At 47.7% G+C, this 276,347-nt stretch overlaps 32 protein-coding genes and 2 non-coding genes across 44 annotated transcripts; 12 read left to right on the top strand and 22 right to left on the bottom strand.

Annotated features, from left to right (window-relative positions):
- Positions 1–20,335: 20,335 nt before the first annotated feature.
- Positions 20,336–48,936, bottom strand: LOC122621146 (protein O-mannosyl-transferase TMTC2). Its single transcript, XM_043798906.1, has 10 exons — positions 48,552–48,936; positions 27,982–28,068; positions 26,445–27,000; positions 25,231–26,326; positions 25,046–25,160; positions 22,064–22,149; positions 21,596–21,984; positions 21,434–21,518; positions 21,189–21,346; positions 20,336–21,118 (listed from the first exon to the last, which is right to left on the bottom strand). The coding sequence occupies exons 1-10, from the start codon at positions 48,629–48,631 to the stop codon at positions 20,945–20,947; spliced, it is 2,826 nt and encodes a 941-aa protein (XP_043654841.1). The 5' UTR covers positions 48,632–48,936; the 3' UTR covers positions 20,336–20,944.
- Positions 48,937–61,626: 12,690 nt separating this feature from the next.
- Positions 61,627–65,252, bottom strand: LOC122620997 (glutamate receptor ionotropic, kainate 3). The gene is made up of 11 exons (XM_043798712.1): positions 65,078–65,252; positions 64,858–65,013; positions 64,727–64,789; positions 64,347–64,550; positions 64,088–64,299; positions 63,907–64,029; positions 63,608–63,850; positions 63,127–63,543; positions 62,696–63,067; positions 61,961–62,641; positions 61,627–61,896 (listed from the first exon to the last, which is right to left on the bottom strand). The coding sequence occupies exons 1-11, from the start codon at positions 65,232–65,234 to the stop codon at positions 61,627–61,629; spliced, it is 2,898 nt and encodes a 965-aa protein (XP_043654647.1). The 5' UTR covers positions 65,235–65,252.
- A 13,647-nt stretch (positions 65,253–78,899) lies between these two features.
- On the top strand, positions 78,900–79,064 carry LOC122611995. The gene has a single exon (XR_006325570.1). It is a non-coding gene; the product is annotated as a U1 spliceosomal RNA (small nuclear RNA).
- Positions 79,065–79,811: 747 nt separating this feature from the next.
- LOC122612006 lies at positions 79,812–79,976 on the bottom strand. The gene has a single exon (XR_006325579.1). It is a non-coding gene; the product is annotated as a U1 spliceosomal RNA (small nuclear RNA).
- A 337-nt stretch (positions 79,977–80,313) lies between these two features.
- LOC122619282 (larval serum protein 1 beta chain) lies at positions 80,314–82,748 on the bottom strand. The gene is made up of 2 exons (XM_043796112.1): positions 82,539–82,748; positions 80,314–82,479 (listed from the first exon to the last, which is right to left on the bottom strand). The coding sequence occupies exons 1-2, from the start codon at positions 82,746–82,748 to the stop codon at positions 80,314–80,316; spliced, it is 2,376 nt and encodes a 791-aa protein (XP_043652047.1).
- Positions 82,749–97,591: 14,843 nt separating this feature from the next.
- LOC122615916 lies at positions 97,592–104,444 on the top strand. Its single transcript, XM_043791512.1, has 15 exons — positions 97,592–97,792; positions 97,861–97,985; positions 98,038–98,248; positions 98,302–98,434; positions 98,496–98,632; positions 98,686–99,312; positions 99,367–99,568; positions 99,622–100,001; positions 100,053–100,609; positions 100,691–100,990; positions 101,053–101,664; positions 101,730–102,779; positions 102,840–103,798; positions 103,856–104,237; positions 104,295–104,444. Exons 1-15 carry the CDS (start codon positions 97,648–97,650, stop codon positions 104,346–104,348), a joined length of 5,874 nt encoding a protein of 1,957 aa, XP_043647447.1. The 5' UTR covers positions 97,592–97,647; the 3' UTR covers positions 104,349–104,444.
- Positions 104,445–104,450: 6 nt separating this feature from the next.
- LOC122618142 (peptidyl-prolyl cis-trans isomerase, rhodopsin-specific isozyme) lies at positions 104,451–105,551 on the bottom strand. The gene is made up of 2 exons (XM_043794732.1): positions 104,750–105,551; positions 104,451–104,654 (listed from the first exon to the last, which is right to left on the bottom strand). The coding sequence occupies exons 1-2, from the start codon at positions 105,254–105,256 to the stop codon at positions 104,451–104,453; spliced, it is 711 nt and encodes a 236-aa protein (XP_043650667.1). The 5' UTR covers positions 105,257–105,551.
- Positions 105,552–105,607: 56 nt separating this feature from the next.
- LOC122616750 (serine/threonine-protein phosphatase 1 regulatory subunit 10) lies at positions 105,608–112,269 on the bottom strand. 2 transcript variants are annotated; one of them, XM_043792692.1, is made up of 6 exons: positions 112,180–112,269; positions 111,151–111,388; positions 110,980–111,077; positions 110,636–110,910; positions 109,155–110,483; positions 105,608–107,612 (listed from the first exon to the last, which is right to left on the bottom strand). In XM_043792692.1, exons 2-6 carry the CDS (start codon positions 111,151–111,153, stop codon positions 105,916–105,918), a joined length of 3,402 nt encoding a protein of 1,133 aa, XP_043648627.1. In that variant the 5' UTR covers positions 111,154–111,388; positions 112,180–112,269; the 3' UTR covers positions 105,608–105,915. The 2 variants fall into 2 exon arrangements, with proteins under 2 accessions (XP_043648627.1, XP_043649439.1); XM_043793504.1 differs by lacking the exon at positions 112,180–112,269 and adding an exon at positions 111,456–112,127.
- Positions 112,270–112,897: 628 nt separating this feature from the next.
- LOC122625946 (KRR1 small subunit processome component homolog) lies at positions 112,898–114,094 on the top strand. The gene has a single exon (XM_043806008.1). The coding sequence runs from the start codon at positions 112,989–112,991 to the stop codon at positions 114,021–114,023; it is 1,035 nt and encodes a 344-aa protein (XP_043661943.1). The 5' UTR covers positions 112,898–112,988; the 3' UTR covers positions 114,024–114,094.
- Positions 114,095–114,462: 368 nt separating this feature from the next.
- On the top strand, positions 114,463–121,050 carry LOC122614249 (epidermal growth factor receptor kinase substrate 8-like protein 2). 2 transcript variants are annotated; one of them, XM_043788794.1, is made up of 6 exons: positions 114,463–114,755; positions 118,084–118,480; positions 118,541–118,684; positions 118,758–120,338; positions 120,408–120,587; positions 120,649–121,050. In XM_043788794.1, exons 2-6 carry the CDS (start codon positions 118,133–118,135, stop codon positions 120,739–120,741), a joined length of 2,346 nt encoding a protein of 781 aa, XP_043644729.1. In that variant the 5' UTR covers positions 114,463–114,755; positions 118,084–118,132; the 3' UTR covers positions 120,742–121,050. The 2 variants fall into 2 exon arrangements, with proteins under 2 accessions (XP_043644729.1, XP_043644721.1); XM_043788786.1 differs by lacking the exon at positions 114,463–114,755 and adding an exon at positions 117,908–117,972.
- Positions 121,051–121,193: 143 nt separating this feature from the next.
- Positions 121,194–126,065, bottom strand: LOC122614818. The gene is made up of 4 exons (XM_043789481.1): positions 123,925–126,065; positions 122,725–123,754; positions 121,691–122,284; positions 121,194–121,610 (listed from the first exon to the last, which is right to left on the bottom strand). Exons 2-4 carry the CDS (start codon positions 122,811–122,813, stop codon positions 121,343–121,345), a joined length of 951 nt encoding a protein of 316 aa, XP_043645416.1. The 5' UTR covers positions 122,814–123,754; positions 123,925–126,065; the 3' UTR covers positions 121,194–121,342.
- A 961-nt stretch (positions 126,066–127,026) lies between these two features.
- LOC122614824 lies at positions 127,027–127,913 on the bottom strand. Its single transcript, XM_043789494.1, has 3 exons — positions 127,632–127,913; positions 127,446–127,569; positions 127,027–127,394 (listed from the first exon to the last, which is right to left on the bottom strand). The coding sequence occupies exons 1-3, from the start codon at positions 127,703–127,705 to the stop codon at positions 127,158–127,160; spliced, it is 435 nt and encodes a 144-aa protein (XP_043645429.1). The 5' UTR covers positions 127,706–127,913; the 3' UTR covers positions 127,027–127,157.
- Positions 127,914–128,728: 815 nt separating this feature from the next.
- On the bottom strand, positions 128,729–130,538 carry LOC122614715 (probable serine hydrolase). Its single transcript, XM_043789354.1, has 3 exons — positions 130,318–130,538; positions 130,047–130,133; positions 128,729–129,746 (listed from the first exon to the last, which is right to left on the bottom strand). Exons 1-3 carry the CDS (start codon positions 130,385–130,387, stop codon positions 128,908–128,910), a joined length of 996 nt encoding a protein of 331 aa, XP_043645289.1. The 5' UTR covers positions 130,388–130,538; the 3' UTR covers positions 128,729–128,907.
- Positions 130,539–130,560: 22 nt separating this feature from the next.
- LOC122614706 (WW domain-binding protein 4) lies at positions 130,561–132,024 on the top strand. The gene is made up of 4 exons (XM_043789341.1): positions 130,561–130,717; positions 130,775–130,847; positions 130,904–131,634; positions 131,715–132,024. Coding segments are annotated over exons 1-4 (1,023 nt in total). The 5' UTR covers positions 130,561–130,715; the 3' UTR covers positions 131,932–132,024.
- An 864-nt stretch (positions 132,025–132,888) lies between these two features.
- LOC122625966 (arf-GAP domain and FG repeat-containing protein 1) lies at positions 132,889–150,135 on the top strand. 2 transcript variants are annotated; one of them, XM_043806042.1, is made up of 6 exons: positions 132,889–133,469; positions 146,240–147,060; positions 147,471–147,944; positions 148,101–148,295; positions 148,355–148,692; positions 149,110–150,135. In XM_043806042.1, exons 1-6 carry the CDS (start codon positions 133,300–133,302, stop codon positions 149,146–149,148), a joined length of 2,037 nt encoding a protein of 678 aa, XP_043661977.1. In that variant the 5' UTR covers positions 132,889–133,299; the 3' UTR covers positions 149,149–150,135. The 2 variants fall into 2 exon arrangements, with proteins under 2 accessions (XP_043661977.1, XP_043661978.1); XM_043806043.1 differs by lacking the exon at positions 147,471–147,944 and having other exon boundaries at positions 133,150–133,469.
- A 327-nt stretch (positions 150,136–150,462) lies between these two features.
- Positions 150,463–158,028, bottom strand: LOC122613133 (cytoplasmic protein NCK1). 2 transcript variants are annotated; one of them, XM_043787200.1, is made up of 6 exons: positions 157,498–158,028; positions 153,748–154,408; positions 153,376–153,580; positions 152,650–152,995; positions 152,124–152,573; positions 150,463–151,997 (listed from the first exon to the last, which is right to left on the bottom strand). In XM_043787200.1, exons 2-6 carry the CDS (start codon positions 154,178–154,180, stop codon positions 151,788–151,790), a joined length of 1,644 nt encoding a protein of 547 aa, XP_043643135.1. In that variant the 5' UTR covers positions 154,181–154,408; positions 157,498–158,028; the 3' UTR covers positions 150,463–151,787. The 2 variants fall into 2 exon arrangements, with proteins under 2 accessions (XP_043643135.1, XP_043643216.1); XM_043787281.1 differs by having other exon boundaries at positions 153,748–154,259.
- Positions 158,029–158,143: 115 nt separating this feature from the next.
- LOC122611910 (RCC1-like G exchanging factor-like protein) lies at positions 158,144–159,577 on the top strand. The gene has a single exon (XM_043785325.1). It carries the CDS (start codon positions 158,171–158,173, stop codon positions 159,569–159,571), a length of 1,401 nt encoding a protein of 466 aa, XP_043641260.1. The 5' UTR covers positions 158,144–158,170; the 3' UTR covers positions 159,572–159,577.
- Positions 159,578–159,662: 85 nt separating this feature from the next.
- On the bottom strand, positions 159,663–162,625 carry LOC122626008 (integral membrane protein 2B). Of its 3 annotated transcripts, none has more exons than XR_006326683.1 (4): positions 162,399–162,625; positions 160,476–161,187; positions 159,877–160,413; positions 159,663–159,825 (listed from the first exon to the last, which is right to left on the bottom strand). XR_006326683.1 is itself a non-coding variant. In XM_043806104.1 (3 exons), the coding sequence occupies exons 1-3, from the start codon at positions 162,504–162,506 to the stop codon at positions 160,274–160,276; spliced, it is 960 nt and encodes a 319-aa protein (XP_043662039.1). In that variant the 5' UTR covers positions 162,507–162,625; the 3' UTR covers positions 159,663–160,273. The 3 variants fall into 3 exon arrangements, 1 of the variants encoding a protein (XP_043662039.1); XR_006326684.1 differs by having other exon boundaries at positions 159,663–159,797; XM_043806104.1 differs by having other exon boundaries at positions 159,663–160,413.
- Positions 162,626–162,972: 347 nt separating this feature from the next.
- LOC122625890 (cleavage and polyadenylation specificity factor subunit 4) lies at positions 162,973–164,109 on the bottom strand. The gene has a single exon (XM_043805938.1). The coding sequence runs from the start codon at positions 164,086–164,088 to the stop codon at positions 163,198–163,200; it is 891 nt and encodes a 296-aa protein (XP_043661873.1). The 5' UTR covers positions 164,089–164,109; the 3' UTR covers positions 162,973–163,197.
- Positions 164,110–164,676: 567 nt separating this feature from the next.
- Positions 164,677–166,062, top strand: LOC122617498 (post-GPI attachment to proteins factor 2). The gene is made up of 2 exons (XM_043793383.1): positions 164,677–165,449; positions 165,507–166,062. Exons 1-2 carry the CDS (start codon positions 164,819–164,821, stop codon positions 165,641–165,643), a joined length of 768 nt encoding a protein of 255 aa, XP_043649318.1. The 5' UTR covers positions 164,677–164,818; the 3' UTR covers positions 165,644–166,062.
- A 74-nt stretch (positions 166,063–166,136) lies between these two features.
- Positions 166,137–167,163, top strand: LOC122617483 (post-GPI attachment to proteins factor 2). 2 transcript variants are annotated; one of them, XM_043793372.1, is made up of 2 exons: positions 166,137–166,877; positions 166,960–167,163. In XM_043793372.1, the coding sequence occupies exons 1-2, from the start codon at positions 166,223–166,225 to the stop codon at positions 167,073–167,075; spliced, it is 771 nt and encodes a 256-aa protein (XP_043649307.1). In that variant the 5' UTR covers positions 166,137–166,222; the 3' UTR covers positions 167,076–167,163. The 2 variants fall into 2 exon arrangements, with proteins under 2 accessions (XP_043649307.1, XP_043649298.1); XM_043793363.1 differs by having other exon boundaries at positions 166,141–166,877; positions 166,939–167,154.
- Positions 167,087–168,127, bottom strand: LOC122617475 (peroxisome assembly protein 12). The gene has a single exon (XM_043793351.1). It carries the CDS (start codon positions 168,046–168,048, stop codon positions 167,155–167,157), a length of 894 nt encoding a protein of 297 aa, XP_043649286.1. The 5' UTR covers positions 168,049–168,127; the 3' UTR covers positions 167,087–167,154.
- Positions 168,128–168,213: 86 nt separating this feature from the next.
- Positions 168,214–170,804, top strand: LOC122617458. Its single transcript, XM_043793325.1, has 5 exons — positions 168,214–168,655; positions 168,709–168,855; positions 168,909–169,887; positions 169,946–170,179; positions 170,237–170,804. The coding sequence occupies exons 1-5, from the start codon at positions 168,299–168,301 to the stop codon at positions 170,671–170,673; spliced, it is 2,154 nt and encodes a 717-aa protein (XP_043649260.1). The 5' UTR covers positions 168,214–168,298; the 3' UTR covers positions 170,674–170,804.
- On the bottom strand, positions 170,798–172,590 carry LOC122617469 (probable ATP-dependent RNA helicase DDX28). The gene is made up of 2 exons (XM_043793337.1): positions 171,683–172,590; positions 170,798–171,614 (listed from the first exon to the last, which is right to left on the bottom strand). Exons 1-2 carry the CDS (start codon positions 172,559–172,561, stop codon positions 170,865–170,867), a joined length of 1,629 nt encoding a protein of 542 aa, XP_043649272.1. The 5' UTR covers positions 172,562–172,590; the 3' UTR covers positions 170,798–170,864.
- A 145-nt stretch (positions 172,591–172,735) lies between these two features.
- On the bottom strand, positions 172,736–173,598 carry LOC122617507. The gene is made up of 4 exons (XM_043793395.1): positions 173,420–173,598; positions 173,157–173,369; positions 172,969–173,083; positions 172,736–172,912 (listed from the first exon to the last, which is right to left on the bottom strand). Exons 1-4 carry the CDS (start codon positions 173,530–173,532, stop codon positions 172,751–172,753), a joined length of 603 nt encoding a protein of 200 aa, XP_043649330.1. The 5' UTR covers positions 173,533–173,598; the 3' UTR covers positions 172,736–172,750.
- Positions 173,599–194,387: 20,789 nt separating this feature from the next.
- Positions 194,388–199,217, top strand: LOC122615268 (cGMP-dependent protein kinase, isozyme 1). The gene is made up of 5 exons (XM_043790246.1): positions 194,388–194,828; positions 196,755–197,125; positions 197,190–198,635; positions 198,702–198,887; positions 198,952–199,217. Exons 1-5 carry the CDS (start codon positions 194,481–194,483, stop codon positions 199,112–199,114), a joined length of 2,514 nt encoding a protein of 837 aa, XP_043646181.1. The 5' UTR covers positions 194,388–194,480; the 3' UTR covers positions 199,115–199,217.
- LOC122615273 (xylulose kinase) lies at positions 199,160–201,056 on the bottom strand. Its single transcript, XM_043790262.1, has one exon. The coding sequence runs from the start codon at positions 200,953–200,955 to the stop codon at positions 199,237–199,239; it is 1,719 nt and encodes a 572-aa protein (XP_043646197.1). The 5' UTR covers positions 200,956–201,056; the 3' UTR covers positions 199,160–199,236.
- A 657-nt stretch (positions 201,057–201,713) lies between these two features.
- LOC122611782 (gustatory and odorant receptor 21a) lies at positions 201,714–203,335 on the bottom strand. Its single transcript, XM_043785093.1, has 4 exons — positions 202,474–203,335; positions 202,359–202,416; positions 202,098–202,301; positions 201,714–202,043 (listed from the first exon to the last, which is right to left on the bottom strand). Exons 1-4 carry the CDS (start codon positions 203,223–203,225, stop codon positions 201,714–201,716), a joined length of 1,344 nt encoding a protein of 447 aa, XP_043641028.1. The 5' UTR covers positions 203,226–203,335.
- A 1,589-nt stretch (positions 203,336–204,924) lies between these two features.
- Positions 204,925–205,470, bottom strand: LOC122626352 (tenecin-3). The gene is given in 2 exon segments (XM_043806582.1): positions 204,925–205,238; positions 205,240–205,470. Coding segments are annotated over 2 exon segments (402 nt in total). The 5' UTR covers positions 205,423–205,470; the 3' UTR covers positions 204,925–205,019.
- Positions 205,471–207,880: 2,410 nt separating this feature from the next.
- LOC122626410 (tenecin-3-like) lies at positions 207,881–208,589 on the bottom strand. The gene has a single exon (XM_043806661.1). The coding sequence runs from the start codon at positions 208,291–208,293 to the stop codon at positions 207,946–207,948; it is 348 nt and encodes a 115-aa protein (XP_043662596.1). The 5' UTR covers positions 208,294–208,589; the 3' UTR covers positions 207,881–207,945.
- A 2,445-nt stretch (positions 208,590–211,034) lies between these two features.
- Positions 211,035–211,531, bottom strand: LOC122626581 (tenecin-3-like). Its single transcript, XM_043806896.1, has one exon. The coding sequence runs from the start codon at positions 211,492–211,494 to the stop codon at positions 211,135–211,137; it is 360 nt and encodes a 119-aa protein (XP_043662831.1). The 5' UTR covers positions 211,495–211,531; the 3' UTR covers positions 211,035–211,134.
- Positions 211,532–222,477: 10,946 nt separating this feature from the next.
- Positions 222,478–230,761, bottom strand: LOC122623345 (gamma-aminobutyric acid type B receptor subunit 2). Its single transcript, XM_043802443.1, has 10 exons — positions 230,069–230,761; positions 229,185–229,328; positions 228,513–228,788; positions 227,768–228,019; positions 226,831–227,193; positions 226,460–226,761; positions 225,947–226,085; positions 224,728–225,003; positions 224,276–224,594; positions 222,478–224,126 (listed from the first exon to the last, which is right to left on the bottom strand). Exons 1-10 carry the CDS (start codon positions 230,711–230,713, stop codon positions 222,892–222,894), a joined length of 3,951 nt encoding a protein of 1,316 aa, XP_043658378.1. The 5' UTR covers positions 230,714–230,761; the 3' UTR covers positions 222,478–222,891.
- An 8,816-nt stretch (positions 230,762–239,577) lies between these two features.
- Positions 239,578–246,580, top strand: LOC122614448 (excitatory amino acid transporter). 4 transcript variants are annotated; one of them, XM_043789030.1, is made up of 8 exons: positions 239,578–239,761; positions 240,300–240,564; positions 242,934–243,098; positions 243,168–243,501; positions 243,819–244,388; positions 244,953–245,282; positions 245,343–245,457; positions 245,510–246,580. In XM_043789030.1, the coding sequence occupies exons 3-8, from the start codon at positions 242,951–242,953 to the stop codon at positions 245,690–245,692; spliced, it is 1,680 nt and encodes a 559-aa protein (XP_043644965.1). In that variant the 5' UTR covers positions 239,578–239,761; positions 240,300–240,564; positions 242,934–242,950; the 3' UTR covers positions 245,693–246,580. The 4 variants fall into 4 exon arrangements, with proteins under 4 accessions (XP_043644965.1, XP_043644972.1, XP_043644957.1 ...); XM_043789037.1 differs by having other exon boundaries at positions 239,578–239,848; XM_043789022.1 differs by having other exon boundaries at positions 239,578–239,853.
- A 6,894-nt stretch (positions 246,581–253,474) lies between these two features.
- Positions 253,475–255,676, bottom strand: LOC122626199 (60 kDa heat shock protein homolog 1, mitochondrial). Its single transcript, XM_043806368.1, has one exon. It carries the CDS (start codon positions 255,555–255,557, stop codon positions 253,596–253,598), a length of 1,962 nt encoding a protein of 653 aa, XP_043662303.1. The 5' UTR covers positions 255,558–255,676; the 3' UTR covers positions 253,475–253,595.
- Positions 255,677–276,347: the final 20,671 nt, after the last annotated feature.

The following is a 276,347-nucleotide window of genomic DNA, read 5'->3' as shown; positions in this document are numbered from 1 at the left end:
TGAAATTTTTTTCCATTTTTGCAAATTTTGATGATGGTACCCCTTACCAAAAATGTAAAAATTTGAAAAGAATTGATTTTCAAAAATCAGTAAAATAAATAATGTAGATAGTAAGCTTTGTTTATTAGCAATGCAAAACAGTCTTTCTTTAAGTTCTGAGATTTTTTTTGGCCAAGTTATGAAGGAAAATCCATTCGAAAATAGCATAAATTTGACATTTTTTATTTTGTGGTTTTTTGGTAAAAAATTATCAGTATTTTGTTGATATCAATAAAAATAATTGTCCAAATGTGGAATGTCATAGCTCGTTGAATTCGTAACAAAATTCCCTATTTCCACTAATTTTCTTTGCTCAAACCTGAAATGTTGAAAAATTTACAATTTTTGCAAATTTTAATGATGGTACCCCTTATCAAAAATGCGAAAAATCGAAAAAAATTGATTTTCGAAAATCAGCTTAAACATAACATGGGTCGTAAGCTCTGTTAATCAGACGTTAAAAAACAGTCTTCCTTTTAGCTGTGCGACCACTTTTGGCCAAGTTATGATGATTCACCCGTTTAAAGAGATCGTTATTTTGTTAAAAGTAGTTTTTTTGATTTTTATCTCTCTTCCTTCGATCTGGTTCTCCCAATCTGCATATCTCCTTGTTGACTTAAACCATTATTAATACCTATTATTATTAAATATTATAATGAAAGTACGGAAAGCTTTTGCGAGAAACAATGCCATTTAAGGCGCTGGCCCGCGGCCAATTTCAACGACAATTTATTAAAGTCGCCCTGCTTCCGATTCGGCTGCCCCGCCCACTGGGTCACCTCCCACCTAACACCACCCACCACCGAGCACCCACCGCCCCTTTTACTTTCGCAAAGCGCGGTGGAGAAATCTCGACGGCCACCAAGATATTGTGTTAATTTGCCGCAGTCATGAGCCTCTCAGGTTGCGAGTTGCAGCAGCAAATTTGTTGCCGTTTTAATTTTTCTGTCAGCTTGCGCTTGAGCGCCTCCCCTGACCTCTCACCCCCGTCCCTGTGGCCTACCAGCTTTGCATGCCACATGCGAGGACTTTTAATTGTTGCAGCTGCAGCGAGAAGGCAGCCACAACTTAACAAGAACGCGTCCAGTCGAGGAGTCAGTGCATAAATTAGAAATTGGCGACCTGCACGGGCGCGCCTGAAGAGTTTTCCCCCGGAAAACCCTGCTCCCTCCCTCAGTTTTCCGCTTTTCCCTCTTGGAGTGGCGCTTCGCATGTGTTGTTGCGTTTTGCCACTCGACGGGTTTTGTGTACACACAAATTACGGAGCACCGCCTCCCCCGCATTTTCCGCTTTTCCGCCCGTTTGCATGTCCCGCGTAAGGGTTAACCGAGGAGTAGGCATTGTTAACAGGACCAGGCTTAAGCGGCACATGGAAAAAAGTTATTAAGCACATTAAAGGCTACTTAACAGGGGTAGCATGTAGATAAGACGAGAGAATACCCTGCAACGACTCTAAAAGTATGCTCACATATTCATCAGCTTGGAGTTCTTTAAGTTTTATCAAGGATTATGTCTCATGGCTTTTCTTTCAGTGCAGCGCTCCACTTTATCTGCCATCTCGCGCATTCCTTCTCTTTCTCTCTCTTCTCTCCCTGGCGAACGGTTTACCTACATACACAGTTCGTTTAATTAATAAACACACTTTGATTAGCGTGTCAGCACCCGCCCCCTTCCGCCAAACTGCCCCCGCTACTTCCCTCTCCCCTTGCTGCCCGTTCCAATCAGACATGACTCGACCTGCCGCCTACGCTGCGACCTTCGACCTGACTTACTAACCCGATTCGCTATCCCCTATTATTTTGTTCCGTTTTGTTTGCCATCATCATTAGTCACTCTCTGTTTCTGTTTCTGTTCTTCTCTCCGTTCGCTGCTCTCCTCACTCCGCTCATCTGCTCTTCTGCTCCTCTGCTTTCCCAATAAGAACCCCCGTTATTTGTTTTGCTGTCAGATTAGACTCACTTGTTGATGTGCTTTCTTATTTATACATGGATATGTACATTCCAATGGGAATCACTGCTCGTCTCTCTCTCTCTCTCTCTCTCTTTTGGTTTTTTGTGCAGTTGCTTTGCTCCCACCTTCTCCTTTTGTGGTCTATCCTCATCCTTGGCCATTTTGCTTATTGCACTATTATACGTTTAACTCATGGAAATCAAAGAAAAGCCACATAAGCTGGAAAAGTTAACTGGGAAAAGTGGAAATAAATCCGTTAGTTGGGAACTATAATTTCAGTAAAAATAACGTATTGGCTGCCTTAATTGCGCACGAAGGAATTTCTAATTAGTGGCGCTTGTTTCGCTCCATAAATAAGCCTCATTTTGCACTCCTGATTTTGCACAATCCTTTACACATCCTTTCCCATCCTGGGGCCACATGTGCCAGCGAACTATTGTAATTGAAATTCCTGCTACATTTTTGGCTAGTAATTTGATTTTAATGTGGGTCAAATGCTTGCCACAGCCCTATTTTATACAAAGCAAAGGCAACAAAAAATGTAAAGGGCACACAGATGCACCGCAAACAATTTGTTCACTTGTTGCTACAAATATTTAATAAGTTCAAAAAATATACTGAGCAGAATGTTGTTGCTTTTAAAGCAGTTTTCCTGCATCTTTTCAATTCCAATAACATACAAGTTAATAAACAAATAGTAAGTAAATTTCTAGTTTTTTTCAGTGTTCCCCTGTGAACAGCCGTAACATGTGCCGAACTGGCTAATGGTCCTAAAAGCCGCTTCCGTTGATTGCAGGGTCGTTGGAGCAGAGGGGGAAGGGGAGGGGGTAACACTTTGTGCAATTTAGCTTTTGGCCAAAGTCATTAAGTTTGATGTTAAAGTCACTGCTTCACCGAATCCCTGGCTGCAGCTCCTCCTCCTCCTGTTCCTGCTCCTGTTCTCGCTGCTGCTGCTCCTGGTTCGGTTTCTTTTGCTGATGCTCGGGTCCTGGTCCTTCCTTTCGAGTCCGTGAGTCCGTGGGTCCGCCTCTCCGGTTGGCATGTCAACTGGCGCTGCTCTGCTGCAGGCAGATTTACAGTCAGTTGCTTTTTCACTCCGTCCGTCCGTTTGTCCGTCCGTCAGTTGTTCCGTGGCGCAGAGTCCGTCCGCCGTCCGCTGTCCGCCATCCACGGGCCATCCGTCCGCCTGCCGAAAGCGGATGCATTACAAAGGACATCAAGTCGGGATATTGAGTTTTGTGTGCAACAAAGAAAAGCGCATACAAAGCCGGGCGCAAAATAAATGCTTCTTTGTTGGATTGTTTCGCAGCGAACGGAGGGGGGTGGTGGGTAGTGACAGGCGGCATGAGGCAAGAGGCAGTGAGAAAAAATTGAATTACATGCGAGCCAGCAGCTTCTATGCCCCTTCATCCATTCCCATTCCCGCTGCCTTTGGCCGACTTTGAATCCGTATCCGTCCCAGCTTACCGCAGGCACAAAACTACTGTGATTGCGTGGCGCGCACTGCGAGAAAAGCCATACTACTTTGTGCAGGACAATCTGTACATCTTTAAGATGGTTAATATGTCTTAAAAGCGGCAAGGAAATGTGTTTTCAAAATCTGCTGATTATAGATTCTCAGTAGAAAGCATTAATTTCTCGCTGTGCAGGGGGCGTGGCCGCGAGCGGAGGCGGATATGATGAAGCAGCGGCAGAAAAATAAGTACAAAAGCAACGCAACGCCGGGCAAGCAAAAGGAAAATGCTTTCTCCTCGACTGCCGGTGATGCCACGCCCACCTTCCTCCTGCTTCTTCTTCCTTTTTTTGTAGCTTCATAAAAAATTTCCCAAGCGGAAATGCAATTTAATTAAAAATGTCCTGCTGCTGGCGGAGTCTCCAGCAGACTCCAGCAGTCCCTGTCCCTACTCCTTTTGGGCCCAGACCCTTGGAGCTGAAAATTCAGCCGGAGCGCCGCGTGCTCTCCGCATTTTGCGTTTGTCTGCGGAGCAACTACTTGGACACTGAGTTGTAGGCAAACATGATGAATCTCTTCCACAGATTTCCCACTGGACCCCCCTCTTTCCCCTTCCCCCTTCGCCTCTGGCCCACTTTTCACCCCGCTTTTCCGCTCTTCCACTTTTCCGCTCTCCCGCCAACAAAATCGTTTAAGATTAACAGCTAGCGATAAGCAGGCGGCCACTGAAAGTGCAGCAACATTAAACGGCAGGACTCGACCCTCGATCCTGGGATCCTGGCATCCTGGACTACCGCCCCCTCACCCCCCTCTGGCTTTGGCTAAGTGAATTACCATACTCAATTAACGTTATGCTTATTACGCCCTAGCTTCTAATCCAATTCGGCTCTGAATGCAATGGAAATACATAGCTGGGGAAAGCCAGGCGGGGAACCCTGTGAAGGCTGAAAGACGGCATTCAGCGAATGGGAAAGCTCAGCCGGGGGCATTTTCCGAATGCCAAACAAAATTAGCCCACCATTTATGGCGACGGCACAATGCACGAATGAATGGCCAGTCGCCGGCGACTCGAACCTCAGCTAATCTCTGAAAATTCCACATTGAATGGGCCCAAATCACGCCTGGCTGCCACTAGAAATGGATGCCTTTCTTCTTTAGCTGCTCTAGAAATAGATCAAAACTTTCTCTATATTATTTATTTGTATGCTTAATTTGTAAAGTAAGCTACAGTGGCTTTCAGCTGAAACTAAATGTATTTATATATATATTTATACTAGCAGTATTCTTTCTCAATCAACCGAAAACCACTTGATGGCTGTTTGTTGTGATTAGCTGATATAAAGAATTATAAAGAATCTTGCCGTGGAACTGACTTATTTCTAGTTTGGTAAATTCGATTAATACAAAAACTAGTCCCTACTGTTGCAATTTTCCAACTATCCACCTGTGGCATCCATGTAAATGTGCATGTTTACAATGCAGTTTAACACGCTGCTGATTGGCAACTCAGCTTGGATACATTTTTTAGTTGCACCAGCTGCTGCTGCCGAGGAATCCACAACAACGAGGGTGGAACCACAAAGTGACATTGGCCGTGCCACGCCCACTGCGGCTGCCAGCGACTGCGCCCCAAATCGAGGCATCTCCGCAGAATGAGAACTTATGTTTTTCGAGGCAGGACGGCTCGGCGGCTGTTTGTCGTCAATTAAATTATGCCATTACTTTGGGGTCAAGTGTGGTCACTTGCCGTCTGCCACGCCCACTTGAAGTTTATTTGTTTGCACATTTTCGTTGATTGTTAATCGAATTAGGACGTCCGGACCGGTGGACGAACGGCAGGACCTGCAGAAGGACACTTCGTTCGATCTCAGCAGCGAGTCCTGCGGGCTTTAATTAAATTTAGTCTTTCACTAGGCAGCTGTTTGCTCTGCACAAGGAAAAATAATACAAAGTACCTCAAAAACCACCCCAAATACAAGTGAGTTGCTTAAGTTAAAGGGAGCTTAAATTGACCAATAGCTTCATACACTTGTTATTATTATTTACACAATTTCTCGGTGTGGTGCGAGCATTTTCTCGCTGTGCAGCATTTCGCACATCTGTGCGGCCGCGACGGCATATGGAGCTCATTATGCAGCTGGATCGTGTAAATGAGCCAGCCATGAGCCCCACTGGCCACGCCCACGTACGGCATCCGCCGCCCTCTGCCCCCGCTGCAGCTGCAACTGCCGCAAGCGCACTTTCGTTAATTACGCAACAACAACAGCAAAAGCGGAGAAGAAGAGCAGCGGCAAGAGGCAACTTACAAATCCTCCGCGCCGTGCTACATCAACGGATGCGTTGCACCACTTTATTGAACTTAATTGCATGCAATAAACCCGGCGCAGAGGATTCGAAGTATCCGGCGGGATCTAGAGATGGCAACGTGAGGCAGAAACGCGGAGATGGAAGAGCAAGGAGCGGCTGAAGAATTCGCGTCCATTGAAGGTGAGCACCCAGGCAGGGTTGACCACAACTGGAATGCCAGGGCCCAAGTGGAAATACAAATGTATCTGCAAATGTATCTGCACTTTTGAGTTGCATTCTTGAGGTGAAACTCACGTTCGCTTCCCTGCGCGGCGCTGTACATTCAATTACCTGGATATTTTGGGCTGGATTTCGCTTGCATTCATAGGTTTTTCATCCGCGCTGCTGCAAATTGAATTGCCACCCCGCCTCGTCCATTAATAGATACGTATAAATTTATACGTACATATGGAGTTGCAATTGTGAATTAAGTGGGCGGCATGGCGAGGGGGGAGGTGGGAGGCTATCATTCATCCGCCATTCATGGATGATCTCCGTTTCGGGCAGTGCAAAAGTATCGGGATGGAGGCACTCATTTGTTGCGCTGCTTTGTGCTCGACTTTTGTGCGTTGGCAGTGCGACGATTCCGTATCCGTGCCCGTTTCCGTTTCCGGCCTTTGTCCGGACCTCATTGTTGTCCGTCCGGAAGAGCGAGCGGACAGCACGTGGCCGTCTGAAGCGGCTTTTTGTCGTCACGGGCCATATTTTATTATGGCATTTATGAAATATATTTGAATTATCGCATTAAATGCACTTTGATTCGCAGTCGTGCTGCATTATTGAAACTTTTGTGTAAAATTTAATCAACTTGGGACTTGCGCTCGCTGCCATTCGCGCCTGCAGCTAGTAACTAAATTATGGACTATTTTTGTTGCATTATTAAATGCAATTTTCGACTGCAAATGCAATTTGCAATATTCTCGCTCATTTTTTGCTTTCCTCTCTTTTCGATCTCTCCCCAGCCTTTGTTTTTGTTTTAATTGCATTAAAAATGCGCCATCGCCGCGGCACAAAATAAACAGCAACAATCACGATAACGATAACGCCAGCGAAATCAAATCAACTCGCACTGTTGAGGGCGGTAAATCATTTAACAGGAACGGCGGAGCATTTTCCAGAACTCTTGTATTCACGATTAAAGAATTCAAATACGTGATTTGAATTAAGCAACTTTCGAATCGCTTATTTAAATGAAATAAACATTTAAATGGTCTGCAAAACCTCAAATGAGTTGCGATCTTTGCTGCAATGTAGAGTATTTTACAAAAGTCCTTGTACCCGAACGGTGGAAAGTATCCTGGCATTATTATTGTCTCTGGCCGTGACAGAATTAATTGCCATTCGATGCGCCGGACAATCGATGGGAAGACAAATGCAGCCAAGGGAGCAGAGCCCATCAATTTATATGAAAATTGCGTCAGCACACATGGCTCAGAAATCAGGAGTTGCACGAGGATGAGGATGAGGACGAGAATGAGGATGAGGACGCAGCTGAGGAGCAGGGCCAAATATCAAAGGGAAACAAGGCCAACAACACGAGGTGGGGCCCTTTATGGATATACGGCGAGCTGCAATGTAATTTCCGTAATACGGAGGATGAGATTGAATGAGATGCAAGCGGCAGCGCATGAATTTAATTACCAGGCGCAAGGAGCCAGCGAACTGCCGTCGTACCGCTCTCCCCCCTTCAACTATCCCCCCCCTCCATGTGGCTGGGCGTCGTGTTCGTGTTGTTGTCACTCCGGGCTGCAATGTTAATCAACTTCATTACCACAAATTGCTATTAGCATATGTTAGTGCAGTAAAAGAATACTGTGCGATTGTCACGCTGGACGTTAAAAACGCATTTAACACGGCAAAATGGCCTTTAATCCTCGATGCTATGTACACGATGGGTATCCCGGAGTACCTCAGGATCGCCGTAGGCAGCTATTTCAGGAATCGTATCCTCTGGTATGATACGGAAATTGGACCGAAAAGTTACCGAGTCTCGGCTGGTGTTCCACAAGGATCTGTACTTGGACCGATCCTGTGGAACATCATGTACGATGGTATACTGGCAATCAGGAAGCCGCCAGGAGCTGAGCTGCACTGTTTCGCAGATGACGTGGCTATAACTGCAGTCGCCAAAACGATCACGGAAACTCAGGAGAAGTGCAACGCAACAATCAGAGCGGCTATCGACTGGTTTGAGAAAGCTGGACTAGCAATAGCGGCACATAAAACTGAAGCTGTCTTACTAAGCAGCAGGAAAAAGGTGGAGAGCATGCAAGTCTCAGTCAGCGGTACCCAGGTGTCTTCAGCTGAGTCCTTGAAGTACCTCGGAGTCCTCATAGACCACAGGCTATCTTTTAAGGATCATGCTAAATACGCTAGCAGGAAGGCAGCCATCACATCGGCAGCCTTATCCCGACTTATGCCCAACGTGGGAGGCCCCCGAGACCCAGCCAGGAGGCTATTGGTAACCGTAGCAAAGGCAACGCTTCTATACGCTGCGCCAATTTGGAGTGACGCCACAAAGAAAGGCTCATACCTAAATGGAGCGCGGATGGTGTTAAGGTCGATGGCCCTTAGGCTAATAAGAGGCTTTAGAACGATATCCCAGGATGCGGCATTAGTTCTGGCAGGCATGCCACCAGCCGATCTGGAGATCAAGGCTCTTGTTCTCATCAGCAATGGTGCTACACGGGACGAGGCTTACGAACGGGTGGTTGGAGAGTGGCAGACGAGATGGCAAATGTCGCAACGGGGAAGGTGGACCTACCAACTCATCCCGGAGATAGACGCATGGACGCAGTGCAGCCACAAAACCCTGGACTACCACATGTCCCAATTCCTCACGGACCATGGCTGCTTCCGGGCCTACCTACATCGTTTCCGCCATGTAGACTCAGCCCAATGCCTATACTGCAATGATGCGGTGGAAACCGCGGAACATGTGCTAATGCACTGTTCTAGGTTTTCGGCGGAGAGGGAACAGTTGAAAGCGTTGACTGGAGACCCGCTGAGTCCAAATGGATTGATCTCGGCGATGACGGCGAATGCAAATAATTGGGAGCTGGGACACCGCACCATTATAAATATGATGAAACGAGTCCGTGCCGACGAGACGGCCAACAGAGCTGGCAATTAAAACACAGAAGGTGTGTTCCTGTGAGGTGGCGGGATAAGAATACTACCTCAGCGTCACCGGCTTGTCGTAAAAGGCGACTAAAGGGTGAAAAGGAGGAGCGCTACATGGCCAATACATCAGGAAGGGAGAGCGACCTGGCCTCACATCCTGCTCATCGAAGTCTTACCTTGACTGGCAGTTCCGGTGAGCGCTTATAGGACTGAGGAGCATACGGAGGTTTTTGTTTTAGTACGTAGGCATAATCCCACCAGGGGTTATGAATCGTGCATGCCACCTACTGATGGTAGGTGGTATCTTTAGAAGATTTTAATTTTCCTACCGTAAAGCGATACAAAAAAAAAAAAAAAAATATGTTAGTGCGCCTTCGCAGGAGCGAGCAGGATGCGCAGTGCAAACACTGCCACATTCGACGGCCATGTGTTCAAAAGTCGAGTGGCAGCACGGAAGTCGGGCTGCTCCACTTTGGCAGATGGAGTGGTGTTAAGCCATTGATGCTGTGATTGGCTCAGACTGAGGTTCAAGTTGGAGTTTGCAATCAGCAGCGCGTTTCTCTCAGTGGAGGAAGTGGGAACCATGCACTTGTCTCGGCTGTCAAGGCGGCCGCCCAGCAAACAACATCAAATGATGCAATTATTGCGACGGGAAAGGACATTAAGCAGGATGACGTGGTAGTGGTGGTGGTGGCTCTCCACCCAATTGGCCCCAATTTTCGCCATCCTCGGACGCACAAAATCGAAGTCGAGCGCCGCTAATATAATTAAAAAGCCATTAAGCGCCAAACAGACAACCTTGAGATCCTGAGACGACGGACAGCAGCAGTTGACGTTGACTTAATACCCCGAGCCGAAGGAATCAATCTTGGCGACTTGCAGCTTGAAATAATCGAATAAGAATTAAAGTCCCCCCCTTCTCATGTCACTGGTAAAATGTGTGGGGTGCATCCCTTTAAATTAAGCTCTTTCGTGGTGTTGCAAATGCTTTTCACTTCCTTTTTTTCCCGCCCGAAATGACGGCAATAAGGATGCGACTTTGGTGGGGGGCAAGCTTCAGACATCGCCTGCCATCGCCATAAATTATAAGTCATTGGCTGGACTCGTCTGGAAGTGGGGATAAGGATAAGGATAAGCATAAGGATATGGAGAAGGAGAAGGATAAATGCGGGCGTTGCGGATGTGGACGAGCATTAATATCCCCAACATGACTATGACTTTGAGTGAATGCCTCAAATTAAAAAGAAATTTAGCATTTACCGCAGTCGGGACTCGGATTAAAGGCAGCGCAGCCCTGGCGTATACGTAATGTATCAAAAGTTGAGCGCGTGTGTTGAAGGTCCCTTTCGTCCTTTGGTCCTTGGTGGGGCAGCAACAAAATGATTACAGCCAACTAATGACGCTGTCTAAAATGATTTATCTCGTTATGGCCAGCAGAGGGCTAGTGCGAGAGTGCGAGTGGGTGTGGTTTTGGCCCTGTTTCGGGGTTCTGCTTCAGTGGGCGGCCTCTCGCCGAAAGTCACATAAAAAAGCGACCATAACTCAAACGTGTTTATGATGTACACAGCCGACTTGGTGCGTACGTAAGCTGCGCAGGAGCTGCGACACAAATCCCGACAAGAACACGGAGCAGCCTGGCCAATCCGAGCTGGAGGCCAACTATAAATGGAGTACCAACTTCTCAACTGCCTTACTGTTTAATGCGAAGTGCGGCGAACTGCTGGCCAGGCAGAGCGTATTAACATGCTGGCCAAACAGCAGCAATGCTTGCCATATACAAATCCGAGTTCCCTAACTCCCAGGGGTATGTCCTGATTGGTAACCGCTTGGTTACGCACTTGCAGAAATAAAACAAAGGAGTATGGTTTTTATTGGAAAATGCAAAGAACTTGCTCTAGAACTTAAGAGCCATTGAAAGGGGCTACCAAATGATTTCCTTTCATTAATAGATTCTGCATCTAGGGCATCTCTTTGTGGCCGAAATTCCAGGCAGTTCTTTAAGTTCCCCCTGCGAGCGGCTATTTGTACACATAAGCGAAGGCATCCTGCATAGAAGCCATTTGAATGTGTGGATCTACAGACGGAGACTGGCTCTGAGACTGGAGACTGGAGCTCTGGCAGTGGCAGTAGCATCTGCTACTAATGGATAGTAGCATAGTAGCAGAAAACAAATGGACAACGCACAGATTCGCACACAACCAGATACACACCCACACACACACACACACACCCACACTCTGCGATGGACGTCAACAGCTCGAGCAAACATCTTTGTAGATTTTATTTCTAAATCTCATTACCAAATGGTGTCCCTTTGGGGGGATGGGTGACGGGTGACGGAGGAGGGGTTCTACGTGCGTGGGTGCCAGTGTGTGTGTGAGTGTGTGTGTGAAGGACTTACTTACCCACACACGGACGCAGGACCATGGATGCAATAAACTGTAAGTGTGTTACGGCTTTCCGCCCTGCGAATTGTTCTTGGACTTGGGACAACTTTCTGAACTAAATCTCGTTTTCGTTGCTTTCTGTGTGTGAGCACCCGGCACAGCCATCAATTCGAGCAGATATCAGCTGTTGCAAATGTTTTTATAATCGCAACAAAAGCGAGACGATATAAATTGTTTCAAAGTGCCCCACGAGTGCCTCGCCAAATGAATGGAAATGAAGGAATTCCGAGTTTCCCACTCGATCGATCTAACAGTTTTGGCTTTTCTCAAGCCAATGCTGGGATAAAGCATTTCCAAAGTTTAGAGCACTGTTTTCCTCATTATGTTCTAAAGTTTAGAGCACGGTTTCCCTCAATATGTTCTAAAGTTTAGAGCACTGTTTTCCCCAATATGTGCTCACTTTCCTAGCTCTACAGTACTCTTGCGTTGCTTTTCAATTAAAAAATTAGCACTTTAATTAACATTAATTCCAAACTCCCTCTCCGGAAAACAAGAAAGAAGGAAACACAACGTCTAGAAGTACTACAAGTATAGTAGCAAGCACAAGAACAGAAACCGAAAAATTGTTTCAAAAACACACGACAAAAACTTAATCGCTCGTGTAATGACTACATTCGACTTTTGTAATTAGCAGCCCGTCGCTGGGCAGGCGCTTTTCTCCATTTTCCTGCATCCCCCATTTTCCATGTTGCCCCGTTTGCCAGAGAATAAATATTAATTTGCCAGGGCCCCCAATTTCGCCCATCTGCCCCTTCTGCCCAGCCAATGCAGCACGAAATTTATGTGCAACGTACAACAAATTTCCACTTACTGCCGCACTGAGCGAAAATATAACCCTAACTACATATATTTGTTAATTTCGAAGGAAAGTAACTTTGCTTTATGTACTGATAAAATGTAATTTCGATCTAATCCTGTTCAAAGATATAGTTTCAATCAGGATAATTACCTTCTGCAGTACCATTTTTCTCAGTGCAGATCCCGAGGGACGAGGCGGAACGGAACGGAATGGAACGAAATGGAATGGAATGTGTCGTGGCACCGGAAGCGGGTCTAACTGTACTTCGCAGTGGGTTGTTTGTCCGGCGCTGCTGCTCCGTGACAAGAGTCCGCGCGAATGCAATAAATTGTGTATTTAATTTTCAATTCGTTTTGCCTTCATTTGGATTGCTGGAGTGTTGGGGAGCTGGAGGGTTGGGGTGTTGGAGTCCTCCAGCCGTTCTGGCCGGACGCCAGTTCTCGCGGAGCGTGGCTGTAACTTCCGGACGGAGGAGTCCGCAGCCCCGGAGTCCGGGTGCCATCGTTTTTAATGGTGCACGTCCAATTTGATTACGACTGTCATCGGTTTGGGGCGAGTGGAGCCATGGCCAGAAATTGGGCAAAAAGGGAAAAACAGCAAGGAAACCACCGGCTAATGAAGTAATTTCAATTAGAGGCCGGCGATTTGGGGTGTCAATCCCCGCAAAAACACAAACCACTTAAAGAGTGACCGGGAACCACTGCGAAATCAATTAACTATATTGTTTGAAGTGGTTGCACTAACTAATATTAAATGTGCCTGCAAGTTCGAGTCTTCTTTCTATTTGGTAGCCCAGTTCGCCAGGTTGTCCCATTATCCTTGTGCGTCTGGAGGGGATTCCCCCTTCTTGGCAGCTTTCCCACCGCCTCTGACCACGCCCACTGCAGGTTCCTAATTGCGTTAATACGTCCGCAGAACTGGAGCTTCGTTTGGTTTATGAGAAGGTGTCGCCAGCTCATTTCTCCACACCCCATCGATTCCAGATAGCAGATAGCAGATCCAGATGCAGGCAGGTCTCCTCTCTCGTTAGCAGCAGTTGAATGCATTTATCAGCACCTATCTTACTGACTTCCAGAGAAAGCCAAAAAAGCCAAAAAAGCCACCGGAAGCCAAAAGTGAAAATGTGCTTTTATCACGCAAACAGCAGCCATTCCGCAGCAGCAACAGTTTGCGAGTTTGTGTTTGTGTGGCAAAAGTATATTTGCCAGCTTGGAAATTGGACGACGAGTAACTCGGAGGAGGCAAATCTGTCCACGGGGGCAGAGGCGGCAAACGCAGTCAACTTCATTAAAGACGGATGAGCAACACAAGTCCAAGGATCGACTGCAGAAATGAGCAAAGAGTCCTGAAAACCGAGCACTGAGCACTGAGACACTGAGCAGAGAAACGGAGAAACGGAGAACAAGGAAAAGCCAGCGGTGGGCGAAAAGTTTACATGAAGGACTTAAGGAGCTTAGCGAGTCAAAGACGAGCACCGAAGTCTGCGCACCAAGAAAACTCGGAAAAATCACTCAGCAATTGGCAATGCTTTCAATTAAAATCGTTGTAGTTTGCTTACACTAAACCAATATCAAAGTAACATTGTTTAGATTTGTTTAATACTTCACATAACAAGTTAATGTAAGGTGAAGTTATACTTTTCAATAAATTGCACACTCTATAAACTTTACAATTTTCCCGCAGTGTCGCGTGCCAAAGCTCTAGTTCTCCCATTCTCCAGCTACTTTTCTCCGGCTTTCTCCGACAGCAATCGAGGTAAAAGTTTTGTCGCTGGCTTAAAAACGTTTTCTCCAAAAGTACTTGGGAACATATTTGCTATCAGTTGGCGTCCAGTTGCTGCCCCAGTATTCCCCCCCAGTTTTTTTTCCGCGGCTCCTCTGTTTGTCTCCCCCTCTTTTCGGTTGTCTGTGTGTCTGTCTGTTTGTTTGTTTGTTTGTTGCCACTTTCGGCAAGTTTTTCCAGCAATTTTTCAGCCACGTCGTGTCTGGCTATAATTTTGTGCTGCCTGCGTCTACGCACAGTGGGCAAAAAGCTGGCTTTTCGAGTGGAAAGTATCTTCTATTTCCAGTTCTTTAAGTTTCCAGTTTGTTGTTCTGCCTCCTTTGTGAGAATGATAGATAGACTTAGATAGAGAATCTTAAAGATCATCCCAGCAGAGGAACGGCAGCCACTGTGCGGCGGCTTCAACATCGTCGTGCGGTTGGCAGCGCTGCCAAGTGTTGCATCCGTTTCCTGTTGATAGTCAGTGGCGTGTAAATAGAATGTTCTCGTACTTGAATTTATTTGCCCCACATCTGCACCCTCCCCCTGTCCCTCCCCCTGCGCGCCGTGGCACCCACCACTCGATCTCTCTGTTTAACAAAGTCAAACAATTTCATGCAATTAAAACCGTTTTTCATTAAAAATGCAAATTTCAAATGCAAAACGAACTCGAGTCACGTCAAGCATCAACATTCGCCCCCCTCCCCCTAAAACCATCCCTTCCCCAAGTGCTTCCACTCATGCAAGCTGGCGGGGGGTGGGGGTTGGATCCTGGGCGCAGGTACTTAACTTGATGTCACCAAACAAAAGCACTTTGTTTCAACATGTGCCCGACACTCCGGCAACTCGGGGGTTAGAGGTTGCAATGCAGCGTGCTTAAAAGCCGCTTGTCTTGTAAACAATCATAAAAAATAATAATAAAATGCCATAAAGTCGGAAAAGTCGAGAGGGCCGAGAAAGTCGGGAAAGTCGGGAAAGTGGGCGTGCGTGTGTCTCTGGACGTGTGACGATTTAATTTAAACACTTCGCGACTCATAAGCATGGAAATGTAAGCGAGTGTGAGCCGTATGCATCATAAAGTGAAATACAGCTTACATCTTTCTTATTCATTAAATGCTCTTGGTCGAAAGTAATTCTCCGAGTGTAGTTGCTGAATCCTTGGATCATTGTCTCCCTGCTCTTTGGCTAAATTTCGAGCAAAAGGGAAGTTGCATTGTTTTCGCCGAGTGCTTTGAATTTCTATACACCCCACTCACATGTCTGCTGCAGACGACGCTGTCATGCTTTTGGATTCTGATTCGGATTCTTGCATTGTTGTTCGCTAATGTCCTGCCCCAACCCCACCCCCGCATGAGGCACCACCCCCCCGGGCCTCGTCACGTAGGTCATTGTTACATTTGACAATTTTAAGCGGATTTCGGGAGAGAAAGGGCTTCGATGGGAGGGAGATGTCTGGCCAACGGACAAAGGCAGCTGCAGGTCCTTATCCACACAAAAGAAGGACGAGAATTCGGTTTTTTATATGGCGAGTATGAATGAGTGCTTGCTTATAAGGCAATTATTTGTTAAGTCTACAGTTTCGCATTTATTCGTATTTGTTTCCCAACACCCTTATCTCCGAGGGGATGGAAATCTCCGGCATATCCATTGACTTCTTCCCTTTCATTGCACCAGCAACACCTCGCTCAGCCAGTAAGTCCATTTTCCCTGTAGTTTTTCTCCTATTCGAGTATTTCGTCCTTAAGCATCTTAGCTCGTTTGTAAAGTGGCTTGTGAACTGTGCACTGGACGCAATCTGCCCCTTCCCAGTGCTTAAGCTTCACTTGCCATTAAGCCAAAGTTTCTGGCCAGGTAAGCTCGGAGTTTTGGCCATTGTAGGCGCCTGTTATGAGCGAGGGGGAAAGTTCAGCTGGTAGCCCACGCTTCATTGGAAAGCGTTTAGAAAGTTTCGCAAAGTTCAATGCGGCAACTTTAATAAACGCCTGGCCGAGGAGGATGCGTTGTGAATTTAATTTTCAACTTGTCTGACATTCCGTAATTGAAAGCACAGACATTGACACTTGACACAAACACCCGGAGCAGTCGGTCGGCAGTCGATGGGTTGAAAGGACTGGGTTTTTGGTCTGCAGCGACGACGATGGCGCTGCCGCTGCGTATGGCGCATTACTAATACGCAGTGTGTGACAACCACAAGAGACAATTTGGCAGCTGCCAAAGGGTTGGCGGCAGAAACACAGGCTGCCACACACAGACACACGAGCTGGGGGGTGTGGCAGGGGCAGCCGAACGTAGGCGGCAACCGGAAAGGGTGCTGCCGTTGCAGTTAAACATTCTGCACCGTCAGACACACACGCACCATGGGTTCAAAGGTCAATTTGCGAGCCACGAATGTGTACTAGCTCGTGAAAATATCCTTTTTCCATCCGCCAGCATGGAATTATTTGCAACTATGCTTTTATTTTGAAAAACATGGCATTTGCTCGTACCAAAATGGATTATCGATGCTTTTAAGCAATTTTTGCCATTTGACTCCACAGTGCGAAAGTTGCGCACACCAGCAAACGAGATGAGGGCGTGACAGGATCGGGTTTCCATATCTGCTCTCCGGGGATATAACCTACTCGCACCAGCACTGATGCTGCTGGTCAGCACTGAGCCAAGGAACTTCCACCAAAAAGGTGGCTTTCATGTATAATGGCCATGTGGATTCTCTAGAATATAAACCTATAAATACCAAGTTAATATTCCTCATTAAAATTATGAGGTCCTTTAAGTCACGTGTGTGATTCACCACAAATTAGTTGCACTTTAATGTGGAAAGCCAAGCGGCAATGCCAAGTGAGATCCCACTCACGAGGCCATCTCCAGAGCCAGATCCACAGGCATCCACAGGCATTGTGGCTGTCTCGAAAAACCAGAAATCGTGAGCGCAGTCGGGAGGATTTGGCTGTGGGTGTGGTGTGGGTGGCCATTGGGCGCAGTGGGTGGTTGGGTGGGGAAAATGGGGGGGTGGCCTTGCTTTCCTGGGCCGTCCACTCGTTCGCCCGATGCTCGAGTGGCCGCAGGGCAATTGGATATAATTTCTAATTACACGCTTGGACGGACTTTTTACTGTCAGCTTAGTTTACTGATGTCTCTATACTTTGCTCCTTGTGCCTTCCACACACACACACACAAGGACGTGTCTCTGTGTGTGGGTATGTGTGCTGTGTAATTTGGTGAATGTACAAGTGTAATTTGGCATTTTGATTTTTAATTGTTTGCCCATACAGCTGGCAGGCATGGAAAAATAATTCCACAGCAAGTTTTGGGTTCTTTAATTAAGACAGGACATTTGTAGCCGAGCTGGCTGCAGTGGCTGCGCATGGTAATTGTGCAGCAATTACAAAACCCACACATGAAATTTGCATATTATAATTCCGCCTGTAGTTGCAGTCCTAGTTGTAGTTGCAGTTGTAGTTCCAGTCGTAGTTGTAGTTGCAGCTCCAGTCGGAATGCGGATGTGCACATAGTGACAGACGACCCTCATCTTGTCCCGCTTCTTGGCCATAAATTGCTGCTGCAATTGCAATTGCAATTGTCGTAGCTTCTCTGCCTGCTGCCTTCTGCTATTCAGCTCTTCTGCTTTTCTGCTGGCGATGTCAACACTTGAACACGCGCGCGTAAAAGCCGCACAGCGAAAAAAGGACGACGAAGGACGAAAGGAGCCCGGAATTATGCAACAGATTCCGAAATTTTTGGCTCAGGAGCAGGGGAGTTTATTTTTGCGCAATTACAAAAAGCGCCGGCAGAGTAAAAAACTGACATCACCAGCTTCAGCTGTCAACTGTCGCAGACATTTTTCAGTCCTGCGAGTGGCGTCCTTTTTGTCCTGCAGTCGTCCTGTAGCTGCAGCTGTATCTGTAGCTGTAGCTGTAAATGTATCTGTGTATCTCAGATGTTGCTGTTTCACGCCATTATATTGCAATATGATTATTATGCGAGCGCCAGAGTGTTGACGCCGTCACGTTTTTGCAGCATGTCAAGTGCAACTTTTGGTGGCACGAGATTGGGGGCATGGAAAAGTGTTGCGTACTTCGCTAATTAGCCCATTTCCCTTTGCAACGGACTGCAATTGTTTCGCACCTCAGAAATAGCAGTGATAATGGGAATTGTTTGAGGCTCTTTGGGGATTGCCGCAGGTGCTGTGTAGATCATGTTGCACAGTTGCCAAATGTAAAGCGCATGAAACAAAGCTTTCCCGCACTGCTATACCATTAAATAACCATTGTGTAGTTTCCAAAACATTATTAAAAGCGAAGTACTGATGCTCATACTCCTACATACTGATCACTGCATGTGGGGAACTACTGAATCTCTGGCCTTGGGCGCCACCAGCACTGTGCGCTCCCCGAAATAGTTCAACTTTTGAAGTTGACCGAAGTGGTCAGGCGGGGGCATTTGCTCGTAACTCCCCCCGAACTTCATCCCTGACCCACTCCAGTGACCATGGACCCTCATCAAAAACGATTTAGCAGGCAAGAGGAGAAGCAAGAGCGGCTAGCAAAGTTTTTCCTACTTTTCCTACTTTTGGCAAATGTGCAAATAACAAATGATTTCGGAGCTGCCATCACCCACTTGTAAATAAAAGTGCTGCTGCTCCCCCCGCCCGCATATTTGTCTGCTGTGTTTGCCTTTGTTTTTTGCGCCTGTCATGGCCGTTTGTGTGCGAGCATTTGCCCTCTGGCCAAATCAAACGTAAGCCACAATTAAAACATAAAAATGCCAAAAGCGAGAGGGGAGAGGGGAGCGGGGAGTGAGTTGTGCTTTACACACATCAAACAGTGTGTAAGCTTTTTTGCCGCCTGTCGTCTTCAGTTCACTCAGCTCTGGGCCATAATTAGCTCGAATTAGCCGCGTCTCCTGCTGCACTTGGCAGGTGGGGTCCTTCGTCCTTCGTCCTTCGCCCTCGTCCTTTGCCATGCTTATACTCATTCTCATTGTCCGACAGAGCATTAGTTGCCCTGCTGTAGCAGAACTATAGAAAAGGCATTCAGGAACGGTCACCGAATCCATCTTCCAGCTCAAGCTCAACCATTCCTCTCGATGCCCACTACCCACTCAGACGTAACCCAAGCGAGGATGCTGGGATCTGGTTCGGTCGCTGCCCTGAGTGGCCAGTGGAGCCATCGACGCTGACGATGTCTTGTCATAAATCCGAGCACTCGCCACCGAGGCTGTCAGTAATTAGCGCACTGAACGCCATTCTCGCCACCCCCTCCCCCTCCGCAGTGGCTGGCCCACAAAGCTAACGAGTCACTTTGTAAGGAGCCCAGATGATAGGTGCTGACTGGAAGGCAGCTGGACAGGAGGAGGAGGAGGAGGAGGGAGCAACTGGAGCAGTCGGAGGCGTCTGCAATTAGTGAGCAGCTCTCAGGAACGAGCGCATTTAGTGGCGTCTCCCCCTGCAACAAAGTGGCTCCGGCAACATGACACTCTTTCGGAGGAGGATGCCTCCTCCTTCGTCCTTCGTTCTCCCCACAGGAGTGACGGGTTGACGGTTTGACGGTGGGTGACGGACAAAGTGACTCTCGACTGTCTGATACATTCATTTACTCGCTCTTGGGCACGTTCTGCGCCTGCCAGCGGGCAACAAGCCGCCACTCGACTTGCCAACCCAAAACCAATTGCTGGGGCCCACCACTGAAGAGCCACCACTCGCTCTTCCTCTCCCGGATGTCAAAAGTCATCACCTTTATCGGTCGCCAACATCCCGACGAGGCCAACATCCCAGGAATCCGGCAATCCGGACGGCTTGCCAAGCCGGCTATTTAGACGTGGCATTAGCTGTGGCAATATTATGACTGCAGCAAGGACCAACAGCAGGAGGAGGAGGAGCAGCAGGAGCACTCGGGTATATTGTAATTCATAATCCTGCGATTTGCTTGCCAGAAGACACAGCGCCTTACTTCCCGTTGTGGTTGCCCACGGCTTAAGTGGCGCCTCTGCCGTCTCCATCTCCATCTTCAGCTCCATCTCCGTCTCCGTCTCCAGCTCCGTCTGCGTCTTCGACTTGGGTCGAAAATTCTGACATTGATTGTGTTTGTGCTGGGGCTCATTTGAGGCGAGGAGTGCCAGAGTAGAGGAGGTGGGGATCTAAGCCGTTGAGCACTGAAAATATTTCCCCGGGCGGCTTAGATGTCCTGGCAAGTGGAGCTTGGGTTGGCTGCAGTGGCCAAAGCGGTTGTAAGTGCGCAAGGAATGTGCCACTGAGCAGGCTTTGGGGTTATGAGATGGGCAGCAGTCCAGTGGAATTAATGGGTTTCCTCATCCAATTCCCAGTCAAATGCTTACTGCAATCATTTCACTTCAATTTGTTGTTTTTATTATATGCTCCTTGCCATATCTTTATACAATCCATACATTTCTTGATCGGTATCTTTATTCGCTTAACTAAAATGTACATGTACACAACGGACAAAACAATCTGGAGAAGCCAAGTCATATCGTATGTATATATATAGTCAATAATATGACCCACACCTCACCTCACTGGGTGTGGGTGTGGGTGTCTCATATGTACAGTATTTTACACGGATATTTAAGCACGTTACATTACGAGTAGTTACCCAATCATCGTTCCCACGGATCCACCTTGCTCCTATAGCTGTACAGTAACTCGTTCCCTTAACAGTTAGATATTTTAATTATTGTTCTCTCTGTCGCTCTGATTCTCCGCTGATTCCATCTGTATCTGTATCTGTAGCTCAATCTTTCCGCTCCGTTTCGGTATCTCTGCATCTTGGTATCTCTATCTATTTTGTGACAGTTTTGGTCGCTGCTTGGATATTTACACGGCTGCCAGCTGCTAATGATATACATATGTATCGAAGTCCTTTGTATAAATTCTGTAGAGTTATCTAACGCTTCTCCCTTCCCTATCTCTCTCCTCACCACACCCATTCCTATATAAAAATATCTCTGCTCTTTGGCCTATAAACTTATTCGTTAGCTGGAGCTGGCTGGCTACGGTGACCACCGCAGTGGCTAGACATTCGTGACACCCAGCTTGGCCAGGTTGCCCAGCGTGATGGCATCGCCGGGCTGAAGTCGCAGGGCCGCCTTGTAGCTAGCTGCCGCGTGGTTCGTGCGTCCCAGCAGATGCAGTATGGCGCCCAGATTGGTGTGGGCATGGGCATCGTCCGGTCGCAGGGCCACCGCCTGAAAGGAAGACGCACTTCGCTTAGGAAACAGTTCACTTGGAGGAGGCTATCTCGCTCGGTGGACTCACCTTTCTGTACCACATCTCCGCCTCCGCTTTCCTGTCCAGCAGCCGCATCGCCGTGGCAGCGGCCACCACCAGCGCATAATCGTTGGGCGCCAACTCCGCGGCTCGGCGATGGTAGATGGCGGACTCATGATGTCGCGCCTGCAGCGAGAGGAATTCGGCTGAGGAAGAAATAGCCAATATTAACGATGTTGTATGCAACTTGCGAGTGGCAAGTATTCAAGAGGATATGTAGATGGGCTACTCACCATAATGGTGATACACACTGGCCTGTTCGGGCGCCAGTTTCAGAGCTCGCTTGAACCACATCTCCGCCTCCGAGGCGCGGCTGCTCTGCAAGGAAAAGATAAAAAGGAAATAAACAAATTAGAAATACTCTCCACTGCGCCACTGTTAAGTGAATCACCTACATTTCTGGCCAGCGTGATGCCATAGGAGAGATGGGCGGCCACCTGGTTGGGCTGCAGCTCCAGGGCGGCGCGGTGGTGTCGCTCCGCCTCGTCCCACTGCTGCAGGCGGCCGAGGACATCGCCCATTCGCTGGTAGAGCACCTCCCGCTGCTGCGGCAGTCCCGGCAGCGAGGACAGTGCCTCCCGGTAGATGGCCAGCGCACGTTGCAGCTTGCCCTGCTCCACGTAGAGCGCGCCCAGCTGCAGGTAGGCCGAGCTGCGCGCCTGGTCATGAGCGGTGCGATCTCGCACAGAAGCGCCATCCAGGTTGGAGCCCGCCTGCAGAACTTCGATGGCCTGCTGCCGCTTGCCCAGCGCTATGAATGATATGCCCAGGTTGAGGTACGCCACTGCAATGGGGGAGGGGGAGCAGTATGTGAGTATGTGAGTATGTGGCGCCACTGGACAAGGACTAGCTGGTTGACTCACCCGCCAGATTTGGTCGAAACTTGATGGCGCGCTGAAAGCACTCGACGGCTGCGGTATACACCTGCTGATTCTGGTGCAGGATGCCCCTGAAGCGAGAGTGAAAGTGAAAGTGTTGACATTAATAGAGTGAACTTCTCCAGCTCTCGTGATCTAATTAGAGCGCCCAAATTGGAGGGAGCGGCCTCTCTAGGATTCCCCAGAGCCTGACGAGTCGAGTGCCTGGGCGCTGAAGAGACGCCACTCAGATGAGCAGCCGCTGCTACACTGGGAACATTTTCTGGCCACTAATAAACTTTAAAATATGTGTATTACTTGAGCAAAAAGTGTCACAGCGGAGAAATAACGAGTGTTTTTTGCAGCTAATGATATTTACTTACTATCCATATCACTTTTGTGCCGATATTTGAAAAAAAAAAAATTCAATTTTTTGCATTTTTTATAAGGGGTTACGTTACATCACGTTTTTTTGCGAAAAATGGCCAAATTTTAACATTTCAAAGTGTGAATGCCATTCGAATGGAAATTTTATCACGAATACAACGATATATAACATTCTGAATTCGGATCAAGTTTACTCATGTAGTCGACAAAATTCGTATTATTTTACAACGGAAAATCAACATTTTCATTTATGACAAAAGTACGACATTACTCACGCTTCTTTCATCAAAGCAGTGCAAAAAAGTTTCCCACAAAAACGAAAATGACTGGATTTTAAAGCTGATAATCAGCACTAACTATACGTATAAATTTTTGACTGAATTGTAAAGGAAAACCATTCCAATTTTTGAATTATTCTGAAGAGAGTTGCATCATATATTTTTTGGGAAAACCGAATATTGTAGTGCAAGTGTAGAGGCAAGCAGCTTTTCCTTAGGTGTACTTGGAATTATGTAATTAGTTGGCCGCTGCCAAGCTGTTGGCCCTTAAAGCGACGACTGCCTTGCAGTTTTCCGCAACCAATTTCAGAGCGGAGAGGCAAAGAAAGAGGTCCTTTTCAGGTTTCCAGTTTTCAGTTTGCAGTCTTCAGTTTCCCCATTCGAATGCGAGCCACAAGAAAAACAAGTGCAGCAGCAGCGAGTGCAGCAGCAACAATAAAATCACGAATGTTTGACGTTGGGCAAAGTAAAAATCAAATTACACAGCTCAGTGATTTGCTGGTATCGGTGTGCTGGTTTGGCTGCATGTCCTGAAGGACTAAAGGACTGAACCACTGAAGGACTGACGGAGTGAAGGACATGTGGGCGTGCGGAGGCACTCGGGACTTTGGGGAGATGGCAATCAGTCAAGCAAGCGACGGCGCCGCGAGCATTGCCATTGATGATTTGATCGCAGTAAATAATGTATGTGTGTATGTGCAGGGGTACAGGAATGTGTATCCGCAGGATTGCTTGAATAATGATGGAGCAGGGGAGTGGTGGAGTGGGGCAGTGGGGGCAGGGCTGCTGCGGTTGAGCCGGCAACAGCCAACATTGATTTTCGATTAGCGCTTCGTGCGCTTTGTAGGCAGCCTGTTGAAGGGTTTCCAAAGGACACAGGACACGGGACACAGGACACGGGGTACACATAACGGCAGCCTTAGCAGTTGTGACCTGGTTCTCTGAACCATTGAACCATTGACTTGAGCACCGTGGCATTAGCCCGGCAATGAAGCAATGGAGCTGAGAATCGGGGTTAGTACAAGCAAAATACAAGCAATAATCTGGCTTGCGACAAGCCGCCTGACGTTGACAGACAGGCGGTAAAAAGGAAAACCCGAAATGACGCACTGAATATTCAAAGCGCAACTCCGCGCTCACTTTTCTTTCGTTCGTTCGCTTTTTTCTTCTTGTGCCTGCTTTGTATTTTGTATTTCCGCTTTTCCCCATTTCCACTACTACTGCCGCCTTCGCCGCTGCTGGTTTTTCCTACCGTTTTATGTCGCATCGCGTCGCTGCTGTGAAATATGCGCAATGAGCAAAAATGCAATGCGAACAGACAACAGACAGCAGACAGCAGACAAAACACAGCCCCAGCGGAGTACTATGCCAAACAGAAGGATCTGAACAGAGCCAGCACGCTTACAGACTTTGTCAGACGTTGACAGAGGGACGGAAAGTCGGCAAGGACCAAAGGAAGCAAGGACGAGGGGACGAGTGGACGGAGAGAGTGTGAAAGCTAAGGACTTTTGTCGAGCATCCTGCTTGGAACACGGGCAAAAAAATCATCAGAAGAGCCTAATCCTTCGGGGAAACCTCTTGAAGTATCTCGAAGTACGTCCATGTTACGAAGTACTCATTTACGCACTTTCATAACTCGTAAAATCGAGCATCTTCGGCTATTACTTCACCTTTGTTTGATCTTTACTTAAACAAATACTCGGCGGTTTCTCGCAGTGCATGCATCACGAAATGCGCATAGCTTCTGCAGCGGCACGCAAATGCCCTGAGCAGGATACAAATGGGAAAACGGGACGAAGGATGCAGTCGCATGGCGACTTGGAGGAGTGGAGGACTGAAGGATTGGAGAACTGGAGGATTGCTGCGTGTCTCCTCGGGTAGCGCGAAAGGGAAAAAAGGAAATGGGCTTCATTTGACAGCTTGTTCGGCATTGTATTGCCATCTCGGGGACGGAGTCTCATAACTGGAATGCTGCGCTGCATAAAATGGCCGCGCTAAATGCGCACCCAAGCGAAGGACATTCAGGGGGCGTGGGTAGTGGTACATGGGGTGCCCGGTGTGGGTGGAAAACGCACGGAGAGATAATGAAAATGGCTGCCATTTATCGCATCGCTTTTGCCTGTCACATGTGGGTAGGCAACATAATGAGGCCAGTTCCGGTTTACACGTTTGCAAAAAAACTAGATTGCCAGTGTTACGTGACTTTAATGCAATGTTTCATTGCAACTATTTAAAGGCAGCTTTAAAACAAACTAGCATCACCTCCACCTCTGAAAAACTAACTAGAAAAAGTGCTGAAAGTTTTCGACAATCGGTTACTCACAGATTGAAGTGCACATCCGCCATGTTGGGCCTGAGGCGAATGGCCTCCTGCAGGACCTGCTTGGCCTCCTCGTATCGCCCCTGTGAGCTGAGCACGCTGCCCAGATTGCCCAGCGCTGGAAAGGGAAATCAAATTAGCTGGTCGCTCTGCTGCTGGCAAGGATCGCCTTGCCGAGGAGCACTTACCCTTTGGCGGATTGATGGCAATGGCGCTGCGGTAGAGGCTCTCCTCGTCCCGCCAATCGGCGTTCCTCCGCAGAGTGCGCAGGCTCATGGCAGCCAGCAGGACGCTGAAGCTCAGGAGCAGGGTGTTGCGAGTCCTCGGGCTGCAGGCCATCAGCTTGGCGACCCCGTAGCCCACCAGCAGGCAGAAGCCGACGCTGGGCAGGTACAGGAGTCGCTCGGCCACCACGAATCCCACGTAGAACAAGAGGTTGCTGGCGGGCAGGAAGGGCAGTGCCAGGAAGCCAAGGGACATGAGGAGCACGCAAGCGTTCCGATTGGCGGACGACATCCCCTCCAGCGCGTAGTCCTTGGAGGAGCACTGGAAGCCGCCACTCAAGCTGGAGCTGCTGCTGCTGCTGCTGCTGGAACTCGAGCTGGAGGAGCTGGAGGCGCTGGAGCTGGAGCTGTTGGTGCTGTTGCTGCAGCTGCTGCTGCTGCGGGAGCCGCGGAAGGCGGAAGACACGAGGTGAGGGTTTTGGGCTGGGGCTGGTGGCACGGGGGTGCTGCCCTCGTAGACGTAGCCACTGCTGTTGTTGTTGTTGCAATCGCGACATGGAAGCGCTTCCTGCTGTTGCTGGTGATGATAGGCTGCCTCAAAGGCTTGGTACTTGGTGTTGCTGGCCATCCGCTTGCGCTTGGAGCGCGACTTGCGACTGGCCACCTTCTGGATGTGGTACTGCGGGAACGTGGCGCCCACTCCACTGGGGGTCAGCTCCTTCGATCCGCTCAGCAGTTGTCTGCAGCTGCGCCACGCCACGCCCACCAGCACGGAGTAGAAGCAGGCGGACTGCGCATTGCGGCGATCCCACAAGGAGGTGACTCTGGGCAGGGCATCCATGCCCCAGTCGAAGCTCAGCACGCTCGGCTGCAGCAACAGGCGCAGATTGAAGACGGGCAGGTAGAGGAAGGTCAGCAGTCTCGTCCAGGCGGAGGGCGTCCTCGCAATGGGGTTGTCCGCGCTGGAGAAGGCCGTCTGCGGTCCAGGGACAATCACCAGGCGGCAGTAGGCCATGCAGAACAGCGCTCCCAGAACTATGCACACGGAGCGTAGGCGTTGCTATGGGAAAGTAATCACAAAATAGGGAAATGTGTTATGTAGTTTTCGATAGAAAGCAGTTACACCAGCTGGAAAGAGAATTTATCATGTAGTAAGCATAGTAGCATAGTGAGTTTACCTTGTCCACCTGCCCGCCGAGACCGCGCATCACGTCGAAGAGGGCGCAGACCAGCAGCGCCGTAATGGCCGTCTCCTTGCAGAGGAGGCCGGCTGCGGCCAGGACCAAGGTGGCTCCCAGGGCCAGCCACTGGCGGGGGTCCCCCCCTTCGCGCCCCCCCATGTGCCGCCGGGAGCTGAGGGACGTGAGCAGGTAGCACACGCAGGCGGCCACGTCCGCCCGACCCACCACGCCGGCCACCGCCTCCGTGTGAATGGGGTGGGCGGCGAAGAGGGCGCCGGCGGCCAGGACCGCCCACACGGAGGCGAGCAGGGTGCGCGCCACCCGCACCACCAGAGCCGTGGCCACACAGTGCAGCAGATTGTTGACCAGGTGGAAGCCCCACGGCGCAAAGCCGCCGCCCATGAGGTAGTTCAGCCGGAAGCTGAGCACGCACAGCGGTCGCCAGGAGCCGTGGGATCCGCTGTCCGTCAGCGGAGTGCCCCAGAAGTCGTTCGAGAAGCTCCGCTGCCACGGAGTTCCGCCCGAGACATCCGCATTGGCCAAAATGGCGCGTCTGCAAGGAGAGAAGAGGGATTGGAATTAGTGGAGATATCAGCAACACTGCACAGGTATTGATTTTCTAGGCCTTGAGGTTTGAGCTGTAAGTCTGTAGGTCACAACTTGCGTAACTATAGTACACTTTGACAACTTATCAAGTTATAAAGGCCACCACACATCAATGGTGCAGTAATCATGCCTTAAATATAAATAGGATTGGAAAAATGTAATGTTTACCCTTGAAAGTAGCTTTCAAGACCTGCTGGTGGTATGAGCTGCTGAAGAATTCGCGTTTCTTTAAAGGAAAATCTAAGCTGTTTGCTTTATACTCTGTTTCCTGTGCCTGGGAATGCAGGCAGCCAGCGTTCTGAGAACGACTTCCACTACATGGGCCACATCATCGACTGCCATCCTATTGGCTTTTCCCACACACAAGCACACTGGCAGGACTTGCATTTTGGTCTTTGGCGGTTGTCCTGCTCCGCACGAGCCCCTGCTCCTCGAGCTCCAGTTTCACCTCCGGCATTGCTACTCCGCCACCTGTGCCACCTGTGCACTCTCTGCACGCACGGCAGGCGGACTTTTGTAGGATTTTGGCCGGGTGTTCGTGACAACGAGGACGGCGGTGCCAGCAGCTCGTATATCATGGCAGAGGCCGATGGGGTGGCTTCCCTGTCCACCTGCCCACACCTGTGCCACCGCCAGTGGTTCACATAAACAAATGCCACTCTAATGCCGCACAAAGTCGGCGGCGCTGCCGGAGTGGGCTGAAATTCGATTTTAAGCACCACTGGAATTCCATTGCAGCATCAAGGCATGCCGCAAGCGACTCTCTTCCCCGACTCCTTGCCCCCCATGACTCACTCTTCCTTTCTCCTCGTCCATTTTTTGTAATGTAACGCAATTCAGGCTACGCTATCGCAACTTTAATAAATTTGCCTGGAAGCCTGAGCGTTTCTCGTTTCTCCCCCGATTTCTCAGACATAATGACTCTTACCTGTCGTCGTAGACGAAGCCAGCGCCCAGGGTGTTCAGATACAGGACGAAGGCCAGGCTGCAGCACAGGAGGCACGTGAAGTCCATGCTGCAAGAGAGGAAGAAAGATGAATCGATTAGTTTTGCGCTTGTCCACAAGCTATTACGGAAACTATCTTGAAATAAAGTGTGCCAGCCAAGGCGGGGTCTTATCGGTTAGATTACAAATTAAATTGATGCCAAGACAAGTCCATAACACAACACACTAAGTTAGTTTTGGAACATGGATAGAAAGCTCAATAGTTGGAGTTTTAGATCAGTAAACATAGAATAATTCGCTTTATATGAAAGATAGTAAGGTATCTTTTCCAGTGTACTTCTTGTATAATAAGCTCGGCGACGTGCAAAAGTTGTGACATTCATCCGAGATCCTCTCGCTGTCCTGTTTTGCAACTCTGGACGGATCATATTTCCCATTACGGGGATTCGTGGAAGGCCTTTGTTGTTGCTGCCAGCGGCAGTAAGTAACTGCTGGCAGTAGCTTTTCCTCCGCTTTTCCTCTGCTTTTCCCCTGCTTTTCCTTCGCTTTCCGCTGGCTTTTCATTCCTTTCGGAATCGGGTGGCTACGTACAGGTAAATTGCATTCATGACTTCCTCCTTTTTGGCGCATTGTTGTCATTTCGGACTCCCTGACAGCAGTTGTTGTGCCGCCTTTGTTGTTGTCCACTGCCCGTTGCCGTTGATGATGTTGCCACAGCCATTACACATAATGAGAGCCAGCAGTCTGTTGCTGTTGCATTTGCCTATCCACCCCCTCCCCCCACTTGCAGTCTGCCCCAGCTGCCGACTCTATGCACATTTGTTGCTGCGGTTGCCAACGTCAACACGCCGGCCGGACTCCCTTCTTCCCTTCCTTGCCCCCCTTCCCAAAGCAAAACCCCCGAGATACATCACCCCTTTCCCTCCCCCGAGCATCGTTGACACTAAGAGTCGCAGCAGTTGCAGACAATAAGGGCTATCAACAAGCCTCGGCGGCGATGTTTGTCCGTTTGTCCGTTTGTGCGTTTGTCCGTAAGCCAGCATGTGCGTGTGCAGCAGGAGTCCTTGGCTTCTACCCGGCATAATGGACCCATGAGATCCTGCAAACCGCAGCCACATTCACATTACGCCATTCCCAATTCCTTTCATGTCCCGCTGCTGAATGTGGTGGGTGTAGATGCTTTGGAGCACCTCGGAGTTAAGTATCTAGCATCTATTCATGGAAATAGCTCCAAATCGATAATGCGCGAATGAATGTTCAAGGCAAAGCAGTTTTGGAAACGCTTTCTACAGGCACGCAACAATATACTTCGATTTGAGTAAGTAACCGCCTAATTGTAGATTGATCTCAAAGCTGAAAAGATACATAAAACCCATTCCAGTTACAGACTGAACTAGTTCACCCTCTCAGGCCAAATTGCGCCACATCAGCCGCTTTGCCTTTTTTCTCGACCCACTGAGCTTGTACATGCGAGCAATAAGCAGTTGGCTTAGGCCGCGCTAAGTCTTATGAAGGGATGGCTAAGTGGGCGGCATAGTTTTGTCGACGTTGACACACTGGGAGATTTGCGCTTATGCACGAGGTCCTGGTCTTGAGCGGCTTAGGGCCAAATTAGCAGCATTCAATATGCGAGTAAGCCGCAAACAGAAAATGGCAGCAGCAGCAGCGGATGAGGGGCCGCACATTTACTGTGGTCGCACCCGCTAAAATTGCTTTGCTAATGAGCCATAATGATGAGCTTGGCCCCGAGTTCTTTTCCGTTGCTGTTCCTTGGTGGCCTTTCGTGTGTTTGCCTGATTGATTTGCCTGTAGTTTGCTTCCGAGCCATTGACTGGGGGCCATCATCTCAGCTCGGGACTATCACTCTCGCAACTTGTCAACTCACTTGGCGAGCGACTTGCATACCAATTATCCACAATCCACAAATAATAGCCCACAAGTCGAGGAAGAAGGTCCTTTGTTCCACTTCCCCGCCTTCCTTCCGCTCAATCTTGCTGTTCTCAGCGTTCCTTGCCGCGCTGGCACACATCACGGCTCATTTGGGCCATAAATCATGTTTTATTTTCGTAATTAGCCCGACCGCCGCATAAATAACGGGCTTTTCATTGTCTCAATTTTCATGGGCCCACTCGCTTGCTTGTGTTTGCCTATTTAACAGTTTCAGGTTTATTGTTGATTAAATTTCCACTTTGTCTTATTACTCGCCACCGTCGTCGCACTTTAAACTGTTTGCACACAAGTTCGAGTCCTGGCACTTGCCATTTTCCTTGCCTTTCCACTTGGCTCATGCCAGTTGGCACTTTTGTTTTTATTGCCCTGCCACCTGCCATCCTTTGCTGCTGACCTAGTAAATTGTGTCGTCTAATGGTTTTTCTTTCTTTTTTGGTTTTTGCGCTCGCCTGCTGCCACTCCCCCACACAACAGTCGGCGTTGGTGTTTTTTCATCGCTGCGTTTGTTTGTTGTGCCTTTGACAGTTTCCGCTTCCGTTCGGGCAGGTGTTTCCCTGCCACCGCCAAAGTTCCCACCTAATGTTCACCCACAGAAGCCCGCTTAACCCTTGGTTTTCCCCCGGATGCAGCTGGAATTCGAACCGCCCCCTCGAATTTCGCATCGATCTTTATGAAGTGGCATGAGCACTGTAAAAATAGGGAGTGCTATCCACATAGCCCACAACCCAAATACGGTGAGCTTTTGCCGGCCAACCAGCTTGCTCGAGGGGAGTACACAACTCCCACCGCTGGACTTCAATTGAATGAATGTAATTGCTCATAACTAATGCATGTACATATTAAATTCTTATCGATTTTTTATCTGTGTAGCTTGGCAGAAGGCATCACCAGGCCAGGGTCACTCTGCAGGCCACAATTAGCCAGCAGCAGCGACTTTGGGTATTAAAATTCTAAATTAATTGCCCGGCGAGTGGCGTTTGGATGGCCCAAATGCCAAAAGCAGCAGTGGCAGTATGGAAATTAGAAACAGGCGTAGGACCATGGACCCTGGAGACTAATAGACGTGAAATTTAAGCGCATTGAATTAATTCCCTCCACACACACACACACCCCACACGAATGAAGTTATTTGGAGCTGGCAGCAAAAACTATAATTAATAGGCGTTTTTATTTCACTTTGCTTGATTATGCATAAAATTAATTATATGCCGACACCTGCGGCCGGCACTGCCCCTCAACCACCACCCCCCTTAAAGGGGTTAAAACCACCCCCAAAAGCCGCAGCAACTTGGGCATACTTTTTCGCTTTTAGTGCCCCTAAAGGTAATCGTTTGCCGCTTAAATTGCCGTCGAATAGGGCTGAAAAAGGCACACGACGGCTGAGTAGAGCTGCCAAAAGTGAAAGTTTATTATTATGCGGTATGCAGCGTTGCCCAGTTGCCCCACACACTGCACTTTGAATGGGCAGCTGTAGTTTTTGGGGCTTCCCCCGTGCCAATCTACCCCACTTTGGTTCGTCCTGCCCAACCGGACATCAAAATAATAAACGGAAAGGCAGCCATTTTGGGAAAGTACCGTAAAAATGCCGAAAACGTTTTAAAAATGAAACGATTACACCATTGCGGCTTGCAAACGACCAAGTTATGATAATGTTTGGCCAACTAAACTCGTTTAGCTTGCCAAATACGACTGCCCCAGCCCCAAAAAACTCCCCCTATTTTCACAAAAAAAGAAATCCCACCTATGTGTGAGTGCGGATGTGCAAGGTAAGCCTCACAGCAAGTGCGCAACACATGCAAACAACTCGAAATCCGAGTGCAGAGGATCGGAGTCACTATTCGGAGTCCCTAGTCCCTAGTCCGTAGTGAGGAGTCCGTAGTGCGGTGTCCCAAGTCCATTGGGCACATTGTGGATGCAGTCCGGCCCGACTTTCCGGTCAGTTTTCGTTGCGGAGCGGACTGCCCTTGCTGCTGCCAATATTTTTTGAGGTATTTAGAAGCCGAGCTGAGCTCTGTGGGTGTCTCTTGGAGCAGAGAGGCAGTATAAATGTTTATTGGCTGCAAATGCACTCGAAGAATGGCTGCATCATGCATTCAAGATAACTAAAGTTATGTAGTAATACAAGGTCAAGTACTCACTAAGGTACTAGTTAAGTATGGGCCAATCGGATTCAAAATTTAGTTTGCATTTTTCAAGGAAAACAAACACATTCCTTTTTCTTTTAGTGTTGGAGTCAGATTCCAACCAGAGCCAGGGACAGACTCAGGCTTTTTGGCAGTTTTATGCTAATCGCAAAAAGGCAGTTCTCCCACTTCTACACACACACACATTCATAACACATGCCCACATACACACACTCGCCTTTGGGGGCGTGGCTGTTTGAGGGAACTTTTCATATTTCGGCCCTGCAGTAAAGTTTCGCTCGCTTTTGGGGGTTTTCCTCGAGTTTCGGTTTCGGTTTTATAACTCGTTGAACATTTGCCCAACGGTTCGTACAATTGCAGCTGCTCCCCGCATTTTCCCGTGAAAAGCTGTCTGAGCGGCTTTTGGCGAATTATGTAAGTGGCGCAGTTCCGCCTCGAGGCTTTGAACTGCGACGAGATTTGAATACGATCGCAAACTATTTCGGCAATTCGACAATAGGTGATATAGGCACTAGTCTTATGTATCCAGAAATGTTGCCTTTATTGAGCATATTTACTTTTCCCCATCGTGAGATAATGTATTTTAATGAATGCCGACAGTCAGCTCCTTCAGCCGCGCATAAATAATAATTAGGTAATAATTGGCATCTGTCAATTAACAGAGCTCGATACGCTCTCGAGTTTCGCCGGCCACTTTCCCCACTTTCCCCGCTCAACACTTCACAGCCATAATTTAATTTAAATGCCCAAAACTGTGAATCGTTTAATTATGTATTCGCTGCCACACACACACGCACACACACACTCGCACGCACACACACACACAACACTTAACAGGGCTTTTGGGGAGGAAGGATGCTGCGGATTTAGTATGCCAAAATGTTTTGGCGCCCGAAAAACAACGCCAAAGCCCAAAAAGCGGAATCCAAAGAGTCTCGATAATCGCAGTGTTGGGCACATGGAAAATTGGGCGGCGGGAAAATGCGGCGGAAAATGAGAAGCTGCGGCCTATTTACGAATAGCATGATAGTGTGCGTAAGTGAGCGTGTGTGTATTTGAGCTGCGTTAATTGAATGCGCAACTGTCGTGCCACTCCCCCCACCGCCTTACCCCCTTTCCCCTTTCCCGACCCATTCCCCAGCTGCCCCATCATCTGCGTAAGCCTGTTGAACAATTATAACTGGGATGTCCAAATGCCAAGTGCCTTGAAATTGAGTCCGACGACCAACGTGGCGTATGCGTGTTGCTCTATATGCTAATTAAAATGACATGTGCCTATGTGTGTGTGTGCCTGTCTCTCCGTCTGTCTGTCTGTCTGTTTGTGTATCCTTATGAGTGCGAGTGTGTATGTGCGACTGTGCGCTTTGTGCTGTTTGCATTACATAATTATAATTACGCATACGCCATGTTGGCGCACATTTGATTTGACCGTTTTGCTCCACTTGAGAAAATTTCGGCAAGGCAGCATTTCAAAACCATGTACTAGGACTTATTTCACAATAAATAAAGTTCATATGCTATGTTTTTCTCAATTTTGAATCAAATTTATTGCCAATTTATATATATTTGGTACTATTTAACATACATAATCATTTTTCTGCGTGTACGAGTGCCGCATTTGTCCATTTGCTCCTACTGTGTGTGGTAAATATTTGCGATACTGTTGCACTTGCACCGCCAGCTTCCGACGAGGCGCCCCGTTTTTTGTGGCATTTTAATAGTGGGCATCGAATATTTAACGTTTTGACGCGTTTCTCAAACAACCCGGAGGAAACGCGCCGAACTGGTTGCCAAACTGTGCAAATCGAAATATTAACTGGCAGTGCGAGGGTACAAAAAAATTAAACACGCACTTTGCCCTTATAAAATAATGTAACCAGCCATGGTGGCGCCCATCAGGTGTCCCTATGATTTCCGAGCGGGAAAGAAATCCAATTGCTAACCGCAAACATAATTAAAAACTTTGCACGACCACAGTCAATGGCAAACCCGATTGGGTACCGATTTTCGGACATTACACAAGTCACGTGGATCTGTGGGTGGAGTTGCAAGCGTTGCAAGGGTGGCAGGAGTTGCAGTTGCAATAAAATTGAGCGGAAATGCTGCCGAACTGCAATTTTCCCTCCGCTGCCTCGCAGCGCAGCGCATCGCATCGCAGCGTACGTGGGCATAAATCCAATTAAATCACAAGTTACGCAATGTGATAAGTCACGTTGTTTATTGTTTCAGCGCACACGGCGCAGTTGTGGCAAGAGGGGGAGGAGGGGAGTCCTCGCACACCGCAATTTATGCACAACCGACAGGCAAACACTGCGCAACAAACAAACAACCCACGCTCCGACAACAAATAAAATAAAATACAAGGAACCTGGCGAAAAATCCAAAAAAACCAAGCAAAAAAACACCAACAGCATCCACACGCTAAAATGAAGCCCCATAAAATAGTGCGCACTAAACGCAGTCTGCGGATTTGGCCATCGTATATCAGCCGCGAACACGCAGAAACCGCAGTGGATGCAATACCCGTAGTTCTCATAAATGGATAATCCCCGGGAATAAATGATCCCGGGCTCAACTAATGCAGTCCGCTTAACTTTACAGCTTAAAGGCGCCACTTGGCCTCAATTAAGGTAACCAAGTAACTGTATCGCTCTCTATAATTTAATAATTAAACTCGGAAATCTTCCAGGAATTTAGTTCGATTTGGTTGACTTTAAGCAGAAATCTGTCTTTCCACTGCTGGCAAGCGGACAAACGGACAAGCGGACAAACGGACAAGCGGACAAACGGAGAAGCGGACAACCCGGTTTTCAGGTTGACCAACTTTCATTCCCAATCCCCGAACCCGCCTGCGGTTCTGTCGCCCACTCATTATTTACTTTTGGCCAACTCTCCTTTAAGTTCGAGGAGCGGGCAGAAAAAAGGCTCAAGCCCGCTTGAAATATGAGCTGAAAAGTGGGAGCTGCCAAACAATTTTTGAAGTGCGTTTGCCGCACATTCAAGTTTGTGTGGCTTTCAGCGCTGCTGTGCAAACTTGATTATTTCTGGAGTTCCCAAAAGGTAAGCTGGTCCCAAGTTTATTGAAGCATCAATTTTTTGCCGGCCAAATTATTTATTAAGTTCCCCAAAAGGGCCAGACACCGACTCGCAAGACTCGCCGCAGATTCGACAGTCGCATGAAAAGGGTTTTTCGCCAGCAAACTTTTAATGTCCTGCAAGGAAGTGGAAATGGGAATGGAAAAGAAAAAGGAGCAGGGAAAGCGCGGAAAATCAGCTTTAAGGCAGCCCCACATCAAAGTCGCGATTCCTTTTATGGTTTTTTAATGCCGCAGCATTATTAGGTGCCTTCTATGTACCGCCATTCGCCATCGCCATCGCCAGCGGCATAAAACCCCAACGAGCGGCGCGTCGGAGCGTTAAAATTTGTCACGCGCTCCTCGGCATATGGGCACATGGGGCGTATGTGTAATTTTTTCGCACTGCGCCCGAGGCGAAGTTGCGCATCGATCGATGTGTGTGTGGCAGTGTGCGGCAGCTGGCAAATGTATATCGCAAACATTTCTATCAATCATTCAAAGCGATTGATTCGCAATGCAAACGGAGCGCTCCTCTGACCTCAGTGCACTTGCAAAAATGCTGTTTTGCGCCAGTAAATAGTAGTTTTTGTAGCGTTTGTTTTGAAGAATCCAACTTGGAAGTCAGTTATAAATTCATATATAAATTTAGTAAGTATTTCAATGCATTTATTTAACTTGGTGTACAAATCAGAATGCAACCAGTGTAGGGAATGAAGATGTATAGCACCTGCAGCTGCCGGATTCCATTGCCAAAATAATGCACATTGCCATATCGCTACAACTCACACTCGTGCACATTGACAAGCGACAGATTTTGTGCCATTGTGCAAAAATGCTCGTCATGTGCGGGCTAAACCAGGACCAGAGATGCAGGTGCAGATTCAGATACAGATACGGATGCAGATACAGATACAAATAGAGATTCAGATACAGATTCAGATGCGGACACATACAAATATGGAACACAGTCCGAGCAAACAGTCAAATAAACAGGATTTTGGGGGGGAGTCCACTAAATGCTGGTGGCCAGCAGTCTGCTGTTGCGAATTTGTATCTGCTATGAAATGTAAGAATGTAATTGATGTGCCATTTGCGGCGACGTGCGGATCGAGCAGGCAGCTCTCTCTGGCCAAAACCCTCGAAAGCGTTGCAGGTGGTGACCCCGACATTTGCAAGATGTGAGCGCCCGTGCACATGGAAAAACTGTGAGCTTTTCCGCAGTTCATTCTGTTTGCCGGGCAAACTATTTACGGCTGTGTTTGCTCACCAGATTGGAAAATGAAATGTGTTTGCACTGAATTTGTAAATGAAACTGCTAATTAGACTTGGCGGCGCACAGCTATTTGCAAATATAGACACCACAAAGTGCTAAACTTGCATGCGTTCTGGTTTGAAATGAATAAACAAAATAAACAGACTTGTGGGTGGAGCTATAGGATTTACTTTAATAGCATTACCCAATTTCTCTATCTGTGATTTCTTTCGCTCGCTGCATGCCAAGCACAGCATTTTAAGTGAATGAAATGAAAACAAATATGGCAAATTTACACAATATAGAGCGCATTGTTGTGCGTGTGTGTGCGAGTGTGTGTGTGGGGAAGGATTGGCATATCTGCGGTGGTCCTGCGGTTGTGGCCAACTGTCCATTATGCGGCTGCCTCGTTCGCGGATCCCGGGCTCTTATTTCAGCCTGGCCTGCAGCTCGCCATCCTAACGTTATTTAATCGATGATGTAACCAGTGGAAAGCGACCAGTGAAATACCAAGCACAGCATTTCAGGACAAAGTCCAAAAAAATCCTTATTAAAATGCTGCAAGCTCTGGAAAAAACATCTAAAACCCGAAACACAGACTAATTGTCGATTTAACAGCCATTCCGATCCATCTCTCAATATTCACCGAACGTACATATTTCTGCACTCCGATTCTCCTGACCATGTTTGAGATGGGCAAATACAACTTACTGATTTTATTGCAAATTGATTTTATGTGCACCTGCCACGCCCACACACCTATAGCCGCCCCCTTAGCAGACTGACTGCCAGCAGTTTAATTCAAACAAATTTTTCATGTTTACATTGCAGGGCGATAGTGGAAACTTTTTAATCAAAGTTAATTGGAAAGTTTTGCTTTGTCATTCCACACACACACACACACACTCATAGCTACACGCAGACAGAGACAGATGGCTCTATAGTCTGGCCAACACACACACACAAGCACAGAGAGACATACACGTGCATAAAAAGGCAAACTAAAAACTGAAAAGTAAAATGTAGGTTATCCTTCAGCGCACACAAAATGGTTCTCGATTCTCTGTGGGTTACTCCATCCCTTCCCCATCCGCCCTCCACCTACATATCTGTCTGTCTCTATCCCCGACCCATCCCCGTCTCTTTCCCCCGCCCTGCAACTATCCCTACTTCTATCTCTATCTCCATCCCTATCTGCACCTCCATCGCTGGCTGCTGTTGGCCGCCCACCTTTGATGATAAAATGTCATTTTGCTCGTTTACGTGTTCGTCGTGTGTTCGTTCGGCCTTCTCTGCTCCTTTCTCCTTTTCGCTCCTTTCTACTGCTTTCTCCTCTTTTCTGCTGCCATTGCCAGGGCTGACATTCAACGCTCTTGATTAAATTTTATGCAGTTTAACTATTTCTTTTTGGCCCGGCGACAGAGGGAGATGGATAGAGTGGTCTCTGCGCCGCTCTTTTTATTGCGTTTGAAGGCTGACGGACGCATTCAACACTTGGGGGTACACAGGCAGAAACATCTGCATACTAGCATGCACCAAATAAGTAACCAGTTCTATATGACTACCAATGCTGTGAGTATTTTTCCACTGTGTACTCCTTTCATATCCTTTCGTACCCCTGTGTGTCTTGTCTGTAAGCTTCAGTTTATGCTGCAACCGGAAAATTAATCCTAATGAGTGCTGACACACACACACACACACACGCACGGCGGGCTGGAAAAAGAGGAAAAGCCAGTGGAAGTGGGAGGGCGGAGGAAGGGGAAGGGGAAGCGGTGCAGGCAGTTTGTTTGCGCATGTGAAGCGATTTATGCTTTTCATGCCCTTTCTTTCCTGAGAGGTACATTCATCACGGATCCCGAGTCCTGAATAGCTGAAGGGCTTTTGGAGTATCTACTAGATCCTTACTGAATCTTGAAGTTTTTCCACATATGATAGGTGCTTCATAGCGTTCGATTACTTTGTACATTTGTTATCTATTATTATTTATTACTAAGTTCAGAACAATATATGGTATTTTTGAATATACTCCAAAGGCTGTTGTTTTTTGACTGTATGCTCTTAGTCCCCAAAATACTTCAAACGCCATTTTTGTTGCTAGAGCTTCATGAAATGTGAATAATTAAAAGGAAGGGTATTTTTGGCATCGTTTTTCCGCTTATCTCTCGCTTTTCTCTCGGTCCCGGATTTCTCTACCTCTGTTGCTTCGGGCCGAGTTTGTTTTTGTTGGCTCTGTTGTTGCACACGTGCGTCACATGTAAAATGCAATTCCCACACACACACACACACTGGCATTCAGCTGCATTGCCTGTGTGTGAGTGAACCATGTGTGTGTGTGTGTGTGCTTGAAGGGGATTCTCATATAAAACAACATTTTGTAAGCATTTTATAGGGCCATAGTGTGGCTGACTCGCAGTGAATGGCTGCTTGCCTGGTCAGGTGGTAGAGGTGGAGGTGGAAGTGGAGGTTTGAGGGGTTCGGAAAAAATATATGAGCATTGGGGGGAAGCTTCCTTTCAAAAGTGTTAAATGCCGCGTTTTGCATTAACTTGCATTGCTCGTGCTTTCCGCTTTTCCCCCTACAGAGCCCTTGGGGTGGAGGTGTCTTTTGTGGGGCTGCCATTGAAACGCGACCGTTTGCCACTGGCTGCAATGAAATCAGTGTCAATGTGCAGGCAGGAAATTCGCTTTGCGCTGCGTCAGCTTTAAACCGTTGGCTGGGAAATTAGCTTAAGGCCGGTAAAGGATTTATCCGCTCTGAACTGCAACGGTAACGATACGCTTCGATTCCTAGGCACTCGACTCCATAACATGCGCCATTCAATGGGTTTTTGCAGCCATAAATGCCGTGCGCTGATGTCGCCGAGTCACGTAAAAGTGTATTTAGCCAGGCCATGTGTGGGTGCCGTGCCTGGCACCTCGACTAAGTCCACCTGACCTGGCTCCACCTGCTCCGCCTGGCCCATCTGCCCCACCAGCAGCGACAACAATGGGCGCAAAGTAAACAAATTAAAATGTGTGCACAGGCAGTGGCATATGCGCTGGGGTGTCGTCAATTAGGCAAAGAAAACAAAAAAGCGCCCACGAAAAAAGATGATTGCATAGCTCTGGGGGAAAAGCGGGTGGAAAGCGGGGGAAAAGCGGGGAAAAGCGGGGAAAAGCGGGTAACGTGGACAAATCATTTTGCCAGCGATTTCAGCGATTTTCGAGTGCGCAAATTGTTCCCCCTGTGTGTGTCCTCGATTTCGGCCCACTTGCTCACTTGCTCACTTTGCCAGCCAACCGGGCCATCAACAATTGTGGCAGCACCCCCCGCCTCACTTCTTTTTCCCCCTTCCTCCCTCCCTTTTGGCCAACAGCTCGCATCACATATTTGGTTCATGGCAGATTACGTATACGCCCAGTTTGAAAATCGTTTGCATTGCTCGGAAAGGGGAAAAGGGTTTGGGCCCGGCCCTACTAGTATGCAGCCTCTCGGCGTTCCAGTTTCAGTTATTTGGGCGGCTTTTGTGTCGACGATGTTCTGGTAACAAAAGAGCAGCACGTTTTAACTTTTTGTGCCCATTACCTGCACACCCAAGGCCGCTGAAAGAGTGCACAATAATTGCAAGCCCAGAACACGATCCTTTCACTGGCTTACATGGAAAACCGAAAGTATGTAGCATATTTTAGCCAATCAGCTTGCTACAGACCGAAAATAACTCTTTGCAACTCTTAACAATTTAAAAAAACTGCATTTTTAAACTACATTACGGATTTGAAACAAAGCGCCCCACGTTGGGCGCCAGTTCTTTTGCACATCTATTCACTTAATGCTTTGGAACAACTCTGCAGCGAAATGCTCTAAATTCGAGCATACCCCAGGCACTGCAGCACATACTTGATTGTTTTTTCGGGTTTTGTTTCTGCTCCTTTTTGCGCATGTTTGACATCAATATAACTTTATTCCATATAGCAAACCACCCCACCACCCCGCTCAATTCACTTGTTCCAAATGTGCGAGAGTTGCAAGAGTTGCATTTTTCGTAGGTCTCGTTTTGTGCTGTTTGCTTTCGTTTGCCTATAGTGCTTTGTTCAAATTGTCATTTGTTACTGCTGTTGCAGCTCTCTTGTTGTTGTTTTAGTTGTTGTTGTTGCAACAGGCACATATGGTAATGCGTTCTGCTTGCTTCGTTGCTTGTGGCTGGCAAAACATTTTCATGGTTTATTCGACGCTGCTGCCACTGCCACTGATGCTGCTGCTGCCACTGCTGCTGCTGCTTTTGACTGCTGGCAAAGATTTGCACTTTGGAGGAGGAGGCGCCACTCTTTTGAGCCCATTGAGCTGGGCTCTTGTCGCAGCACTTGCCACTCAAGTTCGCCTGTAGCTGCGTTTAATTATTTATCGTGTTTGAAGTGCGCAAAAAACAATAATCAGCGAATTTACTTTTATCTGTCACGCCCACCACGCCCCCTTGCCCAGCGCCCGCCTCGTGACATTTGCAAATAAATAGGCAACTGTAACAGTGGCAACAATAACAAGCCAAATATAAATAAACCCGTAAAAATGGGGCAACAACTTTTCACATGCGCGCAATTTATGGTCGAAAATGAAATTGCATTGTTCACGAGTGTATATGTGTTTGTATGTGTGTGTGCGTGTGTGTTTGCGTTTGCAGTTTAATTTAAATATTTTACACTCGCACATCGCATCTCCACTTTTTGCCAGCGCTGAATTTGTGTGTTCGCTGCCCGTTCTTTGTTTTTGGGTCTTTAAAGTTTGCCAGTGGCTTTCCCCCTCTCCCCTTTGCTTCCCCCTTGCTCCCCCTTCCCCACGCCCATGCTCCAATATTTAAAATATGAAGACCATTAGCTAAATATTGGCTTTGGCACGCTCACGCACACGCACACGCCTGGAAAAGGGGGGCGGGGAAAGAAAGGAAGGCGGCTAAGAACATCCCAGGAAAGCAGTCAATAATATTAACTCGAAATTGGGAGGGGGAGGGGAGCGGAAGGGGAGCGAGAAAGCAGTAAGGCAGTGGAATCGGAGTCTGCCCCGTGCTGTGCATACTTATTTGGAGCTCAAGGCGCCCAGGGGTGCTGGGTATCCGCCATTCGGTGGAAGCAGTAGCTTCTCTTCGGGGTGTGAGTGCATAAAATAAAAATAAATGTTAACAATGGCAGCAAGGAGCTCGGACTGGATGTTGGAGTTGCCTCCACTCTCTGCCACTGGCTTCCACTGCCCTCCACTGGCGGTGTCAGGCGGTTTCATGCGGCGCAGCACGGAAAGCCGGCAACAACAGCCGAGTACACAAAAAGACAGCGGCGTGGAAACTCTTCCAGAAGGGGGGTATCCTATAAGTCCATATCACCCTATTGGTGTTACCAAATACGCGAATTCTTCAGTGCTCAGTTTGTGCAAGATAGAAGGCATATTTCCTTCTCCAAAGCTCCCCCTTCGCAGTAAACTGTTGTGCCCCCTACAAATGTGCTGGCCTACGCCCCTGGCAGATGGAGCGCTTTCGGGGGCGGCAATTTGTTGTTGCCTCCGCCTGTACTTATGCTAAGTAAAGCGATGATGTAAAAGACAATAACTGGGGAATTAGGGAAGAGCGGCGGCGGCAGAGACCACAAATTCAGCCTCCGTTCGCCGTTCGCCTTTCGTCTTTCGGGTTTGGCTCAGTTTGGTTTGGTTTGGCATTTCATAAAGTGCGTAACAATTTGTTTACATATACTTCAGTGTGTATATCCGTGTATTTGCGCAGCAAGCAATTGCGGTGAAGTTAATAGGATCGGTCAATGAAATTTGTTTTTATACGTATAACAGCGAGAGTATGCTTAAGGAGCATGCTTTAGAAGTATGCTTTGGTATCGTTTTCAATTTAAAGGCTCCCATTTCTAAATTTTTAACTTACTTGAATGATTTAGTACTGCATTTAAGTAGTTGGGAAGTTCTTACCAAGGCTGTAAAATTCGAATACCTGAACAAACCTTTAACTCTGACCTTCGTTGTGCTGCGTATCCGTGTGTATCCTTATATCCTTATGTATGCAGATTTGTGTGTGTATTTGGCGCACACTTTTGCGGTTCATCCGCCTTGATATTGCTGGCATTTATGTTTTAATACTTTGTTGTCTGGCGAGCTGGCGAGCTGGGGCCAGAACACCCCGAGCATCCCGTATACCCGAATATTGGGGCTGTCCTTCAGTTGCCGACACTTGCTGAAAGCTGCTTTCCCCGCCACGCCCACTCCCTCGCACGCCCCCGCTCGACTGTGGCTCCTGGCAGCAATCCTGACCACAGACGCAGTGCCTCCACAATGTCATTAGGCAGCTGTGCGAAAGTTTTTGCCCACCTGTGCGACCACATCGAGCTGCGAGATAGGAGGGGCGGAAGTGGGGGGAAGAGCGAGTTAGCAGAGGAAGCTGGAGCAGAAGTGGAAGCAGGTTTGGTCGCTCAGCCGTCGGGCTTTAAAATTAAATAAACTAGCACACAGCTGCACTGTGTGCAGTGCACAGTGCACTGGAAGAAATAACAGTCACTCGGAAAGTGAGCACTGTATGCAGCTAAGTTGCTTACTTCACACACTTCGGTTTTAGTTTGCACGCGGACTTTTCTTCCAGTGCACGCATATAATGCGAAAGGGCGGAAGAGAGCACAGACACAAGGACACCCACGGAAATGTAACTAACACACACACACACCTACACATACAGGCAGGCAGCAGACACAGACACAGACTCGCAGAAGGAATCTCTCGCACACACACACACACACATATATTTTAATGCAAATTGAGCAGAATTAATTTAGTGCTGTCTGTGTTTATCTCTGGTGCGCTTAATATCAAGCCGTCGTCGGTCCCCGTTCGCTATCTCTTTCTCCACTCCACTCCTCTCTCTCTCTCTCTCTCTCTTCCCTTCCCTTTGCCATCTCTCTCTGCCGCTGTGCTGCTCTCTCCCTCCCTCTTCTGCCACCGAATGGGGCATATGTTAAACGCTTGCCAGGCCCTGGCTTTATTTTATTAAAAAGTGGGCTTCTGCCTGCTCCGCTTTCTTGCAAGCAGCTTGAGGCTGTCTGTCATTGCTCTGTTCCTGTCTCCCTCTCCCTCCCTCTCTCTCTCTCCTATAGCCCTCTCCCTCTTTGGGGCGAAATATGTTGCCTACATTCGGGCATCGCTCATACATTCAGTGCGAGAGGACGCACAACAGACAATTTGACAATTTTGTGGCTCACCGAGCGAAATGCTCGGCTAGTTCACGAATCCTCCACATAGTTGATTCTGTTGGCAGGACGCAGGATTCTCTGTAGAGAAAGCTCTAGGAATCGCTTTATAAGAAGCAGAGTTTCAATCTAAATGCTTTTTTTCTCTGTGCACATTCATATGTAAAAATTCTTTGCTTGCTGAGTCGCTGCCAGGACCTCCAGCTCCTGCGGTTTGTCGCTCGCCTTTGTTCGGGACTTCCGTTGGCCTCCGTGCGCATTAGACACGCATCATTTGCGCGTTTGTAATCAGGCGAAAGTGTTTCGACTTTCCCCACCGCCACGCCCCTTTCCCGCCACCGCCTTTTGTCTCAATTGTTCGCACCGAAACACAAACACACAGGAAGCACAGCAGTGCGTGCGTTTCTAGTTTAAAGAAAGTTTTTCAATTCCAAGTTTTATGGGCGACAAGTTCGCAGCGTCCGTTCATCTGGAGCCCTCGGTGTTCGCACCATCCTGAAATATTTGCAGGAAACTGTGAAAATGGCAACTGGCCCTATTTCGTTTTATTTCCCCCGCCGCACGTGATCACAATTTCTGATGCAGCACAACTGAAGGACTGAAGGACCAAAGGACCAAAGGCACACCTCTGCTGGCAAAGCCGCCGAGAAAGCCACGTGCAGGGTGAGGTGAGCTGGGCTGAGGTGAGCAACAAGTTGGGCTGGCCAACAGTTGCGGGTTCCGCTCGGCTGGCCGGGATTCGGACCCTGATTTCAGCTGGCATCGTTTAATTTTACGCTCCAGGTGCTGGCCAAATCGCAGCAGGCAATTAAATTCCATTTGCGAGCTTTGCTGCAACAAATTCGCGCCCCATTCGCTGGCCATTTTCTTCGTGTTGCTGCCACTTCTGCCACTGCTGGCTGCACTTATTGCTGAATTTTAGTTTCCTCCTGCTTTCATGTCCTTGTTGGCACAGTGTCCTGCTTGCCGGCAATCCTATGCAAATTTGAAGCATTTAAACTGCATTTATACCCCTTGTTTTAACTTCCCAGCTAGGTTTCATTAAACATATATCTCCTCATCTGAGAACTCACTTATCTGTGGTTCAGTTCCACACTTTCTGGCCATATGAGGTGGAAAAACACGGCAAGATACCACAGCAAGTTCCGATTCCATGTGAAGATGAGTATTCCAGGAAGATAGAAGCCAACTATGCAGCACTGCCATGCATTGTTCATAAGTTTGCTGCTCTGTTTTTCGAACTTTGGCTGCTTTCTGCTTGCTGCTTTGGCAGGAGGAGAAATGCCGAAGCGAAGGATTTTATGAAAATAGCTGAAATAATTTTCCATTAAATTCTTGCGCATGAAATTATCGCATTAAAACGAAACAAAAGCCGCTTTTTTCGCACTCGACTGGAACCCCTTGCCACGCCCCCTTTTGCCAAGCGCCTCCTTACACTGCGTCCATTGTTTGCTTAAATTTTGTTCCCCCCTCTAGTCCTTCTCGCTCTTCGGAGAGGAGAAACTCTTCTGCTATTTGCCTGGTGTTTTACTGTTTGCATTCATCTTCATTATTTGTTTGCTCTGGCCCAAGTGGGCGTGGCAGTGCTCGGCAGACGAGAGGCGCAGGGAGAAAGGCGGCGAGAAGAAAGTTGCCTTCGCCGTTGAGCACTTGGCAGCGAAAGTTTTTGACACAGTTGATTTGCATTTGAAATCCTTGCCGGGAAAGCACCTCCACATCTCTCCTCCTCTTTCGAATCCCAATCCCAATTCCAACTCCGCCGAGGATCCACCGCCCCCAACAATGATTTATGGATTTTCATCATATTCTGTTGATTCGGGGAATATTTATGATTTGCCAGTACTCCATTTTCTGCTCTTCGCCTCGTCGTCCTTGGGAAATCTGCTCACTTCTCTCCCTACAGCCTGGTATTCATATTTTCGGGCAGCGCTTTTGTTGTAAATTTTTTGAAAAAAAAAAAAAACAAAAAATGTGTACTTGCTGCGGCAATAGAACAACAAATAAGAAGCAAACCAAACAAAAACAAAACAGAGAAAAAGGAGAAAGGCGGTGAGAAACAAAAGGCCAACGGAAAAATGCTGAATATGCGCAAATTGAATTTGATTTTTAAGCACTGATTGCTTTTATTGTTCTGGTCGCCGGATCCGCTTGGACCACGGTGGAATTTAAATAAAATATTCTAAAAATGATAGAAACCAACTGGAGCAACTTCCTCGTGGATTGGAGACCCAAACTATGCCAGTAAGTCAGTGCTCCAGTTTCAGCAAATACTTTATCAGCGAGCGCCATAAATCATCCAATAATTTTAAGTTAGATACAGCTTATAACATTTTGCACAAACCATCAAGCCGCATAGAAGGTTTTTCCAGGATATCACACATACAAAGGGGAAAAGGGAAAAGTCAGGACAATAAAAGGACTCGTGACAGCGCGCATCTATATTAATTTATTGATATTAAGCTTTTGTGTTGTGCGAATTTGCATTTTTTGCAGCGGAAGTTTGCACCGCGAATAGTTGCGATATGAAAGTGAAATAATCGAGTTGCAGCAACAATTAGCCGACCATTCGGGGCCCCCAAATTGATTTTGGCCCAGACTCCAGAATGGAATCGCCATTTCATCGTGGGGGCCCGCAAAAAAAACATTAGCACCGGAATGTGCGCAAATAAATACTTAATAACCCGCGATGGAGCCCGTGCACTAAATGCAAGTCAGGGCACATTAGCATGCGAATAAAACGAAATTACAGTCTTTAAAATAAATGTATGCGGAATGCCAGCCAGCCAGCCAGCCAGCCAGCATTCAGCTAAATGCGAAATAAATTCGCCGGAAGACAAAGCCACTGGGTGGCTGACTGGGTGGGTTCATCTGCGTTTTCCGAGTATTCTGGATTTTCCGAGTATTCAGCGTTTTCTGGGCGGCAATGTCAATTCCCAGGGCGTTTGGAATGTGAAGCCACTGCCGCCGCCGCCAGGAGACGCAGAAAATCAATTTCGGCTACAAGTTTTCAATAAAGTGAAAATAATGTCGCCAGCCAAGGCGCTCCGCTTCGCCATTATCCTGCGGGGAAAATAGATAGGCCAGGGGGGAGGGGGGTGGTGGATAGATGGAGGAGCGATATCGAAGATATGGCGGAGCACAGTGCCGGCGAAAATCAACGCCGAGTGTCAAACAATGAGGGTCGTTAGAGGCGGCAAATCGAAGCCAGCGAAGGAGACTCCGAAGTCAAGTGCACAAAGCGTCAAATGAAAAGGAAACTGGGGGGGTGGGTATCCACCCTCCCCCCTCCCCCCTCACCAGTTTCCCATTTGGGGACCAGGATAAGTCTAGTGATGCGTAAAGCAACGCACTGTCAAAAAATCCAGCCGGAGTGGTGGGTATTCGATACGGCGGAGAGTATCAGAAAATCCGACTCCGTCCCGAAGGCTGCTGGTGTTTATTTATGTGCCTGCTGCCTGCTGCCTTGTGCCTCGTGATAAATCACTGACATTGATGCCCACAGACGGAGGAGGAGGAGCAGGACTACCCATGCTTAACCCATTTGGACGCACACCTAGTTCTCCAGTGCTTACTGATTCGCAGCGAGGTGTGTATGTGTACAGAAGGTCTTTAAAGTGATTTCATAGTTAAGGCAGCTGATGGAGATGCCTTGAGATATATGTGGCTATATGACAGAGTTTAAAGAGTTTGAAGTTTTGACTTAGGTTTTGCAGCACACCCAAGTGAAATACAATCTAAGCCTCACCTTCCACCGGGAAATCCCATCAGCCGCAGCACTCGCGCTTTAACAGGAAGCACCCAAAGATCCCACTCCAGCAAACCGCCTTTAAAGGGTGCATAATAAGTTTATCAAAAGTCAAGCAGGCGCTGCAGGAAGAGGGAGGGGTAGGGGGAGGGGGAGGGGAGTGGGAGTGTCCTTGTGGTCCTTGGTGGCGCCGCCCCGCAGGAAATAAAGCGGCGCTCAATCACGGCGCACGCCGGAAATCGGAAGTTAGCAGGCTCACGATATCGAAGGACAACAGCGCCGAGGCATCGCAAAAAGCAGCAAAAGCAGCCAAAGGACCAAAAGGAGCAAGAGTGTAGTGAGACACGAAAGTCGGCCGCAAAAGTTGGAAACTGCTTGGCAGCGGCAGATAAAATGTTGTTGATTGCGACGCAGTTGAGCGTTAATAATTATTATTTTTGGGCCATAGAACTGACTCCCTTTTGCGCCTGCAACTGGAATGGGAATGGGAATGGGCATGGGGACGTGATTTCTGATGGCCAGCAATTTGTGGCAGATTTATTTGTGCATTAACCTCGAATTTGCACCGCGTCCATTTCGATTGCTCCTCAAATCCTCAGTCACAGACGACTTCTGTGTGGGTGTCAATAAATCCGGGACTGCGATTCCGAGAACAGGACCAGCTGTTCGTGCTGGCCAACTTATTGATGCTGGTCATGTACTTGGCAGTGGAAAATTCTGGGCAACAGCTGTGGCGCAGCATTGATTTTCCGACCGGGCCGCACTTTTACGGCTTTCGTTTGGGAAATTTCTGACAGGCAGTCGCATGTGCCCCGGAAAATTCCTAATTATTAGCATTAGAGGGGGACATTCGCTCCATTAAAATCTTAAATCGATGACTATTTTCGAAATCCCAAAACGAAAACTTTTGCGTATGGAAGAGTGCGTGGCACTTCTGAAATGGAAACCCTCGTCAGCCTGAAGTGGGGATTTCCTCTGCTGGAAATGTTTAAATAGCTGCGCAGAAAAATAACTTTCCAGCCGAAGACTTTCGTTATAAGCGAGTTTGTCGTGTTGTGTGCGCAAATTTATTGAAAAACTTGAGTCGATTTCAAGGGGAGCGCACGGAGGACTTTATAGCAGGTTGGAAATTAATTTGATTTTCTCGTTGTGTGGCAACAACGAGATAGGGGCGGTGCAACTCACTTTGATTTATGCAGCCGGAGCCGCAGCATCCCCAGCCAGGAACAGGAGTCGCCCCCCAGCCAGGGTTCCACAGGCGGCATCTCTCTCCAGGATCCGGTGCGGAGGACCAGTACGAGGACCAGGACCAGGAGCAGCGCAGGACTCTACGGGCAGAGCGGAGGACTCCTTGCGAAGTGCCGGACTCGAGAGCTCACTTAGTTTGAATATTGTATGTGCGCCGGGCTGTTGTTTAATGCATGCTGCAGATTTCGTCGCATTTTCTCTGATTTTATTTGGGACACACAGCACATGTGTGTCTTTTGTTTGCTCCAATCTGTTTCTATTTCTATTCCTATTTGGATTTCTATTTATATTTCTATTTCTATTTCTGTTTTATTCCTCCTCGCCGCCTGCCAAGTGCCGCCTGCAAGAGCAAGAAATCAATAAGCAAGTTAGTTAGTTGAGGCACAGCTCGAATTGTGGTGCAAAAACATGTGTGTATAAGCTTATAATAAATGCCATTTAGTGATATTTTAGAGCGATGACAGCCGGCGATTTTAGGCCAATTACAAACGAGGATGCGGAGGTCCTGGTGTCATGGTCAATATTCGAATTTCCGAATTCCCATTTGGTTTTTCCTAATTAATTTCTGTTGTTGCTGTTGTCGCGCGACTAAAGCGTGATTATTTGATCTACATTCGGCGATAATTACGGATTATTGAAAGTTTTGTTTGAATTAATATTGAAATAATTTCCAGAGCCGCGCCGCGTTGGCATAAATAATTACCGAAAAAACGGCAGATACAAAATAATCAACATGAAACCAAATGGCCTCGTTGGTTTCCACCTGTCCCATTATCTCTCCCCATATGTGGGGATTGGATACCATCTACCATTTGAATGGGAACTGAAATGTGGAGGCTAGGAATTAGGTTAATTAGTGGTCAGTTGTTGTGTAACTGCCGTGTCCTTTGATTGCCGTCGTTTTGTTATTATTTTCCCTGTTTTCTCTGTTTTCCCTGTGGTTTGAGCCACATAGATACGCTGGCTGGTTTTGGGTCCCGTGTGTTATATACATGCTGATAGTATCAGAACGTGTCTGCATCGGGATTCCCCACTGCCCCATTGCCCCATCTTGCGCCACTCCTTCCCCTGCTGCCACTTGCAAGTGGAAGTGCCACAATTGCGGCATATCTCTGGCCCATTCCAGGTCCTTTGAATGGCCCGTTGTTTGTGCGTCTGGCAGTAATGAACTTTTATGCATTGTCATTAACTTTTATTGTATATATCTGCCATTCATCCTGCCACACACACACATGTGCAGCCAAGGCCTACACACAGCTACCCGGGCTTTGTGTGTTCTGCTGTGTTTTTGCTGGCATTATAATAAATTTAAATCATTTGTTGCATTTATTTTAATTATGCGCAATTCAAAATGCATTATGCCTGCCACTTTAAAGGGCTTTAAAGTGGCACGGCGCTTAGGGCCAAACGTAATTTAATTCCGCTGACAGAAATTCAATTATTTGCCTTTTCCCGAGTCGCCCCGCCGACTAAAACACACGGAAAATGGTTTGTCAAAATGCCGCACGCATGCAAAAGCCGCTCGGTGGCATGCTGCGTATACGTGCTTTCATTAAATTTTTATTTATATTGCCCCGCTCATATTTCCCCCAAATATATACATATATACAAATATACATATAAAGTATGTACATACATATGTCTGGCCGACGACGTCGACAAATTCTTCTGGTGTAATTTCATTACTTCAATGTTTTACTTTGCTGAATTATAAATGAGCCCTTCAGTTTGGTGTGCCCCCCGTTTTATAGCTAGTCATGTGCACCCACAGCCCAGATGTTCGGCTGTAAAATTCGAGGCGACCGGGTCACCCATCGGGGTCACCCATCGGGGTCACCCATCTGCCCATCCGCCCATCTGCCATCTGCCTGCTCCATGACTTTCAAAGGGGCGTTGGTGTCAAAGTTCGCCCTCCGTTCCCGGGGACAAACGGTTCCAATGAGCCGTTGACCCACCTCCCCGTCGCTCCATTAATATTTGATAATGTGTGGCTGTCAGTTAGCCGTCCAATTGAGTGATTTCCATGGCGCTGGCTCCACTCCTCGTTCACTTGCCCACCTGGTCGACTCCTCTACTCTTCTACTACCACTGCCGCTTTCGGTTCGCTTTGCTCCTGTAATTTTTCACGTTTCACAAGCAGCAGCTGCAGTGTTTCCCACTATGCAACTGGCCCCCCAACTGAAGTGCCAGCCTTTGGCCCACGACCCTTGGAGTCCTTTTCTTTTTTGGATCGTCTGGCCCCGTGACAGTTTGACATCTGTTATTGTTTGGTTGCTGGTTGACATTTCGACAAAACGCCAAACAGGCGTTCCATGGCAGCCCCATGGAAATTGAATATTATTAGCTCATTTCACTATAATTGGTCTGCGAGTCGCTGCGAGTGAGTACGGCTCCAAATTACACATATCGCACATATCACACATACGCCACGTGCCCCAATCCAAAGCTCTATCTGTTTACCAGGGCGTTGCCCCCTTGCCCCCTGCAACCAGCTACCTGCCACGCAGCGAAGTCATTAGATCCATTTAAAGGTTGCCACGCATGTGGCAAAAGACATCCGAACATGGCAAGTAGTATTAAGTATGCAGACAATTAAAACGAATGTATAGGAACTGCTGCACTCATTGGTGATATAATTTCCAGGCTGAGAAATACTTTGGTGCAATCCCAACCTGCAGTCTGTTTCCCATTTGAAGTTGGGAAAGTGGCCATCTCTGCCATTCTTGTGCCACTTCAATGCAACGTCTCGGAATTCAGCAAATTCAGAGCAAGGGCCAACGACGCGTATGCGCAATGTGGGGAAAGCTGCCAGCAGCTGCACACTGATTAGACAAAGTTGGCCGGCAAATTAAGGGGCAGCCTCGCACCGAAGCTCTCAGACAATCACAGAGTGCAAACCGAGGCCTGCAGCTGCTGGCTGGAGGAGCCTGGCCTGGAGGAGAAGATGGCCACAATGGCCAGGAGTCGGCGGCCAAGTTGCCAGAGGCAAACAAAGCAGGAAAGGGCTGCTCGGCTCGGCAGCAAGGACTTGGGTTCTGCGGCGGCTGGGCAAACTTTGCGACAAACAGCAACAAATGCTGGCAACCGCTGGCGCCCAACACGTTCAGCTCTTCCTTTCTGCCCCCAAGCCCCCATTTCCAGTTTTAATATATTTTTAATAACTCATGACGGGGCAGGCGGGCCATTTAATTAGAAAGTTGAGCTTGCGCCGCGTCAATGCGCCAGATGGATTCCCAATTTGAATTCTCCATCTCAAAGTTTCGAGAAGTCCTTGCAATGCATCTAGCCAATCAGCAGAACTCAAAGATGGGCTGTATCACAGTAAATAGAGAGTAAATAACAAAGTTTAAGTAAAAGTACTTGGCATTCTCAGTACTTCAAGGATTTTTAATAGAAACAAATATTGATTGCATCGCTGGTTATTTATTTATCTATCAATTTCTGCTGATGGCCAGCCCCACTTTCCACTTTCCACTGCAAACTAGTGCACTTTCTGTGATTCCAGGAAACTGAAACTGAAGTTGATTTGCCTTAGTACCGAGAAATGTTGCTATTTCCCCCCCTTGTCCTTTATGACCTTAAAAGAGTGATATTTGTGCCGCAAAAGAGTATTTCGGTTCTCGCAGAGCTGCTGCATGTTGGCTTTCTCGTTCGATTGCATTTCTGTGTTGTGGGTTTGGAATGCGAGCAGTTTTGTTTGTTCGCTCCCAACACAAAAATAGTTTGGCCAAATAACATTTGTCAATGTCGTCTACGCTACCATTTCCCCTGCCATTTCCCGTGCCATTTCCATTTGCCGGATTTGTCTCTGGCTTCGCATTGAAGTGCATCTCGCATAGGTGGTGTGTGCATGCGAGTTGCAAATCTGTTTGCCCCATGCATGCGAAAAGTGTCTGTGGGGAAAATTGCGGAAACGGAAACTCTCGCTCGCTCTCTATTTTCCGAAGTCTGTAGTATTTTATCAATAATTCAAAGTTGCTGCGAAAAACTTTGGGTCTGAGATTTTCGGGGCAAATCCTTGGAATTAGCTGCACTCGAACCGAAACTGGAGCAGCGATTTTCCTGAGCTCTCCAATTTTCCGGCTTGATTAGCGCTCGGCTTGCAAACTTTCGTCGGCATTTACACGGCTTGTTGTCTGTGTTGTCTGGGAGTTTTCCTCCGTGTCGCGGCAATTTGTTCGCTGTCACTTTGCACGCGGCTGCGACATAAATTTCCCTTTTGCCGACCCAATTTTCGGTGGCGGCATCGGCTGCTGCACCAGCGACTGAGCAGCGTTGTCAAAACTTTGCACTTGGCTTTTATTTACATGCTGGGATTGGACTGGGCACGGGCTGGGCTGGGCTTGGCTGGGGTAACTAACCAAAAAATAAAAAACGAAAACAAAAATAGACCATAAATAAAAACCACAAGCAGCAGCAGCACCACCAGAAGCTGTAGCAGCAACGTCGGCGGTGGCAACACACAGAAAATAATGGTAAAAGTTAGTTTTGCATAACGCGCAGATCCCGAGCACACTTGAAAGTCGGGCGATGCGGGTGCCTGGTGGTCAGGGAAGGGTTCCACTGGGCGGATGGGCAGATGGGTGGATGGGCGGATGTGTGAGCTGCAAGTTGGGCAAGAACAACAGCTGCTGTGGCCTCTAACCCCGCAAGCTCACTGCGCGGAAAAAAGCTGTTAAACTATCAAAAACACGCTACCAATTACAAAGAAGAAATATTTGTTATGCAAAGAACCCAAAAGTAGGAAACACTCTCTGCTGCTGGACACTGCATAGAATCAGCAGCTTGTTACTCGTTTTTCTCAGTGTGCCAGTAGCAGGAGCAGCGAAGGACGAGGACGACCACACACAGTTGTATTTTGGAAACTGCCAAGGTTAGGGGGAAACTGCAGGGAAGCAGGAAAGCAGGGAAGTGGAGCTCCCAGAGCAGGAGTTTCCATATTTACTGCAGCTGCAGACAAAGTTGCACTTTTACTACCAGCCAAGCAGCTCCGAATGAGCTGACGATGCGAGGCACCGCTAAACTGCTCCAAAATCGAAAGTTCCATTGAACTTGCCACGCACACACGCCTCCGTGTGTTGCCAATCGCAGTCGTACTTTCCAGGGGCAAATTGAAACCGGAGTCGGAATCGGAATCGAAATCGGAATAAGTATCGTAAGCCCCTGCAAATGCAGTGCTTAAATTCGAAATTATTCTACTAATTGAGGCACATGAGCTGCTCGAGCAGCTTATGCGGAAGCCGCACTAAAGCTGGGCATATTTTTGGAGCAAAAGCGAGTGGCTTACAACTGGATTAGGGCGCGGGAATAATCAAAATTACTTTACTTCTTGGGATACTTGTGTAATTTTGCTTGCTATTTATAAAACATTGGCTTGAAAAGAAATGAAATGGCTAAAAAACTGTATGCTGCGAAAGACAGTTGGTTTACTAAAGTCTTTGTTCACACCACAAAAATCTCTAAACTTCCCATTTTCCAATTGCTGACCCTAATTGGCGGACTAATGGGCCAAAGTGCCACAAACAGGGATTTTCCTTCACGCAAATGTATTTAAATCTTTTCGAAATCTCTCACTTGGCAGGCGGCATTGCAACTTGTTTAATTATTTCCAAAGCGAATTACACAAAATATAATTTATTTATGCGACTGGCCCGAACGAAAAGTTTTCTCTCCATTTTCTAAGCAAAAACTTGGCACTTTACGTAGATTGCGGGGGCGTTCAGCTAATTGAATTCCACACTCCACACAATAATTCCGCTGCTCATTCACTTCATTCATTCACTTTTTCATTCACTTTATTCATTACCAGCTACAAACTAATTTGCATGTCGCCAGTGTCCGCACTTGAAAAATCTCTCAAATCGTCAGATGTATTTGGAAGTTTGGGGGTTTTATGGAATTACAGTTGAGTGCCAAGAATATAGCGTTTCCGGGAATGCAAAAGCAGGTATTATCCTTCTACAGAAATAAACCAGCGAAATTCTCTAGAAATGAAGCCACAAAATCATGCATATCTCTCACTGCCATTTTGTGTTTATACATTTTAATTTGAGAATTAAAAATTAAACAAATACCACTGACTGGGGCCAAGTGCAAAGGCTTCGGGAGAAGGCCATGTCTACGTTTCGTCTTTTTTGTCTATCCGCTCGACTTTGTGAGCAGGAAGCGCGGCTACACGAATTGCCACTTAAAAATTCAAAAGTTCTGCGGCTGCCGCATATGGCAGCCAGTTGACTGCCAGTTGGCCGACTTTGGATCCGACTTTGGATCAGCTGGCATAAGCGGGCGAAACGGAAGCGGATGGCAGGGGATTCCGCCCAGAACGCTGGCGAAACAATAACAAAATTCAGCCCAATCCGCGGCTCTTTGTTAACCTTAACCCCATTCTGGGTTTGGTTCAGAGCTGGGGATCCACCAGCCGGCAGGCAGCAAATCTAATTTCAATTGCCGAGGCATTTGCATGGGAAATTCCAAATTCCGTAAACTGGCACGCACTTGAAGCGTGATGGAAATATTCGCGGCGGAACGAATTTCAGGTGATGTGCGAGCATAAAACCTGAATAGGTTCAAAATAAAGCAGTTCTCGGAAATACTTCACAAATACTGTGTAAATTTGATAATGCCCCCAATTTGGCAATCGTGATAGCAAAAAGTTAAATAAGTTGATTTCGAGAGACTGCAATTTCAGCTTATATCAACTATAACTATTGAAATGGAGTAATATCTTGATTTCCTAGTACCTCAAGCTATATTATATTATATTTAAAAGATGCAGTTTTGCAGGACCAAAAACATAAACCTAAGAAGACACAAGTTGCATATACGCCAGAGATGGAAAACTCGCAGTGATAGTCCCAAAAGCATAAAATACACCAGGGAAGGCGAGGAAAAACATGAAAAGTCAGGGAAAGTTGCAAACAAGTGGAAGCCGCAAATTGACTTGGATCTGGGAGACAGTGCACGAAATGCACTCAATGCCGCAGAAAGTCAAAAGCTGCGACCGCAGAAATTTTCTGCCCGCCCGCGTTTTCCCGTCTCATCCGCATCTTGGCATTTTCTTGGCATTTTCTTGGTTTTCCTGTGGGCTTTACTGGGGTTTGCTGTGTTTTCTACGGGTATTCCACTTGCCTGCTGTGTGTCACTTGAGTTGCTGTTTCTGCAGCAGGCTACGGCTACGGAAATGTATCCCGATTTTCGCCCGGAGAGCGGCGACAATGCCACGCACACAGCGGCACACTCACCCACACACACTGCCACACACACACTGGTAGACACACACACACGCGCGGCGACACGAAAACAAAAACGGAAACGAGCGCACGAAAACTCCGTAGCTTTAAGAGCCCTACTTTTGAAAACTGACTCTCCGGCCGGATTGCAATGATGACCAATGACCCTGCGCTGCCCTAACTATTAGCTATGCAGCTATATAGATTCTGGATTCTAATCGAGGCGCAGTCTGAATCGGCATCGAAATGATTGCAGCCACATCGCGGCTGGTACCGAGGCAGCACTTGCCACTTTGGCTGGCCAGGATTTGTTGCCGTTGCCGTTGCCGTTTCCGGTTTTAGCTGCTGACCGCACGACTCGGAGGCAAAACGAAGACTGAAATCAGCCAGTTGGCGCACTCGTTGTTATATACGCGAAGTGCTCCGACTCAGTCCTCCGAGCGCCGAGTGGTGAGTTCCTCGCAGGACATCTCATCAGGACTTCGGCCTGCCTGCCCGCCTGCCTGCGTTTGAGTGCGATTGAGTTGTTGCCAGTCACAGTTAATGGTTACTTTTCGTGTGCGGAGGCCGCACGAATGCAACAGTTTTCTGTTAGCCAGCCGGAGCGGAGTTTGATTACTCGGCGAAAATGAGGGAAAATCATTGTCATAAATGGGCCCAAATGCAGTTCCTGTTAGGAAAGTATATTCGAGAAGGTCCGTTTCTAAATACAAATACATACGTTACAGGGGAGGAATTTTATAGTCCTGAGAAACTGGTATTATTTTCGATATTGTAGGAATATTTTTTTGAATTGGAGTCCACCTTCTTGGATTTGGTTCTGAAATTATTTTTACACCAGTTTCTGTTTATTTGTTGAGAATAAAACTATCATTTAACGCTGGCCAATAGTTTTTATATAAATATAAAATTTATCCACTTTTCTATTATTTCACCCCTGTTAACTGAAATAAGGGGTGCTTTGCTGTACACCGGTGTACAGTGCTATAAATATTATCCGTTCTGTAGCTTAGCATTATACCGTTTGTCTACAGTGCTCTGTTATCCGACAGTTTACTATTACAGAAGTTCCAGCAAATGTTTGCAGCACGATTTTTTATGGACAGTTTTTTATGTATATTCAGTCTAATAGGTTGGTTTCAGTACAGTTAGATAAAAGTCTGTGTATTAGTAGGATTTCCACTCAGCAGTCGTTAAATAAAAACTACACTGCAAAGTCAACAGTTTTAGCTTCATGTTACTTGCTTCTGTTTCGTTTACAGTAAACGGTTAAAATAGTAGAACACAAAGTGTACAGCGAGGGGATAAATATAACAGTTTAAATCATAACACCGTCTGTTATTTACACTACAGAACTGGTTTAACATCGATGTTAAAAAACAAATGTTTAAATTATAGCCCAGCAATTAAATTCATTACAAATAATTATATTTTATTTTCTTTAGTTTATGTATTTCTTACAAGATATTTAATTATAATTCTTTTTATAAAAATAATGTCATATTTATTTGATTGCCAAAGACTTTACATTCCGTACTGCAAGTGCTAAGTAGTAAGATAGAAGTTAGTAGATAAGAAACCTATATTTAAATCTAAGTCTAAGCACCTGGAAGTTCTGGTCCTGGGGAGCCGGAAATGACCCATTAAAACTCAGTCCTTTTCCATCCGACTGCAAAAGGCGATTTAAAAACACAATCAAGTATCGCAGAGCATTTCGAAAACTATTTTAAACCGCATAAATATTGTATCGAAGACATAGTACGAGAGCGAATGAAAAACAACTGCAGGCGGTGGGAAAATGCAGGGGAAAAGGGGGAAGAGGGGGAAAGGGCATAAATAACCATGGTGGTCATGGGTGGAGGGGTAAAAGAGGCGAAAGGGGTGAAAGGGGCTGGGCACGTATAAAATACACGGGTCACCAGCGACGACGAGAAATAAATTGTATTTAGTTGTACAATTTATGGTCCCTGTGCAGGGGGTGGAAGGGGTTGGCGGGGGGGTGGTGGTCACATACTTGCACACATGCATAATTCAATAGAAGATGCGAAGCAGCGAAGGGCGAAGGGGGCGTGGGAAAAGGGGGCGGGGTCCCTGTCTATCGAAGGCTGCAACGCCTGGGGCGACGTTGATTTCGCTGTAGCGCACTTCGGCGGCATGTCCTTTGTTTCACTTTGTTATTTTGTTATTTTCAAATTATTTATTGGCCAACGAGCGGCGGAGATGCAGCTGCAGCAGCAGGAGCTTCAGCGCCAGCTAGAAGTATGCACTGTGAGAAATAAGTGTTACTTTTAGTAATGTACTTGCTGTACTTCTGCACTGATATACCAATTATTTCAAAGCTTATTTCAGATTTACTTCTGAATAGTGAGTGAGAAGGCACCCCCTGATATCTCGCAGTGCCCTTCCAGCTGCCACTGCCGACTGAGTCGGGGCTAATGTGTAATTCAATAGAGTAAGTAATGTGCATCAATTTTCAGCTCAATAACGCATGGAATACAAATGCGAAACATGTGCAAATATGCGCGCTTCCACACAGACAGCGACACAGCAAACATCCGCAGAAATAAATATCTAATAGCGACTAAGGGAGTGGCAGCCAGCAGAGGGAGGGGTGTGGGTGGCGGGAGGTCCTGCCAGGACGAGTGCGAATTCGACGCTGGGTGACGCGTTTCCGTTTCCGTCTTGCGGTTCGCTGCTGTTTGCTCTCTGCTCTTTGCGCTCCACTCCACTTCACTCCAGTTTCGCCTGCGATTATTTGCCCTTGGCTGTTGTCTTTGCCCCTTCGACGAGGAATTGCAATGGTTTTTCGGCAATTGTTTTTCTTTTTTAAATGTGTGCAGCCAGCGATCGTGCGCGAACTTCCTCGCCCTGAGTAATGTGAGACCTTCAATTGTGCGGAAAATTGAACTCCGCGCCAAATGCCCGAATTTATGAGCAGTGCGTTTGGGGCAGAGGTCCTGCTGTTGTCCAAAGGGAAGGGAGTCCATCATCATTTGCATAACTGGGCACTATTTGTCCACCAAACACGACCCAGAGACACACAACTGCTGGCCACTTTGCGCAAAGACAAACAGGCCCAACAACAGGACGCTCCGGATGCCAAGATGCCAGCTGGCAGTCAAGTGCATTGTGGCGCGCAAGTAAACAAACTAGGCCACGCAAACTGCAGACAGGTCCTGCTCACAGGACACGCAAGTACTCGTCCGATGGGCTGAGGTGGGTGGCACTAGCTACGCTTTTCTAAACTGACCGGACAAGCTTTAATACATCATAGGAAAGATAACAAACAGATGTCTCTGTTGGATTGAATATTCAATATACTCTAGAGTAATAATCCTTTACTTTAAGATGCCTACACAATCCGTGCTCGAAGTTCATTAAATTATCCCCTTAAAATGTATTCGATACAGGTAAAGGACATAGGGATGCTTATTCTGACAATGTGGCGTTGCAATAAACTACATTTTAAGAAGATTTAAGCCACACATGCTGCTTACGAGTATAAAAGCGGCCAAGTCCTCTGCCAATTCGCGTAAATTTGCGGCAATATATCTGGCGGAACTGATGGCCCCGTTCGCTGCCCTGCCAGCTGATAATTAAAAATGTTGCCGGCAATTTCCCATACAAGTTAGACACCGAGTGCATACGGCGATTGCCCAGATAGTCCTGCAAGATTTATACCGGCTAATAGCGGTCGTAGCTCCCCTGGATTGCTCCTACCTCCGTACCCTCGTACCTCCGGCGAAACGGAAACGACCACGAGAATTGAGAATTTCAATTTGCTCAAGAAATTGCGGCCGCAAAGTGAGTGCCCGAGTGCAGTGAAGCCCATGAAGTCCACACGTGTGTCTGTCCGCTTGTCCGTCCGTTTGTCCGTTCGTTTGTCCGTTTGTCCGTCTGGATTGCCTGTCAGGAGGCAAAGGGTCGAAGTCGAACGATTGCACTATGGACTTGGCAGCTTATGCGAATCCGACTTCGGTCTGGCCACAATTTACACCACGGCTGCAGCTCATAAATTCTCCCAAGTGGAAAATTGCTCAATTTATAACTGTGGCGAGGTGTTGATTGCACTTCGCTGGGCGCCACCTTGCTGTCTACCGCAGCATCACGCTGCAAGGTGCCACCTGATTGGATAGAATCATCCGCCGGAATGGCAGATGTCACCCACTTATTAATTTGTTTATGCGACTCTAATCACTCATACCCAATGCCGAAAAACCGCAGATCAACTCAGCTCGCAACTTAAGATTCAGTTCATGAACATCTGCCCCTTTCCCTCAGTCAACAACAAATGTTCGAAAAATTTGTTAACATCAAAAAGTACATTAAAGGCTCAAGGAATGCGCTTTCGTGCGGAAATTGCTTACGTGCGTGGCATTAACAAATGACATCCCGCGCCCTCCGTATAAGACTCGTCCTTCATCCCAAGTCCGTGGCTCCTCGTCCTTGGGCTGCATCCCACATCCCACCCCTTTCGCAGGCTGTGGAACCTGTCGCTTTGTGGCTGCGAACTCAGCCATTGGCCATCGGTGGTGGATTTGGGCCCTCAGCTCGCCACTGCGCATGCCACAAACGCAGTGCGGGCTCAACAAGTGTGTTGGGTTTTGCCCAACGTCCGCCGAATTCAGCGGATCTGTGGAGACTCTAGACTCTGGTTTCTGGTGGCCACATCCTCAGCCTCCGCCTCCGCCTCCGCCCGCCGTTCCCAGTTGACAACTCGAATGGCTCACGTAGCTCGGCAGTCGAAGCTGAAGCCACTTCACTGCAAAATAATTAAAAATTGAACACACAGAACTGCGGAGCAGACAAACAAACGGCTAGCAAATGACACTCGCCACGGAGTGGAATGGAATGCAATGTGATCTGGCGGCAGGCGACGCTCTACACTGTGGAAAATTACTAAGAAAAGCATGGAGACAACTGGGACGTAGCTTTGAGATCTTCCTTCAATAAGCAGCCTTAAAATTGCTCATCTGTTTCGTATTCACTGTAATACATATGCTGCACATATGAAATACTACAATTATTTAAAATCAAATTCCAATTGCTAAGTTCCCCTTAGTTTTTCCGAGTGCACGGCACTCTATATTGTCAGCGGGCAACATCTTGTTGTTGTTTTTTGGTGCTGGAACTGGCGCTGCCGTTGTCATTGCTGCTCATTTTACACAAACCAACAAGGGCCACAGGCTACCCAACACGACACGGCAATCTCCGCAGCAGGAGCTTCTTGCTCCTTCGTCCTCCATCCTGCATCCCCCTGCTCCCCGCTGCTCTGCTCCCGTTTGGCGCTCATCTCGCCTGCAGCTGCTTAAATAATTTTCGCGATGGGGAGCGAGTCCGTGTTCGAGTTCGTGTTCGTCAGTTGCCGGATATAAAATGTCAATAAGGTCCAATAACGCAATTGACAAGCTGAAACAGCATCGCCCCATTCGCCTCCTTCTCCTCGTTCTCCTTGCCAGCAGCTCAACTGCGGCAACAATAAACTGAGAACGACGCCCGAGGACGAGGAGCAAGGGTTAATGCAGTTGGCCACCGAACCGAGCACTAACTTCCAGCATCGACATCTCGAGTTGCCCGCGGTGTCGCAGGGGAATCCCCCGCCAAGTAATTTCAAGCTTAAAGGAGCTCCAAATTGATTACGGCTCAGTGGATGGGCGCTGCTTTCATCGCAGGCAGTTCCTTCCGCACTGAGCGAAAACTGACTAGCTCAATCCAATCATAAATGAAATGTACATATATCTTCTTTTATAATAAACATTAAAATAATCCTTGTTTAATCCTGTTTAAACCCGCGCCTCCTTCTGTTCCCCGCCTGCGTTGTTGCTGCCCGAGGAGGAAGCAGATCCCTGGGCCATTTCGCGCATCTCCTCCGAGGAGCGACCGATCACAACGCGGCGACTGGACTTGGGAGTGCGATCCAGAGACTTGTCCAAGGACCTGCGCGGCGTCGTCCTCACACTGGATATGGGAGTGCCGGCCACGATGGGCTTCCTGTTGTTCCACACGCAGAGCACAAAGCGGATCTCCTTCTTGAAGGCCTCCTTGAAACTGAGCTGTGGGCAGAATGTGGCAAGTTTCAAGATGTTTAGTTTCAGATATCTGGGAGATAGGCCTCACCCTTTCCTCCAAGGCCACCTGCTGCACGTAGAGCAGGAACTCCGTAATGCCGATGAGGAAGGCGATGAAGATGCCGGCGTAGAGCGTGTAGAATATGCCGCGCAGCTCGCCGAAGGTCATGTCGGCAGTGGCGTCAGGATCGGGCTCCTCGAAGCAGCTGGCATTGGGGTTCTTCCACCACTTCTGCTTGAGGTCGTACAGCTCGCCCCGCTCGCTCAGCTTGAGGATGGCCACACTCAGGTTGGATCTGTACTCCGCATCGAAGGGCACGGCGATGGCGTAGTGCTTCTCCCCGAACTTCTCGCCCACGGAGCGCAGGTCGCAGTTCTGCTCGCGATGGTACTCCAGGGTGGTGGTCTCCATCAGGAACATGTAGTCGCCGCGGTTCTTCCGCACGCGATCCACTCCCTCCAGGTTGTCCTTGGTGTAGGCGGATGGGTCGTCGTTGTTCATGAGATTGAAGGCCAGGCGGTAGACGGTCTCGTTGGACTCGGCCAGCAGATTGTACGTGCTGCCGCCGTAGATGGTGCCGAACTTGACCTTCTTCTGGCCACTCAGATCCTTCAGGTTGGTGATGCTGCCCTTCATGTTGGAGCTGGTCAGAAACGCAGCCAAGTTGGCCGTATAGGAGTTGGCTATGATGATGGCGAAAATCCACCACGTGGCCTCAAACATTCGCACCTAAACACAAGCTCAGTTATAGTGTCTTGGCCAGGTTTCACTTGGGAGTCTCACCTGTGGACTTCGCGGCAGGATGTCGCATCCCGCCGTCATGATGGAGGCCACCGTCAACCAGCCAGTGTTGTGGATGTGCCACTGGTTCTCCAGCACCTCGGGATCCCGGTTGCACGGATGCGGGTTCTCCCAGTCCATTTTGGAGATGCGCGCCACAATGGTCTTGAGGATGGTCATCGCGAACACCGATATGAGAATCCAGATCCACACTTCCCCCCCGAAAGGATCCAGATACGCACCGAGAGTCTTCTCCACGTGCGGACTCTTGTAGGCGAGGATGCTGACGCCCAGCTGCATGAAGGGCACCGTGAAGTCCACGGCGGTTTTGCGCGCCTGGGTGATGGTCAGGTCGCAGATTCCCATGTGTGCGTCCTAGCCAAGCAGTTGATGTTACATACTGAGCCCTAAGTACCTAGGTAACTTGCACTTACATTGTTGATTATCTCGCCAATGATGCCGTTCCACTGCTTGGTCTCCTTGTCCAGTTTGCCGTACTGCTGATCGGCCACGGGAACGAACTCGTACTCGAATCCCACGTGCCTGGCAATGGCGTCGATGAGGTCCACGGCATATCCTTGATACTGGGCGTTGCCCGTGAGATTCAGCTCCCTCGCCGTCTCGTTGTAGGAGAAGTAGGGCGGGCCGATTCTGGTGGCCACCCGGTAAACCATCTTCTTCTGCACCTTCACGTCCACGTTGAGCTGCGTTATCTGGCCCCGTGGATCCCAGATGGCCATGCCAATGCCATCCAGGGGGTCGTACACCTCGATGTTGAACGTTATCCGCTGGCCATCGTCGTCGAACTGCAGGACACTGGTCCGGAAGTTCGTGTTGTTCACGCCGGAAGTCTGCAACACACACCTCGCCGATTAACGGCACGATTTCCCGGATTACGCCGCAAGTACTTCTTACCCCTTTCATGAGCCGTGCCAGGTAGCGCCCCATGGCCCAGGTGCGACCTCCGGATGCGGCAAAGTCGCAGGTGATGCGCGGCACCGCCATCCTGTCCGGGTAGAAGAAGCTGGCATTGCGCCAGGACTGCGCAAAAAGCTGCAGTGCATCGTGTATCAGGTCGTGAAGCAGCGTGCGAGGCGGATCACTGCTCTCGTAAACGATGCTGTCCCTTTGGGTGACGTATCCGTAGGGTAGGGAGTACTGCAAAGTCAAAAGGATTAGTGTCCATATGAGACATAGTTAGTAACTTCACTTACCGGCGGAGGATCGGGATTGACCAAGAGGCGAGCAGCAGTTATGTTCACGCCAAAAGTCACGTTGTCCGCCGCCAGTTCCTCCAGGTGATCGGTGTAGGTTTCCAGGTTGGTCAGGAATATGTGCTGTGTTAGTCTCGATGAAACCAGTTTGCATGAGTGGCGTCTTATCCGTATAACTCACATTGTACTGCCCCGTCAGACCGAACTCGGTGGAGGAGTTGAGCAGATCCACCAGCATGCTGGGCTCACAGTCCAGCACCACGCGCCGCTCGCCCCGGATGCTCTTCCACATGACGCGGAAGTCGTCGTCCTTCTGGAACTTGCGCACCCGCACCACGTCATTGTGCACCTCTCGCAGCTGCAGAAGGTCCTGCAGTCGAGCGGCCGCCTTGGCTGTGGAGCAATCGATGAAGCTAGTGGACTAATGGAATCCTACTTACCATCATCCGCATCGTAGACAATGGTGAACTTGCGCCACCCGAAGTTCTGCACAATATCCGCGTAGGCCTTGGACAAGATTGCCTGTGCCGGGTAGAGGTTGAGGGTCAGCTGGTGGTTGGGCTTCTCGGCCTGAATGCCCTCGTCCGAGATGTCGAACTCTATGTGCGGAATGCCGGTGCTGTTGCACACCAAGGCCACAATGTCTGCGAAAAGAGGGAAATCTAATGAGCAGATGATATACATGGGTTGGATTAACGCTCTGTGGGCAAACAAATGTGGCAGAGGCTGTCAAAGTCTTCCGCGACTTTCGTGTGCCCCATTTTCCTTGCGTTCTATTTTGCTCTCGTGTTCTACACAAGATTTTCCCGCACTCCCTTACCGCTCGCCGCCTTTGAACTTGGTCCGAAAATAGCCGCGACACCATTATCTACGAGATCGCAGGCTGAAAGTGAAAATGCCGAAGATTCGTTCGATTTTATTTGGAATAGAGAGTAGAATAGATGGACTCACCCTGTTCCTGCAGTGCAACACTGCCATCCTCGGGCTTCAGGCGCTTGATGAGCGGATAGAAACGCACCGTCTGCTCGGATTCGGGTCCATTGATGGCGTTGACCACCGCCATGAACTCCTTCTCCAGCTCCAGCTCGTCGTCGTAGAAGAAGGCGCCTGCGAGTTGCGCAAAAAAGAAGAAGTTAGCTGCTTTTCCGGCCAACGGGTAACCACATCTCACCAATGTTGATTTGTTGCCCCTGGCTGCGGCACACGAGCAATGCGCTCCACATGCAGAGGAGCACAAGAATGCGCTGCCACATGCCAGCTGCTCTGGAATTCCCAACGCACATCTGTGGCCAGTGGACTGAGCTATTTCCGACACAGTTCGCCTTCATGCGGGCACACCGACTGGCGATTCCATGGCAACTGGGAAAGCTCTTCTGGCCATTGGAGATCGACGAGGGCGACAAGTGGATCGTGGAGATCGGGCATCAGCTGGCTGGGAAAGCTCTTTCAGTTGACTTGCTCAGTGACATCTAGCATATGAGCTATCTTTTTATATTCTCTTCTTTCAATTCAAAAATGGCTAGTACTAATATGTTGCTATATTTACTATGTGTGTTTAGAAAGTATGGTTTAAAATGCCATGAATGCTAGTTTATCTTGCTAAGTCGCCGAAGGATCAGCGATTAGGACCCCTGGGATCCTGGAGAGACCATTAAAGCCGGACACGGTTCAGTTCAATCAGCCGCAGTCTTTCACCCACGAGCGGAGCTCCTGGCTGCAGCTGCTCCATTGAAAGGCGATGAGGTGTCAATTTTTCATGGCAACCAGACGACAGCGAAGGCCTTCCAGCCATCTCCTCTTTGGGGGGATTTGCATAAAGGCAGCATTCAACATTCGGCAGTCAGTCGAGCGTAGTTTTAATGGCTGGGGACGACGACGACGAGGACATACAACAATATAGCCGCTGGTGTCATTTTAGCCTTTGCCCCGTGTGTTTGCTCAAAGGATTTTGCGGATGCGGAACACGTTTCGTGTTTTAGCCCGGCCACCTTTTGTCGAAATTTGAATAATTCCCACCCGAGTGCGAAGGTAGGTGGTTGGATTGGATGAGTTGGTTGAGTCCCCCCGGCAAACCGTTAATATTCATTTGCGGAGTAGGCAAAAAGCCAAATATTCAATATGCCGCCAGTCGGGCTGCTGATGATGATAAATGCCCACCTGGGCAGGCGACTATTCCAAGTTGAATACGTAGCGCCATTAGCGTGGAATTCCATGGTCTTTCCTCTCCTTTTCGATTAAACTTTGCCCGGGGATTCCGCTGGCCGTAATCAAGCCAAAGCCAAGAAGTAAGCAGCAGCAAAAAAAGTGGCCAGCAAATGGCAGAGCACTTGCACAACATTTTCTATTACACGAAATATTTATGGTTATCATGCGGAGGCAGCGCCAAAACAGGGCCACCTATGAGCAGCGTGGCAGAGTGGCAGAATGGAAAGGAATGTCCTCCAGCTGGCCAAAGGAGCCAGCCAAACCGAAACCCACACCAAATGCGCACTCTGGTCCACAGCACAGCTCACCGAACAGAAAACAGAGCACAGAGCACAGGGAACAGGGAACAGCACAACAAATCCAAATCCTGGCCACAACAGCAGAAGAATCTGCAAAACTTTTGCTAGGTAGTAGATAGTCGGTAGGTGGTGGGGGACATGGGGGACATGGGGCACATGGGCGGGGCATGACGTGGCTGCCTGGCTGGTGCAAAAAAGTTTTAATACTTGCCATAATGTTGCCGAAAGGATTATCCAAAAGAATGACTTTTAATGGAGACAGGAAGTAAGCGCATAACAGACAGAAGTATTAACTGTTTCCTTCCGCTTGCTGGGGAGTTGGGACTCCTCCTCCTGCTCCTCCTCCAGCTCCCCCTCCTGCTCCTGGAGGATTTCCCGGGCAGGACGGCGAACCTGCGCACACATATTTACAAAACTGTCAGCTCCTAAGCGCTCCGCTCCTTGGAATCCTCTGGTGCGTGTCCGCATGTGTGCTTGTTTGGCTGAGCTTGTGGCACGTAAGCTCTGTGGAAATATTGCAACATCCTCATAACGGCAGACTCCAGAAGTCTGAGTCGCAGCCCGAGGCTAAATGGCTCACCACGATTGCCTCCGCATTCCGGAGGGTATTACTATTGCCTCCACAAGTTGGCCATCATCCAAAAGCTTGCTCTACATACTTTCCACAAAAAACAGCTCTTAGTTTTAGGTATTTCTATTTAAATACTTGTTTAATGTATAAGATAGTCTTTTTCCTAAATATTGCCTTACAGAGTAACCTATGTTCCCTGCAACTGTCGGCTTGCCAGGAGTACTTTCCTTAGCCGGGATTTGCAATGTGGGATTTCCGAGCGTCGGTTGCCTTGGTCAATGATTGCCACTCGGTACTCAAGGTGGAGGCTTCCAGCTTTCCGCCGCGAGTTTTCCAATATACTTTACTTCGGTCTCATTTTGCATTTTAATGAGTTCGCCTGAAATATGAGAAGCCACGCTGAAAAACTGGGGCCAGCAAAAACAAAAAAAACAAAAAAGAGGAGCGGCGATGACAACAGCGGGCGCCATAATTTAGCATCCTTCGCCTCGCCTGTTTTTACCCGCAGTCCGCACTTCGCACTCCTTTGCTTTCCCTGGAACTCGCCGTGTTTTCCTTGGGATGTGTAGCCTAAGTCGGCTTCATCGTCGTGTCCTGGCTGCAGGATATTGCTTTAATTGAAATTTATGCTAAATAGATTGACACTAATGAGCAATGGCTCCTGCTCCAGCTGCTCCTCCAGCTCCAGCTGCTGGCCAGGTAATTCCCGGCAAGACTATCTGCATAATTAAATTGCTTCGCAGCGCCTTCGCCGGCTAATGGATAATGTCAACCGAATAATTATTATTATTTCAGCATTTCTATATGAGCCGTACTCGATTCCGATCCCAATCCCGATCCTGATCCCCATTTGCATAGCAACTGCCAACTGCTGACAAATGGCTCAAGTTGTGGCTCTTCCGCTGCCGCTGAGTGCTCCACTTCCGGAACGGTATCCGGATGCGACTTCTGCGACATGTGTAGCTGGGAGCCAAGGCTCCCCACGTAGATTCATTGCACAATCGACGTCCCACAGAAGGAGAAATCCGCAGAGAAGGTCAACAGATCCTACTAAATAAATTCCATCTAAATCCATCTAAAAGGCGAGTTAAACCGTATTTAAAATTAATGCATTTCTTTTCGCAATTTCTGATATACCAGTTTTTTAACTGGAGAGATATCACTTAAGAAACAACAATTTCTTTCAGTGCAACTCGCCATGGATTTCCCCTCACATTTATCGCTTTGCTTTGGTGACGGAAATGAGTTTTTGTCGTAAACTTTTATGGCAATAAACGTCGCTTGTTAGCCCGTTTCTCCAGACCCCCCCCCCCCCCCCCACCCTTCCCCCCGAAAGCCCCGCCCAGTTTTTCACCCGCCCCTTTGGCACTTACGCACTTGGCACAGAAATCATAGCCCGGCTCGAGCAGAATAAACATATAAATAGCTGCAGAGCCAAGAATGGTGTCGTTGTTTTCTACGGCGCGTTACACATTGCCGGGCTGCATAAAAATAGTTGGCCAGAACAGCAGCAGGACAACTGAGCAGCAGGATGAGGTGGATTCCAGATCCTGTGACCATTTTCCATTACATTTGCCACGTCACGGCACATTTCTCTCGCATGTACCACTCTCTAACCGGAGTCTATGGCAGCTCCCTTCCGTTTCCGGTCCACCGTCCACCATCCCCCCTCCTCAGTTCCCAGTTCTCAGAGCTCTGTGCTCCGTGTTTGGTCCTCTGGCTGTTATCATATCGCTGGCTTTTGTTTCGCCCCGACTCTCGGCTCTTTCAGCTCTTTCAGCTGTCTTTTAATTCTTTTAACAATTGCGCTAAAAGTTGTGCATTGAACACTTGGCTGCCTTTCAGCCAACAATAAAAATGGGCGCGGAAACGAAGCTGTAAAGTATACTGCCACCCTGGGTGCCCAGATAACAGAAATATTGTTTACCGCAATGCAATTATTGCCAAAGAAAGGCGCCAGCGGAAAAGCGGGGAAAACGGGGAAGAGCGGGAAAAGCCTTTTCATTTGTTTTACTTTATTCACACCAAAGTTGGCCACCAGAAGCTGCACTACCAGCAGCAGCAGGACGAGAAGGAGGAGGAGGTGGAAGGGGGACGTGTACAGCTTCCGTTTCCGGTGAAAAGTTTCATTTCCCATACGCCGCCGACCGAGTCGATGATAAAGTGCGAAATTAACTTTTGAAATAAACAACAAAAGCAACCACGACTCGGCTCCTCTCCCGGGGCCATGGAATATAGGAGCATCCACGTGTGGCTCCATGCATGTAAAACAGGCCGGAGAAATGAGAGATGCGAGATGATAAAGGTGGCGCAGGAACATCGCGTATCATTCACCAATCGAAGACCGTGCCACACTCCATTTGGTCTTGGGGCACGTAAAAAATATGAAAAATCTCGCATGAGCAGGAAGCGAGTTCATAACTCGGCACAAATCTCGACCTATCGCATAGGCATGCATATTTAATAGGTGGGCGGGCCGCACTGCCACGCCCCCACATTCGCGGTGACCCTTGCTACAGTTAGAGAAACAAGAGAAACCAATCAAAGTGCTTACGAATATGTAATTTCTAGAAAACTTCTCCTAGAAAATGTGCAATAAACTGACAATCGATTTATGAAGCTTCTTTTTAAGTGAAATTAAGTTTACAGAAAATATGATAAAGTCAAATAATCAAGAGTTATTTTTAAGATATTTCACTAGAATTTAATATTGTCATATTTTGTTGCCATTTTGTTGTCTATTGTCTTACAACTTTTCGCTGTGTGTGCAGCTCACGCCATCAACACGAAAAGCAATCAAATTGCAAAAATTTGTTTCATTTTCTGCGATAACATGACTTGAATTTGATGAATGCCTTGGCAAGAGCAAGCCAAGAACTGTGGATCCCGGAGGGGGGCGGAGGGACGAAGGACGAGGGACGCGAAGGATATTGGCAACGAAAGCCAAATGCCAATCTCGGCGCGCTTTTTTACGAGTTCAGGCCCGGGGGGTGGTGGGTTGTGGGTGGTGGGTGGTGGGAGGTGGATGCTCAGCATGGAAAAAATGTGCAGATATGGCCAAATGAAAGAGTTATGAATCCGCAACTTTGTTGCTCCCCAGGCGCTTCTGGCACCACTCCACTCCACTCCGCTCCACTCGACTCCGCTCCGATTACTAATACGCCCCGTGGTCCCATCCGCTCCTCCTGGCCAAGGATTAAAATAAATGCGCCACATTTGTATGTGCTGCACGGAACAGGATTCAAGGGGGATGGGTGTGGGTCCTAGTCCGATTCCCCATTTCCGATAACCGCTATTTATGGTTAGCTGCATTGGCCATCCGCTCCTCCACAGCCACAGCCACACCCACATCCACATCCACATCCCCACCCACACCCACAGCCACAACCACATCGTCATCAACGCGCCCGCGGGCTAGAGAAATTCGAATGCAAAAAAGGTATTTCCAGAGATTTTTCTGGGGAAAAGCCCGCGGTGGCCAAGTCCTGGGCGTGTCATCATTCTGACGGAGTCCGCTCAGGGAAACGCACCGAAATTTTTGTAATTACGACCACGTCAAAAGCACTCGCCGCACAAACAAAGCCGCCGACCAAGAAATAAATGACCAGGATAGCTGCTGGCAGCTATTTTGGCCCTTGCCAAAATGGAAAATTCACATTTAATTTCAGGCATTAGGCCGACTAACTTGGCCGGCCAAATAGCAATTTAATGGGCATTTTGCAGGGCAAATTAAATTATTTCCAGACTTATTAAAAATCCGGAGTAATAAATGTTGTTTTTCTACATTTAAAAGTGTGGAAGCTTTATGATGCAGATGTCAAGCAAAAAGTATGGTTGGTTTGTGCCTTTCAATGTTTTTATTCTCTCTTTAAATACAAAAAAATACTGTGTTCTATGAATTTGACGAATATATTTTCATTTTTTACATTTATTTATCTCGCAACTGGATGCCAATGAGCTGTTCGTTAGTTCGCAGTAAGCTGCTTTCCATCTACTACCAACTACCTGTTTTCATCGGAGTTTTCCCCATTCCGGCACATTTTCTAAGCATATGCAGACAGGTATGATGGGGGGTCGTCAACGAAACGGATGGCCAACCTCCTCGACTGCCGACATGAAAGTCAATTTATGGCATATAAACCGCTTTGTTGTCAAGGGAACTCAATTACGGGGAACCCCTCCCGCCAACTTTCAGTCAAAGAAACATTGCATAAATCTCCCTACCATCCAGCCAACCATCCATCGCATTACCGAAATATTTTAATGAATCAAAGTGGCCCGTTTTGGGCTAGGATTTCAATCGCGCGATATGACACATCATCAAAGTTGGCACATTTCATTACGTGCCCCATCCAGTATCGATGCCTCATCCGTATCGTTTGCATGTTGCGTGTCAGAGTTCAATATGGAAATCGCGGGGAAAACAAAAAACAGAAAACAAAAGAAAACAACACAGATCGAAACACAAACAGCAGTTCAAGTGTTACACTTTAGTTTTCCTAGGCCGTGGGTGGGAAATGGTAAATGGGAAATGGGCTACATTTTCATTTCATTTCGCGCGTCATTTGAGGCGGCGCCGCTTCGAATTGTTGCAACCTTTCCACATCGAAATGGTGGCGCGAGTTGCTCGAGTTCCTTGATTGAAATCGCATAAAAACAGAGCCCAAGTGGGCGGCAATTTTGCCATCGAAATATTTACGATTGTGTGCGTCGCCCCCTTCGACTTTTGGCCCGGCTTTCTTTTATTAAAAGTTTTGATTGTTTTCGCGTTTCAATTCGTTGCTTTCGCGCCTAATGACAGCGCAACATGCCATGAAATATGAGTTGATTGCCAGCGAAGGCCAGTGGGGCACCATTCACCGAAGGGTTATGAATCCACTCCAAGTCGCCTCTGGTATCCACAGCCAGTGGAACTGGAGAGCAGGAACTGGAGGCCAACCGACAAACAAGCTCATTAGGCCGCACCAATTACTCCTAATTAATGTCTTTGAGACGCATAAAATTTTGCCAAGTTTCCCGCTGTCGCCTGGCCATTTTCCTCCTTTTTTCTTGCACGCCAATTAACTCTGAACGCTCATTACAGGTCGCGATGGAAAAGCTGACAGTTTGAGCCAGGTCTTTCGGTGCTGGTGGCTCCAAGTCCAGGTCCGGGTCCGGGTCCACCACTACTCCGCCACATTCCGTCCCGCATTCCGTCCTCTTTTTTCTGTGGTGCAGCGGCGCGTATTAATTAGCTGCTCGAAGCCACCGCCCAAACGACCAAACGCCCGTCACCTGTCTAGGGTTCAACTGCACTGGCAGAAATTCCCTTAAAACTAACATTTATTTTGAAACACAAGATCACCGTGTTTTCTTCTCTAACTCCAAGGCTAAAGTACACTTAACAGCTAATGACTGAACCTAAAGAACCTTCAGATTTCTTTCAGTGCCACCTCGTCGTCATGGCTCGGCTTCAAATGTTTCCTTTTGCAGGCAGTTCAAAAAGTGTCTGCTCCTCCTTCCCAATTTATAGAAGCACCTGCACTTGGTGCTCCCCAGTTCCACCATCACCATCATCATCCCATGCTCCATGTTCATGCTCATGATTGTCGTTAGCATTACGTCAACTAATTGGCTTCATTTGGGGTGCTCCTGCGGCTGCTGCGTGGCATCAGGACCTCCTAATTGGCAATGAAAGGAGCATAATTTATGAATATGTCGCGCACTCATTTCATGCCACACTTGTCAAGCAAAGCGAACTGCCTCCTGCCACCTGCCACCTGCCTCCTGCCGCTCAACTGATTCGCCATCGATGGAATAGAGTTCTTTGTGCGCTAATTAAAGGGGAAAAGAGGCGATTGATTCGCAGACTGAGGGCTCTGATCCCCAGGCCGAACTTCAATCAAATTGAAAAACTGCGACAACGGCAGCTTACACGCTTCTGCACTCCGCCGCCGAGCTGGAAAGACAAGCCATTAGACCGCAATTCACTTGGCTCCGCACCAATGTTTCAGTTTTCATGTTCCATGTTTGGCTTTTTATGCATCGCCCACATTTTGGACATGGACCTGGGAAACGGGGAGCGGGAAACGTGAAAAGTGAAAAGCGAACAGCACGAAGTCAGAAATTGCATTTCCCCATCTGCGAGATAGTCGCTCCCACAGACAGAAGGACTCAGTGCCCGGGACAGTGCGTGCTATGCGTGTAAGAATGCATAGGCAACTATCGAGGGAAGTGAGTTTTTAACTTACCTAAGGAAATCCTGTATTCTTAATCCCAAGGAGGCCATGGCTTACTCAAGTATTTAGTACAAGTTTAAGACATGGTAAACTGCATTCTTTGCTAGCCATTTTCAACAGCAGCTGCCCTATTTTTGCGCCCTTGGCTGTGCATTTTGAAGCTATATAGTTGTAGTGGCATTTGCTGTAGTTTGTTTGTTTGTGCTTGCCTTTTATTTTAATTTCCCTCGACGGCACACGTTCTGTATTTGTATCCGTATATTTGTATCTGCAGCCGAGCACTTTACACATTAATGTAAAAAATTGTGCACTGATGTAAGTGCGTCCTCCCTATTCCCACCCACATTAACCCCCTAATGCCCATCCCCCGGCCCCCTTTAACCCACTAACGAGGCTGACTGGCAGCCCGGGGAAGCCGCAAACCAAACAGACAGACAGCTCCCATTTGGAATTTTCCGGGGAAAAGCTTGCCGCTTTCGACAGACTGCGCGCATTTTAATAAAAACGAATTAAAATGTGCACTAATATGTTTTTATTATTTATGCGCACATGTATTTGTATTTATTTACATGCATGCGGCAAATAAATTGCACTCGCAACTCGAGTGGATCTCCGCTGGAAAATGTGTCACTGTGGAAATTGCTTTGTCAGCTCTAGAGTCCTGTGCATCCCGAAAGTTCTATTAGACCCCCCACCTCCCCTCTCCTTGTGCCTTCTGCTCCACAGGACCTGCCTCATGTATATATTATATCATTTGCCATATGCGGATTAGCCATAAGCTGCTTTTGGCAGAGGCAGCAGGGAAAGTTTACAACAGAACAGCACTGAAGAGCACTGAAGAGCCAAGATGAGGTTGGAAATGAGGATGAGATGGAGCCGGAGGACGATGAACACAAGTGGGTAAACCGCTTTCCTTCAGCTCAGTCTAGGGCTCATAATTTGCTTGACAAGCATCCAAACTGCCGCAGCCCAATCCCCCAGATTGGCCACATGCCACTCCTATTATCAGCCATTGAAAATATTTCCATAATTCATAAACTCATATCCATACACTTGTGCATTCCTTGGTGTTTCATTACTACTCAATCAAATTCGCTTTTGGGAAAATCATTAAAGAAGTCGATCCTAGTCTGATTGGCACTTAAGCCCTTGAGATGTCCCTCCTTCGGCGAATTACTCAGTTTGTCCACCACTTGGATGGCCTGCAGGGCGGTCTTCAGCTCCAGGAGTACAGTGCCCTTTCTGGTGGTCATATGCTTCGCCTGGAGGATCTGGCTCTGGAGTTGGAACAGTCCCAGTTCCCTCAGCCAGATCCTGGCCAAGTCCACAGGTGGCTTACTCGTATCGATGGGATGATCGGGATCTGCTGAGAACAGAACTCGCGGACTGAACTGGTCGTTTATGTCCATGGAAGGTTCTTCCATGGGAAGAATTACGGTATCCTCCATTGATTTCCCTGGAAGAATCAATCGCCTGTTAGTGTCCTCGGATGATTGTTGCTGGCTCGTTGGTTGACTCTCATGATGCTTTTGCCCATAGTGGAAGTTGATAAATCCGTCCCAATTCAGTTTTAGAGTCTCGTGACCCTCTGAGATCCTCAGAATCAGCAGCAAAGTGAAGACTTCAGTAAATTGCATGCTCTTTAAGTCACAGATCCCAGCGCACTGCAGAAAGCGCACAGAGTTTGAGTTGATTGCTCACCAGCTGATAAGAGTTATCAGGGAGTTCAAAGAAGAGTTATCAGGGAGTTCAAGAGAGGTCACCAACAATGGGAGTGATTTATGTGTAATTTAATTGTGGGCTGTATTCTTAGCTCTTCCCCAGTGAGAGTTTGAAAAGGTGGTTTCCTATTTTATACTGCAGTTGTGTCCTTTCCATCTAAATCAAACGAGGAGCAGACTGGGCGTCTGGCCAGAAACTTAATGATGCATACGTGTCGCCGCCATTTGTCCTCGAAGAGCGGACAGCGTGCAGACGAAGGACGACGGAGGCAGGACGAAGGATCTGCTGCATCCGGAGCAACCAATTAGGAACAGCGCCAAAGAGGCTCCCAGCGGGAGTCCTTTCAATTAAATTGGCGACACAAAAACGGCTCAAAGAGATCCTTGCTGCCCTGCAAGCCGGGCATTTGTCAGAGCGGCCAAAACAATTTGCCGCTGTTAGGATAAGAGACTTTGACTTTGGCCATGTCCAACATTTCCGCACGCTCAATTTAATAAGGGCAGCTCATTAGCCGCCGACGGGGATGCTCTGCCAGCACCCTCATCCCCCATTTCCATCATCCCCTTGCCTTCCAAGTGGCTTCATATGGGTGTGCACTGCGAGAAACTCGAACAACTGGTCATAACTAAGCACTAAACGAAGCACAGTTGATTGGTAAGGATATTATGGAATTACAAACTAAGTATTTACAACAGTTACCAGTAGCACTTACCCAAACGAGAGGAGCATGCCCAATTGTTTCCAGTGTAGCCGCCACGTGGGCTTTGGGCCCATAAACCCAAATTGAAAAATGTTAAATTATCATCAAATTTCATGCACTATCAAAGTCAATTTCCTGTGGCAGCGACCTCAAGGACTTGTCTCCTGAATCCCGACTCCCGCAGCTTCCCTCCTCCCCCCTTCCCCTCTCCCCTGATGCCGGATTCCAGCCTGCCCGGCAGTCACAAAAATAATTTATTCAACTTGCTGCCGTGGTCGCCGCAGGACGATGAGGGGAGCGAAGAGGAGCGCAGGACGACCGCTGCCCTGCGGTTCATTGTCAGTTAAGCTTTTTAAAAGAAAACCACTTAGAATGTTGACATTATCCTTCACTTTCTATTTATTTTGTCATTTAATCAACTTCCTGCCCGGCGTCGTCGTCCCTGATTTGCATACCAAGCCGATGGAGTCGCTCGATAGCGGGCATGGGCTTCCACATCGGAGACTGCGGATTGGGGGCTGGGGATTGGGGTGCGCATCTTGAGATGGACGCCTCGTTTGTCTCCGGTCGCCGGTCTGTGGAGCCCGTTCCCGGTATTTGCGCTGTGGCGCCGTCTCGCCAATCAGTCAACGAAGTGGAATGGAGCTCGCTGGTAAATAAAAATTGCTTTTTGCCGCATAACCTGTGGCCTACTACCCCCTCCCCCTCCCGCCTTCCAGCCATGCGACATCCGTCGATAGAGATGGACAATTGGATAGTGAAGTGAGCACTCCACACTGCGGGAAACTGGGGTGTGATTTCAAATCGATTGAAGCATAGGACTTTGAACGTAAGAGTTGTCTACGCCGTCGAGTTGTACATGTGCACACTTGTAAGTTTCATAGTGTAGTTATTAGTAAGAGAAGTCAAGTGACTTCCTTTTGTTGCAGTGCATATCGTAGAATGACATTTTGGGGCTGACTGAAGCGTTTTGGCTTGCTCATTTGCCGTTATTAAAGCAATTCTATGAATATTTTAAAAGCTCCGTTTGTGCATACGACCATCACCACCCACCCAGCCACCCATTCCGCCCACTCCACTGCCATAAAAGGTTTAGAATTTCACCGAGAACAGAGGAAACGAAGAAAAGTCGTTTGGACGAGCAAATACTAAGGGGGGGAGCATGTAAATACGGCCACGGGGAGTGCCCACTGTGGATGTCCTGGACGGCGAAAGGACTTCGACTGCAGGAGCAGGAGCAGGAGGAGGAGGCACTAAGGAGGCACTAACTTAAGCCGCATTTGGGCAGCCAGTCCCATAAAGGCGAAATCCTATTGAATGGCCTTTTGTTTTAGCATGGAAATGCTTTTAAACACACCGCCCGAACTGAACGGAACAAGAAGCAAAAGTCCGCAAAGGAAAAGGAGGCGATTGCTTCTTGTTTATTATTCGCTCAGTCAGCTCTAATGAAGGCCGGGCACAATGAGTCCTGTCCACTCAGGAGCACTTATCCCTGCTTATGCTGCCCACGCCCACGCCCACTCCCGCCTTCGTCCTGGCCAGAGAGCGTCTCTCCGGGAAACCAAAGGACACGACACGGCACGGCAGCTAGAAATATGATGGCAAAGTTTCGCTGTTTGCCGGCCAAAAGTTTCCATCTCATGCCCAAATAATTACGCAGGAAACGCACTCGGATGCCCAGCAAGGAGATGCTCCTTGGTCCTTGGTCCTTGCCGAGCAGAAATTAGATCGAGATTTCCTGAGATTGGCACAAATAATAAATATCAAAACTCGCGAACTTGCTATTTACTTGCTCTGCATAAAAACTGCAGTCTGTTACCTCACATAACTTGAATGCACCTCCTATTCATTATATACTTTGTCAATTTGGATGGGTAATATTTTGTTAAGTGTAAACTAGTTTCTCACCCGCCGGAGACCAAGAAATGTTCTCCGAATACGTGACTGAGGAGTCGAAAGGGGATTAGATGGAACCGCGTTTGAACTGATTAAACATGAAGCCCGAAAACTAGATCAGCAAACTCATCGCAAAAGTGCTGTGGGTTGTGGATAGAAGAAAGGGTCCTGCAGGACGAGCTGTGTGTGTGAGTGTGCAACTTCGCTCGTGTGCGAGTTAATTAGAAGCCTATTGATAAAGTTGAATTGCAGCTAATGTGGCAAAGTTGGTCGGAGGCACGGTCGCACAATGGCGGTCCGTTGGCCAGGTTACCCGGCCAAATTGGATGGACATTTATTAATTAAAATGCCGCGAAAACACAAACACAAACACTCACACTCCCTGCACACTGCAGCACTTTCATTAGCGTTTTGTCAAGTGCTCATCAAAAACAGAGCGACGCGACGGCGAAGCTCAGGGGCCAAATTGATGGCCGTGTTTGCTAGTTTAATTATGCATTTCCAGCGAGTCCTTCAGTGCATCACAATATGCGCTGGAATAATGCAAAAGGACACGAGTGGCCCGCCAACAAACCAACAGACCAACAAACCAACAAACAAACAAACGAACAAACAAGCAAACAAACAGCAAACAATTCACGCACATCACACAGAAAATGCGGCTTATGTCAACAATAATTTTTGCTTTTCTGTTTTTTGCTGTTTCAGCCTGCTTCATTTCCCATTTGATTTTAAATTCACCTGCGGTTGTGTGCGCACTCGCTGACCGCAAATTTCTAATAACAATTTGTAATTGCCATAAATTAAATCACTTTCGGTGTCCCCGCCCCCCCTTCCCCCCGCTGATCCATTCACACCATCGCACTTTCCGTCGAGTTGCCGAAACTATTTCGATTATTAGTTTTTTGCGGCCTGCGAAATTCTACAAAACCATTTTTTATTGCCATAAATATTCCGAATAGAAGATATATCAGGTTAACCACATTCCGCTGATTTTTCGCCATTCAAAACGATTTATTACTGAAATTCTCGTGGCTAGTACAACTTTTGTGGGCTGTTCAGATTGTTTACTTTTAATTAAAAATTACGCACCACTCTGCTTTGCTTAAATGATTCGCTCAAAAAATATTAATCAAATATTAATCCACAGACACAGCAAAATCCAAAGAAGGTCTATTAGGTAATACATATAATATAAGGGTGCACGCTGATAAGAAGTACTATACATATCAACGAACAGTTCTCGCAAGTCAACCATCTTCAGCAGTCGCATTGAGTCACATACTTTCGGGGGTGAGACTTTCACGCACTTTAACCCCAACAATTCCCAACTGCTTCTGGCCGCCGCCGCATGGAGAGCCATCCCCGGAGCGGAGCAAGGCATACTTACCTGGCGTAGAGGTTAACCGTGATCACGAAGGCGGTTCCTCCGGAGTGAGGCTTGGCCATTGCACCTCGGTTGAGTTGACCTCTGCGATTATTCCTAATGTGAATAACTCGTGCGTGTAATTTTTGGTAGCCGGGAATGGCGTTCGCGCCGTCCCGACATAAACAATAAATTATGAAAACTTAGTTAAGCATTTTCTCATTGACTTACTTTATTTTATTTGTAAAGGACGAGAGAAAATCTACTAAACTTGTCTGCGCTGTGGGCTTAGATTTTTCTTGACTTCCAATAGCGTCAATTTGAAATTACTATATGTTCATGATACAAAAACTATATGGTTTTGCATATTAATAACTTCTTTTGAAGCGACTTTTCAATTAGTTAAAAAATTTATAAGACTAAGGTGTGATAAAATACTTCTATGCTAGAAATTAAAAACAATTAAAGTATGTGTTATTACATAATTTTAAGAAGTAAAAAAGATTTGTTCATTTTTGTTTAAGAAGATAAGATATAAGCAAGAAGATTGTAAGCAATGGCTCTGGTTTATAGTCATAGTTTCAATCAATAATTGAACAACTTTTTTAATTAATTAATTAATAATAAAATATAAATGACTACAGATGACAGATAACAGTGAACATTAGTTGATGCACTTAGTCTAACAATGAAATGCGCATTTCAAATCTACAGAAACGTTACAGTAAGAAAGGCATTGTATAAAGTTTCTTATACGGATACATCATATATACCAACATTATGCGGATATAACACAATATCATATATACCAAAAAAAAAATTTCTAAAATCCTAACTTAGGTTAACGCAAAGGACCTTTTCCTAGCGCCTCATACGTTCAATAATAAATATAATAGAGACCTTAACTATTTTCAAATTTATTTCTTATGTCGGGACGGCGCGAACGCCATTCCCGGCTACCAAAAATTACACGCACGAGTTATTCACATTAGGAATAATCGCAGAGGTCAACTCAGCCGAGGTGCAATGGCCAAGCCTCACTCCGGAGGAACCGCCTTCGTGATCACGGTTAACCTCTACGCCAGGTAAGTATGCCTTGCTCCGCTCCGGGGATGGCTCTCCATGCGGCGGCGGCCAGAAGCAGTTGGGAATTGTAGTACGACTGCCGTATATCAATGACCCCGAAAGTATGTGACGCCGCTTAAGAAACACTCTTGTCTTATCAAATTCTGGAATCCTTATGTGTGTGAGAAATAAGTCGAGCAATAGCAGGCATTTTACTTGGTTTTCGAAAGTTTATTAGACTTTTTGCGCACCTTACAAGCTAGGTATCAGAGATTCTAAAAACATCCTAGAAACATCAATGGGTAGATCGTGCCGTGGTTGCTTTCCGGATTTCGCATTCGAGGCCGCACACACAGCGACGATGCTCAGAACTTGAAGTACTTGGTGTAGTAGTCGTTGAAGAAGGCGTAGTCGAAGTGGCCGTAGTTGGAGTAGCTCTTGTACTTGTAGTAGGGCTCCATGGTGTCGGCGTGGTAGATGGACACGTCCTTGAAGTACATGTTGGGCACGAAGAACTCGTACTCGTCGATCTCGCGGTCGAAGGGGTAGCCGAAGGGCATGCTGTCCACGTAGCGGGCGCCGGAGCCGATGCCGCAGGAGTAGGTGTAGTCGAAGGTGGAGAACTGCTCGTGGGCGGGGGCCACGTAGGGGACCACCATGAAGAACATCTGCATGGGCATGCCCTTCTGCCAGCCCATGGGCAGGACGAGGCGGTCGGGGAAGCCGCAGTGGGGCTCGCTGATGTCCAGGGGGAAGTCGTACTTGCCGTCGAAGGCCATCATCATGTAGTAGTAGAGCTCGCTGTAGGTGGTGCGATCCTTGACGGTCCAGTAGAACTCGCTGGACTTGCGGGTGACCATGTTGGTGCCGGCCTTCAGCTCGTAGTAGAACTCGTCGATCTCCATGAAGTTCATGCGGTTCTCGGCCAGGGAGATGACCTTGCCGAACTCGTCGAACTTGGGGCCGAGGAAGGCGCGGATGACCACCTTCTCGACCTTCTCGGACTCGATGGTGTAGGTGTAGGTGAAGGGCTTGTGGTTGAGGCGCATCTGGCGGGCGAACAGCGACTTGTCCCACACGAACTTGCCGTCCTGGAAGACCATCTTGTCGTTGAGCATGCTGGTCACATCGAAGTCAACCAGATCGAAGTAGGTGGTCAGGTCGCTGACCTCCACGTGCTTCATGGTGACGCCGGGCATCAGGAGCTGCTCCTTGGTGTACTTGGGCAGGTAGTGCATGAACTGGAAGTACACCTGGGCGATGGACTTGTAGAACATGTAGTACATGGGGTCGCGCATCATCGTCTCGAAGTTCAGCATCACGTTGGGGTACACGTCCATCTGCTGGTAGTCGGCGTCGGCGAAGTACATGTGGGCGAGCATGTACCAGAACTGGTAGAACATCTTGTCCATGGCGTCCACGTTGCCCTGCAGCATGTTGCCGATGAACTCGATGGCCTCGGGTTTGCGCAGATCGATGGTGTGGCCATCGGCGGTCTTGTAGTAGCCGAGCTCGACGATGTTGTGGATGCGCTTCTGGAAGCCGGTGATCTTGTCCAGCATGTCGTAGTTGGCGTACGTGTCCATCTCGTAGTAGTTCTTGCGGTAGCTGTAGCCGATGCCGCTGTAGTAGATCATCTGGGGATCGTAGCCCATCTCGATCTGGTGGTACCAGGAGAACTCGGGGATCTCGCCGAATCCGTGCGACAGGCGCTCCATGTAGTACCTGCTGAGCAGCTGGTGCACGTTGTACAGCCACCACTCGCCGCGACGGTCGCTCTTGAGGTCGAAGGTGTTGCCGTCGAGGAAGAAGGAGTAGTCCATGTTCAGGTAGTACCAGTAGGCGTTCCAGCCCAGGTCCTCGGTGAAGTAGGACAGCTTGGACTCCTCGTTGTAGATGTTCAGGTCGCGGCTGTAGTCCACGGGCATGTAGAACTTCTTCACGTCCTTCATCATCGACAGCCACTTGCTCTCCTGGTTGAACTCGTAGATGTTCTCGCGCAGGATGTACTTGTCCTCGCTGTACCAGTGCTCGCCCAGACCCATCAGCTTCCACCACTGCCAGGTCTTGAAGTCCTTCATGTAGGTGTAGTCGCTGGACTGGTACATGGTGGCGTAGTCGTAGCCGTACGAGTGGCCCTTGTAGTACACGTCCATGTACTCCTTCTCGTACATGCTCGTCTTCATCCACATCTCGTAGTCGAACTTCTCCGCCTCGAACACGAACTTGCTGTTGAAGAAGAACTGCGGGAAGATCTCGTAGATCGAGGGCAGCATCAGGCCGTGGAAGTCGTTGCGGTGGATCACGGCCAGGGTCAGGGCGTAGACGAACATGCCCTCGTTGACGTGCATGCGGGCCCAGGCCACGTTGGCGGCGAAGGTCTCCCAGTCCTTGGCGTAGTAGAAGAAGTTGAACAGACCGCGGGCCTGCTTGGCGTGGGACATGACCAGGGCGCCGAAGAACTCGCCCTTGGGCAGCAGGGCGTGCGCCTTGTAGGCCTCGAAGAACTTCTTCATGTAGAGGTCGTAGTGCTGCAAGGGATCGGTGATTAGGGCGCTGGAACACTTGACCCAATGCTGTCTGCACTCACCGTGTAGTAGGACTCCTCAAAGTAGAACTTCGAGCCCTGCTTGATGTACTCCTCGAACATCAGCGGATCCTCCACGCGGTAGACGATCTCGAAGAGGAACTTCTGCTTGAGCAGGAAGGCCTTGTCGGCGATCTTGACCTCGTGGGTCTGGTGGAAGCTGGCGGCGGCGACCAGGCCCAGGCAGGCCAGCAATGCGATGGCGATCTTCATGTTGGAGGACTCCTGCAACTCTACGCTTGAACTCTACACTCAACTGCTCCGGATCAGATGCACCCAGTGGATCCAATGCCTAAAGACTGTTGCCTTACTGCCGTCCACCTGGCTGCTTTTATACCCAAGATCGCCTACGATCGCAAAAATTTGGAGCTCGGAATCTGCTGCGAGATATCGCGCTGCAGTTTGGGGGTCACTGGGTGTATCTCAGGTGCTGCGACCGCGCCATCTGTCCAATTTCGCCGGTCCACCTCTTATCACCCGAACTCGCCTTGCCACCCTCTTATCGCCTATCGAAGCCAGGGCTCTGCTCATCTGGTTGCCAAGAGCCCGCTCTGCAGGTGCAATCAAGCCAATCCAGCATTACGTCAACCGAATTCAAATCCGTGACCGGCTATCGCAAGTCCCTCGTGCGATGCATCTATGTTGTCGCCAATGTATTTTTAGAACTGCTGCGAAATAACTTTTCCTGCGAAACAGATACATTGGAATGCCATGCCAAATATGTAAATAGTTTGAAAACTTGTAATAATATTGAATTCCCTGCAGTCTACGTTCATTAATTGACTTGGCCCAGACACTTTCATCTGGGAACCAGAGGAGAAGCTGCCGCCATATGAGGCTGCGTGAAATCCAATCAACTTTTTCTAATCAGGCAAAGTATAAAGTAAATTCAATTACGCGGCTACTTTGTGAATCCCCCAGGATCACACGCCTAGAAAGAGGAGAAGGTCCTGCCTTCTGCCGCCTGTTTCCTGCCTCCTGTTTCCTGCGTGTGTGACATTCATGTGGGTAGAGTGGCGCGTACGTTCTCCCAAAAGAAATTTTCGAAAATAAATAGAATTCCGGCAAAGTCAAAGCTGGGTAAACAAGTGCCAAGTGTTGGGCGCCGCAGGGGAATCCATGGCAACTAATCAGAAATTCCGTCTCATGCGCTGATGTGAAGTGTGCCAGTGCCACCAAAATATATAAAAAAGGGCGACAGACAGCAGTGCAGGACGAAGACGGACCCGCGATAAGGAGATCCAGAACAGACCCAGGACAGAAAACCAGAAACCCAGAGCCGAGAACCCAGAAACCCAGCCCAAGTGGCATCGCTACAGCGCCTGGGATTATGCAAAATTCAATTTGCAACTTAAATGTGTTTATTTTGCGTTACGCTGCTGGGGCAATTTTTATTTTCACTGAAAATGAGGGATTTACTTACTTACCAAGTGGGTGGAGCCGCTTGCTCCTGCCAGTTCTGCTCCTGCGAGTCCTGCGGAGCGATAAGCAAAAGGGTGCCCGGAAAAGCGGGGGGCGGAAAGCGTTACCAAACCAATGAGCAATACCGCCATCAATTTTCCAATCTTATTGAGCGTTTAAAAATGTGAGTGTGTGCACTGAGAAAAATGCTGCCAACTCAAGCTAAGCTATATATATGACATGCATTGTTCCTATATAGAATCAAGCATATGATCTACTCAGCAGGAAACATACGAGGGTCGTTTGATAAGTCCGTGACTTTTTGAATAAAATATATTTTTTTCGTCAAAGAAGCGTTTTATTTCTCAACATAATCTCCTTTTAGCTCTATACATTTAGTCCAGCGTTTTTCCAATTTTTTTATTCCTTCCAAATAATAGGTTTTCTCAAGGCCCTCAAAATAGTCGTTTGTTTCTGTGATGACCTCTTCATTTGACCCGAATCTCTTACCGCCGAGCCATTTCTTCATGTTTGGAAACAAAAAATAGTCACAGGGGCTAAATCTGGAGAATATGCTGGATGGGGTAGCAGTTCGTAGCCCAATTTATGAAATTTTGCCATGCTGACTACACACGTGTGCACCCGTGCATTGTCCTGATGGACAAAAAAAATTCACGAGATCGTCTGCTTTCAATGCCTATAAAACGCAAACCAAAAAACGCAGCTTTCTCAAAATTTTACAGTCAGTTGTTAATCGATAACTGCTGACAGGAGCAGTGTTGTATTTAAATGGCATACGACACTTTAAGATGTATATAATGTATTTTCCGCTGTGTACCGATGGGGATGCTCCCACTTGGCGAGTGTGTTGGTGAGGCGACAACGACATCGACATCGAGAACGTGAACGAGAACGAGAAGGTCCTGTGCCCGGCTGCAAATTGCTGATTTACAAACAAAATGAGATTTCCGGCGGAGAACCGCAGTCCGCCTCTTTTTTATGGGCCGAGCAGGCAACATAAACAGTTTGCTCCCCGTTCCCATCCTTTGCATAATAAACGGAGCTGCAGAGTGCAGGGACAAATTGCCGAATTCAATTTGATAGTGGAATTTAGTCAGCCGTTTATTTAATTTTATGGCCCAATCAAAGCTATCCCATGATAGATAGCTCCATCTCGCCTTTTTTCCAATGAAGATGATGAAGATGGGGTTTCCGAGGCGACTTATCACAGCATATTTAATTACTTGTCAGTCATTAATCGCTTGCTTATGACAGTGAAATGAAAATTCAAATGGGCTGGGCATTGTGGCAGCTTGGCAGCTTGGCAATTTGGCTGCTGCCTCGCAAATGACAGTTGAATGGAAATTTAGTTGCGTTAACCGGAAGCCACACAAAGCCGCACAGAAACCGCCTACGAGGAAAATGTTTTAGTTGCCGCACGCAAATTAGCCGAAAGTTTTCCCTCGAAGAACGGGCTCGGTCTTGAACTCTGATGGACCTCCCAACACCCAGCAACACCCAGCACCACCCAGCACCACCCAGCACCACCCACTGCTCTTGGAGAAGCCGCAGAAATGAATATTTGATGGCCGTAGTGCCGGCGAACAAATTAAAAGCGCTGGCAAAAGCGTGTTGCATACTTTATGGCGCTAATTTGGAAGGAGCAGGACCTCATCTGCGTGTATCTATGCAACGCAAGGACCAGTTGCCGAAGTTAAGACCCCCCTCCCCCTTTCCCTCCCCCTGCTTTTTGTTTATGCACGCACATTATTTGCAGAGGATTGGCCACTTCCACTCCCATTTCGGCTGCTTTCGGCAACCGCATTTCTGTGCTGCAAATTCTGTCGCTACAACTATATATGCATTTAAGTGCATTTCATTGTACTCGCTCCGGGCTGCCAAAGTTGCAAGCCCCGAAAAATGTCCACGCCACTGCGAAGGACCAGTTGAACTGGGAACTTGAGGTGCAACTAGGGTTTCCCAAGTGAACGAAGTGCACCAAATGAACCCCATTCGAGTGAACGCTGTTGGCTGACACTCATGAATATTCATTCGCAATTTGTGTAAATACCAGCCCCCCGCTGTGTACGCTTTTGATAATGTGTCGCATTTTAATTATGAATTAATTGCGAATGATTTCAACATCGGGCATTTTAATTGACATGCCATTGTGCGGCGCATTTCAGCCATAGCTGCCATATCTGCAAGGTGTCATCCACTCAAGCACACACGCATCATTTATCACGCGACTGGGAGTGAGGATGTCCAGGTCCAGGTCCACATACAGCACATATCCACATCCATCGTATATGTATGGCAGGGGATGTCGCATCCATTGTGTGGTCGCCACTCGTTTCAATCAATTTCATTTCGTTATCGTTATTGACATTTTGTAATTTAATCGTGTGCTTTGTCGCTTGCCGACCGTCATGCTGCACACAAGCACAGCGCTGCACTGCGAGAAATGCAGAGAATATGCCTAAATAAAAAATATAATACTATTAAGTATCCATATGCTGCAAGTTCGATGTTCAATCAAGAAGTTAATCGAATTGGATAATTTTCCATGCCTTTTGATTAATGTTCACTGTTTCCGGTGTAAGCAAACTCACTCATGTGGCTGCTTTCAACTTTATCAGCTTGTTTGGCTTGGGGTTTTCGCAGATCGGGCGGTTTAAAAAATGAGGAGGCCAGCAGATGACACGGAGCAGCGGAAGATGAAGGGGCAGAAGATGAGGGGCAGTCGGCGGCATCCGATGACGTGGCCAACGCGGAGATGGCCGCCATGCCAGCGAAAGCATTATTAATGGCCAAAGGAGCCAGAGGAGCAAAGGGTTTTCCGCGCCGCAGTGATGAGCAGGTGCAGCCACTAATTAGTTGCAGCCACAGGAAAATTGTGAAAATCGGGAAAACGAGGATAATGATGTTCCGGCGGATGTGCTGAATGAATAGGGCAACTAGACGCCTAAGGGACTCACTCCAGCCTTAAAGGAGAAATCTCCTCCAGAAATGTTGTGCCCTTTGCCTTGATTTCTGCGGTTTCCCACACACACACACACATGAGGATGGAAAAGCGCTTAAAAACTCATTTTGCCTGGGGCAAAAAGCGAAACGACAGCTGCGTCACTTTAATATAAAATGTAAATTTACACCAAACTACTTTTTGGTTGTCTGCTTGTATCTGCTTGTATCTGCGGCGCCTTTTCCGAGTCAGCAAAGGTTGCCCTTTTCCGCTTTTCCGCTCTTCGCCCCCTCATCAGATTTTCCCTTGGGGTCAACCGCTGGAAAATATGGCGAGCGGTCCGCATGAAATATTCGATTTGGGCAGAAAAGTGAAAGCGAACCCAAGAATAAATACGCCGTAATATTTTAATCAAATTATGCAATTCAGTGGACTTCTGTTTCTGTTTGTGTTTGAGCCCCTGCCTTTCGCCCTGCGGATTTCAATTACGGCAACATATGACTTTTGAATTAAATGACCTGAAAATTGTCCCTGCCCTGTCAGGAGCAGCATGAAAAGGACCTGCAGACGCACAGCCACACTTTACGATCCCATCAACCTGGGTAATGACCAAATTAGGGCGACTGCTTCGAGTGTTTCGAGTGTGCTAAACGAAACACACGAGGGTTCGAGTGGGTGGCTGTTGGTTGTCGAAGCATTCGATACCCTGGCAAATTCATTGTTCCTTGGCCAGCAATTTTGCGGGAATTTCTTTATTCCCTCTGTCATTTCTTGGGCACGCGGGCCTCGGGGCAAAGGAGCAGCTGGAAATGACCACAAAGACATGGTAGCAAGGACGACAATGTTCGGATGGAAGAGGATGGCAGAGGATGGGGCAGGACACAAATGAGGCGAGACAACAACACAATAATGTACAATACTCCATGTAGCAGGCAGCATGTAAGCAACATGGAAAAGTTGGAGCCATTCGGTTAGAGAGAACGCCGAAACCGCTGTACAGAACTCAAGACCTCACTCCATAAATTGAAAACACGGAGTATTCAACTTTGTTTTAATTGAAATAATTCCCAGCTTTGCAGTTTCCCAACAAGTGAGATATGAAATAGTTGTATTCTGGCCTAGAGTGTTCACATATATACGGTTTACTCGATCAAACACTGCAGCATAGCAACAAATATCATATAGCTCTTCTGTAGGTCATCGATGCAGAGCATATTGCTCCCTTTTCCAGCTGTTTCATTTTTTTGCTGCTCTTCTTGCGAACACACTCATATTTGTGGCCAGTGAGAAGTGCAGGAGACAAGATGGCGAATTGCAGAAGGAGCTACACCTAAGCGGACACAAACGGACACAACGGACACAAGCGGACACGTGTGTGTACAATGTTGGCGGCACAAGGACATGGACATGGACACAGACAGGGAAGGGGAAACGGGTCGAGGGGTGTGGGGGGCTTAGAACTGCGGCCAAGGATCAAATGAAGCACTCCAATGGCACCCAAGTGGGCTAATCAGCAGCACACACAGCCGCACATCCTTGGAAAGAGCAGAAAAAAAAGAAAGAGCGCTTGTAACGACGCACAAGCGAGTGAGTCAGGGAGTCAGTCAACATTCGAAATAAAAGAGAAATGAGCAAAATGAAGAAAATGAAAAAAAGAACACCAAATTGCCATTTTTCCTACGCTTCCTGCCTTCTGCCTCCTGCGCAGTGGAAAAGCGGGGGTGGCGGTGGTGGTATAAAATGAAGTGGAAAAAAGTAAACTATGAATGCGACCATATGTACACACAGACGTACAGATCATGCATATGTATGCGCAGATATCCTGTGTGTCTGCTCCGTAGGACTCGGTTTTTTATTTGTTTTCTGTTGTTATTACGACTCCATTGCGTTTAGATGGAGATTAAGTCGCTACCCCTTGCAATCCCCACCACGACAGCCGACTCTCCAGCCTGAAAACCTCTCGAAACCCACAGATTCAGCGACTCATGCCTTTCGACAATGGGTATTTCTTGGACGCAGGGCTATGCTCTACTTAACAAAATCATAGGAACAGACTAAATATGCCACGAAACTATCCATTCAAAGAGAATTGCTGTTTGTGGTCCTTCGAGCCGGATTGTAAATTAGCATATGTGTGAGTACTAGGTATGCCATTGGTCGGGAGACCCAAGCAGAAAGTTCTACTTGTTTTTCGCAACATTTGGTTTTTGTCTATCTCCCCCTACTTTTGATTTTTTTTACATTTTTTTTTTTGCTTTACGAGCAGTTTATTTGCTGGCCGTGTTTGTGTGTGTTCCATTTTTATTCCATATGCGAGATAGCGCGCAACTCTGCACCAACATTTGTTTATGATTTTAGTAACAAATGAAAACGGTGCAAAAAGAAAGCGGAAAATATTGTATATTACCACCAGGGGGGAGGCGAGGCAGCTTGACTATTATATTGCTTTTGTGGCAATTCCAGGATCTGCTGCCAGTGTGTGTGGGTGTGTGTGTGCTTTTATTAGTCACTGTCACAGCGAACGCGCTGCATAGTTGCTCCCCAAAGTGCCATCGAGCAAAACGATGCTCATGCCGATGTGAGTGTGTTGATAAGCGGCATGGTAATTTCCCGACTCCGCTCCGCCCTGTTATTGTGGAAATGTTGAAGCGAAAATGTATTAAAAGCACACCCTCACCTCAGCCAGGGTTGCCAGGTTCGCTTACGCTTCACGACTCAATCATTTGCAGGGTCAATGGCTTTTTTAAAACCAATTAAGCTTACAGCTCGCTAGCCACTTCTTAAAGTAGTATTGTTTGAGGCGTTTCAAAAGAAAAAGGATATAAAATCAGCCAGAACACTCGACAACCCTGGCGTGGGAATAACACTCAGAAAGTATGCAAAGCCAAAAACGAAAAATATGTTTTGGCCCTATAAAAACAGCAGAGTGTACACATATTCTGGGCGGAAGTGAAATGAGTGCGGCGAAAGCACATAAAAGACAATTGACTGCGAAATGTGAAATGTGAAATGCGAAACTCTTCATTTGATACAACGTTTGCCTGCCATCGAATGTCCTCGCACAACGAAAATGCTCTTTTCTCAATTTTCTTTTCCCTTTCGAGTGTCTGAAGAATGTTATTTATTTTAGATTTCATACCCAGAATGAAATCTAAATGGTTTCCATTGAGCCAAATCGATTTTGTTACTAATAGTTAGCATTTTGATGTATTTAGAGGATTCTTTGGCATGTGCTGCATTAAGTGAGTGAGTGTTCTTTTAGGCCTTGTCACGCTTCTGCTACGCACACACATCAGGAGTGGCATTCATTAGCTTTATGCCCAGGCCGTCGAGGTTTATGGCTCTGGTTATATGTTTGTATGATTTTTAAGCCTCATTGCGAAAGCCCAAAGGTGTTGTGTGTGCGCCATTACACCTACACTTCGGCACACTCGTATACTCGTATACTTTTGCTTCGAGCCGCGCAGCTCGAGCATAATTTCTAATTAACTTTCAGCTCGCAGGCGACGCGTGGGCACAACTCGCATCCCAGATCCAGGAGTACAGATCCCAGTGTTCCCTTTAGCACGTCATCATAAAAATGTTTTGCCAACACATTTATGCGACGCCTCTCGGGGGTCCAGGCGATGGAGAACTCGATGGGGAAATGGGAAAACGCTGGAAGGGGGAAAGCTGGGAAAATGCGTAACAAATGAAGCGGAGAGCACGAGAGCTCAAGAAATGGTTGTAAAAACAGCAGCCAACAACCAGCAACAAGGACGCACAACAACACCTGTAACTCCCTGCATTCTTCATCATCTGCTCAGCGCTTTTGTTGTTTTTGCTTTTGTTTTTATGCGTTAAGTCATTAAAATGAAAATTTATTATGCGCACCCCTCGAAGGAAGAAAAAAATAAGGCGAAGGACACGCGTCGCCTACGCGGCGTATACGCAACGCCGTGCAGCATATATTTCTCATTAAGCCCAAACAGAATGCCGTTGCCATAATGAAGCCAATAAAGCTTTTTATCTGGCAGACAACGTGATTTATTTATGTGCCTGGGAAATTATACCCAAAGCCGCCGCCTTTGATTCCAAATCCATATGAAGCCGCCTGTTGAAGCGGAAAAGCGGCGGTGTCGAGAAACCACACAACTTCAAGCGCTCATTAGAGCCGCCGCGGATGTGTTGCCACATTTGGTGGGGCTTACGGAACTTGAGGGCCAGGGAAATTCGTGTCGATACTGAGATTAGTGGCCCCGAAATCCTGAAATGCAGCCAGTTGCTTCACTTTAAGCTAAGGATAACTCTGAATGTATCTAAAAGGAAAAAAGGACGAAGGACTAATGGCTAGTCGAGAAGCTGCTTCTGCTGCGATTACACGTTCGCTCCACTCTCATTAAACTTGGCTGGGGTATAACTAATAGCAATTACATGTCGCCCCCTGCGGAAGTCCTTAATTTGTCAATGTGTGTGTGAGAGTGTGTGGTTGTGAGTGGGTGAGTGTGGGTGTGGGTGGTTGGGGTGGCCAACTATCACGAGCAAGTTTGTCAAGTGAAATTTATGCGAGAGCAGCGGCCGTAATTGAAGCGGAAATCCACAAGCTGCAGAAGAAGAATCTAATAATTTACTTTATTTGCACCTTTGAAGAGTCGTCCTTGTGGCAGCAGCATGCCCCCCTCTCTCCCCTTTGGATGTGGGCAAAACTTTTACACGTACACATGCCATCAGCAAAATGGAAAAAGTTTCCTTTTCTCACTAGCACAAGCAACTTCCCCGTGCCACTCCTCTCGATTTTCCCGCTTTTCCCACTTTGGCTGCTCATCAAGGCGCGCAAATTAAGAAAATTATCATGCATCGTACCTAGGCGACGGATCCCATTCCTGCCAAGTAAACTTTCCGTTCAGCGGAATCCAATTAAACATAAAAATAAAATAAATTGTGACATTTTCCAATTAGCGAAGCGAATAGTTGCCTCACCCATCGGTACACACATAAAAAGCAGCCATCTATTGCTTTTCAATACTTCAAATATATGGAAAATCGCTTCAATTCTGTACTGCAACATTATTATTTTAATTAAAATACAACAGAATAGAGAGAATCGAGACTGATCTGAATAATCAGAAAGTTAATTATAGTTTATTTAGAATTATTTTGCTGTGTAGCATGAATGATGAGCCCGCTGACAACATGTGTCATGCAAAGTCCCCTTCCATTCTCAAGACGAATGCGGCACCGAGATGTCTATCGCTGCTGCGAATCGCAGTTGGATTTGGTGAAAGGGAGGCGGGCCTTGGGGAAAAGGGGCGGGGAAATTCGGGGGAAAATCCAGGAGGTGGGGGCTAATTAATGGCGTCGCAGTCAAAGCAACAGCAACAAATGGGAAGTATATTCCGAGCCAGAATTCGAATGAGGAGTACCTAGATAAATAGAATATAAATATGTGAAGTAATTGGTATTGAATTTAAATATATATTAAATGGAGTCTTTTAGGCATCCCAATGAGCAAACTGGGAAACTCTGGAAAAATATGTAATTTCTTAATTTAAAACTGAGTTTCTCATATCCTTTTACCATCCAGATCTGAGCTGCCTGATATCCCCAGGCTGCCAGAGAAGCAAAGAGCATTTCTCGGTCCAACTAGCTGCAAATTACAAATGAGTTCGACACAAGAGATACACAGTGCCACTTTTGGGAGGGGGCAGGGGCAGGAATGTAGTCGAATGTGAAAATAATTGCCAAAAATAACAGAGAATTTATTTATGCTCCACTACTTCGCTGGCAGAGGGAAGAAGGATAGATAGAGAAGGAGCCCGGGCAATTGGCAGTGGGTTTTTATGATTTTGCTCGGCATGGCCATAGACAGCTCTCTAAATGAGCAAAAACACATAAAAATGTTGAGCCATTTCTCTGGACAGAAGCGCCTGCTCTCATCCTTTTGCCTTTTGCTCTTGCTCTTGCTTTTGCTTTTGGCCGTGGCAGCCGCCTTGCTTTCTGGCAATTTGCAACTAATTGCTACAAATTAATTTTAGTATGCTTTTAATGGCATTTTGAATGTGGCTGCGGACTGGCCAAACTGGACGGACCCCACACAATGGAGCTCTTTGTGCGAGTGCAAAGCATTTTGGTGGCTGCCTTTTGCTGTCTTGCCTTGGATTTAATGAGCTGCGACACAATCGTCATGGCGCATGAAGAAGGACTAACTCGTCCTGCCGCCAACAATGGCGCGCATTTAGTTGACAGGGTCGCACAGGGGACACGCCCCCCAAAGCAGCCACGCCCATTGCCATTGCCAGGCCGACAAACTAGGCGAAAGTTTTGCAAGAAAGTGCGCGCGAAAAAATGAAATAAACTCCCTGTCACAGGACTCAGCTCTCAGACTCAAAGGCAGGAGGCAGGAGGCAGTGCGTGCTCATTAGATCACCATTGTGCTGCATCCGGAACGGAGTAATGGGGTTTCCGGCTTCCGTCATCCGGCATCGCTTCCCTGCTCCGCCCACGTCAATTTGTCGTGTCAACAGCAAAACTAATTTATTTACGAGCTCGCTTTAAAGCCTGATTATTCATACGCACTTGTGGGCCCTCTTGGGCTGTCCACCTCCTTCGTCCTTCGTCCTTCGTCCTTGGTCCTTGATACTGCTGCTCCATGCTGCGCCTCTGTTGACTTTCATTAGCTCAAATTACGCAAAAGTACTCGAGCGTCGCACGCATAAATCAGCCTGCAAATCAAATTCACTTGCAGATGCAGTCCACAGCCTCCACTTTCGTCCTGCAGGCAGCCCGTAAACGGCGACCCCGATACGGACCATTGGCCGTTCCTATTACCGATCCGTGCACTGCGAGAAAAACGTGTGATTATTATTATTATATTCCCAATGAGCTTAGACAGTAGTTGAACTACCATCACTTCTTCATTTCCACTTTCTATTATTTGAAGCTTATCTCATTCTCTTTGTATTCCAATGCTTTGCAAGCCATACAACTTAGCTCACAACTTACACCCATTTGCTCGCAGTGTGCCGACTCTATCTGTCACCGGGCATGCGGTGGCCACGCCCTGGTCATGTCGATGCCACCGCCTGTGTTTGGTTTACGTGCTTAAATTGGCAATTAGCAGATTAATTGTCACTGCCAATATATGCGTCAATATTTCGTGCAACCGACAGACGCAGTTGCAGTTGCAGTTGCATCGCACGTAGTTGTACTACGTAGTACGTAGTTTGCTTTACGGCCCTGTTGTTTACACAATTGTTGCTATGTTGCTGTGTTGCTTTGTTGCTGTGTTGCTGTTTGATTTCACTAACGAGCATTAGCATAAATTGCTCCAGTCGAAGGGAGCATATGCCATGCGATGCGTTTGCCTGCATCATTTAGTCCTGGCCACTTCCACTGCCACTGCCACTGCAACCCAAAATGAACGAGCACAGTCGCAATTTCTGGCACAGCAATAGCCGCCCATTATTCGGGCATTCTGCGAGTCAATCAGTTGTAAATTTTTAATGAGTTTTCATTCTGCATTGGCACTGCACGTACAATCACTGGCTGACTGACTGACTGGCTGGCTGGCTGAGTGACGGGCGGAGCAGGATGTGGCCACCAACCACTAGCCACTAGCCACTGGCCACTGGACAGCAGGGATGTGGTTTTGGCCTCTGCCTGCGACTAAGCAATTTGTCACACTAATTAGCTGCTGCTGCGGCTGGCCGCTAGATGGCGTTGGGCCATGTCACAAATATTACGCATACGCCACCGCGCCCTTGCAGCGGATATGCGTTGCAAATGGGAGTGCAAATGAGCTGTGGCACGCCCATCGATTCTCAATCGCTTCTCTTTCTTACGCAAATAACCAAAGTAGTTTTTAATAGTTTAGTGGCATATATGTGGCATAAAAAGAGCACATAATATGCAAACTTGTTATTCCCTTTAAATTTATCTAGTTTAGAGCATCCTCGACGGCGAGCATCCTGCTCCGTCCGCTGCAGCCGTCTTGTCTCCGCTCTGGCCGCAATAATTTCACACAAAATATTTCCGCAACACATCGTCGATGGCAGGTCCTTTGCCGAGGAGGTCCTTGCTGCTGCTCCGGCTGCTGCTGCTGCTGCATTTCACTTGACTTCACGTTCCCATCCAGCTGCAACTTATCATTCCATAAGCATTTGTTTTTGCTCTTGTTTCTGTTTCAGTTTCTGTTTTTGCTTTTGTTTGCCTGCCCCGAACCCGTGTTGTTTTTTCTGTGTGCAGCATAACAAAATATTTTGTTGCATTTTGTTTTCTCGCTCGGCACTGTGGCCCCCAGTGAGCACTTTATGTGACAGACACTTTAAAATGTGGCAAAGTGCTCCTATTGGCAAGCCATCCTCGATGCCACTGGTCACATCCTCCTCCTCCTCCGCCCGTTGAGTGCCATTTCAAGGCGGAATTAATGCAAAATTATGTGCCACGTAAACTAATTTTTATAAGGGCTACTGGCCTACGATTTACGAGCATTCGCACTTGCCGCAATCCTTTCATAACATTCGGCGACCATTTTATTGCCCCGTTTGCTGCCACTTAGGAATGGGGCGAGAAAAAACCCAAAAAATACCGCGTGGCGCATTAAAATGTTGCCCAGGCCCCCAACTCCATGGCCTCCCAGCCACTATACACTGTGAAAAACATTTCTAACCTCTTAGAATCGTCTTAATAGGTATGCATATACTTGCTTGTTGAACTATGCTTCCAAATTGTATGGGAATCATTATAAAACTTAGAGGAATGAGTTCAGAAACAGGTGCTCTTTTCTCTAACTGTAGCTGTTGTTGTTCAAGTTGAAATTTATATTAGGCCAACAAAGTCGCCCTGGAGGAAAGGCGGAGAGGGGTGCGGGGGAATGGGGCTGCCTTTGGCGATGGCGCCTGCTCTCAAGTGCTCATAAATTCACGAAAATTTCACAGCCGCCGACGGACCAACAAAATAAAAAGCGTCCTGCATGGTGGAGGGGGATGGAGGAGGGGGGTGCTGAAGGGTGTGGTGGGGCGGCGGATGGCGGGGGAGTGGCGTCAGCTGTTGCAGCCCTCGGCCAGAGAAGCCACCCCTCCATTTTCCATTTTCAGCACACACTCGACTTTGGTTTGGCAACATAAATTGTTAAAGAATTGCCACTTTACAGTCGTAAGGAGCACATAAGCCGGACAAATAAAACCCCTTTTTCCCAGGGCCCCAGATCCTTGAGGTGGTCCTTGGTGCTTGGTGCCTGGTGCCTGGTCCTTCGTCCTTGGTCGCTGGACAGCGGGGATGCGATGCAGTGGAGCAATCAGTCGCAGACTTCGGATTGGATGTCATAAAAATGCCATCCACGGTAAGGGGACACTTAAAGCTGCGTTGGCGTTGGTTCTTTGTCATCATTATGGCATCCAATTTGTACTCAATAAAGGAGCCAACTCAGCCATGATGAGAGCGATGTCCTGCCACCGAGTCCTGCCAATTGTTTTCCATCACAGTAGCATGTCACGGAATGAGCTACGGACCACGGATCACGGATCGCCTGTCAATCCACTGAAGGCTGCTGCAATTTTCGGCCATTCCGTTGGTCATGTGCTTGCTCCTCTCTGCTATCTTCTGTGCGTCCAAAGGCGGTCCTGGCCGAAGGTCCTGGCATCTGAAGTGCCGTGATTTATAAGCGCTTTGCCGGCGATAACACAAGTGGGCTGGACCAACAAACAATGGCCAATGGGGATGTGGGATAGTAGAATGGTAGGATGTTAGGATGTTGGGATGCTAGGATGCTAGGATGGGTTGCAGTGCAGAGCACACATGCAAATTTGGCATTCCACATCCACAGGACCTTCTTTCAATTTTCTTTGTCCGGTTTTGCGGTCGCTTGGCTTTCCGGCAAATTTTTATCTCAAGTTTCGGGGGTCCCGTTGACAATAAAAATGGCAATAGGATGGCGGAGGGCATCGCAACCTCGCAACCGCACAAATGCCTTTCTTCCTCGCCCATATCATTAATTTTGCACAAAAGGACGAAATGTCCTTTTGCCAAGTGCAGAATCGGGCACAGGCGGCGGCATCCTTCGAACGGACCAGCAAATAAATAAGGCAAACAGCCGGACTTTGTTGTGCATTGGCAGCTTTTGCGGTTGCCATTGCTTCGGTGTTGCACTCTAAAAAATAGTAATATTACATGGAACTTTATATTACTCATTTTCCAAACACATCTATTTTCAAGAAACAAATTTGAAAGACGTGAAACATACAACTATCTCTAGCCTATTTCATGTTCTTGAGACTCCACTCCTCTTTTCTCGCAGTGCATTTGGGCTTTCCGATGAAACTGCGGTTGAGGTCGAGCAAAAAGAAGAGGCTGCAACACGTTCGACATTTTGTGGTGCTCACGCTGCGTTGGGTTTTCCAAATTGAAATTGTTTTGCCAAAACAGCAGCCCCAGCCAACCAACTAAAACCCAAGGACCACTGATTAGGAGGTATATGGATGTAATAATAAAAACGAATACAGAGAGAGCCCCGACCAACCGCATTTCCACTTAATTAAGAACGCAGAAAATCAATTAAAACGAGAAAGCAGTGCAAACTGCTTGAATGGAATTTCAAATGCCAACCGCTTCGTTGTGGTGAGTTGTGAGCCGTAATGTTGCCACCTCGTTAGAAAAACATAAGAGACAGACTGTGGTGAGCTCTGGCCTTTGAATTTATATCAAATCGAAACGAAAATCCAAACTATATTTTATGCCTGTTTTTGAGTTCTAGGGAACACATCACATGCCAGAATGTCTGACTCGGAATCGAATGCCACGGAGGAGCCCGCTCGTTCAGCCGAAGGCGCTGCAAAAACGCACAAGGAGCGCCACGCAAAGCCGCCAGTTCGATACAGCAAAGCCAAGCGCCAATTTCAATGCTGCATCGCCAGGGAATGTGAGATTACCGATTACAGGGTATTGCTAGTGGGTATTTCAATGCACTCCTCTTCCTGCCATCCGCAGACTACAGCGAGTACTCCAACATGGTGGACACGCTGCACATCACGCCGCGGATGATGGTGCACAAGAAGTGCTTCCGGGTGAACAGCACCTACGGCCTGACCCTCAACATCAAGAACACCGGACTGGTGAGTGAGTTACACTCCTATCCATTCCTATTTTCATGGAACTTGTCCGCAGTTCCCCCGCCTCATCAATGTGACCACCGACAGTCCCGAAGACACTTCCGTTTCCATACCGGAACTGGACCTGCATCGCTACCTGGACACCGATGAGAGCCTGGAAGTGAAGATCTGGATCAGGGCCACTTCCAAGCGCGACATCAATCGCAGGCGCCACATCCTCATCGAGTGCTATCACCCCAATATCATCTTCCAGGTGCCCATAATTGGTAAGCCCATCTGGTTGCTATGATTCCAATCCAAGTGCCCTACTCCTCGGCAGTATTGGACAAGCTGGAGAATCCCTCGATCAGCGACACCATCACCTTTCCCAGCTGCGTGCCCGGCAACAAGACCCACTACGAGATGATCATCTACAACCCCACCAAGGATATTGTCCGCGTGCGATACAGAAAGTAAGTTGAGCACTTATATCATATACCATATCATATATATCATATACCGTTGCCACTACAGCACCAATCGGGGCCTGCAGATCAGCAACAACAACAAGGACATCCTGCCGCCGAAGGACTACGCCAAGTTCCTGCTGGTGATCCAGCCGAAGAAGCTGAACGTCTACAGGGGCTTCTTCAACATCAAGTTTGGCGTGTGTGAGTATGAAATAACTCATATCCTTGCTATTTCCCAATAAATCCCTTTGCAGTGCCGCCCAAGCCGGTGATGTTCTTCTTCACGCCCAAGTCCATGGGCGTGCACCTGAGCATCGGCAGCGTGCTCTTCGCCATGACCAAGTTTTCTCGCGAGGATGTGCGCACGGTGACCGTGTGCAACGAGAGCGCCCACGAGATCTTCGTCGCCGGCAAGTTCTACACGGAGCCGCCAGTGGTGAGCGATAGCCTCGACAAGGAGGACACGCTGTCCAACAAGCTGATCGACGACGCCGTCAGCATGCACAGCGTGCTGCTCTTCGACTTCGAGGAGAACACCAGTGTCCAGAACGTCCAGATCGATGCGGAGGCGGCCAAGCACTTCGACTACGACGCTCCGGCCAGGATTAGTGCCGGTTTTTCCGGTGACATTAGGTTGATCTTCCGGCCGAACTACAATCCGGAAAACCCATTCTCGGACGACGTGGAGCCGCCGTACTTCCAGCGCTCGCGAGTCACTTTTTGCTTCAGCGACGCCCAGGACTGCATCGAATCCCACCACGTCATCCTCTCCGGGTCCATCGCTGGCATTGAGCTGGAGTTCCATCCGAAGATCATTGACTTCCGGAAGATCTACCTGGGCGAGGAGCACTGCTCCCAGATCAAGGTGCTCAATGTGGAAGGTAATCCCAATCCGCTGCCCATTTATAGATCATATCCATTGTATATCTCCGCAGATGTGCCCGCCAAGGTGGTGTACACCGATTGCTCGGATCCCGAGGTGTCTGGGATTCGCATCACGCCATCAGAAGGCTTCTCTCTGGACCCGTGCACACGCGGCATCTTCAGCGTGTCCTACTACACGCTGCTGCCCTCCCGATTCACCAACACCCTGCGCTTCAAGGTGCAGAATGGAGCCCACTACAAGATCCTGCTAAAGTAACTACCAAGGTAACGAAAGTGTAGCTCCTGATGACACGAATCTCCTCCAGGGGCACTGGACAGCCGGTGCAGCTGCGCACCTTCCCCCAACTGGTGGAGTTTGGCAGCATCCCGATTGCGGTGCCCCAGAAGCGGTACATGCTGCTCATGAATCCCCTGGCTGTGCCCATCACGCTCCAGGTGAAGACCACGGAGGATGGCGAGGAAACGCCGCTGGTACTTAACATACGCAGCGCCACGGAGTTGCTGCCCATCACAGTGCGGGATCCCATACGACATCTGCAGAAGGTGCACGAGGATCTGCAGAGCCAGCAGCCGGAGGAGCAGGGAGATTTCCGCTTTACCACCACCGAGGCGGAAATGCTGTCCATGAACTCGGTCAAGTCCAGCGATTCCACCTACAGCTCGGAGTTTGAGGAGGAGGTGATGGGTAAGCCTTGGAACTACGCTATATGCACCATATGTATTACTTTCCACGTAGAACCCATTCCGCAGATGGCCGCCCATCTGCTGACCAGCCTGAAGAAGCAGAAGATCTTCGAGAAGTCCGAGACCGATCGCCGAGTGATCCAGGAGGCGCTGGTGGGTCTGCTGAACTCCAAGTACTTCTCCGTGTTCACCAAGCACAACAACTACATATTCATGGACTGGAACGCCGTGCCCAGCGATCCACGCGAAGTCTACTGCGACAACGAGATCATCTACCTGCGTCCCAACACCGGACGCAGCATCACCATCCTGTTGGTGCCCAACAAGGTGGGCTACTTCCACCGATCGCTGTCCGTGCGGATTTGTCCCGTCGTGGCGAATCCTTCCATGGACTCCAGTGAAGACCACCCCATCATGAAGACCATGATCAAGTCGGAGTTCCTGTGCTCGAAGCTCTGGTTCGAGTACAACTGCGTTGTGCCCGACATAGTGTGGTCCAACATGGTTGACCTCTCAAGCCGAACCATTTACGCGGGCGAGGACTACGACTTTGAGATGACCTTCGCCAACAGATCCATCATAGGCGCCTTTCTGCACTTTGACGTCGTTGTAAGTCCTGGATTTATTTGGTCCCTCGAGCCGAATCGAAAAGGTAGCTGCCAACAGATGAAACTACACCTTTTCCCACAGCCCAACGACATGTCCTTCCGCGACGGCACTTGGAAGTTCTTCATCGACGGCGGATCGGAAGTCACTGCCAAGTGCGCGGTCACCTTCCGCTCGTTGGGCAACACCAGGCTATCGGGCATGGTGAACATCGTGGGCGCCAGCCGACCCTACGCCTTCCACCTCTTCGCCAACGTGTTGCCCACGGAGATTCGCATTACGCCCACGTACGTGCACCAGCGCCTGCAGGTCTACGAGAGGAGCGTGGTGCACTTCTACATCGACAACTACACACCCACGCTTACGAAGCTCAGCATGAGGCTGGTAAGGATACTCGGATATACCTGACAATCGACTTCCTTCCAAAGATACTGTCGCACTGCTAGAGGGATATAGAATTCCAGTACCTGACGTCGCGGGGAGGAGCGCTGGCGGCCACGGGACAGAGCATGTACACCACCCTGGTGTCGGTGTTCACAGATCCCGATCTGTACCAGAACATCCTGTACATCGACCTTCAGTTCGACAACGTGATGATGCTGCCCATCACCTTCCTGGTGGAGGGGGTGCCTCTCTACTTTGAGCCCGATATCCGCAAGGGATTCGATGCGGGACTGCTGTACACCGACACCAAGGAGCAGTTCCACGAGAGCCTCTACCAGCACCGCTTTCCCGTGCGAGTGATCAACAAGGGTCATCGTGCGTACCGTGTCCTGATCATCCGGCTGAATTCCCATGGACCGGGTGCCAATGTCAAGTCGGGATGTGCCACCAACGCCCTAACATCCCGATTCGACATGGAACCCAAGAACATCTACTTGTCGCCCAGTTGCGAAAGGGGGCTGGACATCCTGGCCAGCTCCTATGTGGAGGGCCACGCCACCGGCGACTTCCTGCTGCAGGTCATCGACCAAAAGTACCCGCAGCGCAAGCACATCATTCGGATTAGGACTAGCGCAGAGTTCGTGGACTGCCAACTGCACTGGACCCCAAAGCAGGTCAGCTATTATTTAGATTTATTTATTAACAAATTAAGTATTTACTTTATGATTAATACCCCAAGCTGAGCTTTAACTACAAACGCTGCGAGCCGCTGAAGGAACGCTCCTACGTGGAAACCCCAACACTGGTGAACTCCTGTTCGGTGCCTCTTGCTGAGGTCACGCTGCAGGTGACGGGTCCCTTCAGGATAAAGGAGTTCTACGAAGACAACTACGAGAAGGAGATTCAGATTGGCATGAATGGCTTGGAGCGAAAGGAGATCTTTGTGATCCTCAACAGAGGAGGCCTGAAGAACCAGTATTGCCGCCAAATCGAAGGAAGGATCGCGGTCTATGCGCTGGGCAAGCAGCAGAAGTCGCTGCCCATCCGGCTGGCCATAATGGTGCCGGATGTGGTGATCCTGCAACCCGATCTCGTCCTGTTCGATCGCGGCCAGGCCTACGACAGCGTCATCAATCTGGTCAACCAAGGCTGCGTGCCAGCCGAGTTCAAGTGGAAGAGGCTGGAGACCACCGAGGTGTACATCGGCGACGAGGACGACCCGGACGGCATTGCTGGCGAAATCCTCTCCGAGATTCTGCGGATGCTCGAGTACGACTTCAGCTGCGAGGACCAGCCAAACATGACCAAGAGATACCAGGAGTGTCGCTGCCAGTTCCGCCGCTTTGAGGAGGAAGGCGACTTCATTATGGAGCTCCTCGACGAAGTCGTCAACGACATGGATTTGAGGCACAAGCCACTGCTATTCCCGCCCAAGGATCCGCCCGCCGATCAGGACGACCGCGATCAGAGCTCGGCAACCGTGGTGCGGGAAACCCTCTCGGACATTCTCAATCGCTTGCACATCGACTCCAGCGAGCAGTGGTCGGAGGCTTCCTCGGAGTACTGCTTCTCCAGTCGCTTCATCTACTTCTACGAGAAGCGGGGCGTCGTCGCGGACGTGGACATGGAGTGCAAGCTCCACCTGCCGCACATCCGGCGCAACCACGAGATGCGCGCCGTCTTCGAGTTGGTCCTTCTGGGCGGACGCACTCAGCGATTCACCGTGACGCTGGTCAACCTGCCGCAGAAGATCAGGTTCCACAAGGACAGCGTCTACATGGGAGTTAAGGTGGGTATATGGCATTGGAACCCATTTATGAATACATTGATCTTATGATCTGTATAATAGCCCTGGTACGAGAGTTTCGACACCACGCTGCGCGTCACCAACCTGAGCACGTATCCGCTCCAGTTGGTCGTCGTCGAGGTGAAGACGCCGAGCAAGGAGCAGGCGCAGGAGAAGCGTCTGGTGGACGGCTACTGCAAGCTGGTGACCAGCGACATTGTGCAGCTGGAGCCACTGGGAGCGGACCAGATACGTGTGAGGGGCATCCTCGGCTTCAGCGAGAGCTTTCACCACTCCTTTGGGGCGATGATCAACAACAGTGACTCCAGCTACTTCTACCTGAGGGGGCAGGGCGTGATGCCCATGCTGGAGATGGCCTCCCCACTGCCCTCCACTCCTTTGGATCCCCTGGAGGTGGAGGAGGAGTACCGCATGCTGCAGAAGATTTACCACTACGAGATCTTCCGCTCCATCACGGAGGTGGATGAGGAACCGAAACGCGCGGAGGGCGAGGAGGAGTGCCAAGTGGAGGAGAAGCCCTCCATCAGCGAGGACTTCTCGTTGCTCTCCTTCAGCGGGTCTGAAATGTCCTCCGAGCGGAAGGAACAGCACGACTTGCAGCTCTTCCGCATGGTGCACACCTACGTGATGGTGAACAACAACCAGGAGCTGCCGCACGCCACCGTCCTGAGGCAACTGATCCTGGCGGAACGGTACCTCAAGCGCCTCCGCTCGAAGCAGGAGTTGTATGAGCTGCATCAGCAGGTCTACCGCAGCTACCAAAAGATGCACACCTCCCCGGGACTCAAGCAGGCGGCGATGGTGAAGCACTTCACCGTCCAACCCATTCCCTGCGAGCAGCACGGTTACGTCCTGGACCTGGGTTCCCTGGCCAGGAACACCGTGCGGCGCTTCGAGCTCAAGCTGCACTTCTTCGGACCCGGGAAACTCATTGCAGCAGCACGCACGGCCGTCCGGATTCCCGGCTTATACGTGGACTTTAATGTCACGGATCCCAAGCAGTAATATAGATACCATATTTTCTAATATCTAGTGATTCCAGTAAAAACATCCCTTAGCTCCGACAAGAAGTTCTCCTTCTGGGCGGAGAAGTGCACGGCACTCGAGTACTTCAAGGACAAGTACAGGAATATGATGGAGCGGCTGATGGACGCGGAGCAGGACCCCAAGGTGAAGCACGCCCACTCCTTTGACCTGGACAGGAAGGTCCAGCACCAGCGGGATCTGGCGCCGAAGGACCGGCGCCTCATGGAGGAGTACTACAACAGCCTGAACCGCTCCGTGTACCCGGACCACAAGCACCACTTCACGCTGGCCAAAATCTTCTCGGGCAGCTTGTCCAACTATTCCGGAGTGGACGTGACCATGGTTGGGCTCTTCAAGCCCGAGTCGCGTTTCTACAAGAAGGACCAGCACGTGGAGGACTACATCTTCATCGATGTGAGTTACTTTCATATAAGCTGATCCAATTCTCAGTTACTGACACCTAATTCACAGTTGCACATGGGACCGACTCTGCCCATCCTGCTGAAAGCCGTGCTCGTGTCCTAGGGAACTCCTTAAATTTTGTATGCATTTATTGTGGGTTTCATTTGGAGTGGATGGGGGCCACTTAGTCTTATGTGCAGTAATAAAGCTTATACTCTAAAGTCCTCAGCAGTACATGTTGAGCTGGCGGAAAAAGTAGTGGAAGATGAGCAGCACGCAGAAGGAGCTGGTCACCGGTAGACCAGCCGCCTTGATCCATCCGAGGATGTTGAAGTCGTCCGGGTAGAACTCGAACTGCTCCGTGGGTATCTCGCCGCAGTTGGAGATCACCACCGGTTCCACTGGGAAGTCATCCGTGTCGGTTTTCACCTGGAACGGAAAATCGGTTAGAAAGAGTTTCTTGCATTTCTTAGTAGCGTTTTAGCCACGACTTTTTTGCCGATTTTTTCGGTCAGCATACTCACATCCTCGATGGCATAGATGGTGTCCATTCCCTCCAGCACCTTGCCGAATACGGTGTGCTTCCCGTCCAGCCACTTGGCGCCCACGGTGGTCACGTAGAACTGGCAGCCATTGGTGTCCGGACCGCGGTTGGCCATGCCCAGGTAGCCGGGTCTGTTGTGCTCCACTTCCAGGGCCTTGTCCTCGTCCGGGAAGTAGTCGCCGTAGATGCTAATGGAGCCAGTGCCGTCGCCATTCAGGATGTCGCCGCCTTGGACGAGGAAGCGGTCCACCACGCGATGGAATCGCGAGCCCACGTAGCTGGTGCCATTGATGCCGCGCAAGCAAATGTGCCGGAAGTTGGCCACCGTTTTGGGAGCCAGCTTCCCGAAGAGTCCGAACGTGATCCTGCCCACCGGCTTCTTGTTGTGCTTCACGTCCATGTAGATCCGCGACGTCACCGTGAAGCTCAAGCCACTGGCCACGGCCAGGAAGGCGCTGCACAGGATTATCCGATTCAGGAACTTCATGATTTTGCGGTGCTAACGCGCTGATGAAATACACCCAACTGAAACGAAGACTGGACTGTGGAAACTACGGAAAGTGAAAACAGCGAATTCTGGGTCGCGGGCCTGGATACGGAAGCCACAAAAGTTCCAGGTTAAGTGCAAGCCCGCCTGATGATGGCATACCCCCTGGAAACAAATCGATTTCAGCACCCGGCAGCAAACACTGAATAGCAATCGTAATGTTTGGATCAACTAAACCAAAACCTGATGAAAATATGTACTTAGTGAAAGTCAAAAGTATTGTTTCGTAAAAAGATGGGTGTATTAAATTCGATTCCATATTTTTCCTTTGCAAAAAATCAACTGAATTGGTTCTGCATCATATGACTTGGTATTTAATTGCGTAATTATAAACTTATAAATATTTAACTTTATGGTAATCTGGTTAATAATTAAGTTAGCGGGGCCGAGGATTAAACCCATATCTTAGGCTAAAAAAACTTAGGGATAGACTGCGTCTACACAAAAAATATACCGAATACATATATACACTTAGATTAACTAGCGGCGGCTAACCTGGATACAGTCTTGATGTGGGGACTCGATTTCGGAAATCACTGCCTCCGTTGCGCGTCTGAGATCTATGCAGCTGAATCTTCCGCAGAAGATTCGGGTAAGTCCTACAAGCGCTTCTTCTGCGGATGCACGTACTTGCAGTTCTTGCCCATGTTGCAGTGTCCTCGCATAAACTGCTTGCAGACGCCGGTGTTGCCACCGCCTCCTCCTCCACCTCCTCGGTTGGAGCCAGATCCTGCTGAGCGCCAGTTGCCGCCGGAGTTGTCCTGGAAGTTGTTCCCACCGCTGCGCCAGTTGCCGCCGCCGTTGTTCTTGTTCCTGTTGTTGTTGTTGTTCCTGGGTCCGCCCATCATTAGTCCCGGTCCCATTCCATTGGGCGGTCCGTTCATCATGGGTCCATTGGGTGGGCCGTTCATCATGGGACCGTTGGGTCCCATCACCGGACCATTGGGTCCCATCACCGGTCCCGGCCCCGGACCATTCATCATCATGGGCGGGTACTGATTGAATCCGGGTGGTGGGCCGCCTCCGAACGGCGGCACCGGACTTCCAAACTGGTTGCCCATGAAATTCTGCGGTGGCATTTGGTTCATGTTGTTCATGTTGCCCATATCCATGCCAGGGCCACCGGGTCCGTTCATCATGGGCGGCACACCGGGTGGAACTCCGCCCGGACCCATTTGATTCTGCCAGATTTGCGGCGGTCCATTGGGCACTTGATTGGGCATCATGTTCGGTCCAGGTGGCATTCCCGTGGGAGCTGGCATGCGTCCCATGAAGGGATCAAATGGATTCTGCATCAAGTTCGGTCCAGGCCCCAGTCCGGCCATCATATTGTCATTGAAGCCCATGTCCGAGCCGCTGTTATTCGCGCCGACTCCCGAGCTAGGCGCGTATCCCTTGGGCTCCGGCCACGCCAAGGTACTGTAGTCGTTGACAGCATCCGGATTGCCCGTGAGGTCATCCATGGGTATGACGGGAATGTCGTGCGCGAAGTGCGGCTCCAGTTCCGCCTCCGCTGCACTGTCGGGAATCATGTCGGGCGAGAAGTACAGGGCTCTGAGCGTGGTGGCCTCCCTGTCCATCTGCACCTGGCGCTGCTTGGAGAGGTTTCCGTTCGGGTGGTCGGGCACATTGTCGACTTCGATGAGCGGGCGCCACTCCATTTGCGGCTCCATGGTGTCGTCGAAGCCACGTCGCGCAATGGTCAGCGCGTCCCGTTCGCTGAAGCGCTCCATGTTCTTCATTTCCAGGAAGGTCTGCTTCATCACATTCACGCGCTCCGATCGGTCGACCTCGAAGTACCGGATCTGGGTGAGCTTTTCCTCTGGCTGCCAGGTTAGCTTCTTTTTCGGGCCCTTGCGGCGGTGCAGCATGAGCACTCCCGGGGGTCCATCGGGTCCACAACCAGGTCCCGGTTTCTTGGGCTCCTCGGGAAGATCTTCGGCGTTATCAGAGGTGTTACCCGCTTCGCCACCTTCTCCTGCCGCAGCCTTCTCCTTCTGCACCTTCTGCTCGATGTCCTCCTTGACCCGCTTCAAGGGAATGTCGTCGTCATCGGCATCTGTGTCCTTGCCTGGTGACGCGGAGCGAGCATCATCGTTTTCCTTGCTGCTGTCGTCCGACTTCTCCTCGCTCTTCGACTCGTCCAGCGTATCCTGGTAGAACTTGAGCGGCGCCAGTGGCGCATCCTTGTCCGTGGGCGATGTGGCAGACGTTCGCTTGCGCTTCACTACCTTCTTGGGTTCGATGGAGGCGGCCAGGGCATCCGAGAACAGATTGGTCTCCACCAGGGTTTGAACTGGAAAAAATGAGGCAAAGTAAGTAATCGCTCTAGTAATTGGATTGGTTAACAAATTGGTTAAGTGGTCTTCTTTAAATGGCCCATTGGCTTTGGTGGATTTTGCTTTTGCTGGAAAGAAGTTTTGGTAGAAGTAAACAAATTATGAACAACAAATTCTGGGCTTTGTGGTTGTTCAACACACTATGACATTTTTGATAGTTTAAGTAATAGGGGTCGTCTTTACTAGAATGAGCTCAGAATATTTAACAGAACCTAAAAACAAAAAACAGTTCAGACTATTACTAAACAATTCATTAATTTTTCCCAGTGCTACAATTTGTTGGCGATTTTATTAGTTTCATATCATAATCATCTAAGATTGCCGAAATGTAACTTTAACACAGTTTGTCATCTTTTTATTTGAGTGTACTGCTAAGCATCATAATTAAAAAGTTATAAACATTCTCGTTACGATTGAAACATAAAAAGTACACCCATTAAGTGCATTGTTAGGACTAATGGTTATATAATAAAGCAGTTCTGTCGATTAGACTTCGTTAGTTAATCTTTGAAGCTAAATATTTCATAATAAATTACATTTGAGAGACTAAATATTTATGTGAGACGCCCGTCAGCACATTGATAAGGGTAATTGGGTATTAAACACTAATCTATCCAAGCAACCCAACTGCGATCAGATTACGCGTACCGAGCAGCTTGCTGCCAACGTGACGCATCCACTGATGACGCACTACCAAGAGGATGTGGGTGAACTGGGGTTCCCTGGTCTGGCGAGGCGAACAAGTAGGGCGACCCTCGGTGACGCACGACAGCAAAATCGAGGCCAAAGCGAAGCAGCTGGGACTCATGCCCACGGTGGTGATCGATCCACCTACCAAACTTCTAGAACCGCCAGCTCAAGTCAATATTTTCGTTTTAGTTTCTTTTGCGCTCAATGCATTTTTTTATTCAATAGAAAAATCGTATTTTTCTAGAGGAAACCGTATTTTTATTCGTAAGTTTTTAAGTTTTTGGGCTGCTCGCCAAGTGAATCTACATACCTTATAGCTAAGCTAAGCTAAATACGTTCAAGATTTCAGGTTTGGATACTTAACATCAAGCGCCGACGACGGCGACATCGTCTGTGCCTTAGATTTCGCTTTCATTCGGTCTCAGCGCATGCGCAGTGCCCAGATTTCGGGATTCAACTTCATCCGCCGGCATCCGGGGTTAAGGTCTTAGACTCACACTCCGGCAGCTTGCAGTTCAAACTCGATCCAGGGATAACACCGCCACTCGCATGGCAAACAATTGATAATGTATAGTAGTAATGCAAAGTACCCACACTAAAAGGCCCCACTTCTGCACTGTTTATATTAATTTAAGACCCGCCCCAAGCAAAATTAAACACCTTGAGAAGGGAATAGAGATCAACAAATAATACGGCGGAGTTCGACTTTCGAATCCGATCGAAAACAAAAGCAAAAGCCACCAAAGCTGCTGGGCTGTGGAATAAAATAGAGAAGAGCATTAGTATTGATTCTCGCATCAGTTGCTTACTCTTCTTGGGCGCTATCAGCTTGGCGGCTCCGGGCCTCTCCACGTGTCCCGCGACGTTGTTGATGTCGATCTTGGCCTTCTTGTCGCTGGCCGCATCCCGGGGCGGCGGCGATGGACGTTTCAGTGAAGGCGGTACCGTCATTAGGGCAGGGGAAGCGGCAACCGCCGACGATGTGGGCTTCTTTAGACCCTTGCGCGATGGGGGAGGCGGCGCCTCTTCCGTCAGGCCATGTGATCTGAATTTGGACTGGTACGTCTTTACGGTGCCTGTCTTTTCAGTGTCTCGGCGAATCTCTATCGAAATGGACGCCTTGCGTGACATGATAGGTATCGATCTTGGCTTCTGTGCGTCGCTCTCCTTTGCCGAAGCTGTAGGCGATGAACCTGCAGCACTTGCTGCGGCCACTGCTGGCGGAGGCATTAGCTTGTTGTCTTTGTCCTTGTCCTGCCTCGAGGATGAGGACGATGACGACGTCGACGACGACGACTTGCGATCTTTGGACGAACTAGAACCAGAGCTCGACGACGACGACGACGATGAGGAGGACTTTGAGGACTTGTGTTTATTCGAGGAAGAAGAGGACGAACCGCTGCTGCGCTCCCGGTCCTTGCTCGAGCTTGAGGAACCGGAACTAGAGCGAGGCTTGTCTTTATCGCGGTGTTTATCGCTAGAACTGCGATGGGAAGAGGAAGAAGAGGAGGAGCTCTTGGAAGAACTGCTCTTCGAAGAGGAGGACGACGAGGAAGAGGACGACTTATGGCTAGATGAGGAGGACCTATGACTCGTTGAACTCTCCTTCTTTCTATCCTTCTCGCGCTCCTTCTCGGACCGTTTACTTTTGTCGCTCTTGGAGCTCTTATGCTTCTTATTATCCACGTCCTCCCCAGACTTAACCTCCGCCGCTGAACTACTATCATCTAAACCGGATTTTTTCCCCAGACTAGCGTCGGCTAATGAGTGGGTTGCGGAGGAGCCCTTTTCCAGGTGTTCCTCCTCGCTGCCTTTCGGTGCTGTTCCAGAATCAGCTTCGTCGCCGCCATCTGGGTTATCCAACAAGGGCTTCCACTTGATGGTTATGCTGTTGGAATTGCTGCTGTTGGCCGCCGAGGTGATGGTATACGTCACAGGTGCACCGGCGCTATCCGTGCTGTCTGAAGAAGAGGCGGAGTCCGGGACAGGAGCGGAGCCAGCTCCAGAAACGGATGTAGGAACCTGAGAAGCAGTAGTGGCTGCAATTTGTGGCGCAGCACCTTGGATCGTCATGCTTGTGTTTTCCGTCACAATCTTCAGCCACTGCTCTACCAAACGCTTGGCTAGAATGCGTACACCTGGAAAACGTCGGAACGGTCGAGAAAAGGCAATTAGTAATCCCTAGTTAATTAAATGCACAAAAGACAGCCCAGAACAGGACTTAGAAATACTAATCAAGACTGAGGACTAGGACTAGAGCAGAATTAATCAAAGAAAACCCGAAACTTACCTTCATTGCCGCCATCCTTGCACAGCCCCTTGACCAGAATGGGTGCCGAGTTTATCTTGAGGCGATTGACATCCACGGGAGAAAGGAGCAGCAGTTCCAGGATCTCCTGCACCAGCGGCCAGTTCATCGCCCTGATGGCATCATTTAGCCAGGTGTAGACCAGCGACCAACCGCCCACCGCCATAAAGTCGCCCAATAGTTCCGTCTTTGTTGATTTCAGAATTTGTACATACACACATTTCGAAACTAGTTTTTTTGAATACTTTGCCATCAAACTGTGGGTGAAAACTTGTTATTAGCAAACGCCGATAGATGTCGCTATTGACGACAAGGTGTAAACTTACCCCGAAATGCGTTTAACCTCCACAGCACTTAAAATGCCACCATTGTTGTCCAAGAGCACCCGCAGGCACCTCAGTAATTGCAATGGAACTATTCGAGGCTGTTGAATAAAAATATTAAATAAGACACTTATAATACACGTCTATAATTTCATATTCTTGTCAATAACTCACCATTTTGGCTTGTTTATCGTGGGGAAACAAGAGAATTGATCTGGCAACGTTGAACTCCCTATTGCCGTCTCTCTCCCACACTTGTAGGTATGACCATACGCGAACGTGTGTGTGTGTTGGACCGTGCGTGTGTGCAGCGACGCTTACTTTTGTTGGTATGCGTGTCTTAATAGATACTAAATTTCCACTGATTACGTAATTCCATTAGAATTCGCTATATCAAGTACTCCAATAGTATCTAAAATAGGAGAAAACACTAGTCTCAGAACATATATTGCAGTATAAAACTATGCTAGGATCCCTACAATTCACTTTTAAAACGAGTATAAAACAATTTCCAGCCGAAGCGCCGGATTATGATGAAAGTTGTTATTTTATTGTGACAACTGGCAGTAAGCCAATAATCCCTTCGCAGAAGTTTTTATTTTTGTGAAGCTGCAGAAAACGTGTTTTTCGCGTTGCGATTTTTTCAGGCACTGGTGAAATGCGGACGTGTGCTCGCGGCTATCGGTAATCGATAAGCCAGTGCAGCCCTGAGGACTGTCCACTCTCTCAAAACCGAAAATAAAATATTTGTACAGCGTATTAATATGAAAACATGCGATTGACTCAACGTTTGTAGCACAAATGTCTCTCTGCCTCCTTTTGGTTACAGCCCAAGTTTGACTTTAGGTTTAGACAAAAGTGAAAGTTACTCAGTTTTTCTTTTCAAGCAGGTTGGCAGCGCCTTGCCACGCACACAAAAACGACGCCATTTTGATTTTCACAATTTTTCACAAAGGCGTAATTACATCCGCAGCCAAGGGAAATGCTAGAAAAGTTCCTTTTTTCTAGCAACTACAACAATATCGGCCACTTTATATTGATTTTTCTTTAATTTTCTTTGTTTAATCCTAATTTACTGGCTTTCGTTCACGTCCACGCCCCAAAATTGGACATGCGGTTAGGTCCGCACACTTTGGTCGAGCAAATAGGTAATAAGCCTACCAAAAAATATATATTATATGTACAATTGTTTATCGGCCTTACAATTTGTTAAATATTTTATTTGCGACGATTTTTCTTTCTCTCCGAAAACTCCTGCGTGCGCTTCGCTTAGGTTTACAAAATCGTATGACCTTTACTAGCTTGAAAAAAATTATTTTGTTTAGAAAATACCGCATTGCATAGTCGGGATCTAGTATTTTAGTTAATACCACTTTTTGAAAACTACTCTTAAATATTATTATTTAAATAATACCATTTTTAATATAAAACGATATGTGTTCTTCCTTTACAGTTTTAAAATTAATCTACAGTGGATAAAAGAATGCTTTAATACAAAATTTATTAAATTACGATTATGCTAATACATAGATGGAATATGTTATACATTGTTAAATCTTGTTTTCAAATAAGAAAACTATAAAAATTTGTTCTACTATCAGGAAACAAAATGTATATTGTTTCATTCCTTTCTATTAATTCAGAAATTCAAAAATGCATATATTTAAAATTTTGATGTTCTCAACTCAGAAATTTGTGTTACATTGCAAATGCAATATTGTTGAAAAATTTATGTGACATACGAACAAATATTGCAAATGCAGTGTGATTGAAAAATGTATCTGACATACGATACAAAAATAATTGTATTTAAATATATAAATATAAATTTAATACATTTATACACAAGCTAAAGATATATATTTATGCAAATAATTAATCAGCAAAATATCAACCAGAGAATTTTTCGTGATAAGGTCACACGCATATACCGTTGATCTGGCAGCCTTGCCAAAACAAGCGTGCAAGAATTTTACCTGCAGAGGAATTAGGCTCTTAAAAGACCCGTAAAAATGAGCGAAAGTGAAGGGGAGGAGACCAAAATCAGCACTGAGCCGGTGGACAATGCGTGGGCCATGAAAATCCCGGCCTTCAGGCAGGAGGACAACCCGAACGGGGTGGTGGAGGAGAGCTCCTTTGCCACGCTGTTTCCAAAATATCGGGAGCGCTATCTGAAGGAGGTTTGGCCTCTGGTAGAGCAGTGCCTGTCGGAGCACCACCTGAAGGCGGAGCTGGATCTGATGGAGGGCAGCATGGTGGTGAAGACCAGTCGAAAGACCTGGGATCCCTACATCATCATCAAGGCGAGGGATATGATCAAGCTGATGGCCAGAAGTGTTCCCTTCGAGCAGGCCAAGCGGGTCTTGCAGGACGACATTGGGTGTGACATCATCAAAATTGGAAACCTAGTGCACAAGAAGGAGAAGTTTGTGAAGCGGCGACAGCGTTTAATAGGACCCAACGGAGCCACCCTCAAGTCCATTGAACTGCTAACCGATTGCTATGTTTTGGTCCAAGGAAACACAGTCTCTGCCCTGGGTCCCTACAAGGGCCTTCAGCAGGTGCGGGACATTGTCTTGGAGACCATGAACAATGTGCACCCTATATACAACATTAAGGCTCTGATGATCAAGCGGGAGCTGATGAAGGATCCCCGCCTGGCCAACGAGGACTGGTCCCGGTTCCTGCCCAAGTTCAAAAACAAAAACATTAGCAAACGCAAGCAGCCAAAGGTCAAGAAGCAGAAGAAGGAGTACACCCCATTCCCGCCCAGCCAGCCGGAGAGCAAGGTGGACAAGCAGTTGGCCAGCGGCGAGTACTTCCTCAACCAGGAGCAGAAGCAAGCAAAGCGGAACCAGGAACGCACCGAGAAACAGAAGGAGGCGGCCAAGCGCCAGGACGAACGCCGCAACAAGGACTTTGTCCCGCCCACGGAGGAGTCGGCTGCTTCAAATCGGAAGAAGGAGGACGGCTCCTCCAGCAAGGTGGACGTGAAGGCCCTGAAGGCCAAGCTGATCAAGGCCAACAAGAAGGCGAAAAGCAGCTGATAGTTTTTATAGTTTTAATTAATCATAGGCTTATTCAATAAAAATTATTTTCTGAGCAAAGTGGAAATGAATTTCTAAAGGTTTTTATAATGGGATGTAAAAACCTCAATCTGTTTTGATTGTTGTGGGACGTAATCTTGTTCTAGTTTTGTTTTCTTATTAATTTCTTTTTTTTTTTACTTTTAGTCAATCTAAAAAACCCATGGAACTCATAATGATAATTCCGCGTATATATATATTTTTAATTCCTTGAGCTCGGAAGGAATAAACTATACTCAAACCCATGAAATAAATTTGGTTCTATTGCTGTGTCCGCTAGTGTAAAGAGAGATCTCTCTCTCTCTCTCTGCCGCACTCTCTCAACAAGTGGCTTAATACAAAAATATACAAACAACTCAAAAGGCCATCGAATGAGCCAAGTTAGTACGATTTCTGGTACCGGACTGACATGTACTAACCGCGCTTAAAAAGCGGATGACGCTCGCGTGCGTTCCACAAAAACAACAAAAACAGTAACTGAAAAGCCACAACAACAACAACGGTGTTGCGGGGTTATTGTTATTCGTACGTTTATTTTCCACAAGCGACAAAAAATAGAAAAACGGTCTGTGAGAATCAAAAAGAACGGAGCGAAAGAAAGCCGTCTTAAAAATAAAAATCGAAGAGAAGCGAGAAAGCACTAGACCAAAGGCGGCGGCTGCCAGAAAAGGACGGAGAGAACGGCGAAGACAGGTAAAAAGGAGGTGGCAGAAGAAGAGGAAGAGAGGATTAAGTGCTCAACTACAGTTACTTTTAATGTTTGAATTAAAATTGAAACAATGCTCGAGTGATCGCAGTTGTAACGGCTAAAACCGAAGCAAACCCCGAAAAATAAGCCCGCAAGCCAGTTAAAATGCCAAGCAAACGTGACAGAGATTCGGATTCGTGCTAATTAGAAAAAGAATGTGTTAGGTGAGAGGATGATATCGAAATGCTAACGTGATATCGATACCTGTGTGTTGTGCGTGTGTGTGTGAAGGGAGTGTATACACATGCATATGTATATCACACATTTCACCGGAAAATGCGGTCAATTAGAATATCACATATAGCGAATTGAGCCTGTGTCTGTGAATTAGTGAATGAATTGAACAAAGCATTGAAAATCAATACGAAACCTGCCGCCGCTCCCACTTTTGTACATACAGTGATGCCTCGATAAAGTGAATACTTAATTACGGGAAATCTAGAAAATGCACTCCTCCCGATTGCAGCGTTTGGTTGGATTAATAATTAGAATATTTGAGCTTCAATATATTGGCGATTTATTTACTTCGTCAAAAGATTCTATGTTAAATATATGTGACAATGTACTTTCAATTAGTTCACTTTTTTGGGGGTCCACTGTATATCCGCGCACGCACATTACTGTGAAGCCTCACCTGTGTGAGTGCGGCTTGGAGGCGACATGTGTGTGTGTGTGTGTGTGAGAGAGACTCAAGAAATATCAACAGCGCACAGTGAGAGAGGAAAACGGAAAACAGGTGGAAAAGAAAGCTTAAAAAATGCGGTCGGTCAAAAACTAAAGTTGCAGTAGTGGACAAGGGGGTGGCGGGTGCCGGGGAGATGGAGACACGGAGACAAATACCTTTTCAAGCCACACACACCAGCGCAAACACAGACGTCAGCTTACCTGCCACGCATGCGCGCGAGGGGGACGGCAATAGTGTGGATCGGGGTGTCGATGTCTCGACATCCCCCTCCAGCCCTCCCCCGCCCCAGGAGCGGGTTCCCACCCAAAGAACAGCAAAAACAACTATTGTTATTTGTTGTTTTGCCATTTGCTTCGTAAACCAAGAAGTATGCGAGATAAAATAAAAAGGCAAGTGTACCGCACGCCGCCTTTTTATCTAAATCCCAGCTGTCTGAATTATTTGAGGCCCTAATACCCATCTCATGCTTATCAGGACCCAATTAATTATCTTCGCCTGAATGGAAGCATGTCTCCAAGTTTTTCGGTTTTTGTTTCGGAGTACTCACATGCCAATGCAGTTATGTATCTGGGATTACCTTACCTAGGTTAATAAATTTCCACTATTTACAGATCGGAGATACATATTGTATCTACATGGGTCTGGATTCATAGTCTAGAATCTAGAGATACAAAAGTAGTGATGTTTATCTTATGCTTGTCAATGCTTAAGTAAAGTGATATCTCATTAAGGAATATGTTTGTAGATGTTTCTAGAATTTAAAAAACCTTAGTTTGATGTCTCAACTAAACCCCAAATCACCGAGCACCAGTACTTTCTCTTAAAGCTGGATTTATGGAAGCCCAACTATTTCGACGTTACTCAAGTGCGATAATGTTTATCGCGTTTCGTCATTGGCCTCTAAGCTGCTGCTGCTGCAAAGTAGAGAGCGAAAACACGAATCTGTCAAATTCCACAAGTGTGATGCAATTTGGGGCTTGTACGAACAATAAAACGCGAAATATAACACAGCGGCGCAACTTAACGAAAACAAAACATTTCCAGGGGTGTAGTGGGTCAGTGTTTTCTTTTTTACGCGCACTTCGCCTTGTTTGTTTACTGCGATTTTACTGCGGTTTGGACAAGATCGTAAGCAGATAGTGCACTCCAGCTGACCCCCCAACAGTTTCTCTTTCACCTGTTGCAAGTACACAAACACCCCCTTTCCCCATTCCCCTGCCCGTTGACCCTGCGGCACTGCTGGATTGATACACCGAAAAAAATGAATCAGCTCATTCCATGGAAAATATGGCCAAAATCAAAATATGGTCAGGACTACATTCTAGGGAATGTGATCACAACCAGAAGAAAGTGTTCTTCACCCACCATCTTTGTAAATACAGTAAGGAGTTGCGATTTTTGTTTAGTGTAGATAGGCATGCGACGCCGCTGCCACCGTTGACTGCGCAGTCCGCGTCGCGGTCGGCGTCTGAGCCCAGCCTAAAACAGCGGAAAAGTTGTTGCTGTCACTTGAGTCGAGGGAGCGGTTTGGATAGAGTCTCCGAGGGTTAGAGCGAGAGGGAGCGAGAAAGTGTGTTTGCAAATCTCAGTTTCACGTGTGTGTGTGTGCCTTTTGCAGGTGTGTTCACTTGCTACACAGAAAAAAAAGGATAGCTTAATCCGAATATTGAAAAGAAGTTTACTGTGACTTAGAACGGTCACTAAAGATGTTTAAAATATTCAAGATTATTTTTTATTTTTTTTGGTGAAGATAAAAGTAAAAGTACAGCTAGTAACAATAGAATACAATATTCTCGACAAATCGTAAATATTATATTAGGATGAATATCCAATGATATTTTCTGTGTAGTCGAAGTGGAGACAGTGAGATTAGAGGAGAACCCGGGGAAGTGGAAGTAGCGCGATTTTTGAATTCCAATGCTGATCCAAGCCAACAACGAAATGTTAAAGTTTGAGAATAATTGCGGCCATGTGCGGATCGTTTGGAGTGTGTGTGCCAAAGCTAGTGGTGGCTTGGAATCGGAATGCGGTCTGAGTCAGAGACGATTGGCTGCGCAATATCCAAGTGGCTTGGCGGGATTGGGGGCCTTCGGATGCAGAGGGACTTAGTCTCAGCTGCACAAAATAAACACAGCATAATGATTTAACACATACTGTAGGACCAATTTTCGTATCCGACACTCATAAGATTGCAGCTCGCAGAATCATCGGAAACTTCAAGATCTCGAGAGTCCAAATTGGGAACCAGACTTCTAAGGGGCACAACCACACCCCTGCAAGTTACTTCTGTACGGGCCCATGATAGAAAGAAACGAATGAATATGATTGATAGAAAACATAAACCTAATTATAAATAATATTTTCTAATGGCGATAGTTCAGCTCGACACACATGCATACATAGGCGAAAATATAAAAAATTTGGTAACGATATAAATTTGAGTTGATGTTTAAGCTACTAAGATCATCACTTAAACGGTAATTAAAATTGTGAATTCATTAAAGAATATACAAATTACTGGTTTTAAAAAAAAGTGTCCTGATTTTCGAAAACAAGAATAAGCTAATAAAAACCATTGTTATTTTCAGACGGAGCTCCAGGCGTCTATCGAAGCCTGTACCGGGATCGGAAGACACCATGGTGAACCACCATTCAAACGGAGGCGGCAGTGCCGGCAACAGTAGCGGAAGCCTAAGAGGAGGCGGTGCACATGGAGGCGGCGGCGGAGGAGGAGACTATTCCGGAGACGATCGCAGTGGAGGCGGCGAGGAGCGGGAGCGGCTGGAAAGCGATTTGCACGACAAGCCCACCTACCTGCTGGAGCACCTGGCCACCTTCACGGTGAACAAGGAGTCCGGCATCGTGTATCCGGCGGACGGAATGCGTCGCCTCCTTCAGCTGGAGAAGACCACGGGCATTTGGTCGCAGAAGATGCAGCTCTGCCTGGACTACCAGTGGGTGCTTATTATGGACTACGAAACGGGGGTAAGTTACAGGAACTTGGATATGATCATTTTGGAACTCATATTCATCCCTGCTTTCCAGAACATCATCGAAAGATTCCCCGCCTCCTTGGTTCAGGAGCCCACCGCATTCACCTCGAATGACGCCATGGAGCTATACAACAACATTCTGGTCTTTATCGTATCCGGAGGCGGTGGCTCTCGCTCCGAGATGCACATATTCCAGGTGAGAGAGAGATAATGACAGTTGTATTTTATGACCGGTTCATCTATATTAACCAAATGCTTTATCCCTGCAGTCACAAAGCGTGTCCGCCGTTCACCTAGTTGAGGATCTGAAGCAGCTGAGAAGCGGCAAGATGATAACGCAGCAGCGCGGTGCCACACCCACTCAATCCGGAGGCGGCGGAGGTGCCTCCAGCATGGCCATGATGATGAGCAAAACCTCCTCGTCCTCGTCGCATAGTAGAGTGGAGTTGCACCAGCACAGGGAGCAGCGGGCAGACCGCGAAAGAGAGCGGGATCGAGACCGAGAGCGCGAAAGCCACCACCACATGCACCAAAGGAGCAGCATGGAGCAGTATGGAATCCGTGCCGGAGTTGGAGTCTCTGGCGACGATGTGGCCCACATTAGTGGCGAGACGGATTCGGAACACGGCGGGATTGGAGGCGGTGGCGCAACGGAGCGCGATGAGACTAGCTCCACGTCCAGCGAGAAGTACGAGCGGGATGTGGCCGTGCTGAATCACTGTTTCGATGACATCGAGAAGTTTATAGCTCGTCTTCAGCACGCCGCTGCCGCTTCCCGGGAACTGGAGCGTCGGCGTCGCAATCGGAAGTCCAAGAAAAGGGATCCGGGCGAGGGATTGCTCACTTTGAGGACGCGGCCACCCCACGAGAAGGAGTTCGTGGACATCTTTGCCAAGTTTAAGCTGTCGTTTAACCTGCTGGCAAAGCTGAAGGCGCACATCCACGATCCCAACGCCCCCGAGCTGGTGCACTTCCTCTTCACGCCGCTAGCTCTGATTGTGGAGGCCTCCAGCGACACGTACTACGAGTCACAGCTACCGGCGCGTGTGGTCAATCCCCTGCTGACCAGAGAGGCCATCAACCTGCTCATCAACTGTGTAACCAGCAAGGAAACGGAGCTGTGGCGCTCGCTGGGCGATGCCTGGGTTATCCCGCGAGATCAGTGGAAGGATGACGTTGGATCCTATCATCCGGTCTTTCTCGACGGCTGGTCACCGGACTATTTGATCAACGATGAACTGGAGCCAGCACCAAATTCCCCGCCCGCGCATGTAAGCAAGCGCAGACTCGAGGTCCAGGCTGGATCCGGACTAAATGGTCGTGGGGGAGGCGGTTACGATGACTACGACTCGGGGAACGGGATGAATATGGCCATGGGTATCGAGAAGTACACCATCCACCACGGCAACGACGGGTTGAGGGAGCGGGAAAGGGAAAGGGAACGCGACAGAGATCGGGCGGGAGCCATCAGCGCGTCTGACTTTAACGCCCGCAGCGAGCTATCGTTCGACTCCATTGAAGGCAGAGGCGGTGGAGCAGCGGGACATGGTCATGGTCATGGCCATGGACCAGGAGCAGGACCCACCCTCAGCGCCATCACAGCTGGTCTGCAGAATCTGCACACGAGGGAGTCTCGCAGTGGAAACGGGTACGGAGGAGGAGCAGGCCCAGGGCCTTCGTCTGAGTTGGGCGGTGGAGGCAGGGGTCTGCCGAACGTCAGCGATGACCAGATGCTCGAGTCCTGGCTGGAGGATCTGCAGGCGACGGGGGCCAAGATTGTGCTGGTCACCTATCCGCGCACCGCCAACAACGACAAGGAGCTTAGCGTGATGCGAGGCGAATACTTGGAGGTACGTTATTCACCCACCCAACGTTACTCACCTTGGTTCTGTTCACTAACCATCTCTTTTAAACTTTAGATCCTTGACGACACCCGAAAGTGGTGGAAGGCGCGCAACATGCGGGGCCAGGTGGCTCACGTGCCGCACACGATTGTGACCCCCTTTAACTTCGGGGATGGAGATGGAGCCCAGTTCTACGGGCAACAACAGCAGCCGCAGGCGGGTCCTACGGGCCCGGGCAACAAATCGCGATCAGGGGTGAGTAAGGATGCCCACTTAATATATAGCTAGACTTGCTAACAGAATTATCTTAACCCAGGATAATCCCGGCATGGAACAGCGATCGCCGGATCCCACCGACATGATGCGCAGCAAGCATCTGGGCAAGAAGGGCGAGTTCCGCTACTTCTAGGATCGACATACGATTACCATATACATATACACATATTCCATAGTGAGGATCTAGCGTTATAGAGAGACAGACATCAGCAGTTCCGTCTAGGATGCTAATCCTGGTCACCAGCGATCGGATTGGCTCCAATACCTTGCACTCGCTCGCAGGAGTGTGCAAACCAGAACTAACCTTAAGACTAACCTAAGTGGAGCTCCAGATGGGAGCTGTTGAGCAGCACGTGGCTCCTGCTGATGCGGATGCTTAAGCTGATGCTGATCCAGGCAAAAAGGGGAGGCGCCGGCAATAATTTGTTTTAATAAAATTATATCCAAAGGATCCCCTGATTGTGATCAATTGTAGCCGAGAAAACCCCTAAATTTTTAAGAGGGGTTAACCCTTGCTATTAGGAAGACACTAGCTATTTGTTGATGATGAGATTGTAGTTCAAAAACTGTAAGCTTAGGTATTACTTTGTAAGTTTGGAGAGCTGCTTTGCTTTATTTATATGCTCACAATAAGAAGTTAACTGGTGCTGTACGGTGATCAAAGCCAACGATTGAACAAAGAGCATACTACGAGACATCGAATCGATTAAGAAGACTTCTGGAATCACTTTCGATTAAATGATGGACAACTTCTCCACGCGGGACAGAAGCGGGGAATCCGAGTGGTACTCCATGCTCCTCACGGCGAAGTCGCCCACTTCGTTGGTGAAACACTTCAAAGTGGATATGGAGAAGGGGCGTCCAGGGAAGTTGTAGTAGGTGAAGTACTGACCGTTGACTGCGATCAGGAAAGCCCGATCCCCGAGCCCAAAGGCGATCTTGAAGAGCTTTCCGCGCACAAATGGGAATTCGCCCTCGGTCTCCTCGTCGCTTAAGGCAAAGCTAGAACAAGTATGTAAAGTTGAAGACTTCTATTCATATTTAGCTAAATTTATGTATTGGAGTCTTGGACTCCATTGTACCTGTTGTCTTCGCGCTGGTAGCTGCGTGACACCGTTGTCCGATCGAAGTTCACGTGGAAGCGGAGCACCGTCCTCCCGGTGTCGTTGCACTGGAAGCAGATGGAGAACTCCGTGGTCGGTGGCCCCTTGGCGATGCACTCCATGGCCACCACAGTGCCGGTTTCGTATCGCCTGGGCACGTCGCTCTGGAAGGCCACCTTGTCCGGACACATGAGCGTTCTGGGGAAGACGAGCGGAAAGAGCATGCGGTGGTGGAACTGAGTGATCTTCTCGAAGTCCCCGTAGGTCCGCACGTAGTTGATTTGCTTGGGGAACTTCACGAACTCGAAGGACCCGTACAGCTGATCGTTCACGTAGATCTCGAAGCATCGCTGCAGCACCGCCACCCGGAAGGTGAAGCTCTGGCCCGGCTGCAGCGGATTCTTGGGGCCGTCGCACTTCCAGTTCTTGGAGATCTCCTCCTGCTGCCATCCCTCGCCCGGCTGGAACATGCTGCGGATGATCTGGCCCTCGCGGAAGTTGGCCTCGATCTTCAGGAACACCGTTTCGCTCTCGTTCTGCGCGTTCACATTGTCCGTGAGGTCCAGCGAAATTCTGTCCGCAATTCGAGAGGTTTCGTTAGTGAGAAATTAGGGATTTGGAGTTCATGTCATCGACTTAAGGATACTCGGCACTCCACTCATTTCGCAAAGGATACCAACTTCATTTATCTGCATGAAGGCAAATCTTTGGCAGAGCCTTGAAAGTTTTTCGTTGGCATTAGAATTGCATTGTTTAGTCAATAATCAGATAATTTGAATACAGTTTATACCTAATCGCAATGAGTAATTGAACTAATTGGAATTAGTTGCTAATAATTTATGAACTCAACAGCTTTGCACGTATATAGAGTATTAAAAACATAATTTAACTGGAATAACTAAACCCACTGCCTCTGTTTGATGGCTAGAAACTTAAACCTTAACTCAGATGAAAGCGGTACAGTAGTATTCTTTTGCTGGAGAACCGGGTATCCAAAGGATAACAGCATTTACTTATTCGGATGAGGCTTGACGCGTCCACTGACGATGAGGACGTGTCCGAAAGGGACTTCCGTTAGGACCTTTGCTTTCCAGACGTTCATCGCGGCTCCACGGCTCCACTGCAACTGAGTCGACGAGTGCGAATCCTCGATGGAATCCAGCCGGATCCGGCTACGGCGCCGTTTTATGCGCCCTTATGCTAATAGATTCGCCATCCGTCGCCTTTCCTCGTTCATTTGTTGTGATTATGTAAAGGCGGGTGAAATGGGGAATTACCTGCAGCCGCATGCAAACTTGACATGGACGTGGACGTGGACGTGGTAAGGTTACCCCCAGGCCCATGCCCATGCCCGAATCCCTGCCCCCGCGCGGAGCTCAACCCGTTCAATCGAATCCCATATAAATCCCCGCCCCGTGTATCCGACCCAGTGAGTCGCGCTCCATGACGAGAACCTTGCGCGTTTATTTATTTGATTCAATCCTTGCCTTTGTAACCCATAACTGTCATCCTCGAGTTCTTTTCACGGTTGCTGTCACGCCCCCAACTGCCGACTGCCCATTTGTTGCTAGTTACCAGAGGCACTGCGAGAAAAACTAGCCTAGTAAAAGTTGTTATCCTTATTTCTGCTTAAACTTTAAGTATTTGATCAACATTGTCGAACTTATACCATAAGCAAAACCAAAAACTGGTTTTCGAAGATAAAACATTTATGATCCTAACTCGCAACAGTACTTATCGCATACGAATTTCCGATCATAAAATTTATTGCGCATATAACCCCGCAAGCTACTGGTTATAAAAATACAAAGCATATTATGGGGTTGTGATCTAGAATTCATATAAAAGAACTTGAGCTGTAAGTTGGAGGAGTTTTACTTGTTGGAGCTCTATAGATAAGGACTCTTTGATGGTGGCTCATATCCTTTGCTGCTACATTTTAATACGCCCTGTCGACCCGAGGCATTGTACTATTAGAATGTCTTCTCGCCGTGTTCTCCATCTTGGCCTCTCCCTTTTGACGGTTCCATTGTTGTTGCGTGTCTTGGGCGAAATAAAACAAGGTAACAACAATTGATTCCCTGTCTAAAGTTTTTGCATTTGCAGTAAAGTGCGACTTGGGGGCTGGAGCACTTTTCCACTCCCTCCTCGAGACATCCCCCTCCCCATCGCCTCCGACTCCAGTCCGGGGTAATTCATTTCTTTTGACGTACCTTGGCATATTCGCTGAAGTTCTGTCTCCGTCTTTGTCTGCGTCTACACCTTTCGCTTTCGTCCACGTCCAAACCAATGACATCTTCCCAGGGCTCCATGTGCTCTCGAACAGTGGACGCTCCTTATAGCTGACCAGGGTATGTATCCGATCCTGGATCTCAGTCTGAGTTGTGTGTTCTATTAGCCTTATTTTCCCCTTTCGACAAATTTCTAAGATTAAGACGGCTTTCTGCGAAACTGACCCCTTTTTGGAGGCTTCACTGTACTCCCCCTACTGAAAACGTGGCCTCTGTTTGTCTTCGCTGTTTCTGTCGCTTGCACCTGATGGAATTGGGTCCAAGTCTCCAGCTTAATTCGACTTGGCTGGGCGCACTTATTTCTGATTGCGTTTCACCTTGGAGCACCAAAGGCTCCCAAGCCACCTGGTGACCCACCGCCCGTCGGATCCAACCACCCAAGGATGTGCCTGGCTTTGCCTGCTACGAATGGCAATCGCTAATTGGTTAGTTATGGCCACTGACAATCAATCCGTCAATCGGCAACTAGACTGCCGAATATAAACATCCGGGTGACCTTGCCAACTCCTGCCCGACCTTTCGGATACCACCCACTTCCACCCCCCGGCACACGCCCACTTGTTCGGCCCTTCGCAAACAGAACTAATGAAATAATCGTGTCGATTTCAACTTTAATTTCCGCTTGTCACTCCAACTGATAACCCGTGAGCAAGTGGAGCAATGCGAGCAAGGTTTGTGTACGTTGCACAATTATCAGTTGGGTTTCGGCTACCTTTTCGCCTTATACTCGCAGAGTGCCACGTTTGTCCTACCCAGAAACCCTTTGCTACCCCACTGCACTGGGAAAAACCTATGTAGTACATCCAGGGTAACATAGATACCTTAATTTCAAATCGCTTAATTTCAAATGTTGATAATATCAAAAGGATATGCTCTTGCACGATGATCTTTAATCATATCCCCCCAGTTCAATTCAATCTCTTTGATTATTTAGACATTCAATTCAGTCCTGGGTGGTGTGATAAATCCTCGAAATGACCAGCATATGTCTGTTTTTCTCTCTGTGAGAAAACAGAGTTCTTATCTCGTTCCCAAGTCAGTTTCCCCAGCCGTATCGAATCGGTTGTGGCGAAGCGACGACACGTCTACAGAAATCAGATTTTACAGTCGGGCAACTGGCGACGGATCCGCAAATCGTACAACCAATATAGTGATAATGGGTTTACGGCCCGAGAGACCGTGCCAGCGCACCAAGTGGAGTCGATTCCCAGCCCGAACCCGAACCCCCATCCGAAGAGCAGTGCTCCATTCGGATACGGATTCGGATTCGGACTCCGAAACCCAAACGGAAGCCGAATATGGCGGCGGAATTAATCAGCCGGCGTCTACTTTTTGGGAGCGGAGCGAATCACGTCGCTCTTTGGTATCAGCGCCAGGCTAATCATTCCAGATCGATGGGGCTTCGTGGAGGCGCTGCTCAGGTGCTCACACTCCCACTCACCCCGATCCTCACCTGATGACGTAGCCAGTTAGGATGACCAAGCGTGGCCAACTCACTAGTTCACTCGAGCAAAAGAGCACTTCCTTGTCCATGTCCACCTGGTATATCCAATCCGATCCGATTAGAAACGATCTCCACCACGTGGCGCTTTAGTCGGACATGAAAATAACTTAAGCCAAACGAACAAACTACTAGGCATCACAGTTTGCATTCCCTTGGCCCAAGTAATTCGCTGCCCGGGATTCGGATGGCTCCATGGCGGAGTAGCTACACGTAGGCACCTTCCACACTGAGTGGCCCATATCTTAGCGATCGCTGGGATCGGGGCGGCACTACATGCACTTGTCGCGACTCGGAACGTAACTGAAACGTCGGATTTGACGGTGAAGTTTAAAACACCAGCTCCCGACGAAGAATCGAGGCCCACGAAGTACACCCCGTGTCGTCGATCGGCTGTCCATATCTCACCTGTACAGGTGCGAGTGCCAGGAGCTCGGGAGAGCGGAGGGAGAGCCGAAAAACAGAAACGGAAAGCAAATAAATATGAAATATTGAACTGGAGCAGAAAGTGGGTGATATTTTCGAGATAGCACTCACACCCGAGCGTGCGTGCTGTCTTTGTATTGGCCATTAAACGCTGCTGTCAACGTAGCCGAAGGGCTGAAGAGAACGGAATGGAAATGCCAGTGCCAGTGCCAGTGGAAATGAATATGGAGGTGTCGCCCCACAATTTGTCTCAATAGATTCCGTCGTGGCTGGCCTTATCAGCACAGGTAGTGCGCTCGCAGGTGAGGGTGCTCGCCCTCGCCCGCTCCCTTTACCTGCGACCCGGTCGTGCGCATCCATTCAAGCCAACTCACAGCTCAGGTCACTGCTATAGTGCGGGAATGTTGTTAGCTGATTGGACAACTGCTCATTACGTTAATATCTAAAACAGAAAGGAATGCACAACTTACTTTTAGACCCAATACTATGTAACATTACAGTACTTACTCTTAAAGTGTAAGTGGTTATGTTAAGTAGTGCTTCCCAATTTGAAAGCCGGCTACATCTTTTTGCCCCCAGCTGTACCTGTGACAAGTGACAACTCCATTCGCTGGAGCGATCTGCTCCAAACTGCCGCTGTCGCTGTCGCCGGCGACTTTATCAGAAGACAAGGCGAACATGCCAGGAGAGCCATAATGTTCTTTGATGTTTGCACGAGACGGAGTGTCATTAATTGATTTATTACCCAAGTTGATTGCCTGGGCTTCCTTTCGGCTTGCTCTGGACAGATTTGGGGATGTCCAAGTGGTTAGATGGCCAACTAATTAGGTAAATGTGTTTGCTCTGATGTTACCTGACTCCGGGTGATATCTTCTCGCCTTGGCAGATATATATTTCCAGCGGCGATAACGTCGAGGGTGGGAACATCGTCGTCGATCGGGCACTTAGATGATTGGGATGGCGACAAGGTGGTCCGCTTCGGCTGCGTTTCGTCATGCGTTGTTTGCTCCATTTCGATCATTGTTTGAAGTGGGAACAGAAAGTGAGCATACACCCCATTTCACCCGGCATTCCCATTCCCATTCTTCCATTCTCGATTCAATTTCCAGCAAATGTGTGCACTTGCGGCCTGTTTATTCAGCTTGGCAATGTCTCGCTTGTGAACAATATATACAACTAGATCATATATGGCCACACGAATGGCTCGAGTTCCAGGGAAATACATGTCTTATAGGTCGGTCTGCTGCCTCTTGGCCTCCATCACATTCTGCATGACCAGTTCATATAGGTTTTCCTCCTCCTCCTCCTCCCGGACTTCTGGGTTCTCCTGGTCCTGGCGCTCATCCACCGCGTCCTGCAGACTCTCCAGCTCCTTTCGGTAGTTGTGCAGGGCTTGTTGGAGCAGTTTCTCCACCGGGGAGTAGGTGGAACGCGATCTCAAACGAGCCTTGGCTATTTCCAGAGCCTGAAATGGCAATGTCCTTGAGCACCTGTGATACTCTAAGAGATGGCTCACCTTCAAGGTGTTGGTGTTCCGCAGGAGAGCCTCTTCGTAGGACAAAACCTTGGGAGCAGGTGCACAGATTGAGGTCTCGGCCAGCTGCTCGTTCTGCCGCTCCAGTTTCAGTTCCTCGGCTTGCCTAAGATGTAGCTCAACGTATATAACCTTGTATATCCTTGCACTCTACCAGGGCCAACCTACACCTTCTCCAGCTTCTGGTCGATCTCCGCCTCGAGGGCCATGTATTTGTCGTTGATCTCCTTGATGAGGTCCATTGTGCGTCCTTGCAAACGGATTTTGTAAACAAAGTCCAAACAAACGAGTTGCCATGCAACGGTACTTTGTTGTGGCCGTTACCGGGCGTTGCCAGCTGTTTGGAAACTGATGGAGGCAGAGAGAGTTGCCACATTGATAGATAAATATAACGGTAGTGTTAACCCTTACGAGCCAACGATATTTTTTGCGAAGAATTTGAAAATATTATTTTAAAGTTAATTTGATTTCAAAATAAATGAACATTAGCAATTGGAAAGCATAAAGAAAATAAAACATATTTCAGAGTGTTAATGGGTGTACAAAAAGAACCCTATTTCCATATCAGTTGGTTGCAATCAGTTCAGCTTTATCTGCATAGCCAATAAATGCGAAAGTAATTACATAGGAAAATGCGATAGTTTATCTCCACAAGATTTATTATATTGTGGAATAAACCAATTTTGTCAACTGTCTTGCCATTGAAATATTAGTTTGCTGTTCGAAATTAATTTGCATTGATCCATTGATTGATCCTATCGTGTGATCCATAAGTTGTTATATCCGCTTTATTTTCCATGGAAGGTATTTGTATATCACCATTATCATGGAGACGCAAATATATTGTCTGGGTGGAACCTTTTCCGGTCTTTACACCTTCAGGCTATAATCTCTGTTTGATCAAATTACGACTTTAGGCGCGACGAACTTAAATTTCTTTTATCTAATTTAGCGACTTAAGCTTGTGATATCTTTTGGGACCTTCAATGCCATCAAATATCTATATTTTGGTTCAAAGGTCGAGAAAAGTTATGGGTCTCAATTAAAAAGAGAGAATACAATATTAAGGTCTTTCACCAGGTTTTAAATTGAATTGTAATGATGACTCGCTAAACACCTCAATAAAATACAAGTGTTTTTAACTATGACTTGCCAAAAGGAGAATAGTAGCCATGAAGAGATTTCTGTTGAAGATATTTTGCCAAATTTGCCGCTCAAAGTCCAAGTGGCAAAAGCCTACCAAGTTGTGACGAAAAGGCACTACCTTGTTTGGTCATAAATCTGTGTTTATTATCTGCCATAATATTTAGATCCGCGCAAATCGGGCACATACCTTTGTTCACTGTCACATCACATGTGGGATGAAATACACTAACTATATACATACAGTATTCTCTACCTAGCCGTCTACTTAAGTAATTTGCTACTCAATCCCGATAGAAGCTCACGCCTCCTTCAGGAATTGGTTGACATGGGGCGCCACTAGCTCCGGGGTGACCAGGTGAAGGTGATGGGTGCCAGGCACCTCAACGTAGACCACCTTGGCGGCATTCTCCCGCAGCGTGGCAATCACATCCGCATACACCTGTGGCGTCTCGAACTTCATGCCGGGAATGCCCCGGATGTTGAGCACGCGACAGCGAATCAGGCGCGCGTAGGCCAACGTCTGCTCCGCGGTGAACATGCCCAGGAGGCTTATTTTCAGCCGCAGATCCCTGGCAAACAGGTAGCCATCCTTGCTCGGATTGTGCCTCATGCCCCTGTTCATCAGCACCCGAACCGAAGGCTCATCCACGGAGCCATCGTAGGCGTCTAGCACCAGTTTGATCATCTCGTCGTACGAGTAGCAGGGCTGCTTGCTCTCCGGCAGGGTTTCGTAGTCCAAGAACTTGTCCAGCGCCCTGCCAGTGCCCTCCGCCATCCGTTGAGTGCCGCGCACCGTGGGACCCGCGATATCGATGTTGATCAGCTTCTCCACCTCCGTGGGAAAACTAGCCGCGTACATGAAGGTCAGAGCTCCGCCCAGCGAGTGGCCCAGCAGGGTGACGTTCTTCCAGTTGTACTTGCGTACTATGCGGCGAATCAGGCATATGCCGTCCCAGAAGATGAAGTACTGCATGCCCATCGGATAGTGCGAGGACTTGCCGTGCCCGGGAAGATCGATGGCCAGGATGGAGGTGTCCGCCGGAAGCAGGGGGCACAGCCTGTCGAAGCTGCCGCAGTTGTCCTGCCAGCCGTGAAGGGCGATGATGGGCTGCCGCTCCTTCGAGCCCCACCACTTGGCTGCAAGCGAGAAAATCGATTAGTGCGCCGAAAGGAAATGTACATACATAAGCACTTTCTAACTTAGATTTATCACTCGCATGCTAATAGTACCGAGGAATCGGGTGATGTTTCAAAAAGTATTACTCAAAAAACAACTAAAGAGATAGCGCTGTGTGGTCAAGTAGCCTAAACATTTTTAGTCCGTCGAAACTATCAAAATAGTTTTCTTTTCGCGCAGCTGCGTCACATCAAAAATCACGTCAGATTGCCATGAATGGTCGATGATGTTGATAAGGAAACGGCTTGCAGGTGACTCACCCTCGACGGTTCCCCAGGGAACGGCGATGGAGAACTCCTCCCAGCTGTCCTCGCCCAGCAGCTGCAGGGGCTCCTCCGTCTGGCCATCTGAAAGCAAGGGGAATCCACATACACATTAGACAAGACAAACAAAAGCAAGCTGTGACGAAAGTGTGTCTGGTGAAATCGCCCGTAAGCCAGGTGAAGCGCAACCAGCGAAAACTTCGGACTCAGGTGCGCAGAGCGTGCGAATTGGTGACCTGACCACGACCTCCTCCTCCGGCTTACTCACTTGCTTCTGGCGCAGGTGACGCCGCTGGAGATGGCGTCGCTGTTGTTGTTGCCACGCGTGTCTGGCCCATGGCTAATTGCTGCGCGGAAGTGGTGCTCCGTAATGCTGGACGCGGATCGGGCGAGCTCCTGCCTCGGGGAATCTCAAAGAGCGACTAACTAAACTTAGTTTCGCAGTTTCCCGATCCGCTGAATTCGATTGTCGATAGGTATTGACAGAGATGTCAGTTTGACCAGGAATGGCTAGAAAGCCAGATACCAGGCTATTGTGGGATGTGTTCAGCACTGAGCGCATACCATTCTCGACTAGGTGGCAACTACCGCACATTGTTTTCATTTGCGATTGCAAACAAAATTTAATATTTCTCGAATTTTAAGCAATTTAGCTGTGAAATCAACATGTAAGTTTACTCTTTTACATACCAGCTATAACAATAGCTAACCCTTCACCCTAACAGGACGGAGTTCTGGAAGTCAAACGAGCGCAAGTTCTGCGACTTCTGCAAATGCTGGCTGAGCGACAACAAGGCGGTAAGTTTATGAAATAAAGACTCTATTCGGCACACCAATGACCCCTAATCCCGCAGAGCGTCGCCTTCCACGAGAGTGGCAAGCGGCACAAGCTGAATGTGGCCAAAAGGATCACCGACATCAGTCGCAACAGCGAGAAATCGGAGCGGGAACGCCAGAAAATGGACGCGGAGATCCGCAAGATGGAGGAGGCGGCCATGAAGTCGTACGCCCAGGATGTCCACTCCCGCGGCGACATGACCGCGCGGTCCATCAATACGGTGATGCGGGCCACGGCCTCTGCTTCTGCTTCCGCCTCAGGCGGTGGTCATTCGTCGGCTGGCAGATCCCGCCAAGTGGACCCCATGCGCCTGGAAGGACTCTCCGACGAGGAAGAGGACCAGAGGCGGGTAGCTCCCGGCAAGGTCACCAGCGACACAGCCGCTTCAGAAGCCTCCCTCTGGGTGGAGGGCAAGTCGGACGAAGGACACACCTACTACTGGAACGTGAAAACCAATGAATCCGTCTGGAAACCGCCGAAGGAGGGCTATCTGTCCTACGAGGAGTACGAGCGCATAAACCAACTGGCCATCGATCAACAGGAGATCTCCCAGGAGCAGGAATCCCTCAAGTTTCGCGCCAATGCCGACGAGGAAGTGGCGAGGGTGAATCGAGAGAAGATGAAAGCCTTCCGGAAGACCGATAATCCCAAGGAAAAGAAGCAGAAGGAAGAGAGGCGTCAGACATTCAAAACAGAGGAGGAGGCGGCCACCAAGGAGATTGGGCAGTGGCAAACTGTCGAAGTGAAGTAAGGCCTACTTAACAATTGAATCTATGCTGTTTACTCAGTTATCTTTCATTTACTTATACTGATTATGATTTTTGTAGAGCGCCTGAAGAGCCCATCGATTGGCAGCTACCAAAAACGGATTACTACACTGCTGCTCCCGTGGTTTCCGCTTCCACTGAACCAGAACCACCAGTCAAGAAGTTCAAGGAGAAGACGATAGGCGGTCTGGATGCGGAGATAGCCGCCACTGCGCCTGCCACGTTCAAGAGGAAATTCATCAAGAAGGGAAACAGCCGTCAGCGCGTCGAGGACTAGGTTAGGCATAAGAGATGTTTAGGATTTTAAGTGTTTGCTTATAACAATTATAAAGTGAGATGCGTTCAAATAATATTAGATTTCATAAAGCTATTATTGCACACTTATTAATAACACGGCTTTAGGAATATAGTTTAAAGCATTGAAGCCATTTGCTTCAATTAATATGCATTTATTTCCAAATCATTTAAATTCATGATTATGATTTTTAAATTTCGATAAGCCCCAAAGATCTGTGTCCAATCGGTGTGTGTCTCTGCTTTAGTGGCGGCATATTTAGGTCTAAAAACCACTTCCAATTTTAGTGAATCAGCGAGGACTCTTGGTATATCTCCCGCGCCCGCAGACGGTCACTCTGCTGCTGTTGTTGTAGGCGAGCGGTCGAAAATTGCGTCGGAATTGCGTTGAATCGAGTCCGAGTCGCGCTGTTTTGATTCGAGTGCGCCGTGCTGTGGTGTTTGGTTTGGTTTCGTTTCGCTGTTCGTTTGTTCGTCTGTTCGTTGTTCGCCTTCCACTCGTCTGCGATTCCGCACTGCAAACAAACAAGAAGAAGGGGAAGCAGCAAAAGTGGCGAGTGCAATCGCAGCGTCGAAATTTCAATTGAAATCTGTGTGGCAATTGCAGTGTAAATAAATTGAATTAAAGCAAAATTCTGCCAGTCGAAGGAGTGAAAAGTAAACAATAACACGGGCAATCGAAAAAGTGGTTTTCGATAAATTACACCGCACACACACAAACACACACACACCTGTGAGTGTGTGAAAAGTGAGTGTGCCAGTGTGCGTCGAAGGAGAGGAAAGGTCAAGCCGAAAATTGCGTAAAGGAATTTCGCAAAGAGTGGGGAACGGGGAGTTACGTCAGTTTCGCATGCACAATAAACAATTTCGATTCCCTGGGCGATCCTGATAGCCAGGCAAGTCGGCACGATAAGCAAAAAACGATAACAGCGGAAATTAACGTCAGTTCCGATACCGATACCAATTCCCGAAAGAATTCGAAAAATCAGGCAAGATTCAGTTCGTGTACGCTTACAACAGCTCCGCGCCCCACGCCGCCTCCTCCTACCGCGCCGCCGTCGCCCCCTTTGCGCCCTACGCGGCCGAGCGGTCCACCCAACACCACCCACTCCCACCCCCGGAGGAGCGGCTGCCCTCGGACACCGAGCAGCTAGCTGGATCCGACGAGGATCGGGCTCAGGGCCAGGAAGAGGAAGGGGCGGAATCCGAGGAGGAGCGCGCAGGTAGCGGACCCTCCGTCAGGCCGCTCATCGCAGCAGCAGCAACAACAACACCAACAACGAGGACGACGACAGTAGTACCGGAAGCGGTACCAAAGGCGACGGCCAAGGGAGCAACAGAGACGGCGACAATGGCGGTGGTGCGCAAGAAACAGGACGACAAGTACCTGCTCGCCCTGCGGGAACTGGTGGCCAGCGGGACGGGGGGCAATCGGCAGTGCTTCGACTGTGGCCAGAAAGGACCGACCTACGTGAACATGACCATCGGATCCTTTGTCTGCACCCGCTGCTCCGGAGTCCTGTAAGTATCCGCCTTCTTCTTTTGTCTTCCTCTCTGGGATAATGTAGGGTAGTCCTGTGGAGGGCAAGTCCGGGAATTTGGCATTAGTCTCTGCTAGGTGGTCTTTGTTTGGGAAATATAACTTGGCAATTCATATTTTGGCTATTTCTTTGGTTAATTGTGTCCTCGCTGAGTTTACCAGGTATTCATGACAGTTCTGAAAAAGATTATATACTATTTCCAATCCACAATATTGTCTTCACATTAAACCAGCTTGTGATTTGCTGATCAAGGATGGTGGATTATAAAATGGCAGTCTCAACAAAGAGGAATCCAAATTCACGACATTTATGATAGCGCGTACTTTAATGGCCTACGCTTGAATTCACACACATTCTTATCACAAGTGCTGGCTACCTAATTTGAAACTTGATAACTACCAAATGGTTTCCCCCGGGGAATTCCACTGTATTTCACTGCTGGCATTTCTAGGACCTCATTAAGTATCGCCCTGAGTGGACCTAAAAATAGAACTGAAAATTGAGGAACATCATCGATCCGTGAACCTTTCTTGGTCCGCCGTGTTATCTTCACTTGAACCCAGCCGCTTTGAACTCCTCGACTGACGTTCATTTTCGATCGGCGGCCGAGTGGAGTGACCGATAATTTGAGTTCGATGCAATGTCCGATCCGGGCTCCCATTATTATTTTGTATTGTGTGTGAAAGCGAAAGCAATTCCCCGACAATTTCGAACAATTTCGCACAATTTGGCTTCCTTTCCTTTTTGAAATGCAAATCGAAGACACAACTTTCAATTGCGCGACATCGCGTTGAACAAAATTGCTTTGTCTTCGCCGGCGGCGCTTTCTATTCGTGTTTTTCGTGGGGCGGACGTTTTCGAGGACCGCCCACCTGGCGGTTGAGCTGTGGGTGTCCTTGGCGCCCCTCAGTTTTCTTTTTTACCGCTCGAAGTAATTTGGCAAATTGGCTTTGATTTGTGGGCACTATGGCTGAATTGGGGTCATATATTAGCACTCCACCGGCAGTGCATTTGATTTGATTTACGCATTTCCGGATCAAGCACATTACATGATTGCTCTTAAACTTCCGCTTGGCCCAGGTCCAGAAGCCCAGTCTCCCACGAACTGTGCCCCAGATTGTGGCCTCTCAATTGGACAGCATGCGGGCTCCTCCGTTGAGTTATCTCTATCATCGAAACCAGGTTGAAAAGTGGCCAACTGCAATGCGTTCGCCCTGCTGCACTCTCCACTCCGCAGTCCTCGACTCACCAACTCTTCCTTCGATGACTCATGCCCCATTCCTCGGTCTTCGGTCCTCAGTCCTCAATCCTCAGTCCATAGTCCTCAGTCCTCAAGCCTCGTTGCCAACTGCCAGGGGAAACAAATGTTGGCATGTAAATGAAAAGCCACATAAATGCCTGGGACGCCAAACGATTGCACTGCGAGAAAGAGTTAATCATCGTAGTTGACATAAACAAGTGGTTCTTCAGTCCAGATACTTCTGCGTTTATTGAGTTGCGTTGCATTCGGCATTCATCGAAGTGAGCCACGTTTCTCCCTGTGTAGCCAAAGGGGTGTGGAAAGGTACTGCAGCAAATAGGGGACTCGGCCGGGGAAGGGGGCGTGGCAGGGGCGACAGCAGGCGACAACGAACTTCCTGGCTGAAAATGAGACTGGAACTTGGACTGCGACAAGGGAGCGAGTGCAGGGAATACCAAATGAAACCGACTCCATGAAGAAAAGGCCGTGCATGTTCGGCCCGCCTTTGGATATCGGAATCCGCTGCAGACCGGCCGGTCACTTGGAGCGCTTAATGGAGGAAGCGGTTCGGGAATGAGAATGGGCATGGGAGTGGGTTTCAGAATGGAAATGTCCGCGGCGGCGCGGGGGGAGGGAGAGGAAAACTCAAACCCGTCCGACGGCTTTTGCCACTCGATTGTTTCGTTGGGCCGAAGTTGCTGCTGCTGTTGCGCCTCCAATTGCAGACAAATTGTTGCACCTCAATCAAGCAGCAGTCGCCGCCATCTGCTGCCACACCGCATTTCGGTTGCTCCGTTTTTCGTGGACTCTTTCCGTGGCTTTGGCTTTGTCTTTAGCTGTGCCTTTGCCTTTGGCTTTGGCTTTGGCAGAGTTCAAAGCTTGTGCTGGCTCATAAAAGTCAAGAAACTTGTTGATTAGATAAGGCGAAAGCAAACGACCATTGGGAGCAGAGCAGCAATGGTGAGCCACTTTCTCAGGCTTCGTCATCAATCCCGCCGCACACAACGCACCAACTACACACAGCAACGGCCATTTGAATACGGAGTTGCCGGCTTAATAGTGCATTATCCAATTATTAAATAACCGAGCGCTGTGAATTAGTACGAGTTCAGGCGAAAAATGGAAAAAACCCATGGAGTCGATGGAACTTGCGATTTGTTGGCAAACATTGAAACTGCTGCCGCTACTTCTTCACTAAATTTCAGTTAGATATATTATCAGTCATAATGTTTACTCTACTCAAACGATTTGTGAGTCAGCTGTGCTTTTTCCTAAACTTATTAATATTACGAGTGTATAAGCAACATTTATCTTTGAACTTTCAAAACAAGTCTGTCCACTTCCTTTTGTTATGTGTGATTTCATAGAATTTGTTTATTACCCTTCCGTCAGTTCTTAATATTTGGTATTTAAACTTTTTATAAAAATATACTTTATCTGCGCTATTTCTTTGTTCACAACTGTATGTTTGCAGTCGTTCGCTGGGATTCTATCTGCGATTCTATCTGTCTGGGAGTCGATGACTACAGTCATGCTATTGCTCACAGCAAAACACATATAGTATATAGGCATATTAGGTTGATGTCGAATATGAAATGAGCACACAATCTGATCTGAAGCTTCTAAAAGCACCAATGAACCACTGCCTTTCAGTGTGATATCAGTTTGTGAACCTCATCATAACATAGTATCCGAAACCTCTGGATACATTTTCGCGTGTCGAGTTGTAGTTACATGCGTCAGCGGGCAAGTGAACTGTGGAGCAGACCCAGACCCCACCCGGTTTCCGAATCCCCGAAACCCCCGGATCCCCATGCCCCGGATCCCCATACCCTTCCCCCTCCCCACCGCGTTGGCACTGCAGTTGCAGTTGCAGTCGAACTGGGCCAACTGCCTTCGAGTGGAGCCCACAACAGCCAAAGCTGGGAGCACGTCGCTCGCTCTCTCGGTTTTTATTTTTCATTTGGCCCGTTCTGCGGCTCGTATGTTAATTTCCGATTATGAAACAGCATAAACACGTCTGCATTTGACAGCCCCGAAAAGAGGAGCACTGGGGGAGGGCGGAGGGGGGAAGGTGCCCACTTTCACCAGGCGGTGTCAGCTGTGTGGCCCCTTTTTTTACTGCCTCTCTATGCGCCGAAAAAGCCAAGACAACAAACGAACAAACTAAAGGAAAAGCAGCCAAAAGTCGAAGCGTAAGAGCAATTAAATAAAAATACAAGAGGCCGAGTGTGTACACTGAACAGCACTCCCATTTTGTCTCTATTCAAAATGCAAAATGTATTCCACACTGAGAAAAAAGCCCGTCTATTCAGCTGTAGCAGCTGTATTTTATCGCAATAATCTGAAATTCCCTAGTATGATACAATATGTTTGCTCTTCGCAATGACGTAACGAAATCAAAGCGGAGCAAAGGTACAATGGCACTTGAGCAATCGTTAAGCCACTGGATCAACGTGATAAGATAAAGATTAAATTCGCGTAAATACTCTCGAACATGAAGCCAATAGCTAGACCCCGTTTTTTGTTCCACTGTATTTGTACGATTTGAGTTCCTGGAATTAAACTGAGTCGCCCCTAACTCGTTTAGCATTTGAGGAAATGTTCGTGAATCGCTTTTGAGCTTTGAAGGAAGTGGGAATGGGGAATAGGGGGGATTGTGCGGGGCGTGGGGTCCATAAAGATAGGAATATAAATACAGAGGAGGAATAGCTGCGGGGGTGGGGGCGGGGGTGCCGGCAATTATTGCGCAGTTTTGATTCAAAACCAAACACAAACGAAAACACTCTCAGAAGGTGTCGTTGTTGTAATTACTGGTGGTTGGCTCCTTTGTTTCGCCGTTGTTGTTAATTCCCCCACCCACCTCAGCCCCATCCCCTCCCCTCCCCTCTCCTCCCTCTGCGCGTTTTGGCGCTTGCCTTGAAATAGAGATTTGAAATCTATTAATAATGCAGAGGCGCAAACGCGGCGCGTCAAGCGATTGGGCTCTCGATTTTGAATTCCCCATTCTCAGTTCTCGATTCTCAGATGTGAGTGCAATTCAAATGCGGAAACTTGTGGGCGGTGATGGCGCGAGGAGGGGGGTGCTCCACTTTCGCCCACCAGGCGCCACACCCTCCCCCTGGGAAGAGCACAAACAGCTGGAGAGAAGGGCCAAATGCCAATTAAGAGTGCTCGATACACCTAAAGAAATAAAGGGAACAAGGGATGCATTCAATCAATCTCATATTCCGTTTTAGTTCAGGCCTATTCCCTTTGCACATTGGTAATTGCTGGCTGATGTTGGGCAATGAGTGTTTTTTCCAGTGTATGCCGGCAGAAAAGAGGTTCCAAGAGCACGCTGTAGAGAGAGTAACGGGCAGGAGGCGCCTGCCCACACGGAGATTTATGGTTTCTGCTTGGCCCGCATCCCCATTTTCTCCCTGGGAGGCACATCGTCAGTTGGAGCCCGCTGCGTGCCCCAAATGCCCTTTCTGGGATGTTATGGGATGTCCTGGGGTGAGCCGCCATATGGTCACATACATATGCATGTGTACAGTGGATCTGGGGGATCCGCACACAGAACTGCAAATGCAGCTTGTTGGCGCAACTAGGCATTCAATTAATCAAATTATATATGTGGCAATCATCGAATAACTCATTTTAGTCATAAAATGCCACGATTTATGGCGAGCAGTGCGGTCAGCCACTGCACTGTGCAATCCGCCGGAGATGCCATAATCCGGCTGCCCACGAGGCTTTGTCCGAGAAATCCCTTTCCGGCCGAGTGAATGGCTCAATGGCAAATCCGGAGGTCCTTTTGCATTTTTCATTCGCCATCCCACGGCCACCGAAAGAGCTCAAGGCTCTTCTGGCAATTTGCAGCTCTGGCTCAGACGCTGGCATTATTAAAATATTCATGGGGCCCCCCAGTGGAGGGTCCTCTGTCCTCTGTCCTCCGTCCTCATTCCAACTGCCCCTCCTCCTCCCTCGAACTCCTCCTCCTCCGCCTGCCAAGTTTAATTTACATTGTGCGACAAACGCGACAACTGTCAGCGAATGCCAAAGGCGACCACTCTGCGCCAAAAGCGACTCCGACGTGCACTAGCAAAAGCGATAAAGTATATTAAGTAGTGGTGCTCCTATATTTGGGCTTTGCTGAAATAATACTGCGAATGCTGATGTGTATGAGCTACTTGTCTGGTGCTGACTAGAGGCAGACCATTTCTCGCAGTGCATCCACACAGAAGTGTGAGCTGCTTGGTTGGGGGTTAGGCGGCAGACTCGGACTCGTTTGAAGGCGCCCACATAGCTTCTCTGGGGGATCGGGGGAACTGGGGAATGGGAGGCAAGAAGCTGAACGGGAATCGGGTTGGGTTCGGGTTCGGAATGCGTGGGATTCTCTTTCCATTTGGCCTGGCCTAATTGAGTAACGCCACCGAGGGAGCGGGAATGGGAAACTGCAGCGTCTGTCGTTCTGCTGCTTTTTCAGCTCGGCATAACTTTGCAATTAAATCGCTCCCCAGCTGGACGGCACTCTGCATTCAGCACTCTGCATTCAGAGTGGGTCAGCGCTTTTCCCGCAAAAAGTTCTACCCGCTTTCCATGTTTTTCCGGCCTGGGAACCCGCGGCGTTATGAATAAGCGCGAACTGTGCAGTTTGAGCTCCGCCAGTCGGGGAAATGTGCTCGAGTTGAGTGAAAAAGAGACGGATCGCTGGTCTGCGGCTTTATCTGTGGGCTCAGCTATACTGGAAGTAGTCTAGTAGTTTGCTTCCTCCAGCCGCAACGACCTTGAATTGTGATTTCCCTTGCACGGAAAGAAAAGGCATATCACATGTAATACCCCCTGATATCATGCACTCAACTAAGGCGACGTACGAGTCGGCGAATTTCAAGTTCACTCCAACCCAATTTATCTTTCCGTGTAGGACTCTTGACCAGCGGATCGCCGTGGAGCGGGATGCAGTGGCACGGAACGTGCCTAGTTCGGACTTTTGCCTTCCGATCGACCTTGGCTCACTTAGCGTGTTTGTCTAGTCGAGGTCAGTTTCGCACTTGCTGGCAGGGAAAGGGGACGGCAGCCAAATCAAAGTTAGCGGCAATTTTCATTTATTTGCCAAACAAACAGATATTCGCCCAATATTTGTGGAGCCCACTCGCAAGTACAGTGGGCGCTTGGCAATTAAATGCCCGGCCAAGTAATTGTCATCTTGCAACTGGTAATTTCAGTTAGCCAATTTACAATTAAGATCAAGCCAATAATGGCACGTTCAATTGCGAAACAAAGGAAGTCTAGATAAACCAGACTTTTTGCTTAAAGTTCAAAACATGATTAACATGGTATTAACTTAGATATCAGACGAATGACTGCTCCTCGAAAACCACTAGAATGATATTCAAATTTGCGATTATTCATGCTGTCAGTGTTTTTATGATCAAATCAATAGCTAGTCACACCATCAGTTGCCGGGTTCCCATTAGTCAGTGTCCACTGTGCTCAATGGCCAGGCTTTGTGTCTCGATCCCGTCGCCTTCGCTTCGCTTTGCTTTTTCGCCTTGTGTGTCACTTGCGGTTTGAAATTGAAACCAGGCGGCATCTTATTTTTAGCTCTGGATGAGCTTGAGCATGGGCATACTCGGGCCCCTGTAATCCCGAGACAAAGATTGACTTTCAGTGTAATTCCAGGGACGCCACCCACAAAGCGGCGACGCGGTTACTTGCCACTCACTCGCCGCTGATTCATCGATGGCACTTCTTTATCTTGAGGTCAATATCAATGCCAATCAATCTCAACTCGGCTGCGAGCGTGCTTTATGGCTGATGGCGCCGCTTTGTTCCCTCTGGGGGAAAAGTCGTGAAATGACAAGGGAATCCAGCTTAATTTGTCGCCTAATTAGGAAGTAAAGACCCAATGAAGGAATAATGCTCATGATCTGCCAGTTGTTCTTAAGGTTAAGTGATGTTCTTGAACAGATGTTGGTGCTCACAAGTGCAGATCACTGTTCCCTTATTTCGGCTGCTTTGGAGGGAGGAACTAGTGCTCCATTGGGGCGTGTTAATGATATTCCCAGTTCGCATTGGGAGCAACCATCGATTCCTGGTACGCAGGCCCCTTGACTCGCACTTATCGCACTTGTCGCTCGCAATTTGCATGAATTCCGAATTCCGCTTCGTCTGAAACGCATTTGCGCCAGACTTCTCCGGCTGTTGTGGTCTGGTCCGGTCTGGTGGGGCGACAGTTGGGTTCCGAGCTCATCACCAGTCACTCCGCCGCAGTCAACTGTCAGCAGTCGCATTCCCAATCCCTCTGCCAGAGGTCTTCGCTCAAGAGCGCTTCCCACTACTCAGATTCAAACGCAGTAAGTTGGCCTAGGAGCAAATCAAAGCGAGGTTCTTTTGTAAAAAGGAAATGAAATAAATTCAAATGGAGATTTGTTCTTAAATATGGATCAATGACCGTTTCAAGTAAATTCCCAAAATTGTACCAATAAATTCCCGTTTCCTGACGCCATTAAAGTGATTTAAGCAGTGCAGCCCCACAAATTGATAAGAATGAAATGATAAATCGTCTTGTTTTCGATTTCTGAATGGAGCTCGTAATAATTGACTACAACGTGTATTGATGGCTGTGGTGATATTGATTTTATTGCCCCAATACCGGTCATCCATTTTGGGCTATTTCGTAAGCGGCATTCAGGCCATTAAGGCGCTGCATCGTTAGGAAACTGGAGCACTCCACAGCACTGAAGCTAGAAAGTGTTTGGCCCAGAGAGTGGGGCTCTAAAAATTAAATTAGCTCTTTGGAGTGGTCATAACTAACCGTAATAACTGCTCCAGTGGCCGCAGAGTCATTCCTCTCCATCTCATCGAGATCTCTCCTCACTCCTCTCACTGCTCTCACTCCTCTTCGGTTGCCAAGCAACGAGTCATGTCTTGGGGCAAGGTCTCCCGACTCTGGGGTTCTTTGGAAATTGACTAATTGCTTTTTCCAGCCCCACAGTGAATGTGCTCCGCTTGCACAGCGAGAAAAAGTGTGATATAGCGTAATATATATGATATTATATATGCATTATTTCCATGTTCCATCGCAATGGTGCCTGGTACGGTAGTAAGTATTTCTCTTGGTGTAAACCAACATATACCCACTAGTACATATACAGATATGTTGCTGAATTGGCACCGCTCTTGAACCCCCGACTGTCTGGGATCCGTGACTCATGGGAGTGGAAAAGAAATGCTATTGGTATTTATACTCGAGAAATTGCGTAGATGCCTTTGTTTTTGTTTCTGTTTCTGGTCGGTATCTGTTTTTTGTTTCGCATTTATATTTGCATACCCTCGACGGGGGGAAGTGAATGGCAATGCTGAACTTGTTGTGCTTTTAATTTAATGGACGTGTTGTTTGCTTTGGGGAATTTATTCAAATCTGGCACTGGGCAGCTGGCTGAACTGTATTTCCGCTCAGTGCATCCAAACGTATTTCGTAAATAGTTTCCTGAACCCGACGAGTAATGTTTCAGCTCTTACTCAGACCAAAAAACCATTGCGAATGTGCCGGACCAGACGTCAATAAAAATAATCAGTATCAGTGATTGTTTGCTTGTTTAATGCGAGTATTCGCGTTATTCATAATCATCGAAATGGCGCTGTCCACAAGTGCCCCCTAATGTCCCCTCTCTGAAGGTTGGGGTGTTCCCCACTTCGGCGCGGTTCAAAGGTTCGTACTTAAGTTTCTATTTATTGTCATATTTCGGCCTGCAGTTGTTTGCTTCTCTATTTCCTCGAATTTCGATGAATTCGCCTTTTGCACAATGAACTGCGGCTAAATGTCCCAGTGTTGTATATATAGTATGTGGTAGGTCCGATTCCGATTCCCATTTCCATTTTGTTACCCATTTTGATTTTGATTTGGATTTGCTTCGTATCTCGTGGATTGTTCGACGACGTACTCGACGCGGTGCTCATTGTATTTATTTTCTATGCATATCGCCTGGGTTTTTTGTATTTTCTGCCGCAACGAGTTTTACTTTTGTTTTTGTTTGAGAGTGGAGCTCAGCTGAGTTGATTTTTTTCACGCTGAGTGCGCAAAACGCGCAAAAACGGGTTTTGCACATTTGAAGCCAACTTAAAATGCCAGAGTGTGAGTGATTGTAAGCTAAGCTTTTTGTTTATCTGCACTACAGTCGCTCGTCTCTGTCTTCGTCTCTGTCTCCGTCTCCGTCTCTGTTTTAGTCTTTTAGTCTCTGTGTTTGTTTTAATTTTCGTTGTATCCACTTGTGCCAAGCACGAAGCGAAACCGAAACCGCCGAGATTTCAGATCCGAGATCTCTGATCGTGGTGCCCATCTCATCCGCCGGAGACGGAGACGTTGTGGAGGGAAGGGGTCATATGTAAACCCGTGGTAACCTTCCCCAAAACGGTCCATAAAATCTCAAACAATTCTCAGCTTATTAGCTTAAATGCATCCTTGAAGTCGTCGCCGCCTTTTAAATTCCCATTACACTCGAAGCGAGCAAGTTATTTGCCAAAGTTTATGTACATACATGTATTTCAAACACCCAAAGCACATGATTTTACGATTATTTTCGCTTCCTTTTCAACATTGAGCTGGTTTCGCTTTTTGTATGCAACTATTAAGGGAAGATTTGATTTTAAGTCGGAGCAAAGTCGATTATTATTTCTGTAAATTGGTAAATTGTAGCAGAGTGGCTGAGTCTCGCAGTCATTCCCCTTTGCCTGCGCCCTTTGCCCTTTGAACTGCCATGACCTGTGAGGTGTGACACAGTTTTCCGATTCCAGCTGTGACTTCCAGCGCTGCTTTGTTGACTCCCAATTAGCATGGCACTCTGCCATTCTCGGATGAGATTCCTCCGTCGATGACGCCGAGTGTGTACCAATGCGAGTGTGTTTACTGGCTGGGCTCGTATAACAATTAGCATTGCAATGCTAATATTGAACACCGCGCAAAGCGGCTCACAGTTTGCATTGGGAAATTGGCAACTGAGACCTAGATAAAAGCATTCATCTTTAAGCAGGAAATACGTGTACTTATATGTCCTGAAGCCACATGATGATTAAGTTAGTAGTCACATCCCTTTGGCAGCGGAACTGTGGCATTTATTGGCGCTAATATATTTTCCATCCGGCAGTTTCGAGGTGATTTATTTCCCAGAACCGCATTTAAAGAGGGTGGAGCGGCACTTTCCTGGCATATTGGGTTTTTTTCGCCTTAACAGAAGTCCCAGCTGCATGGAAATTTGCAGTCATTACGGCTGTGATTGTCAATTACCCTACCCTACCCCCACTTTATTATTTCCAACTTGACAAAGCGTTTCAAATGCACGCCTTAAACGGTGGGCGTGGCAGAGTGAGTGCCTCTAATGCCGCCACTGCTTTTACATTCCGTGTGGAGGCAACTTTCACTTTCTCCGACGCGGCTGGATTTCAAAAATAGCCACTGCCACATGGCGCATTATTCTGCCGCGGTCTTTGTTTTTGCCACTTGCAGCTGCCACTGCCACCGCCACTGCAGCTACATCTGCATCCCCATCTTCTCCTCCTCCTTCGATGCCCTAACGAACTGCCTGTGCGTGCTTCTGTGGATGTGGCCACTCGGAAAACTGGGCACCACTTGAGTGGTGTTTGCCACACACAAAAAAACATCACGTACCGTGCTCGCCTTAATCCGGCAAATGCCTAGTTGATATTTTAATAGGATTAAAACGGAATAAACTATAAAGGTAAATCGGATTCGAAAATGATTCTCGTTCACTGGGCTATGGCTTTGCAGCTACTAGCTTTTCCTGCGCCTGCAACTTCTTAGCTGTGTGTTTCGAAATGGAAATTAAAGTGTCATTGGATAAGTAGAACACCGTGGATTGAGTTCACTTAAAGATTCAATCAAGTCTCTATTAAGGAGTGCTGTTTCGAGGGTTTCAAGCACACTGTTCTTCCTTCAAGTGCTTTTAATGTGGTCACCATTGTGTGCATTGGGTATTTAAGGCTAACTGACTTAAGATACTCACTAATAGCAGTAGTTCAAGAGCGGTACGATAAGATAACACAACGATAGAGTAACACCTTCATTATAAACTATTTGTTACTCCAGTTTGGCAAGTTTGGCTTTGTTTATTTAATTCAATAGAAAAAACAGGTAAGCTCTTTTTCTGCCTGTGCAGCGATGGCCTTTCTGTATTGAGATGGCTTACAAGCCGTGTAAGGTCAGACAACCTCCTGTTGATTTCCGCTGCGGAGTCGCAGCTTCACAGATCATTTAGCCGCCGGCGGAAGTCGTCCTCCGCTCTTCAGCTGTGCTCCGTTGGTCACGGGTCAGCCGTGGAGGAGTTTGCTCTAATCCAATCCCCTGCGATCCGCTCCACTGCGAGCCCCACTTAAGTGAGAGTTGATTGTTTTCTGGTGAGCACTCAAAGACATCCGCTCTCCTCCTCCGCCGCTGTTTCTATCTCTGGCAGGGTTTTCCACTTTCCGTCCTCAAATTGAGTCACAATTGCATAAGAAACATGGGAATGGACGGGATGAGATGACAAAGGACGTCATTCCCTTGGCTCAGATGGCTGTAATGCCATTAGCCAGCAATCAGCAGCTTCTAGAATTTTCGCTGCATGTTCCACATCAGCTTGCCGGTTTTGATACCCCGTGCGAGATGGGGTATATGGGTAATACTCATTTCAATCAACCAAATAACAAATTCAGCAAAGCAAAACCGCGACATCTTGAGGTTAAAAATGTACAAGCATTCTTTGGTTCGAGTGGATTTGGTAATCCTAAGCTGCAGGGTATCTTCTGGTCGTTAGACCCGTAACTCTTGTTCTATCTGTTTCCATGCGGCAACCAGTTAACCAGCTACCAACAACCAACAACCTACAACCAACTGGAGCCAGCGAAGCGTTCATGTGAAACGTCCAGTTTCTGCTTCCCCCTGCAATGCATATTTGGCCCTCTTCTGCCACTTTTGCCACTTTTGGTGCTGTTTTTCTGTGGTTGTTGCTGTTGCTGTTGCCGTTGCTGTTGCCATGTTGTGGCCAAGTTGTTGCTGCCACCCGTGTGTACTCGTTTCGTTCGGGAAATTCGTGAAAAACCGAAATTAGCCATCGTTGTGGGGCGAAATTTGCTGGAAAACTCTCCACCAGCCAGGGCGGCTCTTCGGTTTGTTTATGGGTTTCATTTTTCATGCCGTTCTGGGCACTCCAAAGTGCTCCAATTGCTTTCTGCCCCAAGGCCCCAAGGCCAGCGCAATTAATTTGCGCAATTAACTGAAATTGAACGCCTATTTGACGGGTCATTCTGCTGGGTACAAGTGGGTCAAGCAACCACCACCATCTTCGCCACCTGACCGCAAATGGGCGACAAGTTGGACTAATCTTGGGCAATTTCCGAAATAGAATAGAGAACCACTTTGGAGAATTAGGGAGGATGGCTGTGGATGTTGCAATATTAATTAGTGAAGTTCGTTTAAAGAAAGTGGTTGGTGTTTCATTATAATAATTATGCATTTGCATCTTTTCCAGACGCGGCCTGACACCGCCTCATCGGGTGAAATCCATATCGATGGCCACCTTCACACAGGACGAGATCGACTTCCTGCGCAGCCATGGCAACGAGCTGTGCGCCAAGACCTGGCTGGGATTGTGGGATCCCAAGCGGGCTGTGCACCAGCAGGAGCAGCGCGAGCTGATGATGGACAAGTATGAGAGGAAGCGATACTACCTGGAGCCGGCCAGTCCGCTTAAGTCCCTGGCCAATGCGGTGAACCTAAAGTCGTCTGCGCCGACGACAAACCACACGCAGAATGGCCACCATAATGGGTATGCCAGCATCCATTTGACGCCTCCAGCTGCCCAGCGAACCTCGGCCAATGGATTGCAGAAAATGGCCAACTCGTCGAGTAGCTCCTCTGGAAAGTCCTCGTCTTCGATCAGCAGGCCACAGTATAACCACCACAACAACAATCACGATGCCTTTGGCCTGGGTGGCGGACTGAGCAGCCTGAACAGCGCCGGATCCACATCCACCGGAGCCCTTTCCGACACCAGCAGCTGTGCCAGCAATGGCTTCGGCGCGGACTCCGACTTTGTGGCCGACTTTGGCTCGGCCAACATTTTCGATGCCACATCGGCGCGCTCCACAGGATCGCCGGCGGTCTCCTCCGTGTCCTCAGTGGGTTCCAGCAATGGCTACGCCAAGGTGCAGCCCATCCGGGCAGCTCATCTCCAGCAGCAACAGCAGTTGCAGCAGCAGCAGCAACAGCAGCAGCTCCTCAATGGCAATGGCCATCAGGGCACTGAGAACTTTGCCGACTTCGATCACGCGCCCATCTACAATGCAGTGGGTAAGTTTCCATCTCTCAGCCCGGCTTTCATCTCCATTTAATTAGTTTTTACCAAAAAAAATGCTTTCTTGAAACGACCATCTGTCAAATATAAGCTATTTTCAGCACAACATTTTTGAACTATCATGATTTATTATTCAGAACATAATTAAACATTGTACAGCTTAAGTCTTTTCGAATCAATCACCCATCGCAGCAAACCAAATTGTACATGTATCGAACGCTAAACGAAATGCAGTAGTTTTCAAATAAGAGTTGTTCAAACACATCCCTTCGCTCCTGCACCTGCGGCTTGACATCCTGAAAGATCCTGCAGCTTGCTTGCGCCCTTCGCTCGCCTTCCACTTCGAGCACAACACACCAAGAGTTCGCATCCACTTTCTAATGTCTCACTGTTTGGCTGAACACAGCTCCACCGACTTTTAACGATTGGATCAGCGACTGGAGCAGGCGGGGCTTCCACGATCCCTTCGACGATTGCGATGACTCGCCACCGGGCTTCCGTCCTCCAGTTCCAGTTCCAGTTGCAGCTCCAGTTCCAACTGCTGCTGCTGCTCAAGTTCCCGCAGTATCATCACCATTGCCAACCGTGCGAGAGGAACCAGAGCTGGCGTGGAACTTTTGGGAGGAGGAGATGCGAATAGAGGCGCAGGAGAAGGCGCAGGAGTTGAGCTACTCCTTTTCGAATAGTACTCCGCCCCTTTCCCCTTCGAATCCCTTCCTGCCCTACCTTACCAATGAGGAGCAGCATCGAAATCACCCAGAGAAGCCCTCCTTTTCGTATTCGTTGTTCAGCTCCATATCAAATAGTTCCCAAGAAGATCAGGCGGATGATCGTGAGATGAATATTTTAAATGCCAATTTCCATGATTTCTTTACGTGGAGTAAGTTCTTGATTGCCTTGAGTTCTGTTTTCTGTTATGGTTTCTGTTGCATTTGGCTCGCTCTTTTAATTGATCCTGTTTATGTTCGGTTTATGTTCGGTTTTTACTTCAAAAACATTACCAAATAGTTTTTTAACTGATCTCCTCATGTTGCAGGTGCACCCTTGCAGAACGGCCATGCGACCAGTCCGCCCAAAGGCGGAAGTGCAGCGATGGCGCCCAGTGAGGACAGATATGCCGCTCTCAAGGATCTCGACGAGCAGCTAAGGGAACTGAAGGCCACTGAAAGCGCCCCGGAAGCGCCCACGCCCACCAATGGCAATGTTCAGGCCGCAGATGCCTTTGGTGGAGGTGAGTCCTTCACAGAGCTTTTCTCTTGCGGCCCCCGCTAATTGGGTTCTTCTTTACAGCCCTCAACAACAATCCAAATCCCTTCAAGGGCCAGCAACAGCAGCAGCTCAGCAGCCATGTGGTGAATCCATTCCAGCAGCAACAGCAGCAGCATCAGCAGAATCTCTATGGCCAGTTGACGCTCATACCAAATGCCTACGGCAGCAGTCCCCAGCAGCAGATGGGGCACCATCTCCTCCAGCAGCAGCAGCATCTGCAGCAGCAGCAGCAGCAGCAGCAACAGCAGAGCTTCTTCAACTTCAACAACAACGGATTCGCCATCTCGCAGGGTCTACCCAACGGCTGTGGCTTCGGCAGCATGCAACCCGCGCCTGTGATGGCCAACAATCCCTTTGCAGTGAGTATGCGAGCCGACTCTCTGGATTAATTCCACAAATTGAAAAGTGGTGGCAAGGAGGTAATCTGTTAAAAGTGATGAACGAGTGAAATAAAATAGTGAAGAATTCTAGATACGTGTTGTTTTCCCTTTTGGACCTCAACACACCTCAGTCCTCATTGATGATACTTACGATTCCTCTAATTAGCAATTGTAGAACGTTGTGTGCCGTCCATAGTGATAAACAATATCACAGAGCTGCGTAATTCGCTTCAATAAATATTAATCAAGCAAACAAGCAATCATGTGCACGTTAGTCTGTTTCTCACGTTCCCTTGCCACATATTAAATCCAGACGGTCGGTGGATTTCCAGACAGGATTGGTTCCGTCCAGTTCAATATTTGCTAAAGACACAATTCTTCCTTTATATTCCACAGGCCAGCGGCGCCATGAACACTAACAATCCATTCTTATGAGACTCAACCCAGGAGAATTCGCCACGCGCCACCTGGCAGAGGCGCTGAGCCAGCGAACAAAGAGCAGAAGCGGAGGAACCGAACCGAAATTAGTCCATTTTACGAACAATAGCGTTAATCTATGTATACATAATGCACGCCGGAGAGCACTCTTTGTGTACATAGCCCAAATATGTACACCCGAAAGGCTCCACGCTGACGCCAGTCCTGGAGGATGGCGGAGGCGGACTGGGGCGTTGATATATTCTTTTACATGGTAACTCTACTCTAACGTTTACGGATACGGATATTTGTATTTGCCGTTTGCCCTAGAACTCTATACTTGTACTAAGCGCCCATGAACACTTCATCCACTAACATAGCTACTAATCCTGATCTAGTGGAGGATGCAGTTGGTCCAGACTCTCTGTTATTTGTTTTGCCTGTCCTCGTACTTGTCTTTGTCCCATTTAGCACTTTCGTTGCGGATAAGAACTTTGTCAGTTATTGATTGTGTGGCCTTAATAAGATTATAAAACTAAATATTATAACGTACGACTATACATATACGGATACAGATTCAGATAGACACAGATATATATGCTTTTGTACCTAATTAATAGCTTCTTGTTTCCATTGCTAATCATCTGCTTTCCGTGTGCTAATTTTATATACCAGTACGTGCGATATCGGCCGTGCAGATAGATTGCTCAGCTCGCGAGTCGAACCTCTTTTGGTTGCACCCACGGCAGACATTTGTACATATACTACTGTCTGATTGTAAGCCTCGTGTAATACCTCCATTAACACCCATCCCATACCACCCCACCCCACCCCAGCCATCCATTCATCCATCGATCGAACCCCGAATCCATGACTCAATTCACTGCTCACATGTCCATGTCCAGATAAGCAAGAATTTTTCCATTTTAGCCTTAACGTGTCAAACATTATCGAAGCCTTAAAGTTATTTAAAACTACGAAAATTTCAATAAAAACAAATAAGAACGCTATCATTGTTTTCTTTTGATTCCTGATGTGAGATCGTTGTAGAATTCATCGGTTTTTGTCGTCGAAACTATGCCAAATTCAAAACAAATGGTTTTAATGAATTGGCATACTTTTAGGAAGTTTCCTAACAAGTGAATATGTGAACAATTACTGTCCATCATTTCGTCAATGGCGATGTAGCAATCTTACGAAGTAAGAGATGGGGGTGCATGAATTTTCTGTTTCGAATCAGAAACTTCTCAAGACTCCAGGATGAAAACGCAGACCCCGAAAAGTATGCTACTGATAGTGATTCACAATGGGTAAGTAACAAAGAGCTGGCCGTTTGTTTTATTTGAATGTATTTTTATTCATTTCCGTTTCGGTATAATTTCTAGTTTGTTCTCTTCGTCTTTAGTACTAGTTGGTTTAGCAATTGTTTAAATTACTATAAATTATTTAAGTTTTATGTTACGTAGTCGTATAATGTAGATTTATAATTTAAAAATTCGCGCGTGAAAGAAAATAGTCAAAAGTCATTTAACTGGCAGCCACTCCTTTCTCTTTCTATCGTTACGTTCCTTCGCTAATTACTTTCCTAGAGCTAAATAAAAACAAAATAATAATCGTAATGGTAATAATCGTAATAAACCGTAAACGTAGAAAAACAAATAATAGCAATAATTCAAAACAAAAGTTAAAGCTGGAATCGCTGCGTTCTACTATCGTAATCGTAAATAAGAGTACACGTATATCTAGAGATGAAAGAGTGCCTAGGTTAGCATTGCATCAACTGTACAGTATGGCTTATACGCGTATAAGTCGCCGCCCCTCTCCACGCCAGCAAACGATTAGATTATGTTTATAATAATGCGGGGAGCAGACTCCGCCCGGAGATATCAAGTGTATTTGTTTTGCGTGGTTATGTCGTAGTCGATAATTAAATGGATAAATAACAAAAATGACTGTAGGAGCGTATTCCTCACTCTGGCTTTGTGGGTTGAGTGTCCTGGATCCAGGATCAGGATGTCTCACCTATGTATGTACATACACGAAATCGATATCTATGCGGATTGGTTAGGATCGTACACATTTTGCTTATGGTTAACGCGGGGATAATAGACATCATATCATATCATATCTCATATCTCATATTACATGTTCGAGTGTTCTGATTAAAAGCGGCCTCTTTTCTCTGTGTACATAGGGAAGCTACAACTTTGCGTTAGAATATAGTATAATATGTGCACATGTACGGTATGTAAATATGTAAATGTATTGCATGTTGACATCTAGATTTGCTCAAATCGAATTGAATGCAATAATGAGTTCTTGAGTTTATCGTTTCTCGTTAACATAGCCAATGCGGTAATTAAGCGGTAATTTAGTTAATTCAATTATATAAAAGTACAAAAAGGTCCTTTGGCCGTGGCTATATGTACGGGTCGCGTTGAACCAACCGATCTATATACACACGCTGGTCTGATCTAATCCAAAACTGAGTCCATAATTGAATATCCAAACCGAACTACATTGAACTACACGTCGCGCTGAGCTGAGCTGCCTACAAGTTAGCCTTGGTATATCTTTGTGTTGCATATGTGTGTTGTTGAATACGGGTAATATGAATGCTGAGATTCCGCTGCTCTGGTCCTGGTCTTTTACCCTGCTTACGTGCCATTGGCCTTCGGCAGCGATCGCACCAGATACAGCTTTTCGCCCTGCTTGTTCGTGTAGATGGGCGCTCTTTGGTAGTGATCGACCAGTTGGTCCAGCGAGTGGAACTTCCTCTGCCCAATGCAGTACATGTTCTGCTCCACGTGCACGCGGAAGTGCTTGTTGCGCCCTGGGGCCTTCAACGAAACCGAATAGTCACCCATCTGCAAGAAAGGATGAATTCGTTAAAACATTTCCCTGCTTAAAACCACAATATTCAATTAAAGTTAAAAACTAAAAGAATTTGTGGGGAATTATGTTGTGGCACTTCGATTGGGGAATCCACTTACGTTAGTCTCACTGTCTCTGATGAGGAAGTCGCCATCGTGCCCGTGGCCGTTGAGCACCGTGTCGCACTGGCTGCGGGTGATGGCTCCATAGTACCACGATTTGCCCGCCAGATTTGGCCGCTCAATTGGCTGGCCGGAGGATTGCGCCGCTGGCTTATTACCCTCATTGCGTCGCTCCATGGAGTCACCTCCTCCGCCACCCCCGGCTCCGCCATTACTTCCTCCTCCGTTTCCGTTTCCTGCACTGGCACTCGTATTACGATAGGGCGTGGCCAGGTAGTCGTTCAACTCTTGGAGATAATTGCGTGGAACTAAACCGACTTGGCCCTGATTGTTGCGAGCTTTGTACCAGTCCGGATCGGAGGCGGGCCGATCCACGATCTCCAGGCGATCGCCTTTCTCGAACGAGAGCTCCTGGTCGTTGTTCGACGTGAAGCTGTATAGGGCGACCTATATTGGTGAAAAGAATCGTTATTAGCATATTGGGACATCATCTTAAGCTTGATGTCAATGAACTTATACTCACCACAATATCAAGCACGTTCTCGGCCATGGCGTAGGTGTGGATCTCGCCGTCGTTATCACAATCCTCCGTTGTGTAGTTGCTGGGGAACCAGCCGACGGAATTGCCGCTCTGTCCACGCCACCATCCGTCGTTGGACTTCTCCAGGATGAGGATTCGCGTGCCCTTGGTCAGCGAAAGTTCATCGGGCTGCTGGGCCTGATAGTTATACTTGACCACAGCCGTTCCGATGGCCTCTGCGGGATCTGGGGGCAGTCGGCGCGACATGGTTGGACTCTCGATCTGTCGCGAGGGTGAACAATTGGGCAGCGTCTTCGACCCGGAGCCCTTTTTCACCTTCTTCTTAATGCTGCACAGAAATCATAAATCAAAATATTAAGGTTCAGTAATGGGATGATGTTTTTTGGTTAGATTTCATTGGGGGTTCGGGGTGGGTTAGACTAGCCCTAGTTGGTTTGGGTGTTAGTGGAGCTTTAGTTTTAGGGGGCAGGGGGCTCGACAGACAACGAAATCAAAACGAATTTGTTGTTTTGAAATACAAAATACAAAAGCCGAAAGCAGTTATAAGTTAAATTACGATAACCAAAGCAAAAGGTGGAGGCGGGTGTTTGAACGCGATACAGATACATCTACGGATACGGGTACAGATACAGATAGAGAGGGCTTAATTCTGCTGAAATCAGAGCAAGAAGAACGCTTAGATTTAGTCGGCCCAGGAATCTGACGCACCTGTCGAAGAGCGAGGGCTTCTCCTTCTTCACATAGTTGCTTGGCACGTAGCCGGACTGGTTGCGGCTGTTCTGGACGCGCCACCAGTGCTTGGAGTCGTCCAGCAGCAGATAGCGCTCGTTCTTGCGCAGATCCAGCTCCTGGGCACCCTGCGCCGCATAGTCGTACTTGGCTACCACGTAGCAGACGTCGTCCTGAGATTTGCCTGCGGGTTGAAAAGGGAAAAGTTAGTTTGGGTTGACTCTCAGAAATGTACCAAGAGCACACACAGTAAGAAAAGCAAAATGGCCCAGGGGTTGTGAACGTTGCAGCATTCATATCTGCACCCCAATGCTTTTCCTGCTGTGATGTTACTGTGCTGCAGTTGCTCACCGTGCTTCATGTTGCCCGCCATTGATTGGGTTCCAGCGTTGCCGGCGGCACTGCCACTGGAGGAGTTGCCGCTACCGCTTCCGTTGGCGCTACCGCTGCCGTTGCCGCCGCAGTCGAGCGCTGGCTGGCCGAAGGTCACACTTTTGTGCTGGGCGCTGCAGGAGGAGGCGGTGGACAGGGTGCGGTGGTGGTGCAACTGCTGTTGCTGCGAGAGCGAAGAGTGCCGCTGGTGGTGGGCAGGTGAGCCGGGAACGGGCACGGGCACCTGGGGACGGTACTGGTAGATCTGATTCTGGTTCTGATTCTGATTCTGGTTGAGATTCAGATTCTGGTGCTGCGGCAGCTGTGGCGGATGCTGCTGCTGCGGATATTGCTGCGAACTGGCTGAGGAGTCGGGGATGTTGCGCACGAACCGCTGGGGGTGTTCCAACATTCCAGACTGGCTGCTCCTCCGCCGCGGGGGGATTCCTGCTCCTCCAGCTGGGACTGCCCTGGTGCTCCTGGTGCTGCTCCTGGAGGCAAGAGGCGGTGGCTCAGTGTTGGTGGACTTGGAGTTGGGGTTGGAGTTGATGAACAAGTCTTTGATGGTTTGGTTATGTGTTGCAGTTGCTCGCTGGCACTCTAAGCTTGCTGCAAATCGCCTCTAGCCAATGCATAATTGCTGTGGGCGTGGTTTCAGGGGGCGAATGGGCGTGAGCGTGGGCGGAAGCGTAGGCGTGGCAACGTAAACATAAGCAACGCAATAACATAAGCAATGAACGTAGAAAGAAAAAAAGGAAAAGAGAGCAAATGATATATGCAAATTAGGCTTAATTGTTTGGCACTCAAGAAGCTAAAAAGCGTGAAAATGATTAGCTTAAACAATACAATGCAAGTACTCAAACACGAAACACGAAAATCCAAATAGGAAATCAACTCAAAATTAGCCGAGAGATGAATGTTTGTTTTTGGGGTCAGCGAGCCGGCGATGAAGATGAATGAGTGGAGTGTTTGTGTTATGATGATCATGATGATGATGATGGTGATGTTGATGATTGTTTGAGCGGGAGATGGATATGGGGGCTGAGGGATCTGGCCATTCCAGTTGTGGGGCAATTAAAATCTGTGCAAGTGAAAGTTGCCTCCGCCTGACTCCACTCAATTGAATCCAATTGCCAGGCGAGCGAATGAGTGGCCATCGGGTATTGATTTGTTCACCGAAGCTGCTGGCTGGAGAACCAGAGTCTCGAAATCCGGGCCTTTTCAGGCCAAGAAAGACACAGAAATCAACTGAGACATTCGACCGCAATGAGTCACGAACGGGAATGGTCGGCGGTATTGGGAAATTGGTTTCTTGGCCGAGATTTACAGAGTGACATAAGGCAGTTAGCGGGCGGCGGAGAAGGTTATTCCGGCCACAGATCTCTAGAGAGGCTTCCCGAGTTCGTTGGCCAGGTTGGCAAGCGAGCCAGCAAAATCAAAGTCAATGTCATAGCCGAGGGCCATCTTTGGATAATTAAAAATCTATAAGTGTGGCCTACGCTGAGAAAACGCTCTACTCGGGCTTTGACTCTAGGCCAACTTTGGTTTCCCTTTTCTATGATTGTTAGATCATACACGAGAGGCTGAGTCAGCTGAAAGTGCTTTCGAAAGCTGTATTATTCAATACATTTGATTCCTCCAGTTCTGTTCCATGTCTACTAGCAATTGACCTAGAGTTTGCTTAGAACCGATTCGTATATAAAAAGAAATGCAGGAATGCATGTTTCTCCGTTAAAATTCCAATCGGGCTTCCTGTTCGAATCGTTGCCATAATAATTTCCAGGTGATAACGAGTGTTTTTGTTTATTTTACCATCGATTAGTCAAAGGTTTTTGCGTTAGCCAGAGATACGAAAAAGCCCCCGTTCAACTGAAGAACTGGTCACAAAGTGATTCACTTTTCGCTGCTATTGTTTGTGTTTTTTCCTATTTCTTGGGCGGAGAAAGCGGGAGTGGAACCGTAACCGTATCCGTAGTCGTAGCCGTAACCGAACCCAGATAGCACGGAGAAAGAACCCGAAAAAGATTATGTTTGTGCAAATGCTCGAGTGATAAGGGGGCGGTTCGGTTTGGTTCGGCAGGGGACTTGGTAAACATGAAACGCCTGGCTGGCTGGCTGACTGGCTGGCTGCCAATGAACTGAAATGCACCACCGTTGGATTCGGATTGGTGTTTGGATTTCTTTGGCTTGGCGATTGTTTTGTTATTGTTTGCGCTTGCATAAGCCCAACAGCCGAGACATTGACATTACACTGCTGATAAAAGACAACGAAATCGGAAGGAAACTGAATTTGATCATCTGTTGGGGATATGATCTTGAATTTACTGATAAGATTGGGTATTGTTAGTGCGGAGAATATGTAAACTACTTGGGTCTTATCATTGGAAATGATCTTAAAAACATAATGTGTGCTATTACTAAGATATGAACTTGAATAATCCGATAAGATTCACAACTGTGGGTGCAACAACTTTAGAGGGAAAAAAGATTATTTCTTTTTTAAGAATTCCACTGAGTTTTCCAACTGGGAGTCATATGATTTCTGCCTGTAAACATGACTAATGCGGTATGATTTGTTAGCTTCCTGTATGACATATAGATTTTTTTCCGTGCACTCGCTCATTGTTTTCCTGACAGCAGTTCGTCTTTTCGCTGAGGGAAAGAAAGAGTTGCACGTGCTTGGGGGACAAGCCCACAAGTTTATGAGGCGGAAAGTTTGTTTCCCCTTGCTGTGTCTGCGTATTGGCTGGAGATCGGTTCCAGGCGAGGGAGTATAGCCACTGGTCCCCAAGAAAAGCCATCACGAACAAATTGGTGGCCCCGAAATGGGAGCATTTGGGTCTATAACATTGAGTTACGACTTGGGTGGATGGGTGAATGGGTGGATGGGGCAGCCAAGGAGGAACTGAAAGTGGGGCACTCTTATCTGGATCTTGGGGCGTGGGGCGTGGGAGGCAAAGGGCAGCCTGTTTACATAAGATCACTCATTCTGTGGGCTGAAAGTTTACTCCCGGAGTTGATTAAGTAGATGCTTTTGCTGGGGAATGGGATTCGAATGGGGTTTCGGTTTCAGTTTCGGTTTTGTTTTTTGTATTTTCTGGCTTTTGTTGCCGAGGGAGTTTGTGACATTTGCCGGCCGTTTCGTTCAGAGATGCTGCGCAAAATCTCTGCTTGGTGGTGGCTTTTTGGCAGCGAGAGGGTGAACTTACCATCCTGCAAAGGATGGCAGGACTCGTGGCCAGTGTTGGTAAGAGTACCAGCTTTTGTACCTGAGATAGGCTGACACAACGTACACCAGTACCTATTATAGTAGTCTTTGAGTAACGACTCTATTTTATATCTATTTATGGTAAGCAAAACTAATAATAATTACAGACTTGTTTGTGTTTAATCAATATCTATGTTCATTCAAGACGAATCCTACCATCTGGACAAGGAAAAGGTACATCACTTAGCTAGAAGCTCTGCAACACTGGCGTTTCGGTGGCACAGTTAGCCGTAAACACGACCATGGTTACCCAAAAAAGGTGATGGAAAGCGGAGGGCTAAGGGTTGCAGCACCGCCCACTGGGAGGGTGGTGGACCGAACCAAAGGACTCCGCACCACCAGGTGACGAGGGCGGGAGACTGAGAGAGAGAGAGCGCAGGTCATGAGAGGGAGAGACAGAGAGCCGAGAGAGATTCGAACAGGAGCTAAAAGGAGCAGCCGAATATTTTGTGTGTACCTACCGGAGACGAAGCGGTTGGACTGGCAACTCCTATATTCCTCCTGGATCTCCTTATCCTGGCACTCCTTATCCGTATCCGTATCCTTATCCGGAAAGTCCGAGACCGTATTTCTCAGCCTTAACCCTTGGCAATCCTCAGGATTTTGGTCTGGAAGACGTGGGCTAAGACACTGCTCCTGGAACTCCTGGAACGCACTCTATTTCACTTCCACTTTCCACTGGGCTATTGCACTTTACACACACTTGAAACACAACTTTAATTATAATACACCTAGCCGTTAGTGTGTGTGTGTGAGTGGGGCGGGGGTGAGCGTGTGTGTGTGTACATATGCTGCTGCCGCGATTGAAAAACACACAAATCCTGGCAAATAAACGCTTTTCCACGCTTCTGTTCACCGCACACGTTAACTACGTTTAGTGGCAAATTGTTTGCACAATTTTGCAGCGCTCCCTTGCGGTTAACTAATTAAATTTTAATGATTTCGCCGGAGCCGTTTCTTTCACGTCGCCCATCCGATTTCGATATGCGGAAGGCGATAGCGATTGGCCAGGACTAGGGTTGTCAGGTGGCGTAGCAGCGGGGACTTCTCAGCGAACTATCGATTAATACTTTACGCCCTCTGCAACACTTGTCCGGCCATCGAGGCTATCGATATTTGGTGGCGTTATTTGTTATGATTTTGGGTTACATGGTCTTTACCGGGAATACCATGCTGAAAACCCAGAGAATTGTCCTCGGCATTAGCAGATCGTACACTGCCAAGGCGAAAAGGATTGTGCTGGCGCAGGACAAGACAAAGATCAAGGAGTATTCGCCGAAAACGACGGATAACCATGAGCACCGAGTCTACGTGTGGGGCTTTCAGGAAACCGGAGCACTCGGCATTCAAACCAACGTGAAGAAGGCCAAGGAACGCTACACGGAGATGGTACATCATCCCACCCGATTGCAGTTCTCCAACAACAACGAAATCACAGACGTTGCTGCCGGGTACGGATTCACCGCTTACGCCGTAAAGAGAGATGACGGAGAGACGCTTTTTGGCAGTGGTTTGAACACCGACTCCCAGCTAGGTTTCCAGGTGAAGGGAAATCCCAACGATCCAGCCAACCTGGACGTGATCATCTATCCCACAGCCATTAAACTGCCGAGAGTCCAAGGAGAAACTGATGAGGACATGCGTGTGAAGAACATGTCGGCGGGTAGAGCTCACCTGGTGGTTCTGACCCAGAATGGAACCATTTTCACCCTAGGAAACAATTCCTACGGCCAATGTGGACGCTCCATCATCGAGGAAGAGCGGTACAGCAAAAGTGCCCTGATCCACAGGATATCGCAGGAAGACATATGCGGAAAGGAGGATGAGGTGGTCCAGGTGGAGTGCGGCCAGGATCACAGCATGTTCCTGACCAAAAAGGGACGCGTTTACACCTGTGGCTGGGGTGCGGATGGACAAACAGGACAGGGAAACTACCACACCGCTGGTCAGATAACCCTCATTGGAGGAGACATAGAAAAGGAAAAGATTGTGAGGCTCAGCTGCTCCTCGGACTGCGTTTTGGCCCTCAACGAGGCGGGCGATGCCTTTGGCTGGGGCAACTCGGAGTACGGACAGCTAGATGACTCTGAACTGGCCGAAACCCAAATAAATATTCCAAGAGCTCTCAAACTAACGAAGTCCCTCGGAAAAATCAAGGATGTGGCTGCGGGAGGCTCATTTTGCATGGCTCTCAATGACCAGGGTCTCGTGTACACCTGGGGCTTCGGCATCCTCGGCTTCGGACCCTTCGTGGAGCAAACATCCAAGCCACAGCATCTTTTGCCGCCTTTATTCGGACGCAATGACTTCAGCAACGAAACCACTGTGGTTTCCATCGGATGCGGAGTATTTCACATGGGCGCCGTCAACTCGGATGGAGACCTCTTTATGTGGGGAAAGAACAGATTCGGGCATCTGGGACTGGGTCACAAGAAGGATCAGTTCTTCCCCTTCAAGACGGCCATCAATGGAAAGGTCATCAAAGTGGCCTACGGAGTGGACCACACCATTGCCTTGTGCAAGTCGTTCTTCTAGTTTAAGCTGTTTGTTAGGTTAGTTCATTTAGAATATCTTCTAGTCGAAAATACCATTGCCCATGGCAGCCCAAACAATAAAGAGAAAACTGTTAAAGATCACAAATTCGCGTTTAATACATGTAAGTAGTTTTAAAGAACATTTAGATTAATTTATTTGTTTCTCTGACGCATGCTGATAGTTTCCGTTCCACTTCGCTTTCCGCCTGGTTTTGGTTTTGGTTTTGCTGTAAATAGCTTCGATCTGAATCCGTTCTATACATTAATTGTTAGAATAGTTGAAGAGCATATATATAAAATATGTACTTGGAATGCCGCAGTGTGTCTGTGCGTGTGTACCGATCCAATCTCTTCACATCCTTTTTAACCCGCACTCGAGGCTAATACATTGCACGTATGTATTTGTCACAATTTCGTCGATCGCTTTTGATTGCGTTCTAGGTACATTTTCGTTACGCTTCTTTACTAGGGTCTATGGTCTATGATTCGCTAAACTCGCTTGGCCAATGATGATATATCCACCCGGAGTGGGGTGTGTGTCCTGCTAACCAGTGGTAACCAGATCTAGACTTGTAGGCATGGCTCTTTGAAGTTCGAACAGGTCTCCTCGCTCCGCTAAATGTATAAATAGATTCTAAGTAATAATTTGTTTAGGTTGTGTATTCATATGGGTGTTGTAGCTTAAAAGATCCTCCTCCAAAGCTCAGGCATGTTGGCTAGCCTCGTTGGCCTCGTAGGCTTCCACCTCGGCGATGTTGGCCAGGTCGTACTCGACGACGCCCTTGCCCATGAACTCGGCGTACTTGGCAGACTCCGGCAGCGGATCAGCCGATCGCTTCGAGACTGCAATGGGTCGAGAAATGGATAAGTAAAGCTACGTGCACCTGTGAGCCACTGATACTCACCGCCCGAGACGAACTTCTCCATCATGTAAACCTTCATATCGAAGCACTCGTTGGCAATCCGCTCCGAGATAAGCGAGACATCGGTGATGCGGGGCGTGACCACGCGCATCTGTCGCCGCACGCGCTCCGTATCTATGTTGTAGTAGCCAGTGCTCATCTTCTTCATGAGATCCACGAAGCTGGTCGGGGGCAGGGTCGTGTCCCGATCCAAAGGCATGATGAAGCACCGCCCGGTGGTGGTGTCGATGATGGCCGACTGGTTCTCCTTGAAGTCGTGCATGAAGCGACCTCGTCGTCCGTCCTTGAAGTCCGGAACATCCACCCGCGCGTAGCCCTCCTCATCGCTGTCGCCATCCAGTTCGATGTCCTCGCGGAAGAAACTCTCGTCTAGCGATCCACTGTTGGGAATCGGTTGCGCGAACTCGGGCAGCAAGGAGCGCCAGTTCAGGGCGAAGGGTTCTACGGTGCGCGGGTACACTCGCGCCATCTCCATCGAGTCCTCCGGATAGGGAATCTCGCACAAGGCGTGGTAGCGCATGCTGCTGTGCGAAGGAGCGTAGGCTCGATACAGGGTCCATCCGCCCAGGACACCCAGGAGCATCACGACCACGGCGATCAGGAACAGCAGAAAGGACTTGAGGCAATGGTGCTGTGGCCGGTTGAAGACCATGGATTCCGTGTCGGCTTCATTGTCGCTGTAGGCGACCTTGGGCTGTGCGAGGAAAATTGGGGTTTAAAATAGGGGATTGGGGGATGTCCTTAGGAGTCACTCGGCATTTCCGAGCCAAGCAATTGAAAGTAGTACTTTTATTTGTATTCTAAACTTATCTAAAATGACCGACTTGTTATATCTGTTTCCTTATCACCCATTGTTCCAGTGGAAAGTCATAAAAACGACGATAAGTCGTAGAAGAATACAAATAAAGGCAGTTGAATGTTGGCTGAAATGTTGATAGTGCAAGTTCCACAACTCTAAAGGGGTGAATTTGCTGAATACTATTATTATATTTTCTGCCAGCTCAGCCGGTTTACATTATTATTGGAACTGTGTTGCTTAGTCCACTTTGACTCAGAAGATGTGTCGTTAGCAAGAGATTACTGTATAGGGTCAGAAAAGATCCGGCTGCCACAAATGATTCAATTTAAAGCATTTGCATGCTCTAGAGTGGACCTTGTTCTACTAGATAGTGCTTAGTTTATATTAAACTATACAATTGCATACAATATCTCCGTATTTATGACTCGTAAAAATTTAATTTGCAAGATAAGTAATATCTCCACAGAATGCAGTAAATGGTTGACTGTGCAAATCGTAAAAACCTGATACACCTTGTAGATGAGCAAATGGGCTGGGAGCTAGGAATGAATAGGGGCTTATGGCTGCCAGCTGATAAGACACGACTTTCTCTGGATACCCGTGCGCTCTACCTACTCCGTGCCCGAGCACAAATCGAGGCCAAAGTGCACATCGCCAGCACACAAAGCGCTGGAATTGGCACCGAAAGTGGCTTTCCCCAGCCGTCAGGGCCAATCTCCGCCAGCAACAGGAACACCCTCCGCGCTGACCTCGGGGATCGAGCGAGTCCTTGGCGCGGAGAGCCCAGGAAAGTGAATGGGCACACGTCACTTGGAGTGGAGCAGTGGTGCACGGGGGGTTCGGGGGCCACAAGGACACCGAGGGGTGCGGAGCTTCGGCGGGGAAAAATCGATGGCGAGCTGCTGAGGCTGTAATTCGGATTCCGAATCGGATTGCACCTGCCCCCAGCGCCACCCACGAAACATCACGAAACTTGTGGCTCTCGGGCCGAAGGACGAAAGACACGGACATGGACGTGGACATGGCGCGAGGGGTGGACAAGGACACAGAACGATTGCGCAAAAATAAGGCCACATCTCGCAGATGCGACGCCATGCAAAACTCACTGCGATTAGGGAGCCATGGTGCATGAGGGCCTCGTCGTTGAGGTTCATGGGCAGAGGCACCTTCTCCTGGTCCGTGGGCTCTCCCCGCAGTTTTCCAAGAATTGTCATGACTGCTCGGCTATATTCTGTATTCTCGACGCCTCCGAACGACCACTTTGTTTGTTTTTACTGAAAATTTAGTGCGCAATTGTTGACGAGCTGAAATCTCGATCCAGACGACCCAATGTGCCCAGTTCTCAGTCGCCGAGATGACCCTTTTGAAAAAGTGGCCAAAAGTGAGGCATCCGATGAGTGGTTGCGAACTTGGATAAGGCAATGTGCCGCACAAAATTCAAACTTGAATTCGAATACAAATTTGTATCTACAGGAAGCAGATGCAATAAGAACGGTATTGAGTCTTACAAACAGAAATATGATTCTTTTATTGAAACACATCAAATGTCTTTTCGAAGTTTTGGTTCAATGCCCTTAGAAAGGGTTTCCAAAAACAATCTCTACTTATCTTCTACTTGAAAACCAAAACAAACTCCTAAATTCCCTTCCAAAACGGATTGCTTTTGTAATAGTTTATGGAAGTTTATTTCGCTGATAACACAATACGTTCTACTGGCAGTTTTTGGGACATTTTCGAAGTTGCGAGCGAGCTTTCTTAACATACACTTTAAACACGAAATGATTAAAACGTTCACCTGCAGCTGTTAGGATCCTACGACCTCTGGACTACACAGCGGTCCATACAGACCACGTTTCGATCTTTATTTCTGCACTCTTACAATCTAATCATACAGAGCAGAGCGTCCTACTTATGACTATGTTGGTTGGAGAGAAAGGCCAAGTGGCCTTTGGGACACTTGTTGGCGTAGTGACCCTTGTTACCGCACTTATAGCAGGTGATCTCCTCCAGGGGCGTGGGCACTTTGACGAACCCGGGTCCATGCGATTGATTGTGGTGATTGGATTGCATGTCCTCGCCGCCCTCGGAATGACCGGAGTGTCCAGAGTACCCGCCTGAATGTCCGCCGGAGTGGTCCATAGCGTTGATATTGTTGCGGTGCTCCAGGCTGCCCACATACTGTTTGCACGAGTTGGCTTTGTGGCCCAGTTCGCCACAGTAGTGGCACGTGGGCAGTTTCTTGTGCAGCTGATCCTTACCCAGTTCCGCCAGGGGGGGCAGCTCGAAGTGGGGATGCATGTGCTTGCAGGAGGGGCCCTCGGGGCAGAAGCCCGCCAGGTAGTCCATACACAGGACACGCCGCAGATGCTGGTGCCGGCAGTGGGGACCGTGGCGGCAGAAGCCTCTCTTGTACCAGGGGCAGTCCTTAACCTTGCTCTGGGGGTCGATGTGCAGGAAGGGGCACTCTTTGTTGTGGCAGGCGTTGAACCTCGAGTAGAAGTAGCACTCGGGCATCTTGGTCATGTCGTACTCGTGCAGGAACTCGCACTGGTCGCCCTTTTTGCACAGTCCTCTCAACCAATGCTTGCACACGATCGTCCTGTCACCGCGAATGTGTCGGAAGGGGCAGGCACTTCCCTTGTCGCACTCCTGGCCGTTCCTCGTGATGAAGTTGCAGACCGCCGCAATGGACTTGTCCATGCCGTAAAAAGGCAGCGGAATGGCGCCCACCTGCTCGATGAGATCCCGCTCCGCCTTAAACTGCAGCCCACTCACGTTGGCCAAAAGAATGTCCATCTCTGCCGGATTCGCGGATTCTCGGATAGATGAGGATGCTTATTAACCTGGTAAACAATGCAGTTTCCCTTATTTTTTTGCGCGTGTTTTGTTGTTTCAGTGCGAATAGTGCTGACACGCAGCCGGCGTTATCGATATCGATAGTTTTTTTTTTTTTTTTTTTTTTTTTTTTTTTTTTTTTTTTTTTTTTTTTTTTTTTTTTTTTTTTTTTTTTTTTTTTTTTTTTTATGTTGCTGATTAGTTTATGCCCGTTATTCTGATAGCTATCGCATTAAGTTACGCACGGCATTAAGCATTACGATCACTATATTTGTACAAGCTGTTTATTAAAATGTATAATAAACACTATTTTTTTTATTTTATTTTTAGCTTAATATTCATTATTTAGTATTATCATGTATTGTCAGCACTTGGCTAAGCATGCAAAATTAAGTATGCTATGATAAAACGCTTATCTGCAAAAAAAAAAAAAAAAAAACACTTGAACGCTTTAGATTAAAAGATTGAGCAGTTGTAAATTCGATAATAAACCACCCCCGCCGCCAGAGGCCGATAGTCAACTGGTATCGATCACTTGTTTACCACTTTTCGCAATGTTTACAACGTAAGCACTCCGCGTGAAAAGTCTTTAGTTAATATAGCGAGGAACGGAAAAATGAGGAGCGAGCGCCGCTGAAGAAACCACCCAACCAACCAACCATCCACATAGTCCACCCACTCCAAAGGTCAAATGCTGCCTACTTACGAGCGCTTCACTGATCCCAAAAGCGTTTTCTTCCGGCTTCCCTTCGCGAGATTGGCACTGGTGGCTCTTAGTTTGCCCCTAGGAGGCTTCTTCTTCTGCGTGATTTGGTCTCTGACCTTTGACTTCGTGAGGAGCACCTACACCCACTGCGATGTGACCAACTATCTGCCCTCCGTCTCGGCGGCTATTGGGAACTATGAGCCCCAAAAAACCGTCTGGAGACTGGCCATCTTCCTGCATTTACCACTCCGTTTGGCAGTGGCCAAAATCTATCTGGAGCACTACCGGGAACATATCCGCCGAAGCAGAAGATTGCTGGGCATCCTGGCCTGCTTCTTGAACGTCGTGGAGGATCTCGCCCTCTTCTGTTTGTCTTTTTGGACCTCGGCGGATCACTACGAGACACACAGGAACGCGTTTGTGGTGTTCATTGCCTGCTCCGAGTGCTATATGTTGGTTTCCTACCTGCTGAACAGGAATATCCGCAAGACCGTGCTCTTGCCGCACGAGGAGAAGTCGCTGAGGTACAAGAGGAATCTGTTCTTGGTGAATGTGATTTCCTTTGGCATGGCAGGATACTGCTTCGTGAGGCACAACTCACATTGCGAGGCGGGAGGTGAGTGGTAATCAGCTTGCGATCACCATTGCGATCATAAACTCTTTCTTCCCGCAGTCTACACATTCTTCGCGTTGTTCGAGTACATCGTAGTGCTGACCAACATGGGTTTCCACATGACTTCCTACTGGGACTTTTACGCCCTGAACGTGGTGTGCGATGCCAAGCACGGTCTTTACCTATCACAATCGTAGACCAATGAATTAGATCAATTCCAGCCTGCGCCGCCATTTTAGCCAGCCGGTCGTCCTCGAGTATTGTGTACATACGCGGTATTAGCTTAAGTTCAATGTTTACTTAATTTTACCAAAAGGAAATTGCTTCCGTGGGATTCCGAGAGGAAACGATTCAGTATGACAGGATCTGATGCATACACACGCTTTTAGCTTTAGGCTCTAACACGATTTTACACCTAAAGGATCTAGTTAAATTCGAACCGAGTTCCAACATTATGTAATGCATTATTTATACACATACTCAGTTAAGAACAAGGCTTTAATACGGTTCTATTTTATACGTACTGAACTTTCGATTGGCTTTGATGCTCTAATTTCGTATTTTGTAAGTCTAAAATTGTATTTATTAGAATTCAGATAAATTATGAACTTTTTAATTGCTTCTTATTCTTTTAATACTTGTAGTCAACTCTTAATATTTAATATCAAGCAAAAGTCTTAGTTTTATGTGTCATTTTTGACTGTCTTACTTTATCTAGAGGGATAACAGAAATCAAGTTCCCTGAACGACATTTCCTAGGATTTACCCTCTCTAAAATGAGGCACTTTGCGGAGGATCAAGCCAAGCTGTTGCCCAGTTCCATCAAGGACGTGCAGGCGAGGCGGCATTTCCGCATCCCAGTTGGTCCACCTCTCGCGCTGGGACTTTTGCAGATGCCCGTAGGCATGGCATACAACCTGGTGATGGCCATCACCACGGATTTCCAGTCCACCACGTATACCTCCTGTCATGCCTTCAACATCTTTCCCACTACATCGGCGGCTGCCAAGTCTCAGCACAAAGTATGGGCTCTGGTTTGCTGGCTGGAATTCCCATTTCTCATTGCCAATGCATGGCTGCTGATCCGCTTCTATCGGAGGAATCTGCCCAGGCCGGTCCGTAGTTTCGGTTGCCTGATGGCCATCGTTATGGCTGTCAGTAGTTTCAGTATGCTGCTATGGGGCAACTTCGCCCAAGAGGATGGCGACTCACTGCTGCACATAGCCATTGCCTTGTCGCTATTCGCATCGTGTGCCATTTACATGGCAGGTTCCTTTGTGTGCGCCAAGTACTATATGAGCGAAAGCAGTGGGCTGATGCATGAGGAACTCTCCTTGCGGCTGAAGAGCGGCCTGGTGCTCACTTACTACATGTGGGTGGTGATCATGTGGATCTTTTACTTTCTACACCAGAAGTTTTGCTTTCCTTTGGGTGAGTAGAACCTAACCGAGAGGAAGGTTGTTTATAAGTATAATCCCCGGTTTTGCTGCAGCCTACTCCGTGTTCGGTATAGGCGAGTTCATCTCCTGCGAGTGCTTCTTTATTTATCTGAGCACGGCCTACTTTGACTTCTACCACGTCTACATATGCTACGATCAACGTTTGGGTTTCTTCCTCAGCGAGTTGTAAACAGTTCCCAATTTGGCCAATTTGCTTATGAAATGTATTAAACAACAATATACAAAAAACACAAAAAGATTGCTTAACGTTACGTCTCGTAGATGCGCACCAGGTCGTCCAGACTGATGGGATACTGGGTGACCGGACAGGTGCCGTGCTCCTTCATGTGGCTAACGATGCACTTCCAGCAAAAGACGTAGCCGGATACGGAGCAGGCAGTGGGCGTTTGGATGGACAGCAGGCAGACCGGGCATTCTCCCCTCTGGGGAAGGCTCTGCTGCACTTCCTTGGGAAGCTGCTTTCTTGGCATCGCTTCCGGATTAATCAGGGTTCCACCCACTTTGCGTCGCTGGTCGTTGGAGTACCACCACTGGACAAACTGGAGGAAGAAGGCCAGGACCTCAAGCATTTTGAGGACCACATAGGTCCACTGATCCTCCTTGGGAGGTTCGCTGGGATAGCGAAGGGTTAGCCCCAACAATCTGAAGATTGGCGAGTGGTTTGAGGCGTACTTCACGAGGTAAAGGAATGTGTGTGCCGCCTTGGCGGCATGGAAAGCATGGAATGCGCTTAGGAGGCGAAGCTCCCAGGGACTTGTCTCCTCGTGCCTGGTGATCCTGCTCCTCAGCTTCCGCTCCACGTAAGGCATGAAGGTTAGCAGTGTGGCAGAGGCGAACTGCTGCCTGCGGTTCAGCAGGTCCCCGGTGCTTGTGACCGTTCGCTGCAATCCGTAGAAGCTCTCCCCGAAGGAGGAGGCTCTCTTTCGCAGGTACAGGTACTGCAGTAGCCAAGTCAGCAACGGCGACAGCTCCTCCTGAATCCTCAAATTGCCCCAGAGTTTAAAGTCCAGGCGCAGTCCGAAGTAGTCGAATATCTTGCTCAGTGCCGGGTAAATCAGGTTGTCCAGCGTCTCCGCCGCCGAAATTTCGAAGATTGACGGCACATTCTGGAGGTTCTGGCGCACATTGGCGGCTTCTGCCATTGTTGTTTATAGCATTTAGAGGATAAAAATAAATTTGAATACAATTTGTGTTTTTATTCTTATCAGCACTGGTTGATATCGCTTTTGGCTTGAAAATAGTCGAGTGTTCATCAATATATCGATAAGTTGTTGGCACCATCGATATTTTTGCTAATAATTGCAAGATTTGTTTATCTTTTGCTGCAGCTTCATTGTTTATTTACCAACTGATGAAAATATATACATTTATGTATTATATACAACCAAGAAGATGAAAACCTCTGGCGCCGGCAACCCTGACGAGCTGAACAAGTCATCGCACAGCAAGGTCAGCAAGAAGTCTACCAAGTCGCGATCCAAGTCGGCGAAATTGGAGTTGACTGGGAAGAATTCCCTATCGGCATCCGCATCATCTTCCTCCGTATCCGCAGTGAGCGGGGGCGTTGCAGTGGGCAGCCTGCCGGCCACGCCCACCCACCTAAACATGGTGACAACGCCCACCACGCCAACATCCAGTCTGGGTAACTACAATCTGTTTGACGCCTCATTTGCGGTTGCAGGAAGCGGTGGGCACGGACTCGCAGGCGGCATCGCGGGCGCAGAAGCCTCCGGCAATTCAAGTCGAATGGTGAGGATACCACTCTCTGGGCACTCTCATGGTAACAACTCTCCTTACTTTAGGGTCACCAGAAGAGCTATGCTGGCTTTGATCCGCGCAGCATTAAGATCTTTTGGGAGCAGCACGACCAGACCGATGTCGAACTGTCCCAGGATGTTTGCGCCCGTTTGGCGGAAGATGCCTCCTACAAAGTCTGGGAGCTAATCAATGTATGTCCGCCGTATTTCACCTCTTTAATCTCTCTAACCTACTGATTTCTCAGAATGTCAAAATATACTCTCGCCACTCGGGCGGAGTGGTAACCTACGATCTGGTGAACGAAGTGCTTAAAGACGCCGATGTACCGCCCATGCTGGGTGCGATGGACAGCGACTGGGATCGGATCGATTATGACGGCAGTTTTTACTTTCACTCGGATAAGATCTTCGAACTGAGCGCGGAGTTTCAGAAGGAAATTAATCTGTGCACACCCGATGATGTAGACTTTCAGAGCATCTGCCCCGTGGAGGATAAGCACACGGATCAGCTAAGGCAGTGCGTCCAGAGTCTGGTTACGGCAGCCCTTTTTGCGGACAGCAAATCGCAGACAGCCGCTGTCTGCCATGCTTTTCAGACGCCCCTGATGGGATCTATCTACCGAGTGATAGTGAGTAAGATGGTCCAGTTGCTGGCCTTTAAGCAGCAGGACCATTTGAGCCAAAGGTGTTGGCGACTACTCCGTGCATGCAACTACAACGCCACTGCTAATCACAATGCCTGCCGGCCGGAGTACTTCAACCTGGCGGAGGTACTTGTCAGTCAGCTAATGGCGCCCTACGAAACCATCAAGGCTCCACCCGTCGACTCAGATCCAGGACAAACCACCTCCATCAAAATGGAGTTTGAAGAAGATCTGAAGGTTGAGCCAGAGCAGTGCCCTAATCCGGAAACTCAGGAAAATCCGGATGTCATGGAAGTCGATAAACAGGAGCAGGACCCGCAGATGTTTCCGGGTGAAAGCACAATGGAACACACAATCTACAAGCTGCAATCGGAGGAGGAAGAGGTGAATCCCCAGCCGGAGACAGAACACCTGTCCAGCTACTTTGCCAGTCCAGTCGGCAATGGCCTGGTAGACGAGCTGTGCGAAACTATAGGACAGCTGGCATCTCAAAGTGGTTACCTACAAGCAGAGTGCCTGTTCTTGATCAAAAGACGCCTAGCGAGATTCTTCGAGGGCCGGCATGTTTGCAGTGAGAGAGGTAACGAATCCTTTCTATTTGTTAGCTTGGATCCTAATATTTCGATTTCTCAATTAAGACTTTAGGTATATCAGTAGAGCAGTCCGTGGGCTTATTGCCCTGGGAGAATATGCCTTTCGTGAGTTTATTCCCTACATCTACAAACTTCGCGTCGAGGAAATCCCGGATAGCTTATGGCCAGATCTGGCTCCGGCTGCCATCTTCCTCGGCGGCCGTGATGACGTATACCTGTATGAATGGCTGGAGCACGGATGCGGTGCTGCTCTGCAGCCCTTCATGGTCCACTATGCGCGTAAGAAACACTAGAGTGTTCCTTGAAAAACTGTTAAGTAACTAAAGATTATTGCAGAAGCCTATGAAAAGATGGTAACTAGGCGGTATGTGAAGGCCAAACAACCCGCTTACAGGATTGAATCAGTGCCGGGAGTGCGTCGGCTGGAGTGGAGTACTCTTGCGGCAGCCATGTGCCACGGGGACGATCCTAGCAAGGCACTCAAGCCGAAGCCTACTCTCTGCGAGGCTTTCCCTGACCTCCAGTCACCGAATCTTCAGCTCAACTGCGCGGGCAACATCCGCTTTAAGTTCGCAGGCTGCCGCCCGGTGCTGCTGAAGCCGAAGGTTTCGACTGCTCCCCACTCGGCAGACTCGCCTTCGTCGACAGCAAACGGTGGTGCGGGTGGCGGGGCCAGCTCCGATATTCTGATCGCCAAACGAAAACTCTTCAAGCCGCTGACGAACGTGAGAAAGTGGTCGCCCATCAGTGGCTATCACTACCTGAGGATCTGAAAGCGGCTTAGAAAAGTATTACGAGACCTTCTGGAGGTCCAGGAGGAGACCTGCGGATCTCAATAAAACTCTTTGTTTACTCTAGTCTCCCTCTCCGTTCTTTCGAAAGGCAATTCGTTCAAGTTGGTCTTTAAACTAAGGATGATTTCATACTGATTCAACTTTACTCGCAATACATAACAAACGCAGAACTAAAAGGCTTCTTCCTGAGACTGATGTCCATTTGGTGACCCCATCGGCGGTACGGGAATGCCCGCAGCCTTCATCTCGGCCACAATCCGTTTGTTGATAATGTTTCGGATGTTGGCATTCACATTCGGCAAAAGTCCACCTGTTCGAGCTGCGTGCTCAATCCGCTGGACGACGTCGATTTCGCGGCGCGATGATATCAGGTTCGAGACTAGCGCCTTGTCCATGTTGCCCACCCGCCCGATCCTGCCACATCGATGGATGTAATCAGAGACATGAAGCGGAAAGTCAAAGTTGACCACATGTCGTGCTCGAGTGGTGTCCAGGCCACGACTGCCCACATCGGTGGTGGAGAGGACGTCGCAGTGCCCGTTTTGGAACTGCTCGAAGCGGCCCAGACGGATCTTCATCAGCATATCCCCATTCAGATTTAGGCAGTTCACTCCGCTGTTGTTCAGGAAAATGGAAGCGAAGTCACTGGTGGTGGATTTGTTGCTGAACACGATTAGGGGGCGACGCTTGGCAAGATCGTGCTTCACGAGTGACAGGAGTGTGGCGGGTCGATCGGCCTTCGACATGCGCAGGAACTTCTGCGTCACATGAGGCATCAGACGGTGCAGGTGCGGACTTACCACCTCCCGGATGGTGTCCACGTCGATGACTTTGTGCAGGATCTCCCTGGTGTTCGTGGGCATGGTGGCCGAGGCCAGGATCATTTGGGTGCCAGCATCTTCTTTTTGCACCAAGTGGAACTGGCGAATAAGAAAAAGAAAGCAGCTAATTAAAGTGGCTCCTTTGGGAATCCACAACCAAGACTTACGGGAAATCTTCTGAGGAAGTAGGTGAGTTTGTCTGTGAATGTATCATCTAGCAGGGTGTCCGCTTCGTCTAGAACCAGGTGTCGAACGTGCTCCATGCGATAGATGCCTGTGGTCACAAGTTTGCTAAGTGCCCCCAGAGTGGCTACCAGTATGTCCACCTCCGCGAACTGTGGGTTCATCATGAGCTGCTTGGTGTTGCCGCCAAGTAGGGATTGCACCTTGAGATTAGTGCCCTGGGTGAGCTTCTCCGTGACTCCAGCAATCTGCGTGGCTAGTTCTCTGCCGGGCGTGAGGATCAGGACACGGGGAGTGTTGAGCTTTCGTTCGGCGATCTCTTCCCTCTGGAGGAGTTTGTCCACGATGGGAAGGAGATAAGTGAGAGTTTTTCCACACCCAGTTTCGGCGGCAATCAGGCAGTGCTCCTTTCCATGGACAATGGGCATTCCCTGCTTTTGGATTCCCGTCAGCAGTTTGACGCCCAGCTCGACTCGCAGGTTCTCTAGGAGTTGTGGGTGAATGCTCATCCCCGTGCTGGCGAGGAACTCATCGACGGCCTGCATTTCCTGCTGCAGTTCCTCACCTCGCACGCTGGCGTTCAGAATGAAGAAGTCTCCCTTGGATTTGTTGTGCAGCCAGCCCTTGGAGGCCAGCGCAAGGCTCCCAAACTTGGCATCTGTCCGCTCGTATCGGGTTAAATCGAACTCCTTTCTTCTGCAGGAGATTAGGGGCTCCTCCTTCTGCTTTTTCGCCTTGTCCCTCGAGGACTTCGCCTTTGGGGGCTTCGCTTGCGTCTTAGCTGTCGCCGTCGCTGCCGCTGTGGCATATGAAGCCGTATGGCGGGCGGTTTGCACCCGGAGCACCACGGACAAGTTCAGCATGCTTGTGGGATATTATTCAATGTTTTCATTTGCCGGCAAGTCAGCTGTGCACACGTATGCAAGTGTTGGAAAACGCCCGTCGAATTTAATTCCAGCTGTGGCGGTAAGTTTGAAAATCATATGTATTCAACAACCAGCAACCATTAACATATTAAGAGCATTAAAACATAATATGGTTTATTTATACAATTACATTCCTTGCTCATTCATCAGCCGTTCAACTTCCATTAACCGAGGCTTTAACTCCTGGTACTCGGCCATCTGCTCCTTCATCATACATCCCACTCTTACTCGTTCGTCGTTGACATCATCTATATGCTGTCGATTTGCAATGCTTTTGGTCATAGCAATCTGAAATCCAAGATATTATACCTTAAAATCGAAGGCACATGCACCTAAATACATGCCTCAAGTTCCTTTTCCTGGATCTGCAGCTGTTTCTCCATGAATTTGATGCTCAGGTCCAAGTTGTGCATGCGCAGCGGGCGAGTAAGTTCCTCGGGAGACAGACTGTTGAAGTTCCTGCGGATTTCGATTACATACCATGGGAAGTGCTGCTTAATAACCAACCAACTGTGTAAAACTATTAACCAACCAGTTCTTGCCCTTGTGGGGGGCAAACTGCTCCTTGAGCATTTCCAGAGTGGTCAGCTTGGTCTCCACGTCGTTGCCAGAGAAGAAGCACTGGTTGACATCCAGGACGACCTTGGTCATGAGCCGCCGGGTGCTGCTGACTATTTGCTCTGTGTCCAGGCTTGTGGATTCGTGCGCCTCGAGGATGGAGGCGCAGGATTCAAGATCTGAGGAGCTACACAATCGTAAGTGCTGGTTCAATTTATAAACTACCCCGGCTCCTACTTTAAATCCGAGAAGATCTGTCCAATGGCTTCCTCGTAGGCCCGCTTCACCTGGGGAATGATCGCCTGGAGCCGTTTGAAGGCTGCTTCGGTTGCCTCTTCGACATTATCCATACTTTCCACACCTTCCTGGATAAATTATAATTACAAACAAAAATTGGCGACCAAAAACATATGTGACCATTTACAGGTAGCTCGGGAATACCAACCCCTGTATGATTAGAACGTAGGTAGGTATAGGGTATTCGAGTTCCTTACTATGCGACGGTAAATCAGCTGGCAATAGGTGTATTTAAAATATTATAATATATATACAGATTTTAATTGACCGAACTACGTACATATGGATGTATGTAGCCATTCAAATATCACAATTCATAACACCAAGCAACTTATTTTTAACGCCAAATTCAAAGTATATTTCACGAACTGAATTACACAACTTTTCACATGTCGTATCGGCGAAGGAAACTTGCTACCAACACTCAATAACTCCACTTTTCGGTTTCCCCGAAAGTTGTGCTTCCACTGCACTTTTCCTCATCGGGAAAACTTGCCACAATGGAATTTCCTTTTATCTCTTCGCTCTTTCGAGAGGGTTTTTAATTTGTGCAACGTTTTGGGCAAATTGTTGAGGCGGGGACGCAGTTTTTAATATGTTTTGAGTAATTTGTGCGCATTTGCGAATTTTTATCGCAGTCACAAAAGTTGGTCCTTTGTGCTCCTTATCGTGTGCCCCTTGTTGGCGCGGCTGTAATGATGACTTTATGACTTTATTTACGTGCAATAAAGGAAGCATTCTGCGGCAAATTCAGGTTTAAGCATCACCGTGCCACTACTTTCGAATATAAATGCGATCCAGGTTAATTTATTCGCTCGCCGGGTCCTGCATTTCCATTATTTTCCGGGTCCAAAAGGAACTCGGCTGCGGAGTAGGCAGAATTCGAAATGTTCTCCCCTGCACGGGAAAAATCATTTTGACATCAATCTTATAATGACCAATAAATGCCACAAAACTGAAAGCGCGGAAAGCTCAATCGATACCCAGAAAACCGCCATCGGACTTCCATGTTTAAAACTCGGTGCATACTTTAAACGAGATTCAAAAATCTACTGCATTGTATCGAATAACCAGCATTTTTCGCCGAATGGATACACATTTTCTCCGTGTGTGGCGTGGGTCTCAGATATGCTAAATCCCGGCCAGATTCCTGAGCTGTCCCCTCCAGAATCAGGAGGCGTGCCAGTCGGTGGCCGTGTTAACATGCATGTGCTGCTACTCTGCCGCATGTCTTGCTAAAACTCGGCTCGGAATTTGCATTTCAATGATTAAAGTGTTAAAATGCCGGCCGACACATGCGGACTGTTCAGAAACCACCGCCCAGGACCCGGCCCCGCCTTCGTCCTGCGGATAGTTGGTAATGGCTTTATAAAGCGAACACCTCAAGCAAGATGCGATTTTAATATTCTTATTCTCGTGCCCATGGTGTGAAGAACTTGGAGATGTTGACTTTTTGTGGTGCGACTGCTATGCAAATGAGCCTAAATTCTGAAACAAAGTTTTGCATACTTTTCTGAATTCTGAATTCCGAATTATACCGGTCCAAATAACTATGTATTTCTCGCACTGTTTGCGTTAGTCCTGCTCAAAATACTACAGGAGTGCGGATGTGCTTTACCAAAAAGCCTTCTCTTTAATTCGTGAAAACGTAAAGTTCCGGAAATATTTCTTATTAATAAACTCCATATCATTTACTTAGAAACCCCTGGAAAAAGTGGTTCCTTTGAGTTGCCATATAATAGCTAAAAGCAGTCGGTCCTTGAGCAAACTTCAACTGTATCCTGAGGAAGGAAGAAAGTTCTTGATATTCAATTGCAAACGTTCGTGTCTGATCCTTTGACGTGAGATTGCTGGAAAGTTATTCGAGTTTAATTTTACTAATCAGGAAGTCGCGTGTCGACCTGTCAAGCGTTTCTCCTGCTTCAAATTGGATAAATCACTTGGCACTAATTGAGACTCCACATGGCTGGTGGGCGAGGCCACAAAAGGGACATTCTGGTCCAACTCCAATCAAGCCAACGCCATCTGCACTGAAAGAAACCCTTATATGCAGCAATGAACCCTGTTGTTTCTTCAGTTAAAGTACATGGGTGTTTATTGGAACTGAAACTTGTTATTGCCATTTGCTAATGGTGTTATTCAGTTTGCTATCCCGCATGTCATGGTCTCCCTTGATTATGAGCTATTCACATATCAAAGGGACGCAGCAGTGTGAGTATCCACCCAATGCATTCGATGTTGGCTAGGTACTGATCTGTTCTTTCTGTGTGCCACAGTGGACACTGGCTGCCAGCGACAGCCACCGCTTGGCGACACTTTCGGCCGTGACAGGAATGGAGGCGCTACCGGGGGAATACAAGTGGGATGGTTTGGGAGTGGTTTGGGGCCGGGGGAGTGGGGGAGTGGTGCGTCAGCCGCAGTGCGTGAAATGCATTTAAAATTTTCCTGCATACTTGTCGCCTCAAATTACAGCGCATTTGTCGAGTGGTGCTTTGTGCTTTGTTCGTGAATTTGGAAGCTGCATTCGCATGCAAATCCACAGTGGAGGCCACATGCGTATGCCTGGTATATATCAATGCTGCAGCTGCTTGTACAGACTATGCCTTGGTTAAACGACTTGTTATAGTTTTTGAACTAGCAAGCAGCCCCGCGAATCGGCGGCTGGGAGGCGACCACTATTTATGTTACCGCAGCTGTGGGTACTCATGCGTGCAGACGAGTTTGAAATGCTGGAAATGCGCTTTAAGCACGCATTAGAACAATGCATAAAACCACAGCTATAGCCGTACACTCGTATATATCTGTACGTATCTGGATATGGCAGCCGCAGTTCTACCGATTTTGCGGATTAACACTGCACACGCAGATGAAACGCAAGTAGAATGGTCGAAAGTAGCGCCAGACAATTGGTATTCAAGCCGAGTATTCAAGCCAGCTACACATGTAAGCCCATCAAATCGTTGAAGACGCCTCATCTTCCGTGTTCGGGTGGATTTTACATGGAATGCCACAACCTTTTGTTTGCCTAAGCTTTCGAGGGGTTTCCTTTTCGGGTAAGGGTGGAGGGTGGCACACAAAAAACAAACACCGGAGCAACAACAACCGACTGGTGGGGTTAGTTTACCGAAGCGGCTTTTACGGGCTTAACATATTAATTAAACTTGAAGTGGAAACACGAAGCCCGGCTGGGTCAACTTTAAATTAAGTTTTAATCTGTTGCTCATATTTAAACAGCCAGCAGATTGCTGAGTGTGTGGCTGCACTGCGAAAATTCCACTCGACGCTCTTTGTGCGGCATAAGTGTCAGCTTAAGCTGAGGAATGCCACACAAAGTTGCAGCAAATACTTCTTAGACTCTGCCAAAAATGCAGAACTTTCAATTCAAATGAAGTGCCTTTAACTCTATCTGCAGATGTGTTTATGAACAGAACGATCTGCCTGTTTATGTGGTGACCTGATGGCAGTGCAAGTAGTTCTCTGTGTAGTTGTCCCCCAAGGACACTTGATGGTGCGTGTGGGTGCTGCGTGCTTCCTTGTAAGCTCCGGTGTTCCGGCTCCGCATCTCTAATTGAAATTGGTCATTTGGCACACGACTTGCAGCGACCGACGACATGGAGACTCAGGTCTCAGTTCGCAGGACTGACGGATGACAGGCGACAAGTGAATGGCAAGCAACGACGTCGGACTGTCAACTTATCCTGCCTGCACCGAGAGAAAAGTAGCTAACTTGTGGCTTGGCACGCAACGCGTATGATAATAAACGTATATCAATAGTAGAACCTATCTTCATAGGAACGGAGTGGTATTGGAACTTGTTTATCCACAAGATACATTATGTATCCATTTGAGGCGCGGATATTTGCTTGCTGTGTTGAATCCTCCGCTGAAAATCGACTTGTGGCTCCCCCTCCTCCCCTTTGGTTAATGCAGTTAACTTGGATTCCGTTCGTGTCCAGGAGAAATCGCATAACTCTTCGCTGCCCAAATCCCATCCACACGTGCTAAGGCACACCTGTGCGGATGGCGGATGGATAGACGGATGCGAATGCGAATACGGACGCGGATGTGGGCCTGTTCCGCACCGGCAGATTGACAGCTTAATAAATTAAAATGCATTAAGTGGCTGGCGTAGATTTGCGGCAGCCATAAATCTTTCACCCCTAGCGCTGCCGAAGTAACACAGGCTGAGGCTGGCTTCGGGCTTAAATATTATATTGTAATTCAAATATTTATGGCCATCAGCGTAAATAAAACTGTCTACTAAACACGGACCGGGGGCTCCCAGTGATGTATGTGGCTCAGGTGAGCGCCGCCACCTGTCACCTGCCGTTCCCGTTCCCGTCTCCGATTTCCCGGCTCCACCCTCTAAGCTCCCACAGCAACAAATTCTCACGCACTGAGCCATTGACACGGGCTGCTAAGCTGTTGAAGTCGGGGTCCTGGGAACTCCTGGGAACTCCGACCTTCGCCCGGCAGCTGGCTGCCAAAAAAACCCGACCTGTGGGCCTGTGGGTTGGGATCCTCCGGCCAGACTGGCGGGGGATTCCCCCCGGATTGCCTAGAAAATCAAATACATGCAAAACAGCTTCGCTTTCAAGAGCGATGCATATTTGTCAAGTTGAAAAAGCCGGCATTTCCATTGTGTGTGTATCTGTGTGTGGATAATGAAATGAATTTCGGCCGGGATTCGTGCCAGCAAACCCGAACCCAGTTTTTGGGATTGAATTACTACAGAGGAAGAACTTTAAGCGCTTTCTAGAAACACCAAATTTCCTTTCATTTCAGTTTTAGTTAGTTCGGCAGTTCTCAGTGTAGAATCTGTTGATATTTTTGCAGAGTGCATGGCAAATGTAATAAATAAACAAGCTCGCATTGATATACCGCAGAAATATACGAGCGGAACGGGAGGCAGGAGGCAGGAGGCAGTGGCCGGGAATCGACAAATCATAATAATCATGGGCATTCGCATTTGGCTGGGCGTATCTTAGCATTTTCTGGAACTTGGGGGCTACTGGAACTTCTGAGGGACCGTGGCTCGCAATCCCTGACCGTCGGTATGTATAGCTGAGCGCTTCAATAAATTGTCCGTTATCATTTTCATGTTTTCGCATTGACAACGGTTGGCTTTCGGGGTCGAACTGCCAGGTCGCCGGGTCGACGGGGCGTATGAGCAACGTCAAGTTCGCATCGAAAAGCGGCTTGCAGGATGGCGGAACTGGTGTGGATCTGGATTGGCTGGGAACGTGGGCGTGGGATGCCGTGTTCCGTGCTGGGCCTAATTTGCCGGAAATAAATGTGCAGCGATGTGTGCGGACTTAGGAAGCCAAGGCAGATCGCGTCTAGCTCTGGGAATCGGGAATCCCGAGAAGGGAGTGGGTTCAGGCCCCGCAGCCGTGCATCCTTCATTCCTTCTCCTCCTTCTGGCGAGATGGAGTGCCGGTTATTATTATTGAAGCGCCAGGAAATTCGAAACTTGTCAGCAGTTGCCGGAAAGGGCAATGAATGTGGGAGGATAGGTGGATGGGTGGCTGGTTGGATGGGTGGATGGGAGGTGCTGACGAAGTCCTTGTGGCAAATCGGATTCCGTTCGATAGCATTCACCGTGAAAGTTGAGTGAATTGAAGAAAATTGAAGTTTAAAACTCTACATGAGCCCGGATTGACAGATGCGATTGGACAGAGCAATATTGTTGCAAATGAAAATCCCGAGGAATCCCCATCCTAATGCCACACTCGATTGAAAAACATATATTACTTTAATTGGGTTTCCCTTATATACACACACAGTACTCTTCAAATGAACAATTTATGTAAATAAATATAAGTGAAATCCACCTAAAATTAATATGTTAAATATTCATTATATTTGCCCAAAGTATAGTTGGGATTATAAACATTTCCCGTTAGCAAAAAGTTTTCTTCAAGATAAATTGTAAAATGCTGATACGCTGGCGAAGCTTTCACGAAATGAACTTCCGGCCATTTCCGCCTGGCAGGGAATCCTGTTTGCCTCAAACACGTTGTTGAATCTTTAAAGACTCTTTTTGTGAAGAGGGCTTAAAGACTCTGAGGAGCAGCTGCGAAGGAGGAGGCGTGTCCTCCAATAAGTGTAATGGCTGCTGTTGTCGTTCGAGGAAAGTACGCGACATCGATAGTTCCTTTGGCGCGTCTTGGGCGAGGAGTCCGGGAAGTCCGGGGAGTGCGGCGGATTGGAAGCCATTAGCGGGCTTGGTCAGATTTACGCTTGAGGTGCTGAAGGCACAAGGAGGAGGAGGCTGAAGGAGGTGGAGGTGGAGCTTGGAGGGAGTAAGCCCAGTCAGCATCACTTTCGCCGCCTCGGTCGTCATCAATTGTTTCGTTAGCAGCCAGGACTTGTCGGCAATCAATCAGTTGCTTCTGCTCTCGGGTTTCCCGGAGACGCCGGCTCTTTGCATAATTAAAAAAGTATGCGTTATGTCGTCTACCTGACGTTTATTTTGGCGAAGGACTCCCCGCGGAGGAGCCGCGTCAGCAATCTCGACAGCGAATTTAAATTACAAAGACTTCCGCCGCCGCCTCTTCGCTCCGCCGACTGGGTAAGCAATCCTCGACAGCACCTGGCACCCCATATACCTGCACCCCATGCCCATGGCCACCTCCAGCCTGACTCCACGGATATTATCCCACTACTGGTGCCGTTGTTGCTGGGCGCAGATTCAATTAAGCTGATGAGACGACAGTCAGCAGCAGTGCTGCCCACCAGCCAAGTGATGGATAATGCAAAATACAAATCACACGGAAATCACGTGGGTTTACAAGGTGCTTAAGAGCAAGCAACAATTTGCAGTTGATTCAAGGACTCACACGGAGCGGCAAGCATATGACTTGTATCCGCGATGGCATCACTGTGCCAACATGGCAAATCCAGCTGACAGAGGCGCTTAACGCGTGGCAATAAACTCACATTTTGTCCACCCCGATGACGTCTCCTCCTCCGTCGCCATCTCCATCCGTTGTCCATCGCCGGGCATTCCATTTAAATACGTCGCTGTCAATTAACCGACACCACGGAGTGGAGCAGCGAAAGGGACTGGTGGTGCCGTGATTGCACCGCCCACCAGGACGAATGAGCGGCAGAGTTAACTCAATTATGAGCATCGATGGACGTAACGAGCGTTGGATGGACACGTGTAGTCGGGTTATTATTATTGGCCGAGTGTGCTGGATTTAATTCCATTCAATTGCTCGTCGAAGATGGCATCGGCAATTGAATTTCCCCCCTGCACTTCCACCTCCGAGTCCAAAGTGCCTCTTTGCAACTAATTGCACGGCAGAATTGCAATCCGACTCGGAATCTCCATATAATCGAATCGAGTTCGCATCGTTGGCAAATTGAATAAGTGAATGATTTGCCGCGACACTTGGCAGGCATCTCCTCCAGCATTTCCCCATCCTGCCCCGCAATTAGTCAATTAGCAGAAGGCAACAATCCCGATTCCCATTGGGAGCAAACAAAGATATCGCGGTGCGAGTCCAATTAACCAGGCACAAGAACAGAAACCCAAGGATCCCGCCCATCCAGCTGAGAATAGAGAGGGAGATGATGGCTGGGTACTCCACGGAATATAATGAGCAGCAGAATCACTGCACTTATGTGTACCTCTTAGGGATAATATCATTAAATATGTTAAATGAGATAAACACCATATAACATACATCCATATCATTACTAACCCACTTTTTATCTCCCAGTGTAGAGCAGAGGCCTGGCCTCCGGCGTAATTAGTGCACTCGAAGGTGCAGTCCGGCTCACTTGACCGTGCGCCTTTGTTCGCGAATTCTCGTTTTGGCGGGCTCCTTTTTCAGGGGATTTTCTCGAGTGCGTTTTTCCCTTGGTTTCGTCTGCTTTCCACTGTTTTCCCGGCTTTGGCGCCTTTGTTGATTCTTTTAAATTTCGCCTTTCAATTATTTTATGCAAATAAGCAAGCGGAGCGCAGATTATGCCAGCTTGACGGGATTCGCCATCCCGTTCCGAAAAAAAACCCTCTGCTCGGATTCCCGTATTCCGTATCCCGTTCTCCGTTTTCCGTTTCCCGGCTGTTTTATCCCCGGCGGAGCGAAAGAAATCCGCTCGCCAAATGAATTGTTTGGCATTGTCGTGTGCCCGGCTCAAAACGCACCGTAATCATCTTAAGTTGCTCAAATGGGTTTGTTCATTTCGAGTGTTTTCGAACAACTTCAAGAATAAAGCGATTTCGCCGTAATGTTTGTCCGTTTTCCTTTGCTTAATTGGAGCTCCTCGGGGATCCATTTGGCTTTGGACTCCCGACTGCCTGTCCCACTTCGCTTTGAGGGTTTCTCGATTCATTAATCCATTTTATCGCTTATCGCAATGTTTGATTTTTCGAGCGTTCACTCGAGTCACTCCTGGCGGGCAACAAGTCACGTCTGCCCTAGATGCACTAAGCTTTCAAATGTGTGTCGTTTTCATTTATATTCCCATTATGAATTCCTGTCGCTAATCGATCACAGTCCACTTCCCACGCCAACCCGAAAATTTCCAATTAAATAATCAAACAAAAAAGGAATGCTAATCAAAGTGCGATTATGGCGTTTAAAGCAATGACTCGAAATCAATGGATAAATACTTTACTTTATCCCAGCTTTGTGGTCGCATTATAAATTAATGTAATTTTCTCTTAAACGCTCCTTGTAATTTCCCACTGCTTTCCACCGCCTGCTGTTAATTAATCAATTACAAGTAGAGTCTTATCCTTTGCCACCTCAAATTATGAGCTCCCCAAGGAATCTGTAAAATATTTATGATTTCCCCCCGCTCCACTCTATTTCGAAATTTAATTTGAATTATCGTCGCTGGCGAAAATGTAGGTGTCAAAGCCAGACAAGAATCGGACCCGTAGAGGCCTTCAAAGTGCTCCGCCAGGTGAAGGATTCCTCCCCTGTGAGCCCTTTGCATTTTTCGTGTGTGAGAGAAAGGAAAATAATTGAGATGTCGGCAGAAATGTAAGTGGACTTTTATTGACTGTTTTCCTGCTTGGCTTGCCTGCTTGGCTGACTGAATGGCCGGAGGGACAAGGTCGGCTCCTTCCCTCCCTCCTTCCCCCCATCTGCCCTCTGCCCTCGTCCTTCGTCCTTCTCCGGTTACCGAGCAGCATGCAATGTCCTTTCGCCCAGATATCTGGGCAATATCTCATTGCGGCCGCAACAAATGGCGTGCATCGCCTTTGTCTTCGATTGGAAGGTGAAAAATGTGCTGCTGGAAAATCGATAGATTGACTTGCCAACCGTTTTAAGCGCTTTCCCCCGCACCTCCTCCTCCTCCCTCCTTCGGCTCTGATTGGCTCTTTAAGATTGGCCTTCAACCTGCGCCACGCTCACGTACCATTTTATGCTAATAACAATAACAGCGAAAGCGATGCCGAGCACGGAAGTTGTGGGTTAACGGATATGGCGGTGCCTGCTACAAGAAACCGAGCTCCTACCTCGATTCCCTTGAATGATATTTGACATAGATGGGTAGTCTTATCGAAGAGTACGAGGCTGTGTCATAAAAAGAAACACGTCGTTTGGAATAAACATATTCTAACTTAAAGAGGGAGACCTTTGCCACTTGTTGCAGGCAGTGGTATACCTTCCAGGGGATAGAGTATTGGCGGCTGAAGGGCTCCGTTTCCCGGGCAGCTGCAATGGGTAACTGAAGACGGGAATTGCCGTTTTACCTGCCACGTCGGCCACATCGACGTTGTCGCAGTCCCATTGAGCGATATTGTAGTCGTTCCCGTCCTGGTCCTCCCTCCACCTGATAACCCGAGGGTCCTCCAGAGTCGTCGAGTGGCAAAGTTGGGGGCTGGGTGGTCGGGGTTGCGGTTAAATTGCGTCAAGCATATTTGACATTTTATTATATGCGTTACAACGCAATATCGACAGAAGTTGTGGGCCCGTCACACATGTGTCGCCTCTGCTGTGCGGGCCCCGTGTGATGACTTCAAGTGTTTTTCATTAACTGCTGCTTATGAATATTAAATTAAAACTGCCATTCTGCTGGGCAATACCAGAAAAGAAGGACGAAACCCACAGCCTGGAGCTTGGCGAGCGGAGCACCTGAAGGTCGAGGAAAGCCGCTTAGGAGATGGAAATGGAAAACAATGTCTAAGACGTCGCATATTAAAAGAGCTACCCCAAATTGAATTCTGCGCCAGACCGGAATAAAGCTGTTTGACGTCGCAACGCGAAGCGACGCGACGCGGCGCGAATTCAATTGCAGCTTTAAGGTCTTTCACTCCTCTTGGTTCCCGGACAGCAGGCAAATGCAGCTCATGAATTTCAAATGAAATTAAAAACGTGTTCGCTAAAAATAATAATGCCAGAACAACAGCAAAGGAAACAGAATATCGTTGAAGCCAGGCGGAATAGGAATAGTTGCATCTACTTGGAAGCAGCTGAAAGCAGGAACGGAGGTTGGGAAGCGGCGACTTGAAGATTATTCCACAGCACGCCAGGATTTAGTGATGTAAGCTGCCCTGTTTCCCTCCTACCCTGCTACCCTGTTTCCCCTTCGATTCCCGCAGTCTGTCCACAATTAACTCGGGGCAATAGGAGGTGGCGGAGTGCAGGGATGCGGCAAGGACTCAAACGCTTCGGAGGACTCGATGCTGCCAGCTGCTACAACATGTAAACACATCGGTGCCACGAGTGCTCGACCAACTGCAACTGGCATTCGCAGAGAACGGGGAGATGGAAACGTGATTTTGGGGCCAAGAATCGGAATATTTGCATCACTTTACTACAAGAATTTGATACTTTTGATACAGTTATATAAATAATACCAGTTTTGGTTTATCCATTATCTCAAACTTGCAGTCACTTTGTCATCGCCACTTAGCTTACACTCATTTGAAAACTTGAATTTAGAAATTTTCCGGCTTGCCACGCCCATTGGCTCCCAGGCCCTTTGTCCCACTTAAGACTCTGGAGGCAACTTTTGTGTTACTTCAAAATTCAATTTTACGCAATATGCGCAAATCACGATTAAATCTTGTGCGGGCTTTTCATTGCATACTTTGCGGCTGTAATCGGGCTTTAAAAAGGGGGCTGGCTTTTCCTCATTTCCCTGAGCTGCCGGCCAGAAGAAACTATGAAAATGTGTTTTCAAATTGCGAAACAATTTGTTGACCGTAATTGAACTTTGTCGTCCCCAAAACGCACTTCGCATCGACCCCGCCCCGCTCTTTGGTCACCATAATTGTCGTAAAGCAAACTTTTGTCCGCTCATTGCGAGGCTCGTAAAAGTTTTTCCTCGCCTTGCCCGCTTCTCCTCGCGTTTCTCTCTTCACTTTTCCTCATTTTTCCCGCTTTCTTCGCGCGCCGCCTGCGGCGAATGGTTGATTTCTGTCTCTGTGTGCCTGCTGCCTGCTTTTATGCGCGTGTTGTGGTCGGTCCAATTTATAAGGCCAACCGCAAATTACCCCGAAACCCCGAAAACCCCTAAAGCGCCACCAGATGCAGATGCACAGAGACAAATATTAACCCATTAAAATCTTAAGCGGCCCAGGTGCACTCCGCCCAGAAGTTCGGTCGCAGCATCTGTGACCGGGGAGTAAGGAGCTATTAAAAACAGGATCAATAAAATCTTAATCACCTTAATAAACGAAACACTGCAGTATACTACAGTATCATATGTACGCAAGAGGGAAGAGAAAATTGAGCTATTTTTCCAAGTGTGGCAAAAAAGACTGTGAAGTAGAAACAATGCAGGGCTGCCTTTGCATTTGCAGCTCTTGTGTTGCATTTGCCTTACCCGTGGCATTTGGCCTCTTTGCTCAGGACTTGGCATAATTGTCGCCACACGCATGAATATTTCAGAAGGAGCCTTCGAGGGTTTATGGACCGAGAAGATGGGAACTACGAGAAGTGCCAGAACCAAATCCAACCCAATGCCCATGCCAGAGAGAGTTCAGTCTCGAAACTTTTTCGGCATAATAATTCATGGCCCGACTGCCTTGGCCACAAATTCCAAATGCAAAATGCCGATAATTGGCACTCCTCGCCCTGCCAGCGACAAGTTTTCCCCCGCTTTCCCACTTTCCCGCTTTGCAAGTGCAAGTGCTGCGCAGCCAGTCGGAAAATGCATTCAGAGCAGACCCCTTTCCCCGCCCGATTCGCACTCAATTGTGATGTTTAGTCGCTCGTTGTCACAGGCACAATGCTCCTCCTCCGCCACTCCTCCTTCGCCGACCCACATCCTCCACTTTCAAAGCTCACAGGCACAGTGGTCGATGGCAGGATGGCTCGATGGCTCCGAGGACTGAGAACTTGCTGAAAAGTCCTGGCTTCACATTAAGCGTGCGAATGCTCTTTGGGCTCTGATAACTATTACAGGCGAAATTCTCAAGGGCTTTGTTTTAGAATACAGCGTTACATACTTTTGGACACCTTTGTTTCTGTGGCACAAGGAAATTGCAATTAGAACACCTTTTCGATTGAATATGTTGAGCTTGTAAAGGCTTCTACTTTATTTTACTTACTTTAATAGCTGCAAATCCAACCTCTTGTCTGCAAGTGTGCAGTGGAAGCCCGCTGCTGAGCCGCCAAATCCCCTCACAGAATCCCTGAAATGGAAAAGCCAGCCACTTTCAGTCAACACTGTGCAGTGGTGTGAAAAACAGTGTTAGCCCGAGGGCGTGGCATCATTCCGCCCCCATTTGTCAGGCGTAATTAGCCGCAAAGTATACTGTTTGTACAATAGTTGCACTGGTCCTTGCGCCACTTGGCGTGGTATTGGTGCGTTCTCTTCCGCACTTCTAATACACAGAGAGAAAAGCGGATTATACTGGCATTATGCAGCAGTGCTTACCAATTCTGATAAGCTGCGGTATAAGCTGTCAACATCGAACAGATACTCCCGCAAATTGCGTGAACTTATCTGTCAGCTGAGTGTCGAACACGATTTGGTTATGTATAAATAGATAGCCTTGCATTGTGTCAAATCTGCTGCTGCTTGTTATCCAGCTCGCCACTTGTTTCGGTGTGTCCTCGCCCCAAAAAGCACTTGCCCTTGCCCTTGCCCTTGCCCCAAACCAAACCGAAGCACTTGCCTTAGCCCATACCCATTGATGGCTGCTCACATGAGCAGACCACTCAAATCGCTCGATGGCCGCACACTGCAGCCGGCCAAACAGAAACAGCAACTCAATTGGGGGGAGCAGCTACAACTATTACAAAGGCATTGCTGACGTTTTTGCCGGCAGCTGGACGGCAGGACACTGGACAGCTGGACAGCAGGACAGTGGACAGCTGGACTCCTGTCCCTGGATGGAGGGAGCCTGCAGGTCCTGCAGGTTCTGCCCCCGGCGAGAGTGCAGCTGTGTGGGTGTGTAAAAAATACCACAATTTCAATTTCAAAGTATCCTTTTAGTCAAAAGGAAATGACATTTACGCGCTTTGTTGTGGTTTGCCCATGCATAAAACATTTTTAGTTTAAATTTTTCACGTTTCGCCCACTCATACCGTTTTCACCCTGCCACGTTACCCTCAGCTTTTTTTTCCCCCGTATTGACGCACTTGCCGCTGCTGCAGTGGGCGTGGCACCGCCTGAGGGGCGGCACATGTTGTGCGGAAAACCCGGGTGTTCCGAATCCAAAGGAACCGAGTGCCGAGAACCGGAGGGAAACCAACCGCACAAAGCAAGGCGATGGCAGTGGCGATGGCGATGCGATGACGACAACTGCAACAGAAGCTTAAATCTGCGACTGCGAGTGGGAAATATTTATGAAAATTAAATTCTCATTCGAACGCAGTGGAGTCGGCCTTGGGTGGTGAAAGCAGGCGAAAGTGGCTGGCGAAAGCCAGGAGGAGTCCTGGCTGAGTCAATAATTATGCTCGGTACTTGGGGAGTTTGGGCTGTACTCCCGCTTCATATTTGATTTGAAATAACATTTGGATAGCACTCGGTGCAGCTGATTGTTTTGGGCCTAACCAAATTAAAAGCGTCTGCTATGTAAACTTCAATTCCCTGCCAGCTCAGTCAGAAAGTTTCTTTCACTCCGCAGTTTCTTGTTCTAACGACTGTGAGCAAATCATGCTACACCTATACATAGAAGTCGTGGCTTCGCAGGACCTGCTGTTTGGCGTGGCAACAATGAGTGCAAAAATCAATGCACAGCTCCAGGCTTTTCCCGCTTCCCCGCGCGCCTCCGCGCCCCCTTCCTCGACGGGATGTCCTGCCAAAGCGCTGCAAATGCGCTTCCTGCTTCCTCCAGAGACTCGGAGACGCAGAGGGGCCGTGGAGGTGCGGCTGACATTTGTTGAATATCAACAGGAAATGCAGTGAATAAACACGTCGAGTTGTCGATTTCATGAGTTGCATTGTGAGCTGCGGGCTTGCCATCGCCTCCGTTGTCATTGCGGAGCCTACACGGCGAGAAAAGAGTCTGCAACTCCTGGAATTCTTAAGTTGTAAGCACTGTTGTCCTGCATATTAGCTTCTGTTGTAATAGACGATCTACAGGGGAGGAACAGAGATTTCAGAGCGTATATATGAAAAGGGATATATATGAAAATGTTTCTCAGTGCACCGGAAGAGCGTCCGAGGAGCGGAAGAGGTGAGGGCGCTGCGGATGAGACGTCCGTGCATTCAATTCGATGCGATTCAGCTCGAATCTCCTCGATTCTCCTCGCCTCGAATCCATTCGATTCGATTCGATTGAGTTCTATGCGAGGCGATATTTGAATTGAATGGCGGCGGAAGTCTCCTTCGGGCGACGGCCAGCAAATAATGCCAAATGCATTTTCGATGAGTGAGCAGTGAGACAACAATTGGAGGCGATGCACAAATTTGCATTGCAGCCCGTTGCGTAATTGCATTCGCCAAAAAATGAATGGCGAATGGCATCCATTCGTTTGTCCGTTTATTCATTGGCACGCTCATGAGTCGGGCAATCAAATTAAATTCCGGGCTAAAATGTTTTGCGAACCCCAATTCGAAGGTGAGCCTCGAACGTGGGCAATCAAAGTCTCCGCTTTTCGGTTACATTTCAGCTCGGCCATCATCTCCATCACCCCCATAAGCCATCATATTTTGTCCGTCCGTATGTCCGTCCGTTCGTTCATCCGTCCGTCCGTCGATCCATCAGGCAGTCAGTCAGTCAGCCAGTCAATCATTCGAATCGTTTTCGTTTGCGTTTCGTTTTCGATTCCAATCAATTTGTTTGGCATTTTTGGCTGCCAGTTTTTCCCCTTCCCCTTTCCACGTTTCCACTTCCATTTTTTGCCCCGCTTTTTGTTTGCTTCTATCGACTTGTGCTGCGAATCAGAAACAAAAAGTTTCAGCGTTGCTTGTTGCATTTTTAAATAAAGGATTCTGGACGGCGGCCACCAAGGGGTTAAGGGGTAGTACTGAATTTTGTACACTTCCGCTCTGAATAGATCCATCTTCGTCCGTTTCCAAATGCTGTTAAAGGTGCTCAATTTAGTTTTAAAAACAAAAAACAACCAAAAATCATGCACTGGCTTCCAAAATGGCTATAATATATGATGATTATTTTTTAAGAATACTTTTATCTTACAGATTAATCTAAGCAACCTTCTTAACTTATCAATGTTTATTACAAAACCCTTCTTCCTAATTTATGTTTAATTAAAGTGTAATAAGTGTATTTCCTGGCCGTTTTTGCCTGGCTATCAAGTTTGCCAATTACTGCTGATATATTTCAATGTATTTTTCTTTTAAAGTTTTGCTGCTGGTGCTTTTCCACTGCACTTGCCGTCCAATTTGGACAAATTTCGTTATGAATTTCGAGTGTTGAAAAAACTAATCTCCAACCGCATCTTTTGTGTCTGTCAAAATGTACAGATAGTGTTTCATTTATTTGAATTTTTGAGCATAAACTTTGATTGGCATTGCCAATATTTCACTTTCACTCAATTAACATTTTCTTTTTGGATTGTCAGTTTCTGTGGCAAAATACGATATACTTTAAACCTACTTCTATCTTTTCCACTTCTGTTCCGAAATTACAAAATGGTTGGAGTGTTTATCCTGCTCGTGCGATTGTCGATTTCTCCCTACAAACAAAACGGAATTGTATGCTCAAAAATACAGAAGCATATTTTTCAAACAGATTTCATGCTACCAAATCCCGTAGAACTCATAAATGATTTAAAAATACAGCCATTGAACGGTATTTCCTTCGGCAAATCGAGTGTTCGAGCTGATAACACAGCCACACACTCTTTAAAGAGGTTTTCAGACCAAATAATTACTCAACTGTAGGTGCTTCTTAAAGAAATGATTACTCACTTTGTGCTGGCAGATGTTTACGTATGGGATACATACATATATAATAATGATAGTTTCGCCATTGGGTATTTGCCGAAAGCCGTGCCTCCCTAATTGTGCACAATTACTGGGTTTAGGAAACTTCACGCTAATTGACACTTTGCAATCCAACGGAAGACTCTATTCACAAGTCCGCAGGGATCAAGTGTGCGATGGGGTGGCGCTGCAGGCGGATGTGGATGCGAAGACGGAGACGGAGGCGGAGGCAGAGGAGAAAGTTTCGCTTTCTCCATGGCTTTTCATCCTTTTTTCGTTGCATACCCCCAGGCGCAAGCTGTGCAGCAAACATTACTTTGTGGGCTGCGACGGGGCGTGGGCGTGGCAGGATGTCTGACTGCGCTCATTGAGAAGCAAATGCGAAACTTTTTAATTGACTTTTTCAATTACAGTTTAATTTTGTTGTAAGAAATGTTGGCACTGCCAATTGAAGTTTTCTCGAGCGCACACGAAAAGGCCAAAAGCGGCAAAAAGACCGAAAGTGTGAGGGATGGGGTGGCTAATCTATCATTGTCCACCGGCCAACTGGCGAGTGTGTGTGCGGGCAATTTGCAAAACTTCAGAAACACGCACCAGGCAGCCATCAGCATCTCGAGCTTGGCCCCGTGCACTGGGAGAAATCGGGTGCAGAAAATGTATCCAACTTGCAGCCTGAAAGAAAAGTGTTTCAAGCATTCAGACACTTTTAAAATTGATTTCGCAATACAGTTTCTTTCGGTAGAAACTACATTTCAGCTAACTTGCAAACTAACACTCTTTTTGTTGCTCCGTTCCCGCCAGCGAAACCCATTCGGAAAATCTAAATTTATCTGCAACAAATTTCGCCTTTTCCTTTCGGACATGGAGAAAAGGCCAAGAAAGCACGCCAACTATGCATAAAGATGGCAAAGTGGATGAGCATGCGGGTGGCGAAGTGCTCGGGAGGGAGACGTGCTTGGGCAAGATTGCATCCTAAAAAACATTTCCTCGAAGGGCTTTTTATTATGCGACCGAAAAACTGGCCAAAGTGAAAAAGTTCTTGCTGTCCTCGGCTCAAGTAATAGAACTTTCCATTAATTTTCCAACTCTTTGCCTTTCGATGTGTGACAGGTACGTAATCCCCAGAATAATTCGATATGTGCACTCCAAGGAAATCTCCAAATTAGCCGCCACATTCAGGTGCTGCTGTCCATGGAATTATTCAGGAGACCTGCTGGCCGCTGGCTGGCACATGATGCATTGTTTGCTGATGGTTTATTATTCCAGTGGTTTTTTGTGCCGAAACAAACATGTTACATTTATCTGGACGGGGATGGAGCCGACAAAAAACGGACAAAGTCCTAAAAAGAGAACTCCAGCCCAGAGGTATCGACAGGTAAAGTACCTAATGATGAATCAGAAGCCTAGTATTTCAATACATTTGCATGGCATGGCATTACGCTACATTTGGATGTAGACATGGAGCTTGACGAACTTAAAAGTTTTCCCTGTACTTCTCTGTCGAAAGCACTTCACACTCCTCGGATTAGAGGGTATTGCAAAGGCAATAACTGAGATACGAATGCGAATACGAGCGGAGAACAACAAAAGGCCACGATGAATGGCCTGAATGGGAGGTGGAGTTGCCGGGTCAGGACCTTGGTCGAAGCCAGTGATAATGGCTGCTGGTGGGGATTTAGGGGGGTCAGCCGGAGGATTGGGGAGCCGTTACAAGGATCCACCTGGTCCGGAGTGCCTCGAATTAATCCCCGGCGTACACTTTGGCCTCTCTTCTCGGCAGCCGATTTTAATTGAATAACTGCACGAACGAAATGTTATGTTGTGTTGATAAGGCAATAAGATATGGCACCGTTCCCTGGGGAGTCACTTTCCGGGGACGTGGAGACGTGGGGACGTGTGTCCTCGCAGCAAATCTCGGGCAGCGGAATGGGAACGGAGGGCACTCAGATTACGTTGGATTCGTCGGACAAATGGTACAAAGTAATGCAGGAAACTGGGCCATTGTTCATCTCTTCCCGCTTCCATTGTCACCTCCAGCCGCATTCGTTGCTATATGTTTTCACCGCCCCTGTGTTGACACGTTGATGGTTTTCCCAGGAAAAGCCAGCCTAAGCTCCCATTTACATACGATCTGCATGCATATGAGGGGTTTCGGAGAAATGTTTATGGTGAACCCGCTCATAACCGCAGATTGCCACTTGATTTGTCCTCCGCCTTTTATGTGCGCCAATCGCATTTGTTTTTGGCTTTGTCTTGCCCCTGTTTTCCATTGTTTTCCATGGTTTTCCCTTCAGTTACGGATTTTCTTTTTGACAGACAAGCAGACACACAGCCAGGCAGCCGGAGGAATGCAAAAGCCATGCGAGCTGTGGCCCTCGGCAGCCGTAATCACCGCAGTGAAATGTGTGACATGCGATATCTATTATGCAAATATTGGCAGGCTGCAAATTCACAGGCCTCCAGATTGCCACCACCTTTCACTTCGCCTGATCGGATAATCCTGATTTACAACGTCCTGCGAAATGGAATGTGACTACAAATTGCACTAGGTGTGCATAGTCATCATCATAGTGCAGCCATAGCTGCATCTCAAGGTATTATTATTAAGACAATTCAGACCCGCACAGTGAATTTAATCGGTTGAAGTTCTCTGGCACTCACAACTCGCAACTAAAACGTTTGGAGCTTGCAATGAAAATCAGTGAAAATAGTTTAGTTACTCGACTTTTAATCTGTGTTTTGAAACTGTTGTTCTCCCGCTCACTTTCTGTTTTTAATGCGCGACAAACTTTTATGATAAGCCCGTCTCGTCGTCGTGGGAAATCCCCCAGCTCATCCCCTTCCCCACTTTCCCTTCCTGTGCCATCAGAAATTAGCGTCCATTAATTAGCTGGCTTTGCAGGATTGGCGCTTAGTTGCTGGCCCCGCTTTTCTGTGCTCTATGGCCTCTGCTCCTTGGGACCCCGGAGTGCCCTGTGGCTGCTCCTGGTGGGGGTCAATGCTGGGGGACGCCTCTGCCCCTGCAGATAATTACCGCAGCATGTCAAAGTTTTGAGTTCAGCCGCAGTTCACCGGCTCATCCGGAGTCGTGCTCCGCCTGCTCACCTCTGCTCAGGTAATTTATCTTGGCTCCACTGGCGGCAATGCTTTAATAGATCATTTGCTGCATCATTGCGCATACGCCGTGTGAGCCCCGCTGCCGTTTCCTTTGTAGCTCAGCTAATCCTTCTGCTCGACGTCTCGTTTTCGTTGCTCTGGAGGAGGGAGGCGTCCTGCCCGCCAGTTGTCACGTCGCCCGCACATCGCTCTCCACGTTGGATTTTCCCCCCGCTTTTTGCACATCCAGATATATCACTGTCTGCGGCGGAATGCGAGTCTCCATTAAATGTGGGCCACCGCCAACGGAAGCCACCGAAGCCACCGTAGCCACTGGAGCCAGCGATGCCACCAGCGAAATTCTCGCTTGTTTGCGTTTTATTTTTCGCTTGCATTTGGCAGACACCAAAAACACCCAAAAATATCCCCAGCTTTTCGCTTTAAAGCCGTGTTCCGAAGTGGACCACTATAATTCTATTATGGCTGTAATGCAATTTTATTTCACATTGTTTATGCTCGACGCCAGTCATCAAGGGAAAACTACGGAAAACTGCTTTGGCTGGAAGTTTTCAGCATTGAACATTTACTTTAAGACGCTCCCCTCATTTCGAACTTTTGCAATGACAAATAAGACAGCAACGAGTGCACATAAATTCAAATTTCCAGTTGGGTACTTAAAGTAAGCAATCAAGAGTAAGATTACACCAATAAATTGTCCAATTCACTTTATCAAGGACTTGGCTGCTGGTGAAGAAAGCTTTAAAGCCACGGGCTGTGTCTCTCTGGAGAAAATATTAAAGAAGCTATTTTAAATTGGAAAAAATTTGTAAATATCTGTATAACTGTTAAATAACTAAAAGTAGTCTGTAGCTGGGTGTCCAAACGTAGATGAATTTCTAGAGCGCTGGCCACCTAATGGTAACTATATTCCTTTTCCCTATTTTTAGAATTTTCGCCTTTCGTTTTCATATTTTCAGTCTGCCATTTCGCATTTTCGTTTTCATTTATACGCTCTGTGACTCCGTAGGACTCGCTCCGCAGTTGCCCTTGCCCTGCCATCTACTGACCCCTCTGAAGCAGCCATCTGAGTCCTCCTCACCCCTTTCTGACCCCTCTTGACCCATCATCGGAGGCCCCTGGTGTCCTCCTGTGGATGTGGATGTCGCGTTGGCTGTCATCATCAAATTACGCCTGGCTTTTGTGGCTGGGTTTTGTTTTCGGGGCAGCAGAAGAGCCAAATTAAATTTCCTTACAGGGCTATCAAGAGCTTGCTCTGCTAAATATTTGGGTATTATTTTGTTTAATATTTTGTTTACTTTAACGGAGATACGACGCCTATATGTAACCAAATTCATCATTGCATTTGATAAGTTAATTGTGTAACTGGGTTTACAAAATTATTATTAATACAAATTAATGAAGATTGCCTTTTTGTTGGGTTTCTGAGCTCTGTTGGCCTTTGTGCGCTCTTCGGCTCTGGTTTACTCTGCTGATAAACCGAGAATGCTCTTAAAGGCGCTCTTTCGTTTCACGGCCCTGTTTATCTGGCACTCTCTTTGATAAATCACGTATACGCCGTGTCGATCGTCGCCTGATGGCAGTCGCCAACGAATCGCGCGCGCAAACAAACCGCCAGCGAACCGCAGCGGAGGAGCATCTCCGCCTGAATGGAATAACCCTCGCTTTTGGTTGCGGAACCGAACATCGTAGATCTCGAGGCAGAAGATTGGTCACCCACCAAGTCACCTTTGACCCGGACAACGGATACGGACAACGGATACGGACAACGCAGCTGACCGAAATGGCCACTGGAATGTTTACTGATCAGGAGCGGGAGGCGATCGTCAGCAATCTGACCAAGGACGTGCAGGCTCTGCGGGAAATGGTGCGGAGTCGGGAGAGCGAGCTGGTCAAGCTGCACCGGGAAATCCACAAGCTGAAGGTGAGGGGTTGGGGTGGTGGTCATCCAGGTGGGGGGAATGTCGGGAAAAGCCATCCATCCATCGCTGTCTATTGCATCGCTTTGTTTGCTCGCTTTTTGTTTGCTGCCCCCGCCAGATAAGCAGGAGCCACACAGACCGCACTATTTTTCGGACTAAATTCGAATTCGCTTTGTGTATCGCAGAGATACAAAGTATCTGCAAATACGCACGCCGACAGGCAGACCCCTCCTCTACCTCTATCACATCGTTATCTGGGCAACAGCAGCAGACTCTGCCCAGATATCAGATACACCCCATATACCTCCTAGCCCATATACCCCCTTGCCCATATACCCATGCCCATGCCCATGCCTACCCCACTGAACCGCAGCGGCGGAGGAGTGGAGGCAGCGAAAACGGGGGCTAACCCATGCCCTTGCCGGCGTATCTACTAGATACTCGTATCTATCTAATGCCCCATCCCCGCCTTATAATTTGTACTTGGGCCCCCGCCGTCCCCGGCTGCCATCCACACATATTTAAACTGTATGGCAGATTTATTGAGCCAAGTGATTAGCACTTCTTGGCGAGATCTCATCGTCGTGCACAATTTTATAGCCCAAAGAGCGAAGTGAAAATTCGAGACTTGCGACTGCGAGATACTTGGTAGCCACTGCTCAAATAATCTGGAAGCCGAAAATCATTTAATTTCCATTATCTCACTAATTGGAGCTGTAAAGAGAAGAGCTGAGACTGAGAAATTGCTAATATAAGATAATTGGGAGAGGCTTTATGTGTTCTCCTGGTTATAGGAAGGTATACAAACAGCAATGGGCATACTAAGTTTCTTTTTAAAGCATGATTATTTAAATATATGATTTGTTTTATCGATCAAGTTGCTGAATAATGAAACTCTCCTGACTCACTTTTACCGGGATGTAACTCTTCTCTTCGGCACCCAATTCAAATGCCTCACGAGGCCGCGTCGCTAATTGCCGAATCACCTCCAGCTCGAGCAGATGATCCGGTGCCCGCGCCTCTGTTTCCCCAGATCTCAGGTCTCTGTGTTCAGATTACTTTGCGGGCAAACAGAGATACAAAGATACATAGATAATATAGTTCCGACCGAGGCAGCACGCGCATCTCGAAAAAAACAGAATCGGATTCGGAATCGGTTGGGAACTGAAACCGACACAAAAAGCGGCGAGCGAGAAAAAAGGAAATACGAGCTGCTGGGCCAGCGAAGAGTGTTTTTGAAATGCTAATTTCTATGCAAATAATTTGGAAAACAAGCAAAAGGTGGTTGGCGGCCAGGGACGGGAGCGGGATGGGGGGTGGTAACACCTCGCCCTGACATTCGGCTTATCATGTTTACCCTCTGAGCTGGAAATGGAACCGTAGCCGAAACTGAAACAGAAACAGAAACTCCATGACTAGGCCCAATTTCTGGGGAGGCGCCACGGATTTGGATTTGCCTTTTGGCTGCGGCCTTATCTATGCTGTTTTTGGGTCACACCGCCAAGGGGAAAATTTAGCATTCTATTTACGGATCGTGATAAGGGAGTCGAAAAACGCACCCAATTGGCATGCACTGGCAAAAAAGTGTGTGAAGAGCATTTTATCTAAAATTACTAACTAATAACTTGTAGTGCTACTTATAGGTACATGAAAAGGAGTTCATTACAGTATATGTATGATAAATAAGCCATTGATATTTGGTTAAATAGCTTTGTTCTCGAAGTGTATCTGTTCATCCCAGAGTTTGTCATCGCGAAAGCACGTGAATGCCATCCGCAGTGGGTCAGCTAATTGAGTTGGTCTCGGGTGACGAGGGAATCACGCGCCTCCATCGATTGATTGCCTCCCAATTGCCGGGGGATTGATTAACGGACGCATCGCAATTGTTGCTCCAACCTCTGACACCCATCTCCTTTGTGTGCCTGCAGAGTGTGCTCCAGCAGACCACCAACAACCTGAACGTCACCCGACATGAGAAGGCCAAGACGAAGCTCTACTCCTTACCAGAGCAGTGTGGCGAGCAGGAGGACAGGGAACGGAATCCACATTTGTGCAGCTCCTGCGGCATGGTGCTGCCCACCAGTCCGGAGTTCGCCCTGGAGGCGCTTTCCCTGGGACCGCTGTGCCCCTCAGCCTCAACATCCTCCGCCTCCCCATCCGGATCGACATCTGCGGATGAAGTGCGACCCAAGGCCATGCCCGCTGCCATCAAGAAACAAGGTGTCTCCGCCGAGAGCTGTGTGCAGTCCATGCAGCAATCCTACAGCATACCTATTCCCAAATACGACAAGGATTTCAGGTACGTCTTGAAATGAGCTATTCCTTTTTAGGCCTTGCAACCCCATAACCTTGATCCTCCCCAGTGATAAGCAGCAAATCAAGGACGCCATCATGGACAACGACTTCCTGAAGAACATAGACGCCTCGCAGGTGCGGGAGCTGGTGGACTCCATGTACTCCAAGAGCATAGCAGCCGGGGAGTTTGTGATCCGCGAGGGCGAAGTGGGTGCACATCTGTACGTCTCCGCCGCCGGCGAGTTTGCGGTGATGCAGCAGGGCAAGGTGCTGGACAAGATGGGGGCTGGCAAGGCGTTCGGGGAGCTGGCTATCCTCTACAACTGCACCAGGACGGCCTCCATTCGGGTTCTAAGCGAAGCCGCGAGGGTATGGGTGCTGGACAGAAGGGTCTTTCAGCAGATCATGATGTGCACGGGTCTCCAGCGAATCGAAAACAGCGTGAACTTCCTGAGATCCGTGCCTCTGCTGATGAACCTAAGCGAGGAGCTGCTGGCCAAGATAGCAGACGTTTTGGAGCTGGAGTTCTACGCCGCTGGCACCTACATCATCCGCCAGGGAACCGCCGGGGACAGTTTCTTCCTGATCTCACAGGGCAATGTCCGAGTGACCCAGAAACTAACTCCCACCTCGCCGGAGGAAACGGAGCTGCGAACGCTTTCCAGGGGAGACTACTTCGGAGAGCAGGCGCTGATCAATGAGGACAAGCGAACGGCCAACATCATCGCTCTGTCTCCAGGAGTCGAGTGCTTGACCCTGGACAGGGATTCCTTCAAGCGGCTGATTGGGGACCTCTGCGAGCTGAAAGAGAAGGACTACGGCGACGAGAGCAGGATGCTAGCCATGAAGCAGGCGCGGGAGAGCTGCCGGGATGAGCCGAAGGAGCAGCTGCAGCAGGAGTTCCCCGACCTCAAGCTTACGGACCTCGAGGTGGTCAGCACTCTTGGCATCGGAGGCTTTGGCCGGGTGGAGCTGGTCAAAGCCCACCATCAGGAGCGCGTGGATATCTTCGCCCTGAAGTGCCTCAAGAAGCGACACATTGTGGACACCAAGCAGGAGGAGCACATCTTCAGCGAACGCCACATCATGCTCAGTTCGAGGTCGCCCTTCATCTGCCGCTTGCACCGCACTTTCCGTGACGAGAAGTACGTGTACATGCTGCTCGAGGCCTGCATGGGTGGCGAGATATGGACGATGCTCCGGGATCGCGGCTCCTTCGAGGACAACGCGGCGCAGTTCATCATCGGCTGTGTGCTGCAGGCGTTTGAGTACCTGCATGCCCGCGGTATCATCTATAGAGACCTCAAGCCCGAGAACCTGATGCTGGATGAGCGCGGCTACGTGAAGATCGTGGACTTCGGCTTCGCCAAGCAGATCGGCACGAGCACCAAGACGTGGACCTTCTGCGGCACCCCGGAGTACGTGGCACCCGAGATCATCCTGAACAAGGGCCACGATCGAGCCGTGGACTACTGGGCCTTGGGCATTCTCATCCATGAACTGCTCAACGGAACGTACGTTACAGAGATCACCATTTGATATCTTAAACTCCCCCAATAATGGTCATGTTTTGCTTGTAGGCCACCGTTCAGTGCTCCAGATCCCATGCAGACGTACAACCTCATCCTGAAGGGCATTGACATGATTGCCTTTCCCAAGCACATATCCCGCTGGGCCGTGCAGCTCATCAAGCGGCTATGCCGTGATGTTCCATCGGAGCGCCTTGGCTACCAGACTGGTGGCATCCAGGACATCAAAAAGCACAAGTGAGTGAGAAGAATTCCAGAAGGATGGTAGCTAATAGCTATTAATGATGTGTTTGAATCCTAGGTGGTTCCTGGGCTTCGACTGGGACGGCTTGGCCAGCCAGCTGCTGATTCCGCCCTTCGTGAGACCCATCGCCCATCCGACGGACGTGCGCTACTTCGACCGCTTTCCGTGCGATCTGAACGAGCCACCGGACGAGCTCTCCGGCTGGGATGCGGATTTCTAGGCCCATTCCGCCGACCCCTTGACTTAGTATTTGATCACTCCTTAGTTAAATGTAGGTTACTTTACTGATTTTCGTAGACACGTAGAATGGAACAAGGAAACCATCTCATTGAAATTTACCAATCAATTTACTGGGCTGTAAAAGTACACACTGGATTTGGCAGCCAGCAGCTGGCAGATTTGGGAGCATCGTGCGATCAGGGGCGTGTAGATCTTGTCGCAGCCCGGTGTTGGCTCCGCAGCCAGTTTCAGGCCGGAAGGCACGTTCCTGAAGAACTCGTCGTAGCTAAGTCTCTTCCTACGGCCACGGGGCATCATGCAGGACTGGCAGTTGCACGAGGACTCCCGGTGTTCGTAAAAGGCGTACCTGGCACGAAAGGCGCATCCCAAGAGGCTGACCTCGACGCCGGTTCGCTGGTAAACAGGAGCATTGAAGATGTCCGCCACGATCTGCAGGACACTTTGGCACCGGGAGTCCTCTCCCACCACGATGATCTTTGTGTTCGGTGTTTGGTGAAAGCCCATCTCATGGGCAATGGCCCAGTGGTGCATGATCTGACCTTCGATTAGAGCCCGCACCTCGATCTCCGGTGTGGAGAAGCGGTGTCGACCACGTAGGCTTTCCGCCGCCATCGGGTTGATGGCCGCATCCCAGCGAAGAGTGCCCTTGGCAATGGGTATGATCTCCCGGTCCCGGAAGTGCACAGCCACATTGCCGTTGTTGCCCGGAGGCGTAGCGTCGAGCATTGCGTAGAAGCTCCTCCAACTGCCTCCCGCCACATCCTCACAGACGGCTCTTCGGGTCAACTCTCCGTTTTGAAAGCACAGGAGGCCCATGTACTCGTCTCTTTTTGTCGGATGGCACATCACATGGCCGTCCTCCAGCCGCGGAGCTTTCTTCAGGGGCATCACCACCACATCACTGGTATCCAGGGAGAGCATGAGAAAGTCCTTCTCCACCAGAAGCCCTGCCATTTCCGAGGCTTTGCTCCCGGCGGAAGCCACCACCATGCAGTCCGGCCTGAAGTTCCAGCGTTTCACGTAGTAGTCCGCCACGCGTCCTTGCAGCCGCGACGAGGGAATGGGCTTCATCAAACGCCTGGCCAGGTCAGGAGCACAGGCGTTTAGGCACGTCGGAGACCAGTTCTTTTTCCGGATGTCGAGCAGGTTCATCCCTGAGCCATCGGTGTAGTCTATGGAGGCAATGCCTCCGATAAGAAGGGAGGCCAAAAAGCTGCTAATCAGCGAAATCTTGGAAGTTCTCTCGTACTGCTCCGGGCACTGGGTATACACCTTCCGTATCTGGGGACCCGTGAACCTCGTATATGCTCTGGAGCCCGTGATTCTCGATAGTTCAGCGGGACCGCCGACGGCGTGCTCCATTTCACGGACCTGCACGTCCGTTGAGCTGTCCATCCACGTGGGCGTCCTGGTCAGTTCGAAGGCGCTCTCCGTGATCTGCTCGTGGAGCCGCAGGTTGATATTCAAATTGCACAGACGCCTTAGGCCCAACTCCGACCAGAAGACACAACCGTGCTGCTGAGCCGCTCCGGCAATCGAGACCACCGAGTGCATGTCCGCTCCCTGCTTCACCAGACAGTCCATCAGCATGTCCAGTGCCTTTACCCACATTACCGGGTTGGTCAGGTACTCGCCAGGACCGCCATCTGTTAGAATTCCATTCGTTGTCTTGAACTCTGGGAGATCAATGTCATAGCGGATCTGCGCCACATAGGTGACGTTCAGTTTGGAGTCGAGGATCAGGGCGCGGAAGAGTTGGGTGCCCAAGTGGAGGCCCAGGTAGCTGTTGCCACTGTAGTCCTGCTTGATGCGGTGGCACATGTTCCATCTGCGGATTCAATGCAAGCTGCAGACCAAAATTTTGTGGGAAACGAAATTTTGTATAAATTTCTAAGGCAGACGGAAAGTCAGAAACACATTGACGATGAAAATAAGTAAGTATATTATTACCAGAATCATTAGGTTCCAGGTAAGTTATTCGTGAGTTATTGAAAATATAAAATATAAAAAAAACTTTGAATGTATATGTATTTTGGTAAATTCGATAACTTTCTAAAGTCTTTCAAATCGTATTTGCAGATTTTAGTTAGAGTTTGGATGAGGGACATGTTTCTGCATTAGATTGCAAAGAAAAAGTGGACCTGTTTTTGTCACAAAATAATCATTATTTTTGGCATAGCATGAACAAAAATAATCTTAGAATGAAGTGTAATGTCTCGTTGAACTCGTAATAAAATTCCCAATCAAACTGCATCTCCACTTAAAAATGTTTATTTTTTGCCAATTTTTGCAAAAAATGATGATGTAACCCCTTTCCAAAAATGCAAAAATTGGAAAAAAAAATTTATTTTGATATCATTCAAAATGTTTTTTTAGTTTTTAGTTTGGGTCAATAGCTATTCAAAACCGTAAAAATTTTGGTTGTGGGACACTTTTAAGCCCAGCTTTAAACGAAGACCTGAAAAAACCCAATTAAACTAGTTTTTTATATGGAAAATCCATATACATGCAAACCAGAAGTATTTTATTTTTGGCCTAGTTTAGCGAGAATATTTTCATAGAAAACACTGATGTGTTAACTATTGCTGCTGCTGACCAATGCGCCTCTGCTCCGTGATCTTGAACTGCAGCAGGACCACGAGGTAGGTGGCCATGAAGGAGATGTTGGTCGTGATCAGCTCGCGGTTGATGTTTGCATACCCGTCCAGGTTCATTATGGGCGGGTTCTTGTTGATGGCCACGAGCAGCATCTCCACTTCCTTCTGGGTGGCCGAGTCCACGGCGGTCAGGTTGATATTGAGCAGCTTCGTCTGGAAGTCAAGTCCCACCTTGCGGGAGGCGTAGTGCGCCTCGTTGCAGATGATGTACAGCAGGCCCATGCAGTAGAACACGATGACGAACAGGCCCACCTGGAAATGTCCCAATCAATAAGAGTGGTTCACTGGTGAGGCAAACAAAAGCACCTCCTTGTAGGTTGCCCCGTGGTCGATGATTTCGCTGATGCTGCCGTAAGTGGCGATGATCGTAGTGAAGAAGATGACCAGGCAGTACATGCCGTACATGTTGGAGTACGCTCGTCCCAGCTGCTGCATCATGTGGCTCAGGTCCACCCACAGGTGGCGGTACTCGGTCAGCTTCTGGGCGGGCTTCTCTCCCCGAATGGTTGTCTGGATGTATACTTTTTGTTATTTCGCAATTTAGCAATACAAATATGTTAGTTATACCTGCAAAGCGTCGGAAAGCGCGCGGCTTGCAGTTCCGAAGGCATTGCAGTTGATGTACCTTTCGGATTTTAGAAAGGAAGTATTAATAGGGTTTTTCCATATCTCAGGTACTTACCACAAACTGCAGAAGCAGTTGAGCATGGCGATGATGGGGTAGTAGGCGAATGTGTACCACAGCCGGAAGTCCGGCTGCAGGAAGTACTGCGACAGGTTGATGGCGATGCTCAGGAGCCAGGAGAAGACGCACAGCGACCAGGTGAGTGGGTAGAGATTGGGAAAGACGATCGGCGAGCCGGTGGTTTTGAAGAACTTGTACTGGTAGTTGGTCCACATGTTCTTGAAGATGGCCACCTGGGGACCGTGCCGCCAACTGGCCACCGGGAGCAGAAAGTTGGTGAAGAGCAGACTGATGAAGATCACGTTGTAGATGGCCTCGTCGAAGCGCTTGTCCGGGCTGGTGACGAATTTCTTTACCCGCTCGCGCAGCACCAGCACCACAATGGTCGTCTGGCAGCTGTAGATGAAGATGGCCCACATGACCTGCTTGGAGCCCCAGGAGTAGCCCGTCCTGGGCAGGTTCTTCTCGGGCGGATTGCGGTGAATGGGCATCACGCCCATTATCTGGAACAGCACCAGGAGGCTCTTGGTGGTCTGGTAGAAGGAATCGTGCTTGTCCAGCTCGAGGGGATCGTCCACAGTTTCCGGCTTGCGCACGTACACCTCCTCCATGGCATCACCACGAGCCATCAGCTTCAGTTTCTCCCGGTAGCGCACCTCGTCCTCCAGAAACTGGCGCTGGTTGGGATTCAGCATGGGCACCACCTTCGAAGGCGGCGTTAGGCCACGACTCACTGCCCAAAACGACATCGTGCGATCAAGGAAAGTCGAACGGCTGCCCAATGACGGACCTTTTATACTCCTCCACGCAGCCTTGCTATTGACTTTCGATTGAAAGACAAACAATGAAAGGAACACGCCCGGGGCGGCGCCCATTTGCTTGCCCTCCATTAAATATGCTTAAGTCCGGGACATGAGCACGAGCCTAGTCGGGCGGCTTTCCTGCAGTCGGAGAAAGTGGTGCGATATCCTTATCGCATTACGAAATTAGTTTTAAAGCTTCCTTTCCTAGCAGGTTTGCAAAACGGTCATCAAAAGCTGTGTGACATTTGAAGTATTCTTGTAGATATACTTGATGTTATTAGCATACACTTGGCCACTGCTTTTCTCTCAGTGTCCGCTTGTTGTGGTCATTCTGCTGACACCGACCAACGGGTGACCCCAACAGCAGGGCAGGATGTGGATGAGGAGGAGGAGGAGGAGGCGGCCAGCTGAGGGCGACCGAACGGAGAAGGTACATAAAATGCGCTTAATTTGCCGGAAATGAAAGTTTAACGATGTGTAAATGCTTACGAATGCCGATAGAGGCTCGCACTAATGACCAATAAAAATGTGCCACCAACGGGCCGGACTGCCATCTCCATCTCCAACGCCATCGCCATCTTCTCCTTTGTCACAATCCTTGACCCCTGGCCCAGTTCATCTGGTCCGGCGTGTGTGTGGGTCTGACTTTTGATCTATTTCTGCCCCAGATACCAAAAGGCCCGGCATTAATGGCTCTTAAGGCGCTTAAAGCCCGGCGAGAGTGGAGCGAAAATCCATGGCAATGACAGCGGTTCCGGATTCCGGATTCCGAATCCCCTCGAGCAACTCCGCCGGGATAAGCCAAGAGCGAGCTACAAATCTTCCCCGAAGAATGTTTGCAATTTGCGAGCCACATTTAAAGAGTTTCACGGCTTTGAGTTTCGGCGGACTCGTAGCCAACTGTTGCGAGTTCGACCCAGCTTTTTGGCCAGAGTTTTCCCTGTTTTGGCACCGAAACTCACTTTCATTGCACACAGTTTGGCAAACTCAGCTCGTTTAATGCGAAAACTTTCAAGACAAACGACAGGCGGGAGTGCATAAATAAAGTGTTTAGCTGCTTCTTGTGTGCGCCGCGTCACATAATTAAACCCAACTTCAGCAAGCCACTGCAGCTGGCCATTTAAAATGCGCTGGCGTAGCTTCATCCGCCAGGATGCGGCTTAAAGAACTGATGCAGCGCATCCCGGGATTTGTGTGCTCCTGCTGCTGCCGCGTCCCTTTCCCAGGACGTGCCTATTCCGAGTGTCACTGCAACCGAGCGAATCTCTCATGGCCGCCGGCTGTCAGCCACCAGGCGTCCTTGGCGAACAAGTTACATTTCGATTTCCGAATCCCGTGGCTTGAGTTCCTCCCTCTGCTCCTCCACCACCGCCTCAGTCTGCCATCCATCACGGGGCTGCACTGAAAGGAAATCTCACTTGATCTGAATTCTTCGTTCCTTGAGTAGAATGTTCTATTCTAAGAAGACTTGATTTAAGTGCTGTAGGTGGAGCAAAATGGATGTACAACACAAAACACATTACAACACAATTTGATTCCACTATTAATCTAATAAAGTTTTTCCTCCTTTAAGCCAAGCATTTTCTCGCCGTAGAAGTAATGCAAGTATCTTGTGCAAAATGGTGCTGAGAAAATGTGAGAAAGATTTACTTTTTGCAGAGAAGACTTTTATTAATATCAAGGGAAGCGCGGAGGAGAACAAGCCAAAAATGGATTTTAGATTGGCTGGAGTCCTGCGTCCTAAGCAGACTCGGTGGTGGCTTCCGTGGTTGTGGAGGTGCTGGCTTCGGTGGTCGTTGTAGAGGTGGAACTGGTGGTGCTGGTGGTGCTCGTGGTGCTGTTGCTGGGAAGAGTGGCATTTGGAGGCAGTCCCCACGGTCCGCCGGGGCCACCAGGACCACCTGGTCCTCCCTGGGGTCCACCCTGGGGTCCACCCTGAGGTCCACCCTGGTCCTCCAGGGCCACCCTGGGGTCCACCCTGAGGTCCGCCTTGGGGTCCACCCTGAGGTCCACCCTGTGGTCCACCCTGTGGTCCACCCTGGGGTCCACCCTGAGGGCCACCACGAGGACCTCCACGTCGGCCACCTTGAGCGGCAGCCACGGCAATCAGTGCGAAGAGGGCGACGATGATGAAGGAACGCATCTTGTTTGGTGCTTATATCTGTCAGTGGAACTGGACTGTGATAGCTGGTCGCCAGTGGCACGAGCCTTTTATACTCTCACCTCGCCATTTCCACCGACTTGATAACCAGGTGGTTTTCGGTGACGTCGTCGGCGATCAAATAACTGTCAGGTGTAACTCGGTAAAACCGGAGCCAGACAAAGAGTCTTGAGCTGAGCTGAGCTGAGCTGAAACGCTGTGCCAAACGCTAGATGGATAGATGAATGAATATCTGTTTCTCCCCTGCGTCACAGACCACAGAGCAGCTGCTCTTGATTCGTTTTCGATTCAATACTGTCGTCGTCGCTCTTGTCTGCGTCTGCTTCTGCGTTTGAGTTTTTGTTTGAGTTTGAGTTTTTGTTTGTGTTTGTCCAGTCGACTATTTATCACCACAAAACGTGGGTGGTGCGGCTGGTGCGGGTGGTTTTTATAGCTAATGGAATTGTCGCCTTCTGATTCGATTTCGTTGCGCTTGCGGCTAATTCATCAGCTCGACCAGCAGCGGATGCGATTTATGAGTTTGCCTGCGTCGGTCCTTCAAATGCAGGACCAATAAATAAATGTAAATTTAATTTGCTTTGGTTGGGGAAAATGGCAAGGTCTGAAATGCGCACTCGAAAGTGCACTCGAATCAATTCGAACTGTGAAAGTGTAGTAGAGTAAAAGTAGTTTATACTTTATCCAATTTACTTAAAATACCAATGCGCACACAATAGTTCACTCCTTTGTGCAATTTATGCAATAACCAGCCTCGTTTGACGCTGCATTTAAATGAATCAAAGCAGGACAGCTTAACCACTTTCGAGTTTAATCACATTTGCGAGCTGTGTAGTGTAGTCGTAGGCGAGGATGGCACTCAGGCTAATGCAATTAAACATTAATCATACGCACTGTGTGCCCGGCCGAACCAGCAGGATACATATGTCGATGTCCGAGGGCCGTTGCCGGGTTACACTCACAGTTTTAGAGCGAAGCATCCACAAATTAGCAAATTGGACATAAATTGACTAATTAGTGCTAAAAGCAAGTGGCCAATGTTTGCTCCAGCCACACCGAGCTACACACAGGCTGCAGTCCCTTCGCCCCTTTGTTACTTCTATGATATGTATAGCAGGGAAAGTGATAATTCAATGTGCGTAAATGGAAACTAATTTCGTTTTATTGCGGCCTCCCCTCACTTCTTACCTCCTTCCTCGATCCACTTGGCTGGGGATATTAAAATGCAAATTTCATTTGCATTGGAAATTTATCGCTTTAATGAGCGCTGCAATTGCAATTAAAAATCTGGAAAATCTGAACAACTGTGGAATGTTTCCCATTCCCTGCCCCGACTTTTGCCCATTTTTGGCCTGTGGCCATAATCCACGGCCCAATGCGTTCGCCTTCTATAATTTGCCGAGCTTAGTCCGACCAAGATCTTCAAATTTTAATTAAAAACGCTTTGCATATTTTTCCGCAATTGATTTTTGTTTGCAGCCCAACCAAGTGCAATTGAAGAGGGAGAAATGTGGGGAAAATGGGACGTGGGTGTTGGATCGAACAAATTGTGCCATTATTCCGGTCACGCTTTTGTTCTCGGGAATTGATGGTTTAATCAGCTGTCTATCCGATCCATGGGAAGGCATCCATCTGCTAGGATTTGCCTCGCTGCCTCACTGCCTCGAAGGTCCTTTTTTGGTGCCTGATAATTGAAAAACACACAGGCGCCTAGTGCATCAATTAGCAAAGCAAACGCAGCCACTCAGCCGGCAAAGATAAAATGCAAACCACTCCCAAGGACCTTTCCCCGGAATCCTGAGCATCCCACGAATTCTGAGACTTTCGACTGCACTACTGCACTACTGCAAGTGCATTCTATTAGTTGCCCAAGCCCCAAACCGAGTTTTTATCTCTGGGCAAACAGTCGCAAGTGCCGCACAAAAGACAAAGAGACGAGCCATTGTCCTCGATGGATCACCCCTCCATTCGCAGCTCCACTGCGCTCCAAAGTCTATATTGCCATGCAAATGCTTTGGCATTAAAGGATTTCCCAACTGCCGCGTTCTTGCTTCCATTTGTTAGTATCGCCATCGCCTTTCCATCGCCATAGCCATCGCCGTCGCCATGGCCGGCTTTTATTGACTTTGCGCATTTAACTTTTAATTTTCACCATGTTAAAGAGTCGAGTTCGGTGGGCGGGTGGAAAAGTAGAAAAGTGGAAAAGCGGGGGTGTTGCCAAGCTGAATGGCAAAACTTTTTCCGTTAAATGCTGAAACAACCCCGTGCGCTTTAAGCGGTTCTTCTTGTTCGGCGTTTGGGGCTTGTAACACCTTTTAGTCCACTAAATGTATTCACATACCCAGGGCTCTGCAGGGCATATTGCTGAGATGGATGTTTTGGCATTTTCACCTTGGATATTATTAAAGTTGATAAATCGCAAGTTTAGTAGGAACATAAGCCATTTGGTTTAGTTGTTTAATAATTTTATACAGGATCGATTAAAATCTAGAGTGGTTTACTAGCATCCTATGCTGAGGAAACCTCGGTGGTGCTGGACTCAGTGGTGCTAGCCTCAGTGGTCGTGGTGGTGGTGCTGTTGGAGACTTCAGTTCCATTCGGAGGCAGACCCCATGGACCGCCAGGACCTCCCTGCTGTTGTCCTCCCTGCTGACCTCCCTGTTGTCCACCCTGTTGACCTCCCTGCTGACCTCCCTGTTGTCCTCCCTGTTGTCCTCCTTGGGAGCCTCCCTGGGAGCCGCCCTGGGGTCCTCCTTGCTGACCACTTTGAGGTCCTCCTTGGCCACCTTGCTGTCCACCTTGAGCAGCAGCCAGGGCGATCAGGGCGAAGAGGGCAATCAAAATGTAGGAACGCATTTTCTCTTTGGTAGTTTGGCTTTGCTGGGTGAAAACTCGGGCTGTAATACCTCTTCCCACAGCCAAAGCCCTTTTATATGGTCGAAATTTTCCATTAGGCACAAACTTGTTTCTTCAAAAACAGCTGCGGCTGGGGCGCCGTCACAGAAATCAAACAAACGTCTGCGTTATTTTGGTAAAACCGAAAACCAGACACAAAGAGAGTTCAAAGCCTGGGGAAAATGTTTACTGTTTACCACTGACTAATTTACCTGAAGTGCGTCATCTAGCATTTGTCGTATTTGTTTTGTGTTCTCTGTTTATGAAATTTTCATTTCTAATTTTTAATCTTAAAATGTAAATATCAACTGCAGCTACGTCAACTAGTTAACTTTGTTTTGAAATACTTCGAATTTTCGAACATACTGCTTTCCTCCATTAAATCGAATTTAAAAGATAATAGAATCGTGCGAAAAGTGCAATAAGAAGCGTATTTTACAAAGTACTAGATAACCTAAAGTCGTTAGACTCGCCTTTAGCCCCGTAACCTTGTTTTCCGCCGTGAAATTATTTTCACACGGAGCGCTTTAGAATATTCCTCGCCCGCGGCGGCGTCGCCATAGAAGTGGAGTGCCGTGTAAATGTGGCATCCTCACTCCCCGTGCCGAAAGCCATCGCCTCGCCAAGCCGACTCATTTCCATCCGGAACTGAGCCTGGAATGACATGAAGCGGCATTTGTGCGCATTTCGGGCTCAATTTTGCGGAGCCCACGCGGCGTATACTTAACCGGGCCGGCTGCATTTTTTTACTTTACGTCGCTTAATCGGGGGAAAAAAAGAAGAGTAAAAGCGCAGCAAAATGAAAGCGGCTGAAAAATAGATGGCGGAGAGCCCAACCAAGCTGCATGCAATATTTATGATTATTTTTTCAATTTCGCTTCGATCGCTGCGGCCTTGGGAAATTTCATTTGCTGCATTTCAGCGCCGCTGCTGCTCATCCTGATTTTTCCGCTTTTGTTGCTGCTGCTGCTGCTGCTGCTACTGCTGCAGCCTTTTCAGGAAGCCAGGATGTGTTTTCCTTTCAATTTGTGCTCCTCGAGTGTATGAAGGCAAGCAGGAGCTCAGTAAAGAAAGCGATGACTTGACTCAAGTTGAGTAAAGTTGGATAGAACTTCCTGCCTGCTGCGTGGCTAGTGCACACAGAAAATAATCTGGGACTCGAAGCTATCGGGATTATTGCTAAAATGCTGGATATATTTCTTATTCTAAGACAAGCGCTTGATTGCAGGGACAAACATTTTCCTACCAATCGAGATGTTAGGGTTAAGTGCGGGCTTGCATGTGATGATTTTCTCTCTCTGTTCTGCGAAGGGGCAACTAATTCCACCTGAGGATAATATGATTTCCTCGCATCTTCCGCTCCGAATCCACGCGTTCTTTAGCCCCCTGCAGATTACATTTGCTACTTTCGCAAATCTGCGTGTGTTCCTGTACTTTTGCAGTTGCTTTCATTTTTCAAAAGCGCGAATTTAGTCGGCAGCCAGCTCATGTGTATGAATGTATGAGTGTGTGAGTGTGCGAGTGTGCGAGTCCCGCGCTTTTCCCCGCATTTTTCCTCCTGATGAATGGTTCATGTGTTTCACTAACCAATTTGCGCTCTGCGCTCGACGTGATTTACAGTTCCCCAGCGAGCTGTTTTGCCTGCTCCACTCGCCTCAGTTGCCTCTGCTGCCTCAGTTGCCTCAGTTGCCCCGTTTGCCCCACTTGCTCCAGTCGCATGTGGCAGCTGGCTTAACCCACCGGTGGCCACAACGGCAGATCACTGAATCTGAAGGAAATCAAGGCTGGTCTCGTTTCTATTTGACTGGCAGTCAATTGAATTAGCCACTATTGGAATATACGATGTTCGTCTTTGGTATACAAAATCAGTTGTCAAGTTTTCAAATGTCATCCGGTTTTTATTGTATTGCATTGATCTAGAAGTTGCACGGTTGTCACTCAATATACTTGATATAAGCCTGAATGAGTATGCTGCAACACATGTTGCTTCTACTAGGCGTTAAGTATGTAAATTTGATGTTTGAGTTGCCATGAAAACTTTGCGGCTCCAGTGGGTTAATCGCTTATGCATCTCAGTGGGTTTAAGCCCTGCCGCATAGTCCAGTCAGTGGCAGAGCTGGCTTAAAGCGCCTTTGCACTGCACTCTGGTGTCCGCGCTTCCCGGAGTGGGAAATGCAAATCAATTGATCACTTCGCCGGTCCACGACTGATGGCCTTCCACCCACCGACCACCGACCACCGCCCACCAACCCCCGCCCAGTCTGCTCCCCCCCCCTGCGGCCAAGCACTTCAGTGCACTAAAAGTGGCCGCTTCGCTGAGCAGCGAGTGAATGAGGAAGACGACTTTGTACTGCATTTCATGAGCCACCGCATATGCGTTTGCCCCTACGCTTTTCGCACTGCTGTTTGCCACTGCTGTTTGTCGCTGATTTCGGTGCGGGGAAGTGGAACTCTTTTAGTGGCAATTTGCGGGATTCTCGGGGGAGGGAGGTGGCATTCCCCGGATTTTCTTTAAAGTGGTTTTCAGCAGCAGCACAAAAGTGTTGCATACTTTCTAGCGTCAATTGCTGCTTCAGAATAATACCCAGCGTTTTTGTCAGATGAGCGGGGGCTTCATTAAACGATTTGCAGGCATTAGTCTTAATGATGCCATAACGCTTAGAAGCGGATTACAACCTAATTTAGTGACAACACATTCCAGATAGGAAACTGATTTCATTTTATTGCACGAACTTGTAATAATAAGGGCAAGGATAAGGAACTGAGCAAGCCTGTTGGCTTTCATGGGGATCAATCCATGGGTTAGGCTGAAGAAACCTCAGTAGTGCTGGACTCAGTGGAGCTAGCCTCAGTGGTCGTGGTGGTGGTGCTGTTGGAGACTTCAGTTCCATTCGGAGGCAGACCCCATGGACCGCCAGGACCTCCCTGCTGTTGTCCTCCCTGCTGACCACCCTGTTGTCCACCCTGTTGACCTCCCTGCTGACCTCCCTGTTGTCCTCCCTGTTGTCCTCCTTGAGAGCCTCCCTGGGAGCCTCCCTGGGGTCCTCCTTGCTGACCACTTTGAGGTCCTCCTTGGCCACCTTGCTGGCCACCTTGCTGTCCTCCTTGAGCAGCAGCCAGGACAATCAGGGCGAAGAGGGCAATCAAAATGAAGGAACGCATTTTCTCTTTGGTAGTTTGGCTTTGCTTGGTGGAAACTCCGGTTGTGATGCTTTTCCCAACAGCCTAAGCCCTTTTATATTCTCTAAGACTTTCTATTTTTCCACAAAAATCCCCCCAAAAACAGCTGCTCACCAGCTACGTCACAGATATCATATCAAAGAAACGTCTGGGGTAAATGGGAATAACCAGAATACAAGTTGGTCTTGAAAAGTACAAATGTTTTGCATTGACTCATTCATTTGTCGTCGGTGCCTTAATGGTAGCTGCTTTAGCTTCTTGGTTTTAAATTTCTGGTTCTGTTTTTGTTTTTCATTTCTGTCTGCTTAGTACAGTTTTAGATTTCATTTATTTACTATTTACTATTTGCGTTCAGCGTTTGTTTTGATTTGCTTACATGACATCTGATAATTCACCGTAAAATTGAAATATTTTCAAGTTTATTTATAGATCTAAATAAATCCTGATAATAAAGCAAGTAAAGTAAATGTTGTTCGAAGACAGCAGTAACCACTCAATTATATTTTAGTTACACTTCTAGGAAATATTGACTTTGGGGAGAACTTGGTCGGTGGAGCGGAGAGGAAAACAGTTGATCCCTCACGGCGCGAATGTAATAAATTAGCCAGCAAAGAACTCCAGAGGCGCTAGCATCATAAATCATCTTTGGGACTAGGATTTTGAGTCCTAATTATCGCGCTAGTCACTGGGCCAAAGCCTTTGCTTCTGCTCCATCTAGCGCCAGGATCCAGGATCCAGGATGCCCCACTTCCCTCTCCAGTAACCATGACGAGTCCATCCATGACCAAAGCTAATCACGAGCACTGGCCTGTGCGAAACTGAAGCCAAGCGCAAAAAATGTTGCCACGCATAAAAATTTTGTGGGCCGCAATGGAAACTGAGGCGATTATCCCGTGTTTTTTCCCAGAAGGGCGTGAGTGGGTGGAGCTGAGCTGGGGTTGCGATGGCCTTGGGTGTGGGTTTGGGATTGGGATGGGATGGATTGGGAAATGATGGAATGATGCCTCGATGGAACCAGCAGCCGCTCAATTATTCCTGCCTATTTATCCCGGCTTCGATTTTGTGTGTGTTTTTGCCGAGTTTAAGCGGTGAAATTGTAACTGAAAGTTCGTTTAAAGACGTCTCTGGGCGGAGGCTGTTGAAAAAATTTGATTTTAATTGAATTTCTCATTTTCGGCGTGCCCTAGTCAGGGGTTTTGTTGAGGGCCGTGACGTTGGCAAATTCAATTTGCCGCTAAATGAGCTAAATGCGATTAAACTCTGGCAGACAGACTGCACATCGGCATATTAAAGCCCAAACCGAAGCCGAAGCCTCTTAGCCGGAGCCAAATACAATTTCCCCAGGACCAGCAGACATGACCGCCTTTGCGGCATGTGTAACATATGTCAGCTGGCCGGACTTGGCCTAAATCAATACAATTGTTTGGGCCCAGTTACCGCAGCTCCGCACTTGGTCCCCATTGTCCTTGTCCAAGGGGCGAAGTCCACAAGCGGCGAAATGAAGAAAACAATAAGCCCAAAACTATTCTTCGCCCTCGAAGTTGCGATGCCCTGAAAATTGCGCTACTAAGGAATTGGTGTGGAAAAAATATTTGTGTGCTCTTGTATATTTTAAAGGTAATTACACTGTGATAAGTGCGCAAACATCCAGCTTTTGAGTTTGAGAAATTTTACTAAGATCGCTTACATTTTGTAACTATCGAGAGTCTTTTGTTGGCATAGGGAAAATTCTTATGAAAAGAGATTCCTTTGCAAGAAGAAGGGTTTCAATATCGTGGACATTGAATACTATTAAGACAAATGATTTTTGCAGCATGTGTTTGTGTTTCCTCGAACATTGATAGTAATACATTTATGGAAAGAAAAGTATCCTTTATTTATATTTAATTATTTAAAAAAAAGGGTTCGTTGCGAGTTATCTTATCGCTGCAGCATATCAAGAGTAGCTAAATAAGAAAAGTTATGAGATACTAATTAAAACTCCTAGCTGACAACTGCAGAAATGATTTATTTAGATTTAAAACATTTCGCAATATTAAATGTAAATGGGTTTAATCACTTTAACCACGTTAAACATTTAGTATGCAAGGGAATACACACTGTCCGCTTGATTGTGGGCCGCAAAGGGTTCATCATTTAGTTGGTTTACCCTTTTTTGGGAGGCGTCTCTGTGGGCCGGGGATTTGCATCTGGCTCGAGAAACGAGCGACCGACAACAAGTTGTTGTCCCCGCTCCTTAAGTCCTTTTTGTGTCTGCGCCTTGGGTTTTTGCCAATTGGCGCCGCAGGACAATGGGAAGCCCAGGCGGTCAGGGAGCAGAAGCAGAGAAGAGCAGCAAGGAGCGGCAAGGAGCCAGCAAGCCAAAGAGTTAATAAAAAGTTGTCGTCGAGCAAGTTTTGCCTTGTATTTCCTCGGTCAGATGTCCCCTGCTTTCCTCTTCGAATTCATTCTTCCCTCGGTTCGTTGTTTTATGGGGCTTCAGATTCAGATTCTGATTCAGCGGCTGCAGCGTCAGCATTTCCATCGCTTCAGCTGTTTGTTGGTTTTCCACTTTTCACTTCAGTGTGGCCTGGGTGGTGCTCTGGATGGCATGGGGCATGGGGGTGCTTCTTGGCCTGTCTTGCGGCACTGCGTTTCGTTTCTGTTTTTATTTGCATACAATTTGCCAGTTTATGGCCGTCAAGAGCTGGCTCTGCTTTCGCCCGCATCGGGGGTGTATATAGACGCATATAGTATACATCCCCTGCTCCTGCTCCTGCTCCTGCGCTTGGCAAATATATGTTATTTGTATTTATTGATTTCCAAGTGAAAACATTATTGAGGTTGGCCTCGGCTCAGCCATGAAAATTGTTGCGTACCCAAAGCAAATTTGCCCTTGCTGTAGCTGTATGTAGTATGTGGCTCGCTCTCTCGTTGAAAATGTCGAACAACAAAAGGACTTCATTATTATTGGCTTCATTGTGCGGCTGTGTCTGTGTGTGCGAGTGTGTGTATCTGTGTGTGTGTCTGCCAGGATGCCAGGCCCATCGTGAGCTGGCAAACTGATTAAATTGAATTTCATATGCAAAAGGTGAAACTCAATCAAGAAAACATAAAGGCGCTGCACACACAAAATAAAACCTGGCCGTACGCATAATTTCAAATAGTCGGGCGTCTAAATATACATTCGTCTAATTGTGATTTTTCAATGAAAAGCCCATTTATTTATAAATAAATAATTGCAACCTATCGGCAAGGACTCAAGCTAGAAAAGGCTTAATTCAATTTAAGTAAGACAATGCTTTCACCAGCTAGTAAGAATAGAAGCCATCGATGATTTTATTGGCCGAGCTGATGCATGTACATTGTATGCCAATGTTTATTGAATATTTCGCTCCGAAAAGGTGCTGCATTTTTCTCTCTCTGCAAGTATTAGTGGCCGGATCTATCTGGAAGTGTGCGTATGTGCGAGTGCTCAGATTAACCAAAGCCAAGGCAGGGCTTTGCGGCTTTGTTGTGCGGCAGTGATATGCCCCACCCCTCGACCTTCCACCTCCCAGCTTCCACCTTTCACTCCGCTCCTGCCACCTTTGCAACCTTTGAGGTCGAAATTAATAGCAAAATGGAAATTAAAAGCCACTCGGCCAGAGCAAAAAGGAAAATGCTGCGCGTCAGGGGTGAAATTGAATGACTCGCACTCGCTTGACTGAAAAGCTGCAACTTTGAGGGGCATTTAGGCTCTTTCAACAGCCATCACCACACTGCCCCCCTTCCCGCCCACAAAATGCGAAATACTTAAAAGTAAAAGCCATCTTGGCAAGTCCGTTGTTGCTGGTTTTATGTTCATAGCTCGCATAGGTGATAATTTCATTTGGCCAAATCAAAACCTGAGACTCTCACACACTCGCAAACACTCGCAACAGCCAACCTGAGCCTCATACATTGAGCTAATAAAATTTTAATGAAATTACGAGGGCCTTCACTTCACTTCACCCTCGACCCCCGACCCTTGGTGTAATAATCACGGCCGAGAAATTTTATGCCGTCTACGTGGCAAAACACTGAACCACCGAAAAGCGGAACCGCCGAAAAGGGGAATTCAAGTGGAGCATAAAAGGAGCTATTAGCTGCCATATTTCCCCCATTTCCCCACTGCAGCCCCTGCCCAGGAATCCTTTCCCCACTGCCCCACTTCCTCCCTCCCCCCTGACCGTTCGTAGCCTATTCGCGGCGTTGAGGACACGCACATTTCAACAGGCATTTTGTGAGTGCACTGCTAGAAAAGCATAATGAGAATAATAATATTCATAAACCAAGAATATTCACACTAAGGACGTATGAATATAATTTCTTGAGATCAAACTTAAGTTTTAATTGGAAGGCGTATTTTCATGGGAAACATACGACTTGTCTCTTGAATATTTTACTGCATCATCTCTTTCATAAGCGAGCAATTTTTCAGTGTGTGTTTCCGTGCGAGCATGTATGTGTGCGGAGGCGGGTGGGCGTGGCACCGGGTGTGTGTGAGTGAGTCTGCATTAATGATGCATTGCATCTGCCATCCCGCGTGCCAGCTTAAAACGCTTCGTGTCGCTTAATTAGAGGTGAACTGGGGACTGGGGACGGGGACGGGCCAAAGGGAAGTTCGGGGCACGTGCATTTTAACTGACTTCTTGCCCCGTAATTGCGAAGGAACACAAGTTTTGATTAAAGTTTGTCCCAACTACACGGGGTTTACAGCCAGCGATGAGCGGCAGCTATTTGCACTGCCATCGTTTACTTACAGATAGAAATGGAACCCTGTTGCAGTGGTACAAACTGTAGGCAGTCATAGAGTATTTAGAAATTTGAAAAATATTGAAAAAGCGTTTAATAAACCCATTAATGTCCTGGCATATTGGGTTTAGCTAATTCCTTCTGTCAGCCGTGCTCATCTCTGCCTGGCGCATTACGCATACGCCGCGTGAGCGCCGGAAAACTTTCCCTGCAGTGACGTCTAATTAAAACTTATTTTTGCAGTTTGCAAGACAAAGGGATGACTGCTCCCCCGCGTCTACCGTTTTATAGCCTCTTTTGTTGTTGATTATGTTGACGCCAATGGAAATATTTATCAAGTCATAGCGTTGCAGGTGCAATATATGGCGTGATGCCGCCGCGGGCAAACAATGCAGATTACGCACACGCCATGTGTTGCATGTGTTGTATGTGTTGCATATGTGGCTGCGGCGTGTGGGAAGCGCGTGTCAAGTTGTCTTGCCGAAAAAAGTTAAATGAGGCGGAGCGCGGCGAAAGTTTGACGCTGATTTGGACACGTTTGGCTTAGCTTTTCACCTGCGTTGCGGGCGCTGTCTGCTCTAATTAAAAATTCAGCAGCTGCGCGAAATTAATGTGGTTGAGTTGGCTTAAACGGGCCGAATTTAGTGCTGCACTTCAGGGCTCGCTTAAATGTCCGGCTCCCTCTCCAATGGATTCTGCCATATCCTTCCGATCCAGAAGCTCCGGGGACAAACATTGCGGTGGCCAGGACTCGGACCGGGGCGACATCTAATGACCGCACGGCTCGTTTGCTTCATTTGCACTGAAATGGATGCACAACCGCAAATCAAACACAGTAAACTGGGCTGAGACCGGGCTGAATTGGCAGAGGGAGCAGCCCAGGGCAAGGAACTCAACCACCATGAGAATTGAGAAATTTGCAGGAAACGTTTTGACAGTTGAACTCTCGGCCCGGTTATTTGATCTCCGCTTCTGGGCAGCAGTAGTAGTGGTACTTGTTTTGGCCATCTCTTTTCGGAAGGCCCCGTTTCGGTTTTCAATAGAAATGCAAATCCAATTCCGTTTCACTTCGACGAGTCCTGACATTAGCAGGGTAATCCGATCATTAAGTGCGTGCGACAGATTGAAGGGGCAATATTTAAATAGTTTCTCGAATGTGCAAGGCCCGGAAATGAGGTACGGTAATGTCTTAGAGGTGCAGAAAAGGAAATTGAATAATGAGTTCTTCACGACGTCTGCTGAAATAATTGAACTCCTCAAATGAGTGCACGAAATTTCAAATTCCAAATTATCTGTTATTCAGGAGCAGATCGAAAGTGAGATGTACTAAAGCAAGTAGCCTGCCACATAGACGTGCCATCCAATCAAAATGCGGATGAGCAGATTGGACAGCAAACATTTCCAGCTTCTCGCCAGATTTGACGGAATTGCTAATGCCTAACCGAATCCTCGAGTTTCTGTTATTTTGTGGTTCATTACGTTCTGGAGCGCAAAATCAACGCTGCCTCGCTTCTTGGCATCGTCCCCGAAGTTTGCATTTGGCTCGATAAACTCGCACATACTCCTCACATACTCACATACTCAGATACTCGATAAACTCGAGCGTAGACACGTACGACAGTTGTTGTCGCGCCTTCCCGAAGGACACCCTTCCCTGAGATTTTCCCGGTGCCGTTCTGCCGGCTGCTCCATCAACAGTTTGTGGCAGCTTGTTGAAATTAATCATTTGGCTGCCAAGGCGCAGTCTTCGCCTTGCCTTTTATATATTTTTTCGGGGGTATTTTGGTTTGGATAAGGCGCTTGTCACTTGTAAAGGTAACATAGGTTTCTCTCTTTTAATTTGCCGATTTAATTAGCTGTGCCTTAGATGAAGAACCATTTCCGGTTTCGGTTTATCGGATGAAAGTAAAATGCTGCACTAGGGTATTTGCATTTTTTGCTCTCGATCATGCACCTCCACCATTTTCCTAACCGATTTCGACCGCTCCCCCCTCATCGGTGCCATCCATAGCAATCAGTTGGCAGCCTCGAGTTGCTCCTTCTCATCTGTCGCCATGTTGCTACTTCCGCTTCCGCTTCTAGTTGGCTTTACGTGTGTACGTGTGTGGGGTGTGCCTGTGTGCAGTGTGTCAACAACATTATGTTATTTCTTCGTCAGACGTGCGCATGTGTGGGTGCTGGCGTGCCACTCGCGTAATTTCCCATGGTAACTGAACATGCGAGTGCATCCACATCCAGATCCACTCCTGTTGGCAGCTGCTTCCTGTCTTTTCCAGTTGTCGCGACAATAACTGCGAAGATTTCTCCTGCATTTGTTTACAGCTCGCTTATAATAAATTGCAATCACGACTTCAATGGCAACAGCTCACCGCCACTCGCCATTTCGCTGACTCTGATTGTATCTAACGGCGGCATTTGCATGGAAGCACACTTATTTTCCTCCCCGCTGCCATGCCCCTCTTGAGAATTTTCAATCAGCAGCTCGCTGGGCCAGAAATCCGTTTTCCGCTACTCGTTTACCATTTACCATTTTCCATTTGCCATTTCCCGCTTACCCGTTGTCGCTCGGCTGCGATTCCTTAGCCGCGATTCCCGCGAGATAACCAATTAGAACGCTCATGCCTGGCACCTTTTAATCCAACTTCACTGCAAATAATAGAAAATGTATCCAATAGATATTATTATTATTATTATTGTGGATGTTTTCCATCAATATGCAGTTTATTTCACTTGAAACCTAATTTTCCAGCATGCAAATTGAATGAATAAATTCAAATGAAATTGCGATTGCGATTGTGATTGATTTAAACGATTTAAGAGCACACTTTTTTTTTGCTCTCTGTGCTCGCATCTCAATTAAAAGTGCGAGTTGTCATCGGTGCGGAAAATGTTTAACGTGGATGTTTTCATGCCTGATTAAGCAGAAGGTCCGGGGATGAGACCCATAAGAGAGATCCCAACCTGTGTGCGATGTGTGCGAGCATATTTTGTCATTTCCAGCGCTGACAGCAGCCACGTACCAAAAGGAAAAGTTGAGTGAAATGCCGGGAGGGGGGGAAAAAACTTTTTGGCCAACATTTTGGCGTTGCCTGGCTCTGGCTCTGGTGCTGGCTTTTCCCCAAATTCCTCACTTCGCCCCCCGGTTTTGCCATCATGCTGCTGTTGGCTTGTTATGTGTAGCTGTTTCAGTTCACTCGCTTCTTTGAATTACATGCAGTGCATGGCAGGCAAATTTATTGGCAAATTGGGAGCACAGTGGTTTCCTTTAATTTCCCTTTCTTTCTCTGCTTTCCTTTCCTTTCTTTTTTGCTGGCTGGCAGAGGGGCACGTGTGTGGGCCGGCGCACTTGAGTGTATTTTTTACAGCTTGCTTTTTGTTTATGTTGTTTTTATTGATTGAAAATAACTTAGTGCCGTTTTATGAGCCACCTTCTCGGGGGCGACAGGGGAATAAACTTGAGCGCTTTACGCCAAAGGTAAATAAAGTGCAAGAGCTTGTGCGGCACCGCTGGCTCGTGGGAATCATTGCAGACCCCCGGGCATTGTTGTTAGCCATACATTCGCTGCTCGGGATGATAATCCTGAATAATTAGCGCGAATTGGCGCGTGGCTCCGCAGAGACGCCGCCATCACCGCCATCACCGCCGCATCAGGAGAGATCTGCCCACTTAATGCACTTTGGCATATGCGTAAATTGCCTTTGGCGCGGGTGCTAATTAAGTGGGCTTTGTGCCCATGGGCTCAACTTTAATGAACCGACCGCAGTGCCACCGAGGCGAGACCCACCAAAGAGGTCTCCGGACAATGTGCGTGATGCCCTTTTTTGCGCGGGGCCCAACCTGTTGACCCAGAGCCCATTTGTCAATGCGGGCGAGTGGCGTAGGGGCAGTGGCGTAGGCAGCGATTGACTCGAGGGGTTTCATTGCGCACTTAAACCTTTAAAAAGGTAATCCTATAAACACTGATACAAATAGGGAGTTAAATCAGAGGTGAGCTTAAAAGTATCTATCAGCCCTAACGTTGATTATATCCTATACATCACATAAAGCATGAATAATGATTCGCACTCTCGAAATTGCTAAACTTCATTGTCCAGTTTCTATTCCTAATATTTATTGCCGTCAACTTAACTGATGAAGCATTTCAGTATTGACAAATTTACCGACCACTTCAACCACATATCGCCACTGCACATGTCCCCATTTTTTCCCCATTTACTCGTTTTGGTCGCTCTGCCTTTTTTCGGGACCTGTCTCCGGCTCCGGCTTGACCATATTAATTAGCTTGATTAAAATTAATATTTGCGCAACTTTTGCGACGCCACGAAATGTCGTCGTCGGCTGAATGGACCACGAGCGAATGGGGGACGTGGAGGGCAGCAGCTGTGGCAAATATGTGCAATAAATAAACATTTCGCCGCTGTGACAGCCCTTCGGGCAAAAGGTACTCCAACTGTAATAAAGCAAATACAAAGACAGCAGCTCCGTTTTATTGAGCGGAAGCGGAGCACGACCTGTGACCCCTGACCCCTGAACAACGTCCACCGACCACCGACCTCCGACCTCCGATCCCCGACCATCAACCACCCTTGGTGAACAGTGAGCCAAGTGGCAACAAAGAGCGCGCGGATAAATCCTGGTGCGTCAGTTTGGGGCAATGGAAATTGGGGAGTGGAAGCCACTGAATGGAGCCATGAAAAATGTTGGCGTATTCATTCGTTTCGGCTACGAGTGTCACCATCACATCCATCCCCAGCCACTGCTGTGCACAGGGAGAAATGGTTTGCCCAAAGTTAATATTTAAACTTCCAAGTAATACCTACATCATTTTATTAATCATTTAATAGGTTTCTTCTTTGTAATAACAAACAAGAATAGTTACAAGAGAACGATGTAAAGAACTACATTATTTTTCAGCGTGCACTTTTTCCGTCGTGTTGTCGTCAGTGTTTATTTGGCCGATTCAGGTTCATGTGCTTTTTGTTTTACGAGCATAAAGATAAATTCACACGCCACCAAACTCGCGAGGATCTACGGATAGAAAGTGCACGGAGCAAAGGACCAAAGGAGCAGAGGAGCTGAGTTCAGGTTAGGTCGACCGCCCGGCGATTCGGTTATCCGATTTATTTATTTATTTATGGTAACAAATTGCAGCGTCAACTTAATCACCGAACTCTATTAGTCTGGGCGGCCATTGTGCAGGATCCAGGTCCAACTCATTTCACGGCTTTGTACAAAGTCATTTCTCTTGGCCCGCCCGACATTTGTATCTGAATGCGAGAATCTGTGAATCTGCAGCGGTCTCGCTTCCCCCGAGGCGGCACTCAATAAAACAAGTTTAATTAATTAATCATTATTCTGGCTTGGCATTTCTGCTTAGACTTCTCTGTTTATTCAAGTTATCCGAGTGGTGGGAAGGTAGAGTTTGGATTGCTGCAGTATGGTGTGGTGTGTGGTGTATGCTGCGTGGATTGAAGTCGATTGGGATTACAATGCTAAAACTTACGAGTTAGTCTTGAGCAGTTCTCAAGTGTTTTGGCTTTCGCCCTAACATCTCTGGACTCTTACATGGTTCAAGGTTAGTCTGCGATGATTAATCATACTCACTGGCTGCCAACCCCTACTCTACTCTGGTTCTGTTTCTGATTCTGGCTCTGGCTCTGGTTTTGGTTTTGGATCTCGGCTGATGCTAGGTTCTAACTTTAAGTACGATTCTTAGTATTGCTCACTGGATACACTGTAGATACACCGCAGATACAGCCGTCCTGCGGCGGCACAACAACAAGAAAACAAACACTAATGCAGCTACTTACGACTAGGAGGATGATAAATGGCAAGGGTTAAGGATTAGGTTAATCACAACTGGCTGGGAAACTGGAAGTGGCCGACAAGCGCATCTACTTAACCTAGATGATGGTCCTACGCGGCCCAGGGTCAATCACATTGCGGAGGAGATTCTACACAGAGAGATGCGATTAGGTCTAAACTAAGCTTAAACGACCTCGATGTTATCTTATCAATTCAAAGAAACGAATGGAAATAACATTTTTCAAAGACCTAAAGTTATCTTCTTTCTTCCCCGAAATACCTAAGGAAATAATACCCATGCTTGGTAAGGGAACACTACGCTAGGACTTAGGAAGTGATTATCATGAAATAGTCTAAAAAATAGCATTTTAGCATTTTGCTAACATTTGGCACCCCGAGGCGAATACTGATGGTAGTTATCAGAAAACGTTGCTGATATCGAAAACATAGAAGATACACTCTACCATTTCATAAATTTCTTAGTTTACTTTGTAAATTTCTTCTACTTCTAGGCAGAGCACAATGTGCCTGCAGTTTTTTCTCTGTGTAGCTGCTTCGGCTAAGTTCAGGAAAATGACTAGCTATGAGAACTCGACGCGGAAGGGGAGGTTCCTATCGTGACTTATCTAGCGTTTTACCCTAATGCGTTTGATTGCTTTAAGCTGATGATTGGTCAGTTGCACACGCGCTATTCTGGGGCAGATTTTGTGGGCGTGTGGTAAAATAATTGCTTGGTGTTTCGCTTCTAATTGACGAGGACTTGGACTTGGATTTGGACTGTGGACAGTGGCCTGTGGACAATGGACAGGGCATCTTATTTACTCCATGCCATTCGCAGGCGTCTGCTGCTCCTCCTCCTGTGAATCGCCGAGGGAAAGCCGCGACTTGCCCGCTGTCTCCATGGATTTCCAGGTGCCTCCACTGGTGGCCTGCTGCAGGGAGATGCGAGGTATGGACTTGCAGCTGCCCAAGATGGAGGTGCTATCTCCGGGACGGTCCTCGGATTCGGCCAGGGCGCTGAGGCTACAAGTGGGCGGCAGGATGCGGTGTGGAAAGCGTGGCGAACCCCTTACCCGTTCCCTTAGACTGGGCGGCTGCTGAACCACTGAAGGTCTCCGGTTGCTGGGCAATTGGAAGTTCACCTTGGTCTCCAGCAGCTTCACGTACTTTCCACCCAACGTCTGGTCCCCCTGTTCACCACCCGAAATAGTGGGGATGGGCAGGAAATTGGGATCCTTGGTAAGGTGATCCAGGTGTGTACCGCTTTTGGTCAACGAGCCCCTGTGGATGGGCTTTAAGTGGTTGCCATTCGGGTGGGAGGACGACTCCGAGGGAATGGAATCCTGATTGGGATTATTGTATATGGCATTGCAGGACGCCGTTTGAGAGGAGGGAATCAGGCGGGTGAACAGACCCATGTGCGACTTGAAGGCCGCCTTCAGACCCTTTTGGTCCGCCAGGCTGGCCGTGGATCCCTTGTTGCTCGAAGTTGTGCGAGAAAATATCCCTCGTAATCGGTTTATCAAGCCCGTCTTAGCCTCCGTGGCCTGCTGATGGGCTAAACGGAGGTTAATCAAGTCCTGTGCGGGCAGGCAGGCCTCTTCTAGTTGCGGCTGCGAGGCGAAGGTCACGGAGCGCCTCATCGGGATCTGCATGTACTCGGCTGAGGGCCAACTGGCCCGGGGAATCACAGGAGGCAGCACGGAGAGCAGGAGATTCGGCAGTATGCCCGAGATACTTGGTGTTCTGTTTTTACTGGCAGCCGGAGTCTGCGAGATTCCACTGGTTACCGTCAGTTCCGGCTTCAAGTGACCTCCACCCGTTAAGAGCGAGGTGGACGACGAGGTTGTGGTGGAGGTGGTGGTTAGACCCGACTCGAGGAGCCTCTCCAGCTTTCGGATCTCGGCGTCCAGAGCCTGGATTTCCTTTTTGTAGACCCTGTTTTGCACCTCCACCCGGTACTGCAGTTCTCGGCGGTCATCCACCACGAATCGGCGTGTGTTGCACTCCATTTTGAGGCCCATGCTGTGGATAACCGGGTCGATAATGTCGTCTGAGGGAGAAGGTTTTCAAAGAGTTTTCAAAAGATTAAGAGGAAACTTTATAAAGGTCCTAGACAGAACATAGGATTAATGCAAATTAAGAACCAAAACGTATTTTGTAAATAACCATTATATCATTGCCCCTCTGAGCAATACATACTTCTTGCCCAGATGTCGTGGAGTTTGGGGATGAAGAGCAGGCAAAGAGTGGCGGTGGTGCTGGTTAAGATCAGAGCTGTGATTGTGATGAAGGCCAGCGTGACTCGCTCGGAAATCAAGTTGGCCAGAACCACGACAATGGCGCTGGTGATGACCACACTGTAGACCGACACTCCGATGTACTGGGAATCGTTGAGGGCAGGGATCTTCACGTGGCGCGTCTCCCAGGCCATATAGACACCCACCACAAGAAGTAGACCCTTGTAGGCGTACAGGACACTTAACCACGTTTGCGTGTGCTGCGAACGGCAAACCTCAACCTAAAGTAAATGTATACAAAAAGACAGATATTCATAGATTGAAAGTGATTAGATTATTATTAGCTATTACTAGTCATTGCCAGATAGATTATTTTTTCTTATAGATAGATTGTTATATATAATTTTATTTTACCTGAGGCTGGTAAACGACACTCCTGTCAGTCGCACTGATCTCGAGCGTCAGGTTGTGAAGATGCCGCTCCATGGGATCGGTGACCACCCAGAGCGTAACGAGCAGCGCGTCCACCAGAAGCAGTCCGCCGACGAGCAGGATCAGCTGGATGTCCTGCAGCATCTTGTCCTTGAAAACGCTGCCCGTCCGCGTGAATATCCGGTGAACTCTGTAGGTCTTGGCGAACATCGAGCCAAAGGCCAACGAGAATCCGGCGGAGAGCAGATAGACGCGGGCCTGGTGAATAACGGGGAAGTTCAGGGTAGGGAGAAAGTACTGTAGCAGCAGCAAAGTAACACACTAAGTGTCATGTCAGGCAGAGCCAAAGAAAACAAGCCGGCGGCAACAATGGGGGGAAACAAGTCATCAATGGACCACAATTCTCAGAGTGCTGGAGACTTTGTTGTGCGTTTCAAATTTATGCAAATAAAGGAATATCACAAAAGTTGTAAATTTCCGTGTCATGTGTTTGCATTTCCCTGCCACAATCCTCAACAATAACAATAACAAAAACAAGCAGGCAACTGGAAAAGCGGAACACCAGAAGAAGTGGTTACAGAAACAGGAACAGAAACAACAGCGGCCAGCAAATTTCCCAGGAGTGGCGTTCGAGGCAGTTGTTAAGGGGAAAAGTGGAAAAGCGGAAAAGCGGAGGTCGGGATGGAGATGAAGATCGGGATGGAAAGCTCGTCAAACTCGACTTGGCTTCTAGCTTAAAGATGAGCAGATTTGCAGAGAATACCAACGGCTATTTATAGCCAGCAGGGGCAGTAGTGAGTCTTGAAAATACACATGGGACACTCGATTTATTGCTTAGATTTAGAAACAACTTTGAAATAACAGAAATTCAAAACAATTAACTTTATATTACTCTGCAATCATCTGTACTTCTATCAGTAAGTTTTATATTTCGCAGGTTGTTTTTGCTTTTAAATGAAAGGCAACATATCTTTCAGTGCATAAATAAAGCAAACACATGAGCGCGACTCGAAAGTTGCCAGCCTGAAACTGAAAGTCATATTTGATGAGGACCCCACATGCCTGCTTACACACAGAAGCCCGTCAAAGTCAAACAAAGACGGCTGAGCGGAAAGGCGGATGAGGATGCGGATATGGATAGGAATGGGGATGGGGATGGAGACGGGGATGGGGATGTCGGAGCCGAAGGATAACAACTCACCGTGCAGACCGTAGCGAAGGAGTCCTCCGCCGAGGGCAGCGTCGAGTGGTCCAGACCCAGAAGGATGACGGTGGCGTACACAAAGATGCAGCCCACTGCGGTGATGTTGCTCAGCTTCGGGCTGGAAAGTTTAATTGCTCTGTGGAGTGAGAAGGGGAATGGTCATGGTTATACGGTTATATGAGGAGCCTCAATCCTTTGGAGAAAAAGTGCAGAGTAACCGTGGAGTGCGAAACATATATACTAACGCAGCTAACGATGGCTCGAGAATACAACTGAAAGGCCAACCAATTACTTCACTTCAAAACCGAAACGAGTTACGTGTATAATGGTTCTAATCGGTTGAGCACAAAAAGCAGTTAACTCATCAGGAAAAATAAAGAAAAAGTCCGCCCAAACTCTCTTTTATATAGCCACTAAATATTTTATAGGCATTTAATGAAAAATAGGAAATTCCAAAAATCAGAGGCCATAAAAAGAGTAAGCCCATGATTTATGTTCCTATCGCCTTACTTGAGCTTCCGAAAATGCAGATTGAACGCCAGGAAGGCGATGGCCAGCGCGATTCCCACGCTGGAGAGGGTGGCGATGGTGTAGAAGGCCAGTGGAGCGATGGTGGCCACCCGCAGCTTGAACACCCGCTTGGCGATGGGCACCTGCCCGCTGTGCCACTTCACCGGCCGGCAGCGGGGACACCGGAAGTCCAGGGCGTCCGTGGCCGGATAGTAGAGGGCCACCGGTTCCAGCAGACCGCGCTGGATTTGGTAGAAGGCAGTGGTGCCAACGCGATCTGGGCCGCTAAAGGACACGGGTCCCTACAACAAAATAAAAGGTAAACTTGTGATAAACTACATTGAAGATTTGAGTTGAAAGAGACTACTCACCGACACTCCCAGGAAGTGGAGCTTGCCCATCTGCTGCAGGAACTCCCAGGCCATGTCGCTGCGGGTGTAATCGAATCCGTCCAGCTTCGACTGCTCCTCGTTTCGCCGCCAGTGCTCCTCGGCTGCTCTCAAGGCCAGGGCGATTGCCCACACGGCGTCGTAGGTTTGCGGCGCGTACTGCGAGATCGCCTCCGGAAAGAGGTGCCCTCCGCTCATGCCTCCCAGGCCTCTCCTGCGCCGCCGGCGGGAATCAGAATGCGGTGCAGCGATACTGATCCTGGAGCCAGAACCGGAGCCAAGTCCATCCTGGCCGTGGAACTGGGCGGATTGCTTGCGCAGCTGGGAGTTGAACATGTGATTGTTCTGCGAAGTGGAAACGCGATTAAACAAGCCTCGAATGCCGCAGGAATGCCGCCAGTAATGAGATTGCCTACAGCAGCTACCACTCTTGCCCCAATTTCATGACCAGCACTAAAAGAGCCATAAAAACGCGTCTGCGATGGTGAATGCGAATGCGATGACAGGCCGGACTTAGGGGGCTTCCCACTTGGCAATCACCATCGCCATCGCCATCGCCATCGCTGAAACCATCGCGAAACGCAATCGCAGCCTCGGGATTGTCTAATCAAATAAATCATTTCATTTCGGACACGCACAGAAGGACGGACGCGACAGGACAAGATAGTCGCCTGTGTGTACAAAAAAGATGGAATAAAAGTCCTGGAAATTCCGGAAAATGTTACTTAAAGCAGCCAAATATACAAGTGGGTCTTTGAGCGTTGGGTTTCATCCGATTTATATGCATTTCTTCTTGCAATACAACCTAATTTTAGTTCTAACTAATTCTTCAAATTGATTTATTTTCCGTTAAGGTTTTCTTTTTCGTTTCTTATAACTATGTAGCACTATTTTCTGGCAGTGCGCCCCATAAACTTACCAGTCCACTGTAGCTCACGTTGTTTCCAACGATGCTGTTGTGCGTTGAGACCACGATGAGGTTCTCGACGGCCAGCTGCAGTTCGTGGTTGGAGCAGGCGGTGCGCTGGTCCGGCCACCATGGGGCACCCATGCTCTCGTGGAGGATCCAGGCGTAGTCCGCCCCGAACATCCGAAGCCTGTAGGCCTCGCACAGGATCTGGGGGGCCAGCTCCTGCGAGAAGCTGCCGATGATGATGCGCGTGTCCGTCTCCTGTGGCGATACGAACGAAACAGAACGGAACGGGGCGGCATATGCCCATTTGTCATTTGTCATCCTTCGATTAGCACCCACCCACACTTAAAAGAAAATGGGTAACAGTCATGCTGGAAGGGGTCTCTGGGCGATGGGGCCTGCTAATGAAACATTTATCCATGCGGGCTGAACGAACCGAGGAACTTGAGGAAACTGAGAGAAAACTTGTTTAAAAACCAAGTAAACTAGGTGCACAGGCAAACAAATTGGTCTATAAAATACGTTTCATTTTCATATTTGTTCATGCATAAGCTTCGAAAATCAACAGAACACCGTGCTCACTATTTTAATTTAACCATATATGAATGTTTATATAATTTAGTTAATTTTAATGTTTGCCTTTTAAACAAATATTCAAAATTATTTACGTTCAACTTTGTTGATATAAAATACAACGGAAATGTGTGCTTAAATCGAGCAACAGAGGTGCACTTGGGCATCTTGAGCTCACCCTGAGTAGCAGTAGCTGCTCCTTGAAGTCGGTGGCCGCAAAGGTGATGGTGGCGGCACAGGATATGTTGGCCGCCTCCAGTTCGGTGACCAGGTTGTTCACCGCCAGCGAGTGGACCTCCTCGTTCTGCGAGAAAGTGGTCACCGTGCCCCAGCCGAACTTCCGAATGAAGGCGATGCGCGCCGGATTGTGCGAGGAATCCGGGGCCACGGTCCTGTAGAAGTAGGGGAACTCCCGCCTGTCACTCAGCGCCGGCGATGTGGAACCGAAGGATACCTTTCGTCGAAGGAAATCGTTAGACTATCTTAATATACTATACCCAGGGTCGCTTGAAATGCAAGACACGCTTCTGGAAATCCAGCCCCCCAGGTCATGTGTCTTCCCAGTTTCCCCACTCATTTAACACACGCACAGCCGAAATGAAACTTCAAAGGGCAAATGCAAATGCTCTAAGTGAATTTGTGGACCTCATAATTTGTGGGCTGTGGAAATGTTTATGGCTCAAAGGTTTATGGGGTGCTGGGAATCGGCTGGATTCCGCAGCATTTATGCTAATCGAGCTACGCACGTGAGTTGATTAGATTTTTGAGAAATTGCCCGATTACGGGGAGTCGCTTGGATGAACCGAGCGAGCTGGATTATTTGCATTTTAATCAGTCGCAGATGACTCACCTGCACGATGTTCCAGTACGGCACCACCTTCGCCAGGCTCTCGGTAACCTCCGAGCAGGCCGATCCCAGCAGCATCACCATCCTCGTCGAGGGCTGTGTGTAGATGGCGTGGAAGAAGCGATCCACGCCCACTCCAGGATCGCACTGAATGTCGGAGCGGGAAAGTGTGAAGAAATGGAGGAGCAAAGGACACCACATCAGAGAGGAGCAATGGAGGGCAGGGCAAATATCAGGGGCAGAGGCCGTTGCTCACTGACTCGTTTCGCCGCAATAAAAAAGCAACATGATGGCGCAATAAACATTTTTAAAATGTCGACTTTGAGAGAAGAGGCACAGCCAGAGATGCGGCTCCAGATATGAGAGTCTGTTTAAGGTCGATGTGCATATGCACACACTTAAAAAAATCTTTCAAAAACCTAGTTCATTATTTGCTGAGATCATAGAAGAGTTGTTTTGTATGGTGTATTTTATATACCCAGACGGATTTACGTTTACTTTTTTTACTATTAAAGAAAAGATTTAAATTGTTATAAACGATGGTTGGTAAATAGTTTACATTGTTAGGAACTTAGTGAGCGACTTTGTTTTTCTTCAGTGACAGTGTTTTGTACATTTGCGTGCCCCATCAAAGCAGGCAACGACTCATCGCAATAAAAGCGCGAAAGACGGAAGGTTGATGACATATTTGCCTCTCTTTTAGGGCCACAGCCACAGCCGCAGCTGCTATCCGCTACGTTCTTTTTGTTGCAGATTTTCTTATTAAGTTTTAATGTTGCACGCGCTACTGAATGAAAATTCAATTTCGTAATGGAACAGCGACGCCTAGAAGTGGCGCCCAACGCGGGGCATACGACGGTTACGCCACGTAGGAATGACATTCTCACCTGAGTATCGTTGGTCACGAGCTCGAGGGTGTAGCCGGGCAGCAGGCGCTTGCGGTTGATGTGCTCCACGGCCATGGTGGCAGCTCCCAGTTCGCTCAGGCCATCCGGACGTGGACCCCGCGATGTGGACAGCTCGAAGAGTCCGAGCAGCACGATTTTGCCATGATTGCGCTGCATTTCGGCCGGCGACATGCGGCGCTCGCTTTCGAACACCTGGTTGACCTTCAAGTAGCGCTGCCTGGGCGGCAGATTGAGGGGGTGGTGGGCGTGGGAGGCATTGGTGCTTCCAGGTAGATTGCTGTGTGAATTGAGGCGCTGCTGCCGGCGTTTGACTTTCGTCCGTTTGTACTTCCAATCGGAGCGCGGTGGAACCGGAATCCCCCCGGCAGCCACAGTCGATGCCGATTCCCCGGGTGGCGAGCTGGACGGGCTGTATGGGCTGTATGGGCTGGATGGGCTGGATGTGCTAATTGAGGCAGCACCTGGCCTAATTGCCTCGTAGCCCAGGGCCTGCAGCTCGGCTGATGACTCCATGGCAGCCGCTGCCGACGTTGCCCAGGCAAGGGCCAGGACCAGCCTCAGTCCCACGGCCGGCCATGGTCCGTGTCCGTATCTGGTCCTTTGGACCGGTTGAATTATGCGCATCCCGTCGGCAATGGCCAATGGCCCATTAATCACCAAGGCATTTGAATCGTCGGCTATCAGGGGCTGCAGCAACAAACAAACACGAGCCACACAGCACAGGACACCGGAATATATATCGCCTTTTTATGCACTCTGCCGACAGGATACGCTTATCGTGTCTCTTCCGACGAGCGGCTCTTCCTTCTGCTCCTTCTGCTCCCTCTGCTCCCTCCTCCTGTATCGGCGTCAATTTTATCGCCTTTTTATTGGCTTCACTTTTGCTCGCATTTTGTATCTTTTTGCACATTCACTCTGCGAAGCATTCGCCCATAAAAGTATGCAATGTTAAGGAGGTTCTCGATAGGTCCGATTGACACGATTGAGTATCACGGGAAAAAACTACACGACACTCGCTATTTGTTTGTTTCAGTCACTTTTCGTAGAAAAAAGTTTAGCCTAATAATGCACTTTTTATAAACGATTGAAAAATTAATTGAATATTTATTTTTTAAGTGCTGTATTATGTTGGTAAGCTGTACAAACATTGATTTCTTTATGTGAAAGTGAATGGTCATGGGAATACCGAAACCAAAGGGCAACCCAAAACGGCATTTCACACCAATTCGACAGTCGAAAGGATTAAGACGAAGGCTTCGATGAAATGGACACACCCCGCCGCTCACCTCTCTGCTCATGACTTGTTGTGTGCCTGCCACTTGGCCATTATTTTTTATGCTAATGGCCAAACATTTTGCGCTTTCATTGCGGGCTTTTGGACAACTTTTTGTCGACTCTCACGCGCCACAGATTTCTGTGGCAAACGCTATTCACTGTATGCGCGCGTATGCATAATTGTTTCGAGATTACCAACTTGCAGTCCCTTTGCCGCTTTTCCGCACTCTCACCCGCTTTTCCACCGCCCACTTACCCACACCTAAGCCCACTTTATAGACGCTTTCTTTCGCGCTTTCTGCTTTCTTTCTTTCGTTCTTTTTTTACATTTCATACAGCACGCTTTTCGCTGTTCGCCTAAAATAACTTTTTGGCACATTTCGCTTTGTTTTGTCCCCAGAACAGTGGCGTGCCCCGAAGGGGTTCCAAGCCCACTTAACCCCTCTCTGGCACTCCTTAACCCCTGGGTGCACCGCCTACAGTTGACATTTGGCCTCTACCAACCCGTTTGCACAGAGCTACTCGTGCCACTAACAACTCATATTCGTACGTGCACTGGCGGAAAAATGAGGAAAATTCGCAAGCTAATGTTGCCGGTCTATGGGACCTTCTTCTTTTGACACAAGATGTCTATATAACTAGTTGTCTGGTTTATTTGAACACTTAAGCTGCAACGTATTAAAGGCAACTCAATTTAGAACTATTTTAAATTAAACAAAACACGTGAGTGGCTATTTAATTTAAGCTAGCTTATCATGGTAGCAATATGGACAGCTTTGTTTATAAAGTTATTAGGTGAAGCGATGGCCATATTTCAAACTGAGCTCCATTTAGTGAATTGACAATGAGCGAACATAACTATGGCCAAACACTTGAACAATCAGAACGAATTCATATATTTCATTGAGCAACTCAAGTTTTCAAGTAGAAATGCACATACTTGAGTGCCTTTTATTGTTTTTCAAAGGTTAATCCTCCCATGAGTGTATGTAATATATAATTATGAAAGCTTACTAAATAGTGACCACTCTTGGCTATTTTTTGCCAGTGCAGTGCACATTTGAGTATATGAATATTTAGCTGCTGCTCTGCTCTGGTCCTTTCTATTATTCTGCCATATTTCACAATTGTTGCCGTGGTATTTAAACCTGCACTTATTTATGGCCATGTGTGTGTTGGCCCCCTCAGCTCCACCCGGCCGCTTTTGGCCATCGCCCGCTTTAGTTGTTATTTTCATGCTTGACATAAATTATGCAAAATGCTGGCTGCATTTGTAATTCAGATTCCATACTCGCTGTTCGTCGTGTGTAAACTGTAAGCTGCAAGTTGCAACTACTGGCTGGCAAGCTGGTGGCAAAAAGGGGAACAAAAAAAGAAATGCAAGAAGAGCTGATATGGAGTGTGCTGAGCACTTTGCCCATTCAGAGATCCAGAGATGCCATCCGAGATGCGATGTCAGAATGCCTGATGCGATTTGCTATGCAGCCAATACTCAGCTGCAGGCGGATGAGATGGGTGTGGGAAAAATGGCTTTGGGGATTTCCACAGGGATTACCACAGACAATGCAGATCCGCTTTTTCGGGTTCACTTAACTAAAACGAGTATTGTCTCTGCTCAGTCGTGGGAAATTACATCCATAAATATTGCGCATACGACACAGGGCACACACACTGGCACACACATTGGCACTGGCACTGACACACAAATGACAATTTATTGGCATATCATACATATTCAAGCCATAATTTCATTTCTTTTATTTAATTTGCCATTTCGGCATCAAATCACGCACCCCGACGATGGAGGCTTAAATCTCTCGAGGGTTTTGTATCCGGATTTTACTTCTGCGACTGCGAAGTGCAACCTACGAGCTCCAGACCGCAACTGTTGGCCGCCGTCCAAGTCGCGCTGCTTTTGTCTGCCGACTCGCAGATTGAAATGGCAGCCTCCAAGGAGGCTGCCGTTTCAACTTCCATCATCCACCTTCAACCGGCTTCTCTCTCTCTTCGGCGACCTGAAAGCGCCTGCGCGGCAGAAAGCGCGCCAAAATTTCATTCATGAAAAAGCGAATCGGAGTTGGGGGCGCTCGGGAACAAGCAACAAGCTGTGGCAATTGAAAACTGGCTGGGAAAGCTGGGAAAGTTTATATTATGTAAATTAATGCCCAACATGAAACTAAATAATTTGCAACTGTTATAATGAAAAATTCATTTATCCCGCCGCTGCCAGAAGACTTCGAGAAAAGAGGACAGCTGTCGATTCGCATTGCCTTCGCTGGAGGAACAAAAAGTACTCAACAATGGCGAGCTGACAGCGAGGACACTCTTAATTATGGCTGCATTGAGTCAGCCTGACTGACCGTCTGAAATGCTGAAATACTGAAATAGAAGTGTCCGCCCTGGCATTTGTTAAACATTCCATTCCATTTCCAGCTGGCAAACAGTCGATGGGAAGTTCTTTGGCTTTTCCCAGCTCGACAGGGCTTGCATAATGCGCCCGAGTTTATTTTCCCTTTCCCTTTCCGTTTTCCGGCTGGCCTTTTGCTTGGTTCGCTTTTGTTTTCGTTTCCCCTATTGAGCTGCAATGAAAAATAATTTGATTTGATTGCTATTCCTCATCAATCTCTCCATCCATTTCCACATCCATCCGCTTTCAATGACCTCCATTCAAAAAATTGTAATTAATTTTCTGGCCCCCAACTACCAGCCACCAAATTCATGTGGAGAGCTGCATGCGAGTGGAATGGTAAAGTTGATTTTATGAGCTGCCAAACTGCAGTTCGCACAAACTCACGGCCCCTTCATTACTCCTCTGCTGGCTCCCCGGTCGGGCAATCCATTTGCGAAAATGATTCAATTCAATTCGGTTCTCTTGTACACAGCAACAGAAACTATCTATTACCGAATAATAGGTAGATATCGATGAAATATAAAAGCTTATTGACCAAGCAGGGACACTGAATGAAGTTGGTAATGAGTTAATCCACCTCAAAAATAAAGTGTAAGCAAACTCCAGAGGATTTTTTTACTGTGTAGAGCCTTGTAAGGTAACTCGATAGATGAAATGGGGAGCGACGAAGATAACGGGCGAGCCAAAGATTGCGATTATCGCCACTTGACTTGAGTTGCAGCCTCCTCGGCGCCATCCATGCAAATTTGATGACACCTCCTCCGCTGCCCACCTTCCCCCCGCCACTGGTGGAGTGCCAAGTGACAGAAGGATACAGCATCCATTGGATTCCCGTGCTTTCAGCTACAATGGCGGTGCAGTGGGGATTGCGAATGGGAGTGGGATTGGATTGCGACTGTTGTTTGGTTCCCTTGGCTCAAGTTGGCAAATAAAATGCAATTACACCGCAAAACTCAATTTCAAGTGTCAAAAAGTTGCACTGCACTTAAGAAGTTAGTGATGTTGCGACTGTCGACTACCCCGTACCCCCACTACCCCGCATGAAAGCGGCGAGAGCCAAAAGGCCAAAGTTCAGCTGGGGCACAAAGCGGATTATGGGCACAACGCCCGCTGGAGGAGCAGCCCGAAATAAATCCCGAATATGACTTCCTCTCCAAGTGAGGCTCGCTGCAGGAGTGATAGCCCTGATAATTTATAGCCCAAATGGGCGATATATTGGCCGTGTTCTGTTTATGTTTCTCTTAGCTTGCAAACTAATTTGCCGCCGAGGGAAGGGGCCGAAAGGTGGACGTGGCGATTGCCTGTGTACAAGCGGCCTCCATTTGCATTTTAAATGAGCTGGCTGGCAAACTTTTTACAATGCCACTTGAAATGTCGGGGAAACTTCTCTCAGGCGGGTGCTTGGAATACGGCTTGAGCACTGGACACCTGCACCGTATTATAATAACAAATATTTGCCGAAGAGAGAAGGCATATCAAATAGGAAGTAATACCTGCCTTCTCTGCAGGAATTTGAAAGCGGTTTAAGCTGACTGTTTGCTGTACAAATCGAATCAGGATTAAGTGTCGCATAAGAGCAGTCTACGTATTTAAACTGTGTGATTATGGAGGGCCGGATTAAATGTTCGCCGAACTGGATCTGTGTGTGGATAAAGGGTATTCACTGTTCACACTGACTGACCGGCGTGTTGACAACTATCTGTTGTTTGCTCGTTTGGTTCGTTCTGTTCGTTTGGTTCGTGTGTCTCGCTTTGTTTGCGGACACTTGGCAAATTGGCAGCTTCCCAGTTTTAGGCTTCTGGAACCCAACTTTCGGGCAAGACGAGTCAAAACAGTTTACACGTTCCGGTTTCCACTGCCAGTGCCAGTGCCACTGTCACTGTTGTAGCACATGGCGTATGCGTAATTTAGTGCTGCATACTTTGCGGCGCAAATTTGCACTTTTGTGACTTGTTTAGCGACCCTCTGCTGATGTCCCCGTCTCGACAGCACTTAAAATCAGAAATTCAATTATCTCCGAAACACGCACTACCCCTCATCCCAGCCCACTCTCCACTTTTTCCAGCCAGGACTCCCTTTGGAGCAGGCCTGGTTCCATTTCGCACGCTCATTTCACACCTGCGCGCCTTTTCAAGGTTGACAAAGGAATTGGTAGGCAAAGGCAGTTGCCTGGGGAAGAGGCGGAATGTAGGGCACTCTTAACTTTATTGTCCCTCGGAGTGTTTAGTCAACAGTTGAAATTGCTGGGTTCGGCAATTTGCTTCAGCCAAATCCCTCTCCACCATGGACTAGTCCTGGTTAAGACACATTTAAGAGGTAAGTAATACAGTTGTATTTCCATTATTTTGAGATTTGAAAAAACAATTACATTGTATACGTTTCAAATAAGCATCAGCTTATGCAGTCCAACGATACAATTATAACTTCATGAAAGGTAAGCGGATTTAACTTTTTTTCCGCGTGTAGCAGACTTAGCTAAAGTTCTTGAAATCCGCGTCGCTTTCAGGGCAATTTAATTATAATTTTCTTCTTTTTGGGCCTGGTCTGGCGAAAAATTCATTATCGCCGGGGCAAATTAGCTTGAAAACAATTAACACCTGTTCGCCGGCTGCTCGTGGCAGGCCACTTCAAAAACTAACACGGCCGAGCCATTTACCATTTACCATTTACCTTTCGCAGGAGCAGGATGCCTCTTCCGCCTACGCCTCTCTCTTATTCTAATGAAAAAAGTTGTACAAAAACTTTTCAAATTACAACGGAAATCCGTGAAAATCCTTTTAACAAAGCACAACATGACCAGTCGGCGAGGGGGGAAGGGAGTGGCAAGGGAAGAGCAGCGGGGAAGTGGAGCAGCAGGTCGGTCTCCAAGCTGATGCTGATGCCGCTGCTGATGATGATGATGCTGCTGATTATGATGGCGCTTTAAACAGACATCGGCCCACATCTGCCGTGAGCCGGTACCCCCATCACGTGGCACCACCGCCGTCACCACGACAAACCACCGCCAGTACCACCGGCTGTCGTCCACTTTTGTGTCGCGGTTTTTCCAGCAGAGAAAAGGAAAAGCTGCGACTGTGACTGAAGCCTGCAAATTGAGTTAGTCGCCAGATGGCCAGGAGGCACACGGCACACAGAAAAAAGATCAATAGTCGTTTGATATAAATGATTAACAGTGTTTAAATGGAGTTGGCGGTTAGCTTACGTTACAATCTCATTTAAAGTATAAAACATTTCGGCATCAACCTGTTTCTTTTTCAATAGAATGAATACCTACATTAACTAACTATGATAGCTCACGCACTCATCACTTGGGCTCTGTTCGATTCTCAAATACATTTGCACACACTTTCCCAAGTTTATTTATTGACTGCGGTTCAGACTGAACCTTTACACCATCCCAGTTGCGGATTTTCCTGATGTTTCCACAACAGCCGCTGCCGTCGGAAAACTTTGCACTTTTAATGAAATATATTCAATTTTTCAGGTGTTGCAAATATTTAACATTTCGCAACTTTCTGAATATGGATCTCAAAGAGGGTGGGAAAAAAACGCCACCACACCACCAAACCATCCAACCACCCAACGCACCACAACTGCGGTCGCTGAGTGGTTTCCGCGCAAAAAGGTTCAAGGCGAAAAAACGTGAAACATTTTAAATGTTAATTAAGAACGGAACAGAATCGGATAATTTGCATGTGCTCCGGGTTCCTGCCGCTCCATCCCGGTTAATTGGATTAGGTTCCGTTTGAAAGTTAACGTTTTCGGGTTTTCGCCACAAATTGAATTAGCTGGTCCGAAATCCGAACAGAAACAGCGCAGAAATCCACGCACAATATTTTCGACTGGCTGTAAATTCAACTTCATTGGATTTATTTCGAGATCGGATTTGGCTGCTGATTGGCACACGAGATATTACGCTTTAAATTAAATTTCGCGTTGAATTTTTTTAAGTTAAACACAACAACAATTTAGTCACTTTTTAAGATAATTTTAAATATTTATTAAGGTAGATGTTGAACATAGGTAAATAGGGGTTTTTCGAAATATAGTTCTACCTTTAGAGTGGAGAAAATGCACGTATTCCCCGTACCGAGAGAGCACTGTACTAATATTTCGCCCGCTGCGGCCGCTTGGTCTGTGAAAAATACAGACTGTTAAGTGCTGGCGGCCAAGAGCCTTCTTTTATACCGACCAGCATCAATGCTGGGCCTTCAACTCGGTTCAACCAATGTGAGTAAGCGCGGCTCGCCGGTTGTAAACAAACGCCAGCTGTTGCATGTGGCACCCTTTACGTGGCATTCTCTCGCTTTCTCAGACAGCTTTTTCTTAGCCGGGTCGCGAACCAGTTTATGGCACTGCCATACTTTTCACACTGCCATAAATGAGTAGCATCTAGTCCATCCCACGCAACCGTTCTCTCTGAAGAAACTGCTCCACTTTAATGCCTCAACAAAATGCTTAAGGGATTCCCAGAAACTCACACTATCTATTAGTAGTACATCATCATTGCAGCGTGTGTTCTATTTCAAATTAGTATCAGAATGCATTAAAATAAACCATTGACATTTCTTGATTTAAATATAAATAAAACAAAATACAAATAAATAATTATAATGCATATATATCTGCAGTGCGTTTCAGCGTGGTTGGTGCTATGGTCCTAACGTGCGATGACGTCTCCTCTGGCTCCTTCACCTTTTGAACCCTAATTGGCTTCTTACGGCTCAACGGCCGCCTTATGTAAGGCGACCTTTGGCGGACTCCCCACCAACTATCGCCGATCCAAGGCGGCACGCAATGTCCCCACATCAGTGCTATTTGCTATTTGCCGTCTCCATTTATCACTGCTTATGTATTATGTAAATTGGGCCTATAATGAGGCCTATCATTTGCGGAAGCCAGATTGCGGTGGCCAATTTGTTTTTGAAAGCAATTCTCTCATAGGTAGAATATTTCTACCTTCCCCGTATCCCTTTTCCCCCAAAAGAGTGCACCTGCAACACGCTCTAATTAAAATGACAAATACAAAATATACGAAAGCGTTTCATCTCGCTACCTTGGCATCTGGCAAGGGGCAACGGGGCGTATGCGTAATTTTCTCAGCTGGCTGCTTTCTCGCACCCTTCGGGCTGCAATTTTCCACTTTAGGCTGTATCTCAGATCCACGCAAGTTGAGCAATAACAGAATCGTTTACTTGATCATTTGAAATGATAACAAGAGTATTTATGGGTGTGTTGACACAACACGAAAACATATTAAACTAACAATGAAAAATAATAACAGAACGAGGGTTTGAGTTTTTATAAAGTATGTAAAAGCTATGGGTGATCCATTTTAAGGTGCTTGTTATTTGTCTTAATATTTGAAAGGTATATTTTATTCGTCTATTTGCATGTTTTGGCACTCGCGTCTGTTTAGGCAATTTTCCTAAGAATTTAAACTGTGTCAAAGTGCATTAAACAATTGTCGTTTATTTTCGGGTGTTGGAGCGTTTGTTTTTGTTAAGCGGAGGAGGTGGGGCGGTGATATATATGCGGTGTATAGGCATAGGCACAGACAGAACAGAGACAGATGAGGCCTCTTTGACGCGTTTTGCTGGCGTCACGAGCGGCTTTCTCGCTCGCTCGCTGTCGCATTAGGTGACCAGAGAATTAGAGAAATAACGTAGAGAACCCTTGCCGCAAAGTGAAAACGAAATGTGGCAAAAACAAAGCCAAAGAAATGTGCCTGGCGGTGGGCTCTTCTTGTCTTGTCGCAACTGCTTAATTTAAACACATTGCTCACTTTCTGTTCAATTGGCGAGCCCAGCGGACATCGGAGGAGCCGCTTCAGATCGCGTTCAGTTCAGAGTGGATTCCGTCCGAGATTCCGTTCCGTTACAGCGTCCGCTCAGCGTCCGTCGATCGCCAGGCAGTTAAGACCGCGACCTCGCGGCATTCCGGCTGCAGTCTCCGGTTCCGTGTCGCGTCGAGCGTTTCGTGTTGAGGTACCCAGAGCTCCTTCCCGATCCCTACACGTCCAAAAACCTGCCCACTTCCGCGTGGGGTGCTAAAGAATGTCTCCAGTTTAATTAGTAAGGTAGTTCTCTTCCCTAGGTCATTAGTACAGTAATGTGTTATTGATTAGTACATAATTTAATAAATTGTGTTGCCGATATTTGTTTTCACCTCGGAGGGGTGTCTACTATTTATCGGTATTTCCCAGTTATGAGCGGTTGATATAACCGGCACGAGGGCCATACAAATGTCGTTGGAAGAACAAGTTAAGCCTTTCCTGCATACAACTTGCATTGTGAATCACCTAACCAGAGGCAGAGGCCTGAACAAGGGGCGGAATTTAATTTTGGTACTCTCACCACTCATTTCTCGTTCTGTTTCCAATCAACACCCCCACCTTGGGCTTTTCTAGTAAACAAACCTTGAAGTCAAACCCCCTCGAATCCAGACCAAAGCAGGGAAAAGCAAACATTGTCCCCTAACCCCAAAGCCCCCCTTGGGGTGCCTACCATTTTGTGGTATCCGCAGGTAGAAGACAATCCTCTACGACGGCTACAGCAGTGCAACGCATTTTGAAACTGTTGATGCAACGGCAGCAGAAACTGCTGCGGAAATTATTCCAACTGACTGCATTGGCAAAACGTTAAGTATACGCAGTGGTGTGCGGGCAAAAAAGCTAAAAGCAAAAAGCCAACGAGTGCGTGCAAAGTGAGACATATCGCAGAACAATAATTATCGCGGGGAGTGCCATCAACCAGCTCCATCCTGGGTAATCTGTGGTTAATCGTCCGAGGTGAGCTCATCCAAAAACAGCCTGGAAAATTACAGAGCGGTGGCGACAATGAAACCTGAAATATAGTTATTAAGTTGCCATTAACAGCTCGGTGCCATTAACAGTTCGCCGAGAACCGATCAAGCATTTTCACTAACTATCGCCAACTACTTTTGAAGTTCAGGTTAAAGAAATAGCTTATTTTCCCAGTATTTTTTCGACCAAGCTTATCTAGTAAACAATATATATTCTTGCACACATTTTAAAATCGTATAAAAAACTCAGTAAAGGGCATTTCTGCTGAGGTGTGTTTCTTTTGATTAAGGTTAGAAGAGAGTGAACTTTGGGGACGCAGGGTGACCTTCGATCGCTTTGCAAGTTTTTCGCTTTCGTGCCTGTCTGTAATTTGCGTCAGCTAAGCGAAACCGAAATGAATGGGCCAAGTGACAGGTTGAATCGATTAGGGGCTCAAGAGCCTAAAACTAAACATTTATAATGGAAGCCAAGAAATGCTCCCTCTGCTTCTTCTCTCTAGATATCGTTCTTTGAGAAGAAACCCCTGACAAATGTCAAGTTCAAGTGCGCCCATCTCGGCAATATCTCGGATCTGCATAAGCTGAAAGTTTGGCAAAGGGGAAGAGCCAATAAATTTGCTGTCTTGCAGCGGGCAAAAATCAAAGCGACAGGCGAAACTCGTCGCTGCAATTATCTGCCAGAGATTGGGGGATATGGCGTGGATGTTTCGCCACTGCGACTTTGGGAATGCAATGCGAATAGCAATATGACAACCGAATTCAGCCGGATCCCGGCGGACGCGGAACGATTTGTTTGTTGTGGCCAGGCCAAGAAGTTAAAAATAGCGCTGCCCTATTGATTTGGCCCACTGCCCAAGAGATGGCCAATAGGTTTCGGGTCTTCGGGGGCAAAGGGCCGGGGACTCTCACATGATTTATGAATGACAGGTAACAAGGCGCACTCTCTTACAGATCGATAAAAGTCTTTTAGCGACGAACCCTTCCCCGATGTTCTTCCTTATCCCCGAGGACATTCGGTGGCAATTGCGAAGTCACTTAAATCGATTAGCACCGCTATTAAATCAAATTACCTGGAATGGTTGCAAAGTGGTTTTGCACTGAGAAAGTAATACTAGTCTTTCCATAGAAGATAAATGGTATTTTGCTTTGAACTACGTAGCTGACTTAGGTTTGTAACATATTCAAGCCTTAATTAAAAGATTAAATATATGAATAGCAACACTGCAAAAAAGGCTAATTTCTCTGCGTGGCTTCTAATCTATTTCTGCGTGCTCGCCTCGCGGAATTTTCCGCTTTATGATAATTATGGAGCGTCAATCAGCTTTTCGACGGTGCGTGATGTCTGCACCGCGTCTCCATTTCAATTTCAATTTCCATTTCGTTTTCATTTTCCTGCCGGCATTTGCCATAAATGCGCCGCGAGAAAGAGAGAGAGATGCGGTCGTGTTTATGGCACACAGGACACTCGACTCCTGAGTGGCTTTTCTGAATAAAAAGCTGACCCAGCGAGAGAGTGGCACATTCGCAGGAGCAAGCTTGAAGTGAACGGTTCGCATTCCGAGGAGCTGACAGCCAGGAGCAGAAAAAGGATAATCAGACACGGCTGAAAATAGTGAAAACGAAAGCGGAAGAAGGCTGAACCTAAGGCCACGCTGTAAAGCTTTAAAAAAAGAAACCAGGAGTTTATAACCACCTCCTAGTTGAACCCGAATTTAAGGTCGAGCAGGACCTGACACAGTGACAGTTGACCGCTGACCCGGACTCTGAAAAATCGATTATCCGTGTGTGTGCACAACAGCCCGCGAGTGCGATTGCGAGTGCGAGTGCAGTTCAGCGTCTTGAAGAGAGCCAGCACCACCCTCCGCCCGCTTGCGAAGGTCAGCCCCATCTGATTGCCTTTCCAGAGCGGTCAGTTGCCAAAAGCCACAACAACGGAGCCGTTAACAAACAATCGCCGCAGCAGCGAGGAAGGAACGAGGCTTAGAGGCGGCACGCAAACGCCGCCGAACAAAAGGAAGACAACGCCGCACCGGTAGAATGGCCTACCTAATCAACATCCTCAAGTTCAATGTGAAGTACTTAAAAAATCAATAACTGGACACCAGCACCGACCGACCAACCAGCCAAACACATCCATTCATTCCGAAACAGGAGCAGCCGCATTTCGACTGAAACACAGGGGAATCCCCCAATCGCTAGCTCTCTCTCTTTCTCTCGGTCGCCCTGTCTTGCTTGCTCCTCTCTTGGTTTTTGGTTCTCGGCTTTGTCGCCACCGCTCCGCTGCGCCTTAATCTGCGCCACCGGGAAGCTTGGACACTTGGACAATGGAAATGGAAAAGTCTGACAAATTTTCAGATTACCTCTTCGCCAAAATGGGTCCCCCCACCTCAACTGAGCTGCCCCCGAAGACCACGGAACGCAGCGATGCCCCCGTGGAGTTGACCGGGTACCGCAGGTGGCTCTCCGAGAACCTAATGCTGCTGGTCACCCTTTCCGGAGTTCTCCTCGGTGTGATACTGGGTAAATAGTGTATATAAGCTCACAATATATTTACTGAAATATTCCATTAAAAAACTACTCATCCGACAGGACTTTCGTTGCGGCCGCTAAATTTACACGGGGACTCCATCATGCTGATCTCGTATCCTGGCGAACTGTTCATGCGCGTGCTCAAGCTGATGATCTTGCCGCTAGTGATTTCGAGCCTTATTGCCGGATCGGCCAGTCTGAATGCCAAGATGAACGGCAAGATAGCGCTGCGCACGTTGGTTTACTTCGCCAGCACCTCGTTCTTCAACGCTGCACTGGGAATCGCTCTCGTTCTGCTCATCCATCCTGGAAATCCGGATCTGCACAATGCGGACGATCGATCGACGGATCGGCGGGCAGTGAACCTTCTGGATAGTCTTTTGGATTTGGGCAGGTGAGTTATTCCTTTTTAAAGCCACCCTAAAACGCTCATAGAAACGTGTAGAGCTATAAAACCTGTTAGCATCCACAGTGGCGCCCTCTACATGTCAACACAAAGCGGCAACTAGTGTCTTAACGCGGCAAGTAGTTCAATTCGTTATTACCATCAAGTGAATATGCGAACAGAACTGCTTAAAGCAGTGCAAGGAAAATTGCTTTGCGGATGGAAAGGGTTTTTTGATTGTTTAAATATTTCTGACCGAGATTAACCTTCTTACCATTTACCTTATATTTTTATTTATCTCTTATGTGTGCTTTTTTATCCCCCAGGAACGTATTCCCGGACAACCTGTTCCAGGCCTCCATTCAGCAGGCGCACACCGTCTACTTGCCCAAGCCGAGCATCCTGCACGCCTTCAACGAGACGATGAATGACACCTTGGCATCCGGATCGGAGGCCCAGCGTTTGCCCGAGGATCTCGCGGAGGAGGTGGTGCTGGTGAGGGACATCCAGTACCGCAGTGGAACCAATACACTGGGCATCGTCTTCTTCTGCCTGGTGTTTGGCACTTTTTTGGGAACCATCGGCCAGAAGGGTCAGGTCGTGGTTGACTTCTTTGCCGCCATTTTCGAGGTGATCATGAAGATGGTCACCTGCGTGATGTGGCTGACACCCGTGGGCATTAGTTCTGTGATCGCTGGGAAGATACTGAGCGTGGGCGATTTGGGCCTGGTGATGTCGCAACTCATGTGGTTCATCGTCACGGTGGCCATCGGCGTGTTCATCTACCAGTTTGTGGTGATGCAGGCCATATATTTCGTCGTCGTGCGTCGCAATCCGTTCAAGTTCTACGCCGGACTCATCCAGGCCATGCTTACCGCCTTCGCCACGGCCTCAACGTGAGTTCTGTGTTCATTCGGGGTTTATAAGTCCTTGGGTCAATAATCTGTTGAATCTGTTTGGCCTTTGATGGAAGTTAAATTTGCCAATGCGTGCAAGTGACCATGTATGTAACCGTTCATTCCGGACATAACATTTGTATCGCTACGGCGTCAACGTTAGTTCTGGTAAATGCACTTCGGAGTCCGGCTTCGTAACTGATATCTTAATGAACTTGGAGTCCGCTCGTAACATGAAGTGAAATAACCAAACGAAGTTATTGGAAAGTTTTTGAATAACTCTATTGCCAGTTTAACTGGCTATGTTTCTGAACAACTTTTTGTTTAACAAGCCACGAAATTAGATTAATAACTTTTAAGTTTAGAATCCTTTAGTGCTTTCTTCAAAAGTTCACTGACTAGGAAACTCAGATTCAGATTCCGTAGGAGTGCGTTAAATGTGTGTTTTTTCTTTCTTTCGGTATTTGGCACAACCCGATGTATCCGAACTATCCACTAACACTCATTCACCACAAAAAAATGCAACACACTCCTCGACAAAACTGCGACTGCCACGCCCCTTAGCGCCGCTGCCCTGCCCATTACATTCCGCTGCATGAACGAGAAACTCAAGGTGGATCCGCGGATCACGCGATTCGTCCTACCGATCGGATGCAACATCAACATGGACGGAACGGCGCTTTATATCGCAGTGGCCTCGATATTTATTGCCCAGATGAGCGGCATGGTTCTGGGATTCGGCGAGCTCCTCACGGTGCTCCTCACCTCCACGGCTGCCTCCATGAGCTCGGCCAGTGTTCCGAGTGCTGCCCTGGTGCTCCTTCTCGTGGTGCTGACCGCCATTGATGCTCCTGTTCAGGATGTGACGCTCCTCTTCGCCGTGGACTGGTTTGTGTGAGTATGGATCTGTAATTCCACTGCGAAAAAGCTTCATCGAAGGTCCTTCTCTTGCAGGGATCGGATTCGCACCACCAACAATATGCTGGGTGACTGCTATACTGCAGCCGTAGTCGAGGAGTTGTCGCGAAAGGAGTTGATGGCTTTGGACGCAGCTTCTGTGAACTATCAGGTATGCATAACTAGTTGGCGACATTTTACCAATCTGATGACTATGCCTTCAGGACATGGCCGCTGGCACGCCCAACGGACATGGACACCACGATGGAGGACTTCTCGAGGGGCAGACCGAGCTGGAGACGAACAGCAAGTGCGTTATGACGATGACGGACTCGGTGGTGGTGGACATGAGTGCGGTGATGAACAACGTGAACCTCCAGCAGGAGCACTGTAACCGCAGGGTCTAGGATGTTTTGCACACTCCAGACTCGAATTCAGTTCGTCAGCATCAGCTCTATAGTCCCAGAACCGACACCACCACCAACACAATTACAACACCTATGATATTCACCACCAATAGACCGCAGTGTTCCCCGAGAAACAAATTTTTGATATAGGATCTTTAAACAAGCGATCGGATATACTCGTATATCGAGAGGCTGTCTGACGAACCCACCCGCATTGAATTTACTCCTCTTTTGGACCAGTGTCGATAGCAATTAATTAGCCTGAACACTTAAAGGACTCCGCATACGTAAATATGGAAATATGGAATATTCACCTTGTAGGACTCGCATAGGAATATAACTCGTATGCCACATATTAGCACACACATCTTACCTTAAACCCAAAAGACGAAGAAACGCAGAGCGCGGGATTTTTGTGATCTGTCCTGGGAACTATGTGCATAATCTATGGGTATTATTTTGTAAGCTCGATTGTGATGGGGGGTCACCACGCTGATTTGTTTTATAATGTTGCTAATTTATACGTTATATATGTGTTGTTCGGGTGTATTTTGAGAGATCAATGTTTAAGTTGATTGAGGGATAGAAGTAGAATCGCAGGTTGTACAAGAAGCTGGCCTAGGTTTAGTTTTAGTTGACCTCCTATTTTCGTGAAACTCACGTTTGGTTATACGCCCCAGATGAACAATTACCCACTAATGGATATAGAATATCACCTACCAATTACTCATTTTCAGTTACTGATACCAAATATCACACACGCATTCGTAGACTGATAGCAGACTTAGTAGCGATAACAAATACGTATCTGCATATATGCAATACTATCTAACCAATATCCGACATTCGATTTGTACGCAAACGCATACGCTGAATACAATAAAGTTATTATACCACCTAATTCAAAATAATTTGTAGTGTAAGCTTTCTCAGATAACACCGATGCAACGATGTGACTACAACCAAATGGTTATCTTTATATTTATGTAAATTGGCATTTTCAAAAGAAGCCAACATTTTCGGCATTGCATCATAATTTATTCCCATATTTTGAACCCGAGCTTTCATGCATATGGGGATTATTTGTGGAGGTCATCTGTTTTTCCCTCTTGAATGGACATCAAACATTTGGGTGATGTATTATTCGGAGACTAAGTGGTCTATTTATAGTTCCGCTAATTATCTGTCACGAGATTGAGTATCTTCGTATTCACACACTTTATCTTAGTCTGTGCTGTTTTTTACTGCGACTTTATTTCTGCGTTTCGGACGCGAACGGAAATTTGCCTATCAACATGCCCATAAATCTGCCGATCGATGGGTGAGTACTAACGATCGGACGAATGAATAGAATGAATCATTACTGGGCCCAATAACTCAACGCCTGCACCACTCGGCCAGTGGTTTTGCACTAGTGAGCCAAATCGGGCTTATATAATTATATGGATACATTCAAAAGTGCATGTGCATATGAATGAGTGAATAAATTACTCTGTACTGAGGGCCCGAAGATAAGCTACACGGTACCGAGAGCTGCGAAGGAAACTGGATTATGGATTCGCTTATTTTTCACACTTTATAGTAGTTACTAGCATGACGAAGTAAGATATATATTCGGCTTACCCATACAAATTCTACATGTACAGAAAAATGTGCACTAAACGATTTGCCAGACATTCCGCTCTATGTTAAATGTACTACTATGTATGTTTTCTATGACGCTTTTGTTATGTCGGGTGTAGGATCTGAAACCCTAAGATCCGCTTTGCTGTTCGATTCCGCCGCCATGTCAGGTGTCAATCCGCGGCGCAGACTTCTCGCAGACTCGCAGACTCGAGAGCCCAACTGCACAGGTGAATGAAATCGGCGGCGGGCAAACAATGCGCAAATGAGCTGTGAGCAAAGGTGGCAATATTTATATTTATGGAGATGCAAGATGCAAGTTGTAAGACGCGAATGATCGACCTCCGTGTGTGGTACGGAGTGCGTGCACAGTGAGAAATATACAGGGATGATTAACTGATATGAAAACCTATGAAACGTAGAACAACAGCCAATCTCCACTCACCATTCGATTATGCATTTTCGTTCAGTGTGCGCCAAGCAAGCAGATCAAAATTTGCGCCACGGTTTTCAGAAGTGCGCAATTGCAAACTCGAGCTGTCGAGCGTCAAGCTCTCTTGCCAGTCCAGCTGTCTGCCCCCCTGGCACCTTGACCCCTCCGCCATGCCCCTCGGGGGCTCTTGGGCCCCTTTGAACCCCCCTGCCACCTGTCCACCTGTCCGACTGTCCCACTGACTGGCTGAATAATGCTGAATGCCGAATGAATGCTCTTGTGGCTGCGTTGGCTGCGGCGTTGCTCCGACTTATGCGACTGGAGCTGGCGTTGGAGTGTTTGGCGTCTGAAGGTCTACTTGGCAGCGGCTTTGGAGTGTGTTGGCGTTACGTTGCCCCCCTTCTGGCCCACCCTCCTTCACCGTTTCCATTTTCTCTCCCTGCTGCCCGCTGAAATGAAATACGAGTGCAAACAAACCGCACAACAGCTGAAGGGAAAGATCGAAGCTGGTATACTCTGAAATAATATGAAATTTGCAAGCCCATCATATATTGAGTTGAGAAGAGAAGCAGTTTCCATCTCCTTCCCACCAAATGGCCAGATGACCTTGATTCATGCAGCATCCGCGGCACCCCGTCGCTGTTAACACCAAAGAATAGAAAACAGAAAACAATGTTCATAGCTCGACCACCGGCACTAGCCATAAATGGGGTCTTTCCCCGCTTTCGTGACTCCTCCGGCAATTGAAAAGCCCCTTTGCGTGTGACAAAGTTCGTGATCGACCCATTGGACCCTATATAGGGCAAGGCATGGGTATTTCGTAGGGGGTATCGCATTGTGGAATTGTGTGAAGAAACAAACGGCGGCTGCTCGAGTCAAGTTTTGAGCTCGGCTTGCGGCGCATTTTGAAGAATAATGGCCAAGGCACATGTGTGCCAGAACACAACTTGGCTCACGATATATTGACACTTGGCACATATGGCATGCAGAATATACCAATACCGTATCTATGAAAAATGCATTATGGAGCTGTTGCTGGGACCTTAAGCGACTTAAGCGGCGCATTTGCATAAGCGCAAGCTAATTAATTCAATTAAGAGGCGAGTCAAAGCAAATCTCCGCCGGGGCGGTTTCACTTTCTTGGTTCGATCATCGATTCCCAGTGCTGCACTGCTCGATTCTACGGGCCCCGGGAATGATTGAGTACTGGCGGAAGTTGTTCTCGTGTTGACATCGACAGCGCGCTTATCGCCACGACGATTGACTGGATGCAGATTGACTCTGATCGATGCGATCGGCAGGTACAGCTGCAGCCCCAGAACAGATGCAGATTCGGACTCAAACTCCGACTCTGACTCGGATTCGGATTCTGGCGGAGATCCAAGCCACCACAAGCCACGACTCACGGCCGCTGCTTGGACATGAGTTTATGGCCAATCTGCTCGTCTATAAATTTGCAATCAACTTTTATCAGCCAGCGTCCAGAACGTGCCTCCGCTAACGTTTCTATTCACACGCTGCCAGGCCGCGCGAAACGGGATTGTGCCAGTCCCAGTGCCAGTGCCAATCTATCTCAAGTTGTACTTGGACAAAAACTATTGGCCACTCAATGAGATGGATATTCTAGCCTCAAAATAAAACGAAATTCGTTCAGATCAGAGAACTACAAACGTAGAACAAGGGAATTTTAAGTATCTAGTAAGAGTAAATACTTATTGAATTACTAAATAGAAGTATGGTTCTGCAGACAAAGAATACGGATAAGTAACATCCATTTATTTTACTATTTAATTATTTTTGCATCCATATTTTTTGCCAGTGTATGCCCCATTCTACTGCAGTCAATATTTTGTTGGTGTGACTTTGAGCGGTGATAGATTGGCCCACATTCGTCGCGTTGCAGTTGCTCTGGCAGATCATGCTGCTGCCGCTGCCTCTGTTGGTTTCCCTTGGCCAGTGGAAAATGCAGTTTCCCCGATGCAGGTTGCAGTTGCATCATCCACATCATCCGCAGCATTCGCATCATCATCATCGTCATCGTCGTCGTCGTGGTCGTCGTCGTCGCCAGCCTGGTAATCTAACCAAATTACTGTGCTGTTCACAAACACGTTCTCTAAACGGTTTCATAATAACAACGCGCTCCTCAAAGAATTTCCAAAGCGGGCTTTCTTCTTGGCTTTCTTCCAGCTTCCTCTTCCTCTTCTCATGGATTACATATCTCGGTGTATATCTATATGCGCCTGGTTTCGGTGTGTTGGTCTAATGCAAATTGCAGTAATAATTGGCCCATTATGCCACAGAACACAACAGAGCGAGACGACAACAGATGGCGAGATGGCAGAGGACGGAGAATTTGCAGTAGGTCGCCTCATCTCATCTCATCTGCCACGCCCACCCCGTCCCCACTACGCCCCCTTTCACACAACAGAAGGAAGCGGCGAAAACCATTTAATGCCGTGCTTTCATACTTAAAAGTTGGCATTAGATGCGCTTACACCAAACCAAATATGGTTATGAAATGGGCAAAGCGAGCGGAGAAGGGGTTAATATGCCTTAACCCCGGAGGCGGAGGAAGAAGCACGACCAGAAGCAGGAGCAGGAGCAGTAACAGGAGTAGGAGCACCAGGAGTAGATTGCATTGAATATTGCGCTCATTAATTAGCCGACATTGCAAATTAATGCCTAATCAAATTTTATTGAATTATAAACCAGTCGGTCGGTAGTCGAAATGCCAAAATGCAGAGTCCAATGCGAGGTGGGCCCAAGGGAGGCGGGGTAAGCTCCTCTCTCGTTGCTGGTAATTAATGTGCAGCAAAGCGGCCAACAGGCATTAAAATTAATTTGATTTTGTCAAAGGCAACAACATGGAAAGCGCAGCTTACGAGGTCTCAGTCGAGGTCTGTGTCCCAGTCCCTCGCAGCAAGCTGACAAGTGTCCGCCGTCTAGGTAAGCCACACTGTGAGAAATTGCCCAAAACTATGACTAAAATTAATGTTTTCAGAAGCCAACACTAATTTGTAACAATCTAGTTTAATTCAATTATTAAATTATATTGATTAGTAGTACTGCACAATTATTTCGAAGCAGCATTTAAACTACTTCCGAGCATTAAGATACCTTTTAACTTCTTAGTGCATAACCGCATCACAGGGTGCTGCCATAAGTGGTAGACTGTCCGAATGCCCTACCAGTAAAGCTTTCCTAGATTGATATCACATCGTTCGATGCCATCAACTAATGATTCCAGATAAGAGCTGAGGGTGTGCAGGGCGAGAGGGGACTCGTCCTTCCACCTCTAAAACGATAGAATCCCTATGGGCACCCTGCAGGGTACCAAACTGAAGGCCAGCCCAACCCGCAACCTGGCCAGCGGATCGTTGCTATTTTAATTAACTGCCCGGTCTGTGCATTAAAATTGTTTTGACTTTGTTAAATGCTTGCAAATCGCAAAGCGACATGAAAATTTACGCGCCAGGCAAAGCAGCGACTAGCAGATGAAGATGGAGATGCCTTCGCTGAAAGACGAATCGCAATCGGGCAACGGGCATCGGGATCCCAAGGAACGTGGAGCGGTAGCCTGAAATCGATACTGCGAACATATACTCACTTTAGTCGCAGCATTCGACGCGGACATTTGCCATTTACCATATGCCATTTGCTGGCTGCTGGCTGCTACTTCTGCCGAGAGGTTCTTCCACCACCCAGCTGACCGAGGCAAAATACCGCAATCAGGCAAATGGCCAAGTGGATGATGCACTGCCTCATGACCAGTTGCAGTCCATCCCCGGTCCGTCCTCAGGCCAACCCATCCCATTCTCAACGCCATCCCCTTTCCATCCGGACACGGAGGAAAAAACCTAAAGACTGCACTTCTAGCACATTAACAAAATGCCTTTTAATGATATGTCGAATTAGTTAAAATTTGATTTCGCACTTCCTTTTGTTATAAAATCAGGCTTATTATTTTACAACAGAATAAACTGAGGTAAGCTGCTTTAAATGGCCGAATATTAAAAGTCATTTAGACCTTGAGTTAAATTCTTGCCATCTACAATACATCAGTAAACGCATAGCGATATTTTCCCAGTGCAGTGCCATTGTTCTTCACCACCCAAAGAACGCGAAAATGTTTGCCAATGTAATTAAAAATACATTTGTGGTAAAGAGCAGTGAGAAGCGAGCGTAGGCCGATCGACCAGAAGGAAGTTGATGCTGCAAAACTGGGATGCTGAGATGCTGGGACACGGAATGCCCCATCTGTAATCGGCGATCAGTGCAAATTGTCGTGAATTAGTCGGCCACTCAAATCTATGGCATTAGGCTCCAAGTCGGTACGCGAGTCACATTAAAGAGCCGCCGCCCGTTTCTGAGGTCCCGATCGGGAAAGACCAAAACGGGAGAGAGCAGTACGAAAAGCAGTACCACATCACACATACGCCGTGTATGACGGCGAGCTAACTAAAGAGCCATACGCGTGAAATGTCAAAAGCTAAAAATGCCATTTGCTGTGCTCCAATCACTCGTTGGCCTTTCGGCGTTGTACACTGGCAGAATTTTCTACAAACGAAGATATTTCTTATCAATGTAAGCAGCACTTAATAGCTTAATATTAACAAATATTGGATCTAATGGCAATTTGAATAACTTAATTGAGTGTTCTTAACGAGGTATCGCTTATGAATGCGGTGTTTAAATGTGATCATTAAGATAATCTAAGGAACGAGTTTGATTGCTTGTCAGGTCTTAACTTTGCAAGTGTAAATTAGATTGAATGGCTGATAACAATTTTTTCTGAGTACTATAGAAATATTTTTTGTTTAGTCGACGTCTAGGAGAAGTTGACGACAAGAGGGGTTCCCAGGCAAAGTGCCCATGATTCGCTCATTGTTGTCATTGTCCGCAGTCTCACACGCAGTCAGTGAAAAAAAGAGGAAAAAAAAACCAGACTTGCCTGCACATGCAGATTGGCCAAGAGCGATAGCGATAGCCTTTTTATTTGCCTTTCGTCTGTTTTTGGTTTTTGGCTCAGAGTTTTCCGACTTGCCGAATGGAGTTGTTGCTGTGCCTTGGCGATGGTGCCCAATATGTTTGCCAGATGAACAATTTCCTTTTCGACGCGAAACGACCAGACCGCCAGAGCCACCTGACTGGGATCGATTCGCGCGGTCCAAGAGGCTGTGGCTTTTGGCTGGCCCACGCTCGATGGGTCCACCATTTTCGGTTCGTTTGCGAGCCTCGATGAAAAATTTGCAAATTGGAATTATTTATTTATTGATGCATGTTTGATGTGACGCTTTGGTGGAGGCTCCCAGCTCCAGGCCCCCCTTCTTGCACATTCACTCTCATGTAACGAATCGCTTTTTTTAGCTGCGGGCCACAAATGAAATCTGCAAACACAACCCATGCAAAATGAGGGGGAAAAAACCGAGGGTCGGCGCACATGTGTGAGAAATTGCTGTTTGTTTTATGCAAATGATCATCGCATTGCAGCTGGATTCGCTCTGCCGGTCGCTGTTCCAAATTTTCGGCTGCAATTAAAAACCGAAAGTGTGAAGTGCAGCTCTTTGCAGACCAGCATAATGAACCGGTTGGAAGCGATTTTGGCAAGAAAACTGCTGGCCTAGGGAAAGGTCTAATATCGGCCAAAACATTCACTTTCCCATATAGTTTTGGAAAGGTTCCCAGTTTGTTTAGTACATTTCCAAAAAGTATCCTTTCCGAAAAGGTAAGTTCGCTTGCCAATTTGTATTTCAGAGAAGCCAAAAGAACACATGCAATTTAGACACCCACCAAATACTAAAATATCGAACACGATTTAAACTGGAGCGAGTAATGTGAAGCGGGGTTCTACATCATTCCACTGTCAATGTCCCGCACCTCTACTTGCTCCATGCCGGGAATAGCCTTGACCATTTCGTTCATCTCCTCGGCAGAGGGACCATCACTGCTGGAAGAAGCGCTCATGCCACCACCGCCCATTCCGCCGAAGGCACCGCCCATTCCTCCCATAGCTCCCATACCACCCATTCCACCCATTCCCCCCATTCCTCCCATGCCACCCATGCCACCCATGCCACTTAAGGCTGCCAGCTCCTCTAAGCCACCCATGTTCATGTCCAGTCCATCATCCATTCCGCCGCCAGCTCCTGCCAACTTGGACAGAAGATCATCGGTCCGGGAGTCGGTGATGACCACCTCGGTGGTGCTCAGAAGAGAGGCCACTCCAGCTGCATCCGTGATGGCAGTCCGCAGCACCTTCGTGGGATCAATGATGCCCTTCTCGACCAGCCGACAGTACTCATCGCCCATGGCATCGTAGCCGAAGTCACCCGAGCCAGTCAACACCTTGGCCACCACCATTGGGCCATCCACTCCGGCGTTTTGGGCAATGGTTTGGCAAGGCATCCGCAGGGCATTGCAGATGATATCGACGCCCTTCTGGAGATCCGCACTCTCCATTTGGAGTTCCTGGAGGTGGGGAATGCAGCGCAAGAAGGCAGTACCGCCACCCGGGACAATTCCCTCTTCGATGGCCGCTCGAGTGGCATTCAAGGCGTCCACCACACGGTCCTTTTTCTCATTCACCTCCACTTCACTGCCTCCGCCAATGTGGAGCACTGCCACGCCCTTCGTGAGGGCGGAGAGGCGTTGGCGCAGACGATCCCGCTGCTCCGGCTTGGTCTGCTTGTCAGCCAGTTCATCTTGGATCTGCTGGATGCGCATTTCCAATAGTCCTGCCTTAGGCTTGCCCTCCAGCAGCATGGTGCTGTCCTTGCTGATCACAGCCTCGCCCACCTGACCCAGATCCTCCAGCCTAGCCTCCTCCATTTTGGAGTAGTTGACGTCATCGCCGAATATAGTTGCTCCCGTGGCAGCGGATATGTCGCCTATAAGCTCCTTGCGATGGTGTCCATAACTGGGCGACTTGACGGCGCACACCTGGAGGCCCAACCTTAGCTTGTTCAGAACCAGAGCGTTAAGAGCTTCGCCGCTGATGTCCTCGGCTATGATGATCAGGGGACGACGCTGCCGCAGGGATTGCTCCAGACCTTTGACAATCTGTGAGAGTCCAGTGATCTTCTTCAGGGATATCATTACAAAGGCGTTGGCAAATTCCACCTTGTTACCCTTGGCGCTGTTTACAAAAAAGGGCGACACATAGCCGTTGTCGAACCGCAGGCCCTGGATAATATTCAGCTCATCCTTCAGGCGCTTGCCCTCCTTTACAGTAATAGTTCCTTTTGGACCCACTTTGTCGGTGGCCTCACCAATGAGTCGCCCTATTTCCGTATCCCCATTTGCGGAGAGGGTGGCTACTTGTTGGATCTCCTCTCGAGTTTCCACGGCCTTGGACATTTCCTTCAGCTTCTCCTTTACGACATCCACAGCCAACATTACACCCCGGCGAATCTCCACGGGATTAGCCCCCATGGTGATCTGATTGAATCCTTCCTTGGCAATCGCTCGAGCCAATACAGTTGCTGTAGTGGTGCCGTCACCCGCCGACTCATTCGTGTTATCGGCCACATCCTGGACCAACTTGGCGCCCAGATTCATGTGCTGATCCTTCAGGGCAATCGAGCGCGCCACCGTGAAGCCGTCCTTGGTGATCTTCGGCGAGGTCCAGGGCCGCTCCACGATCACACTGCGACCCTTGGGCCCCATGGTCACAGCCACGGCATCCGCCAGAACATCAACGCCCCGGATCATCAGTGCCCGGACTCCGGATCCGAAGCGCACGTCCTTCGAGTACATTCGCGCGAAACAGCGACTCGAGGTAATCGCCTTGGGCACACACGACCGGAACATTTTGCAATTAATGGGAAAACTACAATAAAATAAACTTCCAAAACTTTTTGGCTTTAATATGTTTTCGTTCGATTTCAGACACGAAGTGAGTGCAAATAATATCTATGGAGGTTGTTGAAACAGTTGTGACGGGCTGAAAGTCTCTCGATCAAGGCCTACTCCTAGATTTCAGATCAAAGTTTGTTTCGTATTATTCAACGAAGTTCCTTTTTGCCAAGAAGAGCTTCTCGGTTTATGTGACATGTGCAATGCATTCTTCTCTGTTCATATTGGTTCTCCTTGAGCATCGTCAGGCTGCCCATTTTTCTAGTTTCCAGGCAATCGCCAGATTTCACAACATTTATTTGTCTGGCGCCTGCCCGTCTGCGATTTGCGGCTCTGAAATCTTCGACAACAGAAGCCGTGCCTTCTGTTTGCCGGAATAAATTAGCGTGCAGCTAATAAACCCCGATGTTCTGGGTGGAGTCTCTACCCATTTGCAGTTCTATTCGGTTCCATGGGCTGAGGATGAGGCTGACCCACAAACAAGAGCGGCGTGTGCAGATTTCCCAGAACTGCGGTGGAGCTGCTCTGCACCTGAGGATGGATGCATTTTCCTTGGCTGACCGTTCCCATTTCGAAGGCTGCTGTCAAAAATTGTTTGCTTCCTACTGGTAACCAAAGAAATTCACACATTTTGCTGCAAGCCAAATGGCAAATGGAAATGGAAATGGGGAGTTTGAGACGGAGATGGAAATGGAGATGGGTTGAAAATGCTGGGTGCACAGTGCGCAAGAAGGCGTTACTTTCGCACGATGAATTGCACATAAATTACAAGGTTTAGAAATGGCTTTTCATCTAAATTCAATACGATTTATATGGCCTATCAATTACCAATCGTTTGCATTGTATAGGTAGAAAATGATGTCGCATTCAATTCAGTAGGTGTACGCTTTTTTTTTCTCTGTGCCGCAGACGGAGATCTCTTTCTATTGCCGTTGGAGTTGAAGTCGGAATCGGGATCCGTTTCCTGGCCGCTTGACGCGTTGATTGCCATGTGCAAGCGGTAGCACAGTAGCCGGGTTTTGTGTCAAAAGCCCGTCACCGATTCGAAAGGGGAAGGGCGGAGGAGCTGATTGATGAGGCATTTGCATGTTCGACGACTCTCCTTCCTCTCGCAACCTTTTCCTCCATCTGCGCACAACTCTGCGACATGTGAAAGTGTCCATGGTTGGAAGACCACCTGGTGGGCTGTGCAATAATCCGAACTTCAACCCATCTGCAGGGCTACATCTCTTGTCGGCTACAAATTACTTTCGCTGGAGAGCGAAGAGCCAAGAGCCGCGATCTATGATTAATTGCAGTCCATCTCGGGGATTCTCCAATTGATTTCGGTATTTTTTTGGTGGGCTGAAATTAACCCACTGACCGATGGCCGATGATTTCCTATTTGGTTTTGCCAGATTTTTGCCGGGTCTGTCATTACCAGCGGATGAATCCGCGGCTCGAGCAGATGAAGTCGTTCGGGTAATTGTGGAGCAGACAGCGAAGAAAGTTTTAATGAGAAATGGGTAGACTGCAGACGCTAGACCGCCAGTTCAATCTGACCATTTGCGTAAGCACCAGGCAGACGAAATTCCTGGATCTGGGATCTGGGGCAGCCAAGTGCAGATTGAGCTGATGGGATCTATCGATGAACTGCACTAAAATAAATAAATTCGTGGTTCTCAGAGCAAATTATAATGATCAATAACTTTAAATGGTGCATAATTATATTGATCTTGAGTTATGATAATTAACGGGGTCATGAAATGTGTTCATGTTTCAATCGTGGCCGTACACTACTTGTTAGGGCATATTTCTGAGTGTAATGAGGCAGCTACAACTTAGTCTCAGTTTAGCCTTTGCCCCCAGCTTTTTCGACCCAACTGTGGCAAGCACTGCGTCCGCGAAAGGCTGCCGCTCATATTGTCACGTACCGGGCGGTGTCAAGAGTGCATGAAAATCGTTTGCCGCATTGACTGTAATTAACTTTTTGACTCGATTTGACTGAGGCTGGGAGCTGCAGCTGAAGCTGGAGCCCACCAGTTCGACCGGCCACCGTGGCGTATGAGCAACTGGCACCGATTCCAGCCCCTCGAAAATCGCAGAGCAGGTGCTCCGTTGCTCGGTTTCGGTGGCGGTGCAATTTAAATTCCTATACGGTCCAATGGAGCGGCCAAGGAATGCGTGCAGCGTCCATTTCGATTTCCATTTCGATTTCGTTTCATTTTGTGTTTGTTTATCAGTCCCCCCGAACAATGCACAAACATTCGCTGGCTAATAATTAAAACCATTTTAACACGCCGCTTAAATGGCATCGCTCATACGCCGCGTTAGCCGCGCTGTCCCCCGCAGCGGACTTGCCAAATTGGCTGTCAGTGGGCTCGAAACAACTAAAGCCACACAACGACTGCAACTTGGGCTTAGACAACTGCAGCAATCCAAGCAAACCAAGCAAACCAAACGGCAGCCTTTGTGGCAGCAACGGTGGCAAAATAATTTGCATAACCCGCAATCTGTGTAATCTCCCCGGTTGGTGGCATAAATTAAAAGGAAAATGTCAGACTAAGCCAATAGAAAAAGGCAAGAGGAAGAGTGGGCGGCATTTGACCCAGCTCTCACGGCAAAGGTTGATCTAATTAATTATACCCACTATTGAACTTTAAACTACTCATTTGAGTTAATCAATTCAGGCTGTTCTTAATTCATCACTAGGTAGGTATGCAAGGAAAATTAAGCAAAACTATCTTTCTGCACTCGGAAAACTTTACAGCCACCCACTCGACCAGCGATTTGTAGTGCCACATCGCTACGAGTGTCGTACGAGTGTGGACAAAACAGTTGACCCGGAGAGCCAGAGTCGTCGGAATGGAGACGGCACTTCACACGGCGCCGTGGCAAAGACAACTTAATGCTTAATACTTATTGTCGCGCCTTAATCTAGATACACTCGGCACTAACAACCGGCAACCTGGAGGTTGGTGGGTGGGGGAGCAGTCCAATCCCAGCCAAGCTACGGCTCAGCTCGTGCTCGTCCGGCAAACACAAAATTGAGTGGCAAATGTTTTTCTGTGCTTTTTTGTTTCGCCTTTGAACATTTGAACATTGTTGTCACGGCTGTCGCCCCTGCTCCGCCAACCACACATGCCAAAAGCCGCTGGCCGGTCTGTCAGTCTTCCTATGACTTCCACTCCCGCTTCCAAAAACCAGAAAAACTAAAAATACACCGAAGAAATCCCAATCGCAGCCGGACTGTAAATCTGCATGCGCGTCGCGGTGTCAAAACTTTTTTAAACAAAATAATTAAATGTAGAGAAGAGGGAAGCCGCAGCCGCAGCCGCAGCCTCAGCTTCAGCCTCGGCCTCGGCAACAGCGCATAAATAGTTGCATGGTTGGCACGACCCCCCTCGAAAAACTCGTCTCAGGAAACCCCCTCGATTTGCCACAAAAGCTCATGCAAAGAAATCCGCTAGAAAGTCATGTTCGTGTGCTGCAACTTCGAATTGAAGCTGCAGAATCAGCCGAAAAATGCGCCTGCTCCTCATCCCCAATCTGTTCCCCTCATCGGAGCTGAATGCGTGCTCACTCCACTCACGAGATATTCCAAAGGGGAATTCCGAAACGAATTTTACTTTTAAAAACTCAAGAAACTCAATGTCTGACTGCAACCAGTTTTGTTTAAGTAATTTTATATTATTTTGAATATTTTTAATTTTTATTTGGAATACTTTTAGCGATCAACCCCCTTTTCGAGCGTCACGCGAGCATCTCCATTGGAGACTTCTGCCTGCTGCTTTTTGCCTGCTCCCAGCTGCATAATAATTTATGATCGCGTCCAAGATGTGGGTTAATCGTGTTTTGGGCTAGTTTCTTGCCCCAGCTTGTCTCTGCGCGGAGACTGCATCCCCGACAAACTCCAGCATCTGAATACAATCCCGAGATTGCTGCTGGTTGGCTTTCTGCGCTTTGGCATGTTCTTCACATCCAATTACTGGGTCAGGGACCTGCAAGTCCTGATCTGCGCTCGGCAATTTCCACAACGAGATACTCCCACTTCAGTCCGCCCACCTGCCTTCCTCCTCCTCCTCCTGGGCCCCCCCTTTTCCTCGCCCTCTGTCAGTCAGTCAATTGCAAATGGGGCATTTAATCTCGGGTAATGCGTAGCAGGCGTCTGCAGACTTCGCACGATTCCCAAGGCAATTAGCCATGCAAGTTGCCTTGTATCTTGCATCCATTGCCAATAACCCCTGTACTATTCAGTGCCATTGCCTTTTTAGAGTTTCATTCTGGCTGTGATGAGCCGCCAAAAAGCAATAAAATATCATTTTATTAGCATGCGGACTCGACTCAACTGCCAAGGTGGAGGCGTTCTCTATTTCCACAGCCCCTCGTTCGGCAAATAGCTTCCATTGTGAGCAGCCACAAAGGCAAGCCACGTGCACTTGCAACCAAACGCGGTGGGCTTAATTCTCAGGACAACTCACGAGTCTCTAAAGCGAATAGCGAATACCCTAATGAGCTGCATCTTCAGTCAACTAAAGAACTAGAGACTTGAAGACACTGAATTGTGACTTTAAATTAATAATACTTATTATGTTTTATGTCTAATGGTGATATTACATTCCTCGTCAATAAGGCGGAGAACCATCTAAAAACAGGGCAGACTGCCTTCAGTATTTAGTATGCAGTTACAGATTTCGTGCTCGTTGGGCCTCTCTATGGGTCTCTGGGTCCCCTGAGCCTGTTGCCCAGCGTCCAGCGTCCATCGTCCGGTGTCCCTGGCTGCTGGTTCAGAATTTATGCATATGACCTTAGTTATTGACATAATTTCGTGGCTGGCGGATTGGGCACGAAACGAAAACGAAATGCGCATTAAATGCTGGTTGGAGCCCGAAAGGGAAAGAGAGATTCCGATTCCCCGACTCACCGACTCACCGATTCCCCAATTCGCCGATCCGCCGGTTTCTCGATTGTGCGAAATGTTCACGCTGCTTTGGACAAATGCGCAAATTTGTACGGAGGGAAGGGGCTGCCGAGGCAGAGGATCCAGAGGATCCGCGGATCGGATCAGGTGATTATCACGGCCTCCTCCTCGCCGGTGCATTTGTCAAATTTTCCACTTAATCCGACGTCAGCCGTGCTCACATGGAAAATTGTCACAGGCTCGCGTAAAGTTAAGGCTGGTAAAAGGCGCCCCACGGCGACTCAGCTCCATTGAGCTTCTCTGGACCGCGGCGCTTTAATTGGTCTTATGAAACGGACAAAGTGCGAAATGAGTTATGCGCACGCGCGCACCCGCAGTTGAGTTCCAGCCTCCCAGTCCCCCAGTCCCCCAGTGCCCATCTCCCAATCTCCCAATCCCCCAATCCGGTCTCCACCTCGATGTCCAGGTCCAGAGCCGATCTCTGAATGCGAATACGAATCCGAATCCGTGGCCGATAATGAACGCATGTGGGAATTCGAAAATTGGATTTGGGTATTGTGCAACCAGCTTGAATCCAGCGACACGGGAAGAAAAAACTTAGGTGTTTGGCATACAAACCCTTAAGACTTCGGAATGCGGGCAGAAAATAAGTTTGTAAAACCCGGCTGTTGAGTTCAGTTTAAATTCGATAGCTAAGAATTAAGGAAACGAAACAAATTTCTCCGACTGCACCGACTTAGCTTAAGCCTCAGTTTCAGCTTCCCCACTGCATTAGGATTTTCGCTGCTGCCGTTGGAGTTTCACAGATACAAAAGTGCAAATACGAACGCGAATGCGAGTGTAAGTGTAAGTGTAAGTGTGAGCACGCAAAGTATCTATTAGCGTCGCCTTTGCGCGCTGAAGTCAAACGGAATCTGTTTAGCAGTCGCTGTCTTCTGGCGTTTCTGTTTCTGTTTTCCCCGTTCGGGTTTCGGCCATCGCGAATTATCTGTTAATTTGTGGCAATTTAGAGATTTGCAGATACGAAGCTCACTCTGTGCATTCAACGGCAGCTGCTGATACGAGAAGTCATTCGACAGAAGTCGGCAGGCAAGTGGCTAACCGATATGGATAGTGGCTGATCATCACATGCTGATCGAACAGGAAGCTTTTCCAGTCGACGAAAACCCGAGTTGCTGTCAATGGAACTTATAAAATCATGTTGTTTAAGGGTTCGTTTCTATCTTAGTATATAGCGAATTAATGAGCTTCATTGTCTGGATTTCCACTGACATACTTTCCGTGATTTCTAATCCCCCAGAAATCTATTGGCCGAACGCGGCATACTGCACTGCAATGTCCACAGGGCATCCATTTCAGCACAGACTGTCCCAGCTCTAAACTTGGCGAAGACTAAGCCACGATAAATTCCTGACCAGCAGCCACTGGGCGCAAGCAGCAAACCACAAACGAGCTCCGGATGAAGGGGAGGGATCGGATCGTAGAGGGGCTTACTCGCTCCCAATACGCATGCGCAATTTTTCAAAAGCTTTTAACGTGAAGAGCCCAGAAAATTACGATGTAATTTTTGTAATTTCTGTAATTGCCTAATTCTGATTAATTTGAATTGACGAACGGAGGAGCGGCGCAATTGGGCTTCGAGGAGGGAAGATCTCCAATTGGAGTTCGAGGCCCAACACGACTATTTTTGCCAGTGCACTGGCATGTAGCTCCAATAAGCATTCCCTGGTTACCTTCGGTGATCTGTTCACATCCATTTCTAGGTGCAGATAAAAAAAATGGGGGGACATGCTGAATCAGTAAATAAAATGATCCAAATTAATTATTTATTCGATTTTTATGGCGGCACAGAAGTCACTTATCTACACGCTAAATGAGAGATCTGAAAATACAGATTGGAAAACGGAATAGTATTTCAGCATTATTTCAGCATTAAAATTTTCGAAAGTGAAAAAGTTTCTTAATAGGTTTTGGAATGCTCGTGATGATTTTTAGCGGTGCATTCCTTTCGCACACTCACATCTCGTGGCCAGTGGCCCGCTTTAGTTTGCTGGTTAACTTCCTCCAACTTCTCCCTCGCCGGCGGATTGAGAGGTCAAAACTGAGAAGCTGAAAATTATGCGCCATTGTTGGCTCGTTGCCTCCATATGCTCGAAAACAGCCACAGAAGCAGCCGCGGAACAGCAGTTGCGAATTTATCCCCCAGTCGGAGCCGAGATTTTCAAACTTGGCCTTCGCGTAATCCTTACTTATGCGTACTCCTGCATTGAGCTCAGCGGAGCTTGAGTCTCGACGATCTTCAATTTATTTGAGGGCTGCCCGACTCAATGTGGCTCTCTTTAATTTGGTTAAATTTATGAAGGACTCTAGACGACTGCCGACCAAGCAACTGATGTTTATTCTAGGGCAAGTCGGAAGGATTTGAACCGATAAACGAATATTTTAAAGGTCGAAGTTGAGCTTATCGAATGTACGTTAGATGATTGGAATGGTTTTCATTTGGAGACAACTACACTCACTTGGTCTACTTAGTTAAGTGGGCTTTATTATCTGATCACATCTGGCGACAAGGTCGCTGGGTTAATCCGCAACCAGGGACCAATGCAGGGCAACAATAACTCAATTAAATGCTGGCCCATAAATCATACGCCAAGTGGAAGCAACGCAGTTGCTGCGGAGATGTTCCGGCGATTGGGGATTGCAGACGATGTGTGAAAATCTCCCGTTGCGATGAAAAATTAAATGCAACTCTACGGATCCGTAGATCATCAATGAAATTTAATATGCAAAAGCAGCCAAAGCAGCAAACGACCATCAGGAGCAGAGTTGGGAAGTGGCTTGGTTGGTAAGACAGAGAGGCGATGTCATTGTGTAGCTTAATTAGCCAAAGTTGTTGGCGACCCGCTGATTAGAATGCCATCACAGAATCGGGCAGACGTAGGATCTGCGTTCTATGATCTCCGGTCTGCGATACACTTTCCATCGTCTGGAGGCAATGGCTAATGAAGTCGTTGCTGGGGCTGTTGATGTTTGGGCAATTAATCAAAACTCGAATCAAAATGGAAATGGAAATTTAATGGAAGACAAAACGATTCATCTAAACGGTGGGAAATTGTGGAAATCAGATGGAATCTTTTGAGTGGTACACAGAACGAAAATGTGTGAATCATACAAAGATTATTGCTATAATCGAATAAACGAAGTGTTCAACAAATAAGACTGTGAAAACGGGAATAAGCCTCTGAAGCATTAATACAATTTTTGATTTTAAGCTTACCCATTCAAGGAGTAGAATAAAAATTTTTCTCTGCAAGAGAGAGTCATAGTCATAATCTTAACCATAATGGTGGACATGATCATGGCCAATCAGGCCGCACTCTCTCTTTCTATCTGCTAACTGCAACCGCAATTTCGCGGAATGCTCAATAGACTTTTGCTTAATGCTCGACGATAATTTATGCGACGACCACGAGATGCGGCAGAAAAAGTCGAGAGGAACAGAGCAGAGGAGGCTAGTACCAAGAACAAATGCGAGTTTTGGACATAATGCGCGAACTTATGCAAATGCAGGGATTGGCCATGGAGCTAGGGCCTTGTCTTTGCTGGCCTGACTTATGCCTGAAATTTGTCTAGTTGTCAGTAAATATGGGAAATCAGTTTGCAACATGCGTGCCACAGTGGGAAGAGGCTGCCCGGAGGAGGCGACATTGAGACTTAAGCGGAAGGCACAGCAGGAGCGTAGATAGCCAGCATCAGATACAGATACAGACGACTGGTAAATGGCGACAACATATAGTCGCAGAGAAATCCACAAATCCCGCAAAGGCCGGGCAAAGCCTCGGAAAGGCAGGCAGGCGAGTCGGAGGGGAGAACATGCAACATCGTTTTTCCTGCCAGAGATTGATGCCTATTGACTATTGATGCGGCGGGGTCAGCTCCTCCGAATTCAGCTGCAGTTGTTGCCTCAGTGAGTGGCATATGCATATGAGCAGCCACCGATATCCGCGGCCCCATAAGGATAATGCTCACAGAACGCAGCAGTTCGCTGCAGCTCGCAGGTTGCATCCAGACAGCGGGCAAATTTGCAATGCAAAGTGAGGAAAGATGTGGAAAGGAACTTGAGGCAAAGTGTCTGAAAATTCTTCGGTCAACGCTTGAGACCGAAAGATATCTCTGCGAAGAATTGAAAAAAATTACATCGACAGACTAAAAATTTATGAAAAATATTAATTAAAAAAAGAATCTATATGAGTCCCGATATTGATACCTTACTCAGTAGGAAGCGAAGAGTCTCACATGACATTTTGCGTTTGCCAAGAGGGGTGCAAAAATTTGCAAATCGTTAAAAAAAAAAAAAAAAAAAAATATCAAACATTTTCAAAGTGGCGTGCAGTTGGCGTTGGGCGAGAGTGGCGTGGCAAAAGTTGGCAATCATAGAATGTACAAGATAATACAAAAAAAAAAATATTAAACTTCAAAGTGGCGTGGCAGTTTTTGGCGGTCTGTGGGCGTTAGAGTGGGCGTGGCAAAAAGTTTTTGGCAAATCGATAGAAATTTACAAGACTAATACAAAACTGAAAAAATATCAAAACCTTTTTCAAAGTGTGGGCGTGGCAGTTTTTGGCGGTTTGTGGGCGTTAGAGTGGGCGTGGCAACATGAATCGACAAACTTGCGCTGCGTCTATGTCCCTGGAGTCTGTATTCTTAATCTCAACTTTCTACCTTTTGTAGTTCCTGAGATCTCGACGTTCATACGGACAGACGGACAGACGGACAGACGGACGGACAGACGGACATGGCCAGATCGACTCGGCTACTGATCCTGATCAAGAATATATATACTTTATATGGTCGGAAACGCTTCCTTCTGCCTGTTACATACTTTTCAACGAATCTAGTATACCCTTTTACTCTACGAGTAACGGGTATAAATATGGCATTAATATGGCATTAAATATACCCCGAAATACCTGTAAGTACAAGGTATAAATATGGGTAATTTTTTGAGGTTCGATGAACTGCTTGAACGCCTCTTTACAGCACCTCGAACTTGAGCTGCCGTTTGTCTCAGGTTTCCCGAGAGCTGTGCCTGAATGGCGTGTGTTTATATTTATGCATAATTTACGTTTATGGGAAGCGTTTACACATTTCGGCGACAATAATCGATCAGGGCAAGGTTTGAATCAGATATCCCCGCGCTCGCTGGCTTGTTTCCCTCATAAGTCATTTGACAAATCGATGTGATTTCAATAAATTTCGCATAAAACCGGCAAGTATTCAATTCGCTTGTTGTGTAACATAAATTCACCGCTAGAATTAATCCCCAGTTCAAGTCAATTAGTATTTTATGGCGCTTTTATAGACTCTTTCAACTTTTTTGGGGGGAACTCACAGAAAATGAGCGAGATCAAAGGCCTAGCGCCACAGCCAAAGGTTAGCCAAATTTAGGAATTCATTTTCCCGTGCTATTATTTATACCAGATGGGCGCAGCAGTCCGACTTCATTAGCACTGCCGGAGAACCCACCCAAGTTGTCCGCTTGCCTCATGGCTCATGGCTCATGTAAGTGGAACGCCGCCTTATCAGCCGACCGGCTTGGACTTCTCCAGTCGAGCTGGCCATTCTAAACCTGGCTTTATATCGAAAGCGTATTTCAATTAAAACTAAAACAGAAGGCGAAACAAGTTGCGGAACTCCCGAGATCCGAGAGAGATCTTTCTCACCCGCGGCCTTTACACCGCGAACTTTTTTGCACTTTAGGGATATGTGCCAACGATTACCATTTAAACTAAAAACTGAGCTAGCATTGGTGGATGGTGTTAATCTTTCCTAATTTTTTTGAGAAATCATTATAATTGAAATGTGTATACCATAGAAATCATGTGGTTCCCACTCTATATAAATTTCTTCGAGTGCATGGAATCTTCGGAGCAGGAGGCGTACGAACGCATGAAAAATCGAACAAAATGCGCGTCTCATTAAAAATTCGCATAATTTAGAGATTAATGAACGACGCCGGGGTCGACAGCGACAACGACAACAACGATGACGGCGTCGGCTACCGAAATAAAATAGCGAAATTTATTGACATTTCCCCTGAGCCCTCCTTTCCCACGAAAAGCCGGGGCGGGGGCGGAATCTGGGGTATTGAAAGGTATTCTGCATTCAAATTATGATTTGATGATGAGCCCGTCGACAGCTCGAGATCAGAGTAGGAATTCCACCAGTTCCATCGACCACATTTGCATGGCCAGCGCAAAGGATTATACCGGGAGTTTAGAGCCGGACAGGAGCAGAATCGCAGCAAATGCTCAAATAAATAAAACTTACTATCGGACGCAGGAAATCAACAAGCAGCGAAGCCAACAGCCAGGGGAAAAGAAAATCCCCTGAATTGCTGGGTGAAAATGGCATACTCTACGAAGAGATTTCAGAGATGTGGTTTAGAAAGTTCATGTGGTAATTTGATTCATTGAAATGGTTAGCCAACCTTTATTGTATTTTAAACAATTATAATTTCAATGGTTGGAGGTTGAAGGCATTTAAGAAACATGTATTGACACCTTAACTTCAGATAAACCAATAGGGCGGGGACATTTTGAAAGCACTCCCATATTTTTTAGAGTTCCAGTTTGAAATTAATTTTAATGGGCTTACCGTTCAAGTCAACTAAGTCATCAAAAGCGCCAAATTCATTGTAAGGCTTTGTGTTTATACAAATACTTTTAGTTGAGAATATATATGCTTATATTATGGAAATCACAGATTAAGCACAGAAATGCTTCATTTACGAGTCTCACAACAGAAATAACCTAACCAAAAGTATTCCAACGAGTAGCAAGTCTATAGGATCCACTTAGGAAGTGTGTGCAAAACAAGACCCGCGCCTGCAAAACAACAACTCGGAACGGAAAAGAGAGCCTCGCAGGAGGGAGAGCATTCGAGGAGCCTGAAAAAACCGAAATGCCGGAGATGAAGTAGGAGACGGAGTCCAAGTCCGAGTCGCAGTCTGATTCTCAGTCGGAATCGCAGTCGCAGTCGCAGCCAGCAACATGTGGCTAAACAACAATTTATGATGTTGCCGCTGACAGGCGAATGTTGTTTGCAGTTGTTGATGATGACGATTCCAAGGATGACGACGACAACAACAGCAGAAACGCGGCTACAACAACGACAATGTTGCTATTGATTTTAAGGCGAATGAATGGCCCAGCCCATCCCAGTTCAGCTCAGCTCAGCCCAGACCCCATCCGCATCCTCATCCTCAGCCTCTTCCTCCATATTTTTGCCGGCTAGGATGTTGCAGCTATGTAACTTTGCATATTACTCGCATGATGGATTCCGATTCGCTTCGTTTTGTCGTTTTGTGTGTGGGCTTTTAGCAACAAGCTGGATGTCGAACGTCGAACGTCGATCGTTGAAGTCTGAATGTTGAAATCTAAAAAGCTGCATTGTCGAACGTTGTTCTGGGCCCAGAAATGTTGACAAAGCAGGAAGCAGCTGGATATGCCCGCTGATCGATCGATTGATCTGATCTGCTAGTCCCATCCCTCTTTCTCTGCCTGCCGCGGAGTGCCAAATTTCAATGGCTGCTGCAAATTATCCAGCATGTCCATCCATCGGATTCCATCCATAAATCCATCAACTCTACTCCGAATGAGTCCTAATACTGTCCGTGGCCATTAGCCGATTTGCAAGCAGCGGGCGGGCAAAGTACCCCCTTTTCAAGACCCCCATATATCTATCTAAACAAATCCACAAATCCACGTACGCCTCTGATCTGGGTCTGCGTGTGGGTGGCGGCAGTGACCAGCTTTATCCGCTCTAGCCCAGATCTCTAATCACTTTGTGAACACACAACACAAAATTGTTTGACTGCAAATAAAATGTTTGAAAAAGAAATAAATAGTTTATGAACAGAAAACAGCATGTTAAGATGGGTTAATCGAGTACCAATATTTTCGATGAACACAATTTTATTCGCCTTTCTTTTGTGTTCATTAAGTTTTCTTCCGGTGCAGCCAGACATTACTCTCTTTGCTTTTCAAGTGGCTGTCAAGATTGTTGTTGCTCTTGCTGTTAACTCATTTCATTTGAAAAGTGGCAAATGCAAGCCGACAGCTAAGCGACGTCATTTACGGTTTTGACAAGCGGCGAATGACCAAATGGTTAACCATTGTCCATTGTCGGTAAAAGAGCAAACCTCCCGCAACAGGCGACGTGGTGATCCACCACGGCGATTCCATGCCCATTCCCACTTGCTCATTGAGCCACCAACGTACCGCATTCCCAATAAACGAGCATCAAACAGCGACTTCTGCTGCACCGTTGCACCTCGGGATGTGGCACGCACTTTTCGTGTACGTTTCCCAGACAAATTGCTGAATTTGCGAACGCTTGAGAGTTCTGCGGAATTGGGAACGGAATCGGAATCTGCTCTATGGCATCTCCACGAGGGTCCCGCCCCAAAAAGCGAGTCGCATTTTCGCTAATGTTGCTGTAGCAACTTTTACTTAAGGCGCCGAATTTTCCAACTGTTCGTGGAGAAAACGAACAGTAAAAGAATTTAGTTCTTCAGATCTAGCTATTGCACGGGTTGATTGGCAGCCGCGATTACAACGGCCAGAGTCAAAAGTTGAAGAACGGGAAAGCGCACTTCAAATGCCATTTCAATGGCGTCAAATTGTTACATTTACTGATCGTAATCCCGAAATAGGGTCATAAATTCAACGGTTTGTTGCTAACTTCATTGATCGTTAGTGTACATCTTGTTGTATGAAGAAATATTGGGTATAAAAGTTTTTCATACTACTGATCGTAACTAGATCTTGGCTTGGATTTCCATTATTCACATACCTATCTGCATAACTCAGTTTTAACTCCTTTCCATTAATACTTTTTTCGCTTGCTATAACTTACGCAACATTTGCATTGTTCGGTTGTTGACGCAACATTGTTGCTCCTGCCTAATTTTGAGGTTCCGAAAAACGCAAAACAATGGGAAGAACCAGGAGCAGAAGGAGGAGGATGGTGCAGCGAAAGGTGATGGGAGAGGGGGGGCCGCATACCAAACACTCCAGCCCGCACTTCGCCCCTGCGCACCCCTCGACCTCTTTTCCACACTCCACTGTACACAAAGCAAATCTGGCCTTATATTCGATTCACTTTCGAGGATGCCACACAAGAGACATGTGATTCAAATCATCTTTAGTGGTATTTCACAATGCGCTTATAATGCTTTTAGTATAATTGCATGCAATTATTTTTGAGCATAAATACCCTGACTAATTGGGAAAATAAAATTAGATTTATGTTGCAGTCGTATCCAAACGATGATCAGCCAACTGTTTTTTCCTGTGTAGAGCCACCACTTCCACTGCACTCGACAACAACAACTTGGCACACAGGTGAGCATGACTGCCAACCGGTTTATGCTCCTCAGGTGAGCTCTCTCTCGCGGAGAGCAGCTAATTTACATGCCAGAAGAGCCTGGAATCGCCACAAAAACAATGGGCAGTTATAGTTGTTATAGCGGTTCGCTCTCGGACCGAGAGAGCGATAGAGCGAGAGAGCTATAGACAGATAGCTCTCTTCGCTGGCTAATTGTGGACCTGTCGTCGATTTTATTTTGTGTATTGTGTGTGCACCTTTTGAAATTCTTCTCCGATTCTCTGGGAGAAACCGACCAAACCACTCTGGGGAGAAACTATTCACCTCTGAGCGATTCTTCGGGGCTCGCCATCTTCATTACAGCAATCTCTTGACCACAGGTGGGTTGCTTTCGAGGTGGGTTTCTGCATTCGGGCATCCTGAAGCAAGAGAGAGCCCGGCTCCAGTCTCCGGTCTTCAGGCTTCGTCAGTCTGTCGTGTGTTTTCGTCGCAGCCACTTTGGAGAATCGCAGCGAGCGGAGAAAATTCGATTCTCAGTCGCCTTCTCCTCGTGTCGCCGTCGGAATTTGGATTTCAGTTCGCAACAATCTGGCTATATTAATAATAAATATATTCAAGAATATACGAAACGAAGTGCAAGAAAATTCCCAGTGCAGTGCAGACAAATTGAAGTTAATCATCAAATCAATAATCAGATCAGTTCAGTTCATATAGCCCCTGAAAACCACCGTCAAAAGCCAAATTCTTCGCCGCGTTTTATTTTGTTTTCGTCACCGATTTTTGTCGCCGTTGCTGTCGCTTTTTCGCCGCGTGTGAGAAAAGTTTGGTGGAAAATATTTTTACAAATATATTCAAATCGCGCAGAATTTCCACTGGAGCAACAAGAGTGATTTTTAATTATTATTCAGCCGAGAAAACCCAACAGCGAATACATAAGCAAAACACAGCAGTAGCACAACAAATACACAGAGTAAAAGGCGAAAAGAAATATTGTTCAACAAGTCAAACGAGTTCTTTTTGGCTCGCTTCGGCCGTGTGGCTAAAGATACAACAACATTGTGTTTGTGGCAGCGGGTTTTCGCCGTGTTGTTTTTGTTGCGCCTTTGGTGAAAAATATTGGCAACCGCCGCAGCATTTCAGCGGCTCAAGCCCAAAAGGAGCACCACAGCAAAGAAGAGGCCACGAAGTGTAAGCGAAAGATGAAAAGTCCACCCCAAAATCCAACCAACACTTTAGGGGAACACATTCAGGACAGACAGCTCTAATTTAAGGCAAAAGCAAAGCAAAAAAAGAAATAAACCAGCTTAGAAAATAGCCATCAATTGCTAACGAATTTAGAGATATATATTTACAAAATAATTCCTTAGCTTAGGTTTTAGAACTGATTTTGCAAGCATCAGTGATTTGTTTAGACACAAAGCCAGCCTAAAATTTATACTATTTTTGCACTAATAAAACATTAGAAGCAAGTCCTGCCACCCCATAAACCATTGGGATTTTTGGCATAAAAGAGTTGAAGCTTTTGGAAAACTAAAAGACGAAGGAGCTATAGAAGTAAAGTAAACAGTTTGAATTTGGGAATGCCAAGCTGGGCCGAGCCTAATTAGAGGTTTTCTTTTCTTTTCGTTTCTTGTGCTGGGGAAACAGGAGCGAAAACAACTTGAAATAGTCAAATTGGTAATCGAAAGCGATGTTCTCGGGAAAGAAAGAAAGAGGCATACGGCTGCCGAAGAGGAAAACACACACTCTCTGTGAATGTGACCGCCTCCTCTTGGGTGCTTCTATTTCTATCTACTTCTACTTCGCCTTCCACTTTGTATTCCATTTCTTCAAGTGCTGTTCGAGTTTTCCTCTTTTCCATCTTCGCCTGGTTTTTTTTTTTTGGTCCGCTCCCTAGGAAAATGTGAAAAAACAAATAGAGTCGGTGTTCTTGGCGTTGGTGTGGTATTGTATGGTGTTTTGTGGCTGGTGAATCGGGAACGGCATGGGGATTTTTATTCTACCTGTTTTACACGTTGCCGAGCGACGACGATTGAGGCGATCGATCTCTAATCTCTGTCGATACGGGGCGACACGTGAAGGGAATGGAAATGTGCACAAAGTGTCGCCCAACTGTGATTCCTGGAAAACTTCACACAAAATGCATTCAGCTGTGAAACTACACCGAAATAACCAAATTGGAGTTCAATCGGAGAAATACAATTATCAGTTAGCTATTCAGTTCTTTTGTCTTAAGCTTTTCAATCTCTAACGCGAAAAGAAGCTAGTTTATAATTGACAATTTTTAAGGAGGAAGCTCGAAACGTGCTCGGCTTTTTGAATGCCATTCCAATTAAATTTCTGTGCGTTCTTTAATTATTAAGGAACGCTCGACCGGGGGGCCCTTTTCAATTTTCATGCTGCTAAAAGCCAGAGCAGTCGGACATTAGAGTCTAGTTTTTATGGCCCTTAATTTACACTTCCCCTTATGTTTGCTTGAAACACCGAACGGACGCACAAAGGCTGCCGAGTTCAAAGTTGAGTAGAGTTGTGTGGAGAGAGAACAGAATGAAATATAATTTTCATTTCCCATTTTGTGTATGTATGAGTGTGTGTATGAGGCCCTAACCGTTATAGACGCTAGTTTAATCTTTGCTTTATCTCTGGGCGGCAGGTGTTCGTCTGAAGGTGCGGGCGCTCAAACGAAAGACTGAGGACACGAACTTGCAAAACGTAGTTTAATGCGCTTTAAATTGCTCCAGTGTCCGCCGGCTTTCCCCCTTTTCCCCACTAATTGCCGCAATGCTAAGCGCTGTACAAACAAAGATTACGCTTTAATCTATTTTCGCGTGTGTGCGGAGGAAAAGCCATCAGAGCGGACCACACACATTCAGCCCGATGAGCCGGAAAATTACATTAGACGTGGACGAGGCATACACGCTAAAAAATCAGTTCGATGTTCGCAACCCATTAAAGTGTAATGCAATAGTACAGCAGAGTCCTCAATATATCTTTCCTATCAAATTATAACAATATATCACGTAAAAACCTTCGAATGTATTGTTGTAACGTCAGTGGTCAAGATCAAATCGTACAAAAGTATTTCTCTGTATGGGAAGACACGCACCTGCCGCAAACACCCGCTCTTCGAGGAGGGAAAAGAGGGATAGCTTCGCGCTAATTTCTTTGTTGAGCCTCATGCGAGTTGGCATCGCGGACATTCGAATGTGACTTGGCCTGTGATTAGTCGGCGAATATGTTCATCGTCCGCCGCTGGATGAAGACACTTCTCTAGCTGGGAAAATAATGGAACAGGTTGTAGTTTCGCCTCGCGTCCCCATCTCGTGTCAGGTGGGCATAAATATTTGCTAACCAATAACTATCTTAATTCGAGCATGTCGCATTGACCAATCTCAGATTCGTGCCTGTTTTATGGCCTAAGTATGCTAGTCCTGGTATCTTGTGGATAAACATCATTAAAATAAAATAATATTAAAAAAAATCCAACAGATAATATTGAATATAAGATTTACATTAAATTAAAATGTATACTACGCACGACCTATTACTTTTAATGTTTGATCAAGCTCAATTAAAACACTGTTATAAAGTTCTTATATAAAAACATTTTATTGAAATTTTATACTATTTCACCCATCATTGAGAGTTGGGCATTTGTTTTATATATTTCACACTTGTTTTTCAGACCCATAAATATGTTGGCTACATAATTTGGTTTTTTTTATTGATCAGGCTTCGAAATAGAACCAGAATAAATCTCTGGAGATAAGCGGGAACGAAACGTTATACATTTGATGCCATCGCAGTCGGATGCTGATTGAGAAATTTTTGGGTGTTTACGACAAGGGACGGGTGCAGACGTGGGTTGATCCACCGCTCTCTCGGTCGCGGGATCGGGGATTAGCATTATGTGTTGTGGTCTTGGCTTTATGCCTTAATGGCTGCCATAAAACGCGCCAAACAATGGCTAAAACACTCTTGGCCATGACAATCATTGCTAAATGCTTTCGGCTACCCAAACAGAACCTGGAAGCTGAATCAGCAAGAAGACGATCCTATGGACACGCTTCCGGTTCCATAGTAAACCTATTAATACACTAACTAATTCTCCCGTAAAAACTTGTAGTATTTTTGATTGCGGTTTCTTATGCCAACTTCTAAGGTGGGGGTATTACATTTTCTTCCTTGCTATCGTTGTACATTTAAAGGAGGCAACTCCCATGCTGCCGCTGTCGTCGCAGCGATAAGATATAAACCAGAACATCTCATCGGCGTCCTTGCCTCCGCTGACACTTGCCACTAATTAGCGCTTATTATGCGTTCCTCGCCAGACTCTGACAGTCTTTCAATTGGCAATTAAAGAGTGCCAAAGTTTCCACCGGTTGTGACCCTTAAGAAAGTGAAGAGCAGTAAATTGAAACTCAAGACAAAATCGAAATGGAAACCGACATCGTATTGAAAACGAAATTACCAAGGTTTCACTTGCATTTTCGCACTTTTCCTAGCAGAAAAACACTCGTGTTTACTTCACGCTTTCGCAGCTCTGGATATCTGACGTGAACCACGCTTGGTTGGATTCGAATCTCTCGGAGATCTCGGACCTGACCAGTCGGACCTTTCGGATTTGCATCTAAATGAGTTCGATTAATATGCGGACAATTATAGTTTCGTTGTTTATAGCTAGCCGTCTCGTGTGTGTCGGACAATTAGAAAGTCATTAAAAGAAACTTATTAGCTGACAGACTGGTCGTATAAGCCCGGACTGACTGACTCTTCGCCCGCTCCGCCAGTTTTCATAAATTACTCAACATTTAATTAAACACGCTCTAAAGCGTCTACTTACCACCTACTTAGCCTCTGGTTTTAGACAACAATTTTGCATAATTTGCAGTTAAATCACAAGCGGAACCGCAGTAACAACAACATCCCTGCCCAAACAAGTTGATTTTCTTCTTCGACTCTTTTAATTGTTCGAGTAGAAAATCTCTGCTACATGTGTAATGTGCATGTAAATGAAGTCTCTAAAGAGCTTTTACTTTAGTATTAGGTCAGACACTAAGCGTTGGCAAAACTGTTCTTCCGGTCACTTAGTTTTTTTTTTGACCTGCTAAACTCTAGCTCACCTCACCTTGGTTTTCAGAAGCAGTATAATAGATAGCTGTAGTAATTATATAGTTAATTATACTTGCCCGTGCATTTTTGGGTATGGCGGATACCTAAAAATACTGCTGCAAAATGTAGTAGGTATACGTTTCAAGATCAGAAGTCCTCTTCGTTGCTTGGCATACAGAAGCTTTTGTGTAAAATTGGATTGGGACTGAGCCTTTGCGCTTCTCCTTTTGTAAATCGCTTACTTTTCTTTCTCATTCGCCAGCCTAATTAGTTGGACCGTAAAGTTTACGCTGTTATTATTATGAATGTGAACGTTTTATACAGCTCTGCGGGGTTATGGGATCTTGTTGTTGCTTTTATTTGCTATTAACTAGATTTTATTGATGCCGCTCGGTTTTTGTTCTTGATTTTTCAGTTTTCCTTTATTTTGGTTTGTACGGTTTTACGAGCTTTTGTGCGCTCGTAAAAACAAAGAAAGAGAAACAAAAAATTCTCTTGGAAAAAACATATTTTTTTATGGTTTACCCTGGGATGGCATCGTGAAATTGTTCGGAACTCCCTGCAACGCCACCAAAGAACTGGAACCACAAATATAATTACAACTTTGTCATTCGATATTAGATGCCGCCAGAGTGCACAGAACCCCAAGATACCCAGTCAGCTTCAAACCCTCTTTCATCAGCGCACGGAAAGAAATATTGCATATAAAACTTTAATGTCCAATTTTACCCTGGGTAATTTATTTTATGGAGAAAGTAGTGTTATGTTCAAGAAAGTAAACTATAACTAGAATTTCCCATATCTAACTTTGGTAGGATTCTTTGGCAGTAACTTTTTTTCGCTGTGCAAGCTTCCATTTTGTTGCATCCTCTGGTCATTCCCACAGCCCTCATGCTCCGTCCACTCCGTCATTTCGAACGGATCTCAGATCTCAGGTGCAACCACACGCAAGGCAACCGACCGCCAGCTGGCACTCAAATCGGACTGCTCTGCGATCCCAGATCTGGGAATCTGGACGGGAGCTGTCCAGCTTGGGCGCCGGCAATCGGGATCGGGATCGGGAACCCCTCCACGGGCTTTCTAATGTGTTCGGGTATTAGCAGTTCATCTAAACTTATGACAAGTGCAAATCAAACTGACGTTTCCGCAACGGCAGCTAACTCTTTTCCTGGGGTAATTTGCGTATCACAGAGTTCAGGCCTAACGTACTCCTCGACTTTTTGATGGAGGCACCGTTGCAGTTTATTAAATTACGCCTCATGTCATGGAAGGAAGGGACATGATCATTATAAAGTTATTAGAGGCCTAATGGTAGCGGATCTCTCGATGGACATGAAAGATAG

This window comes from Drosophila teissieri, chromosome 2L, assembly GCF_016746235.2.
Source record: "Drosophila teissieri strain GT53w chromosome 2L, Prin_Dtei_1.1, whole genome shotgun sequence".
Classification (NCBI taxonomy): Eukaryota; Metazoa; Arthropoda; class Insecta; order Diptera; family Drosophilidae; genus Drosophila; species Drosophila teissieri.
The sequence above is the reverse complement of the archived record's forward strand: the minus strand, read 5'-3'. Positions and strand labels throughout refer to the sequence as shown.

Coding starts and splice junctions, on each gene's coding strand:
- LOC122620997 (XM_043798712.1), bottom strand. CDS start 65,234: ATGAAGGCGAACTGTGTCGGAAATAGCTCAGTCCACTGGCCACAGATG. Junction 63,544..63,607: donor TGGCACGGCTCATGAAAGGG/GTAAGAAGTACT, acceptor TGTGTGTTGCAG/ACTTCCGGCGTGAACAACAC. Junction 61,897..61,960: donor AGGTGGCCTTGGAGGAAAGG/GTGAGGCCTATC, acceptor TTCTGCCCACAG/CTCAGTTTCAAGGAGGCCTT.
- LOC122617507 (XM_043793395.1), bottom strand. CDS start 173,532: ATGGATAATGTCGAAGAGGCAACCGAAGCAGCCTTCAAACGGCTCCAG. Junction 173,370..173,419: donor CAGATCTTCTCGGATTTAAA/GTAGGAGCCGGG, acceptor ACGATTGTGTAG/CTCCTCAGATCTTGAATCCT. Junction 173,084..173,156: donor CCCCACAAGGGCAAGAACTG/GTTGGTTAATAG, acceptor CGAAATCCGCAG/GAACTTCAACAGTCTGTCTC.
- LOC122614715 (XM_043789354.1), bottom strand. CDS start 130,387: ATGGGCCAGACACGCGTGGCAACAACAACAGCGACGCCATCTCCAGCG. Junction 130,134..130,317: donor GTCACCTGCGCCAGAAGCAA/GTGAGTAAGCCG, acceptor CCTTGCTTTCAG/ATGGCCAGACGGAGGAGCCC. Junction 129,747..130,046: donor TCCCTGGGGAACCGTCGAGG/GTGAGTCACCTG, acceptor TCTCGCTTGCAG/CCAAGTGGTGGGGCTCGAAG.
- LOC122615916 (XM_043791512.1), top strand. CDS start 97,648: ATGTCTGACTCGGAATCGAATGCCACGGAGGAGCCCGCTCGTTCAGCC. Junction 98,633..98,685: donor CAACATCAAGTTTGGCGTGT/GTGAGTATGAAA, acceptor ATCCCTTTGCAG/TGCCGCCCAAGCCGGTGATG. Junction 104,238..104,294: donor AGGACTACATCTTCATCGAT/GTGAGTTACTTT, acceptor CCTAATTCACAG/TTGCACATGGGACCGACTCT.
- LOC122626199 (XM_043806368.1), bottom strand. CDS start 255,557: ATGTTCCGGTCGTGTGTGCCCAAGGCGATTACCTCGAGTCGCTGTTTC.
- LOC122614818 (XM_043789481.1), bottom strand. CDS start 122,813: ATGAACGTCTGGAAAGCAAAGGTCCTAACGGAAGTCCCTTTCGGACAC. Junction 122,285..122,724: donor GTCAAGCCTCATCCGAATAA/GTAAATGCTGTT, acceptor AATTGCGGACAG/AATTTCGCTGGACCTCACGG. Junction 121,611..121,690: donor TACCAGCGCGAAGACAACAG/GTACAATGGAGT, acceptor TACTTGTTCTAG/CTTTGCCTTAAGCGACGAGG.
- LOC122615268 (XM_043790246.1), top strand. CDS start 194,481: ATGGCAGTCGCCAACGAATCGCGCGCGCAAACAAACCGCCAGCGAACC. Junction 194,829..196,754: donor GGGAAATCCACAAGCTGAAG/GTGAGGGGTTGG, acceptor GTGTGCCTGCAG/AGTGTGCTCCAGCAGACCAC. Junction 198,888..198,951: donor CAGGACATCAAAAAGCACAA/GTGAGTGAGAAG, acceptor TTTGAATCCTAG/GTGGTTCCTGGGCTTCGACT.
- LOC122614706 (XM_043789341.1), top strand. Junction 130,848..130,903: donor GGCTGAGCGACAACAAGGCG/GTAAGTTTATGA, acceptor CTAATCCCGCAG/AGCGTCGCCTTCCACGAGAG. Junction 131,635..131,714: donor TGGCAAACTGTCGAAGTGAA/GTAAGGCCTACT, acceptor TGATTTTTGTAG/AGCGCCTGAAGAGCCCATCG.
- LOC122619282 (XM_043796112.1), bottom strand. CDS start 82,748: ATGAAGATCGCCATCGCATTGCTGGCCTGCCTGGGCCTGGTCGCCGCC. Junction 82,480..82,538: donor TTGAGGAGTCCTACTACACG/GTGAGTGCAGAC, acceptor GATCCCTTGCAG/CACTACGACCTCTACATGAA.
- LOC122611910 (XM_043785325.1), top strand. CDS start 158,171: ATGATTTTGGGTTACATGGTCTTTACCGGGAATACCATGCTGAAAACC.
- LOC122626410 (XM_043806661.1), bottom strand. CDS start 208,293: ATGCGTTCCTACATTTTGATTGCCCTCTTCGCCCTGATCGCCCTGGCT.
- LOC122617475 (XM_043793351.1), bottom strand. CDS start 168,048: ATGGCAGAAGCCGCCAATGTGCGCCAGAACCTCCAGAATGTGCCGTCA.
- LOC122621146 (XM_043798906.1), bottom strand. CDS start 48,631: ATGCCGCCTGTGGAACCCTGGCTGGGGGGCGACTCCTGTTCCTGGCTG. Junction 22,150..25,045: donor GCGGATGTGCACTTCAATCT/GTGAGTAACCGA, acceptor CTCTCGCTTCAG/GGGCATCCTGCACCAGAATC. Junction 21,347..21,433: donor CAGTGTGTATCACCATTATG/GTGAGTAGCCCA, acceptor TTTCTTCCTCAG/CCGAATTCCTCTCGCTGCAG.
- LOC122614448 (XM_043789014.1), top strand. CDS start 242,903: ATGGAAATGGAAAAGTCTGACAAATTTTCAGATTACCTCTTCGCCAAA. Junction 243,099..243,167: donor TCTCCTCGGTGTGATACTGG/GTAAATAGTGTA, acceptor CTCATCCGACAG/GACTTTCGTTGCGGCCGCTA. Junction 244,389..244,952: donor GCCTTCGCCACGGCCTCAAC/GTGAGTTCTGTG, acceptor CACGCCCCTTAG/CGCCGCTGCCCTGCCCATTA.
- LOC122617469 (XM_043793337.1), bottom strand. CDS start 172,561: ATGCTGAACTTGTCCGTGGTGCTCCGGGTGCAAACCGCCCGCCATACG. Junction 171,615..171,682: donor ACTTCCTCAGAAGATTTCCC/GTAAGTCTTGGT, acceptor CTTATTCGCCAG/TTCCACTTGGTGCAAAAAGA.
- LOC122618142 (XM_043794732.1), bottom strand. CDS start 105,256: ATGAAGTTCCTGAATCGGATAATCCTGTGCAGCGCCTTCCTGGCCGTG. Junction 104,655..104,749: donor CCATCTATGCCATCGAGGAT/GTGAGTATGCTG, acceptor TTTCCGTTCCAG/GTGAAAACCGACACGGATGA.
- LOC122617458 (XM_043793325.1), top strand. CDS start 168,299: ATGAAAACCTCTGGCGCCGGCAACCCTGACGAGCTGAACAAGTCATCG. Junction 168,856..168,908: donor AAGTCTGGGAGCTAATCAAT/GTATGTCCGCCG, acceptor CTGATTTCTCAG/AATGTCAAAATATACTCTCG. Junction 170,180..170,236: donor CTTCATGGTCCACTATGCGC/GTAAGAAACACT, acceptor AGATTATTGCAG/AAGCCTATGAAAAGATGGTA.
- LOC122626581 (XM_043806896.1), bottom strand. CDS start 211,494: ATGCGTTCCTTCATTTTGATTGCCCTCTTCGCCCTGATTGTCCTGGCT.
- LOC122626008 (XM_043806104.1), bottom strand. CDS start 162,506: ATGACAATTCTTGGAAAACTGCGGGGAGAGCCCACGGACCAGGAGAAG. Junction 161,188..162,398: donor ACCATGGCTCCCTAATCGCA/GTGAGTTTTGCA, acceptor TTCCTCGCACAG/CCCAAGGTCGCCTACAGCGA. Junction 160,414..160,475: donor GGAGAAGTTCGTCTCGGGCG/GTGAGTATCAGT, acceptor GACCCATTGCAG/TCTCGAAGCGATCGGCTGAT.
- LOC122617498 (XM_043793383.1), top strand. CDS start 164,819: ATGCTGCCTACTTACGAGCGCTTCACTGATCCCAAAAGCGTTTTCTTC. Junction 165,450..165,506: donor CTCACATTGCGAGGCGGGAG/GTGAGTGGTAAT, acceptor TTCTTCCCGCAG/TCTACACATTCTTCGCGTTG.
- LOC122613133 (XM_043787200.1), bottom strand. CDS start 154,180: ATGTTGGAACACCCCCAGCGGTTCGTGCGCAACATCCCCGACTCCTCA. Junction 152,574..152,649: donor AGAACGTGCTTGATATTGTG/GTGAGTATAAGT, acceptor TCACCAATATAG/GTCGCCCTATACAGCTTCAC. Junction 151,998..152,123: donor TCAGAGACAGTGAGACTAAC/GTAAGTGGATTC, acceptor CCTTTCTTGCAG/ATGGGTGACTATTCGGTTTC.
- LOC122614249 (XM_043788786.1), top strand. CDS start 117,941: ATGTTTAAGCTACTAAGATCATCACTTAAACG. Junction 118,481..118,540: donor TTATGGACTACGAAACGGGG/GTAAGTTACAGG, acceptor CCTGCTTTCCAG/AACATCATCGAAAGATTCCC. Junction 118,685..118,757: donor CCGAGATGCACATATTCCAG/GTGAGAGAGAGA, acceptor TTATCCCTGCAG/TCACAAAGCGTGTCCGCCGT.
- LOC122617483 (XM_043793363.1), top strand. CDS start 166,223: ATGAGGCACTTTGCGGAGGATCAAGCCAAGCTGTTGCCCAGTTCCATC. Junction 166,878..166,938: donor GAAGTTTTGCTTTCCTTTGG/GTGAGTAGAACC, acceptor GTTTTGCTGCAG/CCTACTCCGTGTTCGGTATA.
- LOC122625890 (XM_043805938.1), bottom strand. CDS start 164,088: ATGGACATTCTTTTGGCCAACGTGAGTGGGCTGCAGTTTAAGGCGGAG.
- LOC122614824 (XM_043789494.1), bottom strand. CDS start 127,705: ATGGACCTCATCAAGGAGATCAACGACAAATACATGGCCCTCGAGGCG. Junction 127,570..127,631: donor GACCAGAAGCTGGAGAAGGT/GTAGGTTGGCCC, acceptor GCTACATCTTAG/GCAAGCCGAGGAACTGAAAC. Junction 127,395..127,445: donor GGAACACCAACACCTTGAAG/GTGAGCCATCTC, acceptor TTGCCATTTCAG/GCTCTGGAAATAGCCAAGGC.
- LOC122611782 (XM_043785093.1), bottom strand. CDS start 203,225: ATGTCGTTTTGGGCAGTGAGTCGTGGCCTAACGCCGCCTTCGAAGGTG. Junction 202,417..202,473: donor AACTGCTTCTGCAGTTTGTG/GTAAGTACCTGA, acceptor AAAATCCGAAAG/GTACATCAACTGCAATGCCT. Junction 202,302..202,358: donor CGCTTTCCGACGCTTTGCAG/GTATAACTAACA, acceptor GTATACATCCAG/ACAACCATTCGGGGAGAGAA.
- LOC122616750 (XM_043792692.1), bottom strand. Junction 110,911..110,979: donor GAGGTTAAACGCATTTCGGG/GTAAGTTTACAC, acceptor TTTCACCCACAG/TTTGATGGCAAAGTATTCAA. Junction 110,484..110,635: donor CAAGGATGGCGGCAATGAAG/GTAAGTTTCGGG, acceptor GACGTTTTCCAG/GTGTACGCATTCTAGCCAAG.
- LOC122615273 (XM_043790262.1), bottom strand. CDS start 200,955: ATGTGCCACCGCATCAAGCAGGACTACAGTGGCAACAGCTACCTGGGC.
- LOC122625966 (XM_043806042.1), top strand. CDS start 133,300: ATGGCGGTGGTGCGCAAGAAACAGGACGACAAGTACCTGCTCGCCCTG. Junction 133,470..146,239: donor ACCCGCTGCTCCGGAGTCCT/GTAAGTATCCGC, acceptor CATCTTTTCCAG/ACGCGGCCTGACACCGCCTC. Junction 148,693..149,109: donor TGGCCAACAATCCCTTTGCA/GTGAGTATGCGA, acceptor TATATTCCACAG/GCCAGCGGCGCCATGAACAC.
- LOC122625946 (XM_043806008.1), top strand. CDS start 112,989: ATGAGCGAAAGTGAAGGGGAGGAGACCAAAATCAGCACTGAGCCGGTG.
- LOC122623345 (XM_043802443.1), bottom strand. CDS start 230,713: ATGCGCATAATTCAACCGGTCCAAAGGACCAGATACGGACACGGACCA. Junction 229,329..230,068: donor TCGTGACCAACGATACTCAG/GTGAGAATGTCA, acceptor TCCGACATTCAG/TGCGATCCTGGAGTGGGCGT. Junction 224,127..224,275: donor CCACGACATCTGGGCAAGAA/GTATGTATTGCT, acceptor CTTCTCCCTCAG/ACGACATTATCGACCCGGTT.